The sequence below is a fragment of the Chroicocephalus ridibundus genome, chromosome 7 (genome assembly GCF_963924245.1).
Source record: "Chroicocephalus ridibundus chromosome 7, bChrRid1.1, whole genome shotgun sequence".
Lineage (NCBI taxonomy): Eukaryota > Metazoa > Chordata > Aves > Charadriiformes > Laridae > Chroicocephalus > Chroicocephalus ridibundus.
The window spans coordinates 49,476,795-49,760,713 of record NC_086290.1 but is presented as its reverse complement, the minus strand read 5'-3'; the positions used below and the strand labels follow the sequence as shown (position 1 = coordinate 49,760,713).

The following is a 283,919-nucleotide window of genomic DNA, read 5'->3' as shown; positions in this document are numbered from 1 at the left end:
ACCTATAAATAGAAACATGCAGCACTAAGTCAGTGGAAAATGTTTCCTGACATGCGATACTTGGTTCACAATCATTCTGAAAATTGGAAGTTGAAGATAAACAATCGCAACAAGAGACTGTCTTTCATAAAAGTCAGTTGATGAAAAATATTATACGAAGTGATTATTTCAAGAAGCAAGAAGCCTCCCCTATCTGGCAGCAGTTCACTTTTTCTCCTAAAAAATGCTTGAAGGCTGACTTTTGTCAGATAAAATTATCCCAGCAAAGAATGTACACGTGCAGAAGACCACACAGTTTCCTGGCATAAGCTGTCATAGGGTGCCACAGTATTTTTTCTGCGTAGCCAGCAATAACTTAATAGCCTGATCCTTTGCAATGCTGATGTCTGCTTTGCCAGACACCTTGCAAACTGCTCAGCTCTTCCTGAAGTTCATGGGAAACAAACTTTGTATTACACAAGTTCCACTTCCACCTGCACTGAAGGCTTTGTGACCCCACGATCCCAGTTTTCCTACAGCACAAAAAGCAGAGTGGGGCCCATCCCCCCAGCTCCCAGGAAGCAACACAAACCCAAACAACTGATTTTTATCCCGATTGCCGATCCCAAAGACAGCAATATAGTCTTTATCACCATCACCACACTCTTCATCCAGTAACGCGTAGCCACATTTCAAATAGCATTATGTGCTGGAAGAGTTAATCAAGCAGACACTCAATTTGCAGACAGCGTGAGGCAGGAGCAGCATCCGGCTGCAGTGGCAGAGAAGGTGCAAACAGTGAGAGCAGCACAGGAGACAGCCCCACCGAGACACCTGAAAAAGCATTTCCAGGGCCAAAAATCTGTTTCGATGCAGGGGCTGGGCAGCAAGCACGCTCCACCCACGAGCTCTCCTCACAAAACCAGGGGCTGAAACTCCACAGGAAAAAGGCAGGGAATCAATGGAACTCAAATTAATACTGAAAACATCTGCAGGGGAAGCCTAGCCCTCATAGCTGGTTGGACACATAAAGGGTATCACACCAGCTTTCTAGACCTATGCTATTTAGCCTCCAGCACAGGATTTTACAAGTCACTTTCAGAGTTAACCTCCCAGTGCCACTACAACCAGGGGAAGCATTACCCAAAAGAGGACAAATCAGCAGTTGGAGACCAAGTTACCCACCAGCTCCTGTAGCAAACCTCCAGCAGAGCAGGCAATACGGCTCTGACACCCATGGCCAGGCTGTGGTGGAGCTAGGACCGGTGCTTCTGCAGCACAGAGGAAGAGGAAGGAATAGCCCCAATCTGAGCTTAAATAGCCCTACGGGCCACACGGGGCACGGGGGTCCCAGGTGAGGCTGCTTGGGGCCAGATGGCCCCTGAGCACCTCAGGGCACCTGTGGGGTCTTCCCACAGAGGGTTGCTCTGCAGCTTCTGGGTCCTGACTCCCTTAGGCCTAAATAATGCATTTGTGAATAATGACACTAATTTCTCTTTTTCTTAGCGCGTCAGTAAGATCGAATCCCAAAACTAGTGGAATCAAGGGAAATCTTTCTACTGTTCTCTCAGACACTTTGGACTAGGCTCTTACGGAGCTATTTGTGGCATTTGGGTTTTATTCCACATTACAGATTGAACCTATTGTTAATCAAAGCACTGGTGACGCTATCAGAAAGACAATGTGACATTTCCATGCCGTTCTACCAGTTTAAACAAGATTCCATGAAGAAGCTGACCTTTTCTCAGTTGAATTATAAATGTCAAAATTGCAGGAATCCATCTTTCAATTACTGTCACCTTGAAAGTGAAAAATGCTGGAGGCATTACACTCAAAACATTACCAAGCCCAGGTATATTTCAAATGCAATCTCCCCTTTCAGGATGGCTTCTTCATTTTTGAAATGCAATGAATCTTCTGCAACTTTGGAGGGTCCTCCCTACAAGAGCATGGGCTCGGCAACAGACACTGCTCCACATCACATGGTCCCCCCCAGGTCAGACACACACCTGAAACCACAGGGTGGTTTGGATGGGGTTTGTTGTTGTTATCACTGTCCAAGAGGGAGCTGTGTGTCGTTTTTGAATGGCCAGCGCTGCCGAGGATGCTGTCGGCTGAGGGCAGCCCAAGGTGCTCACACGGACCCTTCTCCTCCGCACACTCAGCCTGAGGCATCTTCCAGGCAAAAGCCACACCAGCCGTCGTTACCCACTCCATCAATTACCACCAAGCCAGAAGGGATACAATGCAGCATTGATTACTTTTCCTTTTCTTAACACCCGCCTTCAGATTATCGCTCATGATCCTTGTCTCCACAAGCTGCACGCTCATGTCAGAAGTATGAAAGGGGTAAAAGAGGTCAACTCAAAGTGATGAGACACCAAATGCTCTTCTCAAGAATATTCTGTACTTCAGTGTTTTAATCAGAGAGCAAAATTAGTCTGACACTTCATGGATTCCTTTTCTCTAATCAGATCAGCCAATGGACACATTCTTTTTTCTTCCCACATTGGGGCTGACGGTTTTAATCTGTCTTCTATTTTCCCCTTAACAAAGATATTTGTTTAATTCCGTAAAGCAAAAGATTATTTCTTTTCTAACCGCTGCTCAGCTGGGAAGAAATACCGCTTCTCAAATATCAACACCGCTATTAGTTTCTGTGTTCCAGAAACACACGAGGACCCCACGAAGAGAGGGGCTCCTCAGCGCCACCCGAGCATGTGTGCCGCGATGGGCGTTGGGGAGACCTTCGGCAGGGTAAGCAGGAGAGGATAAAAGCATGGAAATTACTTGGGTGTTGGCTGAGGTGAGCTCCACGCCTGGGGCAGCAGCTGATGCCCAGAGCTGCTCGTTGTCCCCGTCAGCAGCCGCCTTGCCCTGGCAGAAAGGGACGGGAGGAAGGCACAGCCACCGGCCGCCGGGAAGGAGGGTCCCTGCTTCCTGGGAACGAGTGTCTGTCTTACCCTCTTCTTTTTCTGAGGGGCCCATTTTGGCAGAAAACTTGCCTCCAAATGAGGCAAGAAAATAAAGCCCTGAACCGATTTTAAAAACTCAGCCCGATGCATCTGCAGAAAAGTTCCGTTTAAGGGGAAATGCTGCAAGGTATAAATGATCCGGAGTTCCTGCTGCTCTTTAAAGACAAGTTGCATTTTTCCTTTTGCTTTCACTCTCCTTTGAAAAGAACAAGACCCTGAGTCCAGCTCGTCAAAAAAGTAGCAAATATTTCTGTTCAAAGTAACTATGCACACCAGGGTTGAAGTTTCACACAGGCTCTACTTCTATTTCAGTTCCATTTTATATTTCAAAACAGGATCTTTCTCTGCAGAGGTGAGTGTCAAGTGTTTAATCTATCCATCTGTGTCACTGTGCATCTGTCCCGCCATCCATACGCCCATGAAGTTACAGGATGGTCATAATCATAATATGTTGAGCACCTGTTCTTTGGGAAAGGGATTGCTACTTTTAATACAGAGTTTTGCCTCAAAAAAAAAAAAAAAAAATGCCAAAGAGTCTGTGAAGACCCCTAAATTTCAGTTACTGCTTTTCATTTCCCAGAGAAGGCACATAGTGCAGTGCTAAGCGACAGCATAAAGCCCCCAGATAGATGCATAATCATTTATTAATTACCTCTAACGCAGCCAGAAGCCCTTGGACATAGATACCCTACAAACTATTTGTTATGAATCATTAGCGCGACTTTCTTGGATTGGTCTGCAAGTTTGTTGAAAGGACTACCACAGACTAAAAAACATCTATTTTTCCTCTTCCTGTTCTCACGCATTTTATCCCATCTTTTTCGTTTCTTATTCTTTCCTCTTATGGTAGCAATGCTGAATACTAACAAGATATATGTATTCAACCATGCTCAGACATCTCCATGCTAATTAATTCAGGTTCCAATATCTGCATTTTGTGCAGGTTCGGTAAATCCCCCTTAAATTGGTAATTTCAGCCCAAATCTTCTCCCATGGCAGAGAGAATATTTCAGCTCCTGCCCATCTCTGCTTACAATGTCAGTGCAGGGATTATTTTAATTAAAATGCTAGGTGAGAAAATCATTAGAAAGATAACAAACAGGCCAGATCACCCATTACCTGTGGCTGGTATATATATGGGATTCTAATCCAATTTAGGAAGCTTTCAAGCCAGTAAAACAATTAATTTTAAAATGCATTTCAGTCAAGATGAAAAACTACTTCGTTGTGTGCTTTGGTTTTTAAGGTGCAAGATGAATAAGACACAGAAGACAACAGAAAAGCATTTTCTTCTTGTTTTCGTTTATTAATGACACAAATGCAGTGATTACTCCTAAGTGAAATTCATCAGAAGTCTCCTGGCTGTTTATATCCAATTTTAACACTAGTTGAAATACTTCAAACATTTTGAAAGTGATGTTAGCGGACAGTGTTTTTCTACTGTTAATTGCTTTCATTCAAATACCCACCCCCCACCAAAACATCAGCCACAGAGGAATGTGTCATGGTCCCGCTGTGTCCGGCGTCGGTGCGGCCTCACTGGGAGCACTGTGCAGTGCCCCACCACTGGAGAAGGATGTGAAGGTCCATGAACATGGCCAGAGGAGGGCAACCAAGCTGGCGAGGGGCTGGAAGGCATGTCCTCTGGGAGTGGCCGAGGGCTCGGTGTCTGTCTCCTTTGGAGAGAAGGAGGCCGAGGGGCCACCTCCTGGCTCCCTGCAGCTTCCTGAGGAGGGACGTGTTGAGCTCTTCTCCTGGGATCCGGGGACAGGACGCCTGGGAACGGCTCAAAGCTGCGCCAGGGGAGGGTCAGACATGAGGAAGCATTTCTTTACCGAGAGGGTGGTCACAGGCTGGAACAGGCTTCTGGAGAAGTGGGGAAGGGGATTAGAGCCGTCTCTGCTGGAGTCTCCAAACTGCAGAAATCAGGACTCCACTTGTCCTTCTCTAGAGGGAAATTAAGCTGGTTACAAACAGTATTTGACAATAATCAGGTACATTTTACAGTTCCACTATTTAATCACTTAGATTTGCAGCCCAGCGAGATGAATGTGTCGAAACCTATTTATTCTGACTCCTACAGTACAGCCAGATACTCATATTCTGTGAATCCAGACTAAATGGGACATAAGTTTAAATCACATCTCATTTTGAGTCTGATTTAAGGACACCAAATCTTGCTGCATTTCACAAGCCTGGAACGACAGCCGTCCATGACAAAGCAAGACTGCCCAAAGAAGATTCTGCTGCCCTGGAATATTCTGTCCTTTCCACTTGCAGGTGCTAGGCAGCTCTTAAAGCCTTCAAGAGAATATTAAATATTCCAGAAAAGTTTTTGAAATTATTAGATACGGGGCCACTATGCAAGTACATACAATATCATTACCTTACATTATGTATTTCACTGAGCTCAAAATTTTAATTGTTATGTTGGGTTATGTCACTACTTAAAAATAGTAGGAAAATCAGTGTGATGCAGGAAAAAAGCTCATTATTATACCGTATTAAGTGACAGTATTGAAAAAGAGGGTAGTGTGTAATTAGACATAAAGTGTATCCAAGCAGATATTTACAGTCTTCATTACGATGCAGGACAATAAGTCACTGAAGGCAAAAATACACTGCAAATACAATGAAAGTCACCATCAATTTTGCATGCCACGAGAACCTTTAAAATGAACAGGAAAATATGATTTCTTCCTGCAAATAAACTTCACCAAAAAATTGCTATTCGGTTGTGATGTATTCCATTCTTTTGAGCAACCTTTTCCACAGTTCTTCAGCTTGTTTTTGGGGAGGGAGAACAAAAAGAGGAGAAGGGAGAAGGAAGAAAAATGAAAACAAAAGAAAACATTTCTGACTCACGCAGCATAAAATGTATTCCATAGCAAAAGCAATCAGGAACAAGAGGAGAAAAAAGCGCACCCTATTTTTATGCCAAAGCTATATCATAAAGTAATAGTTTAAGAACCCACCGTATTCATAACCTCAGTTTCAGTACAAATGCTGTATTCATTAAAAAGAAATACAGGGTGGCAGGGCTGGATTTATCACTGGAATTTGCACACTGCCGTAAAGAATGTCCTCTATTAATGACAACAGCTGTTGGTTTAATAACCCTAGAAAAGATCGTTAAATTCCTTCACATTTCCCAGAAACAGATGGAAGAAATGCAAAAGTGTTAAAGCATATGGGAGAGCATATTGAAATCCAGCAGCCTCCTGGAGCGGCTAGGAATCCTAATGCTGCAGTCTCCCACTTTACGCTGGTCTCCTTGCGGGTACCTAAGGTGTGTGTATTGTGGAAATAATGTAAATACCAGAAGAGGATAGCAGAGGCTTGATGTGCCTCAGGCGGCATTTGCTCTGGCAGTTTATCATCACTTACGCGATGTTTGCAGGCACAGATTTCCTTTCCCCTCTATTTCCTTGTTAGCTTCTTTGCACCTAGAACTGCACACACAGAGGAATCCTTTCATCAAAGAGCTGATAATAAGCCTGTGAATGTAGGTCACCTTCTGCACTTCCTAGAACAAGAAAAAGATTCATTTCAGGAAATGGGAATTTCTCAACAGCCTGAAACAAATCACAGCAGGTCCCAAACTCAATTTTTTCTGTGATGAGGGACACTGTGGCATTCAGACATTGGTGTATAATTTATGCACACGCCTTAAACACCGCACGAGAACATCTAGGAGCATTTGAATGAAATATTGTTGGTGTTGTTGCTAATACAGGCCAGCAATGGTGGCAAAACTTGAAGCAAACTTCAAGCCCAAAGCCGCAAGTAAACTAAAATGGGAGCCCAGCCGTTTCCACCTGATGTCTGCAGTAGGTGTACTCCCTCCCTCCCTGCCTTTTCTCCCCTTTCCCGTTCATTTTGGCTGCCCCGGCACGTGGCAGAGCTTGCCCATGAAGGACGGCGAGGCCAGTCTGGGCTCAGCCTACTGCTGGAGCCGGCCAAGCTCAGCACCTGCAATCTTCCACCGCAGCAGGGGACAGCAGGATTGTCCCGACAGAAAAAGCTAAACTAGAGCTGGATGGCTACTGGAAAAAGTCTCCCTGTGTAATTGAGCTGACGGCACGCACAGGGAGAGAGATACAGCTGAATGCTCTTTGGGTTTCCGCTAAAAGACTGTTCAGCCACCCATACAGCTAGTGATACTGAAAACAAAAAAGACAAAAAAACCCCAAAACCCCATGCATGTAGAACAGGTACAGCTCTTCAGCGTTTGCAAATTAATATTGATTTAGGCCAGGTAGGGAATCTGTCCCCAGACACGCGTATTCAAGAGAAATTCCTTGCCAACAAATTCCTGGACAAATCACCAAAAACAAATAACTGAAACCTCCTGTAAATGCCGGGGGCTCAGTTCTGCAGTTTGCACAATGAAACTGCTGTGGTGAAAGGCAAGGAAGGAAATCTCCTGACATGAAATTCGGGTGCACAGGCTCCTGTCCTCATCAAAGCTGCTTAAAAAGATTTTTTAAAAAAAAAAAAAAAAAGGCAAGATGGTTTTTTCTATCAGAATTTCAACGGGATATTTGATCAGCTTTATTTGCAACTGATTTAAATGTAGAGACCAGGCTTCTCTGTAAGAGGCTGGATCAGGATTCAAGAGGTCCGTGACTAATTGCTATGTGATTTTTGAGGCAACACGTGCAATTGCTCTCCACAGAGGCCAACGGAGCAAGGGCAGCTCTCCTGCTCTGATCACCTCTAGGGGCTGTAAATGAAACAGAGACTCTCTCTCCAAAGGTCACATGCTTCTTTTTATGAATAAAATACTTTCTGCAATGATTATGTATTGAGATGCAGGATGCTAGCTTTGATGTTCTTGCCAGGTTAATAAAGTTTGAGAGACGAGAGGGAATTTTTGTTAGCACAGATGGAGGTATTAACTGACAAACCTTGCAAATTAAATGCTTGGAAGGCACACAGGGTGAAAAATGCAATAAATCTAGTAAATCATTACTAGTTCATTGTTATTATCAGATTACTCTGCCTGCAAATAGCTAGTGATGACTGAAAAATGCTGATTTGCATTGATGTGGGCCTCAAGTTCTCCAAAGCAATTTCTTACTTATAACTCAATTAGCCAGTTAGAACTAACGTGATTACAGACACAGAATGCTGTCCTGTTTTCCTGTTGCAACTTTCTTCTGATTTACGTTGCGTTAACAGCATCCTAATATTTTATAATGTCCCAGCAAAAAAAAGAGGCCATGTTGTTTTAATTGAACCTGCAGTAGGAATCAGCTCTGTCCCTTCTGCTTCCAGCTTTGTTTCTGAATTCAACTGGATGTTTTCGAAGCACTTCAGCGAAAAAGTAAACAATGAACATTGGTATTTCTTGACCTATACGCAAATTATCTCCACTCTCTCCGCTCAAAAATGCCAGGGGTTTTTTATCTCCTCTACAATTATCTGCTTTATGAAATGTCACAGCAAAGCTATAAGAAAAACTGGGCTTTTTAATGTTTGGGGTTTGGGGTTTTTTTAAAAGTCTTATTGTTTCTGGGTGAAGAAGAGGAAGAATGCTAAAATACCGAGAGCCAGGTCTTTGGCTGAGGCTAGCGAATCCCCACTGAAATCAATCTGCATCAGTTGCATAGGTGGCCAAAAGCTTTTAAAATGTAATTCCTTGGGTTTTGCGCTCCCCTGCCTCCCCTGTTTTCTTTCTGACTGTGAACGGTCGTTTCAGATTTGCATCATACCCCGCGCCACAGCCGCACAAGCAAGGCTGGCTCTCTGCAGCTCGTTCCCAGGCGTCCCAGCAGTTCTGCTCATCCATGGCAGCAGCAGGAGCGACCGCTCCCTGGTGTGACAGGAGCCCTCGTGGGACGGGCTGTAAAGCTCCTCCAGACGCAGCTCAGCTGCAGACGAGGAAGATGGGAGTTTTGTAGTGAAACCTCAAGAACTGCTAGAGGGTAAGAACTCACTGCAACACTTCAGCAGTAACTGACCCGCAAATCTCTAGAAGGCAAAAGTTTTTGGTGCAGGTACCACCCGGCCGCGGCCGTACATTCACTAACAGAAAGGTGCTCAGGCTTTCAGCTCCCCCCATCAGTAACACCTTGAAGGCACCACACAGCAACATACAACCGCAGGCTGTCAAGGGCTGGCATAAGAAGAATGGTGGTGATCGCTCATTCATGTGCAAAATTTAAATAATAAAAAATCACCAACATGCCTGGAACTACTTTAAGAAAACAAAAGCATAAAGGCCCTCGTAAATTATTCCTAGCTTGAGCTAAGGTCTTGGAGCAATTTCTTAACATCTTCCACGCAGAACAAAATTAATACAGGGAGGAAAGAAAGATTTCACTGGGTTTATAATTCTGTCCTCAAACTGGGAGCAGCGTAAAAGTTGAGAGGAATGTCCAAGTCTATTCAGCACCTACAAGAGAGGGAATGAAATGACGGAATTTGTCTGTGCAAGAGCCCAGCGTAACAGCGCTCTGCTCATAAGGCACCTGCTGCAACCTAACAGCAGGAAGTAAGGGGGGAAAAAAAAATCAGAGCCTGCATCTATTTCCATTCCATTTCTTTTTCTTTCTTTTTTTTTTTTTTCTGATGGGGGAGGTTCTTGTTTTCCAGCTAATTTGAAGATTACAGTTTGGAACTCAGCAGGGAGCCAGTTGGCAGACTGAAAAACAGCCAGACAGAGCCTCAGTGGCTTTTCTTGCAAGCATAGTCCGGAATGCATAGGAGGGCCGGCAATCTTAGAACAGATATGATTTTTCTTCCCCCTTCTGCTCTTACAGGCTCTGACCATGGTGAGGCAAACAGCGAGGTTTTCCTCAGGGCACGAGAGACAAGCTTCGGTTTTCCTGCTGCTGACAGCCGTGTAACTGAGAATTAAGAGCTGATTTTGTCATATTTACCTCAAGGTATGATCAGTGAAACAACTTTTAATGCAAGCAGGGGAAATTAAGATCTGATTCAGTCTGATTGAAAATAGTTTCCCCCCACAATGGTCTATGTCTGGGACAATAAGTCTAAAGGCTCAAAAGGAAGGTAAGTACCAAATCCAATTACTTCTTGGAGGCACAGCCGCGCACTGGAGTGCAACTCATGCTTGTAAAATAGCCGCTTTCTCTGTTAAAGATAAGCCTGAACTTGGAGAAATTTGTGGAAACATAAGAACATTTAGCAGTTCAGTGTCCCTCGCTGCATGATGTGGTGAAACCTTATATCTCGCATTACGCTGTTCTTTTATATTGCTTTCCACTCATACATCCCTGGGCTCTAAACAGTCTCAGTATCTCCATTTTGCAGCTGGGGAAGCTGGGGAATGAGCAGGAAAAGGCTTTGCCCAAAGTAACCCATCAGATAGTGATGGAGAACACATTAGAAATCCAAACCATAAACACGTTACCGTCTTCGCCCAGATGGAGAGAGGGATTTCTTACGCTTTCAGTTTTTCTGAACAAACGTACAGGAGCTATGGAAGAATAAAAGGACACAACAACAAGCCAATACAGACTGTCTTCCTTCTTTCTGTATTGTATATCCGAAATAAAACTCTCTCGCTAGCCAGTAATGAGCTTTTCTGCACTTCTTCACTGGCAAAGTACAGGGGCTAATTTTCATACTAATAGACGCCAAAATTACAGCCTGAAATATGAGTGCATACCGAATACCTGGGCTGAAGAGCAACACAATGAGACAAACAAAATAGCATACACCTGCGGGTGACATTATTTTGCTATCCCAGCGGGGATTTTATCCTGAGCCTTCTCAGACTCCTTTGCCGAGGAAAGAAGTCTGTCCTCTGCCTTTCTGGGCAGCTGAGGCTTCCTGGAGACATTTTGGTGGCCTGCTCAAGAATGCAGCACGATTTCATATCACCTGTAATGGGGACAAATGGGCAATGTCAGCCTTCAGAGGAACACGTGCGTCACAGCAGCGTTTTCATTTTGAGGGGTAAGAAAGTACCAAAATGCATGAAGCTGACCTTCTATTTGGGGAAGAAAACACTATTAATAAGAGAGAGGGAGAGAATTCACAAAGGCATTTTCCTCCCTCTGTGGTCCCCAGTAGGTCTAATATCAGTACGCCTCAGCCCTCCCAAACGATTCATTTAACCTTCACAGTTTAATCATAACAATAATATTTGTCCTTTTCTCACAGCACCTGATGATTGCCGTGTTCATTACACTGGAGCCGTACATCCTCTGAAAAGAAGCACTCGGGCGCTAGTCAACCACAAGGCATATATTTTCTCCCCGGGTGCTAGCCAAGTGTTTGGAAATAACCTTTGTGATATACAGTAACCACTAGACTGTAATAGCTTTTGTTCAGCTGCTGGGAAAGGTTATAAAGTTTTGCAGGGATTATTTTGAGCAGATTCCCCCCCACACTTTTAAAGGACATTTATGAAGTCCTTTTTGCCGATTCCCCCCTCCCTGGCGACCGTCTGAGCACCACCGGGTGCTCGGGACTCGCTGCCCGCAAGAGCTGCATCTGGCAGGGATGCCTCGTCCTCGGACTCACCCGGTGAAGGTGGTCCAGGTGCTGGTGGGGGGGACCGGACCCCCCTGTCCCCAGCCCAGGCAGCACGTCACTTGGGTCCCTGCAGCCCAGAAACTGAAAGCTGCTTTTGGGCCGTGACTCCGCTGGATTAGGTTCAGCATCTAACCCTAGAGTGGGATCAGCTTCCCGCTGGGCCCCATGCCTGTACGGACCACAGTGCCAGGCCTGGGCCGGCCCGCTCCAGGCGCAGCCCGCGGATGGGACCCTGCCTCTGCCGAACCCCCCTCTCCGGCCACGGTCCCCTGTCCTGCTCAGGACTCCCCATGCAACCATCACCCACTCGGAAATTAGCAGCCATTAGGCAACATGACACTTTTGAAAAAACGATTTGGCAAGTCTCTGCTTACTGAAAGCCTTGAAAATACTGAGCCAGACCCTGTACCCAGCCAGCACCTCCCCAGCGGGTCTGCAGGCTCCGCGAGGAGCCCAGGCGCTTCGTGCCACGCTCCGTCAACGCCCCAAGGCAGCAGCTCAGCCGCTCCCACCCACGGGGATGGGGAGGATCCGTTCTTCACATTCACAAAGTCCTCCCAAAACAGCACAAACAACCTGCGAGGCCTCTCGGACAATTTGTCCTCGGCAAGACCTCGTTTCTAAGGGGCAGCAATGGGTGTCGGGAGATGGGAACCGGCTGAAGCTGAGGCCTGACACACCGCCCTCTGCAATTACTGCGAACAATAACCTCTCCAAAGATGACATATTCCTAATAAAAATGTGGGCGAGGGGGTGACTCGGAGGACCAGACCGTGAAGCTGCGATCAGCTGTGCCGGCAGAGGCCATCCAGTTGCTAACGATGCTCAGGGCCAGGGGGCTGCCCGGGAGAGCCCGGCCCTCTGGCTGGCTTGGCAGGGCTGCCGCCACGCCAGGCACGAGGCCACGACCGATGGCCACCCAACAGCGTGCAGCCGCAGCACAGCGGGGAGCGGGCAGCGTCTGCATCACCCGGCTTCGGGGACTGGGGCAGTCCCAGCTGCTGCTCTGAGCCCTCGGAAACACCTCTGCAGTGTCACTGACCCAGGTGACATGACATACAGATGCCCGGGGAACACGTGTACCACACACGCCTGAAAATAGTCCAGAAAAGCGCTTCTGCAGCTCCTGGAAACCAGAGAATGAGTTAGCAGTACAAAACCAGGTAAATTTTTTTTTCTCTGTGTGGCTTTGAGGTACAGCGCAGACTTGAGCCCTAATACACAGCAGAAAATACCATACACAGGCATCATTCATACGATGAACACATGACTAACCCACGAAATTACAAGCATCTCAAATTCACCTGACATCAGCACCGATTTCAGGACCTTTGCACCCTCGAAATCCTACCTTTACAATCGCACCCAGCACAATAAGCAGCCAGACTGTGCTTATAGCAGCGCATCCCCCCGCTGTCTCTCCCTGAAACGCGATTCCTGCGGATTCCACCCCAAAGTTAAGATGCAGCACACCTTGTCATTACTACCATTTACAAATTACCTGTTCCGAAACATCACCCTTCCATGAAAGCCACGGCAGGATTTTTATTACAGACCACACTTTTTATTGCAAATTATGCCCTTACTAAAATTCATAAAGGATAAATTTAAAGGAGAAAGGCTCTACTTCTTCATTCATCTACGTCACAGACTACAGCCTATTTGTCAGATTCTCCCTTTCTTAGCTCCCCAGGAGGCTGTAATTGCACAGAAATCTTTGAAGGAGGATTCAAAGGCTTGTGACAGGATGGCATGTAGTGGACACTAACTCCTTCTGGTATGTTACGTTTTCTGTTCAGGAAGATGGATGGTACATGTTACTCACTGAATTTAGAAAATAGTGTCCCTAGACCAGTACGGGTCATGGGACAACTAGTGCCCATTCTGCTAACATAACCCCCCCACGATAATACAAATATTGAGCCAAATATTTGCCCCATATAAGTCAATGGAACTTTATCGACTTCCTCTGAACAACACCCGTTTGTATTAGTTCATGATTCAAACTATTAATATTAGTTTTCACCTACCCTGCAGGCAACTGTGCGCGCGCCTCACAGACCCGGCTGGCTGCACAGCTTCGGGAGCTGCCATCACCAGCTGCTCATTACCACCCAGCGAGGAACCTGTCCTCATCGGCATTTTAGCATGGCCCTGCTCGAGGCCTCTGTCCTGAGCGACCCCAAACCTCACAGCAAGATGCAGGATCTGCGTACACAACTGTTCTTGTCCACATTGATGCCAGCAAGCTTCGCGCCTTGTTACCAGTGCTGCACTTCCACTGAGCTCTCACCACCAGGTACCACATCCCAGGCTGGGAGACGCTTATCTCCAGCTGAGGTTGCAACAGCCTTGTATAGCTAGAGAGAAACAGGAAAAAGAAAAAAAAAAACCCACAAACCCATAACACAAACATAGCCCCTGTCCCCAGGGTCATCAGTACAAGGGATCTCTCTCTCCACGCAGTCCAGATGACTGAAATCTCTGCAACATTATTTGGGCAAAGACAGAAAGCCAGGTGTGGTATTAGCAAAGTTATAGTCGGATGCTTTAACTATGCTATTAAACATACAAAAGACTAAAATGAATCAAGCTTAAAAACCTCCATGTCTCCAAATTTATTTTTCTGTTACCCATCTGCAATGTCCTATATGTTGCACCTTGGCAAATCATCTAATACCTTCTACACAGGAGAAGAGTTTAACTACAAAGTTTTTCCTTCAAGGTAATTTCGAAAGAGGGCCTCTTTAAAAGTTGTTTCCATTTTCTCCTTACTGTATGCAAACAGTACCATTTGTTTATCTAATGCAGTCTTTTGAAAGCATGCTTCAGTAAAGTGATAGATGTAAAATTAGGTCATTTGTCATTGATGAATTGCCTTCAAAATAAACATTAATCTTTGTTTGGGAATTTTATTTTTCTGTTCCGATAGCAGATTAAAAATCTGCCCAGATATTAATGTTCCAAATAATGTATGGTTTGCTTAACTGAAAAAATAATCCATTAGATTCAAAAAGACAGTCTCGTAAAATGTTTTTATTATAAAGTATATATTTAATGATTTAAACATTTAATTAAATATTTCTCTGCCAGTCCAAGACATATCTTCCTTCTAGATACTTTAATGGTTTAATGGATAAAAAGTGGAGTTTATTCAACTATAACTGAGAAGATTAATACTATTTCCTTGCAAGACCAACTCCCATCCAGTTACCCCGACCTTCATGTCTCTTCCACTGCCATTCCAACTTACTGGAAACCGGCAGTTTCACTGACCTCAGCAAGGCCGTACCATGGTGGAACATCTGCTCCCCCGATAAACACCAGCGTCAGAGTTAGGACCCCGCAGGACCGTGCCCATTGTCTGGGCCCTCGCATTTAAAACAAGACAAATAAAATCCTTCTTCATCAACTGGAGTACTGCATCTCTGGATGGAGCACGTCTCCTGTGAGGACAGACTGGGAGAGCTGGGGTTGTTCAGTCTGGAGAAAAGAAGGCTCCGAGGAGACCTCATAGTGGCCTACCAGTATCTTAAGGGGGCCTACAAGAAAGCTGGGGAGGGACTTTTTAGGGTGTCGGGTAATGGTAGGACCAGAGGGAATGGATTAAAACTAGAGATGGGTCGATTCAGACTGGACGTTAGGAAGAAGTTCTTCACCATGAGGGTGGTGAGACCCTGGAACAGGCGGCCCAGAGAGGTGGTGGAAGCCCCATCCCTGGAAGTTTTTAAGGCCAGGCTGGATGGGGCTCTGAGCAAGCTGATCTAGTGGGAGATGTCCCTGCCCATGGCAGGGGGGTTGGAACTAGATGATCTTCAAGGTCCCTTCCAACCCTGACCATTCTGTGATTCTATGATCTGCACGCTGCCCGGTCAGGCAAGCAGGAGCTCTGAATTGCCAGACCTTGGCTCAGTGGATGTATGCATGCAGCTGCGTGCAGAAGCCTTTACAAGTTTTTTTTATCTTTTTATATCATTTGCAGTGGATTTTGTAAAGTTTTGTGTCTCCCCAGTAAGCTTGGTGTTGAATGCAATTCCCACATTAATAGGCTGACGGGCAGTTTATGAGCCATCTACAATAGACTTCACCTGTACACAAATAATTATAAGTTCACTCTTTCAAGAGACTTCTTTTTCTTCAGCAAAACCCAATTACAATATTAAGCCATAAATCTAGGTCTTGTCCCATTATTTATGGTAATTTTCATAAACAAATGGTTCCTGTCTTCTCTAAATTGATAGCACAAAATGAGCAAGTTTATCAAAGTCATCCCAAACTATGTATAAAGTAATCGTGGTTTTGTGAATCCAACTCAGGTATGTAATTATCGCAAATAATATTTCCCGCATTACTCACCTGAGCAGAATAGCATTGCAGTGAAATTTCAGCTAGTAATTGATTGTTTCGAAAAAACATAATTTCAATTCACAAGGACATATGCGAGTTTATATGTTTTATTTATATACACACACACCCCTACCTGCTCCTTCACGTATGTGCCTAACAGAGTGCATCATCGCCAAACTTGGAAATTTAACCCCCGTGGCTCCCCATTCGGTCCCAAAGAAATCCTGTAGGTTGAACGGGTTAACTTCCTACACCTCTTTTTGCTTTTGTTTTGCTAATTCAGTAATAAACTCTGATCATTATCAATATTAAGGTAACTGGTTTTGAATGTGTATGTCAGCAGACTTCAGCATCAGCTGAAAATCCGTTTTTCATTCATCATTCCTCTCGAGAAAAACCATGTGCTCATGCGCACTCTTTGAGCAAGTCTTAGGAAGATATGTTAGCAAGAGAAAACGTGTTGGCTAATTCTCCATTCTGTGGAAATGGTCTTTCATTCCAGGGCTCCAGTAAATACTCTTAAGTACTTCGGTACACTATTCTACTGTCAACATTATTATTATTATTCTCCTCCTAATCCAACTGTCTCTGAAGTCAATGGGACACCATGATAGCTGCCCTGGTGCCTGAAGCTCTTTGTTATGCAGAGAAACTTTTGCACAAGTGCAAAGACTGTAGGCTTCTCACAAGCATCCAGCTGCATTTCGTCATCCCTAGCACAAAGCACGCGCCTCCAGAAGATGAGAAGACAGCAAATATTCCTTCTTTCCCTGACAATGACGCGCTGTAGCGCCATTGCATCTCTGCTTCCTACACTCTTTTATTCAGTTATCCAAAGATATAGTTTACCTACAGGCTTATTTCTGTGGAATTTGAGAGGGAAAGTGGTCGCAAATAGGGCCCTTGAGCTGCCTGCCTGTGCTGGGGCCACGGCGTCTGGCCCTCACAGTGGTTCTCCTGCAGAGATGGAGTAAATCCCCGTGTGCCTCTGTGAGTCACGGCTTCACTTGTAACGGATGCCAAATCTCTAATCCCTGCTTCCCGCTAGGCCAGTGGAAAGGAAAAAAACCAACATAAAAACCTCCACACAGAAACAGTTCTTCCCTCAGCAGAATCAGCTAATAAAGAACATAAAGGCACACTGAGGTTCTACAGGGCTATGCTTCAATCTTTATTGCAATGTTTATCAATTATTGAATAATATTTATTTGAATTATTCAGCAACCTTCTTTTATTTAAACAGGCATTTGGTAGCAGTGAAGCTGGAACAAACCATTTCAATCCACAGCTCTATAATCTAAATAGATAGGCTTAGCAGAAGTAAGTCTCATTTCACAGTTAAAATTCATTTGCTGGACTCATTTCATCTTCTAAATTTGTTGCCACTCCTCAGCAATGGCAGGGACAGAATCACAAAGCGTGGCTCGGTGCTTCGGGGGAGTGCGATGCCGTCCCCAGCACGCTGCAGCCGCCGCAGGGCCCAGCGGAGCACCGCGCTGGGGCAGCCGGCAGGTCCCGGCACCCCGACACCCAGCACCCCAACACCCCACAGGGTTGGCAATGGCTACTGCCGGGCTGCGGTGGGCTCCGGGCTCGCCCAGCCCTTTGCTCAGCAGAGGCTGGAGGAGGCGGCGATCCTGCCAGAGACCCCAGCTCTGCGCTCGCTTAGAAAGAGGCGCAGCGCTACCGAACTGAACCAGCCCCTACAGTTGGGCTCTCCAGCCTGAACGGGCAACATTTCGATCGCTCCCTCTCTGATCTTGCAGGCGCTTGATCCTCTGCGTTAAGCACCGACTCATCCCGCTCACACGTGCCAGATGATTTGCACTCCGAAATTTGAAAACTGAGGATAAGCCCTTACAGGACGGTGACCAAAGGCATCCTGTCTTCCCAGTCAGCGTTTAAACTTCAGCAGACGAGTTCCACCATGGCGCCTGCTGACAGAGCCCCACTTTGGTCGGCCGGCAGCGTCCCTCACAGCCCGCTGGGAGCAATGCAGGAGGTCTGGGGTGTCCCTGGCTGCGCCGCGGGGGTGCCCCGCTGTCACCCCAGGGGGGCACTGCAAGGCGCGGGCGGCAAGTCTCACCTTACTTCCAAAGCAATCAAACCGTTTTAATTATCTCAAGGCTGCTTGTGCGCAGCAATAAGAGAGGCCTGTTAAAGATGAATCATCAATCATTTGAGCTAAATCAATAAATAATTATACGTGCCATACCACTGTGCTCACAAAGAGAACCTTCCAGACCTAGAAATACCGTAAGTAAACAATAACTACACAAACACGTGCGAGAAAGAGGGAAAACAGATGTTCCTCAGAAAAGCTATGTTTTTTCCTAAATGCTTCATGGTGAGATTTGCAAAGTTACTAAGCTGTAAACTGATAATTATTCCAAGTATTGCGAGATTTTTAATAAAAATTTCACGACGTGGCGGCACTGCTGCTTCCTGTTCTCCGAACTGAGCCATAAGTGCATCATTCTCCATGGTGTTACCCCGAGACAGGGAGTCACAACCAGGCGCCAGCATCCCAGCTCTTATAATTCACCTCTGCATTTTGTTTTTTCAGTCTCTTCGGAAACAGAAGGCTTCCTTTTCAGAGGAACCTTGCTCTATTTTCAGTGTGTGCTTCCAGGACTGAAATTCTTGAACAGGATTAAAAAAAAAATAATAATAATACTCCTCTAATAAAACCTACATAATACAATTTTTATAGTGCATGAAAATAACAATAAAGATTCAAGCTTTTGTAGAAATCAATGAATCTCCTATTTCAAAACCTTCTGTGCAAACAATATTTCCTTGAACTAATACAATACATTGAACTGAAAACCTTAATGTAATTGCATCAATAGAGCAGTCACATTCCTCCAAACAGCTACTCTGAAGATGAGATTTTTAAAGCACGGTTCATAAATATAGGAACAGAGAACAAAATAGCTTCTTTTTTGATAATTAAACAGTTAGCAGCTAAATTGCATTGTAATTGATTGGAAAATTGCTTTTTTAATGAGATTTAGTCACTAGGAAATGGCTTTTTTCTTCAATATGCCCAATGTGCATTGGGTCATTTAAACAGCGAATTGCCTCACTGGCCTCCTATTTAGACAGTCGAGATTCAACTTTCTGTGAGAACAGCTGCACCACCCAGTAGAGGAGTCCCAGCCTTTCCAGCCTGGGAGAGGGCATCAGCCCAGGGTCTCGGCTGTGTGCGGGCATCAGAGACCTGAGGAGCGCAGCCCAGCTCCACGCGCACTGGAAGGAAGGTACTAGAGCTCACCCGCACAGAAAATAAAATTCACAACCTGCAAGCCCCGCTCTCTGCTGGGGCCCATTGCTGCAGACAGGATCAGGAGGTGATGCTCCATCCTCAGCTGCTGCTGCAGCAGAGACACCAGACACAATCAGAAACTGATCATCGTGGAATGGTTTGGAAGTGGAATGAAACAGAAAAGATCATCTAGTTCTAACCCTCCCGCCCTGGGCAGGGACACCTCCCACCAGCCCAGGTTGCTCCAAGCCCCGTCCAACCTGGCTTTGAACCCCTCCAGGGATGGGGCAGCCACAGCTTCTCTGGGCAACCTCGGCCAGGGGCTCACCTCCCTCACAGCAAAGAATTTCTCCCTAATATCTCATCTAAATCTCCCCTCTTTCAGTTAAAAACTGTCACCCCTCGTCCCATGGCTCCCCTCCCTGATCCAGAGTCCCTCCCCAGCTTTCCTGGAGCCCCTTTAGGGACCGGAAGGGGCTGGAAGGTCTCCCCGGAGCCTTCTCTTCTCCAGGCTGAACCCCCCCAGCTCTCTCAGCCTGTCCTCACAGCAGAGGGGCTCCAGCCCTCCCAGCATCTCCGTGGCCTCCTCTGGCCCCGCTCCAACAGCTCCGTGTCCTTCTGCTGTTGGTGCCCCAGAGCTGGAGGCAGCACTGCAGGGGGGTCTCACAGAGTGGAGCAGAGGGGCAGAATCCCCGCCTCACCCTGCTGCCCACGCTGCTGGGGATGCAGCCCAGGCTGCGGGGGGTTTCTGGGCTGCCAGCGCACGTTGCCAGCTCATGCTGAGCTTCTCATCCACCAACACCTCCAAGTCCTTCTCCTCAGGGCTGCTCTCCATCCATTCTCATTGATATTACAGTTCATTAATGTTGTAGCTTATAGAAGTCCCTTTATACAAGTCTTTGCACAAAATAAGGACAATCCTTCCTCAAAAAGCCTGTATAATTTAAATAGAGAAGACAGAAAGTGTGGGAGAAAGTACTAAATTATCTTTTCAAAGATGTATTATTTTAGACCCAAGATACTACCATGATTACTACAAGGTAAAAAAAAAAAAAAAGGAGAGCAGCCTTTCTTCAAAACTAGAAAGGATATTAAAAATAATAATCTTCAAGGATATACTTAGGAAACAGTACAAAAGAAATATTGTCCATCTGTGTGAAGAGCACTGGGTAAGTATGTATTGAAAATAAATTATCATTTGACAACCCTTTAGTTAAAGGAATTTTCCAAGTGCTTCAGGAACAAGAGACTTCGATAAGTCCTGATTATTGTGGACAACCTATTATACACAACAACAAATGCAATATACAGTTAAGTCAGATTTTTATTGTTTCGTTTCCAAGATCTCTATTGGTGTGACTTGGATTGCAATATAAACAGCAGTGATTGCAATCATTTGTTGCTACCATAGCAACAGACAAAATTAAAAGGGCAAACCACAAAGCTGAAGAGGCAGCGTGGTTATAGCTTCTAATTGCGTGACAGTAAAACGTGTACAGTTCGGCAGCAGTACTTGCGGAGATCTGTGAAGCTGCGTGCTTGCAGAGATCAAAGTCCTTCAGGTCAGGTTCTGAAATGAAGGGCCAGCACCAGCTCTTGCGTTTCTACCCGTTTCCTCTGTGTGTGTGTGTCTCTGCCTCTACGGTTCTAAATATCTGGGGGATGGGGGCAGGCTTAAAAACAAGAATTCAAAGCAATCTTATGGACATTTAGGCAATTTCTCCATCCTCCAGTTTTCAAGTTTGGAACTCGGTCACGACTGTTATTCACCAGTTCTGTTCTGGATTTTGGAAAGTGGCAGAGAACGCATTTATTTTTTGCGCACGACCCCCCAACGCCCCCACCCCAATGGAAAAAACATGCTGTCACGGCCTAACGTTGCAGCGTAAGATGCACACACACTCAAATAAAACCCACTGCCAGGGTTTTCATCAAAAAGCATGAGACCCTAATTTCCGTAAAATGCTCTGAGCAAGGTCATATTTTAAGTATGTTTTTATCCCGTTTTCTGGCTTTGGCATAAAAGAGCTGAGCCGAAAGCCTGGATCTGCTGGCTTCTCCAACTGAACCTCAGAAAATGCACGCGAGATTGGCGGCTCTCAGCTCTCTACCTCTGCAAGAGGGGAAAAAAATTTTCCCTCTTCCCCTGCCTTATGTATTTGGATAAGCTCTTCAGAGCATCACTTTCCTCCTGTGTTTACGCACTCCTGAACATGATGGGGCCATCAGCACAGCTGGGGGGGAGGCGTAATACTCATACAAATAATAAAAAGAAACAAAAATTCACCATCTTCAATCAGGCTTCCAGTAGAAGAGAGACCTGTGTTTCCAGGAGCCAGTTACACCATTGATGCACACAGAGATAACACTGGTAAGAAGTAACAGGCGGGGAAGCAGGTAGTGCGTTGAGATTATTTCACCGAAGTGTCCAATCAAGCTGACTCAAGAGAGTCTTTGAAAACTGGATCTTGGACGCTCAGGCTAAAGGTGGAGCTTAGATCTTTAGACATGCCTGTAATCAGGCACCAAGACCATTTAACCTTTCCAGTACTAGACAGAGCAGTATAAGCAGCACATACAAAGATATTTAATGATACATTATTGACCTCTGGTGAGTGACAAGCTATGGAAATTCAAAGACATTCTCTGTGCTATAAAGGGCAACTGTAAAGTGAACTCTTAAACTTCAGTTAATTTCATGGCAATTTCCTTTATCAGCTGTCTGCTGGAGACAAAGCGAGGGACAAAGGCTGAGCTGGCCCATTCTGACGGATCATCTGCTTTTGCAGGACAAGGCCCTTGGCCGTGTTAAGTGCCAGAAAGCTGAATTTGGGGCCATAATTAATTGTCACGCTTGTCCGGCTCTCAAGAACTGGCCAGGGGACCTTCAGATTTGTGACGTCGTCACCTTAAAGAAAATCTCACCTGTGAACACACTTTAGTGAAACTTAGTAGGCAAATTCTTCGTTGATGTGGGTAGATAGCAGCTTTATCTCAAAAAGAAATGGAAGTGCTCTCAAACACTTAAAAAAGCAATTTTAAGTGATCATGAACGACTTAAGTGATCGTTCTGCTTTACCTGATGTGTTGCTTTAATCCAGGGGACAGAAAATGCCAAGGCAGCACCAGTGGCCGCATGGCCAGCGTGACTGCGCTCCTACCGCTGCCCACAGAGCCGATGGCTCCTCCACAGAGGCTTGGCACCAGCGGACACCCCGGTGCTTGGCCCTGGAGCACCATTTCTGGAGACACCCACTTCCACCGGCACCACCGCTTCCAATGTGAACAAGCAAATAGCGTTTTCTGGAATTAAACTACAGTGCCGCTAACTTCAGCCCTTTTCTTTTCATTAGCCTTTTGTTATAATGACAATAGGAGGAAAATAATACTGCCTAAAGGTACCCCAGCCATGAGTGACAGCAGACACAGTAATGTGCATTATTACAATATTCATAAGTAATTTTTCATTATAATTAACAAAGACAACTGTCTTCTTTTGTTCTGATTACCTGAAGATATGTTAAAGGTAGGTTTGCATAATTAATTACCAAATGTAAGGTTCCTTACAAATCCTTAGAGGTTATTTCAGGGAGCTTGTTCAAGGAAGTCATCTCCATAATAAGCATTATCTGTCACTTCTGAGCTTATAAATTAATTATGGTGATGTAAAGAGAAATACAGCTTGAGCATCAAGCAGAAGATAAACCCCAGGAATTATTATTAGCAACGAAAAAGCAAACTTCGAGGAAGGCGAGAAGCTTCTTCGCCGATGCAGAGGAGTTCTGCAAGGCCCCGTGGCGGGGGAGCCGGGGCCACGCCGCAGAAGGCGCGCGTTCCAACCGAAGCCTTTTCGTACAGCCCCCCGTGCAGTCCCTGTTTTGTACAGTCCTGCCCTCCCCCGGCCCCGAACTGAGTCAAACTGTAAGCTACAAATGTAAATAAACACATTGGAACTAATTGCAACTGGAATATTAAAGCTAATAAACCAGCATGCTCTCTCCCATCCGTCTCACATCCAGCTAGGGCAGCGTGAGACCCAAAGATCGTAAATAGGTGCTCTAAAAAGTGGCCACAGCACACAAGAACAACTCGTCAGACAAAAGCAATTACCTCTCCACCCACGCGTCGACTGCTCGTCGCTGTGTCTGGGGTGACCCCCCGCGTCCCCCCAGTCCACCGTCAGACCCGAGCGCTGCCGCGCTCAGCTGCTTTCCCAGCAGCGGGGAGGGTCACTGTCCCCGCGGGGGCAGCTCGATGGCTCCGCAGACACCATGGTGGCTTCTAAAAATTCAAGTAGCCATGGGACAAGAGTCCCATTTTTTGATTAGTAGTAGTCCATAATAACAGTTTAAACTCCTACTGTAGACAGTCATCCTTTGGTAAAGTTTATTTGATACAAGGTTCTGCTTATCACAGTTTACACTATTTCTTTGATTTAAAAAAAAAAAAACAACTTGAAAGAGAAATATATAAAGAAGATCCAATTACACATCCTATAATAAAATATGCAAGCATAAAGGTATGTCATAAAAGCAACATAAGGCAGATTTATTCCAACATTTAAAAAGTTCAAACTCTCAACAGGGCTCAGGCTTTTGAAGAATGAAATCTATTTCCAGTGTTTCTACCAGCCATGTTATATGCGCTTTAATTACGCCCGCAATACCAAAGCATAAAATCTCCATGAAGGATGAGCAACTTGATATTGTTCATTTTATTTTAATGGCTCTATGAAGTTATTTGCATACTTCCCTATATTTTTCTATTTGTTAATGCCATAAAAATAAATGCTTAACTAAAAATATATTTGCCATTCATCAATTTTTAGTGCAGTTTATCACTTCTCCAACGAAATATTCAATATGGGATTTATTTTTATATGTTATGATGTGTGTTTACATTTATCTGCTCCGTATTGCAAGAAAAAAAATGTGTAGGCAACTCGGTTTAAAATCCTATTTTGTCATATTTCATTGCCCTCTCCAGACTGGAAATTCATGCCTACAAGTTTTGATATCTCAGAAAATATGCTTTTATATATATATATATATATTATATATTTTCACTATGCATCAGTGATTGAGAAAGTAATTTAAGGAAGTCTAATTGGTATTTAAACTAAAGTGTCTTCTGCAACAGATTTTGGAAAAGTATTCTACGCACCCTTCCTCAATGGAGTTTGGGAAAATACTTCTGTGTTTAAGCAGAAAATACTGCTTAAAAAGAATTATTTTTGCCCCTTTGATTTACAGCTACCCTGTCTGAAAAACCTGAGACTAAGCGATCCTCTGTTGACGTTGTTGCTGTCTATGAGCCAGTTTGAACAGCTTCCTTTCTTTGGTGCATAAAGCAGCACAGAAAGTAATATATAAATAACCTCTTCTGAGGATCCCAGCTAAGCACGGACACAGCAGCGTCCACAGGTACATGCTCTGACCCGGTTAAACGCTCCTGCCCACAGGGAGCGGCCGAACCTTTCACTAAAACATGGAAGAGCAGGTAGAAATACACCAGCTTCCACCAGCGCAGGCACGGGAGGGGGACTGGTCCCACCACCATCCCCCCCATCCTCACAGCCCCCAGCAGAACCAGCTCCCTGCTCCACCTGAGCACCGAAACGGGGATGTCGCCGGTATCATCTCGTCTTTCTCACATACCTCTACTCAGAGAGGTACCGGCAAAACCACCCCATTGCTGCCCTGCAGGGAATACGGCCCATGTAAAGGAGGCCCTTCACCGTCATTCAGAAAATCTCGCTGTAAACAGTGTCTATCTCAGTCACAGAAAGCTCTTAATGCTCCCTAGAAATGAAACATCTTGGCGTCTGAAACACACTGCCACCACTCGCCAGAGCTTGGACGTTCACACTGGATCCGAGGACGGCACACCAATGAGACACCATTCGCCTGGTCACCGCTCACGCTGAGACACATTAAAACCAAATGTTCACTGAGTCTTGAGGATTTCAAAGAACAAAAGATGGAAAAATCTTTCACAGCTTTTGAAGTGACCATTTAAAGTCGAGTCCTCCACCCATGAGGCTTCTGTCCAACAGACGATGTTTTCTTCCTCGGAAATGGAGACCAGTGTTATACAGAGCACTCTACCACCTCTTCCCCATGATCTTTAATTTGCATCGCCCTCCCCCTCCGCCCACAACAAGGCTTCCTGCACAAAAACACATCATTAGAACGTGCTAGTGTCATGAGTAATTTCAGGGATAAGCAATTATTATGATTCCTCTTGGCCTGTGACATTTTTCTAAGTAGCACTGGAAAAAACCAGCCTACCCTTCCCTTGAAAAAACAGCTTTTCAAACAAATTAACAGGTCACAAAAAGGCATAATAGGCTCTCTATTCAAAAATGACCGCAGAGAAAACTTATGCAGCACACAATTTGAATTCACACAAATGTTGAAAGCCTTTTCTGTAACAGCTCTTACGAGCAAATCCCACTAAGTCTACACGATTTTTCTTCATGCCTCCAAAACAGCACAGCTCAGTGTTACAGAGCAACACAGGGCACTTTTACAAGCACAGAAAATGCATGTTCTCGGCGCCTGGTGTCAGCACCTAATGACAGAAGCTGCTTTCCCAAATTAGAAAAACGTACTTGCAAGCTGGCCTAGCTGGAAAACCGAATTTTCACCTAAATAGATATTGTGCACTGAGATCTGTTTTTTGTGGCAATTTTTTATTACTCACTAAAGTAATTTTCAAACTGGCAAAACCAGCCTTATTGTCAACTAAAAAAACCTCCCAATCTTTTTTTATGTGTTGGCTGGAAACACAACATTCGGTTAAGCTTTAGCCTCTAATTCAAGCAAGGGGGTTTCCTTCCAAGCTCACCTTGAAGAGCTCAGTAATTAGAGGGAAAGAAAAAGACAGCTAAGGTTCTCCAAGCTAATGATAGTTATTAAATACAGGTGTCCTCGCATGACAGTGGCAACCCTCCTGGTATTCACGCAGTACCTGCAGCCCATCCTGCCCGGCAGCAGCACGGTCCGTCGTGCCGCCGCTTCTCGCCTCGCACACCGGCGCGTCAGCACCGACCTCCGCCGCCATCACAAGCCACAGCCAGCTCCGCATTCTGCCCCTGCCAGCACCCTCCCGAGAAGCACCGGGCAGGGTGGCCGGCAGTGGCCGCCCCGGGGACGGACACACCACCCACAGGGCAGCGTCCGTGGGGTCCCTCCCCTCAGACACCCCGTTGGAGAGCAGAGCCATCCCAGGCCATTGACGAACAGGTGCTGCACTGGTGATCTGTGTGCCAGCCCCTCATACGAACTATCACGAGTTACTTTTAAAAGAGCAATTTCCACTCCTCACCTTCGCCCCTCTCACTCAACTTTTCCTCTAACACCCACACCAGCTCTTCACGTTTGCAAGTCATTACAAAAAAAATATATTCCCCATTCCTGAAAAGCATCTTTAACAGGTCGATAGTGCTGGCACTGGGCTCCAAGCTCTGCACAGCAGGCAAGTTACTTCTGTGGAAAATTCCCCATTGGGTAGTGTCATCTGACCTCTTGCAAAGGCAATCAACTTCCAAGAACTTCGAGCCTTAGGGGTAAGTAACTTCTGTCTGGTAAAAGCAGAACAAATTCTAAGAATCAAGAAGAGATATGGAACTTGCAGTGCATTTCGTAGAAAAAGTTATTTTGGGCACAGCAAACAGACTACTAGAAACAAGTCCAGCCACCACCTTTCTCCTCCGAGGAGATGTCTGGAGGTACTAGAGGGAACTGTGCCCCAGTCAAAATTTGATACAGCAGTTTATGATGTTACAGCCCCGTCCTCCTGCTCTGTGATCCCCGAATATAACACAAAGCATAAAATCTCATTTCCTCGCGCTGCCTCCAGTCATGGGAAACCAGTTTTTGATATCTTGCGTGGGCCTGTGGGAGTAGCGGTATACGTTTCACAGAATGAAAAGTGACACTTTTCTATTGAGAGAGCAGAGAAGAGCAGGATGATCCCCACACTGCACCTGCTGGTGCAAATCTCGCCATGTCATGTCCTGCATCGTCTCCGACGTGCAGCTCATTAGCATTTTATGCAGTTGCAGGATTTCCACAGCCCACCTGCCTCTGAAAGGTTTGCCATCACTGCAGGGAGATCCTGACCCACTGTAGTCCACTTTTTTTTATGGCACAAGCACAAAAGTAGTGAGAGATGAACGGGGCTGCACCACCATCAGGACTTGCCAAGGGGCTTGACTGAATGGCTGCAAATTATAGTACTTTACTGCCATTGTTAGAACCTCATTTCCACACATTCCTCACACACCAGCCACTGTCGTAGAAGCACAGCACAGAGATGCCCAGGCTCGCACTGGGCGGCAGAGGAGGTGCAGCCACAGGGACCAGCAGGCAAACCGTCCACTGCCGCCTCCAGCGTCAACAAGCTGAATCTATTTCAGCTCACACGGCCAGGGTAATAAATCTCTGATAGCACAGATCATAGAAAGAGAAGGTGAGACAGAGAGATAGCAGAGGTCATCTAGTCCCTAAGACTGCTTTTCATGTTCCCGTAACACTTTAGCCAGAAAGCTTCCAGCCTGCTCTCCGCTACAACACCCACACACCCCTGCTGAACATAGGCCATACCTGCTCAACAAGCACCTCCGCTCCCCGGGGAACATCAGAGGAGCACCTGGTGCCATCTCATCCCCTTTATACCTCCCCGTCTCTGCAGGGTGAGCCCTGGCCGCAGCTGAGCCCAGCCAGGACGAGTCTCCCCAACACGCCTGCAAACACCAAACTGGTGTAACCCTCTGCCTGCCACAGACAGCACGGGGCCAGCGCCTTCTGCTTCCCTGATATCGGAGTTTGGAATTCACCAGGAAGAACAAAAATGCCGCCATTTGTTTAACAGCACACAGTTAGACCTCCACTGTTTCTTGTATTTCGGGTTGGTCTTTATCAGTATATCACAGCTTTCCTAATCATATGGATTCCATTTTTCGAAAATACTAATACTAAAATACTAAGCAGCAGCATCTCTCCGTGCTGTGTGCTCACCACCGATTGCTGCCGCGTTACATGAAGATCCCAGCCACAAGTTTCACACCTGCACCAGCAGCCCCCAGAAACCGAGAGGTAAGATTCACACCACCTGGTCTCCTGACAAACTGGTATCAGAAGTCAGAGAGATACCTATGTTTCTAAACAATGAGGTAATGAAAATCTTAACAATGAGAAAAACATGAAGAGAGTTCAGAAAATGAGACAGATGCTTGAAGGAGGCTCTTGTCTTAAATCCTATCTCAGTTAAAGGAAAACTGTAAAGATTGGTTAAACTTAATCTTCTATATTTTTTTCTGCACCTATATTTATGTATTTTATACAGGAGGAGAGGATGTGTATATGTGTTTTCAAACATCTGCGAATATTACACGCATGTGGACATGCTCAGCCTGCGTGTGGAGAACTGGCACGGTTTACGGAGACAGGCGTTTGAAAATGAGGTGTATCTTACCTGCTGCGCCCTGGTTTCCTGAACTCAGGTCCCTTGTGCACGCTTGCTATGACACGTCTTTAATCACCTCCTGATCTGCACTTTTTTCCCCCTCATGTGGTTCTTGTGCCACTGGGAAGGACGACCATCCCTCAGCAAGGACCTCCTCAGCCACCTCAACAGAGCCCCTTCACGAAGCATACGGTCAATTCGGCCAACTGCAGTGATTAAAATGACTTGTGTTGTAGCCATGCAAAATGACACAACGACTGCGGCCTGATAGTGGGCTGCTTTGTGGCCTTGAAAGGACTAGCACCTCTGCTCCAAAATGCCACTGGTGTGGGTGTCAGTGGGTGCTGTCACCCCAAACTCACCGGTGTCCATCAGAGACACCTGTGAGGAGTCTCCAGCCCCCTCTGCCCTGCACCGCTACATCAGCACCCCGCCTGCAGCCACTGCCTGCTAAGGGTCCCAGAAATGAAAATTATTTATAGGTTTTTCATTAAGAAGAAAAAGAAAAAGAAATTATAAGGGTTCTCTGACTGTCCACACTCTGTAAGAAATATTTAGGAAAAAATTTAGGAAAAAACCTTTTCAGATTCCGGCATATCCATTTCAGTGTGACACTTCAGGCATGATTTAACTTCCCCCTCCCACAACTGCTCTATAAAATCTCTGCTCCAACTGTATTGAAGTCCTTTCTAAAGACCGGCTTCTGCTATGATGCCCACATAGAATATTTATGGTGGTTATTCCCCTTCTGACGTTTGTCCTTAATTTGCAAGCATCTGTGAGCATAAACCAATGCTCCTGAACTGCGTGAAGGGATTCCCCTGCTCAGTCAGGTCCACCACAAGCAACAACGAATGCAGAAAGCTGACAAAATGCAGAAGCCATTATCTGTGTGCACAGCACCTCACAGACCAATACCCTAAATTTGCCATTAACTCTTTGATGAAGCACATAACTGAATGAGGCTGAAGTAAAGCGGGAGCAGCAAAGCCATGCTACTCAGCTGCACTTTGTGTAATATTTGTGGGTGAGCATGATTCGAAAAGCACCCATCAAACCTGCTCTGGTGACGAAGACTTCACACAAGCGTAATTACTGACACATTAACCTGTAATTGATAAATCATCTCTCATTTATTTCTTCCTTGCTTTACTAAGAAGGCACCTGCCTTGATGGGGAAAGGACTGCTCTTAGGAAATCACTGAGAAGAGCAGTTCCCTTCTTTCAAACGTTTGTAGTATTTCTTTCAAATGTTTGTAGTATTTGTGGTGTGATTCATCAGACGTGCAGAGGTCTATGTCTGAGCGTGTCACTGAGACACCCTTTGCAGTCAACAGAGAAAACCAGGCGCTGCCAGGACATATTCTGCCTCATCCTGAAGCAAATGTCTAAAACGGGCCAAAAGAAGCACATCCCAGGGCCCTTGTTGGGTCTGAAAGACCTGCGGTAGTTACGGCACTGCAGCTATCTCCTCTGTAGGCATCTCATCGTGGTCTGCTGATTTGCAAGTACTGATGAGTTTCTTTCCCCGTTTCTCCCTAGATCACAACGTGTGCCCTGCAGCAGGATCAAACACACTGAAAAGCCTTTTAGGAGCCAGTCACGTCCCCTGCGTCAGACAGGGCAGCCTGATTTTCTCTTTCTTTCCCCACACATCATGAACACTTGCCCAGCCGGTACCGCCATGGCACTGCTCGCACTCCTGCTGGCTGGAGTAATCCAGCCGGCAATTACTGTCTTCGCAGGAGCCAGGCACCATCATGATGCACCCAGGCTGCACCGAGCTGGTCTCGGGGTAACTCTGCGAAGGGCTAAGCATACCTTTAGTCCAACGGGCCACTGAACAATTCACCCCAGACCTCGGCTGCCTCTCTCACACTGATGGGTGCAAGTGCAACTTCCCAACAGCCACTTCGAACGTTTTTTCCAATAACTATCTCCGTGGGCTTGCCAAGCCTTCACAATCAGCAGTCACAACTGCTATCATTATACTTCATGGCGTAGAAATGAAATGCCACCTTTTTACAAAGCCAAGAAAATGTTATTGAAATTTTCTTTTAAAACCAAGCTGTTGGCCTGAGTGACTGGCATGTTTATCAACCTGCTCCCTACCCGCACCTTGTAAGGGGCCTGCATTAAAGAGTTTGCATTAAATCCAAGGAGGAATCTGCCAGCAAAACGCTTCAAGAACGAAACGACGTGACACATAAGGAGGCATAGCTATTTATAAGGCTGCTACCCTGTTAGCCTGTTCTTCTGTCTCCCAGGGAATGAGATTGTTCTTGACAGCTGTTAATAAGAACTGATCTAAGCAGCTGCCCGGTTCTGCGGACATCCGGGCGCAGACAGCGCCCAGGCCTGCGGGCGGTGGGAGACGTGCCTTTCTGAAACCGGAGACAGACACAGCTCTGAAGTTACTCGCAGTCACACAATTCAGCTACTTTTAACACTCAATCTCCACCACTTTTTACTTGCACTTTTACTGCATTACGTTCTGAATTGCTGGGGAAAACATCCATATACCATAGGAGATGACCAGTCCCGGTCCTCTATCTAGCAGTTTGTTTCATTTTTGTGTTTTTTTTCTAAATAATCAAAAAACTAGTTGGGCTCAAGTTTCTGCCAAGTTTTATCCCAATCTATCTCAATTCAAGCAACCCAGAAAGCCCTTCAACAGCAAATGAAGAACTGTCAGTCGTGAGGTATGATGCAAGTTACATAGTTGGGTACGGTTTGTAAAAAGATGCTGCTTATTTTTTCTTTAAACATGCTGAAGTGGTATGGGAGCTTTGTGTTGGCTCGTAAGAGCCGGCTTTTACCCTCTGGATTACTGAAAATCCACATCCCATAGAAGACAGCAATAAGTACTGAGATCGTACATTGTCCTTTGCAACAGAACCACTGAGAAGCGGCAGTGGGCAAATACAAAAATAGGTCATTCAGCTTCTCCCCATCAGCTCACTGCAGGGTATATTGTCAGTTTAATTTCTTCATTTAGTTCCTTCTGCTTCCCGTAACACTTGCTTTCAAATCACAACAGTGCATGGGAGTAGGATATGCCAGCTGGCTTTGCAATTTTTTGTACACACAAAACTCCTGCCTTCAAAGGAGATTAACCTTCAAGCAAGATTAAGATACACACGGTGCGGTGGAGGAGAAGCCACCAGCAGTCAGCACCCAGGAACGGGCAAATACAAGGTGCGCTGCACTCTGGTACCTCATACATTTGCACTATGTTTAAAAAAAGCGTACGGAGAGGCATGTGGGTGAGCTTTTACCAGGCAAGGACGGTCATACAGAAATTCATCGCCTCCTGCCACTGCTAAAGAATAAAACGTGTCTTAAACTTCAGGGTAAAACACTGAAATCCCAGTGTGTTTGAAACACCAGCAGTGTTTCAGGAGTATGATGCCCTATTCTCCAAGTACCTGTCCTGGTGAGATCGAGCTTCCTCTTCTTACTCAGAATTATACTTCTAATAATTTTAAATCATCATCATTTTGTGCTTGGTAAATACAACCTACGCAATTTTTTTTTAAGAAACAGACTATAACAAAGCAAATCCTCATTACCAAGCAGAATGATTGCAAACTTGTTTTCATGGTTTCTCTGGCATCTTCCAGTTCCTTCTCCCAGGGCAAATCTAGGCCAAGCTCCTAGAACCTTTCCCTGTTGAACAGGGAAGAGCACATTGATTCTTTATTGCCATCTAGTGACCAAAGCTATTTCCACTGTCACACCAAAGTGGACTATGAATACGGGGAATTTTGAAACCAAGGAAAGCGAAACAGAAAGGAAGCCTGCTTCTCGCCCCTTAGGGACGGTCAGAGCTCAGATTTGCTGTAAGTGTGGGACACTGCTGCTTTCCTACAGTCCTGTGTCCCCGCAAAGGCACAGGTCCTTCACCCTCCCGCTAGAGCTCAGCGGTTTAAAGAGGTCATTCTGCAGAAATGAATAGCCTTGTTTTGTCCCCAGGGAGCTCGCGGAGCTTGGGAACAGGGTCACCTTGCCGGACAGGGCGAGCACAGCACCTCCAGGACCAGGGTGACATCCCATGTGGCTGTAACTGCCATTTCCTTGCCCTGGGAGAAGGAAGGAGTCGGATTGTTTTCAGGTATTTTCAAAATCCTTCAGAGAGGCATTCTCATTTGTCTCATACTTCCCAGGGGCTCACCAGTGGCTCTCTTCCTGCAGAGACAAACTCCTGGCAGGCAGCTCTCATCCCTGCGGACAGGGGCCACAGCACAGGGAGACCTCAGGAGTGCTCAGGCCTCCGACACTGGGCTTGCTGGTCTCTTTGTCCAGATGCTGTGGCCCATAACCTTGCTGGGGACCTGAAGTAACTAATTACCGAATGGTAACGGAGCCAAGTCTGCACAGCCTGGGAGCGACAGAGGAACCCCATGTGCTGCGGGGCAGCACCGTGCCCTCGCCCCCTCCAGCTCCTCCAGGACAGCCAACAGCCACACGGTGACACTGCAGCCAGCGGTCCCAAAAGAAGCACCGCCGGGCTTTTGAGAGCAGAGGAAATACCACTTCTTTAGTACACTAAGCCTCCTCGCCCACCCCCCCAAAAAAAGGTTGTAAGGACAAAGCTGGCCTTGTGCTCTAACGTAAGTTTTGTGACACTTTTCAGACACAGCCACTTTGGTTCCCATCTGGCAGTACGAGGTGACCCTGCGGCTGTCCTGCGCTGTCGGGGTGACCCATGACGGCCTCTGGTAACAGGGCCAGTGCCTGCACCACCCCTTACCTGCCTGCTCCGGTCCGTTTGTTGTCCTCTTTGGCAAATTGGATCTTTTGCAAAGCATCTTCCTTTGCACTTGGGCAGCAAAGCTTTCAAAGTTCCATTTCAAAGGGGATGAAAATGCTTTCATCCCTAACTCTGTATGAAGTTTTAGATTGTGGCGCATGAGCTGCCAGCCTGGTTTGTCTCCAAACTTGTTTTACTCATTTACCGTGGATTCTCTTCAGACCATGTTATGTTTACCAGCCTTCTTCAAACAGACTTTGAAGAAAAATAAGGAAAGAGTTCCTGGGGGGTCTGAGAGTTCCAGCTTTGCTGGAACCTGTACAGACCCCAAAATACACAATGGAATGAGCTTGTGCTTGTGTGGAAGTCCATTGCTGTGATGTGTATCAAAGGATAATATGAATACTAAACTATGTGAAAGTCTAATGAGTGCACAATAAAAGAGGGTATATTTACGCATAGAGGCTTTAAGAGTACATGTTTTCCCAGCCCTTTCCTCTGCCCCCAAATACAGAAAATTCTGTTTCATAGCACCATGTTCAACGTTCGACCTCCTCACCAGAAGTTCAGAACAACTTATTAAAAGCTTTAAATAAAGCTCAGTGAGAGTGCTGTCTTGGATTGTGTTTGAAAATCCCGTCTTCAATGCGGTCAGAGAAACCCCGCAAGCTTTCAAATGCAATTCACTAGACACTGATCAGCAAAGCACCTGGGCCAGAGGGAGTGAAGTTATGCACTCATGGCCTTTGAGTAGCAGAGTTCCAGATTCAGATTAACGAGGCCTGAATGTAGGAAAAGCTGTTGACTGTTACAGTCTCCATGCTGCAGAGGTTAAGGGAGCCTCAGAAGTCACTTAACGCTTGTCAGGCCGCACGACCAGCCGCTGTCCCACTCACAATGCTGGCACTAGCCCAGTGGTTACAAGGCTGGACATATCTACTCTTGGAACATCTGCTGGTGCACTTCAGCGCAGTCCTGCCCATATAGATATGCCTACGATATGCATACATGAGCCCGGGCCCTTGCTGAATCACTGAGAGCGTTTATGAACTCGGCCTGACTTCACATCCTATGCGCACAAATGATGCCGATATCAACAAGTTGGGATCTGAGAAGTAAGACATTACTCAAATTACAGGTCACCATATGTACAGGAGTTCCACATCAGCTTGTAAGACTGAACGCTGCTAAAGGTGGATGAGAGGAAAATGGCACCTTGTAGTAAAACTGTTAACACGTTTTAGCTTTTATTGATGTTAAGATGGCAAGAAGCAAAGGCTGCTTCACAAATGTTCACAAACATTAGCATAAAGCATCCACTCACTCTTCATGCCTAACTTTTCCACCACGGGGTTCTATCAGTTTCCATTTGTGTATCAGAAGATGGACACCCTCCCTAGACTAAGATGTTTGTGCTAGCCCTAGGTTCAGTGGTTCACTGAAGTGCAGAAGAGCAGGATTTAATGGATTTTTTTGTTCTCAATCCAGAGTAGCAAGTCACTTTTGTTTGTCGATAAACCTATTGCACTTTCAGTGCCTTTTGCTAAAGCTGAGCTGAAGCTTCAATCTGAAGACATGCCTCTATTTCCAGATTTAATCATCAGCGCTGTAGAAAGAGTATTCTGTAAAACAAAGCCCAGTTATGAGTGATTTTAAAGTTTTGGTTTTACGGCCTTCCTACATCATCACTCAGTTGAACAATATAAAAAAAACACAGTGCAATCAAATAATCCATGTAATTACCATGTACTTACTTTTATTTCAAGACTAGCATCCTGTAATTCAAAACTAGACAAACCCCCTATTTCTCACTTTGGTGCTTTCTCTCTTTAATTTACCAGGAGAGGAAAGTTTTACAAGGAGAAGTAATACCGCATTTACTGAACCAAGTAGAAAAAGGACAGACTGAGAACAACTGCTTTCAGTTTCACTTAATTAATTGGACTGAGAGGAAACAATACTGCTTAGGAACTGAAAAGCAGAGGGGGATGTTAGCAAAGAGAGAAGTGTTAAGATTCACAGCCTGTCTGGGACAGGGTAAGGAAAGAGACTTACTGACTGCCTATGGATCAGTGCGAGCTCATCCGGAGGTATTGTCTGGCATCAGTGTATCAATGCTTCTACTGAATATGCAATTTTTACTATGGAGAAAAAAATGGACTTGTCTTCTGAAACTATTCTTTAAGTCTCCATTCTGTTTTGGAGCAGACAGACCTGGGACAGAACATCTGTTCTGTGAAATCTTTTGTGCTGATTGCTGCTTACAGTAGGGAAGGTACTGCACTGTTCAGAGTACCATAATTTGAGAGGCATAACACATGTTACTCTGAGTCAAGATAGTGAAAGCGTAGTGGCTCTGAAGCAATGCTTGCTTAAGGCAACCTCATGGGAAACCACTGTGCGTTGGAATCTAAAGAGCTTTGTGATATTCTGAGTATTAGGTTTCCAAGACACACTTCCTCTGCAAAATATCCCATTCTTCCTATTAACCCAATGTACAATAATCCTGAATGATGAATTCTATTCTAAATTTCTGAAATTCTGCAGTACCTTTTTCTCCATGACTTGATTTTTGCTTCATCCTAGCATTTTTCAAAGATGTCACACGCAGACATTTGATCTATAAAAATAAGTAACAGTCATATTAGAGGATAATTTAACATTATATTCAACATGCAATCATATTCAGTAGGGAGGAAACTGGGTCCCTTTGTTGGGATGGAACATTATTTAGAGCTACATCTCTGATGCAGCTAGTCATACTATTTGCTTAGCAGGAACAATATCAAGCCTTCAGCAAATAAGGACAGTTGCTGAAGACTTTCCAGGATTGGAGCTTAAAATTAATGGCTTGAGTCATGGTAATTATTTTCCTAAAACTCAGGCAGACTGTAGGCAATGGATCTTGTTTGTGTAGATATAAGCACAAATAGTCAATGGAATTAACAAATTCCACGCTTCATAGAGAGAGTGTACCTATGACCAGCATTTCAAGAAGCTGTGGAATCCAGAAATGGGCACGGGGACGCCAGGCAGAGTAGAGGTAAGTAGTGACTCTGTGGGTATGGCCCTTTGCATGTAGGAGGCAGAGTTCAACATGTCACTTCTCACCTCATGTTTCCGAAGGGTTGGAAGTGGCAGAAGAATGTTGCAATGGGCACAGGTCACCAGCATGTCAAAAGACTGGGTGTCTTTAAGATCCTGAGATGATGTGGAAAGTCTGCCTCTTGTGGGAGAGGGAAAGCCAATGTTTTTCTTTTTTGCAGGTTTAAGCAAGGTTTTGGAGGTCAATGGCTGGTCCCTTTCTTTCCCTTTGGGACGGACATCTCTCCACACTGTTGCTTTCTCAGAGCAGGAGGAGGGAACCAGGGAGGAAGACGATGGTGGTGGATCACTGCTGAGTTTTGAAGTTGATTGGCCAGCAAGAACTTCTGTCAGCTTATGGGCTGCACCGCATTGATTCTGTTAAAAGAGAGCATGCAAAACGAGGTGAAGATTGGCATTACACCCACCTCTGTGGTCTATTGGGATGTGGGACAGAGGTGAGTCATGGTGGGACAGAGTGAGGGACAGCTGACACCACCTCACAGTGATGCTTCAGCTGAATACATTGTATCGTGAAACTATAGTTTGAAGACCCAAGACACACTGCCCTTTCTTATCTAATATATAGCTTTTCAGAGAAATAACCTGGCTGGAAATTAAGCACAGGCCATTTTCTTGTTTAGTTTCAAATGTGCTTACCAGATGTTGGGAGTACTGGTCATCTGGGAATGACTTATTGCACTTCTGACAAAAATTGCCACCAGTACCTTCAGAAGGAAAAAGAAATGGAGAGAAACACAGTACTGACACTAGTCATCTAGACAGGCTGCTCAGATCCACTTATAGTCACCAGTTCTAGAGAAACACAGAATGCTGATTCCGCTGGCCAAAAAGGAATTAGCACTATGACTACATTTTGCTTTTGTCACCACTCCAAACCAATCCACCATTCCTTCTTGCAAACTTCAGGATATTTGAAGTTCTCCTCCAGCCCCATGTTTTGCGGCTCAAGATGTTTCATTCCTACCCTGACCTAGATAATTCTGTTGCCAGGGGGTTTTGCTCTCTATAGTTTATTTTGCCAACTGCTGCCAACCTACTGATGCCTGTTCTTTTCTGGAATCATTGACAGAATTCATGAATTTTTTTGTTGTAGCATACTCTGGCCAATACCTTAGGCCTAATAAAGCTGCTCTCAACTTCAAGAAATCAAAGCATGCATCGTTGTCTTTTGTATAAGACGTAGGAAGAAATTCTAAATCATATTTTCTCCTGTGCAACAAATGGAAAAAGGAAGACGTTCCACTTACCTTCTGACAGAAGAAATTTTACTTCTAGGATATAAGGGAAGCATAAAACAATATGGCCTATCAGCTACCAGTCAGTGGAACCTCTCTGGCCTTACAACAACCAGCATAATAGATAGCAACACTTGGCCCTTTCACAGTGATTGGTTAAACAGCAATCCCCTCCAGTCTGGACTACTGAGAATTGTAGAGAAGAACAGAGAATTTTCATTGAGATTTAACAGAGCTGACCCACTCCATGACAATGAGGAATTCTGCTTACCAGTGGGGCAAATAGATGTTGCATTAGTGGATGCTTCACTGGTTTGAAAGTTCACATCCTTACCATAGGACAGACGGCTGTTCTGACAAATATCTTTGTGTTTGTTCTGGTCTTTGTACATGATGTATTTGTTACACTCCCAACACCGCTCTGTTCGGCTGGCACAGGTGTTCAGGTGTTCCTGCAGCTTGTTGAAGGGCATTTCAAGCTCACAGATCTTGCATTTCATTGCTCGTTCATGGCATTCCTTGGTCTGCACGTGAATAGAGGAAATTATTGCAAATTTTCTGTCAATACTAAAAGAGGGCATTGGGTGAGAGCAATGAGTGAATGTTGAAGAATGCTCTCCTGAAGCAGTACCGAATACAGGCTTAGCTGTGTTAGGAGTTCACCTATCACCTAGGCTATCTTTAATTTAGGATGATTGAGGCAATATAAGGCAAAACAGGAAACAACAGCAGTGAAGATGTTCTGTATCAGTACACATCAGCAACACAGCACAAGCTCACCTAGAAAATTCCAAAAAATTCAGCTACCACCACCAGGGGAAAGCCTGCAGTGTCTTCACTGCTTTGGTTCCTTGAAAGGGTTAGACTACAGCTAGCATGGACAGTTTTCTCTCATTTCCCAGCCCCTGCCAATTCTTTTGCGTATGTCCTCCTTGGCTGTTTCCTTGGCCTTGCACTCATGTAGTTCCCATGCAAGGCTGAGATGACTCTCACTTTGTATAACCACTCCTCTGGAAAAGCAGGTAATATGAGTGTGGGGGCAGGACAGAAATGTCTTTGAGAAGCCCTCAGAGAACATCGGCTTGAGGTGCCAAAGATGAGAAAGGAATAGATTATCTCCTGGAACAGACTGTCCCATCACAACTGGATGAGCAACCACCATAGGATATACTTATTTACAAGGGGGAAAAAGTATGCCAACACACTGCAACTGTTGAGAGGTTTAAGTTTCTTCATGGTCCAGGACAGGAGTCAGGGATTTACATGTTTTTGCTTTTGAACCCATTAATGTGACTCTTGGTATCTGGTCAAAGGGATCAGCCTAGAAGATAAAAAGTACTGCACTCCATATGTACCTCGTGATGCTCCAACTGGTACTGCTGCATGCTTTGGTGACAAAGATGACATCTGACCTGCGAGAAAAACATACAGCAGTTCACTGGGAGCACAGGAGGATGGTTAGTGCTTTCATATGTCAATACGGCTTCAGGTTGCTGGCATGTCATTTTCATCCCAATCATCGACAAGCTGTTGGTGAATTCTTGTTTCTCTGTTAGGCCTGAGCTGTGTTGATGAGATTTGGAGGAAAACAGGTACCTGCTGATTCTGCAGGAAGCTGTCATTCTGTGCAGGCATCCAGTTCTCAAAGGTGCCCATGTGAAATGAAAAGCGTGGTGTGAAATAAAAAGTGTGTATTCAAAATTTTGAATGAGGTTTAACTTCAAAGTATAGGTCTGATATTCAACTAGTCTAAGTTATAATAGCCCTTCTGAAAACATAGGAGGTATGCAAGTTTTCTGTAGGTTTGCCATAAGAGCTACTTGTGTGTTCTGTTAAGTAACTGAAATCAATGGAATTGCTAAAACAATAAAAGTAGTAAAACAGGATAAAAAGTCATGCCTGTGTATTCATGCTTCAACATAGTACCTACAGCTACAGGGTTCTTAATGCTATACTAAAAATGCTATTACCTCACTATATGAAGAGCTGATAAATTTACTCTGCCAGTTCAGCTTTGTTAAAAAGGTGCGTTGATGTCATAGCTTTGTACAAGCAAGGTTTATGTCAGACTGTCTGTCTTCCTCTAATCAAATCATTTAACTTGCATGCTCTAGCTAATTCACAAGCACTAGGAGCATGTATCCACACTTGATCTGTAGTTTGTATTTCTGGGGAAACTGAGATACCACAGTGGTTCTGTCCACTCCTCTATGGGAAGCTGAAAAAAGTCCTTGAACAGTGTAAATATCACTTAGCAACAACTAAAAACAATAGGTATTATCACATTCCTTTCACAGCAATCACCAGAAAGAAAATTAACTCTTCCCCAGATGAAACCAAGACAACATATTACTTCAGCACTGGCAGAGCTTTTTGCTATTTGCAAGAAAACCCTGAAGAACGCGTAGCATTCCTCACCTGCTTGTGTGCTTCTGTTTGATGGTCCTTCATATCCTTTTGGGCAACTGGTTCATCACATTCCGGACAGAGGGTGAGAAACCGCAAGCAGTGGGCCTCATGGACAGAGAAATTGGCAGCAGACACATCTCGTTTACTACAGAGCACAAAAATGAGAAAGAGAGAAGAGTAAAGGAACTGGTGTGGTGGGCTGATCCTGGCCAGTAGCGGGGCACCCACACAGCTGCTCACTCACCACGACACACACAGTGGGACGGGGTGGGGGGAGGACGGGCAGAATGGAAGTGAGAAAATTTGTAGGTTGAGATAAAGACAGTTTAATACTTGAAGGAAAGAGGGAGAGGGGGAAAAACAAGTGAGGCAAACGACATCACTCACCACCTCTCAGAGGCATGCCTATGCCCAACCAGTCTTTGAACAATAGCCACCTTGCAAGCAAAAAAAAAAACCCCAAACCTGATCCCACTGTTTTTCCTCTAATGCAGTTTTTATCCCTGAGCATGAGGTTATACAGTATGGAATATCTCTTTGGTCAGTTTGGGTCAGCTCTCTCGGCTGTGTCCTCTCCCAAACTCTTGCTCAGACCCAGCGTGCTCACTGGGGAGGGAGGCAGAGCGGGGAAAAGGAGAAAACCTTGACACTCTGCAAGGACTGTTCAGTGAAAGCCAAAACATTGGTGTGTTATCAACAGTGTTATCAACACTGTTTCAGCCACAAATACAACACACAGCACCACAGGGGCTGCTATGAAGAAAATTAACTCCATCCCAGCCAGACCCAGTACAACTGGTTACAATTCAACTAGTTTGTCCCTAAAAACTAGAAATAACTATTTGGCTTTCCAGTTCATCTTAACGAGACATTTAAAGCTTGGCTTGCGTTACTCATTCTGCAACCCTGATCCCATGGGACCTCTTCTAGGATGTCTGCCTCACTGCCCTCACTTCGGGCTCAGAGACTGTAGTGCGCCAGGCAACAGGAGGTGAGGTGTCATTTCAAAGCCTTTACTGAAGTGGGCCCAGGACCCTGTGGCAGGAGGTGTTGATGCATGACACAAGAGTGATGGTTCTTAGGACACGGCAGCTGGAGGTAAGCCCATGCAACCTTTCTGGCCTACAAGAGTAGGAAGTCTGCCTGAAAGGACATGTACAGTGTCAGCTCTGCTGCTTTGAGGAGACGTGTGAGGCAGAACAGCTGATGCCATATAGGCATTCTGCTCTAGTTTTGTTCCAAACTCTGACATCATGTCTGGGCCAAGAACCAGTCTGCCCAACATATCTGCTGGTTGCTCAGTGTGGAGGGAATGGCCAGGACGAGGTCACATAAATTACAAACAGACCAGCACCAAGACAGAGCAGCCACAGCAGTGAACTCTTCTAATTTTCTTAGAGAAGGTAAGTTGCTTCAAGGAAATTTGCTTTAGACACGAGGAGAAGCTTTTCATGACCATGATGGATAAGCAATGGAAGGGATTTCCTGCGGAAATATGTCATCTTTGTCACCAGAGTTTTTAAGAATTGGGTAGAGGCATCTATCAAAAGTTTTAGGCCAAGTAGGTCTGCGAAGTGGTCTGATCAGTGTGCAGCAACTGCTTTATTCAAAGCATCCCCTACAGCCTTTTAGAACGTAATGCACAGGCTCTCTTTGTGCAAGGCTATGCACTGGTTTTTGTGACCAAATAAAATTGAGGCTAAGCTCATGTTTAATGTTTCTAAGTTTGACTCCTTTTTTTTTTAATTGCAGTGTTTCATAGTCTTTGTTCATATAATTTGCCCAATGGCCTCACTACTAGTTGAGACACACCAAGCTATGCTACCCTCATGGCCCCTTTCAGCCTTCTATACTATGAGAGATGGCCAATTGCCCTGAAAAAATGAATATTTTATCACTTAACTGCAAGTGTCGCAACAGAAAGAAACATCAGCCACCTGGGAAAACCGCGGCAGCTGCTGGGTTTGTCATGGTCCATGCACTGACTCCTCCGCCAGATACTGCAAAACTACCCACCGGGGTATTATGTAAAACGAGAACATGCAGCATGGGAGAGGCCTACGGAAGAAACCTCTCCACAGCAAAGTAGCAAGAAAGCAGCAACCTGGAAATGTGAAAATGCATACAAAATATTTTTGTTTACTACTCAATGGCTAGCATAGACCAGTCCTGCCCTATGATTCTTCCTCTTCTCCCCCTGTTACAGGAGACCTAGATAACATTAAGGAAAATCCTAGAAAACTCTTGAAATTCCCACTTTGTAGGGGTAGCGAGAGAGAAAGATCTCTTACCAATTTTTGCAGAACCTGCTCTCTTCTGTCATGATTTTTCTTTTTATTCTGATGGATATCCTTTCTTCTAAGAGCAAAGAGGGGAAAAAAAACCGAAACTGAAAGCCTCTGTTGCAGTAACTCCACCCCAAACAGCTTCTTAGCCAAAAATTATTTAAAGGAGAAACAGCAGCACTGCCAGGCAAGTATTAGGTTTTAGGGTGAGTTCCACATACAGATTAGTTTGCTAGTCCTTAGAGGAACTCTGGGTGTCAGTTTCCTTCTTTCCCAAATAATCCACCGGAGCTGCCTGTGGCTGCCCACCGCAGGACTGGCTGAGCTGGGCAGCCACTGAGCCCCATGCAGCCACTCGCCCCCTCCCCCCCGGCTGGGATGGGGAGAGAATCAGAAGGGTTAAAAGTGAGAAAACTCTAAAGACAGCTTAACAGGTAAAGTGAAAGCCATGCATGAAAGCAAAGCAAAGCAAGGATTTCGTTCCCTGCATCCCATCACAGGCAGGTGTTCAGCCATCCCCAGGAACGCTGGGCTCCATCAGGCGCAATGGTGACTTGGGAAGACAAATACTATCACTCTGAACGTCTCCCCCTTCCCCCCCAGCTGCACATACCGAGTACGATGCCCCATGTTATGGGATGTCCGTTGGGTCAGTTGGGGTCGGCTGTCCGGGCTGTGTCCCCTCCCAGTGCCCTGCCCACCCCCAGCCCAGCGCTGGCGGGGACACCAGGTGCAGAAAGGCCTTGACACTGTGCAAGCGCTGCCCAGCAATAACAGAAACACCCGGGTGCTATCAACACAGTTTCCAGCACAAATCCAAAACGCAGCCCCATACCAGCTACTATGAAGAAATTTAACTCTATCCCAGTCTAAAGCAGCGCACCTGGTGGACTCTGTCCCACAACACCCTGTCACGTCTGCCCTCTCCTGCCACTGCAGCCACCCCAAGACACCGCGCAAGCCAAGGCTCCCCAAGGAGGGAGGCAGCAGGCGGCATCAGGCCTCAGGGATGCCAGAGGCAGCGGGACACTCTCTTCGCCACTGCCTCCCCGAGAGGGCCACAGGGAGCCCTCCGGCCACCATCTCTCCTTGCGCCGGGGGCAGCGATGGCTGTGGGGAGCCCTTGGGGCCCATTGCCCCGTTCTGCCCAGCACCTCTGCACGGCGGAACCCGCAGGGAACGTGGCAGCCCTGGTATGAACTCACCTTTGATGGTATTTTACTGACAACCATAACACTGCGGTCCCCGGTCGCAGCCTGGCAGGAGCCAGCAGAAGGTAGGGGAAACCCCCGACCCCTGGGCAGCCCCTCGTTGCAGTCCAAAGCCCGAGGGCTGCCCGTGGGCAGCAGGCTCAGCTGGTGCCCACCCGGCCACAGCCCTTGCCAGCCTAATGTCACCACGGCCATTGTTCCGTCAGCCCGTCTCCAGGCGCTGGTGGCAGAGAGCAGGGAGGGCAGGGGCTCACTGCAGCCCCTCCACCCAGAGCGGTGCGCACAGTAAGTGTCCGGCCTCACAAACCCACCGCAGCCTCCCCGCTGTCCCACTCGGACTAACACAGCTAGTGGGGAGAGACCTGGGAATAATGAGTGTTTATCTGGATTTTGTAACACAAATTATGTAATGAAGCAGAGAAAGGCTTTTCAACAAATATGTTAATGAGATGGCAGCTAAGGGAGAGGTTACAGAGTTGCCAATTCTGAATCAAATTTTTTAATGTGATTGTCTTTTCAGGTTTTTTTTTTTTTGATTTGTAGTCATTAGCCCGCACAGCATTTGAATGTGCTTTAGGGCTTCACGCAAACCGTACGGGAAATACCAATTCTAGGTCAAGAAAGCCTGATCAGCAACACACATTGACTGAGAAAACCCCACTGACTCAAAATTCATAATGAGGGCTTTTATGTAGGAAGTTGTTGGGCACAGGGATTGTACTGAAAGGACTGTTCGTTCAGAGCCTCAAAAGCTTTTCTTGGAAAAATATCAGATGCTCCACTGGGAACCTAGTTGAAAGATACTCCTAAAGCAACGCAGTGCACTGGCAGTGGCTGGGAAGTACTGATTGGAGGGAAAACAGTAATGAAACAGTGATTTTCTCTGAATGCCGGTAATAACTCTTTCCATTTAAATTCTGTGTAAACGTTCCAGTGCATAACATTATTGTACAAGACTTCTTCTAGGCATCTTTTTAAGTCAAGCATCACATAGAGGTAAGTTCTGAGCTGCTTGTTTTTCAAATGTGATTTTCAAAAGCCTGGGTAGAAGACACTTATTTTTCTCCTAAGTCCTCGAATGTCTCAGGGTCAGTTGTTTTCTTTTTTGTTTCTCAGTGTCAAATATGATAGGTCTTACAGTCCTTGTTTAATATAATTTTGCTAAAACTTTTGTACCTCTGGCTGTTGCATGGAGCCTGCAACATGAAAGAACTTTAAAAAGAATGTGAGGAGAGTTTTTGTCTTGAGAGGGAATAGCAGTTATCTAGGTCAAATGGACTGCTTTTAATCAGGCGAACTGTACTTGTGTGCTTGGACAGCATTTGAATTAGAGGCAGAAAATACATATATCTGTAATTAAATGAATCAACTGCCACCTGTAAAGCCTCCTTGCCACAGACCATTCCTATCCAGCAATAACAGGAGTAACTGGGATGATTGGCTTGCAGTGAATAAGATATATCAGAAAAGCAGCTTCTTGGGAATGACCTAAACTATACTAAAATCTTTATTTTCCAATTTTTCCACCCGAACTGATGACCCCGGAATTCCTACCTTTCAAGAGGACTTGATTTCTAGTCCCTTCCTACAAACCCAAACAATGCAGGTCAGCCTTTGTTAACTAGTCTTCAGCAGTGTCCCACTTCTGAGTGGAACTCTTTACAGTGGCTCACATCACTGAATCTGGCATCTGAAGTACAAAAGGGAAGATTGCGTGAATCTGTGTGTGGTCTGACAACGCTGTCAAGCTCATCTATGAATATGCTGTCTTGAAAGGTCCGGCTGTTCCTTGTCCCAGCTGTTACTGCTCCCAGCCATAAGTGGCCCAGTCTCTGGAGCTGGCTCTGGTGCTCACTCAACACTTCACTGAAGCTATTCAGCTCACTAACCCAGCAGAAAAATATTCTGCCTTCTTTGCCAAGGTAAACTCCAATAAGCCCCAGAGCCACCAGCTGAGAAACAGCAAGAAAGCCAGAGCAGGTCCGTGGCAGTGAGCTATGAGGTGGGCTTGGCTCTGTTACTGCATCATACCCTTGGCTCTTGATATGCTTTAAAATACCTGTGTTTTATTAGGGTAGAACAGTAGCAAATGGGAACAGTGGTGTCTAGTGACCAGGGAAAGGGATTCGGGTACAAGAAACCTGATTCAGCTCCTGGTTCCACTTCATGTCACAATCCATACCTAAGTCTCTGTAACACGAAGATTTGAGTTCTGTTGTATACTGAGTTGAAACTTACTACCAGGAAGAACAAGAGCAGCATATTACTCAATGTCAGGGTATCAAAATTTAGCCCAAAGACTGCTACAGTCTCCTGCTTCTAAATGGCCTCTGCAACCGAAAGCTGATTTTACCTAGTCTTTAAAGCAGTAGTTAAAGACCATGAAACCACACATCTCACATACATATTTGTAAATACTGCTCTAGTCTCTGCTAGTTGCCAGCAGTACTGACTGGAGGAAAGGATTTTTTCTTGAAGGCCTGCAGTTAGTGCTCAATTAGCATGAGCTGAAATTTCAGGCTGTGGGAGCTTTTTGTTTGAATGCTGTCTTTGAAGCATCGAAAACTCCTCCTGCTGGAAGTTTTGCAAGCAGGATGGGCTCTCTGCAGCTTCCTTTTGCCTGACTGTCAGACTAGTTCTGTAAAGCAAGCAGCCAAAGCTTTGTCCGCCTTCTCCTTGGCACGGTGAAGAGGAAGCTCATGGGCAAATTATGTGAAAGAGCTGCCATTCCTGTAGCACTCTCATAACCAGCCAGTGCCAAATTTATCTGAGCTGTAAGCATAGACTGAGGGATATGGGGAACAGCTGGAAGACTCACCAAATCAAACACGCTCCTGTGCTTCTCTGTTGGTGCACACGGATCCCTTAGAGAGCTTTGGCCTGCACTGTAAACTGTTCCCCCATGTCATCCAGTCTCTCCATCCCCCAGTGCTCTCCCCTTCCTGCATCTTGACTATGCATTGCACAGCTCTTCCACCTCCTTGCCTGAATGCAGGCATCTTCTCTCTTGTCCTTACTCAGTGTTCTTCTTCCTGCCCATGTTGTTGCTGTTTGTGATGATATGTGAATATGGGGTTCTAACATCTGGATTCAGTGAACTTCTTGGCCTCCTGTTTTTTACAGTAGAGCATGAATTGACATGTGTAAACCTCCAATGGTTTTTAAAATAGTGATGGAGGTATCTTAAATATAAGTGTACAGTGGCAGGATGGCTTCAGCAAGGGGGTAACAAGGTCAGAATTTACCTTTCAAGATTACAGGTTCAGCTCAGTGCAGGACTTTGTCTTCGCTGCTCTGCAACAGCCAGCTGCTTTGCTTGGTTTTAGCTGAATTCCTAGCAGACTTCCACAGGAACCGTAGTTGGCACTAATTTGATTTCTTCTCAGCAGAGTCAGCACAGACTTTTTTCATGAACAAGTATTTCACACGCACTCCAACAAACCAACCTGCTCTCCTCCTGAAGCAAACCTCTAGAAAAGGAGCATACTTTTGCAAAAAATAAAGAAATAGAAGTTGCTCATTTCCATGGTCACGCTTAAGATTTTTCCCAGCTTTTGCTTTAATCAAAGTGCTGGGAATGGTCAGCCTTTAAATTTAGGTTTCTAAACTCAGTTTATCAGTGGTGGTCTTGATTCATGAAAAGATTACAGTTCCTTAGTTTGAGACCTATGTCTCAGATAAAAACATGCTCAGATAAAGGAGATTTACACACACTTTCTTTCAAATCTGGACTCAATGTTGTTCCTAGCTCTCCATCCACATTCAACTGGTATTGATCCTCCAAGTCCACCAGAAGAATTGGGAATTGGGTATTTATCTCCAAGGGTCAGGTACTTGCTGGTACTGATTGACACCCCTCTGTTTTCCTCCTTCACTCCTTCCTTTCTGCTCTATAATCTCTTGGGAGGCCTGCACCGTCTTCTCATCCCTGTCCAAAGTCAGCTCTTCCTAAGAACCCTAGGGAACACTCTGTTTCTCACATCCTTCTCTTTCTTCTCCCAAAGGTACACATTTCTTCTTGACAGTTGCTATACTAACAGCAGAAAAGGGTACTCCACTATCTTTCAGTCTAATTTCCTAGTAATCAGATGCTTGTTCTTTTCTTTGAATCCTTTAATTTTGTTCCATATCATAGAATGTACTTTACATGGCACACTGAAGGCAAGTTTGCAATAATTCTGCACAATAAGGAAATACTGATTCCCTTCCCTGTATTTGACAAAAAAAGGACACTGAGGCATGGACTGGCTAATTGCGTTGCCCACAGGAGTCCCTGATCTCATTCCCAGGTACAGCAAGCAAGTCTCCTTTCACAGGATTAGCCCACCTAAAGTTATCAACATGTTCATGGCCTTTCTTTTTATTTTCTTTTTTCTGCACTGCATCTCATTTAAACAAGAAGACAGCAAATCATATTTGCACTGGTCTATCAAAGTGAACCTCAGTACAACTCCTTTAGAGTTAATTCTTTGCATTTTCTTATTTAAGTGCTTGTAATCCTTTTTCTTTGTTGACTAGGGACCATTTTTTCATTGGAGACCGGCCACAGGAATGCGAGTTTTGGCTGATTCCCCACTTTCTGCTAGGCTTTGAGCTGGTGTGAAGTTTCCTCTGTGTTGGGAAGTTACCCAGAGGGACTGCTGCTAAAGGTTTGTAGATTTGGGATCTGTCCAGATCCGGTTGGCTACTATTTTCCTTAGTGGACATTCACTGCTTTTACAAATAGAACAGCAACATTGGAGTGTCTTGTTTTGAACTTCTGTCACTCAAGTTCCTCTGGTCAGCAGAGGACAAATACTGCAAGCTGTAGTCAGAGCTCCCTCGTTACTTGCTGTGGAACCTGAAATTCTTTATTTCTGTAACTGCTTGGTAAGACTGTACTAAGAGACTGCAGGATCAAATTGTCAAGATATGATTTATGCTGCCTTCAATTTCAGGTGGCAGTTGACATCCCAAAAGCAGAATATAAAATACAACAAATTATTTGTCTTCCAGTCCCTCCAGTTGTTCCTTCCTGACAGCTTGATAGTGCTTGCCACCCTTGCAGTTGTGCCATCACCTCTGATTCTGACTCTGCAGCTACACTGCAGACCAAATCACTGAAATGAATGACATTAAAAATAACCTTTTAAGTTAACCTTTCTGGGTTATTTTTAACCCAGATTGCAGACACACAATCCCTCACAAAATAATAGGCAGTGAAACACAGCCATGCATGCCTGCACAGACCTTTGTTTTGGGGAGACCCCCACGGTGATTTTAATTCTCCATTTCCCTAAGGGAGCTCAGCCTTTCCTCACCACCCTGTAAATGACTGAGAGATGATCCTCCCTTGGCACCATCAGCACCTCCTGAACGTCCAGCCCGAGAGAAGCCGCGTGTCCGCGCTTGGGCCCCTGCGTACAATATGCGTTATGGGGATCTGTGCTTGCTGGCAACTTTCTCTGGGCACTGTGAGCGGGGAGCTTTCTCTCAACGCATTCTCACAACCAGTGTGATAGCTCGATACGCAGCCACTAGGCAGCTTTCCTTGTTGATGGAGGGTCTGCAGATCTCGAGCACAGAGGTGGACGTAAGGAACGGGGAAAGGCGAAGTGCCACATGTCATGTCCCGGCGCCCACACGACGGAGCGGTCCGGCGGGCTCCGAACGGCTGGGCTCTGCCTGAGGAAACCCCCGGGGCCGGAGAGGGGCCAGGGGCGGCGCGTCCCCGGGGCTGCTACGCCAGCCCAGGAGAGGGTGGGACGGCTCGGCCGGGCGCGGGGACGGCGCCGCACCGGGGCCTCTGCCGCGGCTCCGCCGCTCCTCACCCGCCTGCGCCGCTACCCCGCGGCCCGGCCCCGCCCGGGCGGGAGGGAGCCCGCGTCCCTCAGGGCGGCAGCGGCCGGCCCCCGCCCGGGCGGGAGGGAGCCCGTGTCCCTCAGGGCGGCAGCGGCCGGCCCCCGTCCGGGCGCGGGCGGGCCCGGTGTCCCGTCAGGGCGCGGGCGGGTCGAGTCGCCCCCCGCCATGTCCCTCCCGCCGCGGCCCCGCCGCCCCGTACTTAAGGCGGCGGCGGCGGGCGCTGCTCCCGCTCGCGCCCTAACCGTGTGTCCCCACAGAGATGGCCTCGACGTGCCTGCGGTCCCTGCTGAGGTACCGGTCCTTCGCCATCCTCTTCCTCACGCCGCTGCTGCTGCTGCCTCTGCCGCTCACTGTGCAGACGCGGGTAAGTGCCTGCGGGGCGCAGGCGGGGCCCAGAGCCCCCCGGCCCGGCCCTGCCACCCCACAGGAGCCCACCCCCTCCCCGGGTCGGGCCAGTGGTGCCCGAAAGGAGCCTCCCCGGAGCCCCTCTCGCGGCCAGCCGCGCAGGGCCCTTGCCGGTCACCCAGCCTGCCGGCCATCCCCCAGCCACCCGTGCAGCGCTGGCCACGCGGTCCGCCCTCGCCACAGCATCTGCTTTGCACCTGAGCAAGGCGCGCCTCGTCCCTGCCAGGGCAGCCCCGCGTCCCCGCCGTGGACTGGCGCAGAGCCGCCTGCCACCCCCTCCCCGGAGCCGCGTCCCAGGCCGCAGGAGCGTGTGTTGCAGGTTTCACTCCCGAGTGGTCTTCTGGCGCTGGTGTGAGGCAGCTGGACTTGCAGAAGGAGCTCTGTGCCGGCCTCTGCTCATCCAGAGGGTCATGCCACTGCCACGACCTGGGGCTCCCATGGACCCAACCCGTCTTGCAGATGAGATGCAGTTCTTCTTGGGCCAAAGATAAATGCATAACTGGCCTGCACAGTTAGAATTGCGTCTTGCATTATCCAGTATCGATGGCAGTGGAGCAAAAGACAGGACTTCTGGGTTCTCCATCTCTGCTGCTGGGGCTCCGAGATACTATAAGGGGTGTTGCTGAGTGGCGTTCTTCCTCCGTGGTGCGGTCAGAAGCGGTGTGCTGTGTGATATGCAGTGATCCCAACAGGGTTTCAAATGCAATATCCTCCAATTCACATCCATCTTCCTCCACTGATGGCGATGGCACAACTCCTTTGCTTTCAGTGGAGGTATACCAGCATAAAATTGGAATAACACAGTGAAGAGTTTGGTCTTTAATGCCTTGTAGCCTTCATAGCAAAATGTGAAAGCTCAGCTTATAGTATTTTAGCCTACTAGAGCTTTAGAGGCTATTCTGATGCTAAAAACAGTCTTTCTTCCGAGTGACCTGTATTGCTCAGTGTATTTAAAAGTACAGGCAAATGCCATGCATATTTATAAACACAATTGCCAGCTCTTCTGGTTTACCTGTCTAGGTAATACCAGCCCTACCTTTCAGTTGAATGCTGGTGCTTTATAGAAAGAGCAATTAGGCGCTACGCAATTTCTGGCTGAGAAATTAGGAGCAACCTCAGGATAAATGGCTTTGCCATATTTGCTACTGTGCTATCTGATTGCAAGAAGTCCTTTCCAGTAGTGTAACAAGGCTTATTCAAAGTTTATCGCAATTAGGTGAAGTTCTCCCCAAACGGCAGTCATGCAGCTGGGGTGTTTTTGTGCTCCTGTGCTTCTGACTTCCCTTGAAAGCATATTTTCTGAGGTCTGTTAGGCGCTACTTTGATCAATACTAGGAAAGATAATTTCCCTAAAAAATAAGTATGTCTTCAGTTTTCCAGCATTTGTAAGAATATTGTGTCATCAGTCTAATCTGGGAAATTACAGTATTTCACAATGGGAGAGTAACATTTCCGTCAGTGACTGCTTCTTCAGCTCCCAGTGAGAAGGCAGATCACTGTGTTTTCCTGTCAACTGTCCAGAAACACCAAAGAAACATTCTGTGACTGTTCCCATAGACCACAGGTGGAGATAGGCGTAGATACATACATATATATTCAATTCCAGATCTTTGGTTGTTTGAATTGGCTGTGGTTGTTGGAGTTAATTTATAAGCATGGTTGTATTTTTGAACTTCACATAAATTATTTACCCTCCACGCTACAAAGCCAGCGTTTCTTCTGTACTGTGAATTTTATTCACGTAGGGTTGTTTAGCTGTCTTTCATACTGGCAACAGATTAACCACAGTCATTTCTAGCACTTAGTTACAGTGGTACAGCATGAATTGTATCATGAGGTGACCTCATATTTATTAAGGGAAGAGACTTAAGTAGTATCTATCTGATATCTTTTAGTCTCTGAAGACATATTTTTTGAAAACATGTGCTGTAATTAATCTGGAAACCTGAAGTAAAAAAAAAATCAAATTCCTTACAAAGACTGTTTTCTGGTTCTTAAGCCTCTCAACAAAATGAAGGAAAACACACCCCTATTTATAAATATCACCTTACGGCAATTTTTAAATGTCACTGTAACACCGTTTATTTTTGTAATAAAGTCCCATTTGTTGTATTAGAATAAAATCCTATAAACACATACTCTAAATATGAGCAAATTCTGAACTAAGGAACACTGACTTAAGCTTTAAAACACTGTTTACTGTTGGCTAGCGAATGCTTGCTTCTCCTAACAATCTTGAAAGTACAAACCAAGGGAGGCTAGGTTACAGAAGTGCCCGATCAACGGTGTAAAAAGACAAGTTACAACACTTCTAATCTAGGGAATCCCCTTAGTAGATAAGCACAGTATGATTTGGGAAAGTAATTAAATACCTCTAGCATGCTTAGTCACCAAAAAAAAGGTAAAAGAGTTTTACTTTAAGAGTTACTTTAAAAATTCAAGAACTTCTCAATTATTCAGTGATACAGTTTCTGGGCTCAGGTGTGTTACTGGACATACCTCGAAGATCTGTGAGTTTCAGACAAGCTAATCATCCACACTGGGAAATTTGGCCACCCATTTAAAAATAATTAACTCAAAATAGAAATGCCCAAATTTACAAACACTATTAAAAAACCTTGGCTCTAGGTATGAAACCTGCTTCCCTCAACTGCCAAGAGGTAATTGCACACTGCAAACTGTGTACTTACCTAGTTGTGGAAGGTTTCTTTTCTCACACCCTACATTTTGTGGGGGTGCATTAGAACAAACACTGTGGTCAAAAAGATCTTTTTACGCAAGGGACTTCAGAACAAGGTTTAAAAGTACAAGTTTAAATCCTCATGTCTCTGCTACCTATTTCAGCATAACTTGTTAAGCTACAGACAATGAAGTGTTTGGGCCCCTTATAAGAGCTACCAATGTGTTTCTTATCTCTAAGAATAGTTTTCTATGCTTAAATGTGTCTTCCACTTTATTGCAGGAGGCCAAATGTGCGTATATCATCATCATCATGGCCGTATACTGGTGCACTGAAGTGATCCCACTGGCTGTTACCTCCCTCATGCCTGTGGTATTTTTCCCTCTGCTTGGAGTTCGGAGTTCTAAATCAGTAAGGAGCAGTTCTTGCTCAATCCAGATCTGATACAGGGATATCCATTGCTCCGATCCCCCATCAATATTTAGCAAACAAGCCTGCTAGGAAAGCACTCCAGTTCTGTGGTAATGTTTTTGAACATATTGAGCAATGTTCAGGGTTCCTGTACGGGAAAATGCTGAACTAAATACACATTTGCCCAAAATGTTACAGGTTGAGGTGGGGCTTGAGGTGGTAGAGGGGAAGGTCCGTTTCTGGGCATGGATCCTACTAGAGAAGCATCCCACTAGTGCTCGCAGCTTGTAGGTTCATAACCCATCCCATGAGAGAGCAATGCTGACATAGCCCTGGGAGATTTCAAAATGCATGGGACGGGCTTCTTCTGGCAGGGTAGATAGCACGATGCCGGCAAGTACACTGTGTCCCCTCCAAAGCTCATTCCGGCCCTTTGTGCTAGCACTTTATTCCAAAGGAGAGAGGCTATATTTAGGTACTGGAGCACAGGTTTACTACTGGCCAACAAGCTGGTATGGGCAGGTATGGTTGCTAAAGGTGCTGAGAAATCCGTTTGGGAGCTCAGCATTTCTAGTACCTACACAATACTTTGAGCCCCTAGCTATGTTTTAGGAAACTGCTGTCATTTTGTACTTTATTAACTCCTGATGATCCAAAAAGAAGGTTTATGGTGCACTGCCCATGCACTGGACAGTTCAGCACTTGAGCAGGGGATCAAGGGTTCAGGAAACTGGAGGTAGCTCTGAAGCTGCAACTACTCCTTCTGCCAATGTTGGGATGGGACCTGGTGCAGTAAATGGCTTTGAGAGGATGGAAGGCAACATGTCCTAGTGAAGCTAGCAAGAGCCAACATTTGGGCCCCTGACCTGCCTTCTCTGTCTTTCAGGTGTGCATGCAGTACCTAAATGACACAAACATGCTCTTCATTGGAGGGCTGATTGTTGCAATTTCTGTTGAACAGTGGAATCTTCACAAAAGGATTGCGCTGAGAGTCCTGCTGATTCTTGGAGTGAAACCTGCACTGTAAGAGTACTACATTACTTCTTCCTTGCCTGTGTCAATTTAGCTGAGGCCTAGGACACCTTCAAGAATCTCTTTAGCTGCACTCGTACAGAGTTTCCAGAGGTTAAGTCTGGCAGCAGGAACAGTTTATTTGTCCTTTAGACAAAACCAGCATCTGGCTAAATTATAGATGCTTGCCATTGGGGACAAAATGACAAGCATGCACAGACTAAGGAGCTAAATGGCTTTCTGGGATTCCTTCAATAAAGGTGGCAGAGCTGTCCTAGAAGGGAATCTGGCCCTGCTTTGTATTACTGGACACTACACACATCCCTGCCTGCGCTCTACTGTCTAAATTACAGTGACTACAAAGACTAGCAGCGTCTGTTTTCTTTCATCCTTTCTCCTCTGCCTGTTTCTCTCTTCAGCCTGATGCTGGGATTTATGGTAGTCACTGCCTTCCTGTCCATGTGGATAAGTAACACTGCCACCACTGCTATGATGGTTCCCATTGTCCAGGCTGTCCTAGATCAAATGGACAACACAGAGCATGATGTGACCATGATGGAACAAGGAACCGGGCAAACAAATACAGTGATTGAGCTGGAGGAAAAGAATGTGTCAGATCCCCCTTCAGTGCATGGTAAGGGCCTACTCAGCAGTGAGTTGATCCTACTGAACTTGCTACACTTAGAGCTCCCTGACCTAGAAGGAGTCCTCTGTACCTTTTCCAAGGAAAGAAGATGGTAACCTGACTGAAAATCCCTAAATGCATGCATTTGGGCTTTACAAAATGGCTTCCAATTTTGTTGGCTGCCATTTTGTTATGCTGAGTGCTAAATCCCGTGCATATTGTTATGTTCTTTCCTTCAAACTGGGGACATCCTCCCGTAGTTTCCCTAGACTTAACTGCCTGCTCAGGGAAGTGAAAAGCATATCCTGTGGGAAATATCATCCAACCCCCCAGTATCCCACTTTCTAAATCTTGTGATTATCAGTGGGGATTCAGCTTCTAAGCCACGTAGGATTGTTGGAAAAAATTTGTGCAAACACAACCTATTTTGGTTCTGGGGTAATAAATATCTTTATATTGACCAGATTGTATGTGGAAGTGGGGAGAAGAAAGAGGAATACTTTAAAAGCTTCCTGGAAAAGAGGAGCTGGTGTCATTTGACTCACAGTAGACAAACTACTATTTGGAACACTTTAAAGTGTGATCTTACTCTGATGCTTGACTCCACAAGGTGCTTCTCTCAGTGCTGTGGCTCTGCAGTAGGTTTCACTTGACTTGAACCATGCACAAAAACTCCGTTCCTCTGATTTCACTGCTCTGCTATACAGTTGCAGAGGGCTATATTATTAAATACCATTAAAGATCAGATCTGTGGTACCGTTCTCTTTCAAAGGAGGAAGGATTGTCTTGGGGATTTTCATGGAGATGAGGTTTCACTGAATTAGCAAGTTGATCTGCCACGATTCTCTGTGTGACTGTGCGCAAGAGCAAGTGCAAATGTTTGTACTGCATACTGTGTCCCACACTTCAGGTCTTCTGCCACGGACACATCATGCCCATTTTCTGGCTTCCGTGTCCATGGAAGACACAGTGTAAAAGAAGGGTGTTTATGTGTGCTAGACGTTGCCCTGCTATGAGACTAACTCATAATTGCCGTATTTGTTTGGACCTTGGAGGGATAGTTTAGATACAACTGTGATCTCTGCTTTTTGGTTGCTTCATTTCTTCCCTCACTTGTGAGGGAAGAATGCTCTATGATTGTGCAAAGTTCAGAGACCGTTTTTATGTAAAATACACAAGCCGGCAAGAATGCCATTTTTAGCTTTCAAACAGTTGTATTAAATATTTAAAAAAAATATTAATGTTTTCATATTTTCAAATGCTCTTCTTAATGTTGATTCTTGACTCCCAGAACTGGACTTCCGCTCTAAGACCAGTAATAATAATTTTGCTTGTTTTCTGTCTACTTAGAAGGATCTATTCGGCTTTGCTTACTTATTTATTTTAACGTGTAGTGAATGTAGTAAATGTGTGCAAAAAATTTGGTATTGTCGAGTTGGTTGTAATTTCCATAAATTAATTTTCCTGCCCCATTAGCCCAATCAGACTTCAAGATTAGACTGTTAACCTCAGAGAACAATGGACACGGCAGCAAAATTTCACAGCTGATGTAAACTGATGTAGCATATTGATCTTAACAGTTATGCCAGGAAAGAATTTGGGTTTGGGCGGTGTTTTTTTCTGCCCATATTCACAGCTGTTAAAGCTAGTTGGGTTCTTACTGTGGTATTGGAATGGTTCCAGTGACTACAATATCTGGCTGGTGGTAAGCCTCTGTGTGAAACAGGAGATTACTGCTCAGGAACTGTGGCACCAGTATGGACACCAGCTTCCTTGGACCATGTAGACCCAGATTGTCAACCTCTCTCTTCAGGTCCTCATGAACATATCTGTGTTTTCTTTGAATTAAAATAAATGGCATACACAAACTGGAAGCATTGGGCCTGAAGACCCTGACTCTCTGGCTCCCTAACTTTACCTGAGGCAAGTCATGTTCTTTATGTCTAGTCATAAGCAATGGACAAGTCCCTGATGACCCCAGATCTTCTGAGGAAAAGAAAATGAGGAAACGTGTATGTAAGGGAATGACACTTTGCATATGCTACGCTGCCAGCATTGGAGGAACTGCAACACTCACTGGAACAGCACCAAACATTGTATTGAAAGGCCAGATGAATCAGTAAGTCATTCTTGCCGTTTCCTTTACTTATACTATCCCACTGTTTCTGTGACCAACTGACTAGTCTTAGATGACGGTTTCAGTTGCAAACTGTAAGCAATAACCAGTTGGTGAACTGAGAGCGAGGAATGTTCCTCACTCTCATTTTTCTGCTTCAGCCTTTTTTAGGCAGCTGTGTGCTGGTATTATAAGTCTCCTGAGAAACTTGGAAATACTTGCTAGTAATTGGCAGACAGCTGGTTGATCATGAGATACTGGTTCTTCTGCCACCACTTTTTCAACTGAAACGCAGCACATCAGCAGAAGAACTGAAGTGAAGAGCATCAGAATGTGTGATTAACTTCTCATAAGCACACCAAAGAGATAAAAATAGCTTAGGCTCTCCAATAATATTATTCCTCCATGCTGTGGCTGTGGAAACTGTACAGATACTGTTATAAAGCAAAAGAGTCATCCACAAAATACTCCCTTTGCTAAGCTGAGTTTGAGAATTGATTTAAATGCAACCTGATCTACAGTGGAAATTTTGCAGACTCCACAACAGTCCCTCAACGTCACTTTCTTCTGTTTGGAGTACTTCAGCCTCAGCTGCCACATTACCTGTTGGTTTTAACACCCAGCTGGAAATTTGCTATTGGTACTTTTCCTCCAGTCATTATTGGTGGACACAGGGAAGAACAAAAATTGGTGTTCTTAAATAAATGGTCTTGGGATAAATGAGCAGGCATCTTGCAAGTGAAAGTTACCTAGAATGTGTGGGACATCTTTCAGCAGCGCTTGTCTTCCTGAGGCCTAAAATATCAACGTGAGCTCCTGTATGCATTAAAGTCTTAGAGGGGGAAAACTGAGGATCATTTAAGTTCTGCTCTGATATCCAGGCTGCCTTCCTATTGACTTCAGTTAGATGGTGGATTTTGCTTATGATTACTTGTAATTGTTGTCCTTGATTACATGTATAATTGTCACTAGTGGATATTAAAGGGAGAGTAGATTACTAACTATTTTGACCTTCATCCATAAAGCATTTTTCTGTTCTTTTCAGGTTATACCCCAACAATAACGATATTGTGAATTTTGCTTCCTGGTTTGGGTTTGCATTCCCAAACATGATTCTGATGTTGGTACTAGCTTGGTTTTGGCTGCAGTGCTCCTTCATGGGACTCAAGTGAGTATTTAACTACATGATATTCTGTAAACCCCTCAGCAGACCAAGCTTATTGAGACATCTGGATAAAACAAATGCACTGACAAGTTATTAATTCTGTAGCAGAGAGCAGTTCCATTTCACAGCAACTTTTGAGGTCTAGAAACCTTTTATGTTCATGGGAGTTGCACTAAGGGAAAAGCTTTATGCATTCTTAATGTTCAGACAGAATTGCATTTTTATTTTTCAATTTCACATCTGAGAATTTCAACCCTAGCAGAGCTAGCATGTCTGTTTTGCTATCCTTGATTCAAAACTGGGTTTTTCATCCCAGGTTGCTCCAAATTGGACAGAGACTTACTGCCATTCATAGACCCCATTCCTCTGTGAGAACTGGCTTGTGCCCATGAAATGCTTTGACACTGTTGTCATTTCTTTGTTCCTGGCCTCTGCTGTAGTCTGTGTCTGTCCCCAGGAGTGACAGCTTCAGTGGCAAGCATGTTAAATTCCTCTAGTATGTTAATACTCACAGTATCTTCTTCTCCTTTTTCTTTATAGCTTTAAGAAAAGCTGGGGCTGTGGGACGGAGAGAAGTGCTAAAGAAAAAGCTGCATACAATGTGCTGAAGGCAGAAATGAAGAAATTGGGCCCTATCTCTTATGCTGAATTCAATGTCCTCCTAATGTTTGTTGTGCTGGTTCTCTTGTGGTTTACCAGACACCCAGGCTTTGTAAAAGGCTGGGCCACCAGGCTCTTCCCAAGAGGAGAGAAGTAAGTTTTTAGGGTTTTTTTCATCCTGTACCCTCTTGGTTGTGAATCAGATTCCTTTGCTGTCATATTCCATTTTGAGTGCAGGGTCATTCATTCCAACCTTATCTGAATTCACATGTTTGCTGGGCTTGATGCTGTCGCTTGTGCATGAGATCACCAATTGATCTATTGTTTGACAGTTTGTACTGCAATGAAGGCTGGAGACTGGGACATGGAGCAAGCTGAACCTCCTAAAGGAAGAGAAAATTCTGTAATGCCGGTCTCAGTCACACTGATGTATTTTGTTTGTATGAGCTCCAGTCAGTTGCGATATCGTTTGAATATTTGGTAATATCACCTCTAAACAATAGCTTAGAACTCACAGGGAAATTTATTCGGTGCTTTGAATGGCTTCTTCACATAATGTCTGTGGCATATTAAGAACATAAAATGCACGATGGGACTATTATTCAGGCCATTTCTTTACACATCTTTCTTTGAGATACCACTGTTTAATCTTGGCTTCACCGCAGAGAAGGAACCCTGCTCCCAGGAGCCGTTGTCATCTGTGGCTCTGGTTATTAACGTGTATTGTACCTAGTTTCTTTTATTACCGCGTTTGTGTCATGGCAGGTCTGAGAGACCTCAGTCATGAACTAATGACCCATTTTGCTAATGTACAAGCCCCAAACAGGATGACAAAGAGCAGTGACCGCAACGCTGGAAGGCAGCCATCTTCTAGGAGAAAGATGTCTGTTTTCTGAGCTATATTCTCTTCTCTTCTTTAGGTTTATCACCGATTCTGCTCCTGCTGTGTTTATTGCCCTGCTACTGTTTATCCTTCCTAGTAACAAACCCAAATTCACAGGCTGGAAGAAGAGCATGTCTGACCCTGAACAGGCTGAAGAAGGTATTTAAAGGAGGAATTGTAACATTGGGTAGCAGTTAGCTAGCTCCAGCTAACATGGCAGAAACATGTACTGGATTTGCATGCATTTATTCAGGAGAGCTCACCTCCCTCGCTTCTCAGGCAGGGCTGGGGCATGGTCGCTGCTCATGTGTATTATCCTGTGTATTATGCTCATGTGTATTAACATGTGTCTGTTTCTCAGTAATATTCATATGCCTGTTAGGTCGTTCCCTAGTATCTTACGGAACAGGAGACAAAATGTCTTCGCTCTCCTAAAACACATTCTGCTTTTCATTTCTCACTTCAGATATAAAAAAGCCATTTTTATCAGCCCCGCTGCTAGACTGGAATGTGGTTCAGAGGAAGATGCCCTGGAGCATTGTGCTGCTGCTGGGAGGAGGTTTTGCTTTGGCTGATGCAAGCGCAGTATGTCCTGACATCTTTTTTTTTTTTTTTTGACTCAAAGGCGAACTTCCCTGGTTTGTTATCTGGTCCTGTATTACTGGGCATGCACCCAAAGGCAAACCCAGTAGAGATGTTCAGAGGTAGAGGCAGATCCAAATTAGCAAAAACTGGGAGGAGAGGTGAATGTTTGTGCCTCTTTTTCAGGAATTTGTGTGCTCTGACCAAATTTCTTCAATGTATCTTACCTGTTGGAGGCTGCTGAGTAGTTTGTGATGTTCCTTGGACAGACCGGAAAAGCAGCCTTTCTTATTTCTGTTATCATCCTGATCCCAGCCCTTTCTAGAAAAATAGAAGTACAGATAACACTTGTAAGATCTTCAGAACCATTTAAGGTTTGTTTAAAGGATATATATCTTCAGATTTAACCCAAACCACTACTGAAGTGGTCAGGAAGAAAATCATTGTGGGTAGATATCTTCCAAAATTGTGTACAGTGGGGTTTCTTGAACTTGTTGTCAGTGGCTGTTGACAGGCAATGTGCTGCATTCCGTAAGACCATGGTTTGATCCTCTGTTCATAAATTCACAGAAAAGGCATCTGAATTCCCAAAACAGGAAGGAATCTTGAGGTGAACCATATGGTTTCCTTCATCACTGCTAAGATGCATCTAAATCAAAGCAAGCCTTAGCTATCAACAGTGCCATGCTTTGGGGAAATTCATATTCAGATCTAAGTTTTGAGACTAGGCTGCTTAAACTGTGGGGCAAATTAAAGTTCTAGGGCCTTATATTCATCTGCATACATCATACACACATTATTAAATCTCTAGAGCATTAGAAACCATCAAGTCAAAGGTTTTGTAAGCTGTTTGAGTCAATCACTGCCCATGTTCCTAGAACAGAGCATTCATACAGTGTCAGTATCTTCACAAACCTTAGAAAAACATGCAAGGGAACTTCTGAGTGATACATTAAGTAATTGCAATAGTCCCAGCAATAATTGTTTCTGTTTAGCAAGAACACATATTTTTGTAACCAAAGTGTGAGCAAGTATTTGGATTCCATAAAAATTAGGACAGTTGGCCTCAGTATTATGTCTAGTTGGCAAGGAATTTCTTTTAGCATTTGTGTCAGATCGTTGTACTTTCCCAGATGGCATTTCTGTAATTCAGGAGTCATTTAGCATTGTTTGGTAGGAACATGGCACATAACTTGAGTTCCCTGTTCATGAGCTAGAGGTTCTAAGCCTCACTGAAATCCACTTTTTTTTCTTGTCAGAACTCTGGGCTCTCAGCTTGGCTGGGTCATCAAATAACTCCACTAGGATCTATCCCACCGTGGGCCATTGCAACAGTACTTTCACTTATTATAGCTGTCTTCACTGAATGCACCAGTAACGTCGCCACAGCCACCCTCTTCCTACCTGTCTTTGCATCCATGGTAAGATTACTTCCATCCTACTATCCTATCAACTGGGAGATCAGAGTTAAACTGACAATCTCTACGGGCAAAGCGATATCGTATTTATTTTCTTCAATGTTGCCCCAATGTTAATGTGAAAGCCAGTAATGAAACAGGCCGTCTGACAGTATGCCATAATGGACAGTGATTTTAGCTAGTGTTCGCTGCTGTGTTTATAGCATCACAGTAGATAGAGAGTAGATAGTAGATAGTAGATAGTAGATATAAAGTGGGAATGCAGACTTCGTCCAGCCTGCCCTACCCATATGCCTGAAGCCTGAGAACCGGCTTTGTGGGGGGAGAAGCTAATTCAGGATGCCTGTCCCATGGCACCCTCACTGAAAAGGAAGCCAGTTCAAGCTGTAAGGTGTGTCCCTTGGCCCTGGAGGAAGTGGAGAGTCACTTTTTCAATACAGATCGACAGACATCAGTTACTTCTGGTCATTTTGTATGTGAACCATCAACTCGGAGCTGGAAAAACACACAAAAACCCCAAAACAAAACAAAATCCAGCACTTCCTGGGTTTCATCCCTTTGAACAGTTCCTCCATCTTCATGGTTTTATGCTAGAATACAGAAAGTGGTGGGCCTGGTTACTGGTATTTAGAAATGTGTCATTTTCCATAGGAAGCCATAACAATTTTAAAACTTACAGAGGAGAACCTGGTAAGTTTTGATGCCTTTTCTGAGCAGAATTGAAATTATAGCATAAAGGAAAAAATAGGTTACTTGGTTCTTTAATTTAGAAAGTACAACCACTTTATTCTAGGCCATTTCATCAAAGCAAAATTATTCCAATCAAGGTGCTGAGCTATTAGTGACTTAAATTGGCACTTAAGTTCTGAGTCCTACAGGGTTTATGTAGCGTCTAAGAGTGTTATTCCACATGCCTAGTAATTATAATCTCATTCCTGTGTTACCCTGGCAAAAGCGTGGTCTGAGGTCAAAGAAAAGATCATTGGATAAATTTGACCAGAACTCCAAATTATACCATAGAGCAAAACAAACAACAAGAAAGAATCAAACATTGTTTTTAAGTACTGTGGGACAGGAAACGAGAGCAAAGTTATCTTTAAGCATGTGTGGATTTCAGAATAAAATGCTTGTAAATTGCTCTGGTGATATACCAGGAAACAAAATGAGCCTGGTCTGGGAAATGTTCTTTATGCTTTTCTTTTGGAACACCTCCAGTGTGATATTCTCTCCGTTTCATTGCAGGCTACATCTGTGAAGATCCATCCTTTGTATGTTATGCTGCCCAGTACTCTCAGTGCTTCCTTTGCCTTCATGCTACCTGTTGCAACACCGCCAAATGCGATAGTGTTTTCCTATGGCCACATCCGTGTTTTCGATATGGTAAGATGAGATTTACCTGGTCTCTTATCTGAAGGTTTCCATTGCCTTTATCCTGAAATACGGTGAGAGTTTCATTTTCTTAGCTGAGTATTTCCAAAGTCCTAGGAAGCTCTTACGGGCTGTAACTACCACCCTATGCCCCTCTCTTATGCGGTGTTAATACTGCAATAAAGATTTGCATTTCTGAAGTAACAGTACCTTTCTCACAGGCTTTGGCAGACATACAGCCCAGCCCAAGTGAAATTAAAAACTGCCAAGTCGTAAGTTTCTTAAACACTGAAGAGTTAAAATGCAGTCAGTGCTTTCCAGTCTTCTGGGGCTTTGGTGAGTGTAGCTGAAGCCTTGTTTCCACTGGAGCTGAAAGCAGAAGGTAACAATCAGTTGCCCTGAGCTCTGGTCCTGTGATTGCCTGCCAGACCACACAGTGCCAGGTTCCGTCCCAAACACCCAAACATTATTGGTTTTCTAACTGGCGACTTGAAGGAGGCAGAAGCTGTTCTTTAACTAATAAGAGCAACTTCTTGTACATGCCTTAAAGCTCCTAGACTAGTTATATAGCAGAGTGTTCAAAGGCCTCGTGCAGTGTGTTCCTTGGTATTTCCACCTAAGCAAGAACATAGGGCAGTGGGTACCATGGCTATTTCCGTGATTTATTTGACCATATGTGTCTTGTTTGTGTACAAATAGGCCTTGCTGCAATTTGCTGTGCTGTTGTTTGGTTATTGTTGTTGATTTGGACTTTTGTCCTCACAGGTTAAAACTGGAATAGTGATGAACATCATTGGAGTCCTCTGTGTCACACTGGCCATCAACACATGGGGAAGAGCTATGTTTGACCTGGACACATTCCCAACCTGGGCAAACACAACGGCTAACCAGTGAAGAATTCACGTCTTAAACAAGGAAAGGACCCTTAATACTACTCCCTATTGCCCGAAGCCCTGTACAGTCTCATCACCACTTCAGACCCAGTCACACATCAGTTCAGGCATGAAACAACTCAAATTTATTCTGGTCTTGTGTCTGGATCATAAGTATGACCTCCAACCAATGTCGAGATTTAGCATTTATCGAACTTTAAATAAAGAGAGGGCAGGCTGTTGTATCAAATGGTCTGAACTGTCATATCACTGATATGTACTTGTAAATCAATAGCATTGAACACTGCACTCAGGCAGGGGCTGAAAATTCATTAACTAATATTTATATCCACAAGTCAGCAGCTGTACAGGGAAATCCCTGTTGTCACTTGTCTAGTGAAAGAAGGGGTATGGTATGGTAGGGTATGGTAATGCTATGGTATGGTAATGGTAATGGTAATGGTAATGGTAATGGTAATGGTAATGGTAATGGTAATGGTAAGGTATGGTATGTTTTAGGCCTCAACCATGTGGTGGAATCCTTTCAAGTCAACATCCAACACATTTTCCATTGCCTTGTTTTCACTCCTAAATCTCACTGCATTTAGACACCCTTATTGAGGGTTGAGATAACATAATTCCATGCTGGTCATGATTCGGCTGATGTCTTGGGCAGTGATGATTTAAGGCTGGCTTTCCATTTCTTGCGCTGTGGCACTGGCAGGGACAGGAGCCTTTCCCTCTCAGCCACAGGATGTGGTTTTACGCGCCAAGCAGTGTGTTGTTAGTGCCAGCCTGGAAACGCGCAGTGGCCTCCTATAGGACTTCACACCTGTAGATAGGCCTTTCACAACTTGTGAAAGTTCCTGGATTAGCCCCTGATGTACCTGATTAATGAACTCTGGAATTCTGCAGTGGAGACAAGGCATGAGAAAGACTCTATTTGAAGGCCTTGTGAAAATGTAGAGGCTTGTGCTGGCTGACAGGAATGGGAGCTGACTTGTGTACTTTGGAATTCAGGTCCTGTGAGAAAAGTATTTTGTAGCACCTGTTTATGTCATTTCTGAAGCAGAAGTAGTTTACAGAAAGATTGGCGTTGGAGTAGGTTTATTTTGTCAGTGGTACATGGATGCTTTTCATTCAGCCCTGGAGATGAAGTTGGGTGGGAGGTAAGGCAGCATGTTACAGTGGAGAGATCTGTGGGCATGACCCGAGTTCTGCTCCCAGACTTGCTGTGCAGCCTCATTCAAGCCAGTTCCCCTCTTTTTGCCTCAGTTTCCCCTCCTGAAGAAGATATCGTGGTACCTATCTACCTCACGGGGTGTTGTGAGGGCATAAGGGTCAAATTCTGCACCCATGGTGATTCCCCACCTCATGATAAGGAGTGCAAGGTAGAAGTTATAGAATCATGGAATTCTGGCCAGAGAATTCTGGCCAGAGTATCTGGCCTCTAGCATAGCAGTGTATGTAGGATATGTAATAGTTTTGTTATTAACGTGAGTGTTCTTTATAGAACTGGAAAATATTCACATGTTTGCCTTTAAAAGCGAGAAGGTATTTTTCCTACAAAATGGCCAGGTGCTTTTCTGCGCAGAAAACTACTTCAAGAATGATTTGATTTTCGTGCCTTTGTCTTCTGTGCTCTTTCAAGGTGCTGGGCACTGTAAACCCTCCACTGACTGTTGTTCCCAAGTGCCTCCAACGGCAGCCTGTCTGCCCAGCCGGCTGCAGTGGTGCAGCCTCATCCCTCTTCCATGGAATGGTGGAGCATGTGGGAAAACACTGTTCCACTTGCAGAGTCTGTCTGAGGACGAGAACGGTTCTAGTGCCAAGAAGTAGCTTGGTGACAGGCATTTATCACCACCTGAAGTTTATCACTGTATTTGGTTGAAGAAATTGAAACCAGAAGCAGTTAAGCACTTTCTGTGCTTTGGCAGGTATCTAAATGCATTTGAGAAAGGGACTTTTTCTGCCTTCTGATGGACCTCACAGTATGAGGACATTTCACCACTGCCAGGTACTTCACGGTGCTTGCCCTTCACTATGGCAAGTGGAGCTTCCATGGGTGGTAACACCGAGCTTGCCTGTCTCAATTCATGCAGATCAAAACTCTAAAACCGGTTTCAGCCATAGGACAGACACTTCCCTGTCCCATTTGCAGAAAGGAATGTTCTGAAAGTGTCTTGAAGGGGAGAAAGTGCCTTCATCTCAACTAGGGAAGAGCGTCCCTGTGTTGCTGTGCAAGTAGAAAACAAATGGTATTTTCATCAATGGTCACACAGGGAGATTTCTCAACAGGAGTGTCGGGGTGGGGGGAATGTACATATGGGGTAACAAAGAATGCTGGTTTTATTATAACTGTGGTGTATTTGATGTGTTGCCTCTCTGTCCTGTTAATAGCAAATGTTACTTTCTGAGACATAAATCAATCCTGTGATTGATTTGTATTTAATTTAAATGGGTGAGTTGCAGAATTAGAGCCTGGCAAATAAAAAATTAATAGAACTGTCTCCTCTCAGGCATGGATTGTTTCCTGTGTAACTCAGTGGACCACTTGTTTCTACATTCGCTTCCATGGTGGCATGGTATTGCTCCAGTAAGATCCAGGAGGGCACACACCGTAGAGAACCAGTGCAAAGCAGAGATTTGGATACTGCTTTAAGTACCTTCAGACCTACACACCAACAGTTCCTCCTCTTTCCTCAGTTAAGTGATAACTCGAGTTTCCATCTTTGGAAATGCTCAGGTGCGACCAAAACAGGTGGCTTGCCCTACAAGCTGTCTCATTCATTTCAGAGTAAAAGATTGTAAGAATCTAAGAAACACAACTAGTTTTTAAGAATCAATCTTGTACAAACCGTCCAGTGTAACAGGCACAAACAGGCTTTTCTTCAGCCTCAAGCGTGCATGACGTCCTGTTCCAGTACCCTAAGTAAATATATGTGTTATTTACAATGGGTAATGCAAGGACAATCGCTTTGTTAGCGGAGCTGGGTTACATCCCCTTCCAGCACTGTGGGGTAACTGTCATGATAGTACACGTCTTGCGTGGCATTTGTTTTTCTTCTCATCAAAGGGGTTTTGTATTTGGCTCAAAGGCTGTGATGGTCCTAAGGTGGTGGCATGAAGGAATTCCTTCGTGCCCCACTTCAAAACACGCACCGCCAGAGCCAAGAGAGAACTCGGGAGGATCCGGTGGGGGCTGGGTCAGGAGGGGGTTACTGAACCACCCTGAGCGAGCAAACAGTTCCTGGTCTGTCATCCGTGGGCAGAGCGTGGTTCCTGGTGGTTAATGGGTATGTCAGCTGTCCGGCTGCCTACGAGGAGCTAAATTAATGCTTCCCTATTTTCTTGTCACTCTCTATAGAACGTCCTTGACATTTCCTTTCTCCTTTCAGTACAGCAAGTTGCTAATACTGTTTCTGCAAATGTTGAATGTCTCAAATCTGCAGAATCATGACGTGGGCTGCTGTTGCACGGGGTTTGTTCCTGTTAGTTCACGTGTCTGTGTCCATACTCATTCCCACGAAGCGCGGGCTGTTTGGGAATGGTTACACGTGTCTGCATGAGTTCATGAGCGACCAAACTGCAGGAAAAGATACAAAGGGAGGACAAAGGTATTTCCTGCCTGTGTGTTGAACATGTAGATCTGTGGAACGGAGAAGAAAAACCCTTCAGCGTTCCCTTTATGATCTCAAAGTCACCAAGCTGAAAAAAGCACCCAGACAGAAATTGTCTCAACCTTAATGCGGATGCAATTTTCTCTTAAGTACGAGTACGTTCTTCTTTGGCTGTAGAGATCTGTCTGGGACCCAGGTTTGGAGCGGGGCTGTGTTACGTAGCAAGTGGTTCATTCTGGCTGAGTCGTGATCCCACTTGAACTCAGTCTCTGGTTTGTTCAGACTTTGTTTTCCAGGTCAGGTGTGTTGCCACTTGAAAGAGCAATAACCTGGTTTTAGCAAAAAAACCCGCTTGCTGACAATGTGTTAGAATGTGATGGTTGGTGAAAATCATCCCAGAAAAAAAAAAAAAGATGACACAATCAGTCCTAGCCAAAATCCAGCAGTGATTCGTCCTTTTCAGTAATGGCATATTGTATACATTTCTACATACTTTTTTTTGTGTAAATGTCTGTGCTAAATATGGAAAGAGGTGGGTAGTAGTGAATCCTGAGCACTTGGATCAAGTGACAGATGGTTTTCACAATGTTTTCCCAGTGTGGGTGAATAAACATGTGAGTTTATCCCAGTGCTTGGTCTGGTTGCGTCACCCTCAGTCTCCAACACTTTTGTGCATCGCACAATCCCAGCAGCCCTTCGCTGGACACGCGCTGGGCTTGGCTGGCATCTGCGGGATTTGATGGCAGGATGCTGGTTTTCCTCTGTCCGGAGGAACCGCCCCAGTGGCAGCTCTTCTGCCTCGCGTCAGACCTTTGCTCGTCTGTATCTTTGCTGGCCCCTCTGAAGAGCCCATGGTACAGAGGGGACTCTGAACGCGCTGCAGAGCGCGTCTGCTCTGCGAGACGCGACTGAGGGTGCTCCTGTCCTCGTGCAGAGCACTTGGACCTCCCTGCACCTGGTGACCGTGCAGAGTTGTCACCTCCACACAAGCATTTGCAGACTACCACAACTTGATAGTGCCGATTGCTACAGGTGAATATCAATGACAAAACCAGCACCTTTAATAATGCTGTTACCCAAAGCTTAAAAATAGCTTCCTAGGAATCCTAGTCTCAAAACATATTTTCATTTAAATAACCGTGATAGAAAACGGGAGAAATTTCTCAAAAATCGGCACTGTAGTGGGGGCTAGTTTTACTTCTTATTCATTGCTAAGATTCATTCTTTACTAAGATTTTGATTCTAACATTTCCTGTACAACTGTTGCTGTCCAATTAGAGTTATTAGGGATAGATTTTACACCTCCTCTCGTCTTACTTCATATCCTGCCAAGATTTTTTCACCTGCAGAACTGGGAGGAGGCTTTTTCATGCACATTCATCTCGACAGCCATTAAAATCCACTTCTGCTCTCAACACTCAAGGAAGAAAAAGAAAGTTCCTAGAAAGTTGATGAGCATTTTTTGAAGATTTATACCAATATAATGGTTACCTAAAGATTGCTTAAAGGCTTTCTGGACTCAGAATTTTACACCACTGTCTTGTAGCTAATAAACGACGACATGAAATGACCCTTTATTGAACCCTGGTGATTTGTTTCAGAGGAAGGCATGCTTTGGGAGAGTTTTGTTCGTTTGTGCCCATAACTGTTTCGTTTTAATGGTCAGCCATCCCCTTTGTTTTTCAGACTGAGGTCTATTGAAATCCTCACGCCAGGCGCTCTGCGCTGACTCCAGCCGGCAGAAAATCTTTGTATTTGCGCTATTAAGGTGAACTGGTTTTCTAATGCCAGCAAGTTCCGGGTGTGCTAAGCTTTGCCTATACATTTATATGTATAGGCGTGTATCATACACATATATGTAAAGTGGGAGGAAGTTTTTGTCTTTCATGTGAGTTAAGAGTCACTTTCATTGCTGAAGAGTATGTGTATAAATTAGTCTGGGAAACTGCGTGAAGAGACTTGTGAAAGTATATATATATTAAAGGGAGATAGCGTGAGCGTAAAGCAAGAAGCCAGAAACTGGTTTAATAAGGCTTTTTTGGACTCTCCTCGAACTTAACTTCTCTGTTTCAGTCTGAAATGTTGTATTTCATGCTTATCAACCTGTAAAACTAGTTAGAAATATGTCCTGCTAATTCACGCATGAAGACAAAGATTAAATGATTTACCTAGCTAATGAATGAACTATGTTGCTGCAGTCTGTGAGTTCAGTCAAATTGTACGCACTGTGCTGTGACTCTGGAAGTTCTACCTCTTTGAGTCATGTAGGAATCCCGACTTTTCTTGGAAGCAATAAGCGAGCCTAAAGCTGTGACAGCGTGGGAGGAAAGTCTTTGAATATCAAACCCTAAAGCCTCAAAACCAGAGGATAAGTAATAGGAACTCACTGTTTCGGTTTTGAACTACTTAGTTTTAAATGCAGACTTGCAATTTTGACGGCTTGGCTTGTGGTTTTGTGCAGCAACTTGCAGAGCAAAGGTGTACTGAGGCTGTGCTGACAGAATTTCTTGTCTATTGTGTCTGTTGTTCCCTGCTTTTCCCTTGTTAAATCCCTATGCCACTTGTTGTACCTGCGCACCAATATAAGCCTAAAAAGTAAATTATATTTATCAACAGACAGTTCCTCAAATGCTTTGTTATTTAATCTGTGGTTTAGCATTCCAGTGTAGTAACCGTGAACTCGATATGCTGAAAATAATGTACTTCTGTATCCTGTGCTTTTGCATGGCCAGTTAATACTGTAGCTTTTCATGGCGAAGGAAAACTTGCTTCTTCCAGAGGGAAATTCCAAGGCATTTCTGTGTCCTATATGGAACAGAGGTAAGTAGAGCCCTTACAGTAAAAGGCAGGGATAACGTGCTGCTCCGGGGTGATTAGAGACTGCTTAATAAGACATTTGGTAGCTCTGTAAAAATAGAGCTGACTATACTGAAACTATTTTTTGCCCATTTAGGTTTTTCTGGAGCACTAAGTCAATAGTTGCCCATTCATTATGGTGTAAATGTGGACTGTAGATTCTCATCATAAGAAAGAGACTATTTCTTCTGTAAGAAAAAAGGTGTTTTCCTTACCACATTTACTTCAGTACTTTATTTACCCACGTGAAATTACTTGCTAGCCTTATTTGGCACACAGCTCTTCAATGAGTTTTCATAAACTGTCCCAGGTCAGAATGTGAACCTCATTGCAGTGGTCATAAAACATTACTTTTACAGACAAACCATATTATTGAAAGAACCAAGTGTTCCAGATACTAAAACTAGTTTGTTGTATTTTCATTTGTGAACTATTCTTTGTGAACAATAACATGGGCTGGGTCTTAGCAAATATTTTAGCAAGCCAGTTGAAGATCAAATTTCCCATCAGAAACAAAGTTAACAAAATCTTTCAATTAAAGAATGGTTACTTATGGAGCAAGTATCTATTTTACTTAAATAATTTGTCTTGGCTATACAGTCAAAAATCAGAAACCCAGGATTTTTCTGTGCACATCAGTAAGAATAGTTAACCTTCAATCGAGCAAAACAGAATTTCCTCTGAAAAAGAAGGGTGGAATTGGGGGTGGGGGAGCGGGGGCAGGCACTTTAGTAGCTCTTTGAATACTAAAAGCTGACATAAAAAACATAAAACATTTAAAACATAAACTTTCCCGGGAGCATCCTACACACACCCCCCAACTGTCTTATGGTGCTTAATTTCAGAGCTCCCCTTTGATTGTTTTCATTCATATCTGTAAACATACGTAAGTCACATCAATACAGAGCAAATCTCAATACATCACCCTAGGATACTGAAAATACACAAGTTAAAATCAACCCTCTGGGGGCTCATATTGGGGAATAACTTCACCCTTGTTTGAAGAGTGGTCAAATAAATAAATCTTGAATTTTTTGGCAGGTTATCTTGGCCCAGCACTTTGGGGCTTGGTGGGGTTTTTTTTTGTTTTTATTTTGAGGTGACTTAAATTTATGATGACCAACATTCTAGGAGTTAATTAGGTGCAGGTGTCCTTCATGAAACACCTCTCAGGTGTTCGCTAATTTATATGTCTCACTGCAGCAGCTGTCCTATCTGTGGAGCTCCTCTGCTCTGCTGGAATTGATCCATCAGTAGGTTGGGATCTGCACAATAGATGAAGGTCAGGATTCTCTGCCTCCTGAGGAGCATTTAAGGAATGGAAATTACCAAGGGTAAGCGGTTTGGTTTGGGTTTTCTTGCTATAGCTTGATGCCCCGTAACAGCAGCAGTCAGAAGATCAGTATCAAAAGACTCTGCCCTGTTTACCCATAGGGAAGCAGAATGACTCTTCCCCTCAGGAAGCCCAGCATCTGAGGTGTGACCACGAGCTCCAGGGGTCAGCCCCAGGAGGAGGTTCAAGCTAAGTCTCCAGATAATCTTGTGCATTTGGTAAATGCTGCTGAGAAGCAGCTCCTGAACGCTCAGGCATTTCGCTGTTCACGTTGAGGAGCAGGAGAGTACAGGGCTGCACCTCCCCTCTTCTGCGGTTTTAAGAAATAAAGCAAAATGATGGTGTATTTTGTTTTATTCCCCTTTGTGGAATTTGGCTCTAAATCCTCCTTACGATGAAATGGCTGTTGAAGATCACTTACAAAGGACACCCATTTTGTTTGCAGATGGAGGTGTGCCCACAGATACATGAGGTGACACCCTGAACATCTATAAAAGGAAAAAATAAGCTTTTATGTGCTAATCTCTATCAGATGACTAAGTGAAGGTGTCAAAAGTCACATATAAAGGTCTGTGTTGCTATGGCCAGCAGTAATATTAGATCATCTGAGCACAATCAACTTATTCTTGAAGTATTTTTGAGATTCTTCCAGTCTCCTGTGCCTTGGAGCTCGAGGACCAGGAATGCAGACAAGGGTCTCTCAGAGCCCGGCTTTGACTTTGGCAGAAGCTAAAATATTGATAATTTGATGTATTACATCCACAGAACTAGAATTCTGTGGCAAATCAGCACTTCTGACTTGGTCTCTAGATGAGTGTGTTCCACAGCCAGCTTTTGAGGTCTTTGCCAGTCCAAAATCAAGGAATTTGCCCCACAGTGAGGTTAACTGCAACATCTCTCAGCACAGGCTGTGATCATATGGAGGTATAGTCCAGGCCTGGTCCCTTGACGAGAGGAATTCAGAGTCAGCAATAACAAGGCAGCATCCACTCCATGATCAGTTACGTCCCAGTCTGGTCCCTACAGCAGACCAGTGGAAACAGCTTTTGCAGTTACGCTGACATGTATATGTGGGTCCTGCATTTTGGACACAACAACCCCAAGCAACACTACAGGCTTGGGGAAGAGTGGCTGGAAAGCTGCCCAGCAGAAAAGGACCTGGGGGTGCTGGTGGACGGCCAGCTTAACATGAGCCAGCAGTGTGCCCAGGTGGCCAAGAAGGCCAACAGCATTCTGGCTTGTATCAGGAATAGCGTGGCCAGCAGGAGTAGGGAAGGGATCGTGCCTCTGTACTCGGCACTGGTGAGGCCTCACCTCGAGTGCTGTGTTCAGTTCTGGGCCCCTCTGTACAAGAGGGACATTGAAGTGCTGGAGCGTGTCCAGAGGAGAGCTACCAGGCTGGTGAGGGGTCTGGAGACCAGGTCATATGAGGAGAGGCTGAGGGAGCTGGGCATGTTTAGCTTGGAGGAGAGGAGGCTGAGGGGAGACCTCATTGCCCTCTACAACTCCCTGAAAGGAGGTTGGAGAGAGGTGGGTGTTGGCCTCTTCTCCCAGATGAATAACGACAGGACCAGAGGAAATGGTCTGAAGCTGCGGCAGGGGAGGTTTAGATTAGATATTAGGAAGAATGACTTTCCTGAAAGAGTGGTGAGGCACTGGAGCAGCCTGCCCAGGGAGGTGGCTGAGTCACCATCCCTAGAGGTATTTAAGAAACATCTAGATGTGGCACTTCAGGGCACGCTCTAGTGGCAGAGATTGTAGGGGTTTTTTTTGTGTGTGTATGGTTGGACTCGATGATTTCAAAGGTCCTTTCCAACCATGAAGATTCTATGATTCTATGTCCAAATATCGCCAGAATCTACTGGCTGATTCCAGTCCAGCTTCCAGCACAGGAAGAGGGTCTTGGGGTAATATGTGTCTGGTGAGAAGAGACAACAGAAAAAGTTACAGAGAAACTTCAGGGGAGAACTTTGGTTACACAGAAATCATCACTAGAAATTTTGCTTATATGAAATCTGCTTCTTTAGTTCTAGTGCTCCCACCGTGACACTTCAGATAAAATAATTGCTATTTACTGTTCAAAACACCAGTCTTCAGAGAAGATGCACAGACGATATTGGTGCAAAGCACCTAGGAAAAATGCTGTGAAGACACTGGATGGTCAGGAAGGTGTTCCTAGAGAAGCAGGAGCCGAGCACACCGAGGTATCTTCATAAGCTCTGGGTTACTTCGTGTTACTTAAGTTTGTGTTAGACATAATTCAAACATACTTTACTGTAGGCCTGGCTTCCAAAGGTTACGGGCCTTGCCTACAAGAAGTATATTTAGATTTGCTCCCTAAGGAATTCAGCACTTTTGTTTGCCTGAATGCTGTATAATCTTGACTATAAGCACTGACAGGTTGGCTAGCATGCTGCTAAAGAGAGGGTTTATGTTCTTGCCAAATATTGATGTAGGCATCAGTGAAACTGTGACTATTTGTGCACCACCTTTGCAATGACCAAGAATTAAAGTTATTTTCATCATGAGTGGGTGAGGTTGTGGGCGACTGTACAGAATATTTAGTTTTACTTGCCAGCAGGCAGGAGTCTCACTAAGCATATTTTCATTATTGGAGACCATGCATCTCCAGCTCTCTTTTTTTTTTTTTTTTTTTTTAATCTATAAAAGTAACTGCAGTGCTATTTCTGCTATAGTTAGATGTTCCTGCGCAAGATGAGGAGAATGTGATTTTTGGGGTTTTTTTCCCTTCCTGATTCTCTTAAGTCAGGCAGTTGAGATGGCAATATAAAAACTAGAAATAAATTGTTTGGGTTTTCTATTTAGCCCCAATGATTTAATCAACATTACCCATTTGTTATCAGAATTTTAATTCCTAGGATTTCATAGCTTTGATCCTTGGCTGACATGAACCGGCAGGTTTGTATAAACTTCAGCTGCTTATCCAGTTTATACCTGGGGAGAGTTAGTCTTGAGCCTGAATCACTATTGTCCACGAGTATGTATTGTCATGCATTAAAGTAGCACCCACAAGCTCAACATTTTGAAGTCTGGCTTTCCACATAATTAGTATTACTAGGTTTTGAGAGCTCTGACTTGCCAAAGTCTAAGTCTAAAGCTCCTTCAGGTCTGAGTTTGCAGCTCAGGTTCCAGCAGAATTTTTTCCTTAGAGCACCTTAAAAAGAGCTTCAAACAGCAAGCAATACATTGGTGAAGGTGTTCCTTGTAGACCATCGTTCTCAGGTTCAAAGCATATTGCTCCTGGCAAATGCCTGACCTCAAATTCATCTGCCTTCCAGACGTCCTAAGAATAGAAGACTGACATATTTTTAACCAATTTATTAAAGAAAAACATAAAATTCTTTCTGACACTTGACACTTAATCTTGAATTTATCTTTGCTTTCTAATGGTCGTCTGAAGGTAGAGGAGTACCATAGTCACATAAGTACACATTCCAGCATCTGCAATAAGCCACAGGTTTTTTTAAGTCTTTTTATGCCATTTCAACAAATTTACAGCTCCATTGAATGGTGTTTAACAGTCTTCAGATGAAGATTGTTCTACCATGACTGTCATAGGCTGGCTTATGAAGTGCACATTACCTGCCAGTTTCTTGACCTCAAAAAATAGAACTCAGTGAACAGTTAAGCCTTTAATTAAGTATGTTCTGACAATTGTTTCAGTCACTGATAACTATGATCTTGTTTCCATTGAATTACAATTACAACATTGGAGTAAAAAAATTGCAGACTTTGTACTGGCTTGTTATAAATATAACATAATGCATACTCTGTTCTCTGTTATTTAACCATATTTGAAGCAGGATACGCTCCAGTCTGCAGAATTCTGTCTTGCATTCTATGGGTAAAATCCTTTAAGATGTCATTATCCAGGTCAATACAAGTTGGCACTCTATTCTAAAGCGGATGGGAAAATGTATGAATAAATGGGGATGTCTTGGGTTCCAAGCATTGGGTATAAAATACTGTTTCACTTGATCAGTTTTCAATCATGAAGCCTTGCTGGATCTTCTTTTCTTTCTGATGCAAACGCACTATATTACGGCGTCAGAGATAATATTATGGTGTCATAGATAAACCCGTTGCAACATCTCACTTCCTCAGTGTCCGCCTTCAGGATCTAACAGCCCTTCAGACAAGATTTTATTTTCTCCTGTGTCTAAACGAGTCTTGGTGCCTTCACGTCCTAGAAGTGGCTCCATTTAATGGCTGTGTCTCTATGCCAGTTCTAACGATGTTATATTGCACTTGTCACCATGAACCATTCCATTTTCTAAAAAGCATTATTGCCAGTGCAGTACTAATCAACATGACTAAAAATGCCAGAACCTAGCCTATAGCTCCTAATATTCTCTGAAACGCATGAGTGTAAAACTTAAGCTGAAATAAGTGAAAGGTATATCCAGCTAAAAATTACATTTTTGTTGCTTACAAGTATCCAGTGTGGAAAACACTACAGGTGACTGGGATAATTAAAAGATAATGGTTTCCACCTTTAAGCCCTCAGAAGCCACTCTGAATTAAGTCATAGACGTGAACATGCGAGATCTTTACCCACAGGAGATATTTTGTTATCAATTTGAAATGGAATCTCCAAGTCCTCCAAAGAATCAAGTGCCTTTGTAATATCCCAAATATTCCCAAATATTAAAGGAGAGACCTTTTTTTTGGCAAGATGGAGGACACTTCATTTAATATTAAAAAAAAGTCCAGAGTTCTGCATGGCAGTTGGAAAGAGGCTGAAATACAGACATTGAGGTCAAACAATTGATGATGATAGAAACATATCTGTGTTTTATATATAAATCCTCTGTAATTTTACCATACTCTGACAAAATGTCTCATAAAAAAATAAGGTTCCAGAAACAGTTTTTAGACAGACAACAGCAGCGATGGCAGCCTAGTCCCTATAAAAGGAGAAACTGAGGCAGCAATGTTGTCCTGGTTTGGCAAAAATATGGAAGATTCCTGGCTCACAGTCATATATGTTAACACTTATACCCTGAAAGTTTGACTCAACTGATATTTAAAAGCAAAAATAATTTCAACTTTTCCTAGAGAATGTTCTTACTTATTATACTATGATCCTGACTTTCAATTTTGTTCCTAGTTTTGATGGCCAAGAATTGAGATGTTTGACTTAACTTTGGCAAACCTACATAGTAATTTATTCCTGTGACCAATCCTTTTTTAGGATTCTCTGCTCTGAAGTCAGTCTTGGGAGAGAAATCACATTCCGGAATAGCAATGCAGACACGTGGGATCTGTTTGATCTCTGCTTTTAGCCCAAAGTCTGTGTTTACCGGGGAGTGACTTGTTATGTTTTGATATAGTAATGGTAGTATTCCACAACCACTAAAACCTTGTCTAAAAAAAGCAACCCTACTTTATTAAGAAAAACTATGCATAAATCCTTTTTAGAGGGTTTTTGTAATGCAATTCCCAGGGAAAAAAAATCATACTGCATACGAAAAGATAGTATTATAGAAAATTGCTAACTAAATGCTGAAAATAGTTCAACAAATGAAAACAGCAAATCACTTAAAAAAAAAAAAGAGAAAAAGTAAAAAAAAAAAAATCAGTCAGGTTTCAGGTAAGTCTGTATACAGTGTACTGTTGCTCAAGTGCCTAACAATACAATTGTTTTAGCAGTGAACCTAAGCTAGCTTGACAGTGCTAAACCACTGGGGCTTTTGTTTCAGCCAAGTTCTGAAAATTTAGTACGTAACACAAGGCAGAAATGCAACTCCTGGAATAAATTTGCAACCTCAGAAGCTGGGCTCCTCTCCAGCTGCTGATGCAACAGCACAGGTCTGCTCTGCACCCTTGGAGCCTTTGTTTATTAACTGGTTTCACTCTGATACAATTTTTTTTAATGAATGAAGAATTCAGTGCAGAGGTTGACTGAAATCTACTTGGCCTATTGCAAAGTTGCTATGAAAACCAAAACAAAGTCCAAGCTCAAATCTCTGCAGAAAGAAAAAGAAATCAAAACATACTTTAGTAAGTATTTTAGGGTTGAGTCTCTCCTTTCCACTTCCTTCTGCTCTGCAAGTGATCAACAATGGCTTGTCTGGTACGAAGTTAAAAAGAACGTTCTGCAAATACAAGATCATCCTCTTTTTATCCTTCACAGCTCAAGCATTTATCTATCTATCTGGGGGAAAAAACATGACTAGAACATTGACCCTGAAGCTACCTTCTAATAGAATTGGAACTGAATTGTCTCTACGGTAAAAGCTCCCTTACATGACATAACAAATCATTACTTCAACATTAATTTTCTTCAAAAGGTTGTTTACCCACATGGTACCTCATTAAATCTGTGATGCTAGAGCATAAACAGTTCAGATCTGGAACTCAAGGCCCTCTTGAGAAACCTGGAGGATTGATGACTCGCTAATGGCAGCAATGATAAAACCACGGCAAAAATGAGCACTTCAAGCCACGTCGTTGCCCAGAAGAGCAACAACAGCACCCGGTGAGCAGAATGGAGAATTCTAGCCTTGAGATGTTCACTGCGGGTTGAAGGCAGACCGCTCTCTAGGTAAAGACTCTGCCTAGAGACAAACCCTCCCACAGGCCCGCTGAGAGGGGGGCTCTAACGTGAGCTCAGCCAGTGGCTTAGACATTATAAAACCTCCACAGAAAGAAGCTGCAGAGAAACAGATTTCGTAAGTTCTGTTGTTCATACTTAGCTTAATTTCAATTCTGTTGGCACATCCTAGCGCTAATACAGTGATTTTAAAAATCACTTACATTGAATTCTAACTTAAAATATTTAGTAGTTAGAAAAGCAGTAATCTCTGTTGAGTAACCTCAAAATGTCAAATAGTAATTTCTGCTTGATTTTTTTAAGTACAGAGCCCTTGTTTTATGTCCAAAGCATGAAATTGCTTACCAAAATGAGTAGTTCTTAAGGTTTTTCCTCCAACCAACTTTGCAATGTCTTGGTCCAAACCAATTCCACATTTGGAAAAGATTTCTGCACCCATTTTATAACAAGTCCCTCATGTCTGGAAGATCAGTTACATTTAATCTACCGGTGTCCTGCAGAAATTCGGTTGCTATTGCTTTGGGGCAGTCAGAACTATGAGAAATACTCTCTTAAAATGTCCTCCTGACTTACCTACCAGAGGATGGGTCACATGGCTGGTTTATAATATCCAGATAACATTGACAAAATGCTGTATTACTGTTAGAAGGAATGTTCTTTTTTTGGTTAGGAAACAAGCCTATAAAATGTAGTCGTAAGGATGTTATCTTCATTCCTATGCTGGATCACATTGGAACTAGCATTGCATATGTGACTCTTTTCTTTCTTTTTTCAGATGGTGAAATCTTGCAGATTTTTGGAGACCGCTACATAAAGGGCGGTAAGTAAAGTTTTCAGAGGTTCATTTGTTTTCCTTGCAAAGTTTTCGGAGTGCACTAACTGATGTGAAATTGAACTTTGGTCATTTAAAAAATACACTGCAGTTTGTACTTTGATTTCTGAGTACTTTGACTTCTGCCACTTTAAAGTTCGAAGTGAGCTGCAGTACACCCCAAGACAGCACAGCAACTTGAAAAGGGAAGATTTCTTCCTTTACTATATTCAGAGTTTTTATTTGTATACTGAAATCTCTGAACATTCTTTCCAACTACAGATAATATATGCCCTGCTACCTTAAAACCAGCAGGAGGTACATACAGTGATAAGCGCTTGTTACGGACAGGAATTAAAATCTGATCTATGCGTTTCTCTGTAACACTGTTATGGGGAAAATGCTCCCTCTGAGCACTATACATTTCCCTCGTGAAACTGATGGAACTAAATTTCTTAGGAAACTGAAAATTTAGAATTATCAGCATTTGTCCAAGGGATTTCATATCGGTATCTAAACATGGACGCGAGATGAGGAATCCTGTCACCATGCGTTTGAGAGCGATGAATGAGAATTCCCACCAGGAACTCTTTACCCTGGGCGAACGCGGCTCCGAGGCGGCCACCGCGGCGGGCGGCCAGAACGGCTGCTCCCCCGGCCCCCACCTGCCCCTGACGGACGGGCCCGAGACCCGCCCTAGGCCCACCTGAGGCCCGCTCGAGGCCTGCCCTAGGCCCGCCTCCCGCGGGCGCACGCCCCGCCCCGCCCCGCCCCGCCCGGAGCCGCGGCCCGGCCCGCTGCCGGGCAACCGCCGCCGCCTTCCCAGCGTGCCTCAGCGCAGCTTCCCGCCGGGCTTCCGTCCGCGGCCGGCCCCGCCGCCATATCGTGCCCGGGCGAGAGGCGCAGCCCGGGGGGCCGCCATGGAGACAGGTGAGGGGTGGCGGTAGCCGCGGCCTCCCGGGCGCTCGAAGCGCCGGGCCCTCGAAGCGCCGGGCCCGGCGGCACCGCGCGGCGAGGGGCGGGCAGGCCGGGCGCGGCGCTGGGCGGGTTCTGAGCCCGCGTCCGCGGAGAAGGTGGCTCGGGGCAAGGGCCTGGTGCCTGCCCGCCCGCGGTCCCTCCTGTGTCCGCCCTGGCCCGGCCGTCCCCGGGCCCCCTTTGCTCCGGGAGAGACTGGCGGCCCTCGTCCGTCTCCTCCCTCGGCCATGGGCGGGAGGCAGCGGGAGGGCACCCGACGGCGCAGCCGTCGTTGTAGAACTAAATTCTGCCTTCCCGAAACTTCAGTTGCCTTTGCCGTGGATGGCACCCCGGCTTCGCTTTTGACTTTTGCCCTTGATTCAGGAATCGGAGCTGCGAGGCTGAGAGCACGAGGCGTTCTGCCAATCTCAATCTGTCCTTCGTCTTTATTCCTGAGGAAAGCACTGGTTTTCACTGTTCTCCGTGAGCCCTGGGCTAGTCACTGTGTCTGGATGGCTCTTTAGTAAAAGGAAAGCATGTTTAGACGTGGCCTTCTCAGAAGCACGTACGCCTGGGATTACGGTCTGTCGATGACCGCACTGGGCAGTCGAAGTTGGCCTCGCCAACCTGTGGTGGTGGGCTCCGAGGGCAGGCCTTGGGGACTGAGAGCCCGTCTTCCATCGACACGGGTTTGTGATGTGTTCGTGATGGTTAAGGCTTATGTGTTCTTATTGTTACACATGTTCTTGGCTTGCATTCTACTGCTCTTGTATCCTCACCTCAAGTTTCTTGTTTTCTTAAGGACATGGCCATTTCTCTGTAGTATGGAAATGCTCTGAGGTATGAGATGGAGTCACTAAAAGTACTAAAGGCAGCGTGGGCAATTTAAACAGATTAAAAATGACTGTCTAGTAGTTTGTAAAAAATAATTTTAAATGTAGAATCATCATTTACATGGATTATTTTTTTCCTGTCAGGGTCCCCTAGAGCTTATTTTCTCAATGAAATATTGAATAGTTTTCAAAGTTAGCACAAATATAGGGGATATGGTGAAAATAGGTGAGGATAAATCTGTAATAACCAACATGGATTAAATAACACTGTTTACACCAATAGTGAAGAGAGATGTTTTTCTAGAATACAGTGACACTGAAGAAGAAAAATAGTAAAATTAAGGTATTTTGATGGAGTGATTCTAAAAATAAGAAAGTCAGTTGATATTCCTGTCTTTTGGTGTGGTAGCCTCTGGCTTGTATAGTCATGGGCATAAATGCAGAAATTACGTGAATTTCTTAATCGCTGCTGCAGGCAAAACCTGTCGGTACACGGCTTTGATTTGATACTGTGTTCAAGCAAGCAGGCTGTTCTTCCATTTTCACCTCTCAAGATGGGACTGTTTGGTAGAATTTCAGAATAGTTCATATTCAAAGGAGCCTTTGGAGATCATCTAGTGCAACCTCCTGCTCAAAGCAGGGTCAACTAGACTGGATTGCCCAGGACCTTGTCTAGTGAGATCTTCCGTATCTGTAAAGATGGAGATTTCACAGCCTCTGTGGGCAACATGTTCCTACAATCAGTCACCTTAACAGAAAAAAAAAAAAAAAAAAAAAAAAAAAAAAAAAAAGCAGGCCCCCCCCCAACCCACAAACAAGTAAACAAAACCCCCCACAAACCCTCAAAATTATGTTTAAAAGGGATTTCTTTTATTTCAGTCTGTGCCTGTTGCCTTTTGTCTTTTCTCTGGGCACCACTGAGAAGAGTTTGATTCTGTCTTCATTCCCTCATATCACATATTTATACACATTGATAAGATCATCCTCCAGCCTTTTGTTCTCAGAGCTGAACAGTCCCAGCTCTCTCAGCCTCTCTTCCTATGTTGGAAGTTCCAGTCCCTTAATTATCTTTCTGTCCCTTTGCTGGACTTGCTTCTATGTATCCATGTCTTTCTTGTCCTGGGGAGCCCATAACTGGATGCAGCCCACCAGATGAGGTCCCACCAGTGCTGAAGGATCACCTCCCTTGACCTGCTGGCAATGCTCTTCCTAATGCAGCCCAGGATGCTGTTGAGCTGCTGCAGTGGCTCATTGCAGGTCATATTCAACTTGCCCACCACCCCCCCAGGTCCTTTTCTGCAAAGCTGCTTTTCAGAAGGTTGTCCCCGAGCCTCTGCTGTTGCACGGAGTTATTCCTCCCCAGGTGCAGGACTTTGCATTTCACTTTGTTGTACTTCATGAGATTCCTGTTGGCCCATTCCTCCAGCATGTTGAGGTCCCTCTGAAGGGCTGCACAACCCTCCTATATTTCAGCCACTTCTCCAGTTTTATGTGATCTGCAAACTTGGTGTGTGAGCACTCCGTCACATTGTCTAGGTTGTTAACAAAAATGTCAAACAGCACTGGGTCCCGTATCAACCCCAACAGTATACCACTAGTGATTGGCATACACTCTACTGTGAGAGCACTGCCATATTCTCACTAGTGTACTATATCAAGATACCTTTCTGCAAAAAAAAAAAAATAATGCTGCCTTGCACTACTTTTAAAAATACATACAACTAGAATTTACATAAAACAGCCCACAACAGTGGGCTGTTGGCGGTTCCCTGTACACACTCCCTGTACAAATATTCCAGACCCTTTGCTTTGCCCTTTTCTTTCACTCTAAACAAAGTGTCAGTGGGAATTCCTCCATTCTTTGCACTTGCTTGGCTGTTAAAAAAAAAAAATCAAAACAGCATGTCTATTAATGCATGCCCAACACTGATTCATGTAATGAAGGCTTTGCTAAATGAATCCGTATTTATTATGGGGCGTTACTGCTTTTTCTCCTGTTTAAACATGTTATCTCTATTTGTATGACTCAAACTGAGAAAATTACTTTCAATTCTGTTGTGTGGGTCCAATTCTTACTGTTTTTCTCGTATATCAGATGACACAGGAAATCGACTTCGGTTCCAGCTGGAGTTGGAGTTTGTTCAATGTCTGGCAAATCCAAATTACCTCAACTGTGAGTACTTAAATATCAGGATCCTGAGGAATGAATATAGTTTGATGGTGTTTATTATTACTGGTAGTGTTAAACAGGGAGAGAGAGAGCTAAACAAAGAAAAGGGAATGGGTCTTACAACATAAGGTAGTCTGCAATAATTTAATTTTTCTAGATTTCTAATAGGTGGGGCTTTTAAAATGCAAAATGTTTTATTGGTTGAAATGAAAAAAAAATGCATCTGTCTGGTGAAGGGAAAAAAAAAAGATCAAGTCTATGGTTAAAAAGTAATGTCAAGTTAACAGCGTTCCTTTATCTGAAAACAGAATTTTACTAATGTTAATAATAGTTTCAGATGCTATACTGAATCCCCTGGCAATTTTGATGCTACAGTCAAAACTTTCTGTTTCAAAAAGCTGTTTTGTTCCTTGCTGATGTACGAAAGATACCTATCGTAGCAGAGATGAGAGTAGTTTATTATGCCTAGTATGTTGACATAAAATGTATTTTTCCCTGTTTTTTGTTTTTTCATTTTGAATTGTCAAAATTTGATTGTAATGATTTTAAGTTTTGACTAAAGTGTGTCTTTGTATAGTTTTGTGAATACATTGTCTTTAAGTTTGGTAGATTTTTTTTCACGCATCTATAACTGACAATTCCTTATTTGTCATTTTATTTCAGTTCTTGCACAGAGAGGCTACTTCAAAGACAAAGCTTTTGTAAATTATCTTAAATATTTACTTTATTGGAAAGAACCTGAATATGCAAAATACCTGAAGTAAGTGTTAAAATCACTTGGGTTTCTGCGTTTTAATGATTAGATGTTTATCTTCAGTTATGTGTTGTACAGCAGCGTGTCAGTATTGGATTTCTGCCTGTAACCTTACCTTTGTCCTCCTTGCTGTGTTTAAATGCAACATAAATTTTCCTGTTTCCAACAGGAACAGTCTAGATATAGTAATAGACAAAATTATAAAACTTGTCTTTCATGAGTTGTGTGTGTAACCTTCCTTTTGCAGCCTGTATCTGCACTTTACCGTTTGTTTAAAATAGAGCTATTGAACATTATGGTACAGAACTGCTTCAGTTAGGCCCAGTAAGTACATTTTAAAAGTGATTTTTGCATTACACGAAACAAAGGGTGACTTTACATTTTTGTGAGTGTGCAAAATCCTTCAAATTTTGGGAGAACAGTTCTTGGTTATGTTCTTTAAATGAGCTCTGGAAACAGATATGGTAGTTGTTATATATTTGTTTTAGTAAAATCTAGCCCCTGGAAAAGGTCCTCTAAGCAAGCATGTATATATCCATTTATAAACTACTATAGGATTCCTTGTTTCCTAGCCTGAAGTTATTAAGTTACAGTGTGTGGAATACGTAGTCTGAAGTGGTTCGATACTTAAGTAAAGTGTATACATGATAAAACTAAAGTAACGAACTGCAGAATTACTGGAGACTCCTGTTTTAGTGTATCTTGTAAAAACCTGCATTAAAGTATGTTTATTTTTAATCCAGGTATCCTCAATGCTTGCATATGTTAGAGCTGCTCCAGTATGAACATTTCCGCAAAGAACTGGTAAATGCTCAGTGTGCTAAATTTATTGATGAGCAACAGATTCTTCACTGGCAGCACTATTCCCGGAAAAGAATGCGCCTCCAGCAAGCACTTGCAGAGCAGCAGCAACAAAACAACACCTCTGTAAAATGAGAAATGCTTGGAAGAGTGATGATAAGGTGTACTTTCTGTCAGTTGAAGGATTTACAAGAGAGGAATGAACCCTTTTGTAGGTTTGGCTCTAGGTGTGTGTACATTTGATTTATCAAGTGACTGTTGTTTCTTCTTTTGTCAACTTTTTTAAAGATACAAGACTGATAAACACCTATTTCTGCCATTTATTTTGTAGCATGGACAATTTTGTAAGAGCATTACTTACTTTAGTTATTGATTCCTCTTGATTTTAAAAACAAACGATAGTTTTGAGGGCACTGACATTTAAGTATCTAACACAAAGTGTAGCTTAGAAGTTTGTAGGAGGCGTTTTCCCTGGAGAATAATGATGCGTCTCAAAGTGTGGCTAAGAACTCCCTCTTGTACTACTTTTTACAGCTGCAGAATGAGCAAAGCTGAAGTGACGATATTGTACAAAATCTAAATGGTGGATTTTTGCCGTGAAACAAAGCTGAGTTATTACTTGTCATTTGTTTACCTGGTAGTCATTGTTGCTGGGGGACTTAAAACGTTTTAGAGGTGGAAATCGAAGTGTGATGAGACAAGGACTGCAGGAGTGGCGCAGAGATAACTAACAATGAACTTTGCAAGGCTTACTTTAACCTTGGTTTTCTACCAGTGAAACAGTGGCAGCTCTTAGGTGCCTCTACAGTATGTGTAGTGAAAACAATTTATGTTACAAAAAAGGGTAAATGGTTGCAGTATTGAAGAAGCATTGCCATTTATTCCTGTATAGTTCTTCTTGTAAGACAGCAGATCTTGGCAACTGTCAGGGATTTAATTTTCATATTTTTTTATATTATATTCATGCTGCATTCATGTTGTATTTCATATCCTTGTAGGAGCAGGTACTGCAACTGTTAACCCTTAACATGATCAGTGACGCCAGCACTGTCAGCCTTCGGCTTACCATACTCAGACTGAACAGATAAGCCATTAAACATCTCTGGCACTGAAAATTTATCTTAACAGCTTCAGTAGCTACATAAAGTCAGATTTAGGAAGAATAAGCAGTTTTTTCTGTTTTTCCTACCCCCTTCCCTCCCTTATTCACTATTAAATGTATAACTTAACAGTTAAGTCTTACTTTAGTAGTTGTAGGCTGCTCTCTCCATTTATAACATGAGCTCTGCACCTTTGAAAAGATACCGTTCACAAACTCAAGTTTATTTGAACATGAGAGGAAAGATACAGGTTGCAGGATTTTAGTGGAAGATTTGGACCTAGAATTTAATGATGTTTATCTTGACTGGTCTGAAGTAATTAACCATGAAAGTTCTAAAACAGGTTAAGCATTCCTTGAAAGGACACTGGAAATAACTTGAGATTAACACCTTTGTAAACGATTGACTACTGGAGGATTTAGTCTTCAGTAAACAACATGCGCACAAGCTCTGCTTTAAAACATTCTTCTTCAACCAGCTTCTGGGGCTGAAAGAAAAGTTAAGATGTTTTAGGGGCAATTCAAAAACCTGTTCTAGACTAGAGCCATCTGTACATACATTCACCATATTCCAGCAGTTGTTTTTCCTGGGAGGGTGGGAGGTGGGGGTGGAGCAAGCAAGGTCAGAATAATTGAAAAATGCCTGAGGGGTTTCTGGCCTTGGAAGAGGCACTTCTAAGAAAGTAACTGCTAACTTAAATAATATGCACTCAAGTTAAAACTTGAACTATACTGCACATAAGCTTGTTTCACTCCCATAATTTGGCATTTTGACTTTTTAAAATTTGAGGAGCTGCAAGTCAGGAAGCTAATGATATGTTGCTAAGAACCCTCAACCACTACATGCTAAGTGTACGTATTTTCTTTAATATATGTTTATTATAAACAACATTATACAGTTCTCTCTTGAGGAACTGTTTGAGCCAGGAGAAGTGCATAGGTGAGAGCAGAAGAGCTGTTCCTAATTGTCTGCACTCTTTAAATGAGAGGGCATCAAAACATGCAAGACGAACTCATTTACAGACATCAGCTCCTGCCAGTTTCCCATCTGAATGCCTGCAGATCTAGAGCATACAATAAATCACTTACCGTTCCATATTTAAGCAGTGTAGGCACTCCTGTTAGTTTCAGATTCTTCCTGAATTCATTGTTGGGATCTTTCCAGCTGTTCAGGAAGAAGGGGTTAAACACAGCTTGTAGAGGTGCAGTCTGAAGTCAGCCTGTTAACATTCCTTGGAAAGGATGATTCAAAGGTCTTTGCCTTGCACCTCCCCACCTCTCAGAACAAGCATGCACATAGTTCACAGTAGGGATGGTATAGACCTCAAAACTCAAAAAAATGCTTCATTCCTTGCATAAAAGGACAGCTCAGCTGTTCCAACAAGTTTGTGAGCCACCAGTCCCCAAATAGCAAGGTTAGATCGGTTGTTGGCATTAAAACAGTTACTTACTAGCTTCTGTCTCCTACTAGGCAGTAGATGAATACAGACTCATCGGGCATGTTATGAAGTTCCTTCCTCACAACCGGTTCAGCTAGAGAGTAATTTTTAAAATCTATTAGTAGTTAATACTTTTACTGTGCTACAGAATCACATGGATCTAGCAGCAAGGCTGCTAATTAACGTTCTGTCTGGTTCTGGTAGAGGTCTGTGTTTTGTGCCATGTGGTTATACGTAGGCTTTGCGGAATTTACGCGCTCAATGTTGAAGGGACTCGTCTTTGAGCAAAGGCCAATTTCTCCTTAACGAGTAAGAAAAATAATCACTGACCGCCGTCTGTACAAGCCCATCAGAACAGCAGCGAGCAGCTGCCGTATGGACCCTGCCGCGTGTGATCTGGAAAGGTCGGTGCAGTGTTTTCTGAGGAGCTGCCCTCGCGTTCCGCCGCCACACGCTGACGGGGGGGTCACTCCCGCCTCCTGAACGCACTGCCCCCGAGCTTCGCGTCCAGCGCCTGCTGGGCTTTGCCCTTCGGTGCCGGGTGGCCAGCGGGGCCCAGCCGCGCGGGCGGCGGTAGCCTGTCGGCCACCTCCCAGCCGCGGACCCGACGGCGGGGCCGGGCGCGCGAGGCCGCTCCGCACCGGCGGCTGCTGGCGGCGGCCGGACGCGCCGGGAGAGACGGCGCGGCCCCGGGCCGAGCTCCGCCGCTGCCGGGGGCCGGGCGCGCTCCCTCCCGCCCCGCCGCGCCCCCCGCGGTCCCCACCCGTCACGCAGTCCGGGCACCAGCTCTTGCCCGCCGCGTCCTTGTCGCCGCAGAAGAGCGCGAAGATGGGCCGCCCGTGGTAGCGCTGCGCCGTCTGCACGAACTCGGGGTACCCGCGGACCTGCTTCTCCTCCCAGCCCATGGCGGCGGCGGGAAGGGCGGACTCCGCCCCGGGCCGCGCCGGGTACCGTATTTCCGCACCGCTCCCGCCGCTTCCCGGCGGCCTCTGCGGCGGCGGTTGCTAGGAGCGGGTTTGAACGGCGGCCCGGTAGGTCTGGGCCCTCCCTCCGCTGCGGCCGGCCGTGCCCTGAGGGCGAGGCGGGCAGCGGGCCGCCGCCTGTCGCCGACAGGGCTGTTCGGCCGCCGTGCTCCGGTCGGGGGCGGCTGGTGGGAGGTGGTGGCCCACGGGAGCCCCCGGCGAGGGCCGCGCCGTGACCGGGGGCGGGCGGGGGCCGGGGAGGGCCGCGGCCCTGAGGTGCCCCGTAGAGGCAAAGTGTGTAGTTGAGTCGCGATAAAAAGCTTTAAGAGCGCCGTGCGTTGGATCCTGCTCATTTGTTAGTTCTCAGGAAGATGAAGGAGACGTAAGCCTCTGGCTGTCTCCACACATCACTTTTATTTTAAATGCTTCTCCGTGAAGAAGTTTAGGTATCAGCATGCCCGTGATCTCTTTTCCTTCGACACTAACGTTTTCTCTACAGGCCGGCCTGCCTTGAGCACTCGCCTCGGGCTATCGGGCTGGGCTGTTTTCTTGTCTTCCCATTGCAGTATGCTATTTGCCTTTCAGGTAAGTAATCGCTGTAAAGGTTCTGAGGCTCATAGCGTGAGCCTCATGGTCTGTAATGGTGCTCCTCAGCTCTCCGTGGGGTGTCTAAAAGAAAGGTATAAAATTGTAAATTTTGTCTCAAACGGTGGGGTTGTACTCAGGGTGGTTCTGTGTCTGTTGTTCACATCAGGCCTTTTGAGAGGCAGAAATAACGTGGGACTCTTCTTACGTTCATAGCTGTAATTGTAAGCAGAGAACAAATAACTGGATTTTCAGCATCGAGCGGATGTGATGGGACCAAGCAAGCCAGCGATGTCTGATGCTGCATTTGCATTTACTACCCAGCTATACAGGAACGAAGCAAAGGCTTTTGTAAAGCCACAGGTATTATTTGATTTCTGCAGCAATGATGAATTTGTTTTCGTTTGTGATCATTACAAAGATTATGACCCACTTCCTGAGATAGCCCACTAGTGAGTGACAAATCTTCATGCTTGTTTTCACGATGCTGTCATACATCATCTTGATGCTGTCCTTTTGTAAGGGTCTAGATCAGAAACTACATCTGTAAATATTATTTACCTGTCTGTTGTAGTTTAGTCCCAGTAGGCAGCTAAGCACGGAGCCGTTTGCTCACTTCAGTCTCCCCTGGTGGGTTGGGGGAGATAATTGGAAGGGTAAAATTGTGAAAACTCGTGGGTTCAGGTAAAGACAGTTTAATAGGTAAAGCAAAAGCTGCATGCACAAGCAAAGCAATATAAGAAATTCGTTCCCTACATCCCATCAGCAGGTGGGTGTTCAGCCATTTCTGGTCAGTTGGGGTTGGCTGTCCGGGCCGTGTCCCCTCTCAGTGCCCTGCCCACCCCGAGCCCGGCGCTGGCGGGGACACCAGGTGCAGAAAGGCCTTGACACTGTGCAAGCGCTGCCCAGCAATAACGGAAACACCCCGGTGCTATCAACACTGTTTCCGGCACAAATCCAAAACGCATCCCCATACCAGCTACTATGAAGAAATTTACCTCTGTCCCAGCTAAGCCAATAAGCTTTCTTAACCTCTTACTTTACTACATGGAAACAGAACCTAGAAACCTTATTCTGGTACCATGTTTCAGCTTTCCATTTCTTCTTCATCGTGCATCTCATCCATCATTTCTCTTTCTATTACCTTTGTAAATTTAGTAATGCCGTACTAAATCAGTATGATATGATCATACGCATTTATATTACTTATGTTAATTGTTGTTACAACTCATTAATTTCATTGTCAGAACTCTGAAAAAAAAAAATCTTTAGAAGGGCATTCATTGTCCATTGCCCAGTCACTTTGGAGCAGATTTTTCAATGTCTGTACCCTCCCTAAGGTGCCCACCCAAAGTTGCATATAAGTGCCTAATGTTATTTACAAGAGGAGCTAAATGCTTAATTCAAAATAATGTTGAATACTGGCATTTGTCTGAGTGGATGAAATGCCTTGCATGCACTGAAGAGACACCATGACAGAACGCATTCTAATATGAAAGAAGATTAATTTTCCTTGCTGTTATACACTAGAGGTGCATCACCTGTGTAAAGTGTTCTGTGTAACATCAGGTTTTTGGTTTTTTTTTACACTTTGGAACAGCTCCAGTTTAATAGAAGTGTTCCTGCAGTTCCAGAGAACTTGGCTCTCAGATTCTCTAACCCCCGTCCAATTATAATAGAAAAACTGAAGGCATCCAATGATCAGAGAAATCCACCTGGAAGTGGGGACCCCAGCATACGAAGTTCTGGCATGTTTTCAGTAATATCTGAAGAGAGACTAAAATTGGCTATTTGGCTAGCCAAAAGGGACATAAAGCGAAGACATCTCGAAGAGCAAGTGAAACAGCAAGTGTTCGGAGGTGCTGTCAATAAACCATTGTTGGCCCAGAAGTCACAACAGCAGAAGACTGAAGTATTTGAAAATAAAAATGCACTGAGGTCTCAAACTCGCTTGAAATGTCAGCAGAAACTCGGTCAGCCTTCCAAAGTGGAGACCACCACCTCTGGCGCTAAGGTTTATCTCTACACACCAAATGAGGGAAAGCTCTTACCAGCTGGTTTGGACTCTCCACCTCCACCCACCCACAACACAGGACCGGACCCCAAGCCAAATGTAAACAAAAAAGAAGATAAAAATGTGCAGGAAGTCCGACGTCTGCAAAAGGAATTGAGAAGCTATGTCCAGAAGATTGAAGAACTGACTAAAAAAGGTGTAAGACTGAACAATAATTATGTTATATAAATGTACAGTAATTTGTCTATTTGTTTTTCTTTCTGTTTTTTTTTTTGGCTTGGATTAGAATCCATATTTAGTTCTGGATTTTCGAGAACCATCTATGTTTTTCAAAAGTAGGTAAAAGCTAGAATGGCTAGCCAGTTTAAACAATAGCAGGGTTTAATATCTCTTGAGTGTTTGTGGTGAGTTCCAATCCAACCTGCAATGATAGTAAATTAGTGGTAGGTTGTTTTATAACGCGGGTGAAAAAATCTTGGTGTCTGTAGGCATATTGGCTAGATATTCAGGCTGCAAAGAACAGTATCGTAACTGACCACATCCCTATCAGTGGTGAGAAAGGGGGCAACAGCTGGTAAAATTTTGTTTCATAAGCCTGACTCACCTAATTTATGGCTGTGCAGTAGCATGGTTAATGTGCTTTCTGACACTGCGTTGTGGGCTAACCCTGGTCATCAGCGAAGCACCACATGCTTGTGCTGATTTATCCCCTGGTGGGACAAGGGAGAGAATAGAAAGATTAAAAGCAAGAAAACTTATGTGTTGAGATAAGGATAGTTTAGTAAGGGAAGGATAGAGGAAGAAGAAAGAAAAAACCAAAATAAGTGATGCAAAGGCAATCACTTGCTGCCTCCCACAAGTAGACCCAACACCCAGCCAGTCTGTGAGCAATGGCTCCCTTCTCCCAGAAAAACTCCATTTTTTATTGCTGAGCACGTCACGGGATGTCCCTTGGGTCAGTTGCGGTCACTGTCCTGGCTGTGTCCCCTCTCAGCCTAGGCACTGTCAGGGGTAGTTGAAAAAGGAGAAAGTCTTAGTGCTGTGCAAGTACTGCTCAGCGATAGCCAAAACCCTGGTGTGTTGTCAACACTTTCGGTCATAAATCCAAAAGAGCACTGTGCTGGTGACTGCAAAGGAAACTGACCCCATGCCAGCCAGCCTGCTCTGCGCTGCCCTGCCGCTTTTGTAGTGACTGGCCGGAGGTTTAACCATTCCTAACTTTGCGTGCTTTACCTGCAACTTTGTCACAAAACTAAGGGGTCACATGTGATTTTGTAAGCTGTAACTAATAAGCTATATTATGTAAGAATGTTTAGTTAAACTCTAAATAGAAACATGGCGTAGAGTTAAAATAACTAGCTTGCATTACTGCTCAAGGGAGCCCTGCAAAGTGTATGATACGTTGTGTATTGGCTCTGCGTGAAAGAGGCTTATTACTAAATTATGTTGATCGTGGCTTAATCGTGATTTTCACAGGTTAAATTAAGACTGATAAAACTTTACATTTCGTGCTTTTTAGGGAGAGATAGAGAAATTTTAGACCCTGATAAAGAGCAACAAGTTTGCATTAGAAGACAGAAACAAGCTGCACGGTCAGCTCGGATGCTGTATGTACTCCAGCAACAGGTAGGAACCAGCATTTTAAATTGCAACGTAGAGTAGATTTGAAAGAAATTCAGAAACTGAAACAAGAGAAATTTGATTGGGTTATCTCTGAACTTCCATGGCATTCTAGTTTACATCTGAATGGTGTGACTAATTTCTCTCATGACTGGACAGAGAGATGAGCATTATCGTTGGAAAATTTTGACTTTTACTCAGATGTTACAGTGAGATTAATTGTTCATTTATAGACATGGAGCTAATTCTGACTGACTTTCCCCTCTCCTCCTCCTTTCTTGATTAACAGGTAAAAGAAATTCAAGATGATTTAGAGAAACTGAGTCCTCACAAAATCAAGCATACTAAAAAGGTAAGATGTAAATCCTTCAGGCTGTGAGTAACTTATTGACAGAAAGTTTTCTAGCTAATTGAGTTTGATTGTCTAGGGTACACTTGAGCCCTCTCCAGAAGGGAGATTTTCTTTGCATCTTGCACCTTTCGTCCCTTTCTCACAGAAGCGTGTCTCACTTGGTCTAGCATTGCCGTTGCTGCTTCCCTCTTCTCCTCCCTTCTTATCTGCCTACAGTAAACTGGAGGGGAAGGCTGTTGGTCTTCTGCTTTTATGTGGCTTCTAATTCCTTCTTCATTCCAGTTGCTTTTCTGAATAACACTGTGTTCTACTTTTGACTACCTTGTTTAACTTCCTGTCGATGTCGCTCAGTCTTATCAGCCTCCTTTCTCATTTTCTTCTCTGCCCAGCATTTTTTAGAAACATAGTACTGAGAACACGCCTACTGGTTGGCCAGTATTGTCCCATTGTCCTCTTGTGCTTTTCCATCAATTGTATTTTCTTCTGTAACAAAAACTGGATGATAGAGAATGTTAGTGCAATTGTTGCCTATTAGGGTCAAGCCCATGACTACAGTACTCTGTTGGCACAGGTAGCAGAAACATCAGAATATGTTATAACCAGGCTGTTTTCTCTGAAGCTAGCATGATACTTGACGTGAGTACTGTTGTGTAGTGCCTTAGTAGATGACTTCAGTGCCTGTTTTGTTCTGTCTCACAAATGGCCTCATATCCATCAGAATTATCCCAAGCCTGAGCATTTCTCCATGAAATTTTGTCAACAATTCTTTGAATAGTATCGGCATTCATAGAAACCACAGCTATTAAAGAATTTATTTTTCATTTTTCCAGTCTCGAGCAGTATCCAGGTTGGCAGCAGCACACAGAGGAGCTGTACGAGCCTTGCAGGCATTTGCCAACCAGTTTACAGATCAAACAGAGCAGCAGATTCCTACCCACTACAAGGAACTGGGCAGTCTCATTCGACAACTGTCTCTCTGTTCTGCCAAACTAGAAGTGGATTCTTCCATTTCTGACATTATCATAGATATTTTGCTGCAAGTTGAGGTAGGAAAAAACGTTTTGCTTTGGCTAGGACAGAAAAGATGTAGTGAAATATGAGACTGCAAACTGTATTGTGTTTTCATAAAATGGCAGAATATCTTACTGTTGTGGTTTTGTGGGTTTTTTTGTTTGTGTTTTTTTTATTTTTTTAAAGGCCATATTTTCTAATGTATAAATATGTTTCTAATGTTCCTAAATAACGGTGGTCTAAAATAGAGTTGCATCCTAAACACAGAAGCTACCTGCTGTTGTTCTTGTTGATGCTATTCCTGTCTGTATTGGCTCTCCTGGTAGAATGAGGACTGGTAGCGATAGCAGTAACAAAGCACTGGTTTCTGATTCGGTTGCCATTTCCAGGACTGAAAGAATTGCATTTTATACACTGGTGCAAGTTATGTGTTTATTATTTTGCGATGCATACTTTAGTGATTGGGATTAGTGATGAGCATCTGAGCCTCACACGTGGTGGCGGGTGCAGGATTGTCCAAATGGAAGATAAACTTGTAGCTCCAAGAGTTACTTAAGCTCTATCCCCTTCAAGTGGCTTTTGTTAGTGATATCTGATGTCTTAAAACATGTTGTTGACATAATGGAAAAGTTCTGATTCACTATGTAACTATGAACTATAACTATGAACTATTATGAAAGCAGTATTTCATTAATTTGAATAAAAGCAACTGATACAATAGTGATATTTTCCTTAAAATATTGTTCTAAGAGCTGTGTTTTTATTTTTACTGTTCTGAACTGCTTATGATAACAGTAACAGTGCTAACTGCCTGGGAACAGGAAAGGAGGTAGAAGTGTTTAAGTTTGGACTTAGCATGTCTGTCTGTCTTGCCATAGTCATGTGGGCATTTTCTTTTATTTTTTTGTCTGTAGCCTTTGTGTCCATTTCTTTTTGATCGTGCTATAAGCAGATAATTTGCTGGAGTCAATTGTAAATACAAAAATGCAAGCCTTTTCTGTAAGATTTAAGTTAATAATATGAAGAAGCTTCTGCATGAACAAGCTATCAGGAATAATCATTACCACAAAAAGGAAAAACAAAACCACACTGAAAAAGTTCCAGATACTTAGAATCTCTTGAATTTGCTACTCATTATTATATCATGTTTACTGAGAGTAATTAACATTCTAAATATTTGGTGCAGGATCTGGATTCACTGCTGGAAAAGAAACAAACACCCAAAAAAGTGAAGAAATGTATTTCAGCATCTCAGGGCAAATCTCCAAGGAACACTGAGACATTTCCAGCCAGAAAGCAGCTCACATCTCCAAAAGGAGAAAATAAACCTCTCATCTTAAAGGGACAGCATGGACAAGAACATAAAAAGCCTCCTGCTGCCAGGAGTCTCTTGACTGGTTTGTATTTTGAATTATTAAATCTATTTTTATCAGTTAACTTACCATCTGCAGTTCAGTTTTGTAGTATGTTACGTATTGTTGGTCAGAAGTGTATAACAGCCCATATATAGTTATCAGATTCACATAGCCTTGCTGTGCAGTTTTTTTTTTTTCAGCTGTTCCCCTGAGATGGTAGACCTGCAGGCTTATCTGCCCCTTTATTACCGTATTATTATCATCATCATCAAGTTCCTCCTATTTTTGTCCATTTCTTTTACCATGCTACACTTGGATTGTTTTTCTGCAGTGCACACCTAAATGGCAGTTTACAAGTTGACGTTAATGGTGCATACAGAATATTTCCAAATATCTACCTAGATGGTACTGTCCAAATGTATTATTTTGGAATGCGAAGTCACTGACTTCTAGCAAAACTCCAACAAAACTATCGTTGTTTGACCGTTTACAGTGAAAACATATACTGAAGCCTTGGCTCAGAATCTCCTTGGTTTGTGCAGTTTCTCAACTTTTGAGAGGGCTTGGCTGTGTTTTATTCTTGCCAGTTCCTTAATGTTAATGTCTTCTGCACAGTAATCACAGTTTCAGTACCTAGAGACATGTTAACTGATAGTTAAGCTTTAGACTTTGGTATTTTTCACTACTAGTTCACCATGTAACCACTGGGAATTGGTTTACTTTATTCTTTTACTTTATAGATGAAAGGAAATGGGCTTTATTTTTTCTCACAGTGTTGTGAGATAAATTTACCACCTGAAGTATTTTGACACCTCACAAAAGCCATTTTAGTTTACTACATTATTATCTAACCTATATTAATTGTTTTTCTTCTTTGAGGTGTCTTTCTCATACTGTTTTTTACTAGGATAGTAAGTATTCCTTTCTACCCCTAGGTAAGGGTGAGGAGAATTCTATGAGATTAATTCATCTTTGGCAGTCCAGAGAGACAGTATATTGACAAGCATCTAATGGTTTCCATGTGTCTTGCTGCCTGAAAAAGAATGTTTTGTTATCACTGCCTAGACCTCATGTGGCAATTGCTACCAAAAGGCTTTTGTGTGATCTTTATATATATATGTGTGTGTGTGTGTATTTTCAAATATCTATGTACATATAAATATGTATATGCACACAAACCCCAAAATCTCCTGTTCATTGAAACAGTGTAAGAAAGACAATTTATTTAATACTTGTCAAGAAAGACAAGGTGGGTTTTTTATTTATTTAATTTTTTAAAAATTACGATAGAGTTCAGAAGTTCATGATTAGGTATACTTAGCATAACAGAAGTATCAAATGTAGAAATAAAGATGATTCTTGCTCCTTTCAACTTACAGTCGGAAGTTTATTTATTATTTTTGATACAGATAAACATTGACATGTTGCAAATATTTCAGCCATTCAGAAGGCAAACAGTTGTGCTCACATATTGCACAATGAATTCCAAGAAGAAAATGAGCCACCTACTCCAGAGAGAAATGCCACTTTACAAGGAAGCACAGATGCACTGGTGAGTGCTAGAGCTGTAAAAAAAGATCCCATCGTTGAAAGTGGCCCCTTTAAGAAGAAAGGCGTGTTATTACCTGCAAAATCACAGGTACGGAAGTGAGAAAAGAATGTATGCTTTCTTCTGCTTGCCTCTGGGATTTGTTGTATAACGTAAACACTGTCAGACTTTGCACTTCCTCACAATTTTTTTTATTCTGAGCTAGGAGACATCTAAACTGTGTCATCTGCCTACATTATTTCTAGTGGTTATGACTATTTTAACAAGTGTTTTTTGAAAGTAGTGTTATTGTTCCTTGGAAACGCACCAGAACTAGAAACAACAAATAACAGAATTAGCGTGGAAAACTTTCACCGAAACTAGTTTCATGTTTGAAATTAGCGTGGTTATTTTTGAACTTGAAATTAAAGCTGAAATATTTTCCTCTTACTGGTCTTCCTCTGTCATGAAAAATGCGCTCAGCAGTAATGTTGTGCTAATCCTAACTGAGGATGTAAGTTAGTCAGATTTACTTTAGTGACTACTGAAATTATAAAACTTCACAATACGAATTCTGGTTTCTGGTAAGTCTTTCTTGCAACCAGCAAGAGGCTTCTGAAATGCAAACAAATGATTTCTATACAGCATATTTCAAAGTGCTAAATTTTGCAAATAGTTGGGGTTTTTATTAAGTGCTTGAAAAATCAGATCCGATGCAGTAGCACAGATGTATGCATATGTAACTCTTCCTGCTTCCCATACCCATCAGTGAGGACTGTGAGCAGGAAGGTTCAGTGTTTCAGTAGTTCATGCCGAGGGGACTAGTCTAAGCGTCATCGTAGCAAATACAGATACGGCAACATTATAGTTTCATGGCTGAATAAAATGTTACTTTGAAAACCTTCTGTTTGGATTTATTAAGAGTTAACATAGAGTGTAGTTCTGAAAATTTCAAAAGAGCAACATTGGAAAAATTGGAACTGTTTGCAAAAATAATAGTTGCAGGATTAAGCATATGTTCTCTTTGGGCACAGTTGTACTTCCCTTTAAATCTGTTGTAAAACCTCCACATAGGTCAACTGTGCGACAAAGCCAGCAGGCATGCCTTCGAGACATTCTGAAGCAGAATGCAAAATACTTCAGAAATTCAACAACTGGAATGTATGTTTTTAATATGATTGTGTTAATTTTAAGGGAATACTGAAATCTCTAAAATCAAGACAGATACAGCCTCGAGGAAAGCCTGCCCGATTTCAAGAGACAACTATAGCTTTCCAGCTAAAACAGAACAAGCGACTTGTTAAGGAGAGCAGAAAAACCCGTGCGCCTCCAGCCCCGGCATCTCCACCTGTTTCACCTGAGCGGTACGTTCACAGCCTGGGGGAACCCGTCTTTTCCCTGCTTTCCTGTGGAAATGCTGTGTATCTGTGCTGGCAAATGGGATGGATTTGTCCTGCCTGTCAGACACGAAGGCGGGTGGCACAGCACGGCTGCTACCGGACGGTTGTATTAGAGAGCCATGAAGTTGCCTGTTTGCCAGGAGCAGAAACATGATTGAAGATCCCTGGTTCTCAGCAGAATTTCCAGGCTTATATGGTCTTAAAGTCAGCATTAATTTTCTCGCTAAAGTTCTCTGCAAGTTTTCTAAACTAATACTCAGAATCACATGATTTCATTCTTCAGTTGTTAGTATGTGTATTTTGTAACCCTCTTTGTTACTGTTTTATTTTTGAAGGCTAGCAAGGCTTGAAGCTGAAACTTCAAGAAGAGTGAAGGAGCTACCTGACCTCAACAGAGGAGAAATGAAAAAATTACAAAAGTTAAGGTAATGACTTACTTTGAAAGCTAATAAATGGTGTCAGATCTGGTATGGTCTTCTTCCCGTTCCCACCAGTCCCCCAAAAAGTACATTTATGCATTTGGGTTTTTTAAATTATTGTTGTTACACCAAGTTTCAGAATGGCATTGTCATTTGTTCCTTCTTGTGTAGGTCACAAAGTGCTTCTCCAACCCAGTATGCAGACAAAGTTGAGAAGGCAGTACAGGAGGGCTTGGAACCTGTCCTAGATAGGGCACAGGTAGGTAGTACAGTCAAGCTCACGCCACTGTTTGAAGGATGCCTTTAGAGCTGTAAAACATAAAGAGGCAACACGCAGTTTCTTTTCAACTTAATGCAAGTCACATTTATGTAGTCAACACAGTTTTGGACATTTGGAGAGTGTATTTCCATTTCAGCGTGTGGGTCTTGAATTACTGTAATGAAGTTTGGTGAAGTTGCATTAAATTTTTTTTTGGTTAGCTTCTTGCCAAGTAGATGCATTTTTAAGTTGTTTTTGAATGGTCATAACAGTTCCATGCTGAACGTGACTGGACTTGATAAGACTATTTTAATAATTCTTATAATACCATATTAAATGACTACATAGATTTGGACTAGTAATATTAATGACTAATAATACAGAAAGCTTGATTATCGTGAGAGGATTTACATTTTATTTAGAAGATCAGTCTCTCTGTGGAAACAAACTGCCATTTGACAGATTGTTTATTTATAAACCACCTTTTAACTCATGCAGCTGAGAAGGTATATTCTATCTGTATGTCACAGAGTAAAGTTCTTTGACGTTTAAGGTAAATGGTAGAATGCATCTGGAAAAGTAGTACTGATTTCCCAAACTTAATTTCAACTTACATAAGCCACATCTTTAAAACAGTGTCATCATATGGGCACATGTGCCTTCTAAAGTGTGGTTTTGTAACTATGAAACAATGAGAAGGGTCTTTCTAACATCACCTCTTTTGTATATTTTTTGCTTGATGTGACCTTGAATGCATAAAGTTGCTTGGGGGAAAAATGTTTTCATATAAAATGACACCGGTTAATGAATAGTGACATCGTACCAGTGCTAACTGGTAAAATTGGACACAACTGAAACCTATGGCTGTGGCCTGGATCTTGTATATTTACTCATTACCACCTGGAGCTGCTGTGAGACTGTTCCTGTATGATAAATTAAATGTGTGTAGCGTTTTGTAAGATGGGGGCCTTCACCTTCTTGAATTCCTGGGTGATCTCTGAACCTGTGACAGTTTCATCTTCAATTTGGGAATGTAGCATGTTCACAGCTTTTTCCATATTCATTGATTTCATTGATATACTAAGCTGGTTTTATTAATTCGGCTTATTGTGTGGGTGGAAGGCAAACAGGAATTTATTTGGATTTTCATTGAAGGGAAAAGTTGAAATGACAATTGGGTTAGTTCTATGAGCTGCTGTAAGAAATGTTTGATTTGTAAGCATTCTTTCCCTCCGGATATTTTTGTTTGGTTGGGTGTTTTTCCTCTTTCTTTCTTGCATTGGCTGTGTGGGGTTTTGTTTGTTTTTTAATAGCAGGTTGCAGCAAATGCAGATACTCTGAGTGAAAAGCTATTGGATGATCTTTTGGAAGATACCGCTCAGGAACTGTGGAGCATGAAGCAGTGTGAGAGATTGCAAACCCAGGCTCTGCCTATGGCTGACACTTATAGTCTGGAGTCAATGCTGCAAAGAATGGAAGAAATTGAAGTAAGATTTTTCTCTCTTGGTTGATCTCATTAGTGCCAATTTCTTATTTACTGTCCATAAACGGTAACATCTGTAAGTATCTAGATTCTTAAGTGAAGCTAAGTCTGACTTGGATCAGTGTGTGAAACGAAAGACGTGGAAGGGGTTTGTACTTCCAGCAAAACGTAGTGTAAGAATAGAAGAATGTTTGCCCTAATGGTTTTATTGCGAACTTCAGAGTTGGTAGAGCCAAGTGTGCTTCCCACCTCAGGACTGTGGCTTAGATCATCATATGTGAATGGGAGAATCAGTATAGCAATTATGTTGATTTTCTCGCAGATTGGAAAGTACTTGAATATTTACGGATTTAATTTTTTTTTTTTCAATTTTTTTTGTGATATAGGATCCTAGGATTCTAGAGGCATGAGCATCTCAAGGAAATAAGCTCTGGCAATCCAAAATATTTTACAGGGCAACATGGGGAAGCCAGACAAATACATGGTTATCTGTGCCCTTATTTATCCATTTTTATGTAAATATTCATGAGGTTATCATTTACTTGACTTGAACTTTCTCATGTATTGCTTTCTTAAAAACTTCTCCTTGAACAGCTTTTCCATAGTTTTTAGTTCAAGTCCTGTTTCAACCTTCCTGTTCAGTGAAATTTATCGTAACTTAGAACTGCTGAGTTTAGTGCCGTTTACTTTTAGAGATCTATTCCTAAATTGAAAGTGTGAAGCTCACACTGAGCAGTTCCTTATCCACAGGAGGCACCGAAGCAGCCGTTTGAATTCACCACTGGTAAGGCAGGAGCAGTGCCAGGGCCCGTCAGCGGTTTGGCAAATTGCTGTTGACCTGAAACAGGAGGAGCTGCCGTTGTGCTGGCACCTGGTTGGGTCTTCAACTGTGGCGTTTTGAACGAGATGATTATCTGTGATTTTACCCCCCATCCCCTTTTCTGTGTTACGGTTAACTAGGCAAAATAAGCCTGCTTTGACCAAGGAGGGTCGTGACCTGCTTTCCCGTAGGGTGATAACCAGGACAGCTGAGCTGCTAAGTATGTGTGGATTGATTAATTCTGTATGTTCAAAACCAGAGGTACCAGGAGGCTGTACGCAGGAGATTCACCCAGATTGTGTACAGTGATTCGGAGTTCTGGGCCCAGGAAGGCAAAACGGGTAAGTGTCTTTGTAGTGCAACTTGATTTTCCTGTAATCTGTATCTTTAAATTCAGATGTATTGAAATCAAAATCATTCGATTATGTGTGATCAAATAGCACCATCCAGACTCATTTTTTACTATAGGTGCTTCTTTCAGAGGACTTTTTCTAAAATATTGTTCTAAAAGCAATATTTTAAAGAGAAAGGATCTCTTGTGAGACATATTCTACTTGCCTTTATTTGGGCTGCATTTCGATGGAATGCACTGCTAGTGCAATTTAGCTGAAGGATAGGAATCTTGAATGCATACTTCCAATCATCGAATGTGGAGTTTGAATGTTGTCCCTTTTCTAGGCATTTGTCGTTCCTTAGCTTAGCTATTTTCTTTTCTACCAAAACGTGTGTAATGATTTTTGTGCAGTGAAGATGGTGCTCCCTAAGTACAAACACTCCAATTCATCTGTAAGCTACTTGAATTTACTCCAGAAGACAGCGACTTTACTATCTAAGGCTGAGGTGTCCTAGAGCTACTTCACTCGTTTTCTTGTTAAGCTCTTCAGGACTTCCCTGTCTTCAGTTTTGAGAAAGGCACTGGCAAATCCGTAAATTTTAATCTTGAGAAGAGTGTTTAGTGTGTTCTCATTTGACTTTATTCCTTTGAAACACCATTAATTACTTAGCAGTAATAGTTTTCATGCTGCTGAATTCACAACTATTCTTAAGAGCTCACAGGCTGAGGTAAGGTATAGTGAAACAATCTCGGTTTGTTCCTGCTGTTAGGCAGGAGCAAGCAGATATTTATCTTCTAGTTTCCTTCACCCGTTTTCTTTCCTTTGTTTTAATAAAGTATCAGCTTAAACGGCTTAGAGTTCAAGAGCAAATGTTAAGTAAATATTAGTGTAGCAGTGAATCCATGATAGTTTAATGTTTTTCTGGCAGTACACAGAAGATAATATTAAATCACTTAAGCTTAGAATATTTTTCTCTTTTCTTATTCCTTTCAAGAGACAGTGACATTGTTTTTAGATCTTGCAGCATACATGCAAGTTTCATTTTTATAGCCTCAGAAAATCTGGATTTTTCTGTACAGAATTCATTATCCGATGTGCTTCAGCAAAAATATTTAATCCTTGAATAAAACAGAGTTTGGATGCTTCCAGTTCACATTAATCACATTTTTCCTGCTTGTTTTTATTGTATAGAAAATAAAGAATGGAAAGTCCTTCAGATAAAAGATATAACTAACTTTTCACATCAGATTGAATTTTCAGTTGAGAGGGACCTAAGTAATATTAGTAGGAAACTGTTCCCTAATGAAAGGTAGCATTCCAAACAATAGTTTGATGTTTCCCATACATAAGTGTACATACTTTAATATTGTTTGCCACAGTGGCATGCTAATAAGGAAGACTTATGCTTGTAGTTCTTCCCACCCCCCTGGTCTGTACTTTATCCGATTATTTGATTGAGTACAACAGTGAAGCTACGCTCATTTTCCAAGCTGAGTATCTGATCACATACTGACTGTCACGGGATGGTTGTTTACTCCAGTTGGGAAATCTCACAGGAAGGCTGGTGAAGACTTAGCCCAAATCTTGTTGGATTTTTTTCCATGTCTTGGATTTACTGCCAAGCTTAATAGACTACACTAGTTTTAGAGTGGTATTTTTTATGTCTGCTCTAGAAGTATCCACTGACATAACAAACTATTAATACTAAAAGTAGGATTTCTAAAATGCTCAGCTTTAATAAACTGAGCTCTTGGAAATCCTATATTGAATTTACATTTTGGGAGCTTGTCACCTTCAATACTTTACTTACTTACCTGAAGGACTTCCCCTTAAAAGAAGCAAAAGTCTTTGTGAGGACTTACCTGCAGTAAATGTAGTTTTTCTCTTCTGAAAAAACAGTTTTAAATGTTATTTTCTTTCTTCTAGAACAACAAATTGCATCAATAGCAAAAAGACCTACGTCTCCTCATCCAATTCAGATAACCAAATTCATGGGACGTGCAGAGCCAGAAATGGACATTTTATATGAAAAACTTCTTGATGGCAAGTAAGTAGAATATTTGGCCGTACACTAAACTGTGGTGCGTATGAGCTGCGTGTCTTCATTATAGAGTTTTTATTACAAAAAATTATGGTTACTATTTGAAGAGATTTTCTGATCCTTCAAAAAGGTTCTTGAAAATCTAGTTCTGGCTTAACGACTAATCTATATTTCCAGTGATATTGATGAAAACAAAGAAGCAGAGGAGAAACTGCAGACTGGAAGTGACGTTCTGCAGCCCTTGACTCAGAATTCTCTACATCGAGAGTGCTGTGTCTATCTCTCTGTGCCAAAGCATATGCTCCAGAGCATCTTGGATTATAACAGCAGATACTTGCATCACTTAAAGCTTATTTCCCATGAGGCGGTAGGCAATTTCAATCCATGGCAGATTGCTGAGAGGTATGTGAACTATCTTTGTGTTTTTGAAGCTGATGAACAGGTTTATTTCCTTATTCAGGAAAGGAGTGGGGAGGGGGGCATTTAAATTCCAAATTGAAAGACAGAAGCAGTCGCCTGTTTCTCTACTGGCACTTGGTATTCATGGATTTTTAAGGTAGTTGGATAAAACAAAAGGATATAGGAACAGAATGTCTTGGAGGAGGGATTATTTTTCACATCTTTCTATGTCTTACCACAAAAAAACTCTGTATGAAGTATAAGGTAACTTAAATTATTTTCAGAAGACTATCATTAACTGGTAAATTGAAGGAAAACAAAATTAAATTTTTTTTTTTCCTGAGTGAAAAAGAAATAAAGCACTGTAAATAACTGCAGATTCTAATCTTTGTGGTGAGGGATCATGTAGTTGATGTTTCATGGAACAACAGTAGATATTCTTTAAAAAGAGACCACTGGCCTTAGCGCAGATTTCAGTGCTTCCTCTTCCACAAGTCTTCATGCTTGTGGAGTTCACTGTGGGAAGTGTGACGTAGGGGACATGGGTGGCTTACCATCCCTTGGTGCAAATAGAAGAGGTGAAGAAGCAATAACTAACAGTCTCTCTGCAGTTCACTTCCTGGCAAAGGAAAGTTGTTTATCGCGCTCAACGTCTGCTAAGCAAGCAGGGCAATGTAAGCTGAAATACCCACGCTTGCACTGAAGCTTGAATAAGTGTTTTGATTGCTCAGTAACAACTAAATTATATCACCGCTTATCACTTCCTTGCACTTCTCTTGAGTGATTGCCTACTGTTGCCTAGAAGTCATTTTGAATACGTATGATATATTTCAGAAATCACCTATTGGTCTTCTAAAGTTCTAGCCTCAAAAAACCATGGAAATACAGATTGAATTTGAACCTTGCTAGTCTTGTTCTTTTAGAACTGAAGAAATACTGACACAACATCAGTTGGCAGAGAGGGACCATTAGTTCCCTGCACAGGGGAAATCAGAAGACTTCTGATGGGGTGTATTAATGCTCTGGAGTATTGAGAAGGAATTATAAAATCTAACTTCAGTGGTTGTAGATGCAGTGGTTTGACATAATTGTCTGTATTGGCAGATTGTACATCAGGCTTAATTGCCAAGAATTTTTAAACTTCTGCACACATTTTTAATGTAGCAGCCTTGAAATCAGTGATACAGCTCATTTGAGTAACGTTTGGCATCTGCATCAGTGTTTCCAGGAACAGGTCCCGCAATATTTGAGATGATTTGCATGCATGAAGTTAATCGCGTGTGTTGATCCTTTGCTCAGCTGTGGATAAGTAGGCAAATGTTTTATTAACTGTGGTTAGACCACTGTATTTGAATCTACTGAACTAAACCACCGAAATATGCTTTGTCAGTTCTCAGCACTGTCATTCTGCCTTCTGACCTATTCTTCTTTTTATAATTAGTCACTGTCATTCTGCCTTCTGAACTGTTCTCCTTTTTATAATTAGCGTGAGGCCAGTAGTTCAAGGACTGGCACCTTCTTGGGATTGGCAGGCGCATTAAATGGCGGTGAATCTCTCCTGACACCTGAATTTCACTGCTGCCATTTGCCCGATACGTGTTGTTACTTGAAATCAAACTACAAATGCAATCTGATATCCAGCATGCTTCATTGATTTATTCTTACCACCAGAGGGCATTATAAATCTTTTAATATAAAATAGTATCACGCAATGTTTAAAAGGACACTCCCACGCTATGTTCAAAAGGTCTTAGAGAAACTAATTTTATGATATTTTAGAATATATCCAAAACTGATCAGAGTTTTCAAGAAGCCAGTAAACGATTGTGTTCTTACAGTAAAATAATTTTCCCTTCTGTAACATCTACTGTGGTACAGAGATCACTGAAAACTGAAATTTCCCATCTCACTTTTCCTTAAACTATTGCTGCAGTAAGGCCTGATTCAGTGGCAGCTAAAACCAGTAAGAAGCTTCCCATTTACTTCAGGAGCCTTTGGATGAGCACCGCAGTATGTTAACTCTTATTCCCAAAGCAGGATTTGTATCTAAGATTTTGAAAAAAGGAAGCAACTGAGATCTCTCAACACTTTTAAGCCTGAAGTATGCCCTTTGCTATGAACCAGACTGAGGAGAGAATTTCTCGTATCTTACACAACACACATCAGAACACAAATCAGATCTTTTCTTGGGCTCAGCAGTAGAAAGAATGAAAAAACATGAATATTTGCCTTTAAAATCAGAGCATTGATATCAATGGAATGAATGACTGGAATTTGAAACCTCTGACTTCTGAACCTTTTCCTTTTCTTTATTTCCCTCCCTCTCCCTCAGTCTGGCAGAGCAACTAACAGAAGAAGCCCTGAGTGATGTGGCAGCAGAGCTGCAGGATGTTTGTGAGGATTATGCAGAAGCTGTGTTCACGTCAGAGTTTTTGCAGCCAGTGCAGTAAATGCTTTCAAATCCGCCCTGTTATCAAATGCAACGTCAGCCTCAGTCTAACGGTCTTGTCAGATGATCTAATTTTTCATGTTTTTTAAAAAGTCTGTGAGATTCTGTTCAGCAAATGAATTAAGTCCATCAAGGATTCATCTTAGGTTTTTATAAAACCATTATCACAATGTTTTCCTTTTCAGACTTTATTATACTGCATTTATCAGGACTTTTATCCAGCCATTCAATAGAATGAAGTAAACCGTTACAGGTAAAGTTTATATAACTTGATAGGAATACTGATCCATTGGTATACCTGTGTTACTTCACTCATTTTTATATGTGATCTTCTTACTAGAATAAAATACTGTGAGGAGGACTGGGTTCAAGCAGTGTCACGGACTTAGCTGTACTGTGCCTCAGTTTTCTGCTTTAAAATGGGGAGAATCCGATGACTGACCTCGTAAGGGAGCTATGGGGTTTAGTTTATTCTTCTCAGTAAAATGCATTGAATGTATCTGATAGTTGTGTTGGAAGAATGAAGCATTACTTATATTTCTAAAGCCAAGATGGAACAGTCCAGAGTAAAAGCTGTTTGGTTTTGCTGTTTAGGGTTTTCAGTATCGTGTAAGAAAGACGTTGTCTGACCACCGTGCTTAGCAAATATGCTAGGATTAGTTCTTTTGGGGATATGGCTATCCAAAGGAAGGTTCTCACGGCACAGCATTAAGTTGATGTAAATGGCTGTAGCCACTTAGTGGCTCTACTCGTAGCTTGGACTCTTGCAATCGACTTCTGAATGTAGTACCTCTTCTCTTGGCTCCTGAACGTCCCTAGTACATTACGCACAGACAAATGCGACCTTTCAATAGAAGCATATGATGGCGATTTTCTCCCTTTTTTTCTTAAACTAGTCTAAAAGATAATTTTATCAGCATTTAGTGATCCAACCCCATATTCCTCATTCTTAAGAATCCCATTGACATCAAGAATAAGGAAATAAATGAAGAATTGGCATTTCTGCAATACTGAATTAACTTGTTCATTTCAAGTAATCAATGTACTGTTTTGGGTTATGTCTGGAGCAAGCAGTAAGTAATAATTATTTATTCTAGGGAAATGCAAATTTAACCCTTGAGGTAACCCGAAAAACAATATGACAGTCTGTTTCCTTTGACTCATTTATTTTCTCCAATAGCGTTCAACCTATAACAGAATCATTTTTAACCTTCTAAGATTATTTGTATTTCCTCTAATTAGAACACACATTATTTTAAAAATAATTTTGTTTTTATTGAAGCCTGGTTTACTGTTTTGTTTTGTAATTTACACCAAATGCAATGATGTAAATGTTACTGCTGATGTGTGACTTTGCTGATGTGTGATTTCTGTAATTTAAAACACTATCTTTTTTTTTTATTTCTGACGTTATAGAGAAGTCCAAAAGATTAAAGCCATAGTGTCTCTATGTATGTGTATATATGCTTGTGAAAGTATTTTCAAGATGTTTTGTTTTTTAATAAACAACACTTTTTTCTTAGGACTGAGCATAGTTTTAATTTAACTTCCATCTGAACCCATTTGGAACGGTCAGCACCCAACATGCAAGGGCGTACGTGGCAGCATTACGAGAGTCAGACTACCATATGCGTTGAAATAACATGGTCATCTGTCAAGGTAAACATACTTTCTCTCTTAAATCCCACGGTGCTGTGAGTGGTATCCTCTGACTGATGATGCCAAAGTCAACTTTTATTCTGGGTGAGAATGTTGCGGCCCGTGGGTGCCGCCTTGGGGCAGAAATGTGAGGAGAGTGAAGGCCTTAGGTAGGATCCTTGACTTCACACTCTTCAGTCCTTCCTAAGGAACTTAACCAAAGGATTTTGTAATGCATTATTTACACATACAAGCTAGACAGTTGTGAGGTTTCTACCCTGAAAAATTTCATAATTATTGGGCTGTCTTGCCAAAGCTGAGCCACGGGTACAGCCATGTGTCCCTCTGCTCATCCCGACTTGCTCAACCTCGGCTGTGACTCATTGCCTTGTGTGGCGATGCCCAGGCTGTCGGTGGGACCCGTGGCTGTTGCCATCCTGCCTCACTGAGGAGCTGTGGGACTCTGTCCTGCTGGTGCGGTCGCTGCCAGCCCCTGCCGTGGGTGCCCTTGGCTCCTGGCTTGTCCTGGGGCAGCCACGCTCCTTCTCCCTGACAGGCAACTGCTGTGTAGGGAGCAGTGGAGCTGGGGGGTGATTCTGGAAATGCTCCACAAGGACCCTGAAGACAGGACCCTGCATTTGCATTCTACGAGCAGCTCCTGCACCTCCTGAAAACATGCAATCTACTCTGTAAATATTTAACTGTAGAAATTAAATCGGCGTGCTTCTGGGAGCGAGGTAGTTATGGCAACAGTGTTTGCTCTACCACTGCTTTGGAGAGCTACTTTTTTTCTACTAATGCTGGACCTAATTCAGCTTCCATTAATATCAATGTAAGAGCATAATTGAACTCCTTTCTTCTCGTTGGCTGCTTTGTCTCTGTGTCACTCATGGAGGCTAACTTTCTGCACATCCTGCTTCTCTATGGACTACTTTCCTTCCACTAGGAAAAAGAGGTGGAGTTTTTTTTGTTTGTTTTTTTTTTTTCTTTTTGAGAACTGATCCACCACCAATAGGACAGGGGGTTCTGTTCCTGATGTATATATCAGTCAGTTATCAGCCAAATAGAAGATCTGCTTCAGTGTATCTGCTCAAGGTATGTCCTGGAAGAACATAATAGTTTTCAAGCACATTTTTCCTCAGAAGACCCCACATTCGCTCGCAGCATGCTTGAAGCACTAGATTGCACTTAGGATGGTCCTAAGTGTCTGGTCTGAGAGAAAAGCAGCAGGCTGAAGGACAGCGGTCCCAGCTGGTCATTTATCACCTGTTTCCTTGCGCTTCCCCGATGCGTTGTGCCTGTTGTCTCATGCATTCCAGAGGCTGCGATGTGTTGGTCAAAGGGCTGCCTGGGTTCTCCCAGCTCCTGGCGCACCCAGGGAGCTCCTAACCACTACCACCGCATCAATGTGGAGCAGAGACCTGGCCGGCAGAGCCTGCCTTCTGAAGGACCTCACTGAGAACAGCTGAAATAAATGCAAAACAGGATTTCATTTTAAATTGCAGGTATTAACCTGCACAGAAGGAAATGTAACCCAGTGTTCAAAGGTCAGTCCTTACTTCCACTTATTTTGTGGAGGCAACATCTTTCTTTACCAGTGTCTGGAGCCGCTCTCTGGAGGTGAGCGCAGGAACACTGCCCTGGAGAACACGTGGGCACCAGACCCTCCGATTGGTGTGAGAACTGGAGGAGGAAGGGATGGGAATGCAGAGAGAGAACAAGGCACGTCTCGGTAGCTCTCAGTCGTGATCGCTTAGCTGTTTAATATAGGGAGGAATGTTTTCTCAGGACTTAGATAATACAGGTGGGTTTTCTTAATGGTATGTTGTATATACTGAGAATTGTAACCTTTTCTTATGCATTAAGCACTTGTCCTCCGCCCTCTGTTTGGTACCTGAAAGCTCTGTGGAGCCAGAACCTGGCTGACTGTGGTGATTTTTGAAGCTGCTTGCTAGTCTTTTGGGCTTCCACTAAAACCAGTAGGGACTGAATGTCACTGGTGTCTTGGTCTAGTTCCCCTAAGGATCTGTTTCAGTGTTGCTTCTTATAACCCCTACATCAACCTGACTTACATCAACCTGACCGTGGCCAGCTCGCAGGGCTGGGTGCGGATGCAGCCCTGATGCGAAGGGGCTGGCTCCGTGCAGAGCGGCACTCTTGCTGTGGAGGAATAAACCTGTGGGACTGAAAGCTGAGGGATGCTCCAGCCTGCCAAGCCCTTTGGCTTATCTCAGCCTGGCCACTGTGTGATGGTAAGCTGGGCTTTATTACTTGTAAAAGATTTAGACAGGAGCTGGGAGAGGGAGGGAGGGAGGGAGGAAGGGTGTCCCAGAAAGAAGATTTTCTGCAGAAAGACTTACTCTGATCCATGTTAACTGATTAGAATTCCATTATTTTTGCTTCTTTTTAGACAGGTTTTAGCTTCCTGTTTGTGGCTGTGTCAGAGGTTAGGAAACAAGATTTAATAGGCTTGGAGGCAAGGAAAGGCTATAACTTAGGTCATTTTATGAGTGAAAGGGCTGTCAATAGATTCCCCGTTCTCCTGGTCAACAGCCCTTCATTATCTCTGTAGTTGCAAAAGTCCTTTGGCAGAGGCCTGTGTGGGATTAGTAACCGTATGGAGTCTCTCTACAGGCTGTGTTTGAACTGGAGATCAAGTGACAGCAGCAGAGCACTGCTATTTTGTGGCTGGTGTTTTCAGGTGCCGTGATGGGGAGGAAGGACCTCTGCCCTGTCCCCTGCGCCGTCGTGGTGGCAGCTTTGGCTGAGCAGGTCCGTGGGGTAATGCAGCAAAAGGCTGGTCTGGCCCCTGAAGGCTGCTGCGAGCCACAAACAGCTTGTGGCTGCCACCGGGCACTGGCCACCCTGCGCGGCAAACCCCAGAGGGTACCTGGAACAGGCCTGTGTTCTCCTGAGCCTGGTGCTCCGCTCCCTTTGCTCTCAGGGCACACATTGTCTCGGCTGTTTATACCTTACGTGTCACGGAGTGTTTCTCTGTGTGGGCAGATTATTTTAAAATAGACGAAGTGCAATGAAAAAGGAAGGGGGTTGGAAATTGTAGTGAGCTTGACAAGGAAAACCAACGTGTCATTAGTCTGTCCCGCCTGCTGACAGCTGAAAGGAAAACTGGATGTTTCTGCTAACATGTGCAAAACTCTTGGGCTGATTTCTTTTCCATATTGTTGTTCATTAGATCTTGATTTATATTGATAGAAAAGATGTACCTCAAGCTATTCAAGATGCCTTTGAAGTTTACTTCCTCATTGGAAGGAAAGCAGTGCTAATCAGTTATCACTTAGTTACAGCAGTCTAAATTCTTACTCGGTAATGCACTTGTCTCTGAGCAAGGGGTAGTCAGTGGAGTTATCTTGATCAAACCAAATGCAGAGCAAGAGAACAATCAGTGTTGATGAAGTCAGGGTCAGAAAATGCTGATTTTTTTGAAATTAAATTGCAATACTTTTTCTGCTACCACCCCCTTTGTGTTCAGGGAAGTTTTGCTCAGCCTTCTCATGAGCAGAACAAAAGCTTGAGACATCTTACTTGCATCTGCCTGATAGAAATTAAGCAATCCCGAATTTCTGCAGGTTTTAACCTCTCTTGGTAATCTGAGTCTCATTTATTTATTGCACTGATTTTTTTTTTTTATTTTTTTTTATCCTCGGCTATTCCTTTCCTTCTGTGAGTCAAACATGACAATAGCAATGTGAGGAAGGGTTGTGTCTGGGGGGTTGATCTTTAGTTGTCCCAGGGAAGTCTTGGTGGGGACAAGCTCCTGCAGTTTCAGTTGGAGTTTAGTGCTCAGCAATTGTCAGGATTTGGTCTTCAGTTTGGGGCGATCTGCCAAGAACCTGGTCTTCATAGTGTCAGTTCTGTGGGCCACACCAGCGCGGGCAGCTGAGTGAAAGGCAGTTTGCTGTCAAGGAGTTTTCACTGGAACTCTCATGCATCTCTGAGGTTTGTAAATGTGGCTGAAATTCAAATGAAAGGTTACGCTCTCTGTAATTGTCTGGGAATGCTTGCGAAAAGAAGTTCATTCTGAATATGAAACCAAGTAGCACCAATTAAACTAAAGGTAAGGCTGCTGCTGCCTTCCCCCCACCCCAATACCCATCCCCTGACTTCCCTCTCCTGCTTCTGAGTATTTGGGCTGAGCTCAAAACAGCCAAACAGAACTGGGTGAGCAGGACAGAGATAGAGAACAAGTAAACTTCTTTAAAAGAGGAAGAAAGAAAAGAGTGGTTGCTTCTGTTGTCAAGACTTCCAGCGTGGATTTCTAACCACCTCAGGAACACACGCTTAACAATGATTATATCAGCAGAAGGGGGCACCATCGGTGTCATTTATTAATAAACCTCTTAAAATGTGCATGGCGCCTCTTTTTCTTTCTTCTTCCTCTTCCTTTTTAACTCACTGTAGCAGTTTCTGTCCCTTTTTGAGCTGGCATGGAACAAAAAGTCCCCAGTATTACTGAAACATAAATAGCATTGTTCAAATGGACCCAAACTGAGATGCCCAAGGGAGATCAAGCTGGGCCATTCCATATAGAGAGCTCCTCAAGCGGGCCCTTCCGGCGTCCTGAAATCTGTACAAAATAGAACCAACTGTAGAAGGCTGCCCAGAGAATAATATAAGAAATAATATAATCAAAGAAACTTCGGTAACCAGGACATTTGTTCCCTTTCTGAAAGGCTTGGACTTTCCCTGCAGGCACAGCCAGAACCCCTGGGGCCGGGGTGGGAGTTAGTGACACATTGTGCATCCCAGGCTGTTCTCAGAAGGGTCCATCATTGCCACTGGTCAAAGGCCGGCCTGACCCCCATCCCAGACAGGGCAGAGCTCTGGGTCAGTAAGTGCCGATGCTGTGGGAAAGATGCAGAGGTTTTATTTTGCCTTGTGTATGTTTAGTCCCGTGGGCGATGAGACACCGACCCTTTAGGCAGCGAGTTATGCGGAAGCAGAACGAGTGGAAGAGGCAAATCTCTCTCCACTATAACCCTGCTGCCAGGTTGAATCTTCCCCAAAACATCTGAAAACCACCAATGTCTGCTTAATCTACCTGGCTTGTGCCAAAAGATAGGACGAATTGCGTTGTGGCAAGGAAGCGGGGGAAAAATATTTGCAGTCCAGTAATGTTCTTTGAAAGCTAACCAGGTCCTGTGGCTCCAGGATGAGGACTCAGTGCCAAAAATTTAGCAAAATCTTCTTTGTCAGAGTAAGGGAAAGGCTGGCAGTAACCTGGAGTAGCTGAGCTTGAAGGGTCATAAAGGAGTTTGAAAATGGCAGCCTTGCAAGCATAGTTTCTGCATGCTTGGTATTATTCCTCCCTGTGCACCACACAGATGGTTCCATAGCTGCCTCTTAACGTGGTACTGATAAATGAGGGCCATGTGTGCCACCGACAGAAAACACTCTCTAAGTAAGTTATTAATCTGAGGCAGGGGGTGTAGGGTGACATTTAACATCAGCATGAAGACTTCTCGAACAAGAGGTTATTAATAGCAGTGGGAAGACGGGAGGTGGCGTTTCACCCTCTGGAATGCACCAGCCTCATCAGGGTGCCTCCGCTCACCATTACTGACCTGCTCTTCTGCATTATGCTGACGGCATCACCCTGGTTTATATGGAGGCCTGATTCTGGAACTGAGCAATCCAGCTGTATCAGCTCCAGCTGTGGATCTAGGCGGCGTGTCTTAGCAAAGCTGAGCCCGGGAAGATCCGTCTCTTGAACCAAAATTGTGTGAGCTGAACAAAGCTGCACATACATGCATGGGAGGAAAGCTTGCTGAAGTCTGCCAGATGCCCACAGAGCAGTTTCAGCTCTCCAGAGCACCAAGCAGCATTGTCTTTCCAACGCACTGTGTCAGTGGTTTTTGATTTGGATAATAAATGTTTTTAATTTTCCATTTTGACAGATGGAAAGTGGATAGGTTCATATGGCCAAGGTCGGTATCTTTTTGCTTTATTTAGAAACACTGTAACAATGGAATTTTATTTATTTATTTTTAATCTGCTTAATAGCACTGTGGTGGCTTTTGCCGAGACAGTAACCTAAGTGGATCTGATCCATCTTAGCAGGATTGAAGGGCGCATGTCACTTCTTCAAATGCACACCTTCTTCCCACATTGAAGAAGGTAAATCATATCACTGCTGGCACCTCGCAGAGCTCTTGCTAGTAGCATCTCCAGAGGAAGCTGAGATGCAGTGATAGCACAATGACTCAGGCAGATTATTGCATTAATCTGTTTAAATAGACCCTTGAGACGATCTGCTTTACAAATTAGAGCATCTTTAGCCAGAGTTCTGCCACTCCGGTGTCAGCTTTGTCCAATCCTCTCCAGTCTGTGACTTCTAGGCAAGTTTCTAATTAATGTTGAGATTTTTCCCTTTCCTTTGCACAGCATTGTGTGACTTTGCCTGCAGGTAGAAACTTTTGGTTTTTTACTCCTCTTACTAGAGACAAAGTGGGTATTGAAATAGCCAGTGCCTAGTATGCGGTCTTACTCTGTCTGCACAGCAGGACAACGATAATTGTCTCTTGGCCAGAAGCTGTGAATGCCTGAGGAGCCCGTTTCCTCAACATGTAAAGTGAAGATCAGATACCTGCTAAAGAGGGAAGAAGCCAGCGGTTTGGGAGTTATAGTAGGTGAGTCTTGCTTACTTCAAGAGAAACCACTGCTGGAAATATTAGTAGATCTAGAATTGTATTACAGGTGAGGAAAGGGATGTGCACGGAGTCACCCAGAGTATGCACAGCAGCTGCGGAGTCAGTCTCTTGTCTCAGTCTGGGCCTTTGTGGGTTGATGGGTAGAAAAATATGAGTTGGGGGGCTTTCACCCCACCCACCCTATATCTTTTTGTGAGCTGGTTCTGAATAACTTGTGTACCAGCAGAAAACAAGGTGCAAGTCCTGGGGGAAAAAATGCTTTTTTTAGGAGCATTGTGCATTTCCAGTTCATCTATGATAGGACTTTCCAAACTGTTACCTCTCTAAACATGGTATAAAGAAATGTGTATGCTATTGTCAAAGTATAATGGCTGTTTATAGCCGACAGTCTGACTTGGTTATTGACTGCAATATACCTTTGGTAGTGGAGAACTCAGAGGGGCTAACTACACAAGTAACTCCCTTCCTTCCTGCAGATGCTTTGCAGCTTCAGAGAAACCGTTTGATGTCACAGCTGTACGGCTACTGGTACCCGGCAGTGACAATTTAATGCCAGCCTAGCTGCGCCGCTCTGAGTTTCTCAGCTGTGACAGTCTCATAATTATCAAGGATAGGTCTAACTTCAGTCAAATTGATATGGGTGGCATGGCAGCATGGTGTGAAAGCCTCCATCCTGCTGAATCCTTCTTTGCCTGATTTCTTGGGCTCCTCTGCTTTACCTCGCTCCAAGTAGGACTGGAGCGTGAGCGTGGTTCGCACAGGTGCCCCCGTCACACAGCTGCCATCCTGCACCCAGCCTGGTGGGGTGTGACGAGCCGCGGCAGAGCTCGGGCCCTTTGCAGCATCGCTCGCAGCAGCAGGACGGGCCGTCGCGCTGCTGGGACGGGTCTGTGCCTGAGAGAGGTGTGGAAATGGAGGCTGTGTCTGTCTGTGCAAACAGCTGCTGCTGCACTGCAGAACGGGGATGCTTCGAAAAATCCTGTATCACGGTCTCTCCCTCTCCCCTCAGCGTTTCAGTTAGGAAACAGATGACTAAAAATAGCCTGCTGTCTAAGCACCCAGAGAGCTGTGCTGTCTGATTACTCCTTCAGCATTTAATTTTTGTTCTCCTGAATGTATCCAGGTGTTGTTGTTTTTTTGTTTTTTGTTTTTTTTTTTTTCAAATACCCAGTCCCTCATTTAGGATAAAAAGATGGATTTAGGATCAAGCTGATATTCATCAACAAATCTTCTTGCATTTATCATAGGCCATCCTCCTGCTGATCTTTCCTAACATTCTGCTCTGCTATGGACCAGCAATCAGGCTCTGGGAAGAAGGCTTCCTAGCAACGCCTTAAGCCGCTATAACAATGTTTTAGAAAAAAACAGGCTGCCTTTATGGAAAATAACATTGGGAAACTGATAGACTTTTCCACATGGAAAGAATAGATGCCCTGTGCTTAACCGCTTAACCACTGAAATGGAGAGACCCTGCAATTTTATCACCGTCTTCCTCTTTTTTTCAATGGAAAAATCATAAAGGGCTCAATAAAGCAGAGCGAGTATCAGTAATATTGGAGATTGGAGAGTCCGGGTTATTCTTTAACAGTGGGTTAGAACAGGGAGGCAAGACAGGACAAAATCTGAGCTATTCCATATTGAAAGAATGAGATATCTAATCAGAAAGAGTATAGTATGAGCAAACCAGTCAGTATGTAGCCATGGCAAGTTTTAGCTTTTGTTTTTAATCAGTAGATGCTGATTAACTGAGGCTTTTTCTGCGTGTTTGAAGTAATCTAGATAAAAATTGTACGTGTGGATTTGCTTGCTTCTTCCTCCTTTCCCTCTCAACAGGACAGTTTTGTCACAGTCCTGTCCTGATTTTTGAGAGTGGAAAGCTTGACAAACGCGACCTGTATTCTAACATTTTGAAAATTAAGACATTGCCCTCCTTTTCCAGCTTCCTTCCCTCCCCATGTCAAAACTTGACAAAAAAAGCCCACAAAAGCATAAAAATCTACAGCTGCTACAATTTCATACTATTCCTTTAAGTTTTGATTCATGGATTTCTGAGCACTTGTTTTTTTTAATCTGTGGAACTGTTCTTCTGAAAATTGCTAAGATCAATGTCCTTGGTGTGCTATTTAGAGTGGACAGGGAGGACTGCTTCTTCAAAGTAACTCTTTCTGCAGCACCGCCAAGTATAAAAAATCATGACTATACGGGCATATTTGAATGTGGGAGCTTTCCTGTAGGGTCTGGAGCACATCTTCCATGTGCTCTCATTTGTACCCAAAGAGTTTTTGTGAGCTGTATTTCTGTCTCCCATCTGGAACTGGAAGCTGTTTGCCTTGTGCTCAGCAAATCTCTCCCTTTTATTAAACAATTGTAAACAGTGCAGGGAAAACAGACAATCTTGATTAAAGTAGTGATTCTGCAGTGTGGTAACAAATACTAGATATAAATTAATTACTTATGAAATCCTGCTTCGCTGCTGCGATTTTAATTCTTAACAACTTTCTTTCCATCTGTTTTCATACCTTGTGCCTTCCTCCTCGTGTAGCTATCAATACTGGAGAGCACTGGAGTTAAACCAGCAAGTACCAGTTTTCCTTGCCTGCATTTAAGAAGGCCTCAGCCCTGACATCGTTGATCGGAACCAGTCTGCTCCTGCTCTGACAGACCTTTAATTGGACAGGCTCTGGTTATTGAGAAGACTTGAGGCGGGAGGAAAGTGTATCTTCCCGTCCAGGGCCAGTGAAGAAGTGAGAGATGAGGGGGCTGGCTGCTTCAGGACTGAGCATCCCTCAGCTCTTGCTTCTGCACCTGCTGACAGTGGTCTTGGCCATTAGTTAGACCCTGCTTCTCTGCAGAGCAACACCTGTGATACTGGTAGGAAAATTTTCATTGCCAGGCATTTGTCTGGGTGCCCTGTGCCCGTTGTGGACTTTTTACAGCCACGCATCCAGCTCCAGCTGCAAAGCTGAGTAATCCTGGTGTCCGTCAGTGCAACCTTAGTAATAAGGGCTGTATGAGGCTTTCTGGTGCCTGGGATTAACTAGAGCTGGCAGCAACCTGGCGACATCAAGCCTCCTCACCCAGCCACGTACCTTCCTGCTAGACAATTCCCTGTACCTGGAAGTACCGTAAAGTCTTTGTTGAGACCAGTTGCCCATCTATTGCCGTCTTCTGTTATGCCTCTGCAGATTACGATTTTGTTCCCTTTGTTTTTTGGCAGAATGCTGCTCTCCTCTGAAGTGCTGGGCTCTGACATATCCCGCCTCTTTTTTATTTTGGCTATGGGTGACACATAAACAGTGCGGAGAGGCCTCTCAAACTATTTGAAGTTATGTTGCCAAGAGTTGCCATCTCAAGGCTTGTTCTTGGATCCTGGACAGCTTCTTTGGCTGTTTCCCTGGCAAGAGCAGCCACAAAGCAGGTGTATCTGCTGCCAGAGAATTTCTTAGTCCTTCCAAGTAAAACAGCACAGTGCAACCCTCTTCTAGTGGGTGGCTGACGTGCAGCACTTGGCTGTGAGCTGCTCTACTGCCTGCTGTTTTCTCTGACACAATATGTTGTCTGCTGCTTAGGGCTGCCTCTCCAATTCGATGGTGACTCCAAGAAGGATATAGGAACTGAGCTTAAAGGGTTCTCCTGACCTTCACTGCACCTTCCTCATCAGCTGCTTTCCTTGAGTCCGCACTGCTGTATCACTGACATCCCACAAATCCTGATGGAACTGCACTCAGCGTCACCCCTTCTTGAAATAAGCAATTATCTTCTGAATTTGGACAAACAATGCTGGCTCTAGAGGACAGATCTCTCATTTTCCTTACTTCCTCAGCAGTCTCCTGGTTTGGCTCCAAAGGCTGCTTAAACCAGACTGAACCCAGTGCCAGCCAGCACAGCCAGGCTTGAATCCAGTCCTGGATACATTAACCAACCTACCAACCTTTGCTGCCTAGGCCCTGGTGTACAGCTACAGCAACTCCCCCTGCCCAGTTTGATCCAGCTTTGGATCATTAGGTGGGCAGATGTTTTCAGGGGGGCAATAGTGTCAGTTGATAGCATTCTTCTCTGCGCTCCCATCCTCAGGTGGCTCTGTATTGCCTCTAACACATGGCACTGCCTACTGTGTTGATATTTTTCTGCATGAATTAGCACGCAAACCACATTTTGTTCAAGGTTTGATTTCTGTAATTAGATATCTTGCATCACCAGAAAACCTAGTAATGATGGGGCACATCCTTTGACAGAGGCTTTGCCTTGAGAGGAATTTCTCTGCCCTGTTGTAAGGAAAAGAACATGGGTCACCAGTAGAACAAAATATGTTCAGAATTAAGAGTAAACGTATTTGGAATTACATACTTTTCTCAACAGGTACTTGGATGTATAAATATCTTTAAAGGCATTCCAGCTCAGGCCATTGCCTGGCTTAGTATATTTTTCTTACATTATTATTTGGCTATGACTCTTGTAGAGGCTCTACATGTCCACTGTAATGCATGAAAAAAATTGTGTGCCTTTATGTATCAAAAATATTTAGTTGCAATTTCTGAAGCTTTTGCAAGTCTTCAGGAGAAAGAAAAAAATTCTGAAGGTTTATGTTGTCAAGGGCTGGCAGTTGTCTGCTTTCAGTGCTCAGGACAATGTAAATAAATCTTTTCCCCTCGAGGGAGGCATTGTGGTTCTTACTGCCTTCAAAGGCTGCTCGGGCAGCCGTGCCCATGGAAAGCCTGGGGTTTTTTCAGTCACTGCGTCCAGCCCAGTGCAAAAGAGCCGTAAAGGAAGAATATGTGTTGGAATAATTGTGGTGGTGCGTGAGAAACAACAAAGCCTATGCTTTCTTACATCCAGAGCTGTTGTGCAAAGGTCTGTTTTCTTGGGGGAGGATGGTGGGTGGTGAGGCAGCACATCTACAATGACTCCTAGATGATAGAATCAGGGGCAGGGAAAATGATAAAGCTGCTTTGTAAAGCATATTCTTCCAGAACAGTTTGCTGGTATGACTTCCATTAAAAATTGTTGAACAATGGATGGGGCACCTATTGATGGGCGTGCTAGTTTATGTTCAAATTACAAACCAATCCTATTAAACTGGTATCAAATGCTAATCCATTCTTCTTTCAGTGGCTGGGTCAGAGACTGATTTTGAAGTGTGTTTTCAAAGAGGCACTAATATAACTTCGATTAAAGGCAAAGATTGCTCTTACATGTTATTCAGGGTCTACTTTCTCTGGGCAAAGGAGCGCAGGGAAGAGGTGGCTGGTCTGGCAGGAAAAAGCGGTGTCTGTCAAACCGATGTGGGAGCAGTGTCTCCTGACCCAAGTTCCACCCTTTGCCTACTACCATATTATCTAAATATAGTGGCTTGGGATGTATCTTGTAGCGTGCTGTCACTGCGAGGTGTAAATTTGCTCTTTGTGATGTAAATTGAAAGGATCTGTTTAATGAAGAACCTCGGAGCATGCAGGGCAGAGCTCTGGAATTGTACACCTGAGTTCCGCTTCTGCCTCTGGTCTTTGTACTTCGCTTTCCCTGTCAGCAAAAGGGGGTAGAGGACAAAGGAGGAGAGAGGAACTTAACCTTTATCGGATCTGAGTACAGTATTGTTCGTGTTCTTTATACAGTTCATATCCTCAAGGCATTTCAGAAGTAGTTATTCTTCCAGCAAAATTAGAGCTGTAGAGCTCTAATTTAGAGCACACAATCTTTTTAGAGCATAGAATACGGTGGTTTTGAAAACGCTTTGCAAAGCGTGAATCTTATATAGATATTAATGCCTAAATTGTTGCACCTTGTGTTTTTTGCTTAAGGAAAAGACTGAATTGACTTAGTTCGGTATTTGTATTTACCCAGAATATAATATTATGCAGAAATCTTATTGCTAAAACAATTTTATGCTTCCTTGGGCAAAACTTTTGTTTACTGTGCTTTATTTGGTGGTGTTCTGGCATGCTGTAAATAAAATATAAGCCCTCATAGGCTCTCTGCTTGCCCCCTGCCGTTGTTCCCACAAGATGAGCCATTTAAGATGTTTCTTGAGGTGAGTTTCTCCCAATTCCTGAAAGACCTGGAGAAGCTGCCTACTCCACTTTTTCCCTTGATGGTGTTATAGAAACGCCACTAGTGAGGCTCTTGAGGAGGGAGACAGCCTCTTGCCCTCACACTTCCCTTGTGGACTCTCGGCAGACTCTAAGCTGCTCGCCTACCGCTGAGGCCGTTCAGCCCTGCACTGACACAGGCCTGGGCAACGGCCAAAGGGGTTTGGCTGCTAAAGCCCATCGCAGCCCCTCGCCCGAGCAGCGCTGCGGGGCAGGGCCGAGCCCGGCGGCACTCGCCCCCCGGGGACAGAAGCCGGGCCCCGCGCGGGCAGCAGCGCCACCCCTTGTCCCCCTCCAACGGCCCCCCGCCCGCGGCTCCCGGGGGGCCACCGGGCAGGGCGAGCAGGCCACAGCCCCGGAGAGCCTCCGCCCCGAGCCCCGCCGCCGCAGCAACGGGCGGCCTCGGCCGGTGCCTCGCCCCGGCGCGGGTCCCCGCCGGCAGCGGCGCGGCCGGGCGTGGGGAGGTGAACGCTGCGGGCGGGATCGGGGACACCCGCCCCCCCGCGTCGCGTCGTAGGGACCCGCAGCCGCTGCCCCGTGGGCCGGCATGTGCAGCCCCATCCCCGCGCTGCCCCGGCCCGGCCCCCGCTCTCCGCGGAGCCGCTCTCTGCGCCTTTAACGACGGCGGCTGCGCCGCGGCGCGGCGGCACCCGGCGGCGTCTCCCGGCCGCGTCTCCGCGCCGCAGGCGAGTGGGCGGCGCGGGGCCTCCGCCGGGAGCAGATGGGGCGGCGGAGCGCGGGGTGCCGGCGCGCCGGGGCGGCCCCGCGGGCGAGCACCTGAGGCGGCCGCGACGGGTCGGCTGCGAGCGGCAGCCCCGACATGGCGAAAGCCCCGCGCCCAGGTGAGTGCGGAGCCCGCGCGGCGGGACGGGACGGGACGGGACGGGACGGGACGGGGCAGCCCTGAGGGGAGCGCGGGGCGGGGGCCGCCCTGAGGGAGCACCGGGCGGCGGGGCTGCGGCGCGCTCCCGCCCACCGGCGGCCTGACGGGCAGCCCCAGCTCCGTGTCTGCCGACCGCCCGGAACGGTAAACGCAAACTTGCGTGAACGAGTCGCGGGTGCGTTCGCCTTCTCTTGTCCGGGCGGGGTCCGCTCAGGCTTCGCGGGTCGTGGGGGCCGCCCCGGTCGCCGCTGCCCGCCTGCCTCCGGGCTCCGCTCCCGCTGCGGGGTCGGGAAGGTCTCCGCAGCGCGGGGGAGCTCTGCGGCTGCCGCCCTGTGGAGCCGGGGCTCGCTGCCGCCTGCTCGGAGAAATGGGCTGGGACGCAGCGGCCGCGGGCTCCTCTGGACACGGCAAAGGCGCGCTATGGGGGGGCAGGACGTGCTGGGGGGAACAGGCCGGTGCGGTCTCCCGTGCGGTTCGCGTGTTCTAACGCCTGCGCCCGCCGGAGCCGCGCGGAGTCGGGCCCGGGGCCGGGCGACGCCCGGTGGCAGCGGCAGCCCCGCGCCGGGGGGCACATGCCCTGCGTGCCGGAATGGCCGGTGCCGGCCGGCAGAACAGACGCCTCTCGCTGCTGCAGAAGGGTTTTCCCGTTGCTTTCGAAGGGGGAGGCCTAACCCTGCTATGACCGAAGGGCTGCTGGCCCGTATGTGAAACTTGCCGGGTGCTTGGTGCTGGTTCTTGGCACAGCTTTACAGCACCATGGTAATGGTTAAGGCTAAACCCAAAGTTTTTGCCCGGTGGTGTTTACTTTTTTTATTATTCCCCCAAAATACACCCAGAGACATAGCACTCAGGAACACGAAAGCATCAATAATTTCAGAAGATGGAAATACAGTATTGAAGTAAATGGTTATTTTCCATCTTTGGAAGATGGAGAAATAATCAAATGGGGAAAAAGTCTCGTTATTTTTTCTTTGGCATCGGTTTGCAGTCTGTTTAACTTTTGATAGGAAAATAAGGGAGCGTTGTTTTCACTTTCAGTGGTACTTGAGCAATATAGCCTGCATCCATAGCCAGCTTCTTCAAACGCAACTTTGCACAGGAATTTTAGAAGATGGTACTTCTCTTGGGTGTGATTCCACTCACTTTGGTAGGCAAAACGTGAGTTTTGCTGCCAGCTTTACAGTGTTGTCACTACTTCTTACTGTGAAGAAAAGCAAGAATTGACCATTCACAAAGGCTCTCTGGCAGAACACGTTTGTGTTAGGAGCAGGGGAAATGTGCTGCTTTTATTAATTGAGCCTACCAAGTTTATCAAAGTGATCTGGAATGTGCACAAATATAGAAATGTCGTGGCTGTTTTGCTTGTATATACCTTCCCTTCCATCCTCTACCAGTGCTGTAACCTTATCACAAACACAAAGACAGACCATCATACTAGTAGCCGTGAAATCTGCTGTCTGACATGTGCTTATAAGGGGCTTTTAGAGACAGTCGACTTGACTTGTTTGAGTAGCCAGATCTTACCTAGTGGGTTCCAGATCTTAAGCCCTTGGAGTGGTCGCTGCACAGAAATGCTTGGACACTTGCAGGATTGTAGGTCGCAAAACCTGCGCATCACTACCTGACATATCCCTGTGGGGGTGTGTGGTATCTGCTCTTCATCTCCTACTTCATTTTTTAACAGGCAGCAGTGACTCAAAAATGCCAGATCCTCCTCAGAAAGCCAAAATCTCTGCACTGTGAAAGTAGAGTCTTTCAGATGTGATGCAGGCAGTCCACCTACAGTCATTGCAGGAAAAGGTCAGAGAATATTCATATCTTCTCTGGTTTTGGGGAGTGAGTTTGGAGGAGGTGATGATACTGCTGAGAGGGAGGGTGAAGTTAATTTCTGCTGTGGGGAAGTTGACATCTGAAGCATCATGAAACAGCTTTAAGAGATGTACCGCATTTACAGGAAAGCTTGATCGAGGATTTGGAGCCTGAACAGCCATGTTAAACCTCCTCTCTCTCTTCCTTTATCTCACCAGTAATCCCATAATGTGCAAGACTGGAAATGTCACTGGTACCTTAAAATAGGGGCTTAAAGGCCTGCATGACTTAGTTTCTTGATTTGTTTCCTGTACTCAATAAGCAAATGTATATCTGTCCTTACCATCTGCTGCAGAACTGCCAGTTTAAGGATGTACAGAGTAGGTAACTAGGGACTAAGGAAGCTCTCTGAGCAGCAAGAGACCTGGTTAGAAAAGCTAAAGCTCAGTTAGAATTAAATCTAGCCAGGGAGATCAAGGGAAACTGCAAAAATTTCTGTAGGTATATTAATGGTAAGAAGAAGACGAGGGAATGTGTGGGCCCCCTCAGAAAGGAAACGGGGGAGCTGGTGACAAGTGATATGGAGAAGGCCGAGGTTCTCAACAACCTCTTTTCCTCAGTCTTCACTGGCAAGGGCTCCAGCCACACTCCCAGAGTCACAGAAGGTAATGGCAGGGGTTGGAAAGAACTGCCCACTGTAAGTGAAGATCAGGTTCGTGACCATCTGATGAACCTGAAAGTGTACAAGTCCATGGGACCCGATGGGATACACCCACAGGTACTGAAGGAACTGGCGGATGAGGTTGCTAAACCGGTTTCCATTATATTCCAAAAGTCATGTCAGTCTGGTGAAGTCCCCACTGACTGGAAAAGGGGAAACATAATCCCCATTTTCAAAAAGGGAAAGAAGGATGAACCAGGGAACTATAGGCCAGTCAGTCTCACCTCCGTGCCTGGTAAGATTATGGAGCAGATCCTCCTGAAGGCACTGCTGAGGCAGAAGAATAACGAAGAGGTGATTGGGTACAATCAACACAGCTTCACCAAGGGCAAATCGTGCCTGACAAACCTGGTGGCCTTCTATGAGAATGGGAGAGCAACTGACATCATTTTACCTGGACCTGAGCAAAGCCTTTGACACTGTCCCGCATGACATCCTGGTCTCCAAGCTGATAAAATATGGGTTTGGTGGATGGACAATTCAGTGGATAAAGAACTGGCTTGATGGCTTGGCTGCACCCAAAGACTAGCTGTCAATGGGTCCATGTCCAAGTGGAGGCCAGTGACAAGTGGAGTCCCTCAAGGATCAGTACTGGGACCGGTCTTGTTTAACGTCTTTGTCAGCGACATGGACAGTGGCATTGAGTGCACCCTCAGCAAGTTTGCTGACAACACCAAGCTGTCTGGGGTGGCTGACACGCTGGAGGGAAGGGATGCCATCCAGAGATGGCAGGCTGGAGATTGACAGGCTGGAGATTGACAGGCTGGAGAGGTGGGCCCATGCCAACCTCATGAAGTTCAACAAGACCAAGTGCAAGGTCCTCCATCTGGGTTGGGGCAATCCCAAGCACCGATATAGGCTGGGCAGCGACTGGCTTGAGAGCAGCCCTGAAGAAAAGGACTTGGGGGTGCTGGTGGACGAGAGGCCCAACATGAGCCGTCAGTGTGCACTTGCAGCCCAGAAAGCCAATTGTATCCTGGGCTGCGTCAGGAGAAGCGTGGCCAGCAGGTCGAGGGAGGTGATTCTCCCCCTCTGCTCCACTCTCGTGAGACCCCACCTGGAGTACTGCGTCCAGTTCTGGAGCCCCTACTACAAGAGAGAGATGGACGTGCTGGAACGTGTCCAGAGAAGGGCCACGAGGACGATCAGAGGGCTGGAGCACCTCTCCTATGAGGACAGGCTGAGAGAGTTGGGGTTGTTCAGTCTGGAGAAAAGAAGGCTCCGAGGAGACCTCATAGTGGCCTACCAGTATCTTAAGGGGGCCTACAAGAAAGCTGGGGAGGGACTTTTTAGGGTGTCAGGTAATGGCAGGACCAGAGGGAATGGATTAAAACTAGAGATGGGTCGATTCAGACTGGACGTTAGGAAGAAGTTCTTCACCATGAGGGTGGTGAGACCCTGGAACAGGTTGCCCAGAGAGGTGGTGGAAGCCCCATCCCTGGAAGTTTTTAAGGCCAGGCTGGATGGGGCTCTGAGCAAGCTGATCTAGTGGGAGATGTCCCTGCCCAGGGCAGGGGGGTTGGAACTAGATGATCTTCAAGGTCCCTTCCAACCCTGACAATTCTGTGATTCTATGACTTGTCATTGCTGAATTGCTATGAGAGGAATGACACTGAGTGAGGAATGGGAGAGAAGAGTTGGTTATGGTTATATTGGATACTTCTGACCACAGCGGTATCTGGACTGTTCCTTCAGTTAGCACTTTCATTTGACTTCTTGATAAGGGAAGCTGCATTTTTTGTGGACTTTCTTCTGCCTTTAACTATGTCACTGGCTTTGTCAGCTATGCTCTTTACTCTCCTTTTGATTTTTATTTAGGGGCTGATGCACCCATAATTAGAATAAAGGGAGCTCCTGACCCTTTCTGCCTCCTAGCCTTTCATGGTACTTGCTTGATGTTGCTGACTGTCTTCAAGCTGCTTCTCCTCTCAGCTTCCTGTCATAAGGTGCTTTCTTTCCAAAATTGACCACTTTATTCTTCCTTTAATGCTTCTTTTCACCTCTCAATTTTTCCTTTGTACCTGTCAGCCCTTTTCCCATCTCTTAGAAATCCTGTCTCAGTACACTGCCTCTGTCAGCCCAGGACTGCTCTCAGAGGGAGTATTGTAACATCTCTTCTCTGGGCTGCGGCTTCTCTGATAAACTTAGTGACTTTGCTCACTCTGAGACCCTGCTTGATTTATTGCCCTTTCAGGATTACCTTTCTTCTCCTTTTCTCCCACTTAAACGGTCCTGATTTCTTCTTGCCTTTCAACTTGCTGCCTCTTAAACCGGGAACTTTCTCCTCGTGCTTGTTCTCAAAGTTCCCACTTCTGTCCCTTTTAATTCTTCCTCTCCTGTCCTCTTTCTGAAGTGCCAGCAATGCTTCCAAGTCTGCAGTTCACAAGGCTGTAAACATACATAGGCTTCAGCAGGTCAGGAGTCAGCCCGTAGAGTACTGCAGGTCGTGAACAGAAGGTATGGTTTGACGATCTGGTAGCTTGCTGCCAACAGTAAGAGAAATCTTGTGTATTTCTGCCTCTTTCCCATGCCAGCTCCCAAGCTTCCCCAGCTCTTCCGCAGTCTGGTTCTGGGAACCAAACAGGTGGAAGGCTATTTGTTTTCTTAAATTTTTGGAAAGTTTGTTTTCTGCTGGTTTTACGGTCTTTATTGGCTCAGCTGCAGGGCCAGGTGACTGCCCTCCCTGATGGGAAGGAGGAAACAGGATCACATCCCTTATAGGCACTACCAGTTAGGTTGGTGGGACGCCTCTCCCCCCTGCATTGACCTCCTGCTCCTTTATTTGCCTCTTCTCTCTGGCTCCCTGTTTTCCTCCCCCTCTCCCCTGGCCTTCCACTCTTTTGCCCTCTTCCCCCTCTCTACTTTGGGGCTCCCCCTTCGCCACTCTGGCTCCCCATCTTCCTCTGGCCTTGCGTGCTCTCCCCCTTGGCCACCCGTTCCCCCTCAGCTGCCTGCTCCCTCTCCAGCCACCCCATCCCGTTGGCCTCGCGTGATGCTCTCGCCCTTGGCCTCCTGCGGTCTCCGCCTCAGCCCACCCCTTCCTCTCAATCTCTCCCTCCATCTCTCCCATCACGTTTTCTTTTTTATTTTCCTCCTTCTGTCCTCCATCCATCTGGCCTCACGCTTCCCCCTGTGAGTGCTGTCCTCCTTGGCCTTCCACTTTTTCCTTCCCTATCCCCCTTGGCCTTGTGTGCTCTCTCTCTCCGACCTCCCTCTCGCCTCCTGCTTTTATTTTTCTCCCTCTCCCCGTCTGGCCTCCACCTGTCCCACTTTGGCCTCACACGCTTCTGTAGGCCTCCCACTCCCCCGCCGGTCCCTTCCACTTGCAGTGGATTTTATTGCAATTTCAACTGATATTATTTCAGTTTCAGTCTCTGCTGTGGATTCATGGAGTGACTTTGGATGAATTCTGTGTGGCTCTGCTGACAATAATGGCATATATGGTCCTTCTTTTCTGGTGGTCTGTGCACAGGTGAGGGCTTACTCTGAGCGTACTTGAGTTTTCGCTCTGGAACAATTGGAAGGAGGATCATCGCCTCCCTCTGTTGTCTTGCCTGAGCTCCTGAGCCTGAGGAGCGCCTCCAGTAGTTAAATTCACATCTTTTTAAACTACATCTTCAGTTTTACATCTGCCAAAGAAGAAATAAAACGTAACTAGAAAATAACAGTGAGTAATTTTGGCCTCCAGTTAGTCTTAACTGCGTAGTCACTAGGTAACACTGTGTGGGTAGCTCAGTTAAATCACTTAATGGGTAGGCAGGAAGCATCTGAAACCAGTGAACAGAAAGAAGTAGTATTATGCAACAACAGTCAATGGCAGCAGCAAAGATCATTCCTTCTACTCAGCACCTCTTTCCAAATGGAAAAATAACTTGTGCTTTTTAAATTTTATTAGGAAAACCTTCCCTGAATTCAAAATGATCACAGTTCTAATACAAGTTTTGACAAGTGGAAATGCTTTAATCTGTGTTCAACAGAGTCTATTTTTGATTTTTTTTTTAAATTGAGATTAATTCAATCTTCAATAGCGTGCTATGTAAAAGACTGGTTTTTCAGTAGCTACGAGAACATCGTGTGCTATTTTGTCTCTGCTAGCTAGGTTAGTGTGGTAGTAGTATTCAGGAGTGGTTTTTTTATGGTCGCCCGTCTGTGGCACGTGCTTATGTTGAGGCTTGATTGGCAAATGATTATTAGCAAGCAAAAGATGTAGCAAACTTCTGGGCCTGCTGCAGAGCTCTAAATCGTGATAGTATGGCAGTGATGTGAATCGTATTGAATTAGTTTTGCAGGAAAGCCCACTGCTGTAATCGCGTCCAATGATAACCGCTGTTCTTATCCCAGGCTGTGTCTTCCTGGAAGGCTGGGTACGAGCACAGCTGAGCCTGGGAGGTTTGTTGGGCTGCCCGGTTCATTAGTGACGCTGCCAGTGCATGATGGGCTGCTGTGACTGGCATTAAGATCTGCCTGCTTTCTTTCCATCTATCCTGTTTGCCTGACAAGGTAACCATTGATTCACGCATTGTTAAGGAGAGGAGGGCCTTTCGGAGTTGCTGGGGTGATTCTTAAACTGATGCTTCAGGACTCTGCCTACTGTTCTGCTACTGTGCCCCCTCACAAACGTGCTTCAGGTGTAAAATCATTGCTATTTCCTTCCCAAAGTGTTTGTGCTGATCTTGCTGGTGAAGTTCTGCTGCAAACAGCAATGGCTCAAGTCAGTTTTCTTTTTCAGCTGCAGTCAGTGTTTGTAAATGCTAATTCAAGCTGATGAGAAGGCAGAGCCAGTGAAGAAAGGTAACATGGCTGTGGTTTCACCGCAGGGCTAGGCTTCCCCGGGGCATTTGTAAAATGACTTTTCAACTCATTAGATCCAGTGGCAGAGCCCTGTATCTCGGTCAAGCGTGCTGTCCGCTAGAGGACATTGTTTCCACAGGCAAACGTTCCTTCCATTTCACAGGAGGTATTACTGTCCTCTGCACACATTTCATCTCCCTGTGTATTGCACCTAAAGAACTGGGGCCTGCTGTCCACAGCATTGGTTTATTTGAAGTCAGAGGTATTGCCGGTTACTGGAATGGAACAGGCAGATGACCTTCTCTTTCTCCTGACCAAGTAATATTGAAACAGCATTTTTTGGTACGTTGTGGAATTGTTGAGTGACAGTGGTGAGACTTTCTGCCTTAGGATGTTTGGGACTTATAGGATGAGTGGGTTTTGGACACCAGGCCTTTTAAAATGATATAGGCAAGCGGTTAAATTCAAGTCAGGAATCAGCAGCATTAGCTATTCAATTTTCAGAGGAAGACCTTTGTTTCTTAAAGTGCTTTTCAGATCATCTTAGGCCTTACTTCACTTCTTCTCTGTTTTTCTGCTTCCATTTCCTTAATTCTGAGAATGTTGAATACAGACCACTAAGGTCACTTTAATTCCTCTTGTGGGTGGGTTTTTTTTTTTCTCTCCTTTAGAAATACCCTTAGATCACATGGAATGAAGTGCACTCATACACTGCTCAATTGTCATATCACTGCCAGTTTGTCACATTTCTTAAAAAAATAACCTTTGGAAAGAATTTGGGTTTACGCCTCCTGACCAGGAGAAACTAGGCCAGATTCTTCTCTTATATACACTTTTCAACTACTGTTGATTTCAGTGGATAAATTGCTCATGAGACTATGAGAAGATGAGCTCTGCTGCTGTTTGTGGGTGAAAGTGGAATTGGCCTTTCCCGTGGCTGTTCTGCTCCTTAGGTCTATTTGTGGAACGTATCGGAGATTGCATGATCGTAGTGGGATTTTTTCTTCTTTGGATGGATAGCCTTAGAAGCTGCCGATACATGAGTGGGAACTGCTTCTGCAGTTTGCTGGAACTATGTACAGTCACTAAACACCAAGGATGGAATTTGCCTTGCATCTAAATTTGGGTGCTATCAGACTGAGGTGCAGTCTGACTTGCCCTCAATCAGAAGTACGAGTGTCACATAATAGGACATGGAATTATTTCTGTAGCAGTTCTTAGTCAAATAAGATCCTGGGCATTCCTGGGAAGACGATTTAGTTATTTTCTTTTTATTTATTTTATTTTTTTGGAAATGAGGGTCACAGTGGCTGAGCGTTCTTCAGGGATGAGTTTAGGTGCTCATTCCAGTGTGGGGTCAGTTAGCTATTTTACTGCCTGTCACAAAAGGATGCAACTGATTGTGTCTGCTGTTCTCAGCCTTACGGAATCTCCTGCTGTACAGGACATAGGTTTCAGCTGTGATCCTTATTTATACATCTTAGTGATAAGGAAATCAATATCTAATGTGGGTAAATTGGCTAATGAGCATATTATAAATCTAAAAATCTTACTTTAACCGATTCTTTTTCAACGGCATTCGGAAGTGGCTTCGCTTTTAATTAGCAAGTTACATAATGAGACCTACTGTGAGGTTGGGATGTATGGTGAAGTATGGTGAGTCACAAAGCCAGATCTAGTATATCCATGATGTGGGAAATTGTTTTTTGTAGGTCCTGCAAGAGTTGTCTTTGTGCAGATATGTGGTAGCGTCAACCACAGAAAAATTAAAATGTGAAATGATTTAGTAAAGGGAAAATCAAGAGAGTTCTGTTCAAAGTTGCATTTTACTCATGCATCGCATCACCTCACCTCATTTCACGCCACCAGATCACAGACGCAGGAAAGTACCAATGGAATTCCAGCTGTTCTTTGTTGAAGAAAAAAAGCAAAACTTTTACAGAAGAAGATCACTGATTGTAACCTTAATTATAATTAATATTAACTGCAATTAGTGCTAGCCTAACTAGAGAATTCAGCTTCTGTGCATGGTGCTGCAAGATGGCTCTGCTTTTGTCTTCTCCCCACTGTTTTTGTGGCTGTGCACTCAGGGCAAGCCCCCAGTCAGCTCTCTCTGTAATAGGTGAGTGTAGCGACCTGCAGTACTTTGCAAAAGAGAACAGTTTAGGTAGGAAACTGCTTCTGCTTCTCCTAGAAGAAAAGCACCTGTGCATTTCTGTGAACTCTCCTTCTGCCACTTGGAAACGTTCCCTGTGTATCCTGCTGTCAGTCTGTCGTGCAGCCTCAGCAGCCTATGGGAACTACTACATGTGCTTCTAGTTCAGCCGTTGCAACCGGCAAATTAGTGATGTAGTGGGTTTCTGTTAAAGGCATTGTATTTCTACTTGGTTTCCCCTTCTATCCTCAGAAATTGTGGCACTGAACAACTGAAATGAAATGTAAGTTCCTACCTTGCTTGCAAAAAATGCTGAAATCTGCCTGCTAAGTCAGTCAACAAATCCGATAAAGTTCGCTGACATAGAAGCATCCAGTGTCATTACTGAGGAGTTAGCCTGTATTTTGAAGTAGGGCTAGCCTTTCCATTCTCTGAAACAAAATAATAAAATAAAATATGCGTCAGTTGCCACTGTAAATCAAATCAGTGAGTCCAGGCAATGCCAGTGTCTAATGCAATCAAGAAATGTTAATAGAGTCCTATTAAGGTGGCTAATGCTAATCTGTTGGCACAGAAGGAAGCAGACTCAATAAGACTAATGTGTTGGGGCGATGCAATGCAGTCCAGCCAGCAAATAAATGTAGATGTGAAGAACTGCTGCAGTGAGCTTACGCAGACTTGTGCTGCTGACTGTGGCTATGTTTAAACTGCTTCTAAATCTAGAAGCATTCCTAGTGCAGTATAATAAAACTGATGCTCCCAAGGGCTTTTCTCGTAGCCAGAATTTATGCCTGGAGATTTGTGACACTTTTCCCTGCCCTCCCTTCACAGTCCACATCCAACTCCAAGGTCACTGGAATCATGACCTTTCTTTGTGGGTCCAGCACTTTTACTGATTTCCAGCCAGGCTAGTGGCAGTTCTTCTCCAGGGAGCTGCTGTTTTCTTCTGAGTACTTGTCTTTACAATTTTATGCCTATATAGCCTTCTCCCTTCCTTCCTTCCCAGCAAATTCTAGTGGCTGAAATGGAAAGCTTTTTATTCTGGCAAAAAAAGCAATGATCTCTGCAAGGCATTTTAGGCTCTTATTTGGGCAGAAGTTCCTTCAGCGTTATTCATCAGGAGGTACTTAATCCAGATTAAGTAACACTAGAAAGGTGTTGGCTAGGGAGGTGCTCATGGTCTTTTGAATTTAAGTGGAAAGTGTTAGTGCAACTACTGACTTCTTGCTCTGCCTCCATGTACAACATAGTGGGTTTGGAAGGATATCCGGGCAAGTTCTGTGTCTTAGCAGACCTGCATGTCACCTGCACGTCAGCTGTCTGAAACCCGACAGATGCCACTGGGAAGTGGACAGTGTGCCAGTGTATTTTTTGGTAACATATTCAAAAGGAAGTGAAAATGGAAATAGATGCAATGAAGCATTAATGCTTCAATTAGCTTCAGCTTTGATCTGCTGTCCTTTTTTCAATTCTTTGTCATACCATTGGTTTTGAAATGGATTTGCTCCTCTATGGATTCTTGCGCAGTCTTTCTTAATTCCTTTAACTTGCTTCAGGAAAGGTGTCTGCTTTTCTTCCCTGCCCTTTACCACCATTCCCAGCTTTTACCACCATTCCCAGCTACAAAGATCTTCTGAGACTTTTCTTTACGTATAAATAAAGTTGTTACTGTAGGTTGTTACTCTTCCAACTATTCTTTTTGTTGTTGTTGCTGGGCAACACACCCTTTTGGACAGGAGTCCAGTGATCCCTTTGACATACGTGCTTCCTTAAGTCTGTAACAGGGTTATGCATGGTCAGTGCTTCTCCCCAGAAAGGAGAGTCATGCTTTTACCTTGCAGGTTTTTGCTCTGGTTGCTTTGTGCACAGTGGGCTTCAGTCTCTGGTGACTTTTTCTGAAGTGACCGAACCTGTCCGTTTCTGCGGTAGAGCAGGGTGTTGCAGAACTGCCCGTCACTGAGGTACTGACAACGTGCAGAACCTTGGCCTGCTCAGAAATGCAGTCTGTACGATTGCGGCAATAGGAGCTTATTGGCATTCTCTTCTATGCGTTCCCTCTGATCAGAGTGCGCTATGTGTCATCACAGGGAGTATTTTTATCTTCCAAGTTGGAGTGGCTACACCGCAATTTCATTCACATGCACACGCTCTTGTGCTTGTTCTACCTACACCCAAGTGTCTCCTGCACCACTGTGAAGACGTTGCTCTGCCTCCTCGGCACCTTCCTCTCGGGCACTGGCAGGCTGCTGTCTGCTCCCCTGAAGCCTTCTCATTTCCAGGTTGAACAAGCCTTGTTCCCTTAGCCTTTCGTCATCTGTATAAGAAGGAATTTAAGTGATAAAAATCAGACTTGGATCCATCTGCTTCATTTGTTTATGCCTGGGAGTGCCTGTCCATAAAATAGACCTGCTAATACTTCCTGTTCCAGTAAGGACATAAAACTATTAACGGGTAAGATTCAATTAGAATCTTAGATAGGAAGGTCAGCTTTTCAATATTTTCAAATCAAAGTCCTCTAAACTCAAATCAGTTAAGATGTGGCCTATTTCAACATTTTGATTTTAAAAAGAAAACTTCTACAAAACTTGTTAGAGTTTTAGAATCACCTGATCTGTCTCAGAACTCTTAGAGTTTTCTTTATTGATAGTAAACACTAAAAGCCAAAATAAAGTGCAGTGTGAAAATCTGCAGGCGCCAGAAATAGGAGACTGTTTTTCATGATTCTTCCACCACCGTTGCCATTACGGAATTTGTGGATTGCTGCCTTTCCAGTGAAGTTCCATGCCCTTTTGTGCCATTTATGCAATTAAGCAGTGTAAGCTTGAGGCGCACGGGTGAGAACTGTCTCTCTAGGACACTTCTTTCATGTCACAAGGGGTTTTACCTGCACACTTGCAAACACCGGCATGCACACAATTGTCTGCCTTGGCTTTATTGTTCTTTATTTTGGTCTGGAAACAGCTCAGGGTGAGGATCATGTTCTCTTTTTCTTAAAATGAGTACAAATTTATCTGTATTTTTGAGGGAACTGGGAGTATAGGAAAAGTGGCGGCTGTTACGAAGTCTTTAAATAGTGCTCTACTGTATCAATGAATCATAGCAAATGAATGATAATCATAATGAGGACTGAGTCTTCAATGAATCATACTTACTGTATCAGGTGAATCCATAATTGAGAGTTTTTTCAAGTGGATGCGTGACAAAAACAATACAGTACCAAATGTGATCTTAGAGCCTGATGGCATATTGTGTGGGGCTTTTGCAGTAGCATCTTTTAACAAACAATTTAAATATGCCCATTACTTTGTTAAGTAAAAGCCTGAAATAACTCTTCCATATTGGTCTGATGGTTTAAAAAATTGCAACCTTTAAAAACATCGTATATTGTTACAGAGGTTTTCTTAAACAGAAATCAAAACAGAGGTAAAAAAGGTGAAAACGTGAAATGAATGCTTACTAGTACCGCTGCTTCGGTTAGAAGAAACATACTTTTTTAAGCTTTTGTTTAGCATTCTCTCTCTAATAAGACTGCCAAACGTGGCTTCAGTAGGAGCCGGTTTTCTGCACGCTGTGGGGATTTAAATGCAATCATCAACTGTGTTCTGTAATTACTGTTAGTGGGCTGGCCTTGGGAAGTTATGTGTCATTGAGGAGGAAGAATGTTCTCTGCTTTGCTGGGATGAATACGCTTTGCAGCAGCTAGGTGTAGTAATGTAGGATGTAGTAATAGGTATCAGCCATGATACCTTTGCTTAATGGTGGTCTGTAGAAGTTGGAAGTGTGTTGGTCTTGAGTGTAGTGGATGGGGAAGATAGTCTTGTAAACGGAGTGGTGAGGTGACAGCAGTACTCATCGGTGTTTCTTCTGTTGTATTTGAGGTGTTTGGTTGATGGTCTTGTATTGCTCTCACCAGCTAAACAAATATCTGAAGGGAGGGTGTAAAGAAGATGGAGCCAGCTTCTTTTTGGTGGTGCCCAGTTGACAGGACTAGAAGCAATGGGCACCAGTCCCTTCTGACTTCAGCCATTCTGTGATTCTGTAAACCTGCTTGTTTTGTTTTTACCTCCTTTTGCTGAAAAACAATTCAGGTGGTATCTCAAAGGCATTTAGACTTACTGACTACAACAGGTTCAGAAGCATCTGAGGGATTATTTTGTTCTTATTGAGCCTACGCAGCTTTTGCATGCTGATGTTATCAACCCAAAGGAGCATTTGGACTTGAAACTGAAGTTAAATGCCAGTTCAAGACTAGGTCCTTGCACGAAAGCTTATGCGCTTAAAAATTGGGGCCAAAGTGAAATAATGCCAAAGTGTCTGTGGGGATCCTGAGGTCTTGTCTACATGAAAGACTATACAAATTTAACTACCATTAGTTTAGGAATGTATCTTTTTCCCTGCATGATGAATGGGAGAAAAATCATTTCCCTACCTGATAGGAGTACTGTAAGGGGAAGTGCATTTGTGCTTATGAGATGTTTAGAAGCTATGCCGTTGAAGGTTGTGCAAGTAATACATGTGCTTTATGGACTGGCTTATTTCTTGGATTTAATTTCCTTTAGTAGAAAAAAAAAAGGATTAAGAAGCGAAAATTGGATTTTTTTTGTTTTAAAGACTATGTGAAACTCAAGTACAGCTACCAAAAATCTTGTCCTCTTCCATTACTCACAGTTGTCAGGATTGCTATTCTGCATCCCATTAAGAGATTCAAGTAGATTGTCAACGAAAATGTCCAAAGTCTACTTTTATACCAAGGATAAATGGGAACTTTTTCAAGGGAAGCTGAAAGTAAAATTTGTGGATAGCATCTGTTGTAAAACAATGTATCTAAAGAACTGGGGGTTTGGGGTTGTTGTGTTTTGTTGTTTTGGGGTTTTTTTTGCTCCTTAGGAAATTACTAGCTCAACATGCAAATTAGACCTTGAAATTTTGTTGGAGACACCATAAATTAACATGGTGTGATATTTCTGAGCCATGGTGGCCATATGGAAGAGCCTGAACGAGAAGAGTTTAGCTGGAAACAAGTTACTGTGGTTGATGATTATATGTAATATATACTTGTAGGTGTTTTAAATGTTGAAACCACCAAGGTGTCTGTTATTTCTAATATAATGGGAAGGAGATGTTTGTGTTTGTGAGGGTATTGTGAAAACAAAGTCCACAGTAAAAGCAGTAATGACTTTAAATGCTTACTGACAACTGGAGAACCCTGCTTTAGAGAACTGTTAAGGATTAGCCAAGCACCCATGGAAATGTGTCCTGTTGCTTTTCCTGTAATTGGCGGAGAGGGATGAGATCAACAATCCATGGAGCATGGCTCCAGCCTCTCCACTGATATGTGAAGACTGTGGGTGCTGTTACATGGCAGCTGGATTTCTTGAAGGACCGAGGTCTATCTTCTGGGGGGTTTTTTGTGCTCCAAATTAATCTGGGTTTGACAGCTATAATGTCAAGTAATGAATACAGTCCTTAAGAAAAGAAGTTTTATACCAAGACTGAGTTTATCTGAATTTCTTCTGTTGTTCTCTTGAGATTTAGGTAATCTGTTTGTAAGAGTGCCTTGTTCCCCCCAGTCAAATGCAGATCAGATTATTTTCACAATCCAGTTGAAATTTTCTGAAATGAAACATTGATTTTTAGATTTTTTTTTTCTGTGTGCCGGGAGACTTCCTTGATAAATAGCTTACATTCTGTATCCTTTAATTCTAAATTCTAGTTCAATTCTGGTATGCAGAAGTGGAGTACAGTCATGTGTGTCTTTACCTGAATGAATTTTTATTTGATTGAGAAAACCATGCTGAAAATGCCTTTGTTATTATCAGATACAAATCGGTGAATCATCCAGATGCTTAAACGACCTTACTTTTCTGTGATTTCTGTTGTGGTTTTGATGCTATTTGCTGTCTTTGTCATAGTAATGTCTCAAAATCTGTTAGATAAAAACAAACAGTAGCAGACAGTTTCTTCCCAGAAGAACTGGCTGTCTTCAGCAGAGGAACCAAGTAAAAATGGAGGTGAGAAAACATATACCATGAAAAAGAAGGAACTGGTCCACATATTGCAGCTGTTGGATTAATCCTGTAACTTTTAGTATTTTTTCTTTGAAGGTGTATTTTGCAAGGGGACTAGATATTAGGAAAGGCAAAGAAGAAAAGGAAGGAAGAATGAATGGGTCCTTCTGGTTTTAAGTCTTAAGCTTTTACTGGAGTGTTATGGAAGCTGGAGACCACATTGAGTGAGACTTCACCAATCCATGGAAAACATAGCTGACTGACATAAAAATTGGAGAATCTTTAAAATCATAAGACAAATCCTGAAAATAATTATCCAAAATGCCAAATGCTTGCTGCTTCTGGTTTGTTTTTGTTTGTTCTTTTTCCCAGTGTTTGCTGCCTTTGGATACCTGCATTTGTGGTGCCTGACTAGAGGCATACAGTTATACGGCTATAAAAAATGCAGAGAAACTAACTTCTGTAAGTCAGGTCCCTAAATGTCTCTTCAGAACAAATTATCTGCTGCCATAAGAGGGCATTTTTTGTTGCGGCATTTTTGTTTGTTTGTTTGTTTCTGCAAATGTAGTCCTCTGGCTCCTTGTAGAGTCACTGAATGCTCAAAATATATGAAAACCAGACTCCTCAGTTTTTAGCCTTGGAAGAACTATCATCAGTACAGACATCTGGTCTGGAAAATCTGAGCAGAATTTTCCGAGTGTGAAATATTTGTTCAGTATGGGAGTGTCTGCATCTACAGCACCCCAAAAGGCATTAACTCTGTGTTACCGATGAAGTCTATCTGTCTTAGTTTGAATATTCCTGTCGTTTAATAAACTTCCGTAGCACAGAAATTCAGCTTCAGCTACAGATACTTGGTTGACCAGGGTAGCCGAGCGAGGAGGTGTTTTCTTGTAGAGAAAAATCTGAACGCTCTTGAGATGTTCGAGGCATCATTGAGATATCCTTTGCCTTTTCATCATTCTCTTGGTCTCACACTTACTCTCATGCTCCGTGGACCTGCCTCTCATTTACAGGTTCTTCATAAATTTCCTTGTTTACTGCCTTGCTTCTTTCTGCTCATAGGTCTGAACGCCTGTGATCAGGAAATCTAATGTTCTTCATAAGCTGAAAAAGACTAGTTTACTCAAGAATTTTTCGTCTAAGAGTAACAATGTTATATTTTATGTTTCAGATCTAGCATCTCCAAAGGTGAGGCAGACTATCCCTTTCTTCTGCTCTTTGGTAGTGTATGAGCTCTTATCCGAAGACCGAATTTTGCAAATTCTCCCTTTTCTATCTGTCAGTCTGTCTTTTTTGTGGTACTTCCCATTCTCATGCTTTGAAATTTTGGAATTCCTGCTCTTCCAAGCAGTGGCTTTTCTTCATTAGAAGTTCAGAGATGTGTTCTTTCTACCACCATTTTGACGACTATAGTGATAAGTTTTAGGATATTTATATTTGAATAGAGGAAAAGCAAGGTGTTGTTTGGTAAGGAATAATTCCGTTTGCTACCCCCTATCATTAACAAAAGGTTCTAGAAATCTGTAACAGTAAATGTAATGATCTGTATGCATTCTCTGTTAGCTGCCAAATACCACTGGACACATTCCCAATACGCACAGTACTCTTGTAATTAACACCGACTCCTTAATAACCAATTATTTTGAATGGGTTTGGGGTTTGGGGTTTTTTTAAGCTACTAAAATTCTATTAACTGATTATTATTTTTACTTTCTTCTTGGCCAGCTTAAGTCTGCTTCCTCCCTCCACCTTTCATTTATATTTCTGATTAGTTCAGCTATAGATGGAGTAAAAGCAGAACAAAAGGCTGTGACCTAGTGGCATGTTTCCCCCAGAATATTGTAGAAGGATGCCTCCCCTGCTTGAGTTGCTTTTTACTACTGGGAGAAGGAGAATGCTTTTTTGGACAGGCTCTCAGGATATTAGATTTCAGGTCTGATGTCACCATTTGGAGAAATGAATAAAACCAAGGACACTATTCTGTTTGTTAACAAAGGTCCTTTCTACAATAGCTGTAGTGTTGTTATGGATATGGTAGATTTTATCCCTGGTTCCCTACTGATTTGGAGGGGACTTTATTGCTAATATAAGGAATATATTTCACTACTATTTTCTAGTGTCGGGTTGATATAGGTATAAGGAGAACTGATATAGTTAGGCAGCTCTGGTTTAGTAATTACACATTAGTTTGAGTATGATAATCCCTTGGGACCATCTAAGTTGTCATGACTTTCTCTGTTACTGTACCTATTCTAATGTGGTTGTGCCTTCCTGTCTTCAAATGGCAAGCTTCAGATGAAAGCCCCAGGCTCCAGCAAAAAAAGCTGTCTGATGAAAACAGCTCAGTGAGTGAGAATTCAGTAGTTTGTCTGTAAATCTGAGAGCTAAATAGGATGGCGCTTCTTTTAGAAGTGAAATTGAATTTAAATGGGAGCCGCTGCCATGTCCTGGGGAAATGCTGCTGCATGTCTTAGAAACAATGTGCGGTTTGAGTATTGGAATTGAACAGCCTAGTGACTTTAACAGGGAAGAATGTATCTTTTTAAGTCACTGCATTAGCTGAAAGTGATGCAGGCTTATCTTTAACAAGAACTTGGTTTAATGACTTTTGTTAGGCAGAAGCGAGCAGTGTAATTTTTGTGCCATCCTGAGAACTCTTCCTGTCTATTGAGATTAAAGTACGTGTGCTGACCAAAATGATCCTCCTGAGCCATCTACACAAACTATTTATTAATGTATTTTTTTTCTTTAAGCCTGGAGCGGAGGTGAGCATTCCTGTGGGTTAATGTGAGTCTCTCTGTATTTCCAGCTGGCCCGCGTCGATTCAGTGGTGCTCAGTGGCACATGCAGAATGTCCTCAAAGACTCTGTGGAGAGCTCCGATGATGAATTCTTTGATGCGCGAGGTCAGTACACATTTTTGTCCTCCCCTCTCCATTCTTTCCCCAATTTTGCAGCAAGCTAAGCTCCTAACTAAGCTCTAGACTGAGCTCCTTTGGGAGTGAACTGACAACATCGTCCTCATCAGACTGAGATCAGAAAAAAACCCATCAGATCTTCTTTCAAGAATTTGTGAATGGACTTAAATTTACAGGAGGTGGGTGAAGTGCTGGGGTGGATGAGCGAGCTGCCGTGGGCTGGATCTGGCATCAGAAACAGCCTGACTACAACAGTACAGAGCTTCATGGGGTCTCTCGGGACCAGCTTATTTGCAGGTCAGGTAGTATATGATGTTACAGTTGGAGTGCTCTTGTTTACAGTTCCTGATGAAGGCCATGACTGTCTGTGTTACTGATGGCCAACTTTTAAAACCAATGGCCTACATCTTCCACTCTGGCAAAACTTTGACTAAAGCGACAGAGACCTCTGCTTGTTCAAGAAGCAGCAGTATCTGAATGTTTGTGGATTTAATCGGGTGAATCCAAAATGGAATGTTCCCTACAACATCTGATGAGACCCTGAATCTTGGCGTACTCTTTAACATGTTTAACATGTTTTGTTCTCAAACACAAGTAAAATTTGTAGGTTGTGTGCATACAGATCCTCCCACCTGCAGCGGGAGACGGGGACTCTGGTTTTGGTTTTGTTTGTAGGAGCCAAATCTAATGGTTTTTCTGACATATTTAATTTGCTTTTCTGAAGAGAATAACTAGCAAGGAGTGATTAATTCTGCTACTACTGTAGCAGAAATCCAACTGTATGATCTTTTCATAGGGTAGGCTACTGAGGTCAGACTGAGCTGTCCTTATGTCCTGATGTTACCTGGAAGACAGCGGTGAAGGGTGATGGAATAAACTTGTTAAGTGCTTTGGCTTTTGTCTTTAGGCTTTTTGGTTTGTTTTTTTTTTCTTGCAAACCACTCATTTTCCACTTTCCTTTCTCTAAATTGCCTACTGTAGCTATAAAATTTATGACAACTTTCAACTTGAAAGACAAGCTGCTTACATGACAGTTAGATTTTTTTTTATTTTTTTTTTTAAGCGCCCCCTCCTGCCTCCAGTAGGCAACAACTTCAATCAGTCAGGGGAAGAGAAGTTTACAAAATAAAATGGAATTTGAAAACTTAGCACAAAATTCTGGGCTCACCTAGAACACTACAACTGTCCATTGAAACCAGGCAGTTCTAAATGGAGGTGGATATTGGAATAATGTTTTTATGAAAGTCAAATGATTTGTGTTTGGTTAATCAGGTATAGCAAGATGAAACTATTTGATATGGCTTGTTCAGGAAGTCTGGTGAAATGATTTAATGGATCCTTCTATCTCTGTGAAACTGACTGTGGACTTCATGTTCTTTCAGAAACATGCTTGCATCCTCTTTGATTTACCACAGCTAGAAAAGAGTCCCTGGCTGTCCAAGCATGCTACAGCCACTGTGCAGGAAAAGAGGTGCAGATGTTCTTTCTGACTTAATTGGAAAGGATAGTAGGTGCTATGGTACGTTTGTTTGCTGGGGGTTTTCTGGTTTGCTTTGTTGAAAAAACAAACAAACAAAAACCAATGCCCAGTTACGTTCCAGGGAACAAAATTCCCTCATTTGTTGCCTGTAGTAAGATACGTATTCAGATCAGAGCTTTACGAAGTCTGAGGCATGAGATGTGCATCAAATATTGGTTTTCTTCCCTGTTCCTGTACGGCTAGGCTTACAGTAATAACTACTTGGCTGCTGTGGAGGGTTCTATGTCTGAGAAACAAGAAGTAATCCACAGAAGAGTAAAGAAGTAAGTGACCCAGAAAGGTAAATAAATGAGAGGGTTTTTTAAAAATTTATAGGTATTTATACATATAAAAACTTACAGGTAGGCTGAGGCACAAAGCTCAACTATATGTTGTCTGATATCATGATGCCAGCTCGTGTTTAGCCTGAAATCAGCTCACATCTGCACTTCTGAGCTGGGATTTAGCAACCCATCTCTATTTGAAGAGGAATTTGAGAGCTCTGAGTGCAGAGCTTTGAGCTCTGTGTGTGTGCAGGCACATGAATGCTTGTTTCAGAAAATACATTGCTGAGCACTGATTATTTTCTCCTTGTTCTGAACCAAATGGCTATTTTATCTGAAAGAGACTTTTAGTGCAGGGATGTTCCAGCTGTCTGCACAGGGAGAGGAAAAAAATACAGATGTTATAAGCTGATTTGTTCCTTGTAATCTTTATTGTCATGGGTAGGCACACAGACATTGTAGCTGGTATTCAGATGATCCTTGCACCTAGGTTTGTTTTGGTTTTTTTTTTTTTCCTTTCCCCAGACAGATGCTTCACTGTTTTAGGAATTTAACATCAGATTATGAGTGCCATAAATTGTCATAGGTACAAAGCTGATGTGGACGTGTAACCACAATTTTGGGGAGAGGCTCTGTGTGGCATATGTGTGTAGATAGAGCTTTTATTTGCTTTTTTAACCGTAAGAGTGGCAGCTAGTTCTCTTGTATTTTGGAGGCAAAACCAAAATCTCAAGGTATTTGTGTCATGTCTCATGAAAATCCATGCCCTTGAAATCCATCTCAGTCTATGGAAGTCTCCCTGCACTGAGAGAACTAGTAAACAGTAAATTAATTCACCAGTACAGAAAAGCTTTCTACATTCTTGTTGATGGGGTCTTCGAGCTTGGTTTGGCTTTGCCAGTCAGGAGGAATTCTGCTCTTCTGGGAAGGGGCTTCAGCTACAGCAGAATTATAAGCAGCTGAAGTGTAACGTGATAGAAGCAGTGCCGTGTGACACACGTGAAAATGAGTGTTGAAGATGCTGTTCTGAATTGCAGATACTCAGTGAGGTGAATCTGTTTGGCGCTGTGAAAAGCTGTCACTGTAGGGAGAAAGCACAGTGTTAAATAAGATGATGACCACTGTGCTTAAGTTTGACTGGCTGCGTCTCTCCTCATGCCTAGTCCACTGGGATTGACTATAGCAATAGGGGTTTGGGGTTGAATATTGTTACTTGGGAGGTTAGGGCCAAATTTGCAAACATTTACATGTACAACTACTGTAAGCCTCATTTAGAGAGTTTCACTTCATAGTCAGTCAATAAGTAATCGCTTTCACTGATTACTTAACGGCCCTGATTTTAGATGTTGTAATCTTTGTATTCTGACTTGTGAAACTCCAGCTGATTTAGCCTGATTGTGGGTTGGCTACTACAACTTGCCTGAGAACTGTTGTTGAATATTTGACCCTCGAAGCATGATAAATTGCAGTGCTATTTGGATTCTGTATAGGAGGCGGTATGAGGTAGTCAGTAAAAAATAAATGGACCGTGGATACATATGGTCTATTTCAGGGCACTAATTTTCTGAGTCATGTAAAACTATTAATTTTATTTCTGGGGTTTTATTTTTCCAGTTGTAGACTAGGAGAAATCTTTTCTGGCAGGTGGTTGGAAATTAGAGTGGTCTTTAAGAGAAAGCTGTTGATCGTGGTTATTATTAAAGTACCTGGGAGGTGATTTCAGGCTTTTTGTGGACTCCCTCGGAAGAGGCAAAGTTAACAGTTGATATCATGTTTGTGATAAGATGCAAATGGTGGTTGCTGCTTGCAGGGGATCCTGTAGCCACTTTCTGACCTACTTTTAAGTTCAAATGAACTCTGACTACAACAGTTATTCTGGATTTAAACTAGTCCAGCAGGTGAGAATCTGACCTATCAGAAACTTCTTCATAATTTCTTTATCTCTGTATCAGGCTTCTGATTTAGAATGTGAGGGCATTTTTTTTTTCTTGCTTCCTAAGCGTGTAACTGTAGCAGATCTTATAGTCAAAAGCCTGCTGACAGCTTTGCTAAAGATCGCATAGGTGGTGTGGCATACAGCTACCTCATTTTCTCCAACTGAGTTTATTTAGTCTGCATAAAAACTTTTGTCATTAGTTTTGCCTTCTTAAAATGAGCCTTATGGCACTGCCTTCTGTATTACTATGTTCATATAGAGCTGAAAGCCAATAGATGCGTGGTATATATTTCAAGCCAGGCTCTGTGCGTGCTTTCTCAAGATTCTTATTCCTGAAAGAGGCTATGGTAGCTCTCTGCTAATTAAGACCTGCTCTTAATTTGCTGCACCTTCCTCTCCTGAAAATAGATCCACTAGTCTCATTTATTTAATTCTAAAATGCTCTGCTGAGCAACTTGAATATTATTTGGAAATGCTGCCAATGAACTGAAGTGGAAGTTTGGGAGGTCTAAACACTCATCAGGGTGTTTGTGCTATAAGGCAACGGTGTGATGTAAAATTTTGTTGTGCTTAGCAAAAAGCCTCTTGAGGTGTGAGGATGCTGACCCTCATTCACTAAAGTACAAGAATTTTAAGAAACAGCTGTGATGCAAAGATGGCTTGTGAATGTCAAGATATCTGTCTTTACCTGCCTCAGTTTTTAGTGGGTGTCATTCCCCCCCAGTTTAAATATCAGTGGAAGGCACTTCTGGAAGCGTGTTATTTTCCATGGGGTGCATTCATTGCTGATGATTTGTGGTTTACCACCCGTTGGAAGAGACCCAAGTGCTTCATGTTGTTAGCACTACTCCTGCATCCGTGGCATTAGAGTAGCTCTTTGCCTTTGGTGTTTGTCGTATATTAAATGTATGGACTCCACTTGTAGTCTTCCATTTGCTTTTTCTGCTTACAGGACTTTCCAAGAGACAAATAGAGGTATTTACGTTTCCAGGTATTTCTGTGCAAACTGTATGCAACAGTCTTCTTTACCTCCCCATTCATAAATCTTTTTTAGCTGTTACCTAAAGCAAATAGATAGTGTTTGTCTTGGTTACAGATACTTAGCTGTGTAATTTAAAGCCAGTGCAGTGTCTTTTGTCAGATGGCAAATTTGATGCTGGAATTGAGTCCATAGCAGACGTTGTCATATCATAACAATATCGGTTTCAGTATTTCATGCTTCCAAAATTTATTTAGAATACTTTTATTGTTGATCAATGTGAAGTGCTGTGAGTTTATCCAGCGTCATTACTTCTCATAATGTATGATATATTTCCCATTTTGTTTAGTGCAGATTATGATAGTAATGTATGAGCTGTAATTTATTGCTGCACCGGATTCACACAACGCTTCAGAAATGTGAGGAAAGATATTCTCTTCCTGGAGTTCATGCACATTAAGGGAACCTCATAGCTCACTGAAGTTAGTCTAGGTTCTTTTTGGATTAAAAACCCCTATCAAATTAAAAACAAAGTCATGACTGACTGCTTAAGTACTGTAAAATTGGGGTGTCTTGTTTGAAGTTTGTTTGGTTTTTTTCAAGTCTGTTTTTTCAGAGCACCCAGGCTCTGAAAATCAAGAATACTGAAATTTCCATAAATTGAGAAGCCCCAAATTGGAAAAATTTGGAAAAAAGAAAGACGAAATCTCAATCTTCGTTTTTGAAAAGCAACCCATGCTCCCATCAAACCCCTCTTCCTCTTCATGCTTGAGAATATTTTCTACACTTCTGTCAAACTGAAGTGATTCAAAGGCTTAGGCGACCTTCCCTCCCAAAACCTCGCTCACTGTGCTTGCCTGGAATAGGACGTAGCAGGAGTGGCTCAGGCCCAACTGAAATGGGCCTCGTTTTTTGTCAGTCAGAGTTCTGGACCTAGCGTGCTGTATTCCGTGTGCTAGCCAGAGCTGTTCAGCTGTGTGCCTGCTGCAGAAGCAAACTTCAGCAAGAACACTTTGTATATATTGCATTGGATTTTGGAATGCAGAAGACAATCCCAAATATTCCCTGTCACAGTCTACTGCCTCCGTTCTCTTAAATCCTCTTTTTTGATATAAACTACTTCAAAATCAGAATGTCTGTGCACTGTCTCAGCTCTTCTATGGCAGAATGATTTTCAAAGTTTGGAATTAAGAGGGTAAGTGTATGTATAATATTTTACATATTATATTTTAAATATATTTGGGAGAAATGTCATGATACTCCTAGTTTTTGAGCACAGATTGCTGTGTGTAAAGTATATTGATTTTAGTGTGTAATACAGACTTCTTTTAAGGTCAGGAGCAGTCTGTGTAGTCTGAAATGCTTATAATGACAGTAGCTAGCCTTTTTGTAATTGTTACTTGAAATAAAAAGTGACTGCTATGTATAGATAATGAACAACATCTGTTACTGAGCTGTTAATCCTCTAATAAAAGTCTTTTAGTGAGAGATAATAATTTAATATGTGATAAACTGCTTATGTGGATCAAAATTAAATTTGTATTGGAGACATCTAGACATGAAGAGAATGAGAGATGGTGCTCTGTTCCCACTGGGTGTTCAATGAGAATAGGATACCTAAATTGTTTAAGCTGCATTGAAATCTTAAGCTTTCGTGAGTGGAAGAGTTGGAAAGGGAAAAGAAAAATAGCCTCTGCTGATTTTCCTCCACGCTGCCTTTGTGCTTTTCAATGGTCGTCTACCATGTGCTTAAAACAACTGTCTTGAGGCTTTCAGCAATGTTTCCAAATTCCATGTGAAACTGGAATTGTAACTTTGAGCACCAACTCATACTTGAAATTTTGTCTAAAAGGAGAGCTAAAATGATGATGATTCAGATGTTTTAGATGAGGTAGTTTCTCTGATGTAAGAAACGTTATTGGATTCTGTCTTTGGGAATATGACTGTTTACTGTGCTTGATGGAATATTTTTTTTGATTGTCAACATCCGTTGTTCAAGAATGCTTTGAAGGTCAGTGTGATGACTGCATTTTTGGAGTTGCTGAGGCATGGATCATAGACTAATAAGAACAAAAAATGCACTTGGAATTTGCTGAACATAGTCTGTATTCAAGCTAAGTCATAGAACAGACTTCAAAATACATTGTGTAGGAGACAAAACAGCGATTACCCACTGTACCAAGAGAGTTTGACAAATATTTCCCAGTTTTGATTATTTTGTAGTTAACTTGCAAAAACGGTCTTCAAATCAAGTTTTGTTCAGATAGATTTCCAGAAGTGGTATGCAGAAATAGACTTCTTCATTCCTACAGTAAGTGTCATTAGTCTACTAAGCAACCAAAGATAACGTTGTTTATGTGTAGTATCTTGTAATGATCACATATAGGCTTTGGCCAGTACAAAAGCCTTATTGTACCAAACCCTTTGCAAAGGCACAAGGGATGTCTTGGTGAACAACCCTCTCAGTGAAGAATCTTTTCCTAACGTCCCATCTGAACTTCCCTTGACGCAGCTTCATCCCATTTCCTTGTGTCCCATCACTTGTCACCCGAGAGAGATCAGCGCCTCCCCTCCGCCTGCCCCATTTGAGGAAGTTGTAGGCTGCAGTGAGGGCACCCCACAGCCTTGTCTTCTCCAAGCTGAACAAACCAAGGGACCTTGGCCTCTCATTGTAAGTCTTGCCCTTCAGGCCTTCCACCATCTTGGTTGCCTTCCTCTGGACACAGTCTAATAGTTTGATGTCCTTATATTGAGGCGCCCAAAACTGCACACAGAACTCGAGGTGGGGCCGCACCAGTTCAGTGCGGAGTGAGACAATCGCGTCCCTTGACCAGCTCGCAATTCTGTGCTTAATGCACGCTTGGCCCTTTGGTCTGCCAGGGCACACTGTTGACTCATATTCAACTTGCCATCAACCCAAACCCCTAGATCTTTTTCCACAGGGCTGCTGTCCAGCCTCTCATCCACCAGTTTGTATGTGTAACCACGATTGTCCCATCCCAGGGACTTGTCCCAATCCAGCACTTGCTCTTGATAAATTTCATGCGGTTGGTGACTGCCCAGCTCTCTAGTCTATCCAGATCTCTCTGTAAGGCCGCTCTACCCTCGAGGGAATCCACAGCTCCTGCTAATTTAGTATCGTCTCTGCTTTCTCCCAGACAGCCTTTCAGGAATAACAAAGTGTTTAAATGTCAGGAAAATAAATGTGCACAAAAGCATAGATACTAGCAAAAGAGGCAGAAGGCGTTTCTATGCTCAGAAAAACCTTCTGGGTGGTGCGGGAGCTTGTATCTTTGGTAGAGGAAAGCATATGTGTGGGCTAAAGTAATTGGCATTATCAGTGGATTAAACATGGCAAAGGAGGAGTTTGTGCTGGAGTGAGGAGAACCTGTCCAGGAGAGAGACTGCGGCTTTCACCTTTTAGACCCTTATTCTCTCTCCAGCATTGCAGTTCCTGTAATGTTTCTTACCTGTATTTCTCACCCATTCTCTGTTATTTATACAGAGTGCTTCATCAGTGCTTGATATTCTTGCAGCTGAAAGGAATTTCTGCACAGTGCAGCTGGAGTTGAGTACTGTGTTTCTTTATGGGAGAATCTGGAAGCTGTCCCAGGCTCTACATCTACCCCTGTGTAATTTGCACTTCAGAGACAGCCTGAAGTAGGAGGCAGAGGGCACAGCAGTGTGCACAATTAAAACATAACATTAGTGAGCCGCTTTTGCATTCTGAAAAACAGCTGGGGTCAAACCCCAGTTCCTCAAACAAAGACATTTCTGGCTGCCAGCCTTGTAAACAGCGAATCAAGCACCTGTGTTTGAGATGGAGCAGCTGTACATGTTTTGACTGTTGATTCATCTGCCCCGGCTAGCTACTTAATTTAGTGACATCCATAGAGAAAGGGAGAAGTAATATTTTACTGTTTTCTTTTGCCCAATTTTACTTTGTTTCTTGCTTTCCGTGTGGGAGGCAGAAAGTTCTCAGTTCATAGCAGGACTGAGTTGTGCTTATGCATTTACATGGAAGAAGAAAACCGTTTACAGAAGAAAACCGTTATCACGGTTTTATCTGTGGATAATGTCTCACCTGCCAGACACGCACCACTGCGAGGCCTTAAAGAGCTCTTGAGGGCTGCATTCGTTGAACACTTTCCTATTTGTATTTGTGCAGCTGCACTGAAGAGCTGGAGTGAGGCTCAAATGGCCAAGACACTTCTTGTTACTTACTCCCAACTGGTGGATGGGAACAGCAGGAAGTAGTAAGTGTAAAACGTCGCTGAAAATGACCATCAGTCTCAGATGGAGGGAAGAGACAAAAACCACTTCAGATTTGGTAAATAAACAAGAGGCGAGGGTTACAGCATCACCAATTAAAAATGCTTTTACCCTTTCTGGTGAAATTATGTTCCCATCAGCTGGGTACTAGAACAACATGTATGAATCTGGTAAATCCATCGTGTCCAGAATTTCTACCCATTTTGGTGAATTGCAGATGGTCTTTTAGGGAAAAAAATTAATAAATTCAAAGATTAAATACATGAAGTTTATCGTAGAGCAAAGTTGTCATCGTGAATATTTTGGCCTTAAAGGTAGAGAACAGTTGAATTTCCTGAGATTGAAAAAGAATGCATTTTATTAGGCTTAACGTTTTGTGCCTTTTAGCTACAATAGAATTTTGTACCTTTTAAGTACAGCTTACTTGGTTAATTAAGAAACTAAACACTTCACTCTAAAACAATCACAAGAGTCCACAATTGTGATTTTAAAGAAAAAAGAAAAGTATAAACCATCACAAAACTTTAAATTAAACCACCTGAAGCACTACTGTCTTGTTAATATGATTGTGATAGTGCCCGTCAAACCCAATGAAGGTTAACAAAATTTTGTGAGTTAACAATAAGCAAAATAGGAGCAATTACCCCAAAAAGAACTATACCTATACATAACCGACACAGATGCAATGCTTATAGTTACTTGAATGGTATTTTTTAAATAATAATTCGATATGTGCAGTGTTTGGAGAGCTTCTCTGTAATGCCAGCTGTTTGTTTTCACATTGCTGGTCTGTGAGCAGACGGCATCTTAGCCAGGAAGCAAAATTGTCCAATGGCTAAATAATAGTGAAAGACTTCAGTGAATTTGTGGCTTTCTGGGCAACGTATCAGGAAGCCTCAAGAATCCCAATACCAGTTTTGCTGCGGTTTGGGCGTGGAGGGCATCTGTCATCTGTTGGTTGCTCAGGGCGGCGTGGCCATGGGCCCTGCGGGTGGGCTGAGGTGCCTGGCAAAGGCTGGGGGCCTGCGAGCGCTGGAACTGGGCGTGCAGGTGAGGGTGTGCCAAAAAAGGGGTGAGTGCTCACTCTACAAAGCCTCCCTGCAGTACAAGTGTTCTGGCTGTACGCATAATACACATACACAATGTTCTGTAGTATTTTTGGTATTTTAACCCGTGAGGCTGACGTGGCCATTTCTTTTAACGTATATTGTGACATTGCAGTTTGCCGGAGTGGGTCGGAGCAGGGGCTACCTTCTGCTCTTATTTGTCCCTCTTCGCAGTCACTTGCTCTTAAATTCTTTAGTGTGTGCTTTGTTCTGCATATTGAGGATCGTTTTATCATTTCATGACATGTCCCCACCCCCCCGACGTCCTCCTGAAACTTGAGTGAGCTCCTCGCAGGCATGGAGATAGGCTTGGCTGAATACAGTCCTCACAGCTCATCAACTTCTTAGATGCAGGTAATATGAGCGCGTCCAGCTCCTCGCTGCTGTCTCCCTGCTGGAGCTCATGAAGGTAAACCAACCACAACAGAAATGAATGAGAGTTCAAGGCAAGTTGAAGTAAGGAGAGGAACAACAACAAAAAGAAGGATAAATTGAGCCCTCCTAAGGAAACAAGGAGTACTTTGTATCCTTTTGTCTTCTCATAAAGAAATCGCAGGATGAAATAACTTTTTGTAAGGATAAACTGTGTCTGGTGCCTTTACTTGCCAAGTGAGGGAAACAGCAAGAGAAGACTCCAGTGCTGTGAAGTGAAATTGCATTTGAAAATGTAGATTGTTTATGGAGGTCAGGACTGCCTGTGAAATTGGAACACCTTGGAGTCTTGGTTTGTATTATGAAAAATAGTTTGACCTACATCCAGTGCTGCAGGCAGTGGGCTGCAGTGTTCGGTCCTTGTGCCTTCCCAGGGGGGCAGAAGCCAGCACCTCCTTTCTACTCCTGACACGTTCTGGCCCTCTTTAAGTAACTGACTGTAGAGATGTGATAGTCTATTTTGTGCTAGAAAAAGTAAAGCGGAGACTTAACATTTTTGTATGCAGTCTGGTAAGGAGATAGAATACCTTTTATCTGTAATATTTTCTTTTTCCCATTCATTGATGATGATTGCTTGAGGTTGAAAGTCATAACAAAATTCAGACTGGATTGTTTCCCCCCTTTCCCTTCCTTCTGTGGACACTTAAGTGAATTTGCTTCGAAATATTATTTCAAAAGGCAGAGGTGCATGTTTATATCCCTTCGTGTAGTGGTCCACAAGTCATAAAGTTGCTTTGAAAACTCACAGGTCCAGATACCCAGTTATGACTAACTGGGGCAGATGCTCACCCCAAAGCTGGCTGTCTAAAATACTGCTGAAAGGCTGCCCAGGATCTTCCTGCTGGATGGGGGAGGTGTCTCGGGAGCCACACTGCACGAAGGAGGCCAGAAGAGCTGCCTCCTCTGCGTTGACATTGAGGAGCTCAATGACCTGGTCTTGCCTTCCCTCATTTCACTTCATGGTAACAGCTGGTGCAGAAGGAGCTTGTCCCACAGTGGACGAGCTGCCCCTGAGCTTTGGGCAAAGGTTTTTGTTGCTGACGTGGTCACAGGAGATGCAGGATGTCCTTGGGGCAGCTCAGTCCATCTGCGGTGGATGTGGCAGGGTACCACCAAGCTGCCTTAGCCAGCCCGTCAGGGCGCTCCAGAGCCACCCCATGGTTTGTTCCCTCCCTCCTCACAGAGCTTCAAATAAATCGGTCTTTGTGGAGAAAGTGACAAAAACGCGGGCAAAATGCTCTTCTAAGTAGTTGACTTTCTTTTGCTCAGGGAGCAGCTGAGGTTGCATCAAGTCCCGTAGGGGCTTTGCTGGATCCAGCTTCTCTGATAAATCTGACAAATGACCTTTATGAGTGTTTGTTTCTAAAAGGTAGGACTTAGGGGGAGATGAGATGTGGTGATGACTATGAAGTGATTTAAAAGCCTTTACACAGATCCACTTTCCTCCATCCCGGTACCAAGATCTCTGTCAATGAGAGAAGTACACATGAGAGAACACGAAAGAATATAAATTTTTAAATCGTTTAGAGGCCCAGTGCAAGGCCTGGTTGCCAACAAACTCATGTTTCCTTTTTTTGTTTGAAAATGTAGATCATTTTAGCCAGAAATGTTCTGGCCAAATTCTGTATTTACTCCCATGATAGAGTCCTCTCTACAAAAGGCCATAAGAGAGGGCAGAATTTGACCCATTCTCTGAATCTGCCTTAACAAGTAAAGAACTGTGATGATTCATTTTACTTTTTTTTTTTTTTCTGTGCACTCACCCTAGGTACAAAGACCATTCTGGGCTATATACAGCCAGGCTAAAATGCTTTTAGTAAATTTATTCAGAAAGGACTAATGCACCCTTCCTGCCAAACAGCTGGTAAATTGAAGGAAAATATTCTCCTATAGCTTCTAGGCCTGTGTGGTTTTTGTTTTTAAGAGAGAGAGAATATCTATGGTTTGTGCTTTCAGCTTTTCCCGACCCTCCCTGGATGGGATCCCAATAAAAGAGATTGTTCTCTTGTGCTGTGGGCTTGGTGCCATTCCATTATGTCTCTGTGTCCCTGCATGAAAATGTAAAGCTTTGTGTAGCACAGGTGGCTTTGATAAAAGGGGAAAAAATGTGCTTGAAAAGCCTTAAGCTGGTCTCTCTGTCCATTTTTCCCTCTGCTCTGCCTTTTGAACGTTCTGAAGTAAAAGTAAAAAAAAAAAAAAAAACATGGATTATTTCCAAGAGGGGGAAAGAATTCTGACTGATTCTGTTACTTTATATTAAACACTCAAAGTGATTTATTATAAACTTTGTTTTTAAGTGACAGCTCGAGGTAAGCGCGAAAATTTGGGCAGTCTTCTCTTTTCGATGGTTTTCCTGCACACAATGTTTGAAGCATTTACGTACACTGTAAAGCATATCAGTAAGAAAGAATCTTTCCTGGAGAGTCCTGCATATGCTAACCTGTTATCTGTTCCCCTTAGGACCATGATGAGTGTTTATTTCTCTTTCAATTAACTGGTTCTCACCCTGTCTTTTTTTTCTTGTGTTCGTCACTGCAATTTGTTCTGTTCTCCTTTTTCCTCCTACAGAAGAGATGGTGGAAGGAAAAAGTGCCATTCTCATAGGCATGAGCCAGTGGAACTCAAACGACCTTGTTGAGCAGATAGAAACAATTGGGAAGCTGGAAGAAAATCAAGGTAACGTTTAGCTTGCCTTACGTATTAATTTAAAGTTAACAAGAAAATCTGACTACTGAAGCAAACAGTTGTCAGATATCGTGTAAATACTCAACAGAAATCTAATTTACAGCATCCCATAGTTAAAATATTTACATAGACATGTAAATAGTACTTTAGTGCTAGGAAATGAGTTGCAATGATCTGTTTCAGGAGGAAGCTTCTTTGGAAGGCCAGATAATACAATTTTTTTTACTTCAGTGGGAGAGAGAAGGACCTAACTTCCTTGTCCGTCGGTGGTATGGGGCTCATGTATAATGGTGCTTGTTAATTAATCTAACTTTTTAAAGAATTTATTGGATTTGCCCGTTTTAAGACCCTTTTCAGGTGGCTTTTCTTTATGGATTTGCTACATGTAATGAATCCTGAAGATAGCTGTGAGCAGGTCTTTTTTAGTATACAGGTATATAAAAATAATATTTATCTGAGTCACAAACTTCTTGATTACCTACCATGAGAATGATCTATTTTGATAGTATTTAAGTGACAGGTAGACACAATACACACGGTGTATTTACAATTGTTAAATAGATAATGAGAGAAGAAAAACCTTCTCTTTTGCATTTGCTCTTAACAATGGTATCAAGGCCTCATGTTGCTTGGTAACTTCATGTGAAGTCAGAGATTCAATGGCAATTTGTAAGAGATACTTGATGTGTCGCAAATATGCCATTTTCTCTGCTACAAAGCAGCAAGAAAAATTAATACAGTATTGCATCAAATCTCAGTCTTCTAAGTGGCTTGCCAAGAGCCACCTATCCTTGCATTCTTGCAGATACTTATCTATTTCTTCCAGGGCTGGCAAAGATTTAGAATGCTTATTTTCATTTCAGCACCTATTATATGAGGATGGGTTTGTTTGTTTTTTTCATAGTGCCCTTTGTGTAAGGCGCTAAGGAAAGAGTTGTAAGAGACCGCTTTTAAGGGTTTCTGCTGTTAAAAACCAAGGCTGGTAAAAGGGTTATTGTTTGCATTATTGTGGTGGTTTGGGCTGAGCTGGACATTAAAATGTTGAATAGCTGCAGCAGGGAGAATGTGAGACCCAGGGTTGCATGGAAGATCTGTGCAGAAAGAAATGAAGCAGTCCCCTGAGTTACAGTCCATCCTTCTTCGTACAAGGGATTTCTGTTTTCATTTAATCTAATTCTCTGTGATGTGTTTTGTAAAAGAAAGACTTCTCATCCATTCTTTACTTCATTTCTGTTCACACACGGCTGTTAGAAGAGGCTTTAGAGCCGGTGTACCTAACTCAAAGCATTTGACGAAGCAGCTTACACGTAAGACGCATCTACATTCTGACATTGCTTCACATATGCTGCAAGTGTACTATGGCTTTTGGGTCACGGTTCATTGTGTTGATTTTGACCACTCTTGAATAGAGATGTCAGGCAAGGACTGAAGCTGTTAAAAATTGGGCTAGCACAAGTCTGAACCAATATTACATGTACCATATCTCATTATGCCAGAATTGAATTTCACTGCTTTATTAATGCAAAAGAAAGTAGAGCTCTGGCTGTAATGCACACTGCCGGTTAGAAATTTTCCCTAATCCACCCGTACTAAATACATCTGTTTTCTAAATAGGCGAGGCAATTACGTGCATTTCCTTCTTTCCTCTGCCATCTTATACTCTTGGATTTAGTCCTATTGATTAGCTACTTGTCGATTTGTTATTTTTTTAAATTATTATACTTTCTTTATTTCCTTACATGTGGTCATCTATCTTTATCTTCATGGAATTATCTGCCAAATGCTGATAGGTCGTGTTGCAGTGTTGTTAGTGCAGAGAATTATACAGTGCTTTTGATATAGCTTAACAAGACTGAATAGTGTTACCAATTCAGCAATTTTACAAAAGTCTGTGATTAGCAACCATCAGATACAAATGATAACGGCAAAGAGGAGGATGTTTGAAGGAAGTCTGTGTTGTCTTCTGTGACACAGTAGAACAATATTTCAGCCTTAGCCCAGTTGTTTATAGTAAAAAATTAAAAGTTCAGGTAAAGCTGGATTCTCTCTTTAAAAACATTCTGTAGAAGTGAGAAAGATGTCCTATATGGCTTCTTTCCCGGGGTACTTCATTTGTTCAATGGAAAGATGTGAGGAATATGGTCTGCTGATTCAGGGGAAAATTCCCCACCCGCGCCCCCACCCCCAAAGCTGGATTTTCTTAGGGCTCTCAGAGAATGATGAGTTCATTGACTGGTTGCAGAGAGCTGTGTTACAGTCCAGTGGTTTGGGGCCTGTGCAGAGAGCAGAGAACTGGTTCTTTTTCGTGGTTTAATAAATTGATTAATAAGCACATAATTATAGGCTCTTTTCAACAAATGATGATGTATGAGAAGATGTAGTATGCTCTGGGCACAGCTGAATACCCACTGGACGCTGCTTAGTTAAGTAATGCTACAGTTCTAATGTGAGACAGACAAGGTCCTCAGGAACTTTATAAATGGCAAGTATGTAATTTAATTCAATCTTAGATTCTCAATAAGTATGACTGAGAGCACTTGATCAGCACAACCTTTCTCATCAGAGGTAGAAATAAGTCTTTGGGGAAAAACTGGCAGCAGCATTTAAATTTATGAAGTTTTCATTACAGAAAATAACACAAATAGCAGTCAAGCTGAATTAAAAACTGATACAGCTGCATAAATTATGTTGATGCAGATGTCTTCCCTGTTGTGGAACAAACACGCATGACTATGATGCGTGAAAATGCTTAAATTCGCTCCTGGTGCAAAGTATCTGTCCATTACGTTTGAAGGAAAATTACGTGTACTGAGCACTAGGAACAAATTCAGCCTGTTGGATTTCAATGCTTTGCATTTCCTTGATCTATCTTGACTTCATATCCTTACTTTAAGTATATATTGTTAATGTTTGTGAGGTTGAAGTTGTTGGTTTGTTTTTTGTACTCTTGACACAGTGCAGTGAAGGTGAGGTGAGGAAGTCTTTGCAAGTACAGCAAAGACTTTGTATACTTCAAATACAATATATGCTTTATGTTTCATTACTTGAATTTCTGTATAGCGGGAAATGAGGTTACTATACATTCTAACTGGCAAACCAGGCCTATACTTGTTACAGAAAAGAATCAATCCAAGCTAGTAATTGCCATGTCAACTTAAACTTGTGGGGTGAAATCCTGGGGAAAAAATGCCATAGCTGCAGTAGACATTACCAGTGAGGTACAGGGTGAACATATAAAATCAAAAAATTGCTTTGCAGAAAAAAAATTGTCTGGAGACTGTGCTGAAGGCATCCAGACTCTCAGTTCATTAAGGACTGTGTTGTCTTGTTACTTGCGCAGCTAGTGTCCATGCCTTTATATTATTTCTTCCATCTGTTTTTTCTCAGTGGCATTTTTTAGCACAACTGGTTCCCTTTGAACAAAAGGAGACCGACTTGCATTGTGAGGGACTTCCTCTTGTCCAGAGGTGGTTTTTTGTTTTGTTTTTTTTCCCCATTGCCTGCTGTTCAGCTCTGTGCTTTTTATAAAACAAAAACAGTATTAGAAGCTGTAAGAGCTGCGGATTTCCAAGCTCATTTGTAGCTTTCACGATGCGAGTGAGTTTTGGGACTGTGTTGTCCCGTGGCTGCTGCGTGGCGGTTTGGCTGTGAAGGCTGTGTCTGTTCAGTGGCCGGCTGACAGCGGGTCTCACCCTCAGCCCTCCGCTGAAGTGGCAGGACCCAGTGCAGCAGTCAGGCTGTATTTCGTTACAGTTGCCAAATATCCCAGAACTAAGTTTTCAAAGCTAAGGTTTCGGAATTTAGCAAATGCCAAGCTTGCGATCTTAACGCAATCTTTATGGATCTCCTTTGTGTATTTGCCCTGTCATACTGTTTTATTTATTTATTATAGGAGTGCATTGTATGTGTAGCGGGTTTACTCACTGACCTTGACATGGGTAGAAGGAGAGCTCTTGTCATTAGCGATGCCGGGAGAGTTCCTGAAGGAAAGTTTGCCTGGCAGCGAATGGAAAGTGCTTGTGCATCTATCTTGTCTGTGAATAGATTTTTCCTACAAAAGCTTCCATTAGAAATCTGGAGAAACGTGATGATTATCTCCAGAAAAATAGATGGATGTGTGAGTAGGAAGGTTGAATTTTACATTATGTATTAAAATCACGACAGCAGGATATTTGCAGTAACGTGAATTTGTGGTGTAGTTGTGTGATAATAGGTAATTGGCCTGTTCTTTTTGCTCACTATTTCCTCTAAGGAAAAGAAATACACCTCTTTGTAAGATGTGATAGAATTAGATAACGTCTGAAAATCACTGTGTGCAATTTCTGATTCCTTTGACTGTCTCGTCTTGCGCAACTCTTGGTTCTCAGGAACACACAATTTCTGGCTTTTACCACAAGGTGTTCTTAGTATCCGAGGGCAAATACACTTGGGGATAAAGTTTGTATGCCCATTAAAATGGCAATGGGTGACTTTTCTTGTTCTGAGCCTTCTCAAAGTGATATTGCAGTAAAGCTACGAAATTGCTTAAGACAAATAAGGGAACCTCGACCTCAGTACAAAAAGCAAAACTAAACCTGTCTGGCTTTCTCTCTCAAAAGACCATATTGTATGACAGGACGTATGTTGACCTCCAGTGTTTTAAGTGACGGATGATGATTAAGAGCTCATTTGGAAAGCAGCCAAGTTTTATTGCTCTTCTGGTCCACAAAGAATTTATTGGAGATGCGTGGAAGTGTCTGCCTCCTTATGCACATTTGCTGCAGGCTCTGATGAAAATGACTTCAATTTTTCCTTAAGGGGTTTAGCCGGGTCTGGGGCCTGGCCAAGTGGTACAGAGAACTGCGCGTCGAGAACATCAGTTAAAATTTTATCTGTGTGAGAGCCAACAGTTATAACCATCTGAGGTCGTTTTGTGACCTCTAAGAAACAGGTGGAGGAGCATTCTCATTGCCAGTCCTCCCCTCCACAGCCCCACACGCCCTGTCCAGCCCCAAGTAATTAATGCTTTTTGACACTGACTAGCTCTTAGCTGGATGTTCCAGCGAGGAGCTGGTGGACTCCAGGGTCTACGGAGTCTGAACTATCATCTTGTTTATGGAGGTAAATCTGCTTTGATAGGGGTGGCTGTTGTTGAAGCAGGGGAAAGGTGTTTACGTTGTCTTTGGGAACTGGTGTTTCTAAGGCCCTGGTTACAACAGTATCGTTCTACAGATTTGTATTCCAGAGACAACCCTTAGCTATTCTGTTAAGACAGCCAAATTCTGTGCTTGGTTACTGCATGAGTCTCAGTAAAGTGACTGTGGTGCACATAAGGCAAAACATAAGAATTGGCTCCTTATTGATGAAACACTTGTAATCCTGACAGACGTTATTTGTAATTAATTGCAGTAAAAGGAAAATGGATCACATCTGAATAGTGGCTACTCTATTAATAATGAGACCCTTGTTTTCTAAATGCAAAGTCAATGCTTGGCATACCTCAAAAATGCTGGGTTTTTATGCTAGCAAGAATGTAGAGAGTGCTCTGTTGCCTTTTGAAATACTCTAACTGAAAAGTTGATGAAAATTAGAATGACTAATACTTACCTCCTGTAATAACTGATTTTATGTTTGTGTATTTTTAAGCCGTTCCCACTTAAATGCAGTGATTCTAATCACCTATTACCTTCTGTTTGATTTGTTTGATCCGTTTCATTCGTGTTCAGGTGCCTGGAGCTCCTCTGCTTTAAGGTTGGTCCAACTTAAGTGAAATTAATGTGTCTACACTTGGTGCAGAGCAGATTTGTGTCCTAGACAGGAGTTTGGTAGTCAAGACTTCTTCATTCTTTTCTTTCTTCTCTTCTGACACTCTGTGGTCTTCCGTGCAGCTCATACTCAAATATATTGAGATATATATACTTTTTGACTTATCCACTATAGATAACTTTTGAAAATGTGGGGTTTTTTAACCTTTCTTCACACCCTGCTGTGAGGATATGTTTGTGTAAGCTTATGACTTATGTTGATTCATTGGGATAGTTCTACTAGATTTTTAGCAGGGACTTGAACTTGGGCTTATTTTAGAAGGGCTCCATAAACACTTGTGTGTTGGCTGTTTTGCGGTGAGTTTGTCTCTTTTGAAGTCTTCCTGGGGAAAAAAAACCCCGTCACATTTCTGTGGATAATTTTGGTTTTAATATATTTGTATTTTCCAAAATGTTAAACGTTAAAAGAAGACACAAATGCATACAAAAAAAGTGAAACAGGCAAACCCCCAACAAACCTTGACTCTTTCTTTGTTTTGAAACTTAATTTATACAACAGGCTTAAGGTAGTCATCTTTAGTTCCCCAATCACAGCATCCTTAAATTGGTAGGATTGGAATTGTCAATATGCTTCTCACGTCTGAAGCCAAGAAGACATTCTAAAATCTGCTGCATACCCTGGGGTTGCAACCTTATTTCTGCAATAGGAAAATCTCAAGGAATTAAAAAAAATAAATAAATAAAAAAAATTTAAAAAAAGAGAGGCTGGTATTAGTGGTATTTTTGTGGAATATAAAGTAAACAAACAAGCAAGCAAGCAAACAAATAACAATGTAATTTCTGTTATACAGCTTGCCACAAAGGATGACTATTGATTTAATACACCCTAATTAAATTTTAAAAGCCGTTAATCAATTTTATCAACAATATGGTACTATTTTACTCTGCAAATCTAGGTAATTGAATTAAAATGCTTCAAATGAGGATGAATTTTCAGGTATGCAATTGATGAAATACAATTCAATTTCTAGATGTTTAAAACATAACTGACTGCAAAGTGCCTGTGAAATTCACTTTTCCTGTGCTTCCTATGCCACACATACAGACTGATGGGTTGCTTTACTGGTACCCAGCAAAATAGATGGGTAAGATCAGCTTTCACAACTGGAAATTTTTCATATTGGGTGAGGTAAAGGCGTTTCTTGGTCCCATGGCACAAGACCAGGTTAGTCAGATCTTTTCATCTTTTAATGCATTGATTTTCTATCTGGAAAATAGAGCTGACAGTAATTTGAATTGTTGATTTAGATTAAACTTTTATTCTTTACATCCAGCCTATTACAAGATAGTGGTTTGGAGCTTGGGAGGTGCTACTCTTGGGCAAGTTGTGTTAGGTCTGTGTATGGAAACCTGCAATTCCTACACTTTCTGCACCACCTAGGATTGAGCTGTGCAATTGCTACTGTTTTTCTAAAATGACACATTCTGCGCTTCTCACCTAAAAACTTACAAAGAATTGTTCTACAAAGACTGTGGCTTATGAATGGTAGACAATAAAATTGTGTTAAACTAATGGTGTGCAGTATGACTCCCCACCACTCCAGCTGTTCTTTGTAACTCCCCTTTAAAAATATTTCCTGAGATCTTAAGTAGAGTAAATACATCACCGAGTGATAATTTTTTTACTCTCTGATAGCGTATCTTCTGTATCTCATCTTTTTCCACCTAGTGTAAGAGGAAAAAAGCCTGTTTTACATGTGAAGCAGCACATTTCTAAAAGATGACAGGGGCAATTTCCTGTTGATTCCCTCAGCTGCTGTCTCTGTTCTCCTGTCACAGTGTCTACACTGAGCAGAACTGAGAGACTAGAATAATGTTTTTGGTTAAGTTTAACATACATTTGTGGAGTAAGCTAATTAATAGAATCATAGAGTATCTCAAGTTGGAAGGAACCCATAAGGATCATCAAGTCTAACTCCCTGCTCCCCTCAGGACTACCTAAGACTAAACTATATGACTAAGAGTGTTGTCCAGTTGTGCTATTGTATTTCACTCTAATTTGAAACAAGCAAGCTACAGCATATTTATGCTTCCAGAAAATGTCATCTCTCAACTGCAGCGCCTTTTGATGTAAGTACCTTTTGATTCTTTGCAAAGACGACTCTAAAGGGTTACCCATCTGAAGAAACTGGACTTACAGCAGTAAAATGGAGAGCAGAATCTGTCCTAGTAGCTTTTAGCAGAGACTTACTGGATGGAAGGGATGGTCAGTCACTGGCTACTTCCACAATTGTGCATTGGGCAGCCTCGTCTTTGGTGCCACCATTGCAATTCTAAAGCCCTAGGATTCACAGTAGCTTTTGTTGCACTACCTGGAATGCATCTTTTCTGTTCTCTTGTGTGCAAGCAGCTGCTATGAAGGCTTAACTCAATGACAGTGTTTCTTCTTCTGTTTTGAGAAAGTTTGGTTTGGTTTTGAGTGGACTGTTCAGAAGGGCTAGCTTTTCCAAGTGCACTGAGCTCCCATAAATCGTATCGGGCATTCAAGAGCATTAAGCACTTATGAAAATGCCTTTGTCCTTGTCCCAGGCCTCTTGAATCTCTGGTTAGACTAACGTGATGCAGCACAGGGTAAGACAACACCAGACTGGCAGCTGCTACAGAAATTTACCCTAATCTCACCCCATAGTAGAAGGTAGGGATAGGGAAGTGAATGAGAAAGTAATTACTAATTTCTTACCTAACAGGGCATAAGCAGTTCTTAATTTGGCTGTGGAACAGTATTGCTTTATGTTTCCATCAAATTAAGAGTCTAACCAGTCAGGTATTATGGAGAAACAGTAACATGAGAGAGAAGTAATTGATCAACTTCAGGAGATTTGTCTTCATCAAAGGGTTGTTGCTAAGTAAGTGCAGATCCTAAGCGTAAGAGGAGAGTTTAGCTACATCACTCTCCAGATGGATGTTTTTGCAGAAGGAGAAAGACTTTGTAACCTGGAAACCATTTATTGTTGCTCATAAAATAAAATTCATCTTGGTTTAAGTCAATAATACAGCTTGTACGGTGTTTAAATCTGTACATATGGTGCTCGGTTAGGAGTAAAACAGAGCCTGCAGCTCCCCGTGCGATGTTTAAATACACTTTTGGCAAGGAAAACTGCCAAGGTGCTAGAAATCAGCCCTGAGTTAACTGCAAAGTATGGCAGGAAGGCAGCTGTTAATCTCATTTTTAAGGTCAGTTTTTTCAGGCAAGATTGGCATGTATTTTTTTTCTCTCTCTTGTTTTCTTTCCTTGTATATTTGTATAATTTCCTTCTATGATAATGTGAAATACATATATTTCCTTCTTACTTGATCCTTTCCTGTGTGTGAAACCCGTAGAGATAGAATCAACTAATTTCTTTTCAGCCTAATTATATGGGGGTCTTAATTGTTTTGTTGAATTTTGCATTCCTAATATTTAAAAAAAATAAAAAAGTTGTATTTGATGATTAGGTCAAGAGAATAAAGAGATAATGTTACAGATATGCCAACCTGGCTGTGAAGTAGCATTTGCCACTTAAATGGGAATGGTTGGTTTTTCGCATTGAACAGTTTAGACTTTTTGTTAAGATACTTGTCAGTTGTGATGTGAATACTAACCTGTAGTATCTGGAATTATGAGCTGTGTTGAGTTGGATCCATTAAACTCCTACAGGAAAGTAGTGTTTCTGTGCAGGACCGGGTGCACACTGAGATGTTCTTAGCATGCTCTTAATCCGCCCTCATCTTTCATTGTCTCACTGATTCAGTCTCCTTTGCTCCGTCTGCATCTGAAAGGTTCTCCAACATTTATGCAATGGTCAAAACACGCTATATAAGAGAAAAACCTCTATGCTGTCATGATTCTGCTTTCAGTATAGTGATTTTTACCTTGTACTAGAGTTTCTCTCTCTCCTCTGAAGGCTGCCTTGACTAATTTTGTCCACCGTGAATGTTCTGTGTAAACAAACTGCTCTCTTCCTTTCCCCCAGTAGCATGTGATCTCCCTCTCCTTGTCATGTCCTCCTAGAGTCATATAATTAATTAAAGGCTGTTTGTACATAGCTGACTGTAGTGTTTACGCTGCTATTAAATTTATTGCAATAGCATCTGCCACTGCCTAATAATGTGAAGAATGGCAAACAGAAAATTTGGCTTATTGGAGTGAGCAGTGGAAAGGAAGGATGAAAACTAGAATAGTTAACTGTTTCAAAACACATCAGATGGCTCGTGTAAAGAACAGATTTACTTCTAGCAGCAGGTTTTAGAGAGAAGCAGTGAATTGGATTTCTGCAAATCATCCATGGTAACAGTTTATATGAGGGCAGGTTACCAGTGTTCTGCAACTGCTGTCATTTAGTTTTTGATGCTGTATGTTCTAGAATACAGCTCAGCACATGCATGCAAAATGGAGGAAGCTTAAGCTAGCCACTAAAGTATTTTTGAGCTGAGTCTTGATGCAGAGAGTATTGCTTTCCTTGGAGTCCCTCCACAGATTCCCTTTGCCTTTTTCAACCCGTATTAAGATCCAGTCCACATGCTGAAATCAGCATGTGTTCTTCATCAGTTTCACTGGGCCTAGAGTCTCCCTGGCTGCCATTCCCATCCAGAGGGTTGTACCATCTGTAGCTATATTACCTCCTTTCCTCTCCCCCTACTTTCTCAAGTTTGACAGAATTGTGCTCACACCGGTGTTACGTTTGCCATGGCATTACAAAAAAAAAAAAAGACAAGAAAAACACCTGATTTTTCTACTCAAAAGTTAAATTTCACTGTATTCTTGCTGGGGTGAAAGCCACGTTCTAAAGTGGAGCATGAGCATTGTTTGTTCTGGTGGTATGGTTATGTTGTCAAATGAATTCAGATGATTAGAACAGAGAAAGTCGTGCATACCATAAAACCTCCTGGCACTCTGGTAGCTGATGTTGCAAGACTGGGAGGAAGGCAGAGGAGGCCCCCCTGATACCCCACTGGTGCTGAGGCACATAACTCTGCTCTGCTGTCGTCTGATGCTGATCCCATGAGCGAGGTAATCCCAGGGAGAGCAAAACAAGAAAAGCAACTGTACAAAATGCCCTCTGACACCTCAGGAGCACAGGTCTGCGAAGATACATGTGTGTGTAATCACTATGTACCAGAACGTGACACTAAAGGTAACTTTGTGAATCTCATTTTCACCTGCAGTTGCTTTCTCTGGTGAAGAGACACCTTAATTTCTCCTGGTGTTACCAATCCTTAGTGGTATTCTGTTTTCACCACTGCCCAAAAAAGTGCTCACTATTTTTTTTTGTAGCACTGCAATAGCTAGAGTAATTGCATATCATCTTTTAATTCCAGGCCAGAGAAGTGGCAATTTTTTGCAGATTCTGTGGAAATTACCATGTGATGAAAATATCTGGATCCCTCTGTTGAGCTTACTTAACACGCCTTTAGAGCATAGAGTTCCTACTTGCCTGAATTTCACTAGCATGATTTCTTTTGATCAAGTTCTTTGAATTGATGAGACTCCTCATAAACCAAGCTGTCTTCATGAATTTGTCTATAACTGGAGGACTAGCATCTCAGCCCTTTAGTAGTCTGGTTATCAAGGACCATAGTTACACAGATGAAGTAGAGTGCCCTCAAGTGGTTGATCAAGCACGACATTTTCCCATTGAGTTTTTTTTTCCCAAGTTTTTCCCATCATATCAGAGTAAATGTCTTCAGAAGGGTAATTTAAAATATGCCAGGTCTGCATTTCAGTCTAGGTTCATATTCCTTGGACCTCTTGAGGGGTGACAGCCAACATGGCTTCACTAGAGGCAAATTGTGTCTGTGGCCATCTATGATGAGTTTACAGCATTGGTGGATAAGGGAAGAAGAACTGACATCATCTGCCTGGGCTTGTGGAAAGCATTTGATACTGTCGCACACAACATCCTTGTTCCTAAATTGGAGAGGCTTTGATGGATGGACCACTCGGTGGATAAGGAATTGGCTGGATGGTTGCATTCAAAGAGTGAAGTCAAAAAAAGGCTGCACTCAGAGAGTTGCAGTCGAGCAATGGCTCAGTGTCCAAGTGGAGACCAGTGACGAGTGGTGTTCCTCAAGGGTCGGTAGTGGTGGTCCTCAAGGATCGGTCATTTCTTTAGTGGTGCAATGGTATTAAAGGTGTTTAAGCTCCATGGTAGAAAATGGTAGAAATGACCCGAGTGGTGTAGGACGCCTTTATCCATATGGACAAACTAAATGAAAGGCCCTTCCATTCCCATATCCTTGTGTTTCTATGTTTTAGGTTTTTGTATTTAGAGCTGAGAAAATCCATTTGTATTGCAGCTTTCCTTGGACAGGTGGACTGTGGGAGGGAATGGAAGGACAGAGACATTCTTGAAAACACTGCTAATTAAATATTTGGAATAAGAATCTATTTTGTGTTGCTAGATAAGTTATACTAATTCTTAAGGTAAGTTATACTAATTCTTAGTTATTTAAAGATTCAGTGGCTAATACTACAAGTAACCAAATAGATGCCTAGCTACAGTTTCATCGCTTATGATGCCTTCTTGAAATGAAGAGTAAAATCTGGCTTCTAGACTAACCATTTTGATGACTAGATTAGGGCAGTTTTCAAGCGTGTCATATGCTGAGCTATGGCCACTGAAGCCAATGGGAGTTTTAGAAATCAGCATCGTGGTCAATTGCAAAATATTTACTGCGTTACAGTAGAAAAAGTAAAGAGCTTGATGTTCATGTAAAGCAATCCTGTTTCACATTGTGGGTTTTTTCCTCTTGCAGGTGAAGAGTCTGCATTTTGCTCATCTGGCTTTCTGCAAGAAAAACAACGTGAGTTGAAGTTCTCATTTGTCTTTGTACTGAGGCTGTTCAACAGCTAGAGATAATAACGGAATAGAAATGTTAACCAGCACAGGTCTGCTGTTTTGTTGAGAAGGGAGATGGGTGTGGAGGGACCGGGATTCTTTTGAGTTTTGTTTTAAGTTTATTTATTTTGAATGTGGATTATGTAAATGTACCAAGAAAGCGCCTGGAACATTATTTAACAAAACAGATAGCACCTTATAGCATTGGCTAGAGTGGCAGAGGTGGAGTATTGGAGGGTGAAGCTGCTGGTATACGTGACAGCTCATACAGGACAGTACGACATGACTCGATATGGAGCGTAGAAGCCTTCAGTGCTTTGTGTTCTGGACTTCCTTGTCCCATCTCTGCTTAAAGAGGTGCGACGGGTGTTGCTGTTAAAGTTTGAGTGGTATAGGACTGAAAAGTTGTACCGTTGCATTAGGCATTGCTAGGGTTCCTTTGCTGCTGGTGCCCCACTTTCAGGAGTGTATTCACTTGTCACTGTGCTGTTGATCTTTCTGTGTTTTTGCATTGCTCTGCTTACTAAAGAAAGCAAATTGGCTTTATAGAAATGAGTGGTGTTAATGAGGGTGTTTTCTTTCATCACAGTTCTCTCTGGGAACAATTGTCCATTGCGCTCATTGAGTTCATAGTGAAACAGCTGCTTGCTATTCCTGCAGCTATGTTCATAAGCACATTCTGTTGCTCTGTGCCAGCCCCTTCCCCTTTGGAAATCATGCTTTGCCCAGCTCATCTGGCCTGGTCTGAGAGCTGGAGCTGATGTGCACTTAAGAGTCTAGATCCTCGGCTAAACCCTGCGTGTTACTTCTACTGCAGAGCTCCATAGTGGTCACGTAGGAGATCTGGTAGCGTGTGTGTGTAAGGCTCATTCAGTGAAGAAACCGTGGGGGAATTAACACAGGCACAATCTCCTGCTGTGGCTTCCAGAACAGGATTGGGTTCAGTGATGCGTGCCATTATTTTCCTTTAAACAGTGCAGTTTGCGAAACTGCATCTGCAGTGTATTACAATATTCTTTATCATTTGTTAATAGAAAGCATATGTTACAGCCTTCATGTGAACATATTTCTCATGACGGATTTGTCATTATAAACGGCTAGTAATAGCACAGCAGATGGCAAGAAACGGCATAATTTCTCATGGGAGTGTGATAATGGAAATAACAGTTTTCTTTGGGGACTGTCACCACCTCATGCTTTGTACCTAAAGCAAGTTCTCTTGCTTTTATTCTAAATTCCTCCCTAATTAACATGGCAAAATATTAGGGATGTTTGAAATGGTCTGGAAGAAAAAAAAAGGACCTGGCTTGATCCTTAGTACAGGTTTGAACTGTAGAATTTTGGGAATGATGGTGCGAATTCTTTTCTCCTAGATTCAGGGTACTTATTTACTTACTTTCTTGCCACAGAATGAACTGATGCTTTTCATGGCTGATTTGGGGTGTTGAATCACTGAGCTTTTCCTTTCACCTGGCTCTCCCGTCATGCTGATGGCTGATCTTGAGACCTGATGTACTTCACATGAAGAGACTGTTTGGGCAATGAGTTATTTCAGGCAAGGCTATAGACACACAGCTTTGTCAAAGCCTGAATTACAACTCCTGAGCAGATCTTATATTAAAATGTTGAGAAATTACCCTGGGGAGGAAATGGGAAATTGAACAGTTATAAAATTGCCACTACTACCACCTACCCATGACTGACCAGTTAGTCTGGGTGCATGCAGAGGACCTGACCTTCTTGGGCAATGGGACTTCAGCATATTCTCCTTTTCCTATGTCTCCTCTCGAGACTTGAGAAGCCTAGCGGACTCTGTAGATGATGTGTTTGCAGGTTAATTAAAAAACAAGATGAAACAAATGAACAGAAAGTTTTTAATCTTATTCCACCCTGACCTTTCCTGACTGCACTGCTAGCTGGTACAATGTAAGCTATTACAACCCACCGGTTTCCGACTCTGTATGGGATTTGAGTACCTTTTTTGTTACTGTAATTTACGTAATGATACAATTAGCATAAATTGGTATAATGATGGTATGAATCAAGACAGCTGGAAAAATCTGTAAAGTGTTGATAATGTCATCAGAGAGGTTCAGTCCAGCAAAACCATGTTATTATTTTACCTCATTAAAGCCCTTCCAGTAAATAGTAAACCACATAATTTCTCTGTAATCAGTTTCATTTCAGTGCCTAATTAAATTTCTGTAATTTTCTGTAGTAGGTCATGCTGTCCGTGTCTCCTACAGAGCTTTAGCTGCTGAATAGTCTTACCCTTTATATTGTCATCGTGACAGAGAAGGTCCCCCAGTTATTTAAGTCTCTGGTATTTAACCTAAACAATAAAGCTGAACCTATGTAGACCCAACATCTGATTATCTCCCAAAGTATATGATCCGCACAGCTCTTGAAATAAAGGCATGTGTTGATCCCCTTACACATGCCACATGCTGACGCACAGCCTCCTGTCCTCCCCCACTGTGGCACTGCTTTGAATTCAGGCAGGTTTGTTTCTTTGGGCAGCACAATGCTGAAGATCTATCCATTGAAATTCCTCACTGGTGCTGCAAATCAGAAAAAAAAAAACCACCTGGCTCCCCTTGCCTTTTTATTTCCTTTCTTTTTTTTTTCTTTTTCTTTTTTCCTTTTCAGATGTTCTCATTCTTTTTATGTTAAAACTGTACTTCTAGGTGTAGTTTTTCAAAACAAGACACTATAGGTTCTAACATTTCTGCAGCCTGAACTTTTGGCAGTGTAGGAGTGTTCAGAAGACAGTTGAACTGTGCACATTGGAAAGTCTTAAAGAAAAGGATACCTTGTATGCTTCCATAGACTGATCTGTGCGTCATCGTTTCTATAATCTCTAATACTGCAAGTTGATATTGTGCTTTTTTCTTTGTTTCTCTCAGCCGAAGTGAGAAAGCAGTTTTGAAAGAAACCCAGCTTTATGATAGAGGGCTACTTTAACATTAGAATAGAAATTGTGATTAAAACAATGACTAGAATCCTGGTGTCCAGTTATCTATTGACATTTGTGTGTGTGTGAAGCAAGGAACTATCCTGCAACCTGGGATTTGATGCATTAGGGAAAAAGAAACCAACCTCTCCGCTTTTAAAAGCATATCTTTAAACAAGATTTTCAAAGGAACGGCTCACAAGTAATCCCAGGAAGTGTTTTGCCCAGTGCGTTGCCCATAGATGACCAAAGAGGTTTGTGAGCATGTGATGAGGAGCGCGGGTTTCCTGTTTCAGTGTTCTCTTAAAGATAAATATTGTGGTTCACCGTAAGGTGGTGCCTTATGGCCCTGAAAAATCATTTTTCGTGACACAAAGCTAATGTTTCTGCGGTACTGGTTCTGTTGTGAGCTTAGGTGTTAAAAAACTGACACTTTTTCATATGATGGCCTTCAGAAAAAAGTGAGTCTTCTGAACAGGCTGTTGGAAACAACACTTTTAGTTAGGAGCAGCGTTAAATTGCAGACACTTCCAGAAAGCAGTTGCATTTGGTGGAAGTTCAGGCTTTCAATCTGCGTGTTGTTGTTGGGTTTGTTTGCTGGTGTTTTGGTTTTTGTTGTTGTATTGTTTTGTTTTATACAAGTATTAAATGACTAATCCTGTGAACCCTTGCCTGCCAGAAAGGCAAGAGTAATTACGTGGCTTTTAAATATGGAGAAATGTAGCCACAGAGGTTAAGTACATTTCTAGTGGCTACAAGGGATGATAGTGGTAGAATCTGCTGTGGAATTAGCTCTCAGTCCTCGTAGAAGAGTACAAGAGTGTTTGAACTATGTTTTGGACTAAATTCAGTGCTTTTAGAATAACCTGGCCAGACCCTGCTTAATCAGTGTTCTTGGTGAGGTGAAAATTACAGTCCGCTCTGGCAGGGTCTGGCAGGCTGCCTATAAACATACGTCAAATGGAGCGGAACCACAAACAGGGCATGAGCGCAGAATGCCAAAAAGAAAAGTAAACTGAGTCATCTATAGCACTGTGTGATGCATTTATTTTCTTCTGAGGTGCTGAAAGAAACAGAGGAAAATGTGTTTAAATCCAGAAAGCTGTTAGTGAACTTTGCTTTTATTATTTAGTGCAATCCTCTCTCATTCACTCCTAAAACATGCATCTGTCATGGAGGGAGGAAGGCCTCCCAGTTTTTCTCGGAACAGCTAACCCGTGTGAGATGACTAGAATTTTAAGGCTGCAACGCTGCAGTCAGCTGAAGCTTTAAACTGCAAATTTCTGGTGTTGACAATCTGAAGGGTTTCAAAGCTTCCTGCTCCCCCCATGAGAGAGAGGAGGACGTGCTACAGAGATAGGAGGATTCACATCTTGTATGGAATTTCACCGCTGTCTCTAAGAAGGAAAAAGCACATTGTCCTTCCCCAAAGGACTGACCTTCATCACTTCATCTGAAGTAATTCCCCTTCAGTGAGATGTTGCAATATTTAATTTCTCTATTTAAGTCCACTGAGGTATAGGAATAAAAGGTGCTATCTAAAGACAGCCTGGCACTTTTAGCCCGTAATTTTTTTCTTTTAAACGAAAGACTGGCATAGTTTGACCATGTCATAGTTCTCATAAAGAACTTTTGCTGGTCTCTGTTGCGTCTTACTATGTGAGAGTGGTTATATTTAGGGAGAGGTTGAGACACTGGACTCAGCAGTAAATCGTGGCAATTTTGCCATTTTCGCATGTTTTAATAAATGACAGCTAATTTGTAGCTTTTTAACATTCCCTGTCTTAAAAGGAAATTAATATTCTGGAGAACAATCGCATATAAGGTAAAGAAGCAAGCATCGTGAAATAAGTGGGAAGACTCATGAATTGGAGCACATTGAGCAGATAAAGCAGAATGTATCTCTACTGGTCTGGTTATCACTAGAGTTTGTATTTCAAAAGAAACTGATTTGTTTTGCATGGGTCAGTATTGGTTGGTTCATAGATTGCTAGCAAACTAAACAAATAAACTCAATTTGTCAATGGTTTAGGTGTTAAAGTCTTCTTCTCAGGTTTACTTTTAGATGTTATCTGTTTCCTGTCTTAAGTAAAAAGTCACTGCTAGGAAACTGAGATGGTGGCAGAAGCAGTCACATCACACGTGTTTTAAATTCTGAATGGAAAACCATCAGATTTCAGTTTTGCGACTCTCTTTTTAACGCCTTTTAAAAAAAGCCAGCTGTGTGCTGTAAAACTGGAGTTTTCATAATACTGCTAGAAAGTCAAAGAGAGCATCCTACCAAATATCTGGTTTGTGGCTTACAGTGGCCATCGGGTACTAATCTTTAAAGAACTGTTATGTTTTGAAGGCCAAGAAAACCTAAATAATTGTGTTCCAATGTCTTCTAATTCAGAGAATGACTGAGGTTTGAAGGGACTTCTGGAGATTTTATAGCCCAGCTCCTCTGCTCAAAGTAGAGTCATTTAGAGCAAATTGCTTAGGACTGCATCCAGTTGGGTTTTGAATATCTCCGAGGATGGAGACTCCATAACTCGTTTGGGCAACCCATTCTAGTGTTTAACCACTCTCACAGTAAAAAAGTTCTTTCCTGTATTTAACTGGAATTTCCTGTATTTCACTTTGTGCACGTTGTCTCTTGTCCTTTCACTGACTGTCGTGAAGAGGACTCTGGTTCCATCTTCTTTACTTGCTCATGTCAGGGATAGACATTGATGAGATTTCCCCCACATACCATAAGTCGTCTGTTCTCAAGGACAAACGGTCCTGTGTCTCCTAGCCTCTTCTCATGTCAGGTGCTCCTGTCCCTTAATCATCTTTGTCTCCCTTTGCTGGTCGTGGTCCAGTGAGTCCATGTCTTGCTTATACTAAGGGGCCCAGAACTGGACACAGAAGCGCAGATGTCATCTCAGCAGTGCTGAGTAGAAGGGAATGATCACCTCCCTTGACCTACGCTCTTCCTAATGCAGTCCAGGGTGCAGTTAGCACTTTGCTGCAAGGGTACATTGCTGGGTCCAGGTCAATTTGTTGTCCATCAGGATACTCGGGTCCTTTTCTGCAAAGCTGCTTTCCAGATGGTTGGCCCCCATCCTGTGCTGTGAAGTGGGGTTATTCCTCCTCAGAGGCAGGACTTTGCATTTCAGTTGGTTGAACTTCATGAGATTCCTTTTGACCCATTTCTCCAGCCTGTTGAGATCCTTCTGAATAGCAGCACAACCATCTGGTGTTTCAGCTACTCCCCACAGTTTTGTATTGTCTGCAAGCTTCCTGAAAGTACACTCTGTCCCATCATCTAGGTCATTAATAAAGATGCTAAACAGGACTGGAATCAGTAGTGACCCCTTGGGATACACCACTATTCACTGTCTTCCAGCTGGAGAGTTTGTGCTGCTGATCACAACCCTTTAAACCTGGTGATTCAGCCAGTTTTCAGTCCATCTCACTGTCCCCTTAAGTAGCCTGCACTTTCTCAGTTTCTCTGAGGATGTTATGAGAGACAGCGTTGAAAGCCCTACTAAGGTTGAGAGAAACGACATCCAATGCTCTCCCTTCATCCATCAAGCCAGTCGTCTCCTCTCAGAAGGCTATCATGTTGGTTAGGCATGATTTTCCCTTTGTAAATCCATGCTGTCTACTAGCAGTCATTTTCTTGTCCTTGTGTTTGCAAACAAAGCACAATGGCCAGTAGAATATCTCTTAGAGACAGCAGCAAATTCTCTTGACCTGAGAAATCAGTGTTCCAGGATCTGATTGCAAAACCCTGTAAGCTAAAGTGTGAGTAGGTGGGCTTTGGTGTGTTTTTACCAAAGCTTTGCTTCTCTTCTGATGTAGGCATCTCATAAGTGCTATAAGAGACAGGAGTATGGAACATTCCTTTAATTTGTAAGGAAGAGATTGGCCCCATGTATAAATGTGATAGTGAAGCTGACAACAGTGCTAATCAAATTTCATCCTACAGCTGTTTCCTAGGTAACTATCACATGCAGCTGTAGAAAAAAGACTGCATTATGAAGATCCTGTAGCAATTCTCTTCAATGACTGAAGAAACACAGTGCAAAAAAACAAACCCAAAGTGGATACTGCTATATCATCATGTTTTTTATCCTCAAGGACAGAGAATATTTGTTCAGAGGGCAAGCCTTTTCATATTCAGCTGTAGAAGTTTTATAGAGTAGAATAGAGTATTTTCCTGTTGGAAGGGACCTACAACAACCATGTAGTTCAACTGCCTGACCGCTTCAGGGATGACCAAAAGTTAAGGCGTATTACTAAGTGCATTGTCCAGATGCCTCCTAAACACTGATAGACGTGGCGCATCAACCACCTCTCTAGGAAGCCTGTTCCAGGGTTTGACCACTCTCCCTACAAAGAAATGCTTCTTAAGTTTTGCTTCCCAAGGCCAGCCAGTGGACAGTCTCATGGTCTTAAAGTTGATATTGTGAATGTTCCGCCACTTACAGCAGTTTGCTGTCCAGACGGTCTACCTAAGAAGTAGTCACAAGTGGGTCTTTGAGTCTGTGTGGTGGCCCTGGTTTCGTCCATTCGTCATGCTGTGAAGTCAATGCAGGGAATTCCGTTGTGTGTTCATTATAAAATAACAGAGGATGTTACATGTACGATCCTGTTGTGAAAAGGTATTAGCAAAGCCTCTCTGCAATGGCACTTCATATTTTTCAGGTTACAGGGCTTTTTGAGGAGAAACTATCTTTGGCTCTATCATCTGTTACTCCTATTTTGCATCCTGGTAATCGAGCACTGCAGTTACCTCTGGGAGTTTCCCAGGTAGTCACAGAAGTGTGTGGAAGAGCTGGATCCTTTGGAGAAAGGTCTACGGAGAAAGGTCTTTGGAGAAAGTTCACTTGCCTATATATAGATGTTTAGCGCTATTTAAGACATACCAGAGTATCTAAGATATCCGTATAGGAGGGGCAGAGATGATGCAGAACCTCAGGTGACCTTTGCTGCTGCTCCAGAAAGGCACAAATGACCAACAGCAGCAGTACTGGTACCACATACCTCTGTATAAGGACCTGAATCCTGTTCTAAGTGTTGCTGTTAAGAATGGAAGAGCCCCTAATATGTAGGGCTGCATGAAACTTATCTATTGTTCTGTTTGTCCACAGGATTTTCTGTGAACAGATCTTTCTGTCTTGAAACTAGAAATGTGCCTTACCTCCATAGATGTCTGTAAAATATGAGGCAGCCAAATATTTATACGATCGATTATGTCTCTTTTCCTTTCAGGTGAATTATATAGATCCTCTTTAAAGAAACAAAGGTTCCCGGCACAAGGCAGTATTGAAATACAGGAGGACAATGAGGTGAGATTTTTTTCCAAAATAAGCTGTGCTGATTTCCAAGGAGTAGACATGTAGAAATACTCTCATGTTGTATTATGGAATTATAAATCCATTTGGTGGCTTAGTGTGTCTTTCCCTTATTCAGTACGTGCACATGCAATCACTGAAAATCATCACAAGCTTTTTAGACATTGCATAATTAACTTAGGTGGAAATATGACCCAGTTCTCTGAACAAAAACTGTTATGTCTACTTAGTACTTCAGTGGAAATGCAGGTTTTGTGAAGCAGATTCAGCAGCAGTCATGAAATTGATAGTAACAGAATTGCTTTTTTTTTTTTTACAAGCAGCGAAGAATCTACACAAGTTGTGTTCCTTCCAGTTAACTGATTACGGTCTTCTGTCCACACTCAGGACAGGCAACGGAAATGTGTACTTCTTCATTTTTTAAGAATTCCAATCCTACAGTCCCCTGAAAATGTTGACAGCCTTTGATTGACTTCAGATGTCCTTTTGATTGGCCCTTGAGCCCCTTGTTTCAGTCACGGCTGAACTACTGCTGAGAGGCAAATTGATTTCATTCCTTTTGAGTCCTCCTGTAAAGGGTATCAGTTAAATCCAGCTGAGAGATTTTGCGTGACGGTGACTATAGCAGTGTTGACCCGCTTGAATTTTTCACTCTGTTTTGAAGCTCCCAGTTCTACCAACCCATGAGCAGTGCCACTTATTCACAAGCTGGCATTGGCTGTCAAAGGAGCTACTCTTAGCTTTTAAAAGGAATCAAATTTCTCTTCTGAATAACTGGAACAGGACCATATAGAGAGGGAAATTCTAAATTAGAGAAAGGAAAAGGGGAACCTTAAAAATTCTTATAAGATCCAGTAGTTAAGCGGATATAAGACAGGTCAGCAAAATGACTTCACAACGAATACTTCTTCTGGATACTAAGAATCATGGTCCGAACAGAGATACTGGCTTTATGGAACAAAGTTGAAGTCTCTCATTTTCAACAACTTCTCTGTCACCGTTATACAGGTGCTAAAGTTACCAATTTCTTTGCTTTGTCCATGTCAACAACATTTCCACCTTTATCCCTCACTAAACTACAGCCTGAAATGTGTGTGTGTTTACTTGTCAGCTTTTCTGATGATTCTTGTTAAACTCAGAGCAATTCTTCTCATTTTATATTTACTGTTGAAGACCATGACTTTAATGCCAGAATTTAAGAATAAAATGTCCAGAACTTTGCCTGATTCTCAGTAAATCACCCAATCTAGCAATTAACAGTCCTCCAACAAATACAAGAAATGTTACTGTTATTTTTATTTTGTGTTCGTATTTAGTCAGGAACTAGAAGTCTCCAGGAATCATATAATCCAAAGCAAAGAAGAAAATGGCAGTCAAGATTTAAAACCAAAAAATCTCCTGATCCTTTAGAGTATTACTGAGCTCTTTGAGGGTATATAACTCTCAAGGGGTAAAGAAGAAAAAAAAGTGGAGTTTTGAGACATTCAAAATATTTTTCCAGTCTCAAGTAGATAACACCTTGTTTATTCTATGGAGCACACAGATTATTGTCTGTGTAGGCACGTATTCACATATTCATAAATGTATTTGAGAGGTTTATGGATATCAGCAATGACACATTTTTTTACCTTTTCAGTAAATGTCTGTGTAAGTTTGCCCCATTTTTCACTTTAATAAAAAGTTGCCATTCTCAAAAAGGTGAGATAACTGTATCGTCTGCTTTTGCTGGATGTTTTCATTGGCAGAGAAATTTATCTTTTTAGAACCTGTGATGATTTGACTAAGGACCTTTCCCATAAATGCAGCAGCCTTGTTCACATTACTTAGACAAGACGTTTGCTGAGGCTGTCTGTGGATGTTGGAATTCTTCTTCAGTCTCAATGTATTTAAAATAGCTTTTGATGTACACAAAGCTGTTTATAATCTTTGTTGATCTGAAATCTACGTCTGTGCTGCAGGGGTTTTCTGGCAGAGCACATGTCATGAGCTCTGCCTGGTTCAGACATACTTGAATTAAATGGAACACGGGGTGCACACACACACACACACACCGCGCCCCCCCCAGTCAAGGCAAACATCACAAGAACATCACAGTGGGGGTCGGAGGAAAAAAAAAAAAATCACTGCTAACTGCTTGTGAACATTCACAACAAGTATACCAACACTGTCTGTAAAAATGCTTCCTCCCTTCTTATTCCCTGTTTTTCTCACAGGAAGGAGTTCAACACCAAAACTGCAAAACTCATGTGCTAATTTTGATCCTACACGGGGGGAACATCTTAGACACTGGAGGTGGGGACCACAGCAGCAAGCTGGCAGACATCAACACCTTCAGCTCTGTGTTTGAGAAAGTGACCCGCGCCCATTTCCCTGCTGCGTTGGGCCACATCTTAATCAGACTTGTTCCCTGCCCGGCAGTCTGTTCAGCAGCTTTCTCTCTTGTTTCCAAGTAAGTTGATTTGCATTTTTTAATGTTTGGCTTTGCAGTGCAGTTTTGAATGGCTTTCTGTGACCTGTCTTTTTCATAACGAAATGTTGCGAATCCTTCTTAATTTTTTGCTTACTGTAAGACTTGGGGCAATCTTTCATCCTTTTCTAAGTGAATGTATTTGTTCAAAAAAAAACTCCACAAAAAACACCACAACCGGAAAACCCAAATCCATGGTGGACTGCAGCCTATTGTCCACATGCACCCAAAAGAAAAAAAAAATCCAGAAGAAATCTGGACAGAAGAAGAAAACTGTGGTAACTGTTAACTTTTCCTTTCCCTCCCAAATCTGACCCCAAAAAAACAGTAGTCAACTCTTCTCTTATTTTAAAATGGAAACAGCTAGATCTGCCTGCAGATATGCCACTGACATTTGTCTTTTATTATCTGTTCATTATTTGGCCATTGTAGGGACAGGATGTTATATAAAACCTTCCTAAAAGTTTTAGTATTTCCTGTTTTAGAAACAAAAATGGCATACTGCTAACATTGGTTTAGGAATAAAGTGGAGATCGTGAAGCATGACTGAGAAACTCAGACTGATTTGAGTCTATTCTGAGTCAATTCTGCTTTGCACTGAAAACTGAGAACAGAAAGAATTATCTAAAACAGGAGTGATTTAACACATCTTCTTGGTAAGAGAGAATTTACAAATGAACATGGTTTTTACATTTTAAGATGACAAAACTTTAGTATTGTTCATTCCCAATAGCAGCTACTGCGCTTTGTGTCGTGCAGCGTTTTGTGGTAGACCACTGATTTATCATCATTAACCTATGAGAATGCCATGTATAGAAGTGTCTTGAATGGGCTACAAAAGATGCATCTCTAGGAAACAGTGCTTTTGGCGTCAGTTTGCAGTACAACTAGGATCTGGTTGCATGCATCATGAAAGCTGTAAAGGAAACAGCTTTGCTGAGACTTTACTCTGACAACTGGAACCTTGTTAAGCACGAGAGGAGATGATTAGTGAGGGAAGGAGAGTGATCTGGCTATTTCTTTGTTGGATTATTAACACCAAGGAACAAAGGCTGATCTTAGGCTATATGACTGAGGAGATGTTACGCTTTCATTCCAAGCCTGTTCAATGGCCAGGTAGCCTTACAAGCAATAGCATCACCAACTTAATTTTTTTCCCTCACTGAAACAACTTTTCCATGCAGCATTACTTGCATGCTAAATGAATGAAAGTTTTAGCCGGTGGTGAGCAAACTCTCCACTGAGTGCTGTATGATTGGCTTCCACATCGTGATAATGACATGGCTCTAGTGAAATGAATTTAGAAATCACAAGTGGAATTTTCCATTGGATGTATCCACTTCAATAGCTGCTCTTCCTCATCCGCTTTTTCAGTCTTGAAATTTGCTCATTAAGTGAGAAAACCTTTTCAGGTGACGTTTCTTTCCTTAGTGATATTTTCCTTGACGTCAATATTTTAAATGGCATGATAAAGGAGAAAGAAATGCATGCTCTTGGTTCTGCTTCAGCTCTTCTACAAGTGTAAACCAGGCATAACTAGTGAACTCTGTAGTGATGGGGAAGAGAGAATCAGATTTGCTTGATTTCTTCTTTTCTAAACAAAGATAAACTTCTCTTGGTTTTGTCTGGGGCTTCCCCTAAGTGATGATCGCTTTTCTAGTCTTTCTGTTGCTTAGAGTGCCCAAGGTTACATTTGAACCTCATGTAGAGCAGAAAACCCTGCAGAAGAGTTGAGGAGTTCTACAACCATGTTTTGGACCATCAGATGCGGGAACGGTGATGCCTGCTGTCCAGATGAGAGTTAGAGAGGAGAGACGGAGAATACAGCAAAGTTCCGAAATACCAGATGGACTTAAAGGTGTGACAAGTGTAGAGGAAGGAGAGGTGGCAGGGTGCAGACCAGACAGGCAGAAGGTGTGTCTGACTGTTCATATCAACAGTGGGATACATTGAAACACCCAGGAAAGGAGAAGTATATGTATGTCCCAGTCGCTGCCCTGCAAAGCAAGAGGAGTGGCAGTAGAAGAGGAGGTGAAGCATCAAAGAGTGTTTGGGAGATCATCCGCGCCCGTTCGGGCCATTGGTTAACACAGGGCTCAGTAATGTCTCTTAGTTATCCCATAACACAGTGCCTGCAGGTCTCAACTGTCTGGAAGAAGAGCTGGTAGAGTGGAAGGAAGAGTGTGTGCTGGCAGCCCAAGTGAACAGAGCTCCCACTTTCTTTCTCCGTTTTTTGATTGCCTCTTGTTGCAGCACGTGATATTCAGCCAGACTGGAAATAGCCAAGCTGGATGTTTGAATGTCCTATAGACTCCCAGCACTGATGTAAGATTGGTATTGCCTTGGTATGGTCTTGTGTGGAGCTGCTTGTGATGTACAAAAGGAGAGATGATTCCCTGCTCTCACATTTCTGCAGTTTCACGCCAGAACTTTCACAGCCAGAACTCCAGGATGCAGTTGTGGAACATAAACTTGTGGTAAACATCCCATTTAGCAAACTGTGGGGGAGGAAGTGTGTTTTTAATTACTGCAATGTTTCATCGAGGGTGAGCCAGACGACTGACTAAGCAGCAGCACAAGATTTCTTGTTTGGTTTGAATGGATCCTCCATTTTCAGAATGTGCAGGGATGGTGCATGCCAGGGTAGTACAACCCTCTGCTTACCTTGGCATAGGTTTTGAATTATGCTGTGTCTGTGTGCCAAGTGCCTGGGCTCACAGGGATTCCACTGGGACTTTTCATCTGAATGCACCTGTGCGGTTCTCATCCCTGCCTTACCAATAGGGGTTTAAAGGAAAGGGATCTTTCAGGGAAAAATAACTCCATCTAGTAAAAGTTTCAGATTGTTTAATCTGGTGTGCTGCCATCTACTGCCACCACTTTCGGTTTCCTATGTCTCTCATATAAATCAGAAAAACACGGTTTATGAAATCTGTGTAAATTTATAATGAATGACTGATGTCCTGTGACACTTATCTCCGACTTCGCTGCTAAGGAGAGATCAGGGTTAAAACTAAGGCACGTTCTTGTTCCAGGTAGATGACTTGAGAGCCAGCTCTTCCCTTTTCAGGGAGAAAAATCTCCCAGAGTGGATCAACTGTTATGCTTTTATAGCATATGATTTGATGAGCATTTGATTCACACCTCAAACTAGAGCTCCTAAATTACAATATTAGCCAAACTGGACATCAGTAATTGCAGATTTTCTGGTGGAGAGGGAAGGGGAAGAGAGAAGGAAAGAAAGGCCAAAACAGAAGTTACATTTAGGAACATTTATGAAGCAAACACTTAAGCGGGAAAGTAAGCATATGAATAATCAAATGAGATGAAAGCGTTTTGTTGGATGAGTTTTGGAGTGCTCAGCCCCTTGCATGCTCCTTGCACAGTAGTGAGTCCTGCGATGTATGCTCTTGGTGTTGAGTTTTCCCAATCAATTTTTAAAAATACTTTTATAATTTAATTAGAAAGTGTATGGAGAAATCCAGTCATTATGATTTGAGTATTTTCTGTTCCTTGTTTTTCTTTTATCGTCAAAGTGGAGGAAATAAATGCGTATTCTGGCATTCAGAAGCAGCAATAGCAAGTGCCTAGGACTGTCAGCATGGAGTGCGGATAGCCAAACCATAAATGTCAAAAAATTGTGTGGCAGTTACCCGTACAAGCATTACCATATGGGTGATCTCCCCCTCTGCTTTCTCCTCTCACCTCTGCCATGGTCAGGGACTGCTGAGCTGAGGAGGTTTTGAGGAGACCAGTGTTTTGTCTTGACTTGCATCTAGCCAGATGCTTTCTGCATTCAGAATAAGCTTTTATTCTCTCATTGCTCCTTTCCTCCCTGCTCCCCCCCACAAGCTGAATAACCCCTCAGCCCCCATCACCATGGTGCAGTCTCAGTTGTCCCTGGTGGCCAGTGCCCCCAGGCCATCAGTCACTTCTCCCCTGGGAGCCAGGTGTGCTCTTACCCACCATGGAAGACCAGTTCTGCCTTGCAGCCTCGTCGTTTGCTGCCTTTTATCAGGGAGGTGTTAGGTTCTAACTTTATCTGCCAGGCTCTTACACTTAGTGATTTCAGCTGCTTCCTTGTGATTTCCCTCCCCATCTCCAGCCTTTGTGCAAGTGAATCATAGAATACCATGTTGGAAGGGACCTCAAGGATCATCTGGTCCAGTCGTTCCTGGCAGAAGTGTCATGTTTTCAAGCTGGTGCTTTGGAAGGATCTCCTTCAGCGTCCTGCCAATGCATCAAGACAATGAGACTTGTGCTCCTCTCAGCTCCAGCGCTGATATTTTACCTGTTTGTCTCAGCTTCAGCACTAATAACTTGGCACGTCCCCTATGATAAACATCTTCATCTCTTCCCCATACGCTCTTTCAGTGGTCTAGATCTTTCTTCCCTTTGTGTTGTATCTGCAGTAACAACAGGGGTCTCTGTGACTGCAACCTTTACAATAAAATAAATTGTAATTAAAAAACCCAAACCCTCATTTCTAAACCCATTAACTGTGATTAATTGTCTAGACAATAATTGTTCAGTTTCAGTTTGATCTATATTCCTTTAGCCACAAAAAAAACCCCAACTATTTATTTTTCCACTGACTCTGTTTTGTGTAGTTATCTTGTGAATATTGTTCGCATTTTGCTTTTATTATGAAAACATACGCAGGTATTTTTTTCCATTTCAAACATTAACTTCGTAATTATTTTTTCTCCTGTGTTTCTCCCTTTCCCTTTCTGAGGTTTTGTCTACCAATTGTTATAGTAAACGAGGCCTTTTTATGTAGGGTTTTAAGGTTTGCTTTTCATATTGAAGAGTTTAGTATTTGTATGTCTGCTGTGCATTTGGATGATCTAATCAGCTGGCAAAATGAAGCTGTGTTACTTAGTAAATTGACACAGCTTGGCAGACTAGCTGAGCTGCAGGACCCAGAAAGAGTTATATTACTTTGGATTAAAAATAACAAATGGTTGGAGTCCTTCAGCAAGAGACAAGTGTGGAAGCGTCCCGTGAGGCTGAACACAGACCAGCCTCCATACTTGAGCATTGCAAGTCTTCTGTTCTTCCATTACCCTGGTAATAGCCTCAAGGATGCAAGTTTTAGCAAAAACATAGACTGATTGCATTTCAGGCAGCTTGCTTTTTAATATTGTGGTAGCCCGCCAAGTTCCTAAAGAAAGTGAATACAAAATAGTGTTGAAGTTGCCTGCCTGCAGCCTTAGGTGAACTTTGGATGAGCTAAATTATCCAAAATTCTTCTGACTTTCCTTTAATCTCTGAAGGACAGTCAACTTACTGTGAGAGAATCTGGCACACACTGGTGTGCCTTGTGTCTTTGGCTCTCTGTGAACTGTTTTACCCACTCATCAACAAAAATCAGTCAAGACGTGATTGGCAGATTTACTGAGAAACTTGCAGGGTGCGCATCTGAGCTAAAATAAAGCTGACATCAAGTTTAAGCTTGCATTTTCAGTCGGGTCACCTCCTCTTTACAAAATGTTACTATGCAAACATTTACGTATATCAGAATGTGTGCAGCTTTTTGAAAGGATGGGACGCTGTGAAGAATGTTTTTACATGCTTTTGAAGAATACATCTGTCACGCTTGTGTTCTAGGAAACAAAATTCCATTGTGATGATTCAGTCCCATTCTTTGCTATAGTAAGCCCTTATACGGGGGGGAAGCTGAAACTGAATAATCTCTTTGCTGTTCTAAATTATGCCTACTTGTATGTGGAAAAATTGCACCAAGCATGTTTAATTACAGAAATGCCTTCTAGCATAATCTCATTCACATAAAGCAGTAACTCCTTGATTTTTTTTTTTTTAAGCTGTTCAATTCTGTGATAAAATGATCTTTCCTGTATTCTGTCATTGTGAACTGCAATAGCCCAACCCGTTTCTCTTAATAACTGTTCATTCTCTAATGCTGTGTGCTGCCTCTTGCATTTTTCCTGATGATGACATGTCCTTCTCTAGCCTAAATCCCTACAGCTATGATGAGAGCTGTCTCAGCAGCAGTGAAGATCACATCCCACTGGCTGCTTTGCCCTTGCTGGCTGTTTCATCCCCTCAGTACCAGGATGCAGTTGCCATGGTGATTAGTAGAGCCAATCAAGTTTACAATGAATTTCTCAAATCTACAGATGGGGCTGGTTTTAATGGACAGGTAGGAATATTTTCTCTTATATCAAATTCCTTCGGAGCAAGGCTGTTCTTTTTAAGACATTGTGTTGAGGGTTTTGAGTTACGAGCGTGGGACAATACTGCAAATAGGATGAATGAATGTTAGCATGGGATTACCTATGCAAAATGCCTTCTCAGTGCCCAGCATGAGAAAGACAATTCTGGAAACCTGTGCAGTATCTAACCTGCACTTACTCAGTTGGTAGAAGAATACTGTACCTTCTCCCACAAGCATTTTGACCCCTAAAGTCTTACTACGAACTCTGGTAATGAATAAGAGCCTAGTTGGACAGTAAGTGTGGTATATCAAGCAGTGAACAAGCATGCGAGCCCAAGAGAAATGATAATCTGTGTTACTGAGTTCCTCACACACCTGCTGTAGCTGATAGAAAAGTTGGGACATCTCTGACTAAAAGCATAAGGAATCCAACGTTTAACTGTTGGTATTTCTTTTTTGCCTCCATCATGATAGTAATAAAACTGATAGTAAAGAAACTTAGAAGGCAAATACTCAGTTGCCAGCAGTATTGCAGATTTCCTGAGTAACTTTGGGAAAGTCGTGTCATTTTTCTGGTGTGACCCACTGCCCAGTGAAGTCACCTGCAGATGACTTCTGGCTGACATGTCACAGTTATTGTTCCTGCTTCTCCATCTTTAGACTACAAAACCCAGTACTTCCATGCTTCACGTAGGATAGATATGATACTGATACTAACTCATACTTCAGTATGAGTTACTGAAATTATTTTGTGATGGGGCCTTCTATGTAGCCAGAAACATGCACTTCCTTAAAGTATAGTGACCTCCAGACTTCAGAAAAAGTAAAAAAAAAAAAAAAAAAACCACAATATTTAATATAGAGTACAGTGTAATCTTTGAAGGAAAACACATGTCTTATTACACAAATTCTTTTCCATAGCAGTAATAAGATTATGCTGTGGCATATCAGTATTTTTAGACTAAAACTTGGTTTGAAGCCAGTTTTAATATCCACAGTGCTTTTATGCTTGAAGCATAAAATCATCCCAGCTGCAGTGACAGAACATGATGAAAGGTGAGGTTATGTAAAGAAGAATTGCAGCAGTTACAGAACTATTTGTGAAAAATATTTGCGTTTTTTGTCTTTGACAAAGCTACAAAGAAGTCTCCTTGGTGTGTTTTCCAAACATATATATTAATATTTCGTGTGGAAAACTCTGTATGACCTCTGTATGCTCCATGGAATTTTCACTGTCAACAATTATTGGCACTGATAGAATGGAAGTGACTTCTCTGGGCTGTCTACAGTGCTTTGCTTTGGTCCTTAGATTGAAATCTCAACTCTACCTCCGAATAAGTCCTGCGCTTCTAAAATACATACCATATAACCTGACCCCCCACCTTGAGTGTATCCTTCCTTTCATATTTTGGTCTCTTCTGTCCATTTATATTGCAAGTTCATTAGATCAGAAATTGTCTTTTGGGTGTTATACAGTATCTAGAAATAGTTAACACCGTTACCTTAATGCCACTAATAATGAGGATTAGAAATTTAATGGTAAATTGAAGGAGATACTATTAATCCTCCACAAAATATGCTGTTAATTTTATTAAGGCTACCTGTATCATATAATTTTCAGTTCTTTGTGGACTTCATTGTGTGATGTAGGAATTTGAAAATCAAAGAGTAAGTCAGCATGCTGTTAGTTTGTATACAACTTTAGAAGCAGAATTGTCTTAGGATAGAAGTCACCTTAATGTATTTTGGTATTTTATTTTATTTTTTAAAATGTTTTTATCCCACGAAGTGTACTCAATTAAGAGCATGTGGTATGTGCAGATGCACTGAGAGAAGTTCGAGTTTTTTCCCTACCTGCATGTCGAAGCAGTCGCTTCACTTTGAAGAAATCATGAACAGCGTCCAGTTAGCCAAAACTTGTAGTTTAGTGTTGTAGCCAAGCTGAATTAAGGCTAGAAGCAAGTTAAGGTTTGTAAGGAGAGGTAATGTCTTCTGTTAAACTAATCGGCGTTGGGAACAAGACTAAACATTTGCTTCAGTTTGAGAATTGGATAGAAACGGTTTCTGGAACCTGTGGAACCGTGGGGGTTGTTATCAAGGAGAAAGGTGATACAGCTATTACTCATCCTCAGACACAGGCAGGCAGACGGGGAGAAAGAACAATCTTCTATCGGATGGGAGGTAGTTCAGTGGAATTGGCTTGTGAGGTACGTTCTAGTGTACTCCAACTATTGAATTCCCAGTTTTAGTACTCTGTATTTTAATTCCCAGGTCCATACTTTGAAGGTAGCTTGTATGTTTATATTAAATGTGAAGCAAGAGTGAATCTCTCTGCTTAATACCTCATTTAAAGGTTCCGTTCCCTTGTTCTGACGGAGGAGTACCAGTCTGGTTTTAATCTGTTGAGATCCTCTTCCCGGTATGACTGTGAAGGAAACATTAATGGCATGAAGTCTTTGTGAGACAGGTTGTCCAGTGATCTGGACTTCCCGAGCCACGGTCTGGCTGCAAACAGCTGGAAGAATCCTGGCCCATTTGGCAGAAGTCCCAGCTGGTCAAAATAGTCCCTGGGACAGATATTCTTGGCTTAGGGCATAGTCTGGAGATAAAAGGAAGTGGGAGAAAGTGGCCACATTTTCAGCTGCAGTAAGAACCAAGGTGTAAAAAAAAAAAAAAAACCCCAAAAAAAACCAAACAAAAAAAAACCAGGAGCAAGGGTGTAAAGTAAGACAGCAACTATTCTGCAGTACTGTGATGCCTTTTTTTCTTTTAAAACACTTGCTACATCTCCCCAAAAAATCTTTTTATTTCCTCAGGTGTGTCTCATTGGTGACTGCATTGGAGGAATTTTGGGCTTTGATGCCATCTGCTATAATTCTAATACAGCTGACGAGAGTCGGAACAGTAGCAGGAGAGGAAGCATCAGCAGCATCCAGGTGAAGAGAAAAAATCCACACAGCTGAAACCCTATAGATTCATTCCCTGGAGGAAATCAGCTCCATATAAACGAGAGAAAATTTAAGGATTTGGTAATTTGCCACGATAGCGTGGGATTTTGCTCATATATCAAAAAATCGCTATCTGAAAATTAAGTCTACAGCTTCAGTTTTATGATACACAGGAATCAGTAGCGAAGGCTTTATCTGTAAATCTTTAAAGTAGGGTAACCAAGTGCCCCTTATTGTATCCCCAGCTGTAGATGCAAACACGTCCTCTGTAAGTAATCTTTGTTAGGGTCCTGCTTTTGCTAAAATCTTTAATCTTTCTTTTAATAATTGTTTTATTTGTTCACATAGGGTCTGGAATTCCTTATGCTACTGCCTGGGGGTAGTCTAGCATTCAGATGTGTTCATGAATAAGTTTTAGCCACTGGTGAAAAAAATGCCTCCTTCCTGATAAGGGATGGAAGTCACCTGTGGATCTGTGAATGGACCATTGAGTATAACAGGGTCTCTATGAGCGCTACATTTGGAAAGAAGGAAGGATTAATTCTAACAGTAATCCAGGAAAGATTTTATGATAGTAAAAGCACAATTTTTTAAAGTAATGCTAGCACGTAAGCTTCTTTATTGCGTTCCGCACTTAAGAAAGAAAATTGAAGTTCAACTAATCTTATGTCCTTCAGACTCAAGTGGGTATAGAGAGGCAGTGTGGCAGATCAGAGCTGACACTGAGTGAGTGGGGTGCCCACGCTCCGTTCTTGGATGGTTTTGTGACCCTGGCCAAATTGTTCATCTCTTGACTCTTTAGTTAACCTCTCTCCTCAAAAATGGGCTCAGTGATACCAGTCTCCTTGGTTTGGTTGAGAGCTATGTGTGACGGGAGTACTCTTGAGCAAAGAGACATCCTCTAAATGTTTCCAGGAAGGAGAATTACTCACCATTAATCACAGGGCTCTGGATTCTCAGCAGCCAGCCTTTGATAGCACCAACGCTGAAGACAGTGCATTACAAGCAAAGTAAAAGGAGAAATGGGCCTCCTGGATCCGAGTCCTGCAGTGGGATTGATTGTGCAAGGGCTGCTCCATGAACCTGAGGGTGGGGAACCGGCTTTAGGGAGTACAGGCTCCTTTGACCCCCCTGCACTTATAGTTTCAACTTTCCTGTATTCCTCTTTCCTGATACCACAGAGCTTCTCTTCCCATTCCTCTCTTCATCTTTTCCCTTTTCTGCTGCCATCTTCACCTCTACTACTCTGTGTGTTCAGAAGAACTAAGTATTCTTTTCCTTCCTTATCTCGTCTTTCTGTCTATTGTTCTCAGCTTGCTCCTGTGAAACACATTCAGGAGGACTCTTTTTTTTTTTTTTTTTTTTTTTTTTTACTGTTTGGTTTTTTTCTGCCTTCCTTGGAAGAGTTTGAGATGCAGGAATATAAGAGTTTTTTACTTTACCATTTCACAAATGTCAGGGGCATTTGTGAAATGAAACTAGCTGGAAATGAGACTGAGGTTCCCTCAGCCATTGCATTTTACGTTCTGGTTGTAAACTGTGAAAGTAGAGTAAATTAAGTTTATGTTGTTCCCTTCTTACTCTGTTTGTTTCAAAGTGGTCTATAATAATAAACTAGATTGGAGATGCAGTGACCATTACATTCTTTGGATAGTTCACAGTTTTAGGCACTAGAAACTTCCTTTTGGAGAGAGAGGGCCTGGTAATTTAATGAGGCAATGTAAACAAGGAATTAGAATGGGGGGGATCTTATCAATGCTTATAAATACTTAAAGGGTGGGTGTCAGGAGGATGGGGCCAGGCTCTTTTCAGTGGTGCCCAGTGACAGGACAAGAGGTAACAGACACAAACTTGAACATATCAAGTTCCATCTCAACATGAGGAGGAACTTCTTTACCCTGAGGGTGGCAGAGCCCTGGCACAGGCTGCCCAGAGAGGTGGTGGAGTCTCTGTCTCTGGAGACATTCCAAACCCGCCTGGAGGCGTTCCTGTGCAACCTGCTCTGGGTGACCCTGCTCTGGCAGGGGGTTGGGCTGGATGATCTCCAGAGGTCCCTGCCAACCCCTATCATTCTGTGATTCTGTACATTCTTCTGCTACTGTAGGTGAGTATTTGTTGGTTTGTGTGTTGTAGTCTGGTTTCTGTATTTTAGTTTCCAATATACGCTAAATAATCAAGTCAGGATTATCCGTTACAGGTAGTGACTTCTACAGTATAGGCAGAAATTTTTCTCAGTACATTGGCAGGAATTCCTTTTTAAAAACGAATGGGGGATTCAGTCCAATGGAGCTTGATTTGAAAAGCAGCGTTAGCATTGTCTGCTGAAAGGGATGCAGGAATAAAAGTCTGGGGGTAATAGGGATGTGTCAGGGAGGATGCTGATGCAATCTGCAGAAGTGCTGGAGGAAATGAACAACAAATAAATCTATTTCCAATTTTAATGGGTACCTTAAAGATATGGTACCACTGGTCTCCTCTGGCATCCTGCAGAAGTTCACAGTCTTAAAAATTCAGGTCCCACATCCATGGAACACAATGAGCAAGACCATTAATGTTGTAATGAGCATTTTGTGCACACAGGTAAGACACTTTCTGATTATCTTATGATATTTATAGTTCTCTAAGAATGATGAAGTCATGAGGGTTAAAGCTTTTGTGTTAGTCCTCCTCCTCCCGCTGAAATTCCTCTTTCTCCTTCCAGCTTTTAGGCTATACATCTTACAGAGAAATTTAGTCTTCATCTCTTTCCTTATCTTCTACTTCCACCCTTTCTTGGATAAAGTAAGGTCATGTGTATAAATGCAGCCATTTCATGCAGGCTCTGTCATATTTTGGTCGCTGTCTAAATCTTCCTTTTGCTCTGTTCATTCTCTGAAGGATAATCCCCTTTTAGCAGAGGACTCCAGTCTAGGGGGCAGCAAGCGCCTGAGCAAAAGCAATATTGACATCTCGGGAATCATGGAGGATGAGAAGCCGTTGCCGAGGAAACAGAGTGACTCATCCACCTATGACTGTGATACTATAACCCAACATCATGCTTTCCTGTCTAGGTAACTGGTGTTTGATGACTGAGTAAAAGAAATAGGCTTGCCATCAAACGGAGCCTGTCAGCACCACAGCAACAGCATCATTTTTGTTTGTGGAGTGTTTCTTAAGGTTTGCTTAAAGTCCCTGTATAGCCTGTATAACCCCCAATGGAAACCATAGATATATTGGATCTGGTATAAATTTACTCACACATGGAGAGTTTTTTATTTAATCTTTATTCAGTTGCAGAGTTTTAAATATGCGAAACTGAATGCAAGTAGTTCCATTTCTTCAGTGCTGCCCACACAAATACAGATGGATGAATGCTTTATAATTCTAACTTTCTGTTAGAATTTTCTTTCTAAAGATCTCTCTGACTTCACTTACAGACTTCCTATTACTCTGATTATAGTGAGATAATTGCTTTAGGTGCTCCCATTGGTCTATGAGCTATTCAGATCAGCTTTAAAACAACAAAAAAAAACCCTGCATGAATATTTGGCTTAAGTGAGAAGGAGGTTGGGGGAGGGCGAGTTAACTTAATTAGCTTTCCTGGATCCTAAGAAACCTTTAAAACACAGATTTGATGGGAAAATAAGCATTCCTTTTGTCTCATTGTTTCTGCCTGTTCTAAGCTATTTGTGCTTTTTTTCCCTCTATCCGTCATCTTACTTCCTTTATTTCATTGGGAGTGATGCAGAGGGAGAAATCTTATTGTGTGTTGAAGTTTCATTTGTGCTACAATTGAGTATGGTGCAGACTTACTACTCTGCTTTACTTCAAGTCTGGCAGTTTTGTTAGTAGTAGTTTAAGGTAATTTTATTTCCTTGCTTTGACTGAACGTACTTTACTTTGCTTTTGTTGACTATTCTGCTTTTATTTTCAAACCATTGGGTTTTCTGGATATTGATATGTTGTAAAGTGTCTGCCCTCTTCATTATTGTTGAATCAGTGCGTTTTCTTTGCTCAGCATCCACTCAAGTGTGTTGAAAGATGGTGCAGACTTTCCTCCTGTGAATTCCAGTCTCTCAGAAGTAAACCTGGGCCGATTTGAGTTTGAGGTGTCTGATTTCTTCCTCTTTGGATCGCCGCTTGGTTTGGTGCTGGCCATGAGGAGTACTGTTCTGCCTGGCCTGGATGGTAAGCTCTTTCTAGGGTTAGAGTACAGGCTGCTTAATGACCTTTGTAAAAAAAGAGACTTGTACAAGAGGAGGTAAATAAAGAAGCCTAGTTTGAGACTGGGGAGTGAGGTAAGTTTCTTCCTCTAAAAGATGGGAGTGTTAGTGTAGGTAGGTAGTGAGGTCGTGAGGGTCGTTCTGGGGGTGTCGCTGCTCTCACCCACTTCCAGTACTGTGTCTCTTGCTCTGCTGTTAATTGTATATTCCGTGTCACACAACCTGAAGCTTACACCTCAGTAAGGATCAGTCCTTGAAAAGATAACAAAAATAACATCTATGCTTGGTTCAGCATTGCACCTCGTTCACAGCTGTCTTCATGGGTAAATTTGGCCCCCATGTGTGTTGTGAGCCATTTTTTCCTCTCTGGTAACAGCCTAGTGATCAGACACATACAGGATTTTTTGTTTTATTTCTAAATACATCTGGATTTTGGTTGGTTTTTCAGTTAATGTCTGAGCTTACCTTACTTTTCAAAATTCAGTGTGTGTTTTGCCTCTTTGCATTGTATGTGGTTTGGACAGCACAGCTTCTCCATAGGAAATGACATGTTTGTGGATCAGGTGAGGCAGAAAAATCAGTTGCAGTAGGGAGAAGAGACAACAATTGAAGAGTCCCAGTTTATTCTCAATTTATAGGCTTGAGTAATGTATTTGACTGAGCTTTCAAAGTCACATTTGATTGCAGGAATAAAGTGGAATGTAATATAAACTGAAAATTATTTTACCTGCCATAATTAAAAAAAAAATGACCAAACCCTCATCTTTCAGAGCCTTTAGAAATCTAGTAGGATTTTTTTTTTTTTTTTTTTTAGCAAGTTCCACGGACTTAGAAGAGAGCATAATTAAACTCCCATTTTGCATTTCATTCATCATATTTGCAATACTCAGTTTTATTCAAATAAAAAACAAAACCAAAGCTCAGCTAAAGAGAATGAGAATTCATATATATTTTCTCACAAACTAAGGCTTTTTGCTTCTGTGAAAGAGCTGTCAGGGAAGTGAACAAGAATTATGTAGATGATGGCTGGCTTTGAAAACTGCACTGCAGTTTGTTTTTCTGTCTTTGGGATTTTTTTACAAGATTAGCAACACTTCCCTGTGAAGATGGTGGGAGTTTTGCAGGGGGTTTAGGGCAGGGAGTTGAGGGCGTTTTTTATTTCCTTGCCAAATACCTTTTAATTTAATTTTCTTCCGTCGAATATTCTCTTGATCTCTTAGTGCTTCTTTGCCAGTTCTGGTTACCCTGTAGCACTCTTCTGTGGTCCTCTCATTGTCTAGTACTTATTTTTTAAAGTATTGATCATTTGTGTGTCTCTGCTAGATTCTTCCACTCTCTGTGTGCTGATTATCCTTGGAAGAGGCTTGCCTACCCTATGAAAATGCCGATGTTTTTTAGAATTCCAAATTTATCATGAGCATTTAGCTACATCCACAAAGTGTCACTGTTCTACCTTGGGATGGTGGTATCGGTAGGGTGTTTTGCACTTGCTCTCAGTGGGAATTAATACTGCTAAATGCCACGCTAGTACGAAGTAATCTGCTTTGGAACATAATGTGCTATATTCCTTTGCCAAGTTGGAAGAGGGGTGTGAACACACCTGGTAGCTCAGAGGACATGCTTTCTTGCTGCTACTAAATATCATAATTTGCCCTATGCTGACAACTTTCATAACCCTGCTGTTTGCATTCCTGGCTTTCTTTGTCTGCCTATATAAAGAAAGCAGATATATACAGGAAAAGTTCCTGTACAAGAAGTATTAGAAGGTGCAATTAGGCAATGGTTTAATTAGATTAAGCACTTCCTTTATGTTTGGCTCTGACAGTTAGTATTAAGCATGACGAGAAAGAAAGAATAGACTTGCTTGCATGGAGTTCATAGGGAGCAGACACAAGATTCCCAAACGTATTTTATAAATACTTGAGTCATTCCTTTACTCTTGCAGTTAATAAACTGATGTTGTAACGTGTAATGCTGTACTATACAAACTGTACTAAGTTTAATGAGCCTATAATGAACTGATTTGCTTGCGCTGGCAAGATTTATTGTGATTGAAGTGTGGTGTGGTGAGAAGTGACTACACTTGACCGTTTTAGAGACGTTAGCAGTCTCATGTGATCTGAGTATAAATTCTGCTTCGATGTTGCGTGTTTAGTCAAAAGAATGCCTTATTATCTGAGTAAGTGATTTTCAGATTTGCATTTACAGCCCCAAAACCTCAGGAGCTCCACACCTTCATCAAGAATCATAAATACTGATTTGCTGCTATAGTGTGACCAACCTCATTTCTATACATTACCTCCCGTAATGTCACTTCAGAAACTGCAGTGCTTTCTGTAACCTACCTGTTCCTGCTGTCACCTAGATTTAAGTCCTCTGAACGTAACAGGCCCATCAAACCATTGTGCTGGTAAATATTTGAAGTGCTGAGCATCATAGCTGTAATGCTCAATAATACCTTTACAAGATTTTAAAACTTCTTTTTTCTTCCTTACTTCTGTCTGCTTCTCTGTCTGGTCTTCACATCTGCTGCATGCCTGCGTCTCAAATTGTGATGTCTCTGTAAACCTCTTTGCAAACCTCCCTTCGTAAAGGGGCAATACTGAACTCTCTCTCTCTCTGTCTCATTCTCATCCAAGTATGCCAGGTCCGCCCAGCCTGCAGCCAATTGTACAGTTTCTTTCACTCTGCTGACCCCTCTGCCTGCAGACTTGAACCATTGCTGGAGAAAAGATTCCATCTCCTGCCTCCATTCACTGTCCCGCGGTACCAGAGATACCCACTAGGGGATGGAAGATCTCACCAGTTAGGTACAGTGCCTGTTTTCATAGCTCTCCTTACCTGTTGTTCTCTTAAGCATTCTCTCCTTACACAGCTCAAGAGGATTTGAAATACCAGTGCGCTAACATGCTAAAAACAAGTCATCTGGGACAGAATGGCATAGACATATTTAGCAAGTGTGGAACCAGAGAAGATTGCCAAGAGAAAATGATTCTTACGTATGAGTTTTGCAATACTAGTTGTGTTAACGAGGGGTTGGAAGGTGATACCACTGCTCTAGTTGAAGTGTCACTTGTAAACTTCCATGTCTTTGACTATAATTTTAAACAATTTATTTTTACAATTAGTTGACCTTTGCCTAGATCTTCCGATATGGTTTCTCTTGGTCACTTGTGGTTGGTTCATTGTGGATATGTACTTGGGCAAATCGTCTTTTGATTGCTCTTTTCCTAAGTAGGCTACAAAACAATAGTTGTGTTGGATAATAAATGTTTGAATCCACGAAAAAAAACAGAAATAGACTGATTTGTGGAGAAGAAAGATGAAGATGTGGATGAGCAAGGTGCTAGTAGAACAAATTGTGCTGTTTTGACTTTATAGAAAATGAGATAAAATCATATAGGTGGAAAGTATCTTGACTTGTCATATAATGCAAAAAAAGGAATTGCTCAGTGCATATCTGTATGTGCATGCACATTAGATTTATTCTTTTTGGTACAGATTCAGGCATGAATTCAAGCCTCAGCAGGATATTTCAAAGGGCTTTTCAGGATTCAGAGTTTAAGGTTGGAGGCTAATGTAGTAAAATGGCAGTGTTTTCTATTTGTTGGAGTTAGGGGAATTGTATCATTTGGACCCTGTTTTGTGCGGTAGATATGCACAACTCCTTTGTTTTATCTGCTTAAATGTGGTGTACACTGGATGCAAATCAGTTTGAATATGATTAAATCAATGTTTGAAAAGCGACAGTTGATCTTGAGTAGCAGAACAGTTCAGTGATAGCACGGTGTGGGGGGTGGATTTCTAGAGCTGCCTTTCAGTTCTTGCCAATCAAATGAAACTCTTGGAGCCAGCTGCTGATAAACCCTACGTGGGGTTTATCTTGAAGCTTTTAGTTTATCAAATTTACTTTTTCCATTGAGAATCAGGAAACATCTAAGACTTAAACGGCAGGACTTGAAAGAGCAGGGCACACGTTTATCTAGAGGATTGCCTTTTGCATCCAGCAGGCATCAGTACTTAGCACTAAGTCTGCCCTCGGGGTCATTCAGTTTGTAGTAATGTGGTATTGTTTGTGTGTGTGATGGACTGATCTATTAAGAGCTTAGTGATGATGAAAGCTGGCTCTTACCAGGCTTAATTTTGACAATCACAGAAACTTGACTAGCCCAGAGAAATATTCGTTTCGGTCAATTACTTGGTCAGGTGCAGCTGAATCGTCCGTTGATACTATTCCTAGTGTGGATGCGATGACATTATTAGGCTATTGATAAAATAGCTTAATAAAATTATTTGGGGCATGGTTTTAATTCAGTTTTCTGAATGTATAGAGTCAACACATTATATGCAAAGAGAAAGAAAAATTAGCAAAGATTAAGTTTACTGTCTGACATACCTTCAACCTATGCGCTGGATAGATAGGCATCCCACTTTTTCAGAAATCACCTCCTAAGGGGATTTTTATCTTGGGTTGCTGTGATGATATACAGACAAGTGAAAGTAAAAGAAACTGCATTGAAAGCACTGCCAGACATACAGAGCAGGTACAGAAAACATTTATCTTCATAACTCTTTCATCTGTGGTGATTGCTGACAGAAGACGTAGTGGTAGATAATGGTTCAGACATAAATTCAATTTATTAATTGTGGGGTTTTTTTACTATAAGGGCAAGGTACAAAGTTCAGGTTATGTTACAGCCTGGAAAATGCCATGCTGCCTTGACCTTTCATTAAACAGCAGCTTTCTCAGCTGCTGCCTAGTTGACATTTCATAATCAAAGTGCTTTTGTAGCTGTCGTAAGTGAGCCTTAGTTTTGTGACAGGTCTGTGATCTACCACCAATTATGTCTTTTGACACTAACGTGTGAGATTTAATTCCTTTTTTTGCGTTGCTGCTTATGACATGATGCATTGTATCTACTTGGGGGTTATGTATTAATTCAAAACACCTGCTTTCAACCTATCCTGCTTCTTAGGCATTTGACATAGCAAAACTTAGGTAATCATAATCCTCTTTACTGTTTGAGCTTCTACCTCGCATTTTACTTTGCAGCACAATTGAAATAATTAGAAAATTTTTCTCTTGCAAAGTTTTATTTATAAGGAATGTGCAGCGTTGCCAGTCCAGACTATGGCTGGTCCAACTGGTCATCTTTATTATGTATAGATAGAAATTAAGGTCTAAAAGCACAGAACTTCTCCGATTGTATATGCATAAAATAAAATATTGTTAGTTTTGTCTGGAGACGGTTACTGTGTGACCTTGAGGAAGTTGCGTTGCCTCTTTGTATTGGCTGTAGCTATCATAATTGTCCAAGATGAGACTCTGTAAAATGATCTGCCTTTATTTTATTTCTTATCAAGCAAGATGGTAAATTTAGATTAGTATGATAAAGGATAAGGATCTTTAGTAACAAACAGAGCCATGAGAAAGGTTGGTTTGGATGGGAAGTATCTGTTTCAATTATTCAAATGGAACAATGATACAAGTAGACTGTCCTAGTCAAAAGTTGAGCACAGGGCTTTTAGAAAAAAAATAGTATTATGTGTATTTTATTTATCTCTAACCAGTACTCTCTGTCTTCCTTTACAATTCAACAAAGACCTGACCTACAGAGATGAAGGCAGGCTGCCCTACCTTTTTAAAATTAAGATAATTCAGGAAACAGGGAGAAAAAAACGCCAAAAATGGCTTCCATTTTATTGCTTTGATCTCTTCATAGGGAGAAGGGTTACTGATCTTAGATTAGCAATATTACAAAATAAATAATAGGTTTCAAGGCACCAGACCACTTACCAAGCTGGAAAAGCTTGGCTAGCAGATATGTTGGCTCGCAACAAGTTTTCCATTCCGTGCAAAGTTACTATTTTTACTTCTCTCTCTATTTTAGTGGGAATGAAAAACCAAAACTCTTGCAAAATTATAATGGGGGAGGAAGGATTAGATTAGGGTCAATTTACAACAGTTTCAGCAGAGCAACAATTCAGAAGCAGAAAGTTTATTTTAAAAGTACAGCCTTTTTGTTTCAGTGAGTCTTTTGGAAGGGGAAGTAGAACGTATGGATTGCAGCACTGCCAGTCATGAGCACTTCATGGAGATTTAGCTCTCATTGATGGGATTCATTGCAGCTTCCTCCGTGGAATTTCCTGTTGGTTAATGTTTGGATCAGGGTTCTGATTCAAATAGACCCTTATTGGGATGCAATTTGGCAGCTTCCCTGTTCCTTAGCGCTTACGTCCGTGGGTTCTGCTACTCTCTTCAGTGAACTGATTTGCTGTGATATTGTAGGCCACCTAATTCGGGGTTTGTTGTCAGAAGGACCAGGTACCTTGCTGTATGACATAGAATCAGACCTTTTACTTCTTTGTGCTGCTTCTTTCACTACAAAGAGCGTTTAATACTTCCTCATCTTGTGAGGTAAGTAATAGGAAAGCAGCATTGTGTTTTCTTTTCAGTTGTCTGTGTTGGAGTCTGTATAGTTTGCCTGAGATGGGAAGTAATAAAATTATCCTTCCATTCTTTTCACCTCCATCAAGCTTTCCTGTAGCCACACATGGCTTTGCCTGCTGTATGGCGTCAACAGATTCCTTTGACAGAACAGTACATTGCAGTTTCTTTAATGAAAACTCAAAGCACATGTTCCCATGGAAACTACATTGAACATATTCTGTCCAAACTATTACCCATCACAAAGTGTTAGAATTTAATTGTTTCCCTGATTCAGTTGGAGGGCAGCTCCTTGTGTTGTCTTATGCAGTGGAGATATTCAGGCTTATGTCAAAACAAGCCAGAATCTTTCTAGCTGTGTCTGCTTTTTGGAAGGGAGGAGGTTGTAGGGAGCTATGCTGCTATCCATTTTCATTTAATGGTGACATGTTTTACTAGTTCTGGTAATCTATAGACACTTATATTTCCAATGTATATTCTTAAGGAATGGTGTCCTTGAAAGCAGCAACTTCTTGTTGTGTTCTCTGGTGCGTGCCATTGAGGTATTCACTGCGTTGAGAGTTGGTAAGACTGGAAAAGTTGAAGGGAAACTTATTCCAGGCCTCCACTGCATAAAGAATCATATGACATAGTTCCCAACCCAAGACCATGTGAAAGATGAGCACAGCATGGTTACAGTTATTTGTCTGAATGGGACTGAAATACACCCAGAAATGGAGCAATACGTCATCAAGGGCTGTCTGCTTTCTTTTGTATTGTGTGCATTGAACTGGGTGTCCTTTTTTCTTTTGTTCACTGTTTTAATCTCTCCAAGAAGTTTTTTCTCTGAAAAACAACACTGAGGAGTCAGCTGCTTTCGATATGAATTTTGCTGTATATCCTCTCTCTCAGTTGAGGTTCTGCCTTTCCTAGGTACAGGAGGGATGTGCTTCAAGCAAAATTATCAGTATAGCTTTTATTTAAATGCATGTCTGTTCTTACATGTTTCAGAACATCTCAGGAGGAAGGCTGTGTTTTTTTCATTAAGCAGAGCTGTTAGCCATGGCCCATAGCTTTGTCAGAGCGGTATGAATAAATGAGAATTCTGTTCCATTTGGGAACATGCAAACAGGTAGATAGCCTTGCTGAAGGTTCTCTTTCTAAAGTAATCTTACTCGTGTCAGGAAGAGGACAAGAGAAGTGTCACAGACTCCCAGGGCTGTGTGGCTCTTCTCAGGGAATGACTTCAAAATGGATAGGGTTAAGTGTGAAGTAAAATTGCCTCCCAACGTCACCACCCAGTTTGGAAGATCTTGGCCAAAGCACACAGGTGCCATTGCATTTTGATGGCAGTAGGGTGTGCTTTCCCCATTTAGTCATGCTGTCTCATGCTGTCCTCCGTACGCTGAAGGAGTTTCATCCATGGTCATTATATCTGATATTATTCAGGAAAATGCTCATTAGGTCCGTATTAAAAGCAAATTAAAAAAAAATGCACACACACACTAGTTCCAAAGCCATGTTGTTCATCCCGTTGGTGGGGGGGTTTTTTATGATTTTCATTTCTGTAACCTGCAGGTGATGCTATCCACAACCACAGTGCTCTGTTCCTTGAGAACAGCTCTATGAACATACCTTTCTCTCAGGAGAGTCCTGGATCTCCAAAAGCATCTGATCAACCACAAGGAAAAACAAGAAAGTTGAGCTTGGCCAGCACAAACAGTAAAAACTCAGGGTCAACGGAAAGCTTGCCATCAGCATACCTCACCAACAGTGAGTGAAGCCTGATGCCGTGTGCTGTCTGATATGGCGACAACCCTTCCCTCCACATCCTTTCTGTGCAAAAGTTTATTATGAAAAGGAAAATTACCTGCGTGGAAATTTGGGGAGAATGAGAGCAGCCTAAGTTGCTACAATTTCAAATAATACAATGTAGCTTCCTCTTCTGTTTGTAATTAAGTAGATAAAGTAATAGAAGTAAGGTCACTTTTATATTAAGGTGCCACTCATAAATAGTCATTAAGGGTTTCATACTAACAGGGGTTTAGACACATGTCCCAGGCATGGAGAAATATAGGTAGATAAGATTTGTTACCCATAATTAAAAGTGCTATAAATCATTATATTGTCCTGTTATGGACTGTAGTCATATGTCAATATTCCATTCACTATTTGGGAACATTTGCAATTCTTACTCTATAACGTGGTCATAAAAGCACTAGTCTTTCACTGTGCGTTTTGTGTGGACCAGGAAGCAATGGGAATCGTGCTGAGGTGATTCCTGCTTCGCAAAACTTGGACCCAATAAAACTGTTTAGATTGCAGACATTCAAGTTAACAGGCTCTAGATGTCAAGATTAAAAAAGCACAAGACTTCATTCAATTATCTAGCTTAAACATAAAGACAGCAAGAGATTTATTAAGAAGATATTTTATAGAAATGTGATGCTGTTTTGTTTGGTTTTTTTTTTTTGTAGTTACTGCAAAGTGGTGGGGAACAAAACGAATAGATTATGCCTTGTATTGTCCAGATGTGCTGACAGCCTTTCCAACTGTGGCCCTGCCACATCTCTTCCATGCCAGCTACTGGGAATCAACAGACGTTGTGGCCTTCATTTTAAGACAGGTCATTGATCTCTTTATTTTTTCTCTCTGCAACAAATAACCTTGTGATTGTTAATTGCATCTTCCAAGGGTGATCGGTCTTTTAATCTTTAGTTCAGTTAGATGGCTAACTGTGGTTGTGTCACATACAAATGGGTGTAGGAATGACAGATGTGAATTAATTGGAGAGGTGAAGGGGACAGCGAGCCCACCATTAGCACTGCTGGCTGGTGTTCTTGCTGACTGCGTGCCTGGGGATGCAGTCATGCACACCTCACTCACCCTTCCCATGCCCCACGTCAGTATAATCCTGTATGTATTAATTTCCTCCTGATTTTGAAGGAATAAGGTATCTCCCTACTGTATTTCCCTACTAAATATCCAATTATTAGCATACATTTGATAATAAACCAGCAGTTTGAAAGTACTACTCCCATAAGAAAATCAAGTCTCTCCTGTAACTATACTAGAGTATTTCAAAGCATTGTGTGCTCTGTCTCTTCAGAATTTATCTCTCAGTCATATGATGGGTCTCTTGTTCCTACTGTGTCAGTAATTAGACAGCAGCTTGCAGTGACTTAGGGATAACGCAGTGCTCTGACCTCTACAGAAAGTGATGAGGCTGAGAAATCTCACCTAGGGTAAAAGAAATGATTAAGTGGTGTTCAAGTGAAACCTGCGGGATAAGTGTCCCTCAAGAACCCAAAGTGACCCTCGCCCAAAAGCCAGTCACAAGCAGTTTAATTTGGATTAACCTAAGAATCAGTGTGGCTTTTTACATCCAGTGAACGATGAAACAGCTGCTGCCAGGCAAACAGTAGAGAGAATAATGCAGAAAACTGCAGAGTGACTTTTTTTCATTCAATCAGTTTGGCGGATGTCAGTGTGCCTCCCTCTCTCGTGACTCCTTTTAGCCGGTCTCTGAGTGTTAATCCCTCCACCTCCTGCTCCCAGTGCTGGTGACAACGGCATTAGTTCCCTGGAGACTCACCGGGCAGCTCCTGAGAATGGAAGCTCAGTGGCTTAGTTCCCTCCAGGCCAGAGCTGCGGCAGAGTCGTACCATGCGGTTGTAGCGAGCCCCATCTTTACATGCCCATGCCAGTGGTGAGTGCAGCAACCTGGCTGGTAACCAGACCACTTGCAGAGTTTTTGATTGCTGTTTTTAATTGACAAAATTCTAAAGGTCCTTCAGCCTCTTGCTGTCCTTTTAGAACATCCATTAGTCTATCTGATTCCGGTCAAAGTGTATCATTGAGCAATGCAGAATTTTAAAAGCTAATGTAAAAAACTTTGTTTATAACTAGCATCACCGTAATCAAGGCAGAGCAGAAGTTGCTGAAGAGTTTTTCCATGAACAAGAAGAGTCTCCAGAACAGCAGTCTTATTTGATGCTCATCCCAAAGTAGAGGAGAGGTTTCTACTGGAAGTGACAGGGTGCAAATCCCCATTTTTTCTGTTCAAGGAGCCTAGATAATTGTACATAGATGTTTCTCCTCCCCTTTGCAGCTCTCTTATAGCTCTTGTCATCTCGTGTTCTCTCTCAGGACGGTTTTTGCCTTGAATTCATCAGAACATTCTCCCATCTTTCCTTTCAAATGCCTCTCTGAGCCCAGTTGTCTGTTAGCAATCATTCTTGCTTTATTCTACTTATTATTTCTCTGCATTCATATCAAGTTGCATTGTTCTGCCTTACGTAGCCTTGTATGTGCATTACAGCTTTTAGAATTTAATAAGCCCTTTAAGCAGTTGGAGCATGCCTGTAAAGCAATATGTGAGCTTACAGCACTACATAAAGGGCTGGTTAGTTCCAGCATGGTCTGAACATTCTGCCCTTGCTGGGGGGTTAAGGTTAAGAAAATGGCTCCTGAATGCCCTGTGGGCACATATGTTTCCTGCGTGTGATCTCCAGTGAATAGAATTTATGCCAATTTGTTAAAAAACTCACTGACCTCTCAGCATTACTATGATTTGTTGCATGCCAACTGCTTTGCTAAGGCTGAACGCAGCAGGATTTTACTCAAGAGACTTCATATGAGACATCTTTCAAAATTATTCTAGGCCACTCTTCCAGACAGCACAGAAAACCAACTGTTCAACTTGAGTAATTTTCTGCTAGCTTGTGAAAGAGACAGACTAAGCTATTGCTCATTCAAAACGAAGTAGCCTCATGCTATCCATGATCCCAGGGTGCAACCCACAAATTTCAATAAGACAGGGCTTGTAGTTTCAATTGAAACAGGACATAACCCAAAGATTCTGAAATCTTTGGCTTGTGTCCTGAAATCTGAGTTGGACATGCGAGTTTCTTGGTAAGTGTGTGATATTTAGGTTGTAAGAATGTGTAGCTTGTGTGACGTATTAGGGTTCTGCATGTCCACAAGTTATAGTCCATTTATCTTCAGATGTTACTAGCCACAAGCCAGATCCTGAGCCTATCACTTGCTGCAGTGGTGAGTAATAGCCAAAAGCTGATAAGAACCATTCTGGCTGGGTATATGTGTAGAAAGTAATACAGATGGAGTCAGGAGTCTGACCTCTACCCCATTGAGGCCATGAAAAAATACTCCATGGTCTTAAGCTGCTTTACTGACTTTGCAGAACACAAGCAGACAATGTGACTGTCACTCAATACCATCCTAATGCTTGTTTTCACCATTTCCTCTGGAAGAATGTGCAAGCTCTGTTGTGAATGGAAAAGCTGTTCAATAAGTACTTGAGATGAAGTGTTGGCCAACAGAGTGAAAGCAGTTTATTTGTCTATACAATTAATGTGGACATATGGCCCATACCTCTTTCTGCTTTCCTTGTGCTTTTGGCTTTGCAGCGTCATTCAGATGGGGCAGCAGTGTACTTTCTCTTTCTTTGCCAAGTACCAGGACTCCCCAGGCCACACGCTTTTTACTAAAATATTAATATAATTTCAGGTGATGAGGTATGAAAATGTAAATTTCAAGGAAAATGACAACCTGGATCCAGCAACATTAAGTCCATCCAATCCACGAGAAAAATGGCTGCGCAAAAGGACACACGTCAAATTGAGAGTAAGTATAAATCTGAATATATATGGCAGCGATAGAACTTGGGTTTGGCAGCAATTTAAATGGAGTTTGATCTCCCAAAGCATGAGTTTACATAACTGAATATGACTAAAGAGCTGAAAACTGCTAATGTAATCCAGAGGCAAGCAAGTTGACAGTTAGGGAATAGGAACAATTTATTCTTGGTTTATCACTACTTGTTGAGAGAAAGTATATTTCTTTCTTTAAATAACACAGGGGCCTTATGTTTCAGTTAAGCAAAGAGGTTGCTCTTCTATTTTCTCATATCCTACATGAATCCATAGCTCAAGAAAAAGATATTTTCTTCGTTCTTCAGATGCCACTTCAGTTAGAAATGTCAATTAAGGTGTGTGTCTCTTGCATGTAATCGAGTGAATCTATGGCACCACTTGAAGTGAAAGGTAATTGGCATTCCCTTAAATGTTCTCTCTTATTTAGTCATCTTGAGCACTCTCACTAGAAAGTCTATTCAGGAACTCACCGTTAGTGGAAACCTGGCTCCAGCTGAAACAGGAAGGCAGTTTTGTGGGTGCTCTAAGGTGCTCTGTGACATACCTCAGACACACTGTCCGGGACTGTGTTTCTGTGTCACTGTTCATAATAACAGAACATTACAAAAGCAAACACCACCCTTCCCACCTTGTGCTCTTATTTCAGAATGTGACTGCTAATCACCGAGCTAATGACGTCATTGCAGCAGAAGACGGTCCTCAGGTACTAGTTGGGCGCTTTATGTATGGACCTCTGGACATGGTAGCTTTAACAGGTGAAAAGGTAAAGTCCGAGTAACCAATTTCCTTATTTTTCTGAATCAGCTTTTACTAGAGACAGTTGTTGAGTGTAGCACACATGTATAGTACCAGAGAAAGCCTTACAGTGAGGGGAATGTGTAAGTATGTCACTAGCCCCCATCACTTTGTCAAAAGTATGCTGTAAGTTGGCTTTCCTGATAGCTGACCTTTTTCCCAGTTGTCATCCTTCTTACGTGATGCTGGCCATCTCCTCTTGTTAATGACGAGTGTGCTGTGCAGTGTTTTCTGGACCTGCTATCTGATTGTACCACCTACTGGAGAACATTAACTTTTTGATCAAGGAGGAAAAAGAATTTTATAGCTGTTGGCAAATCACTAAAAGAAAAATGTATATCCTCCTATCCAGGTAAGATAACTAGATAAAGGAATAGGGATTCTGGAGGCTAGGTGGCTGCTGTTTCTCTTATGCACGGAAGAGTAAAGATTAGTTTTAGAATTTAAGTAGCAATGTGACACGATTAGAACTGTCACTCCTAAAGCTGCCTGCAGTAACCAGGCTTACAGCAAACAAAGCCAAGCATTAAGCGAATACCACGCTTGTTCGTATTCACCGAGACTGTAAGAATTTTTGTGGAAATTAACAGAGCAATGCGGCTGAGCTGAGGGTACAACTGAAGCGTGGAGGCTTCACTTGGCCTCTTTTGTGGGTGCCCATTCTGCTAATTTGCAGCACTAACCTGGTGCCTCTAGGGATCAGCCCGCTGGCGGCAATGCCTCCTTTGGAGTATATTGCGAGTGGGAATGTTTCTGGAGCCGTGTCTCTGATGACCGTGCTTCTGTCACAGCTGTCCACGAGACATAAGTGATGTGCTGCATCTAAGATTTTGTCATAGAATTCAGCATACCTGTGCTGATACACGTGGAACTGTCAATGTAAGTTAAGGTTATATTTTTAAGACCATCGCTGCTTCAATCTTGTCCCGTAGGGTTTGTAAAAAAAACCTTAAAGCAGCATCATCGCGTGAGTTTACACGCAAGAAAGGATCACAGATTTTGTCTGAGTTTTGAAGATTTTAATCACAGCTCTTCATTAGCTTTTATAAATTTCTACAATCTGATCGTGTTTTATTCACTTATAAGGTTCTTCTGGCACAATGATGAATAGAGCACCAAAGGGGTTCATAGTAGTCCTGTGAAGAACACCGAAATTGTAGGGCTCCTGCCAAATTTCTGAGCTCTATACCCTCGTTTGACACCTGCAGTGCTAAGCTGAGTGCTTTAAATGACGAAGGCAAGAAACTCTTGTATTGTGTGTTAGGAAGCATTTTCTAACTGGGAGGAATCTCTGTGAAGTTTTTACTGAGTTTTGAAGTTCTTTCAAACCTCCTTGTAAGCTTTTAGTACAAGCCATAGTTGGAGACACTAATGTGATGTAGGCTTGGCAGGTCTTGTAAATAGGGGATGTGTTTCCTGCCATCACACTCGATGACTGTTTTGTTGTTTGTTGCAGGTTGATATCTTCATAATGACTGAGCCGTCTTCGGGTAGGTGGGTGTACTTTGACACAGAGATATCCAACAGCAGTGGCCGGATATCCTACAACATACCCAAGCAGAAGAGACTGAGAGTTGGTGTGTATCCCATCAAAATGGTGGTCAGGTAATAGCTCCAAGCTGGAACTACAGCTGTGATGGGTTGTTACGATCAGGAAGACGCCGAGCTGTAAGACTGAAGGGGGTGCAGAGAGACATTTTTGTCAGTTAGTTATCTTTTCTTGGTCTTGTCACTGTGGTGTCAACATAGATTTGAAGCAGTGATCATCTTTTTACTGGCCGGTTTGAAGGTGCCCAGGCCAATGGGTTTATCCCTACTGCAACACAAATCCTCAGTGGAATTGAATTTAAGAGCACTTGATCTTGCAAAATATGGGGCCTGGATGACTGTAATCAGTCTTCTTGTGGCAAGAATACATGACTTAGGATATTTGGCAGCCTGTTCGTTGGGGAAAGACTGCTGAAGGGTATAGCTTTGTGTTCTTCAGACTGGTGAGAAGCTTTTCTTATTGAAATTAACAGTAGAGGATGTACTGCCTTGATCTCGGCCATCTGTTTAGCTGTTTGATGTCAGGCTGATCAAAAGAGTAAACCTTAATTCTGTACTCGAGACCATGCTTATTTTAAATTGGGAAAAGAAAAATAAAAATACCAGTGCCTGAAAATAAAAATTCATTGAAGTAAAATGCATTTCTTTAAAAATCTCTATGCTAAGTAAAGCATGAAGAATGAAAGTGGGTGAAATAAAAATTGGTGGCCTAGGTGCACGACGGGGGTAGCTGTGCTTTTAAAAACATCTTATGTTTAATGAAAATCCAGTTTGATTTAATACAGAGTTTTAGTTTCATACTGCACTTAGAATTAAATTGCTTGGCAACTTGGGAAATAGCTTTACAGCTTCCTTTGAATCCCTACTTTGGAGGCAAAAATCAGTGAGATGAATTTAGCTGAAACAGAATGTGTTGTTACCTACCAGTTAACCAAGTCCAAAGTCAATTTACAATCTTATGTAGTGCTAATTGAGGAGGAAGAAATGTTTTACCTCAGTGTAATAGAACAGACAATCAATTCAAGAAAAGAGAGTTACTTAAAAACAAATTAAGGTGTATTCAGAAGCTAAGCTCCCATGGGATTTTAGACTGCAAGAATAAGTTTCAAACAGGAATGAACGAAATTATCCTGTCTTTGCTCATTAAGCTGTGCACACATATTCTAAGAATCTTCATCACCAGATATAAATTTCTAGATCATACAATAATCATCTTTCTAAAGGAAGGAAGATGCGGTCTTCAGATTGCATTTTTTAGGGAACATGAAGCCATGCGTTGGTAAGAGCTTTGGATCGCCTTGTGCTTTATTAGTGTCTTAATGTCCAGACCTCTTGGGGAAAATACATCATGAGGAGATGACTGCGTTTCCCATGCCTTTCCATGAGAAAAGCCCTTGCAATTTCTAATAATTTGCTAGTAACTGTAGACTGCTGGAAAAAAAAAATTGTGTGTGCTATGTGTGTATGTATGTGAGTGTGTGCATATTTAGAGCATTCATGTCTTCTATGTGTACATATATAGAAAGGTCGCACATTTGAGTAGTAGTTTGAGTACTTCAGGGTACTTTGGGTTTTTTTTTTTCCTAGTTTGTCTAGGTATTTAGACACATGTGATTTCTTAATAAAGTCAGCTTCCAAATTTCTCTTTGGAAAGCTATTTACTAAAAGTGTAAGTTTTAATTTCCCCATGTAGGACTGAAATCAGAAGCTCTATTTAAGAAGCGATTTTTGAAGCTGTAGATCGAGACAGATCTAATTTCAGGTCTTACCTAGAACATGCAGAAAATACACTCTGACATTTTGCTTTTTAAATGTATTTAATTGCTTTGACTCTTCAGAGGGGACCAGAGCAGTGCCACAAGTTACCTGACTGTGCTTCCCCGGGGCATGGAATGCGTCGTGTTCAGTATTGACGGTTCGTTTGCAGCAAGTGTTTCAATTATGGGAAGTGATCCCAAAGTCCGAGCTGGGGCTGTTGATGTTGTCAGGTAAGTGCGGTTTGCACACTTCACTTCACTTTTTAAATCTCTGACTTTTCTGTTTGAACACAATGGGAAGGAGTAGGGCAGAATAGGGGGTTTTTACTAAGTAAGCAACAATTCTTTAAAGGCCAGGATTCTTTGCAGATATATATTTGCTTGGACATCAGCTCTACCTGATTTTCAGAGGGATCTTAGAATGCTGTGGTTTACTTTGAAATTTTTCGTTTAAATTGGCTAAAGATTAAAGGTTGCTTCTTGGTAATATGACCTTGAAGTGTGTGCAGTGAACTAATAACGATTGCATGTGTTACTGTGATAACAGTATAACAGATAACAGCAAAGAGTGTATTTTGTGTTTCATTAACTTCAAATAAGGACATACTTCTACTTCAAAAATATGAAGTGCCATGAATGCAAGAGCGTTTTTTTGAGGAAAAAGAAAAAGGCCTTTTAATCCATTCTTGCAAGTCTGTTAATGTCACACTGGATAGGGAAATACAGCTCTGATTTTGGAACTCGCATGGGAATGGAGGGATGTCAGTTTTCAAGGGTTTCCACTCCGTACAGCTGAAATGGTAGGAAATCTGATTAAAGGTTTCAAAGGTAGCAGGGCTTGATATGTAGCAAAGTCTATTCTAAATACATTTTTAAATAGCTCTCATATTTTATATAACATATTGTATAAGAATCTCTCTTGTTTCCCTCCGTCCCCCTCAAGATGTAGACATTATTACTTAATTTCTCAATTGGAGCAGAGATTTAGGCATGCTGCTTTCCGCTTGATGAAGGATAACATCCGACTTCTAACTGTCTCTGCGCTGAGCAACAAAATGATGACCTGAGCTGTGGGTGTTGTTTCTCTTTCTGCACCTACATAATTTACCTGCTGTTTCTGACAGGCATTGGCAGGACCTGGGATATCTGATTATCTATATTACTGGCCGTCCAGATATGCAAAAACAGCGTGTGGTTTCATGGTTGTCTCAACACAACTTCCCACAAGGGATGATCTTCTTCTCAGATGGACTTGTTCATGACCCACTGCGACAAAAGACCATTTTTCTCCGGAATCTCATGCAAGAGGTACTAGAAACCAGTTTATAGCCTTAAAACCTTTTTCCAGAGACTGTTATCCCGTGATGTTAGAGACCTCCCTTCCTTTTGAACAGTAAATCTCACTGGCCATCACAGAGTCTTTTTGCCATTCCTCATTTCTTTTCTCACTTTTTATAGAGCAAGGAAGGCTGATAAAACATCCAGAGGGGCCTCCTGGCATGACAAATAAATAAATGAACTGCTTATTCTTTCCCGTGTGCGCATCTGTAGTTCTTGCTGGCATGCAGACAGACAGATTTAGCTTTCTGTGGTTTGCAGAATGAGGTTGTTAACAATGAACTCATCTGCTGCTTCATTGCAAAACAAGTGCCATCCTTGTAGTGCATGGTGTTCAATAGAGCGTTCACTTTGGAAGTAATATTTGTTTCAGTGCCACATCAAAATCTGTGCCGCATACGGTTCCATGAAGGATATTTCTGTGTACAATGTCTTGGCTCTGTCGCCATCCCAGATCTACATAGTTGGACGATCAACAAAGAAATACCAGGCACAGTGTCAAGTAAGTAACTCTTGCTACTCAATCAGGAAGTCCTAGGGGGAGCAAGGAAATGCACGCGTGTGAATGCATGCACGCACACACACACACACACACACACAGAAAAGAAAGATAAAGAGCAGAGACAATGTTTGAGAGAAGGGCCGTTTTGCTTTCAGATGAGGCATTTTCTGGCACGGTGAATAGTAAAGAGAACAGAGTGGTCATAGGTTGTATCTGCGAGTGCATGCGTCATGTATTGCTGAATGACAAAAATGGAACAGGTCACTGAAAAAAAATGTGAGGGGAGAGGAATATTAGTACTCTGTAGGTATCTAATTGGGATGCCAAAGATAGGAACTTAATTCCTCATAGAGCTCATAGGTTGAGGCAGCAGTAATTTGTCACTCCCTTTCTTTCCTTCCTGTTTCAGTTCCTCAGTGAAGGTTATGCAGCCCACTTGGCCTCGCTGGAGTTCAGTCTCCATTCACGACCCAAAAAGAACAACTCTCGGATGATCTTGAGAAAAGGCAGCTTTGGCCTCCACTCCCAACCTGAGTTTTTGCGCAAGAGAAACCATCTCCGCAGGACTATGTCTGTACAGCAACCTGACCCACCTTCTTTGAACCCCAAGCCAGAGCGTGCCCAGAGCCAGCCCGAATCAGACAAAGATCATGACAGGCATTTGCCCTCCATTGCTTGGGTTCGAGGTGGAGTTCACAAATTTGAATCTGTCCCCTAGGAAGCTTGGGAATATAGATCTTGGGTGCACCCCATTAAACTTGTAGGCATGTCTCAAAGATAATATTTAGGCAGCTTCAAACTAAGAGATGTAGAGGGGAACCTGTACCTCGGAGTCTTCCCTGCTCTGGATTCTGCCTTCTTACACCAACTGGGGAACTTCCAGTCTGTTCCTCTTGACATGTTTATTGGGAAATTTTAAAACAATCTAAAGCTATTGCAAGTGCTTATAACATCAAAGCAACAGGAAATATCTTTGGTTATTTTTTACAACAGATATAATAAAACGTGCAATAAGAGAAAAAGCTGTAACAGGCTGATTTTACTCACAAGGATTGTGGTATCAGCTAACTAGCTGCACCCAAAACAGTACAAACAGTAGGTCCCACAGATTACAGAGAAGGTTTACACTTCCAACGTTAAATAGTTTTATCGGTTTCCGCTTCACTTTCAATAAAGGGATAGACTTGCAAGGGAAGCAGAGGTGGGAACTACAATAATGGCGGGGTCAGGATTTGTACAGCGAGATGCTTTTTGGGTGCCTTAAACCCAAGATTTGCTTTCAGCTTGCAGTGCTGGTCAGCAGACCCCAGCATGAGCACTCATGTTTGTGTGAGGTGCTGGACATCAAGTAAATGGGAGGACTCCACTTATGAACCAAATCGTAAAAAATTCATGTTAGAAATAAATGTCTGCCACAGTTTGAAGCAGTTAGTGTTGCTGTATACAAAGTAACGTGCAAGTGTACAAAAATCACATTGTTTTGTGGAACTTGGTGACTGTGCAAAATGTGCGGACTACTCACATGGAGATGGCTCTGACCATCTCAGTCCAAGAGACAGATCCTAAGATGGTAAGCTAAAGGGAGCCCTTTTACTAAGGGGTCTACAAACTTGAGGGCAATCACTTTTTTCATTTTTCTAATTAGAACCTTGACACTGGAGGAGGAAAAAAAGTAATGGAATTCCTACGGGTAAATTGTTTACCTTCTCATGCTTTAGAGCAATGGCTGTGTTACAACAATCTGAATTACAGCATTCAGAATTACAGCACTTGAGCTTCAAAGAATGGACATGCTAAATTACAGGTGCCAAATAGACGTTTTCCTACTGATTTAAATTTTTCTCGATGAACTTACTAGAAGTAAAATGTGTGAAATTTTCCCTAAATGGTAATATTTCTAAAGTGTTGTAGTTAGTTTAACACAGTAGCAGTTTGCAGATTCTTCATGCAGATACTGCCACTGCACTAAATTCACTGAGAGGACGTTAATGACTGAACTGAAACATGTTTTAAAACCTGCAATGAAATTACAAGTGCACGTAGACCCCCTTTTCTTTAAAAGTTAAAACAAGACTGTTGACACTGAGAAAGCTTGAAGTCAATAGATTTCTTTTTCAGGGTGGTTTGTTTGCTTTTAATTTCTGGGAGTTGGGTTGGAGAGGGTGTCATGCCTTCCCCCACCACCCACTTACTTTCAGGTTTTCCTAGTCTGTATCTACACCAGAAACAAGCCTGTTGGTTAGTGATTTTGAAAGCTGATGTGTAAAGCAAACAAGAAATGCAATGGAAAACTATTAAGACAGTGCAGAAGTAAACCTAAGTCTGTACTCCCTCTTCACCCAAAAGTTTCATTGTGCTTTTGCCTTAAAAGGCACCAAAGTAGCTTATAAATGGAGATCTTTCTTTGATTTATTTTTTTAGACATTATTCGGCACATCAGTAATTTGTTTCTATAATGCTTCCTTTAAGGGAAGCCGTAAAGATATTAAAAGTTTGGTAGCTCACACTAATTGTGAGCAGGTACCTACGTTACAGGGGGCTGGGTTTTTATGCTCTGTTGCCAAGTCAGCCAGCTACCAGAGCTAAATGAAAGATACCCACAAACCACATTGAAGCAGTCTTCAGGTTTACAGTGCTTTCCTAGTAGCTTCACACCTAGTTCTTTAACCCACAGATTTGGAGGAAATACTGCGTGTTCTGTCTTGGCTCACTGTGTGTATTAATTCTACTCACATAGTCCATTTCTCCTCCTGTCCTCTGCAGCGAGGAGATTGCACCGGTACACCAGGCTCCATCTCCCTCCATTTGGTTCACTGTTAGCACGCTCCTGATTGATTGTTAGTTTTGAATAGAGGAGGGAATCCAACGCTTGTGACATCAGTAAGCAAATTTTAAATTTGATGAGGGGACCTGAAACCAACATCGATTGACTGCGAAGTTCTTTTTAAGCACTGGGTGTTGTGTATCACGTCTCCTGCCAGTAATCGCTGTTGCTGCTGCAAAGTTCAAAGCTAGTGTTGCTTTAGCCATCTACCTCTATCATCCAAGAGACTCCAAAATCTATTTTTCATTTTAAGTTGCTGTAGTAGAAAGGGCTGCTTCCTTTCAAAAGAGGGATCTGTGTGTAACTCTGTGACTGTGTTAAAGGAACCAGTGTCTGAGCACACGATTAGAGAAATCTCCTAGGTTGTTAAGGTCTGTTGTACTCTTGCAGACACAATGTCATTTTGCAGGGTACCATGTCATGAAAGTTCGGATTTTGTGTATTTCTATTAATAACTGGGTCACCTTTACAATAGTCACTGTGCTGGCTTCTCTTAAGATTATGTAAAACAAATGCTAGTGTGTGTGTGCATGATTTAGAGTGGTAACGATTTCGAAGTTTCTACACATGGTATTGAAATCAAGCTAAAAATATTTTCCCTGCCTTGATTACCTTCAATATATGAGAGCTTATGTGGCCTTTGCATAATTCCAACACTACTTATTGCTCAGGGATAGAATGGTTTATCTCCTGATCACACACCTCCAGCTGAGCACTTTGGCAAACAGCGACACAGGCATTAGGTTGCAGGTTCATGCTTCATGTTAATTAGGAGCTGATCTTCTGAAACATCAGATGCCAGACGCATTTGTTTTGAAAGCACTAGCCAGTTGCCACTAAAATGGTGAAACAACTTCTGTTGTAGCTGAGAGTATGAGCAAAAGAGGAGTGTGATTTTAGACATCTCACAACTAGGCCGGCAGTTCCACAAACGCCCTGTGGCGATGGCTGGGGACCTCACACGTATTGAACCACTGTTGGGTTTTCTCCCAGCCGTGCTTGGGGCCATCCCTGAGGTTTGCCTGTTGAATCACTAGTTTTATAGCATAATTTTTCAATCGTGTTTCCTCTTAAAACGTTCCCCTCTGGTCAGAATTTTAGTTATATGCTTTGTCCACATGTAACTGCATGCAGTGGCTCATGGACATTCACTTTGCAATTGGATTCCAGTTTTACTTGTGCTTTCACAGAAGGATTATTGGTCCTCCCAAGCAGGCCCTTTGCTGAGGCCGAGCCTGGTCCTGCGGTCGTCTCGCTCTGCGATGGCAAGTCCTCCGTGCTGCAGTCTCCGCAGCCAGAACTTCCTTCAGCTTTACAGGCCGTGGAGATGCTGAAGAGCAGAGTAGGCCGGAATGGCGGGTGCCAGGGAACATGGGTTGCGCTCCTCAGTAGTCTCAGCACCTTTAGTGCCTCCAGTCTGGTACAGAAAAGCACATTCTCTTAATCTGCTGAATGGAGGAAGCAGAAGTGGAGCTGTAAAACACAAACCTGTGTTCCAGGGGGTGCTAAGGCGGCAGTACGAGTCAGTGCAAAGCGGGGCACAGTTGGAAGCATTTACTTCTTTGCCCTGTTCATATGGATACAGTTTTAAATTACTGTAAAAAAAATGGCTGTGATTAATAGCAGTGGTAGACATATCCGAGATATTGTGAAAACACACCTTCACTACTGTGGTGTTTTGGGGTTTCTTTTTTGTGTGTGTGTGTGTGTGTGTGGTGTGTGTGTAGCTACTGGAAGACACCTTAAGTGAAGTTTTGGTTCTGCTTTCACAGCAAATTTGTAACCGATATACTTTAAAAAAAAGAAAAAAATAAAATGGCTGTTTACTCAATTTTGTTGTCTAGTTAGGTAAGTTTGAAAAAAAGATATTGTTGTATGAAGAGTGCAGAATATTCCACAGACCTGAATAGTGATGTTGATCCAAATCTGCTTATTTTGGATAACTTTTTTTTTTTTAAGTGTTTGCATACACTAGTGCTCTTGGAACAGATTCTTGCTTGACCAAAGTACTCCTGTTTAGTTTTGTGGCATGGTTTATATCTATTCAGCATAAATTTTTGTTAGGTGTAAAAATGACATGACATTGATAATTCTTCTTGTTCGTTGGGGTTCATGAGAGCTGCCATTTTGATTTGTTTACATGAAAATAGTCTTAATTCATACAGATTACTTTCATCTATTCCTGTAGTACCTAGGGAAGTCACTTCTAAACAGTTAAAACTTTCACTAGTTGTGTAGAAGCAGAACTATCAGTAAACTAGAGAAAAAAAATGACACACCTTAATCTGACACTTTATCTAGAAGCTCCACCATTCTGCGAAATAGCCTTTGTTTGCCATTTTTAGTGATCAAGTTGTCCCATTTATACACTGCGGTCTTTAGGGCAGGGCACTACCACTGTGTGTATTTAAGCAAATCCCCAACATTTAGATCTATAGTATCATCATGTACTTTACGGAATAAATTTAGAAGGGAAAAAAGGAAATTTTTCCTTCTTTCTATATTGTTCCCCCGTCTTAAACTTGCTAACCACTATATAAGCATTTTTTAATAATACTTGAAATGAATAGGTATTTTCAGTTTTTAAAATAAGCAAGTGCAACAGTTGTTACTGAGTAAATAGGAGTTTCCCCAGGTTTTTTTTCCCCCCTTTTGCATCTAAGCCACAGAAAGGTGAGTACATCATAAAGGTACTAGATGATTGGAGTATGGGCACCTTTTTAATAAACTCATTGGCGTAATAACAGAGAGATTTCATCATATTTCTGATTAGAGCTTGAAATGTGGGATCTGAAATCAAGATTTCTGCATTGAATTGTTCATTTTAGGCATGCAGGGGAGAAAGTGGCACTTTCCATCCTCATCTGGAGCTGGTACAGGATAGAATTCCTGTAAACACAAAACTTTCCAACTTACCTCCTCAGCTTCTCCAAGAGCAATGATTCCTCATGGCCCGTGTTCATAGCTTCAGCAGAAATTGTGGGTTTAACAAGGTAACTTGATTTCCATGATGTTTAATCACTCAAGTGTAAATATAGGTTCCTACAGATGATCCTAAATTAAGTCCCCCATAAAAATGGAGGTAATAACACATTTTTCTGGATGAAAAGAACTCTTTTTTTCAGAAAAAAAGAAATGGCCTGGAGCAGCTAGAATCCTGTGCCATGGACTCTGGAATTGAAGTCAGGTGTTGGTATTTCCTCTGTCCCTCATTTTAGTTCAAGCCCAAGGTAAGGGGATTACAGTTTACCCTTTATTTGTGTTTATCTCAGTAAGCTACCTTTGAAACTGGATATAATCATGGGGGATGGAGGCGGGGGGAACATGAAACAAATCTGACAGCTCATTTTTCACTTGTAAGGGTGGGGGAGAAGGGGGTAGAGGAGAGAGATAGAAGCAGGTTTACTGTGATGTGTTCGGAGATGGTTTACCAGAGATTACAATATTGAAACGTAATTTACAGATTGCAGGCTTTAAAGATGAGGGTATTCTGGGAGGACTGGTGTAGGGCCTAGAATGGCAGTCCTCTCACAGAACCCCAAGCCTTCTGCATAACTTATTTTTCTATTTGTGGGGGACAGAAGGGGGCAGTCCACTTACAACTGAATTCACACAAGGAAACTTGAAATTGTACATGTTCTTTCATATAGTTTTATTAAGTGCATACTTTTAAATATTGTTTGTCAGTGAGACGGTTCTATCTGGTGACAAATGTTTATATTTCTTATGGCTGCCTTGTAAAGATCCAAAAGTGTACAATAATGAATTTCTTAATACGAAATAAGGAGTCAGATTTCTACAACTGGTATAGATTTTGATGTGAGCTGGTTTTTAAAATCTTGTAACATATTACTCAAATAAAACTTTCCTTGCCTTTAAGCAAACAATGTCACTGATTTTTCTTACCAGTGATGTGGGTAGTATTAGAGCATCATTGTACACGTCCTAGTAGCCAGTGGAAACAGTATAAATAGAGGCTATTTAATACATCTGACTATCTGAAATAATACTTAGATTGGAGATTGACTTTTCACAAAACTACAACCCTCCTTCCTTTTGAAAAGTCATACAAGAAAATATTTCCATAATGAGACAGCATCTTTGTGAAAGCTTTATAGAAGTAGTTTCAGTACATGCAAAGAATAACTTCAAGCTACTGTTCGATATAGAAAGGTGGTTAAAAAAAACACCACTAAACCAACAACAGAACACAAGTACACACAAAAACTACATCAAGAAATAACACAAGCTGAGGCCCTCAGTCACCTGAAAGCCTGGAAGTCAGGGTTGTTTTCATGTTTCCAGCCCTCAAACTGTTTCACTATTTTAAAACAGTCTAGTCTGACAAGAAAAATCAGGAGCAAGCTTAAAATTACTACTTACGCATAAATCTGAATTAAACACGACTGCTTCCCATATTTGTACTTAATACCATTAAAATTTTAGTAATTCCAGTTTTACTAAGTTACATGTGCATCTTAAAAGTGTAGAGCAAAGTTTCCAAAATCAGTCTTTTGTTTGAAGGTTCATCTTGGAGTGAATGTAATCTGAGAAGCCTGCACAAAGCTGCTACCATGGAAAACGGCCCTGGTGTTGAATTCTAGAAGCTTGAGAAATCTTTGCTTTAGTTTGAAAGACTAAACTTTGTTAAACTGAATCACCTACCAAAAAAGGCTTGTCAAATTTATGTTATTTTTTAAAAAAATTATAAGCAAAATACAGGTATCAAATGCTTAGTATACTTCATCAAATAATAGGATTAGTTAGGCTAATCTAATAGCAATCCTTAAGGCCACGAATTAGAGTCCTAATGTGTCTCCTCCCTTGTGGTGTGGGTGGCCCCACAGGAACCTATTGCCTTGGAACGGCAGTTGCGGTCAGAACTCAAACAAGCCACTGCTGCTTCATTGACTTCCAGTTAGACATGATACTTAACTTGGGGGTTGTTTGTATACAGAAAAAAATTTTTAGGCTTTCAAAATAATGGACCAGTACTTTTAGTGTACAAAGTATAGTGTATTTTTAGTATACAAAGTACTCTTACTAAAACTAGTGGCGCTTGAATACTAGTCTAAATACTACTATTACCTATAATCGCCCTTCGTAAGTCTGTGGCCCTTGCTCTGACCATTCCTACTGGTCAGGTCAACATAAGTTTCAAAGTACTTACTGCCTTATGAAAGTCACATTCAAGATGGTCCCTCATCTCAGCAGGAGATAATACACTGTGGTACAACTTCGATTCTCCTGTTTGCTTGAAAAGAGAAAGCAAGGGAAGGGAAGTCCTGAGCTGCTTTGTCAAGAAAGATTATAAAATGTAACAGCTTGTTCAGTGTACAGAGTGCACCCTTTCAAGTGCTGCACAGAGCTCTCCTTCATATATATGCTTCGTAAACTAACAATAGTTACAGCCATCTCTGTCTAGGTACCAAGTGCTCGATGGAGTTTCTTCACTTGCCTTCCAATAGCTTGAGAAATTTCTGAGATCGACGCGCAGACTGTAAGTTTTGTGCCATTAGATAGTAGTAGTTTGATATCGCATGTTGCCTGCAGAAGAACAACAAGACTGCCATTAGCAGCATGAAGTCAGTAACGTTAATTAACTGGTTGTCACGCAAATTGCTGGAAAACTGTTAGACGGGAGCAAGGAAGATGTCTGGGACCCATACACTTTCACTCTATTAACAGTTCTAAACACTAGCAAGAAAATATTTTGTTACCTTCAATGACCATAAATGGCAGTACACCGATTACATACTGCGATACTTTAACTAGCAACAGGAGCATTTCTTGTGACATACTCTAATTTATTAAAATGAAAAACATCAGAACAATACATAGAGCTGGCAATTATAAACAGCTTGAGATCAAGGTTTGTTGCATCATGGAAAAGATGAAAAGGAAGCTGTAACACTAAAACTCAACAGCAGTTGGATACCAGAGTGGAAAGTCATATGCAAGACTGTAAGGGCACCTCCAAAAAAGTTTATTTCACAATTATTCCAGTCGGCAACCTACAAACCAGCCAGTGACAGAGCACATTGTATTGTATGCATCTACACTTGCAGGTGAACTGGACCAAATTGCCTAGTGGAAGTAGTTCAACATCACTGTTTAAAGAGTCAGTCAAGAATACGAAACTGCTCTCATTTTTCCTGAAAAGTTACAGCAATCAACGCCTTACACCTATCTTTGTTGCTAAAGTAGAACATAGTATTCAGAATGTAACTTTCCCTTTAGCAAAAGGAACACTTTGAGCATAATGGGTGAAGATATTAATGTCACAATACAGATCTCAGTGAAGGTAAGAGAGACATTTACCTGGTAATGGTTCAATGAATGGACATTAGAAGTGATGTTTAAAAACTTACAGCAAAGAATTCGTGTTCCCATCCATTTAGGTAGAATTGCTGTGTTTAAAAATGCCAGCAACTGCTCTTACTGTGATAGCATCGTCTTAACTGCTAAGACAATGCTAGGGATGGAAAAGAAAGGCTGTAAAATTAGCTCAGGGTAGTAGTTTGTTCTGTCATGCTTTATGATCTTCATTAGTAATCAGTGAGAACTGAGGTTGACTGACAAAAACATTAGTACCAGTAGTTTTCTGGTCTGAGGTGAGAAAAGCTGCTGTTTGCATCGATGCCCAACTTTGTTCATTGGGAACCCACAGGGTTTTACTAATCCACAATGCAGAGGTGAAGTTTTACAACTGCACAAAGATCTGCTGTAGCAGAAACAGCCGCAGTGAATATAGGGAAGAACCCTGTGGTTCTGCGTAATACTTTAAAGAGGCATGAGTTAATAAGCCTTTCTCTCTCCAAACAGCAGGTTTTCTCCCTGCAGATGCATGCAGGTATACACAAGGTAAGCGAAGAACTACTTTACCTGGTTGATACTATCTTCAGTTACGAATGAGAGAAACTGTCATATCACTAACAGATGGGAGAATATTAGGAGTGAGATTTAGTGAACTTTCAATGGATATGATCATTAACTTAATACAAGATTTAACCTATAGTCATCTAGAAATGGTCTCATTGGTAAAAATCGGATTTTTGGAATTATATAGGATGTTAAGCCCTTTTACCTCTTTATAGATAAAAGTACTTAAGGCTAAGCCCTCTCTAGAGGATTTTAGGTGCTTGACAGTTAATTATTGAATACTTGACATCAACAGTTCTAAGAGAGGAAGAGGTTTAGGGAATTGCCCTGTGACAAGACTTCTGACCTTTAGTTTTTACTGTCTTAATACCTCTAATTCAGAATGACATAACCTTTACAAACACAGCAGCCTGCCACCTCATGGATTAGCCAAGGTGTTGTATAAGAGGCTTCTATGTCCTCTAAACTTTTGAGTTTTGAGTACTATGGACTATTTGTTAACATAATGCTACCTAATCAAAGGATTTTCTTACAAATGTGCAGGCACCGATGACAGCGTCAGTGCCGTGGGGTTCCACCCCCCCAGCCTGGACTGGCACCTGTTTTAAACAAAGGCAGGGAGAGACTCTTCTCACACAAGGTCAAAGGTAGGCTCTTGCTGGGAAAAAAATCTGACTTCCATAGCAAGAAACCTAAAGACAAGGAGAGCGTTTGACAGGTTTCAGAAGCTGGAAGTCCAACTGCAGATTTTATCTGCACAGCCATCTTGAAGAACAGCAGGCTTTGCTACATTACAGCTGGAAAAGTTGTGCAGCTCTTCCTCCTCCTGAGTTACAGGGATCACTTAGCTGCAATTGGCAATGTCAGAGTGGGAGGTAACATTTTGCTAAAAGCTGGGGGATGGTTAGCGGTATTTACCTCTCCTCTTGCACAATGGCATCATCAAATGCCTGGGAGATATGCTTCAATTGGCAAATCCCTGAGGAGACCAGCTCCAACTCGCAGTCAAACTCTCTGCAAACAGAATCATCTTTACTAAAGATCAAACAGGACAGACTGACTAGGTGACACTACCCAAACCTCTATCCCTGCAGTAACAATTCCAGTTACCCCCAGGCTTCACCCGGAGACGTTTAGGCTGTAACAATCACGCTCTTCATTCCACTCACCCACCAACTGCTTCACATCTCCATTCATGCCCCAAGATAGCTATCTTCCAATTCAAACAATGGGTTCAGATTCATGAGGCTTGAATTTAGCTTCTGGCTTTGACATTTCTCATGTGACTTCAACCAAAACAAAAAATTATGTGTGCATTATGAAGTATTTCCCTAGCTCACATCCCGTTATGTAATTTGTGTTAAATCTTTGAGGCAAGAATCTTTCTATCCTCTATAAAGACCTTGGCATAAACAGAGCTATTCCAGGTATCTTTGCAATACAAATAGCAACTTTGGAAAAGTTAGAGCTAAGTAGAAGTGAGATGCATCAAGAGCATTTTTCTTTACCAGAAAGGCATCAGCAAAGAACTTGGGTATGTCTTTAGTTTCTCACCAACAGTCCCCATCAGACGCATGGTATAAACTTATCCAATGTGAGAGTGATTTTTAAAAAATTCTTGTCACAGCACAAAATTAAGTTTCATGTTTCAGCTTTATGCAGTGCTCAGTCCCTGTCTGTACAAGGCCTTGTAACTATTTCTTAACTATTCGAACCGCACACCCTCTCAGGGGAATAGGATAGCAATCTTCCTATCTTGCCTTTCACCCTGCAAGATACTCTAATCACTGTAATTTAAAAAAAAAAAAAAAGTTTACAAAAGAATGTGGCTTACATCTTTCTGCTGGCAGAAGCAGGTGATGAGTAAGGGCTCTTCAGTGCTGCTGCTCTTCTTGATCTCTGAAGAGAGACAGCACCTTTACCAAGCCAGGATGAGAAACCCCTCCATTCTTTATGGTCTGACACCCTTGTTGGCCCAAGCAAGGCTCTTTTGCTAGATCTTGGGGTGCCTTTGGAACTGGCTGCTGGAGTAACTCTCTTCTTATGACAAGGCGTTCGAGGTGTAGTACTTCTTTTCTTGGTAGAACTGGTTGCACAGTTTCTGCCGATGGATTCAGCTGGACAGGTCATCATTGAGCGTACTGGGCTTTGGCAAGACTTCTGTATTTTCTGAAAGAAGCATTAGACAGACACGTTACACTAAATAAACTCAATTAGCCTAGAGTTTGGAACCAGAAAGGCAAGGAACACTTCAGCTGAATCCCTAGCTTGCTTTCTCATACCAGGTTTAGTCTAGCCTGAATGCTTCTCAACCCTCTGTACCCATTTGCGTTGGAGTCATTTGTTCCCGCAGTCCTTGGAAATTGTCAAGGACTTCAGCAAGCACTGGAACAGTGCCCCTGCTGCTCTTGTGCAGGGAAGAGCCAGGCTCCCTATCATGTAATCGATGGGGTTAAAATCAGGTATCTCCACCAAAGGAAAGTGCAAGCTCGAGTTTGTTTTTTACCCTGCTACCATCTAGCAGTTTTCATGAGTCCAAATTTAGATTGACTATAAAGAAGAACATGCTAATAAATAGGATGGGTACAGGAAAAGGAGTAAAAAGAAAAATTTTAAAAAATCCAGAGTGCTGCACATTTCTCAGAAACAATTCTTTGTAAGCAATGGCAGTCTCTACCCACCTTCTTCCTTGCGAAAGTTGCACTGCCATACATGATGGAATACAGTAGGGAAAAAGCATTTATTTAGTAATAAAAGTTTTGAGGAAACTACATCTCATATTTCTTCTTTTCACCTGCCTCCCTGTTCTGCCCGATCCATAATTTATTTGCCTGTAAGGATATTAAAGCTTTTACTAGTTAGTAAAGTGTGTGGGGTAGATTCTGGAGTACAGCATTCCATTTAGAGTCCAGAAAGCTTTGTACTGAAATTGAAGCAAAAAAATAAATTCTGTCTGTGTTCTGCAGCAAGGTTGAAGTACCTGGGACACTGTTCCAAAAGCATTTTTTGCTGTTCTTTTAATAGTCTGAAGAGTTTGGCACTTCTGTCTTGCTTCCAGACTTTCCCAAGTTGGGGTCTTACAAAAATTCAACTCTACGTGCTTTAACGGCACTCGCTTTCTTAGAGACATGCGGACGGTATTTATAGAACTCAAAGAAGCCCTTCTCTTGAATTTGTCAGGTACAGGGCTCTCATTCTCATCAAAGTCAGCTAGGAGCTGGTGTTTCCGCCAGGCCATTGTTGCCTTGACATTTTGGAGTACAGATACCATCTTGTTCCAGTTCTTGGTCAACTTTATTTCTAAACAATCAAAACGAGAGCAAGAATTAGACAGAGCAAGGTACACAGCAGTGTGAAAAAAGAAAAACAGAAAGTGTTATACAATATATTCAATTAGATTTTCCTGAAACAACAAAACCAGAGCTGAGCAGACTTTTACTTGGAGGCTTGAAGGAGAACAGCATCGATTTCTAGAGCTATTAAGGTCTGGGCGTGTCCATGAATTAGTCTCATACTGCGTTTCCAGCACTGGACATCAGACCTGGTAAGCTGCGAGCCCCAAGCTTGTGAGACAGAACGCTCTGTAACCGCGAGTTTCTTGTTAGTGTCTCAGACTAAGGCCCCATATCCCAGATTTTCGCCTTCATTCCAGTTCACCTGCAGCCCACAGCAAAGGCCACCGGCAGCTCCTGCGCCGGGCACCTCGATCCGGCCTGCGGCAGCGGCGGAGCTCTGCCCTGCGGCTCACCCGGGCCGCCGCCCCCCGAGCCCACCGCCGGCTCTGTCCCGCGGGAGCTGCGGCGGCGGCGCAGGGCAGGCCGCGCCGACACCGGCGTTACGCCGCCAGGGACGGCTGAAACCAGTGCGAAAGGCGACGCGGAGACCAGCTTAGGCCTCTCGCACGGTCGGGAAACGGGGGCCGCCCCGGCGGCTTCTCGGGGCTGCACTCACCGGTACCGGGGCCGGGCCGCCGCCAGCAAGAGCCTCCTCGCGCCCCGCCGCCGCCGCCGCGTTTGAACGGCGCCCCGCCCACTCCGCCTTCCCGGATTGGCGCCGCCGCCGCGGCCCGCCCCCATTGGCTGCGCCCTCGCGCGAGCGCGCGGCGGCCGTTGCACGTCTCGGCGCCTGCGCCTCAGCTGCGGCCGCTGCGGAGGGGTCGGCGGGGCTGGGGCGGGAGCGGGGGGTGTGATGCGACTCCCGCGTCCCCCCCGGTTCTTCAGCGTCTTCCCGGCTCCTTGGCGGCCGCCCCCGCCGGGCCGTAGGGGCGCTGATGGCGGCTGTGACCGAGCGCGGCAGCGGTGCTGCCCCGCCCCCGCGGGGTCGGGGCCCGTGCGTAGCTGTGGCCTAGAGACTCGCCTCAGCAGGAGCCGCAGGAGGGCTTAGTCCGCGTTGCACGCATGGGCATCCAAGCTGCGGCTGCTCTTCTGTTGATTGTGAGCCAATGCCTTAGAAAGTTTTTGTTGACAGCTGGTGTAGCAGCACAGTGTTGCACTGGAAGCCATTGGGGTTGTCTTCTGTAGCAAATCTGGCAGCAAAGAAAGGCCAAGTGCAGAGAATTTGCTTTGGTTTGAGGTTGGGTTTTTTTGCCCTGGACTGTTTAGTTTTTGGGGTTTTTTTATCCTACCCTAGAGGAAAACAAGGCATGCAAAGCATTTGTGTTTAAAACATTTCTACCTGAAAAATTGCTTTGGAAAGAGCTGTAGCAGCTTCTGGTTTTTCCCCCAAGGTTTGGTTCAGTTTCTCCCCACCAAGTTATACTCCAAGCTAACAGCTAGAGACACCTCTGTAGCTAGGACTTGGATTAGAGCCATGGCGAAGCCAACACTGTAACACTGCAGGATACCTCTTGAGTCCCACCATTGGCTTCTTACAAACATACTTTCTCTAAGTTCCCAAGAGCTACGGTTTAAAAAAGTTCCACGTTACGGTGTTTGTACCCCTTTGTATTCACACGCTATAATGTGGGTAAGTATAGCTCAATAAATATCCCTTATTAATAGACAAGTGTTTCTATGTATTACAGCCCTGTATGTGTTAATGCTGCTCCCCCTGCCTTCCCCCCCACCTTCCCCTTAGGGAAAGTTTCAGGCTTTTCTTGTTAGCAAACTGCAGCTTGAAGCCACCATTTTTTAGGATTTGGCTTGGATCTTTGTCTGGCCGGGCAAAATGGGGTCATTCATCTAAAGACCACCTAAATGACTGACAGTCCTGCAAAACAAAGAGCTCTTGTGGGGGAGAGAGGGGTACTAAATACAAGAAGCGGAGTCAGGTTTCTATGGGTTATCTTGAGAGCTGGGGGTTTGGATTGGCATGAGGGAATCCCTAAGAATAGACATGGTGCTAATTGAACACACAGCTATACAGGCAGAGAGAGAACGTGTGACAGAAGAACTGTAGGCCAAAAGGGAAGCGGCAGGCTTAACCTGAACTGCACAGTCAGCCTGTCCTTTCATGTTTGTTTAGAAAATTAAATAGTTGAGCCTTTGTAGTTGTAAACAGAGTCTCGGGGATCTGCATGTTTTCTTCGACTTATGGAGCCTCTGTTGTTTCCATCCATTTCAACTTTGTTACCCATCGGAACAACACATGCAGAGGAAGGGGAGATTGTTTGGAGACTGGCATTGCCTGCTTTTGACTTGCATCTTCTTGTGGTCCTGTCATCCAATAAGGCTTGATTTTGGGGTAGACCATAAGAAAGCATCACTGGATGTTTTTCCAGTTTCATCCCCAAGAGCTAAGGAGTGATTTACCAAGTGGACATGATAAGACATATGCCCTATAGAGGTGGGAAGTAAATACATTCTGGATTTTTGCCTCTCTGCAAAGATACTAACAAAACACTAGCTTTCCATGCCCTTTGGCTGTCCTCAGAGCAAACTAATATCCTGATCTGTAACAAGTCTCATGAAAACAAGCACACAACAGGCCAGTGGGATGTAGTTTGCATTTCACAGCTGAAGTTTGCAATTCATAGCTGAAAAGATAGAAGATGCATCATGTCCCTTCCCAAGAAGGGATGTGATTATTGCTCAGCTATTTATTGCTCAGCTGCTTGATCCACTTATCTGGTGGGTGAAAATTGACAAGACGTACAGCCTGCACCTGGCTTGTAGAATGTGGCCTGTATTTCTCACTTCCTAAGGGGCTGCCAAACAGGTCTGCTTTTCACTGTCTTCACCTTAGCCCAAATGACTTGGTGCAAATCAGCTTTGTTCGCTGTCTCCTTTGCATACATTCAGTTGGTATGACATCACAAACGTTACTGCTTTGCTCCATAGCAATGGCTGAACTCTGTGGAGAGAGGGGTCAGAGGCAGAGAAAATAACTCTTGAGCTCTGGAGGGAGACTATGAGAGGTGGAAAAGTGTGCAGGGAGCTGAATACACAGTCCAGCCTTGAGAGTGGAACCGGTGACTTCTTGTGTTGTGGTTGTTTAGCCACGGTTGTTTGCACAGTTTAGCCAGACTTAAGGCCAAAAAGTTAAAAGATGTGTCCTGTGCTTGTACTGTGATTGTTCTTCACTCATTGGGTTTTTTTCTTTTAATTTAGGTTAGACTATAGATCCAAGAGCTTGTTCCACCCAGACCGCTTAAGTCCAGAGGCAAAGAAAAGATTGTTGGTTTTGAATGGGAAGAAGCAAACTTTCATCCATTTACTTGGAAGCGTGTTCTGTTGAGACTGGCAAGAAATCTACCCACAGTTTGTTTCATCTAGGTTTGGCTCAACACCCGGAAGAGAAGTGAAAAACTGTCTTCTCAATGGAAGATGACAGCAAACCTGAGCAGAGCCCCTGGGCTTATCTACCAGATGTCTGTCTGAGGCATGTCTTCCATTGGTTAGATGACAGGGACAGATCTCACGCTGCCTTGGTCTGTAAAAAATGGAATTGGGCCATGCACTCGGGATCCCTCTGGAGAAGCAGAACCATCACATTCTGTGGCCAACCATCAAGGGAAGACACACTGGAGTTGCAACGTGCACTGTGGTATGTCAAGAAATTTGCCAAGTATTTGGTGTGCCTTGAGATAAGGTTGTGGAATCCTTACAATACTGCCTTTACCCGAAAATTTCAAGTGACTCTCAGAGGTCTTTTTTCACACCTGGTTAAGCGTAACAATTGCCTAGTATCCCTGAGCATCAAGTACCTGGCATTAGACCGCTTGATCTGGAGAAATGTGGTCAGGGCTCAGTTTCTCAAGAACTTAGCTACTTTTCTGAAAAGAGTGAGCAAACGGCTTGATTATCTCAACTTAAAAGGAGCAAGAGTAACCTTGGAAGAAGGCTGTGAGCTTCTGAATTCTCTGAGCTACTTGACAAATGAAAGCTTTTTATCTGAAATCAATATTGAAGATTTCTTCAGTCTCCATCTTCCTGTCTACAGCAGCACCTTGTTCCACCAATCTATGTCCAAGTTCCATAGCCTGGTCATCCTGACCTTCAACTATAACTGCATCTCTGATGATCTGCTGAATATCCTTGGGGAGCACAGCGCTCATTCCCTGTGCACTTTGAATATCAAATGTCATATCCATGACCCTCATGAGCAAGTGATCCGGGGCGTGTCATGGGCAAACTTGGCCAAGAGAGCCCCAAAACTGAACGTGAACATCTTCTTTGAAAGAGTCATGAAGCATGATCACCTAGCCAGGATCCTGCTAGTGGAGATCCCAGTCAGGAGCATCAGTCTGCGGAGCTGCTATTTCACTCACCCAGACTGGACAATGCGACCTACCCTTACCAACCTCCTCCCAGTCTACTGGCATGTCCTGCAGGTAAGGGAAACAGTAGTGACATCTTGCTGCAGTATCACAAAGCTAAGCAAAGTAATCATATAGGCCTTCTGCGTAACAGCAGTCATCAGTAGGAATTCCTGACCACTTCAGTTTTGTGTTCAGAGGATAATTTTTATAAGTGAGCTATTTCAGTGTTCCAGCTATCGTCTAGTTCATGTAATTATCCTTGTCCAGTTACGATCCCCATTATGCTAGTCTTTGCTGTCAGGCTGATGTCAGGTTGCCCTCATAAAAAGCTAAAACACCCAAAATACTGGTGGTTGTAATGTCAGCTGTGAGCAAAAAGAACTTTTCAGGCAGGAAAATGTCGTTTTTGTAAGAAAGCTTTAGGCTTATTCTGGTTAGACACCTTCATGTTTAGTAACTGATAACGCTTATCCTTTCAGATTTTTCTGAACCCCATGCTTTTGCAGGGAAATCTGCATACAAGCAAAATAGTCTGTACACCTTGATTGCTTACAGACCTGTAGTCTGCATCAGCCTGCACTGATGGTTTTGTTCCATTTTGGCAATGCACAAATGTCACACAGCAGATGTAAATTAACTGGTGCCCATGTCAAAGCACTTTGGTGTCACCAAGGATGTGTCAACAAAGGCGTGCAACAGCTGACAAGTATAAATGAGCATCAGGTCTTTGTGTGCCTGAGGGAAGCACATGGCCTTATAACTTTCCTTAACTTTCCTTAAGTTCTGTTGCATTGCAGAGTTTCCCATAAACACCAGAGATCCGTAAAGCTTTCTTTGGATCTACTCTCATATCTGGGATAATTTCCGATATGTCAAATAAGATCACGGCATGAGCTGTGGATATATCATTTTCTAAGGGTACTAGAAATTCATCCACTGACAGTTGTCACCTCCGTTGGTAACATTGAGAAACTCCTGTTTATTGAATTCTAGTTACTGTGCTCACAAGCTCTGTTCAGTAGCACTAACAGCGTTCATTCTTTTTAAAGAAATTAACACTTGAATTAAACAATGACCATGAGCTGTTGGACGATGAGCTGCTACAGCTTATCTTATCATGCAAGAGGATGTTATTTCTGAAAGTCTGGGCTTTTTTAAGTGTCACCTTTGTGGAGAGGCTGCTACAAAACCGTGCAGAAGGGAAATGCATTTTGACTACTATAAAGGTAAGACTTTGTGCTTCAAAAGTCCAACTCCCTTCCTCTCTCCAATACCCAGGGAAAGGTGGGGTCCCCATGCCCATAGAAATAAGGTCATTTACAGAAATGTTAACATAACTACCTTCCCTATATTATGTTCTAGCATTATAACGAGCCTGAGAACCACTCATAGAAATGGGGCTTTCCAACCTACTTAGTCATGTACAGAATACTATAGAAGTTTAATAACAAGCCCCAAAGGTTACACAAGTCATTCCTAGACTGGAGTTCCCTCTGTCACCTCTAGTTCAAGCTAGGGATTCTCAGTCACCTCCCAGGCCCAGTGCATACATCTACACTTAAATTGAGGCAGGTGGGTTGAATCCCACTAAACTGCTGAAAGATATAAATACATCTCACTCTTTCGGGATGCTGTGTTCAACTGGGGCCAAACCACAACTGTAGCTGGTGTAAACCATGCTGCCGTGCTGCTTTGTGTACTAGATTCTGAATTCAGTAGATCCTCCCAGATCTGTGCAGATCCTGGGGATGCATCAGTTCTGGGGGTAAAAGGAACGCTGCTCTTCCCAAAAATTCTTCCACAGGAGATAATGTTTTCAGTCAGTTTGGAGTGAAAACAGTAAAACCTTAAGATTTTACTCAAAACCAAGGAATTTTGCTTCTCTAGATTCCTTATTAGTTACAGAGGCTTCTTGTTCTCACGAGCTGTAATGGGCTGAGGCTGCTCCATGTATCTGAGATACATGACTGTCATTTATGCATACAGGTCAGGATTTACACAGCCCGACAAGAGACCAGTGAAGAGGATTTGATGTTGTGCAATATTTACAGGAAGTTCAAATACCTGATTGACTCAGAGCTTAATTATTTTGTCATCACCTACCCAATGGTGTAAACCACAGGATGAGAGAAGAACATCTGCAAGCAATGGACAGATCCATTAGTAAGGGATTTGAATCTTGACATCAGTGCCTCTGAAAGGGAGACACCATCACAGTAAGAGACAGGCAAGGGGACAATTTTACACTCCATGCATTAAAATGTTTGACTTGGGAACTGGTGTCCTGTGTCTCCAGCATCATTTGTTCTTGCCCTTTCTTTGTTTTTCCTCGCCAGAACCAAAGGAAAGAGCTGAGCTCTTTTCCACCCTTACAGGCATCTCTAGGACAAATAAGGCCCTCCTCTTTTGTCAGCGCTTCTCACTGTAGAGCTTTAAGCACCTTACCAATGAAGCCCATCTCATAGTTTCCATTTTACAAATAGGGAAACTGAGACATGGGACGAGGAAGTGATTAGCCTGAAGTCAGCCTTGGCTTGATCTTGACTCATATGCAGATGCACTATCCAGTGTATCACCATTCCCTACTTCCTGTTAAGTTTGATATACACCCTGTGCCTAGTTCTTAACAGCAGATGTTAAGAACAAAACAAATCATGGCTAGTCCTGAGAGTCACCCCTCCCACTTGCCCAGCTTTCCAGCAGGTGACTTATGAGGAGACTCCTGCTCTAGCTTCCACAGTTTCTAGACGTTTCAATGGCAAAAGATATCACTGGTTGCACATGAGATAAATGACATGAAAGAAGGGACATTTCTTCTTATTCTGGAGTTTTATTGCCAAGTGGGAGATTTCATCGGGCATTCTAGAGCATAGACAGCTGTGAAACAGATAGCTGTTAAGTACTAGGTCTAGGTCTGTTTTAATTACCTTGCACAACTAGAACCAGGACAGCATTGAGCCAAACCAATAAATCTGGAGGTTTGTCAATAAAATTTCAGCAGGAGCTGGCTCTTTGGAGCACACACAGTCTCCCAGTACGATAGCTTCAGAAGTTGTTAATGGAAACAGACTCTCTCATCTGCATGCAGAGCACTTCATCAATGTACAATGTATTCTCCTTCACCTGGATCTCCTCCTCCAAGGAAAGCTGTCGACGGCTCAGAGCTTTCAGCTCTGTCTCAGCCTGTGCCAGCGTGTCCTTTAATCTAACAGGAAAAATACAGACATACATTAGTTGAAAATATATGGATAGGTTTTTTTCATATGGGATGAGAATTCTGAGTGGAAAAAAAAAGATGGAAGGGGATTCACAGAGAGAGAACATCCATGCAGCTTCCCTTAAAGTGTCCTGCCCTTAAAGCGTCCTGCACTTCCCAACCTTTCAGGGACAATAGCTGGGACCCAATGTTACTTTGACTCATTGAATTAACCAGTAATCTATACAACAGATTTTCCCCTCTTTCATCATTTCCACTTGCCTCTGAATATTTTTTGTAATCTCTTGAACTTCACTAGTCAGCCTGTATTGCACTGTGTCATAACACAATTCCACATTGGGGCGATGGTTTCTTGCTTCCAAGCGTGTTTGAGCCACTTTAACGGGTCCTTCTTTATCAGCAATTGCTTTCTTTAAGGCTGCAATGTTCTTCTCCTGTGAGGCAGTCTCATCCATCACCTTAACAAATCCAACAGAAGGAATTGTTGCATGCTCTCTTACAATGGGTGAAATCATCAAAATCTTCTTTAATAGTTATAGTAATAATAATCACAGTAATACTCATTATGTTAAGATGTTATTTCATCAAACAATATTTTACAAAGGTCAGCCAGGATTATGATTTCTTCATGGGAAAGCAGGTGACACTGTTCTGAGTGAAACTGGAAATTTACCCTCAGCAGTTAATTTTTAACATTAACACTCGGTTTTCATGTATCAGATTTCGAGCACATTGACCCTGATTTTATAAGTTATTAGGCTCTTATATCACAGTCGTGAAAATTCTAGAGGAGCACCACGTAGCTAAAAATCACAAGGGAAATCCTGACTTTACTGATGTCTATAGCAACACTAGCTGTCCTCTACCACTTACCATCGCAAGGAGTGTCTCCAGCTTGTTCTTGGCATCCTTGACTTCCTTCACCCTATTTCTAAACACAACATTCACCGTCTCGCGTTGCTTGCGCATGTCACTCGCCGTCTGTGAGAGGATGCCATCAATCAGTGCCCTCAGCGCCAAAGAATTGTTTCTCTGCTTTTCAGCCTTTTCAACGTTCATGTTTGAAAAATCTATCCAGTCTTCAGGGCTAACAAAACTGAAAGAGATTCAAAATAAAAGGTCATCAGCTGGCAGCATGAGGCCCTCTGTGACTTCATAAATCTGTAATTACTCCACAAACCCAAGAAGAAAGCAGTACTATTAACTGCACATCCCAATGAGTACCAGTTGTGCTGGGAATTCTACAAACGCAAAATTAAGACCCTCTGTCGCAAACATTTCGGAATGAAGTAGACAAGGGTAGGATGGAAACAAATTTGCTGAAGTCACAGAGCAACTTTGTTGTAACTTTCCTTTCTCTTACAAAAGATTAAGTTGTTGTGGGGGAAACATGGATAATAACCAGTATTTCTTAGAATACCTGTCATTAATTGAGCTGTTACTGCTAATAGCATGTAACTAACTGTTCACGCAAAACATTCACTTACTCTCTCACACAGTTCACCACCTATAAGGCAGCCACTTACAGCACCTGGTTGGAGCAATAGTTGGGAAGCCAACCCCCAGCTGTATCCCCAGATGGAGTCATACTTGTGCACCAGTGGCTTGGAGGCGGGTGTTTGGAAAGTTCCTCACAGGGTTCCTTGTTTCATTGGGTGGATATATAAAGCTGTAATTGTCGTTTGCATATAGCACCAACACCATTCTGGATGCGGCCTGAGGTATGCAGCCTGTCGCTGATGCACGCTAACGTGCTGGCAGCAAGACCTGTCGGTCGCTTGGTGTTCCAAGTTTGTCACTTCTCGGGGAGCCAATAGCGTCCTTGGGATATTCACAAACACTGTTTTCTCAGTATGTTTCTCCTTTTCAGCCCATTTTTCTGTGGTAGTGATTTCTTCATCTAAGCCATTCACATTAACTAACCCACACAGAAGAGGTGCATTTGACAGGTTAATGACTGAGTCAGAAACTGAGTCCACACCTCATGTGTCCCAGTCCAGCGCTCTCCCCACTAGGACACCCTGGGAGAGAAGTTAGATCGCTAACTCTATTCTGGGTTTAAACAACGTGTGAAATTTTTCCTTAGCTACTTGTGAGCCTCAAAAACTTTTAGTAAACTGCAGTTCACTGGGAACACAATTATTGTGGCTTATTTCACAGAGTTATTGCGGCTTATTTCACAGAGTTATTGCGGCTTATTTCACAGACTTATTGCACAGATACTAAAGTGATGGACAGAAGTATAAAAAACAATCTACAACAGACAGATGATGGACAGATACAGCCTGTTTTATACAAAATTACTTTAATCTCGCTATTACTGGAACAGTTTATACTAGTTCTATAATTATCATCTTCATTGAACTAAATAACCACTTACTTTCCTTCTATTTTCAGTGCATTATCAGCATATCTGATATCAGGAGTGTTGTTTGTCAAGCTAGCACAGTAATCATCAATCGTTAAAGCTGTGAACTTGTCCTTCAGATCCATTTCCAGGTTGTATTTTGCTGAGCGGTTTAGTCTAGGAGGAGAAACAACCGGACTCTAAGCCAAAGTGTTGGTACTCACAGGTGTCCCTAATGCATGCATACATACATATGTGCATTAGGAAATACAAATGCTGTTATGGAATTCTTCACGTATGAACCGTTAGTTGCGAAGTCACAAAATCTAGGGCATGAAGTTACTTCCATATAAATGGATGGTACAATTCCCAGTGGAATTAAAGGCACAGAACTGGATCATGAGAAGACCAGGAATCACGTGCAAGTACTGAGTTCTAAAAAACGGAACTTCCCACCATTACTGATCGAATGGTATGAATTAGGACTGACCTCCTGTAACTGTTTAACACTGAAGGTAACTTTGGACCTGTGCTCAGCCTGACCCTACAGCTTCTCAGGATTATGGCTGTCCTACTTTTCAGCTAATCAGTATTCAGTTACGCTCTTTGCCTCTGCACCTGATTTGCTCATTGGTTTGTTCCAATGTACGTTCAAGCAAAGCAATAACCCCCTGGAGGACTTCAGCTTCCTTCACCAGTTCCTGTTCCACTTCATCATGCACCAAGTCAATCCCAGCTCGCCTCTGCCTAAACAAGAAGAGGAAAAGCCATCAGCCACGTTGGTCAAATGCTTGCAGGTAACAGAAGATGATAAAGCCCTGCTTTCCAAGTTGAAAGCTTTTCCTTGCCACATGGAAGCTTTTCCTTTATGGCCTTGGTTCCCCAGTGTTACAACACCTAAATCAGACTGTGACTCCACTGCAAAGAGAGGCAGGCCCTTAGTTTGCAGCCTTTCTTATTATTTGTTATAGGTTCATTACCTAGATTATTTTTTTCTCTTCCTAAATGCTTTTCTTCTTAATCTTCTCACCTGCTCAGGAGACACTTTTGGGCAACGTCAAGTGGCTCTTTACAGCTCTCCAAAGCTTTCTCCAGCCTAGTCTTGAAAGTCAACAGTACCTCTGTCTCATGAACAATCTGTTCAAGTTTGTTATCTAATTCTTGCTTCCAGAATTTTATTTCATCCCGTCTCTGTTCTGCAGAATGAAAATTGCAAACATGTAATTAATACAAGCCCATCTTATATGCCAGAGCACTGTGGGTCAGATCTTAGATATGGCTAAAACTAGACTTATTCCATACTGGAGTGCACGTAGTGCGGTAGACTGACATGTGGAGGCAATTTTGCAACCCAGTGTCAGCAGATTTGGTTGGAATAGCTTTGTGTGTGTGTTTTGGAGAAGCAATTAATTTGTTATAAAGAATCTTCCTCAAAATATTTTTTAAAATATTATGGTTTTTTTCATATCAGAGAGCATGGCATTGACATATATTCCTATTTACTATCAACTAATTTTCTAAGTCCATCTTAAACATATAGCTCAAGTAACACATCTTGACACTTGCAGAATACATGGAATTACCTATTTTCTTGTTGACATCACTTTGGGTTTTCTGAGTTGTCTTTTCTATTTCATCCCGCAGCCTCCGGCTCTCAGCTATCATGCGCTCTGACCTGGATTTCTGAGACTCTGTGCTGGCACACTGCATCTTGTTTGCAATGTCCCATTCTGAGAGATGAAACTTGGGTGGAGCTTGCAGCAGTCTGGCCATTGTTTTTTGGAAAATTTCTGGATATAACTCACGTCAGTTCTTGGAATGTGGAACCTGAAAACAGGAATAGCATTATATTTGGCTGCAGAAGCAAAAAGTGGAGAAGGGTGAAAAGGTGCGTGAGGATGAGGAAAATACTTGCCCCTTTTACCTGCAAAATGACACAGGTGTGAAAAAACAAGACTTCTTGCTCAAGGTTCCCCAAGACTTTGCTAAGGTGTGAGGGAGAGAGTTTGCAGTGGGAGAATGAAGAAACAGAACAATTTGGGAATGGAAGCTAGGAGGAGAGAGAGTAAGAGGCTTGAAAGTGGAACGGAGAAGATGGGCTGTCTGCGATAGGAGAGGGAAGAGAAAGGAAAAAAACTGAGACCGGTCAGGAAGGACAGGATTATTAATGGACAACTACAGAAAAATGAAAAAAAGTGAAAAAATATTAAAGATAAATAGTCTCCCACAGGTTGGAGAAGTAAACAACTTTTAAGAATATGACTGGAGAGGTGGGTGAACTCTAGGTTGTAAAAAAGAGATGTAATGGTCATTAGGAAAAAAAAAAAAGAGAGAGAGAAAACAGGACCTGAAAAGCTGAAGGAGGAAAAACAGCAAATAAATGAGGAAATGGAAAAGCCTCGAAAGGGCTAAAGCAGACCAAAGCACCCTGGCTTAATGTGACCAATGCCCAAAATATCTGCAAAGTCACAGCGGTTCGATCATCAGTTTTCCCACCGTTGCACCGCGCTCGCCCCGCGTTCCCGGGACACCTCCCGGCCACGCTCCAGCACGGAGCCCACGCCCCCGCCGCTCCCTCACACACCACCTCTCGGCCGGCGCTGGCCCGGCCCGCCCCGGCCCGCCCCGAGCTCGGCCCCTGGCGAGTGCCGCGTCCCCGGGTCCCCGTCGCGGCCGCTGCCCGCCCCGCTCCCGCCGCCGGCGGCGCCCGGGTCCGGCGAACGGCGCGCTCGGGCTGCCCGCGCGCGGGGCAACACGGCGGTTGCCACGGGAACGGCCGCCCCGCGCAGGCCGCGCCCGCCGGCCCCGGGTGGGATCGGTCGGGAAATAGAAGCGGATCCCTCGTAACGTTAAGGGGATGGGTCCCGCGGCTTCGGACGGTAACTTTTGATCGATTTATTGCAGAAATGCATACAGATAGCGAAAGCAAACGAAAGGTGTGTTAGGTGCGTAGCTATCTAAAATGTCAGCCATAAAATAGCCTTAGCAGCGTGCTCCATCTTTGTGGCAGCTGTATTCTTTCCTGGGACAAAAGAGATTGGGAGCCAGACGGAAGGCATGAAGGAGACAGAAGGGCGTTACAGCAGGCAGTGAGGTTTGGTCCCCCGTGCAGCCCTGACGTAGTTTCGGTCGGAGCGGGGATCCTCGGAGTTCCCAACGGGCCTGGAAGGGACGGACAAGCGATAAAGAAGCAAGTGACATCGGTCAGAAGGCATTCAGCTGGTCCGAGACAGAAGCCTGGGAAGCAACTGCAATTGTTGGCTGCAAATACAGCGCAGTGACAGCTAAAAAGCTACTAATGATCTTTAATTTCAAACAGTAGCTAAATTCTCTGTAACTACAGTGCCTCTCATGCCAGCTGCCACGTAAACAGAGACCCGCACACATTCCAGAGGAGAAAAAAAGAGGTTTCCACTGAAGAAACGCTGTCGTATAGAAAAATGCAGGTATTTCAGAGTTAGCCAAAGGAAAATACAGGTTTCAAAAGACATGGCTGACAGAACTGAAGCCATTAGGCTGAGAGGAGAAGGACCTAGAGATTGAAGAAGCAGCAGAGAATGGGGGCAAGGCAAGCAAGGAAAATGAACAATATATGCTAACTGATGTAGGAGGGATGGGAAGCTGTGGTCACAGACACTCCTGATTCACGAGGCAAAGCAAAACTATGACTAGGCTGATCGTTAACTGCTTGCTTTCAATGTTGCTGAAATTGCAAACCAGACTTAATATAACAGGTCTGAATGCTGGTGTTCCACTAGCGTCCAGAATAATCTCCTGTGAGGACAGGCTGAGAGAGTTGGGGGGGTTCAGCCTGGAGAAGAGAAGGCTCCAGGGAGACCTTAGAGCCCCTTCCAGTCCCTAAAGGAGCTCCAGGAAAGCTGGGGAGGGACTCTGGATCAGGGACGGGAGACATAGGACAAGGGGAATGGTTTTAAAAGAGGGGAGATTTTGACTAGATATAAGGAAGAATTTTTTTTTTATGGTGAGGGTGGTGAAACACTGGCCCAGGTTGCCTAGAGAGGTGGGAGATGCCCCATCCCTGGAAACATCTCAGGCCGGGTTGGACAAGGCTCTCAGAACCTGGTCTGGTTGAAGAGGTCCCTGACCATGGCAGGGGATTGGACTCGATGGCCTTTAAAGGTCCCTTCAACCCAAACCGTTCTGTGATTCTGTTTTTCCACCAAGGCTTTATCCAGACACAGAGCTATTTTAGCATAACCAGAAGTGGCTTTTAAATGCACCTTACATAAAGCAATGCCAACTTTTATTTTAGACACTTTAAAACTACCTCTGTAAGCCAGACCAGGTTGAACTATGTGGACTAGTTTAATACCTAATTACATGTATCCAAGAGTTTTCACTGCTTTGAGCATATGTTTAGATTAAACTCTTTATTGGAAATGTCGCACAAAAGGAGAAGTGATGAAAGGCATCCATCCAATTATTGTACTTTCAAGGACTTCCCTGCTGTGGGAAGCTGTATGCAAACATAATTTTTTAAAGTAGGTGATGTCTCTGCTGAGATTACTTTGAAAATCTTGCAGAGAACAAACTGATCTAGCCTGTACAAGTAGGATCAAGTTACCCATAAACTGCCTTAGATAGTACTGAATTTTAGATACAGTGCAGAAACATTAGAAAAGGCAGGAAACAGTCCATCTGTGTAAAACATATACTATGCCAATTTAATATATTGTTCTCTTTATCACTCGTGCTAAACACATTTACTGTCACATATATACACACACACTGCATTTTTTTAAACTTAAAATACTAAAAAAAATCCAGCAGGGGGCATACATTACATACTTTAATTTCAATTTAATCATACAATCTAATAGTCAAGATTATTAATATAGATCAGATTTCTTAATGCACAAAGCTGAAGGTTTTTTCTAAAACTATGTCATAGCACCATCTCCCTCATCAGAAGATGCACATGTGAACCACCAGCAGCTAAAATCAGCTTATAGTCTTCCACTCCCCTGCAGTTTGCTGGCAAGTACCAGGTGTCTTTACCATCACCTCTCTGAAGTGGGAAGATTTTAGAAAACCTGTACAAATAACTTCTGGGTAGCTGTGAAAACAAGCTAAATTATAGAAAGAATGTAAACTCCCTCTGGTGAACTGGCAACAGTTTTACTGTCTAAAACTTCCTTTATAGAATTATTTGCTACTAGGCCGAAATTGGCCAAACACTTACCTGTGTCTTTAGCACTCAGATCATACAGGAAAATCAACCATGACCTGAGACTGTGAAGGAACGTGATGTATAAAGCCAGTGTTGTCCCTCTTGTAGCTATGATGGAACTTGGCTCAGCTAGTGAATGACAGGTATTCTGCTGTAAGAATATAAATATGTGTATTGCGTGTGCTAGTTGTGGAAAGATTTCTCATCATGCTTACTCTAATCACTTCTCCAAAACACAAGTGCAGTGTGTTTATCTTTACAGTGTATTTAGTGGAGCAACAGGTACACACTTACCCCTCAGCATTACAGTCGTTCAAGACAAAGTCAAAACCTGAAGACAACAGCCCTAACACAACAAATACAAACAGCCCACCCAGCCTCTGCCCACTTGCATTAAAGCTGTGAGATTCGCAATACCAAGGATCCTGCTGGTTTGACCGAGTATCTTTTAGATACTTACGTTAAGATGTGTATTTTAGTCTTTCAAGCTGTTTCTGTAGTGTCATAGCCTGGCTACACTTCAAACAGAACTTGGTGATACAGACCTTCAGCAGTTAACTTATACTTTACCTTTGTACACTTTTGGTGTTGTTTTTTTTTTTTTCCTGAGACTGATAACAAAGTGGTTGGTTCATTTGTGGTTTCTTAAGTAAACTTCACTAGAAAGGGAAGCTGTGGGTTATTTTCACCGATTTTACTTTCTTATTTGTCACTTCATTCTAAAGAGAAGCAATAAATCTGAAGAACGTTTGACATATTTTATTATAAATGGTCACCAATACAGAACCAAAGTCATCTTTATAAATATCTACAAAAAGCACAAATGCAGGTTAAAAAACATTCTCTAGTATGAGCAGAGGGCTCGTGGCTTTCAGTTTTTACTTTCTATGAGCCTGACCTTAGGAAAGAAATAATTTTAAAAGGCTCCTTTTTTTTTTTTTTGAAGTATGCTTTTTTAGTGGTTTTGTTTTTAACATTCACTGTGAAAACACAAGCTCTGTTGATTTATCAAAGAGAAAAACAGAAAGGGTGACACGTGACTTTTTTTGTCCAGTGAATCTGGAATAATCCCACCGTATTGTGGTTTTAAAGCTAAATTTAACTGAAAACAGAAACTAGTCCAAAGCATTTCAAAACTCCCACATCTTTCATACTTTTTTTGGTGTGTTGCCTGTCCACCTCAGAGTCAACATGAGGACTGAGCAAGTCGTAAAGGCTTCGTTCCTGTCCACACTGGAGAGTTGCTCTCCCCCGGAGCCCAGGTCAAAGCGCACTGGAGTCTTGCTTCTATTACAGCTGTTCAGAGGATTCTGTACCTTGCTAGCTACGCCCGTCCTGTAATCCTAAATCATGCAAACACACAATCTCATACACAGAACAGCCCCAGCTGCTGCTGTTCCTTATGATCAAGAAATTAATCCAGGACGGCCAGCAGAGGCTTTAGCAAGCCTCTAAGCAAATCACTTTAGATTTGACCATAACAGAGAAATGCTGCTGTGTAACATGGTAGTTCTCTGTCGCCCCAGTCATCAGGTAAGAGGCTATGTTCTCCTTCTGCTTTAGGAGAACAGAACAATGCCTGTTAGATGTGTGTGTGTGCGCGTGTGCATGTATGCTCGAGTTGGGGGGTAAGGGTGAAGGATTGCCCTAGTGGTTGAGTACTCTAGATTATTATTTGCTAAATGGAATTGTCCATCTGCTCTTTCTTTTGTGCTATGCTCAACAGAGAAGTGGAATTGAAGGTGCTATCTTCTGGAGTTTTACCTGCATTTTAAGAGGGAACACCTTCATAGCAGAGTTACCTGTAACTGCATAAAACGGTGTCCCCTGCCTAACAGAGATAAGAGCAGCAAATTAGCTTCCTGTGATTTTTAAACACAAGAATATTAAAAATCCAGTCTACTACTAGCACCACAATGATAGCATTTGCCTTTCCCTATGCTTTTTTTTGTCTTTTTCAAACATATTTCTGTATTACTGACATGCTGGTGTGATCAACACTTCCGGGCACTGCTCTGCAACACTTCAGTCAGCTGGCCACACAGTTGAATGTAAGCAAAGGGACAGTAAAAAGCAAGAAATAACACTGTGTTCCATTTGCAAAATGTCGTTCTTCCCATTAGCATACTGTACTTGACCCTTCTGGCTGGAGAGGTGTCGATGGTTTTATTCGAAGTGTCGTAGATGATTGTATAGAGACTGGACATAGGTGAACACACACATGGGATCTGGCTTGTAACCCATCATCATCATGTCATCCACTTCTATCAGACGGTCGCAGTGAGCCATTTTCCTGTAGCAATAATAAAACAGGTATAGCAAATCAAGAGTTAAATCTAAGGCCTGTAACTACTTCCAAGACTCATTTGGTGCTCTGATTTGAGCATCGCTGAGGCATTTCAGAAATCCTGAGGTTTATCATCAACATAGAAACATCAGAAACAAGTTGTATGTCCAGTTCCTATGGACTGCCAGTAAACATTGTATGCCTTGTGCTCTATGAACTCAGATTTATTTTTTATGATTGATATCGGCAAATTCATTAAGAATCATTCATTGCTTCAAGAACAAAATAATAAAACAACCCCAAAAAACAAACATAGAAGCAGGGTTTTTACCCTCTTCTGTGTAAGCAGAACTCACAAGGCTGATTTCTCAAGTTTAGTGTGTCAGTACTAAGGCTGGTGAGAATCACAGAGGTGAGAAAGCAGAATTCAAGTACTGCCTGAAGATTGTGAATGACCTGAACACAGGAGTCCAGTGAATTATCCTGTGTGTGGCAAAACCAACTCTGATTTCAGACTGCTGAGTCTCCTGTTCTACGCATTCTCTATGCAGAGCTTTATCATCTTTTTTGGCATCATCACATGCTGGTGATATAGTGATATACAAGAACAATCATTAAACTCTTCACTGCCCAGCCGCATTAGACTTCACCTGGAAGCACTTCACAGAGATATAATGTGATACTCTTACTGCAGGGGGGTTGGACTAGATGACCTTTAAAGGTCCCTTCCAACCCAACACATTCTATGATTCTACTCACTCAGCCATCGTGAAGGCCAGCTCAAAGTTCTGCTTGCGATTAGCTGGGTCAAGCTTATTATAATCAAAAGCTTCAGGAAAGAAAGAATGCACAAGAGCACAGAATGCCATCCCATCATTCCAGCTTGAGGAGAAGTTCTGGAGATCAATGTGCTGTCATGATAAAAAAACATACATGTTAATGCAGCACAGGGGAACGGGGAAGACCAGCTGATTTTGCTCACTGCAGTTTTCTGTCCTTCTCTCCCACTAACCAAAGCAACACAGCAGAGGCTTTATTTTTCCCTTCCCATCTTTGTGTATCTATTACATTATTTGTATTCTGAGAAAAAATTGCATGCTCAGCAATAAAAGCTTTTGTCTGAAATGCCCAGATGCAAAGCAGACACACAATCAAGGTCCCTGATCCAAAGCTGACTGAAAACACTGGGAAGAATCTTGTCAGCGTCAGTGAGCTCTGGAGCAGGCCCAACGCACCAGCTCAGTATCTGCAGAAACTAAGGACACAGCTTATCCCTGTGAAGTATTTATAACTGAAGAACATTTCACTTTGTGGCTGAGAGTAACACTAGATAAAGACTATGCTTGCTTGCTTTGCCTTTCAGTAAGGCCCAATTCAATGCCTGTTTATATACAAATAGGTAGAAATATAGGAAGAAATATGCCTACTGCAAAACCTCACTCTTAGAACAAATCCTTATTTTTAATTTCAGCTGCCACAGTGAAAAGAAACATATTTGGACTCTTGTCTCATGCTGCTTTCCGATCACATAAAATTCAAGCCCCGGCTTTTCTGATAAGCAACTGGTAAGTAATTTTCACTAGTTCTGCCTTATGTATACTATAATTTAGAGTGTAGCAATACTAATACACACTTTATAATAATGCTAAAAAACATTACACAAAAAAAAAACCTAGAAAAAAAAATTTCTTCCTCCTGTAAATTGCTTTGGCAAGTGCAGTTTACGGTCAGGTAAAATTACTAAAATCTCAACTGCAGAATTCTTTTAGCTACACTGATGGTACCTCATAGAAATTAGCTTACTAACACCATGTATTTCAACCTCAACCATTTACTGCAAACTCACTTGTCTAATACCAGTAGAGAGTATTTTGGTCTGCTGTGTAGCAAAAGGGCCACGGTCTCCACGTACTGGCAAAATGTTCTTCAGATTTTGCCATATATAATGAGAATGCAGAAATCACAAGAAAAAAATAGGTGAGCGTATACTGAAGTCTATATCCGTAAGCACAAGAAGATACGCTTTTCAGACAAATGCTAATGCATTGCTTCGACGGACATACAGAATCTCACTCATGCAACCACTGACTGTCTTGAAGTGCTGCCCATTCAAACCATGATGTTTGCATTACCTGCAAACTTGATGACCTCGAGAAAGTTAACTCATTATTTAGCATGTTTTACATTCATATTTTTGAGTACGCGTTTTTGGCAAATTCTCCTGAAAGAGAGAGAGCTGAAAGTGCTAGCATGTCTTCACCTTGTATCCTATGGTTTTTGAACGACACCAGTCTAACAGAATTTGCTTAATGCTGCTAGCGCTGGCAACCCCAAAACTCTGCGACCTCTTCAGCTTAGCTCTGGATTCTCCTTTTCCTCTGGAAAATTAACAGAGACGAGATTAAATTACATTCTAGAAAATCTTAAACCTACTTTCAGCAACACCTATGCAACCTTGCCCAGGTCAGCCCCTGTCTCCAGGTGATATTTGAGAAACACATTGCTGAAACTTCAACTTGTTGGTCCTGCAAGAAAAACTCATTTTCGTTTCACTAAAGCCAGGATTTCAAGCCCTCTTCTATTTAAATCATACCCCCATCATGGTGCATAAGGAACAGTCCACCCTTTTGGTCATTAATGAATAGTAACACAAAGTCACTATATGCCGTCTCTTAGAATGTCTGAGAAGGCAGCTTTCACGCACTCTTTCCTGATAAAAGGCACCTGCTTCTTCAGCTGACCAACTCCAAAGCCAGAGGAATATGTAGCTGTGAATTTCCAGGGCTCAGTCTGTGAAGTCATTGAAGCTATACGTCCCTTAGCTCAAAATCCTACATTGAGAGTCCTCCCACCCACTTGTCCTCTGCTGGTAATAATTGACAAATTACTTTCCCATTAAAGGAACCCATTCTGGAGGCAAGGGGTGTGACGTACTTTCCAGCATCATGTTCAAATTTCTCAAAAAGCGCTTTCCTGGCCTGTGCTCCTGAAGTCCGTGGGAGCGTCTGAGACCGCACCAGTTCTCGCCTCCTTTCAACTTGGCGATGTACAGTGGGGGGAGAGGAGTGAGAGCTGGGGGTCACATCACAGTAACTGTCAGTGGCACTGGAGAAACATAACATGAAAAGTATGAGGTTAAACAAAAAAGTAACTCTGCAAGTGCCAGGAGTCAGCATAAAGGTCGAACTGTTGCCTACTCTAAACCTCCCCAAAACAGCCGTTTCAAGAGGACCTGAATGGGTCAAAAGCAACGTAAGTAAAAGTCAAAGTTTTATTGACAGACAACACCACCTAATTATAGAAGAGTCTAAGGTACTTTCACAAAGGAGACATAGCTGGATAAGTCACAAATGCCTGGTAACACTGAGTAGAACAACAATTGAACACCTTTAAGAAAAAAAAAGTTGTGGCCACACAGGAGTATTAAATCCCTTTAATTTCCAACTTTGGGCCTCCTGGAGGGTAAGTCACATTTTAAAAATGGAATTTGAAGAGTAATTCCAGAAGTACTTTTGAAATTTTTACCTATAGTACACAGAATCCTGAGCTCATGTCAGTGTTGCTTCACAGACCGCAAGCTGGTAATTTGATCGAGAAATATAGGATTATGTTCTAATTTGTGTTTATTTGAGCCATAAACCACTTGTCAGCATTAATGAAGTAAGTCACACATTGCATTTGGAAATGTTCCCCATAACAGAGATGGGGAAACTGAGGCAGAGAGCAATGACATCAGTGTCACACATTAATTTCTGGTACAGATGGAGGTCGGATCTGACAGCAAGTTCTCTGGGGTGCTCAGTGTATCATGACTCAAGTATTGAAGTGCTGATGTTGGAACTAACTCAGAAGAAATGTAATGCCAAATTTGGGATAATTTTCAAGGCAGATGCAAGCCCAATTTAAGACATTTAAATTGGCTGCCCTCCCATTTTTCTTGACAGATAATTTGCATGCTGAGGATGCCTGGATATGTCAGTAGTAATTGTGACACCATGTAATCCTATATTAAACAACTGTGACTCCGAGTTAATCAAGAATGCGTAGTAGTCCTCAGCAGGTCCTTTATCTACAAACTAAACTCTAGGCTAGACAAACTACGGATATTTGATGGCAGTCATATGTTGGTTTCCAAAAATAAGCCCAAAGTACAAATTTCAACACAGCTGAGTATTTTTAAAAGTGTTTTCAAAGGGCCTGACTACTTGCTCCTCCTAACAAAAATCCACCACTGGCACTGAGAGTTTTATTGACTAACACTGTAACAATGCCGAAATCCACAATTAGGTCTGCTTTAAACTGCTCTGCAAAAGATTTTTATTCCTTCCCATCTCTGCTCCACTTAGCCCTCAGGAAAGCTCACAACTTTTAATGGGCTTAAAATACAGCATCTGGGACTCACCTGTTCTCCAAGCCAGGAGAACACCAGTCCCTTCAGACTATACTGACCACAACAGCCTAACAAAACACCAAGAAAAATGCATACCTTTCACCAGTTTTGGTTCCACTACTCGTCTCGCAGCTCTCAGTTGACGCAGACTGAGTGACAGAAGTGATACCCTCTGTACAAAAGCAGTAAAAACAAGATGCATCAGGGCAGAAACTTCTTTTATCTCCCTTCCTCATATGTTTTCAAACCATTTCCTGATAGATAGCGATGCATTGATTTTTACTCACCACAGTGAAAAGCTGCAGGCCTCTGCCTAACTTCCAGTATGCGCTAACAAGCTGGGGAGGGATTTTCCCCAGGGGTTCAACCCCTCTGCAAAATTGTTGCACTGCAGTGAGGATGGTGTAAACATACCAGAAAGGGCTGTGGGAGGATGCCTTTGATAAAACTGCTTTTGGGAAGGTTGGATCATTTCAGGCCCTTGTGCAGACCTCAGAGGAGGGCACACTGCCACAGACATTTCAGTGAAAGGAAGAAATGCTGCTACAGCTCAGCTTGCAACAGTCATTCTGGCAGACATAAGGAGTCCCTGGAAGTCTGACGTGATTGATAGCATAATTTAAATTGCTTAATTTCCACCAGGAAACGTTCTAGTTTGTAAAGTAGAACAGACTCCAAAGGTTGGAAAGGCAGCTTAAAAACAGCTTTGCATCTTCCTTCTCCCACCCCTGAAGTTCTACCTTTTGTGCTTTGTCTCTTATGAACCCATCTCTGGACTCCAGCTATGCTTTGTAAATGTGAAAAAACTGAGTATCTTGCCCAGTTTTAACACACTAAAGCCAAAACTTGTTGCATAAGCCAGCAACTCATTTACTGAAGGCTCCTTCTATACCCAAAGAAGAAAGACTGGCATCTTAGAAGCAATCCAACCCGACTGCTGTCCAAATCACTCTCTGAAAATGCTGAATTCTCCCCACTGCTTATAGAAGGGATCCAGATCAGCTACACTTCTCACGTCAAACACCCTGGTATACAGATGTGGCAAATTTGAGACCGCAAACAATTGCCAGGTATTTGTGCAAATCTCAGAGGTTTTAAGCTGAGGAGGAGCATGATCCCTATTCTGGATGAGCTACATCTTTGCTAAACCGACACTTGAGACCACTATGAAATGCCAGTATATTGTGTAGACAGTAACAGCTTGGCAACATCAACCAGATGCACTTTTGGATAGAGCAGAACTCATCTATTTTGACTGAATTTGAAAATCCTTAAGGCATTTTGCCCTTTGACACATTCATATACAAAGGGGACTACTTACTGCTGTTCTGCTCAACGGAATTTTCTTCAACATCCACTTTCCAACTGCCATTACCTTATGTTCAGTCACACTTTTCACTTGGTCAGCTGAAATCTTGACCGCCCAAACTGTCCGTTCTGCCACACTTTTCTCGCACTATTGTTTCCACTTCAGAGATTGCCTAACCATACACATGTACGCCACTGTGCAAAAAGGGTAAATACCCTTCGCTTTGAACTGGCTGAGAATCTGATACAGTTGAACAAGTTTCATGATACCTGGGAAACCGAATCTGCATGCAGTCTTGTTAGCAGTTTTAATATTACCATGTACCTACTAATGAGAACTACATGCTCAGATCTGAATCCCCCAGACATGCAGCGTGGAATCCCTCTCAATTTGTGTTGCATAAAGACACACTGGTAGCAACACTCACCTCCAGTGGCAGATGAACCCATTGTTCTCACCGTACTTGAATTCCAGGCCTTCACTGAAACAGCAGAAAAAAAGACAAAGGAAGGCTTTGCTATATTCTTAGCTTTAATAAAATAAAAGTTGAAACAATAATCTGCAAATAATCCCCATCTCTTCCTGGAAATTTTATCTACTCCCTCTGTAATTTCTGACGCATATATATAGTCTGATCTGTAAGTGTCACTATCACTAAATGTATATGAAATACAGCTCAAAGATGAATGACTTCAACCTGAATGAAATGAGATTTCTTCTTATTTTTTTAAAGAAACCTCAATTTAGATATAAATAAGATTCTGCAATCACTCTGACTCGTGTATATGTGTCAGTCTGCCATTAGTCATTCCTCCCTACAAATGACTTTTGAACCTGTTAGCCAAATATCTGCCAAACTTCTCAAGGGGCCTCAGGTCTCAACGCACTAAAAACTACTGCATATTTCCTTAAAATAGCTGGCCGCATTGAAGAGATTCTTCCTCATTAACTGTGATAGAAGATAGGCTGCACTCTGAACTCAACTAGGCAGCAAAAACTCTAGGCAGATGTGACATTATAGCCTAAAGCTCCACCTAGGACCCACAATATTCTAAATCAGAGTGTCCCACCATGAGATATGTAGCCATAGAAGCGAGGTTTCATAATTACCACTAGGTCATGGGACAATCCCTGTAGCGCCAGTTTCTTGAAGTAAAGAAATGGTTCACAGCTTCAGCAAACAAATTATTTTTGTCTCTTTTACCTGACTGGTTGGAAGTTTTCACTGCCATCGCATTTTTGCTCTTGCTCTGTCCCAGCAGGCCAGCAGACGCATTAGTTGTTCCTGTTGAACAGATGGTCTCTCCTGAGAACTTCTCTGATATCCTGGTTACTGCAGTAACGGGAAGGTGGGGCATCTGTAAGGTGACTGCGGGGGCATGGGCCTCGGGGGAAGAGTCTGACGTGTGAGAAGAGGCCAGCTCATGGGAGACTTTTGCCTGACCTAGTGAATAAAAAGAAAAGGAGAGAGGAAGTAAGTTTTTTTGTAGATTTGTGTTACAAAGTTACAAACCAATTTCCATGCAACAACTTTCTTTTACAAGTCATTGGAATTATTCCACCTAGTTCTCCCTGTGGGACATTATACCACTCACAGCACGCTGCAGAAATAACCCTAGCGTAAGTGATCCCTGCAGCGATCGTATCTGCCCTACATGAATCTCGGCAAGAACAACTTCAGGTCATTAATCCACTGGCATCTGCATTTGGAAAGCTCCTCTTCTTCCTCTGTGCAGCCCCTGCCCCCAGTCTCCTGCCGTGGGTTAAGAGTCAGCATTCTTGTTCTTTTCGTGGTTTTATGAAACACTGTGTGCCCCAGTTTTCTCTAAAACGGATAGTAAGTCCTTCCTCCACTGAAGGATGATGGAAGCAGACAGGTAATATGCAAAATGTTTTGGGATGCAAGGCTACAATGGCAATCAGAATAGCAGGCCTTATTATCATTGGTGCCCCAAGATAACATGACAGTAATAGTCTCTAATTTATGAAACACCATAGTGCATGTTTAACAATAAAGTTATAGTTTAAAAGTTAAACCCCTAATTAGGAAACAAAGTTAAACGGTATCAGTGCCACAGCAGAACATCCATGCTGAAACCACAGCAGATTCTAACGCTTCCAGCATGTGAGAGCTGCTCTATCACTGCCAGGATGAGGTATTTTACTGCTACTTCATTTCATGCCACGTTCCTACCTGATGAAGACTGATGACCATTTTCAATGATGGAAGAACTAAAAACTCTTCTAAACTCAGGTTTGTGGAGGTCATCCAGGTCTACACTCTGTCAGAACAGACAACAGACACGAAAGCTAAATTTCAAACAGCAGCAAAAGTTAGAAGAATACCCATCAACACCTGCCAAGAACAGGTCTTCCTTGTGCTAGTGACCACAATACAAGAGGGGAACAATTATCTAACCCCAAGAGCACTGGCAATGCAGGACTTGTGTCAGTCTTCACATAACTTGTCCTCACAGACCCCGTGCACCTACGAGAGGTCTTCCACTGCCGTTAGATAAAGGTATCACCATCCACTGTGAAGGTGATGAACAGAAGACTCAGATGAACAGAAGAGACTGACTGAGACTGTATAAAACACTTAATGCTCTGCAGGTTTTTTCTGTTTGCTGCAGAAAAAATGACATTCTGATAACATATCATAAAAGCATTATATAAAGTATGATCCTAGAACTTTACAACTGCATCATAACCTGCAACTTCTGTAAGGATAGCTTTTTTCTAGGAAAAGCACCATTTTCCCCAATGGTTTTTCCCAATGTTTGCCAATATAGTTTCAAAACAATTGGCCAAGAATTTTTTTGGGCGGTTCTTCTTTTGTTTGTTGGTTCGTGTGTCTGTGTGTGTGGGCATGCAAAAAATCACGAGGAGTTACGTGATTTTTGGCTGCAGGAATTAAAGAAAGAAGAGACTGCTTCACAGACACATGATTACTTCAATTTAAAAAAAATGTAGCTTCCAAGAAGCAGCATACAAAAGCAGTAGAGTGAAATTCCCCAACTCAAAGTCCATGAAAAAGTTTTAATTGGTTCTAGACGGATACTAACTACCAGATTGGCCAGAAATTTTATGAATCAACAAAGAAAAAAGTCTGTAATGTGCCGTTACAATCCAAAATTCTTATACACTCAGTCCAAACAAGTTTTGGTTGTTTTTTTTTTTAAAGACAGACAGAAAGACTGAAGATAGATACCAAAGAAGATTTTATACTGCAGGTAAGTATAAAACCAACAGAAATAACAAAAAAGGAAAGTGGCAGAGTGTATACGTGTAATAACTTAAGTTTGTCTCTGCTTTTTGTACACAGGAAATATGGAGCAAACTGGTGATTTGCTTTCACTTATTCCACAGCTTCATCACAAATTATTAGAATAATTTATTTATAGGGTGGAAAAATATCTCTCTCATAAAATACAGAAACCATATGATCAATTCAAGATAAATCAACAAAAATAGTTTCTTGGAACTTGGCTGATGTTCACCATGCTTCTGTTTACACTCATCCAAACTTAAGAACACCAGACAATAATGTGAACGTACCTTGGAGATTTTTTTTAAAGTGTTTAATCTTGTTAGATGCTACAGAGTGCACAGACCGTTTTAGTATCCGTTACTTGAGATACTAGAACTTTCATTATCTCAAGTACAAATCCCAGTCAGCTCCTGGTAACTATGGTCTGAGATCTTGCTAAGAATTTGTTAAGTAGTATTAGATTACAGCAAGGCAGCCTAAAAACAATTTTGTCATGGAGTATGCAGTTGTGGACTTAGATTCTAATCCTCCCGGGTATTTAAGTGCCAACCTCCAACGGATTTCAATGGAACACAGGTGTATGTAGCAGAATTTGGGCTACACAACCACAATACTGAAGTCGGGGAAAATCCTTCTCGTGACTTTAAGGCTGGGCCCTCCATTCTCAGATCACAATCAGTATCCAGGCTTTTCGAGGCTACAGCATAATTTGGAGAAACCATTAAAGTGTATAAAACCCCATTAGCCTGACTTCAAGATGAGCACCTACTGCCTCGTAAGAAAGTGTCTTACAAATACACATTACAATAAAACACAGAAAAGAATGGCGGCAAAACACTGAGATACTGTGAACTGTCTTTAAGGCTCAGCTTGGATGGTGTATTTTATTGTACCGGGTTTTATACTATTTTTTAACCTGGGGTCAGATTCTCACGTCAGTTTTTTCTATGCTAGATGAGGAAAAGAGATGGGATCACCTGGATATGATTTTCAAACAAAACAATACAAAGTTCAGAAGAGGACTAGAGGCTTCCCGAAAATGTGGAAGGTGTACTCTCAGAAAAGACGACTTTTAAAGGTTTGTCAGCCAGGAGTTTTCATTTCATTCTCTTGCCTAGTTTCCAAGTCAATGACATTCCTGGGATTATACATGCACTTAGGTGCTCCACTAGGTAAGAATGCAGAGGTTACATGATGAGCCCGGACATTCGCTGATCTATTTACCACTAAAACACATGAGAGGCTGTTTGGATTGTTGGTTTTTTGTTTTAAACAACCACTCAAACAACCACACGTAGCACCATGTTTTAGCACAACTTTGCTCATAGCCCCATTAACAAGAACTGACAGATTTCCAGTATTTCAATCCGAACAAGGAGAACTTTTGCTTCATTTTAATTTTTCTCTCTCTTTCTTATTTAAAAAGAAAGGAAAATAAACTACATTGGGAAAGTTGGAACATTCAGAACTTCAGACCCTTTCTCAGCATCTAAAACTTTCTTACAAGCAAAAGCACTACAGTTCAGCTATCTAGGCTCCACCAATTTTTGTGGGATCTCTCCCATTTAGAGGCTTCATTACAGACAGGTTTTTCAGAAGAGCTCACATCCAACAACGCCGCACTCTTTAGATAGCTACTCAGCTCAGGCCCAAAAGGAGTGATGAGTCCTTTCGCAAAGCTAGTCTGCAAACTTTTTTCAGGCTAAAATACTTTAAAATCCACTTTGTTGGAAGATGCCAAGCTTCTGACAAACCCATGTGGGTAACAATACTTCCTCTGTCAATGCTGGCTACATAGATCATAAGTAGCAGAGGGACAGGTACTATATCCGTGCTTAATAATGAGAAGTACCCATTTATACAACTCATGTAACAACAACATGATGAGTAACTGGTGAAGTTGAAGAAAATAAAGTTAAGGCTAACGTTTTGCATGTCTTACTCAGGCTTGCTCTTAGAACTAATCTCTCTGTAGCTCAGAAGTCTCCATGTAATGCAGGGTGATAATACTTTCCACAGTTGTAGGGCTGCTGGAATTCCTCCTTCACTGCAAAGACGACCTTAGAGATCCATAACTGGAAACTGCTATAAAACACGTATCATACACACATCATATAAACATACACATACACAATCACATACACAAAACACACATCAGATCACGACATTAGAAAGAAAAGAAATAAAATTTTAATTTCCTTTCTGAGCCTCTAAGGTGCACATCTGTTATGTCTTCAAGCTTTTGCCTGCAACAGGGTCAAATTGTAGAAGAATGACAGACAAATGAGATTCCTCTCTTTCAAATGAGAGATTTCAGTCATCCAGTCTTTCATAAAAGTACCAATTATCAAAAGGGCCATGATAAAAATCATTGGATCCAGAAGTGTCGTTTATCTGCGAGGTACCTCCCCCTCTCATTACACATGCTGGACGAAATTGATGCTTCACTCTAGCAAACAGCAAAACCACCACTGAATTCCACAAGGCAAGATCTGACGCTCTGTTCCTTGCACATAAAGAGATCATTGATACATCAGAAATGGGGAACGATGCAATGTGTGAGGAAATGCAAACAAGACTGCTAGACACCAATAAGAACTCCACCACATTTACTCCTTAATTCTTCTACTAGAAAGCCATTGTCCATCAGGTAACACAAGTAGCCTCTATCTGTAACTGACCCTGCAATTGAACAAAAAGCCTTGAAAGCCATGAGCATATTAGGAAAGCTTTTGCACATGGAGTAATCACTGAAGAAAAACAGTAGAAGCACTTCTCACAGAACCTTTTTTGAAGCAAGGTTGGATAAAAACGGATGGCAGGGAACAATTCTACCTTAGCAGCTTCAGCTGGCGCGAACAGCTATGTCACAGTGAATTAAAACCAAACAACAACAACAACAACAATCTAGATAAGAATCAAGGCAACCCTGGAATGTCACCATTTCAAAAGGACACTTACAGGAAGTGTAAGAGAACAATAAGAAGGCAATGGAACTACTGGACTTCCTTTATCAAATACAGGAATTGAGATGGTTTAGAACCATAGTATGTAATGCCTGGTGACTGCTGGATCATTCAGGCTCCCTGCCTGTATACCCCAGGTCATTATGTCTCATGCAGTTACTCCCACGCTGACTAACTGTTGGGTGCCATCAGGTCACCACAGGTAATATTTGTTTAGATCTTCTGAGGTGGTCACAGCCAGCTATTTGTCTCTCTGCTGCTTTGACCACTGCAGGCCCGTTCTCTGCAGCGGTCTGTCCAGCAGTCTGTCCACATTGTACAGAAACTCTTCTGACAGCAGAAAACCAGAACACCCCTACAGTATTTTTAGTCCTCCCTGTTCACAAATGCATCATGCTCATCCACAAACACTGCGGAAAGATCCTAAGTGATAAAGCTCCTGGCAAAATGTAAGATCTGATCAACAGAAAAGGTCAAAACTCTTCCGTTCTAATAACCACAGGCAGGTTAGTAGAGAGATCTCAGTGACAGCAAAGGATGACAAACAGCAACAAACTGCTCAGCGAGGGATAAACCTCAGTTAGTGCAGCTGTTGCCGCAGGATCCCGTTTTAAAATTAATTCTTCAAACAAAGCCTGTTTTCCACCTTTGTGAAAGCAGCGCTCAGATTGTGGCCTAGTTAGAGAGCCAAAGTAAAGTTTGGCATCAAAATACCAGAAAGACTCGCCTCCAAATCACAGTGGCTAATGGCCATTTCAAATACCACCTAAAACTGCACTTAGACTGTTGTACATCACATTTCAAGGACAGCATAGCAGACATTGCCTGAAGATCACAATTAAAAGGAGATTTGTGCCCTTACTTCTGAACTATGCATTGAACTCCCTGGCTTCACTTTTTTCAACCAAATTACCTTGAAAAATAATCGAGCAATATTAGAAAATAAAGGTTCAGACACTGAAGATGCTCAGAATCTCCAGTATCCAATCTGCAATCTGCAAAAGATAGCCTTAACTCTTATCCCAAGTATTTTGCTAGAAACGTTAAAGGCAACAGAACCCAGTCTTTTGTTGGGACACACACTGCATTGACCACACAGTAAAAACAAACACAACCACTAAATCTTTTCAGGAGCAAAAGGGCACATCTTGATTTGCTACTATTTCCAGGTTAGTATTATTTACTCCTCATATCTTACACTTACAGAAGTCTTTACTAAGACTAGAAGTGTCAGCAATTTTATCACAGGTACTCATTTATCTGAAAACATACACAGTGTCATTTATGGTACTCTGTTTCAAGTCCTTTGGTCGCATAACCAGAAATTGCAAGCAAATGAGGGAACACTCCCTTCATTACAGAAAATCTGGGTGACGGGCACAGTGACCAACACTTGCTCTTTAGCTATTTGAACACGGCCACATCAGAGCCTTACCCACAAAATCATGATTTCACTGCATGCATTTGGTATGCGTAGCTCTAGCTGCATCTCTCATGGTTCTCAGTACTGAAATTCCTTCTCGGTCAGCTATGCTAACTCGGGAAGTTGTCCAACCTTCCGGGGAAAATTGTTGGGAGGGCACTGAAGAACTATCAGTACTTCCCTGAACTCTCAAAGCAAAGCAGGAAAGTTACAATCCAAAAAAAAAGCTCATTCTGTGCTTTAATGCAGACTGATACCTAAAGCTGGATATTGCCATAACCTCGATGCAAGTCTTCACAGAGCGTGAAGTGCACACTACGCTGTAGGCGGTGGTGATGGAGCAGGTGAGATGGTGTGAGGAACCACACCCCCTTGTCCCTTCCATGTCACTCAGCTCCCTTCTGTGCCTTGCAATACAAACAACTGTGGATGGCTCCATGGAACGAAAAGGAATGGTCTGAAAGTACACTGCTTACCTTTGGCACATGGGGAAAAGGCAGCAGTTGCCAGACTACGTTGGAACAATGCATCAAGCAGCAGCTTCACCTTTTCACTTGCCAGCTGTGGGAAGCCCTATGCCCCCATTCTTAAGTCAGTAGGAATGAAAAGGGCTGGAATGCAATACAGACTCTCTGCTCATTCCCACCAATTTAACTTTGAGTGAATTTCATTTCCAAGCTTTTATTTTCCATCCCCAAAGCCTGGATAGGCCCCTGACCAGCCCTTCAAGCTCCGACAGTCTTAAAGACTCCTTAAGACATGGCTTAATCAAGATTACATGAAATAGACTGTCATCTGTGAAAACCAAGTCTCTGGTATAGCACGGTTTTATGTGACTGAATCACGGTGTACTGTCTGGCTGCTACCTCCTGGTGTCAAGGATTGTACAGGAGCTCTCAACTCTTTCCACAGAGCTGGACACATAGAAAAAGTATAGCACAAAATGCCTCAGTGCCAGATGAGCTTCCCACTACCTGGGGTTTCCATGCACCAAGTTACAAGGCTCCACCACGCTGCAAAGAAAGAGTTTTATCACTGGGAGGAATGTTTGTGTTTGTGCTAATTTAGGTCATGGACACCACAATGAGCATGCCTGAGGCCCACCTCTCAGGGACAAGCTGCAGCAGTGGGGGACAGCGGTTGTGCAGCAAAACCCTCTCACTGCAGGATGCTAAGTCACTATCTAAGGAAAACATGTTACTGCCTGCTATACGCTGAGCTGTTCTCCTTTGTGAGCTTGCCAACTGGTAAACAGCATTCCTGGCACACAGATCGCCCTGAATCAAGTCCAGAAAGGATACACAGATATTCACATACATTTGTATATTGATAGCTGAGACTGCCTTGGCTTCTCCTCTTACTGCTAACCACACTGAACTGATAGGTTGCTACCACTCTAACCAAGATGCCAGTTAGACCAAGCAGTGCCATCATCGGGAACATCTCCAGGTGGTATCAAGGCCAAGACAATTTCTCGGAGCACCTCCCAAAAGCCCATTGACCCCGAACCGCAAAAGAGGAGCCCCGTGTCCCTAAACGCCCCCCCCCGCCAGCACGGAGCCTGGGAACCCCCCGTGAAGCATCTGCCCGCGCACCCTCTCGGCCCTCCCTCCCGCTGCCTCCCTGGCCGCGGCCAGCACTTACTTGGCTCCGGGCAGTGAACGCTAGCTTGGCGTGGCTGGAGAACCTGCCGCCGGCCGGGCCCTGCCCCGGAGAGCCGGGCCCCGCGGCCGGGGGGCTCCCCGCCGCCTCGTCGGCCCACTCCTGCGGCAGCCCCGCCGACCGGCCGAGGGCCTCCACCTGCCGGGACAGGCGCTCCAGCTGCGCCCGCAGGCGCCGGTTCTCCTGCTGCAGCTCGGAGACGGTGTGTGCCAAGGGGCTGGCGAGGCGCAGCACCTCCTCCACCTGCCGGCCTACCCCGTGCTTGAACACCTGGATGTCCGCCCGCATCTCCCGCACGGCGCCCCGCAGCGAGTCCTCGTAGCGCCCCAGGGCCTCGCAGACGCTCTGCGCCTCCCGGCCGTTCAGGTCCTCGACCTCGCCGGCCATGCCGCCCGGAGAGCGCAGCCCGCGCGGCGCGGCCAGGCAGGCGCGGGGCTCGGGAACCGCGAGCGGCAGCCGCCCGGCCGCCTCCCCGCCGCTCCCCTCGGAGGGCGCCCGCCGCCTCCCGGCCGCCCTAAGCCCGGCCCCGGTACCGCCGGGCCGCGGCCCGCTCCCGCCGTGCGGAGAAAGAGCCCGCCCGGACAGCGGCAGCGGGGCACGGCGGGAGGGGAGCGGCTGCCCCGCTCAGCCTTCAGCGGGCAGATGTAATTTCAGGAGGCGATGGTGGAGGAGGGAGGGAGGGAGAAGGGGCGGGGGTTGCGGAGGCCGGAGCGGGCCGGGCGCGGTGGGCTGCGGGCGGGGAGAGGAAGGAGTGGGAGAGGGGGGCCGGGGGGGAAGAGGAGAGAGGCCGAGTGAGGAGAGGAGGGGTGAGTATCTGGTCTTTCCCGGGCTGCCTGGATGATGATGCCAAAGTCAGCACAGCTTATCTCGTTCGGGGGGAGGCAAAGGGAGAGGAGAATCGTCTCTGGCAGAACAAGCCAGGCGTGCACATGCATGCGCCTGGAGACACGCGTGATGAAGGCTCAGCGTCCCTTCACGCACGCAAACCTGTGCACGCACCCACCATACTCGCCCCCACACTCAGGAGTTCCCCACCGTGGGCTGCGACTCGATGGGCATTAATAGTAAACTGCCAAATCCTCCAGCAGGTCCGACGTGTGTGCACGCAGGGTGAGATACACGTTTCTGTCAAACCAGACAGGGCCACAACGGGGCTCTCGGGTTTATTCTTTATTGCCCACTGCCACACAAGACAATACCTCATGCATAAAGCCTCAGAGGAAAAGGGAATCTGGAAGATATTTTAAGCACCATCAGAGTTAGCCTGTATGTGTTCAGCACTTTATGTCAGGTAGCTACAGCTTTTTTGGTGCTATACAAGATTTACCATATTACTGAACCATTGCCTCTTTCTCTCAGGACCACTGCGTTCACATGCAAAACTGATTCACTTACACACACATTTATGAGCATGCCTAGACTCCTAGATGTTTGCAGAACACCACAGAGATAATCCCTGCAGGTCTGCGTCAGAACTCCCCAGAAGTGAAGCAGAACAAAGATGCACACTGTAATTTAAAGATTTTTGCATTTGCTAATTTTTGTAGGTACAAACGTACACTCCTCTGTGGACATGTGTAAGTGCATATATTTGTGTGTAATATTCACGCATTTATCTAAGCTACTAATAACTTTAAATAACAACTTATCTCTGGCCTCCCCATCTCTTACCCCAGACTCTTTTGTGGGACCTATTTTACAGCATTGAAACACTGCTGTAGGAAAATGCCAAAGTCTATAATGACTGCTTTCCTACGGAAAGAGGTCATCATTTAACATTTGTCAACAGTTGTTCTCTTAACATGCAGCAGCAAATAGCTGAGCCTGTAAATCTAAAACGAGGAGGGAAAGCTGGAGAAATTCTGCCTCGACTTTTAACCCCACCTCCAGGTTGCCAAGGGTTTAAGTATGTGTAGAACCACAAAGCAATAATAACACAAGTCAATTATCACTTGCTCATAGGCAATTTCTTAACATATACAACCTTATGTAACAGTAATACACACGTGTGTGTGTGTGTTTAATATTAAAGTTGACAGCTACCAGCTATTAGCTACTGGTACTAATACGGTAATTCTTTGGAAAATATTCCTCTCTCCATGGTCAATATTCCCATTTTTACAATATTTTTTAATAACTAAGGAAAGCTTATACTTTTTCACAGAATACTAATCTAGTTGAAAGTTCAATTTTCTGACAAAAGGTGTTTTAAAAGAAAATTTTCAACCCACTCCCAGCGGGGTCTAGCAGAGCCAAGAAAATAAAATTCTTTTGTTGTTTCCAGACTCAGCAACCACAGAAAAATAATAAAAACCTAGTATTTTTAAAACTATCTCTCGTTCATGCATTTAGAACAATTTACAGTACAGGTTAGGATACCAACAATTCAGATAGTTCCTAATCTCACAGCAAATTCAAGTATAACTTTCACTGTCTGTCTCTCTGCCCTGCCACAAATGAGGAATTGCCTTCATACTTCAGCAGTGTAAAACCACACCCGCCTTTCTGTTCCCGCTTGGAATCTCCTCCTTTTGAGCTCTTGCAGCTGTACGCAGCATGAGAATATACTAGTCTCCAAAAGCCTCTCAAAACAGATAGCATTGTAAGCGAAGACCAGAAGTGAAGCCCGAACCAAATGATACGATTCAAAGATGGAAAGACGACACTCAGCTTCTCAGAGCTTAAATTTACCTAAGAGATTTTGATGCCCAAATCACTAGGAATTTGATGTTCAGCTTTCATTCCCCCTCTCTGTCTCGGTATCTGATGCTCTTTTTCTTCAATAAAATCATATTGGGAAATAAGATTTCTTTTGAAGTACAAGCAATTAAGGACCTCTTTTCAGGTCTGAGCCACAGCCCAAAGACCAAGATGCGTGTGTGTTTTTCTGTTCATGGGGTCTCAATACTTCCCTGAGCGCTTGTACTTACCCCTTTTTAGAATCAATCTGGAGCACTAGACAGAAAGAAAAACTGTCCTAGAACAGCAGCACCATGTCATTTCATTACAACAAACTGTTTGCTTTCCTCCCTTTCTCCAAATGAGGCTTCTTGACATTTTTCCATGAACACTTATGAAATAAGTGTTCATCATAAACACTATGATGAAATAAACTCTCTTCTGCCAGCAAGAAAGAGGCCCCAGTTATCATGTCTTCAGACATGATTTAGAACCTTGAAGAACATACAGTTCCAGCTAAATTAGCTGGTAACACGGCTTGGCTGGATGTCATGGGGAGGACGAACAAATAATATTAAAAATCTGCTGTGGTTACATCCAGGATTTCTAGGAGGACAGCCTGACTGTAGGTAGTTGGCATGTGGGAAGCCTGGACAAGGACTATAAAATCCTCAAAATCCTATTTGGCAAAATCTCCCCACAGGAGAAGAGGAAACACCCAGGAAAACCTGACTTAACAATAACCCTGTTACTATTCCGTTAGCAATGGTCCAAATACTACAGCCCACAGTAATACAACAGTTTGAACAATTTCTGTAGCAATATCGCATGGTTTTTGTAAGGGTCTTACGGCATGTCTGGAGTATCTAATCTACCCTGCAAGCCAACCAGCATCCATGGAACATATTACATTCCACAGCCCATCTCAAACAGCCGGTTTAGCTGTCTTAAAGCAAGGTCCTGCTTGGAAAAAACCGTAATTGAAAAGTGGTACCGCCAAGCACCAAACTAAGGAAAAAAACAAAAATGTTTTAGTCCAGAACAAAATACGCTCAATTCACATATAGAGGAGTTTTGAGTTTGCCTCTAAATAAATGCCAGTCCGACGTGCTCACCACAGGCTTTGATAAACACGTTTGAGCTCTTTCCATCTGGTGCCCCACCAGGCGTGATAACGTACAACAGGCTACAAAATGCCCATTTTGTCTTCTGGGTAAATCCACTGACTTCAGTGGTCCTGGTCAGAAACTACGGAGCAGAGCAATATGAGTCACCGATCCTCGTGCAAGTATGACTAATCCTTTTGAAAACTGATCTGTGCCCAGTAGAACAGCTAGCGTATGCAACAGTTGCACGATCGTTTTGCCAGCCTTACCCGGGGAAGTTCATCATATTTGCATTTCTACACAGAGAGTAGAAACACTTACACAAGGCCATTAAGATTCCTGCGAAGATGGGAAAGGGGAAAGGGAAGAAAGAAAAGAAAGAAGTCTGTCTCATTGGAGTGAGGGACAGGAAATAACACTGTATTACATAAGCTATTAAATGTTCCAAGCTTTATTTCACATTAAAGCTCAATGCCAATGGTTTTACGTATGTGTGTGTGTTTTTGTGAAAATCTGTGTAGCTGTTCTGGCAGATCTGCACTGATCCACTGCCATAAATTTTTCTCCCCAGTGATTCAAATCTCTGACATCAACACAGTGCTCTAGTACAATGTTACTAGACTAAAATAATTTAATTTGCAGTGCTAAGATCTAAATTGCTTTCCCAGTGGTTTGAGAGTAAAAATTTGGCACATCAAACAGACCACAAGATCATCCAAATTAAGCTTCATCCAAACTATTGAACCCACTCCTGTAAACACAGTAAGCAAATTTATATCCAAACATTTGGATTTACATCATCTTGGATTATCTGCTATGATAAAACAGGTGATTACTCAACCACTGGCATAAAATGGACCTAAAATAAATATAACTCAATATTGGTTGGCAAGTTCTGCATGCTCCAGAGGTTCCCTTTAACATGCACATTTGAGCTTCAGATTTGTGAAAAAGTTGTTTCCTTTTAGTCTTGGGTGTTCACAGATTACTTCCACTGCCTAGCAAGCTGCTTTTCGTGATATTTTAATAGCGCTGTGGTATTACAAATACACGCGTAACTATAGTATCGTTTTGCCAGAATGAATGCATTTAAGGAGTATGCTGACATGTATTTCAATGGCAAACGGTGACAAGAATATAATGCCCACGCACATTGGGGGTGATTTCTTTGGAGATCTAACGGGTCACGTCTTAAATGTGCATGAACTGGAAAGGCTCCACTGAATTCAGGGAAGAAGGATGAGCTACGCTGGATGGGGGTCTCACAACATCTCTATAAATCACTGAGGGAATTTTTTAACACTTTGGATCTGATCTAGACATTCACTTGGTGTAACCATCTGGAAGGTGTGAGAGGAGTATCCAGCTATCTCTTTCAAGGTTTTTGAAAGTTTTAAAGCTTTTAAAATCTGACACCCTTCCTATCTTGTTAGCCTCCACCTCCTGCCCATCTCTGTCACTGTTTTCAGGAACTGGGAAGCTCTATGGGACGGGATGGAATTTCCTTTCAGCTCTCCCCTGCGAGGCACAGGGTGGGGAACAGAAAAAAGCTCAGACTCACAACTGCTGCCTTTGTTTGCGTTGTGAGCAAAGCAGGATGAGGAGTTCAAAATGCGGCTTGCAGCTCTTGTCACAGATCTTCTGGGGCCGTGGGTCTGTTTTCTCTCACAAGATTTACATCAGTGTGAGCGCTGACATCATATTACTTATCTCCCTTAGAACAGGCTGAGGTTCCACACAGAGCCTTCCTCCACTCCTTCCTTTTAACCTCCAGAATCAGCACTTACTGCAGTCCTTTCCAGTTCTGTTCTGTGGCACCCTCAGCAGCTGTCAGTGTTAAGCCACAGTCTTCAGTCCCCACCTCGCAGACAATATCTGCCTTATGAGACCTTCTGAGATTACTCCTTCCACACGACATTCTACAGTTAAAGCCCAGGCCAACCGAGGAGCGAAAAGCGGTGGCCTGCAGTGAGTTACAGACTCAGCATTGTTGCCCAAAGGCCAGCACAGTTGAGGGGACGCATGCATAACTGCATCTGTGCTGCGCAGAAGCCACAGACAGCAAGCCTTTTAAGCAGGTCTTGAATTTGAAGGAGCCCACCTGAAAGCCACCCTGTCTCTGGACACAGCCATCGCCTGTTCCCTGCTGCAAGACATTGGCATACACGCGCGTGGCCCTGTCACACAATCCGATATGTGGCATCTCACAGGATAGGACCCAGAAATGCTTGAGCTGCCTGCCTTTTCTCCAAGGGTCTCTGTGCACACAGATGCTAGCATACCTCCATGGAACTCCCCCTGAGAAGTCTGTGGCAACATTGCACAAAGCAACTGCCTGTGATTTTCTCTTGGGTCTCCCCTCTAGTTGCAGAAGGATTTGCACAAAGCTGGTTTGTGCCTCCCAGCATGGGCCGTGTTCTCTGTGCAGGTGCACCACTGAGATTACAACTGCAGCAACTCCGATGGCTCCCATTTACTCAGGTTACTGCAAGTTGGCCCTGAGATGAAGCATGGCTCTTGCTGCCTCGTCCTCCTAACATTCTTTGAGGATATAAATCACAACTGTGTCCACTGTGACTACTTAACTAGAGGGTAATCAGGTTTAGCACAGTAATATGGATGATTTAAAGTCATGGGTTCTTATGCCTGTTACCTAGTTCCAAAGGTCTGACTCAGGCTCTGTTCACCTCTGGTGTAAGTCTAAACTAATTCTATGTGCTCAGTGGAATTAAGGTTGTATAAAGCTGAATGAGAAGAGAATCAGTATATAGGTATTGAAGACAGCGGACAGATGTCCCCTTCAGGATTCTGCTATTTCAGTGGTAGGGGACATCACCTTCAGCTTTTCATTAATCATCTGCAACAATTTGGCAAACACGAGCGTGGAAAAAGAAGTCTTTCCACTACCTAGGGGAGATATTCCATTATACTTCAACCCTATGCGAAGAAGGGAGCTCATGGCTTGAAAATAGGACTTGAGAGTCAGAACTAGTCCTCTCTGTCACATTTTCTTTGCATGGCTTTGAGGAACTCACACTTCATTTTCACCTTCTGTTAACTTAGATTATTGACACCATTTTGGCATTTACCAATACTTGCAAGTTTTCTGTAATAAACAGGGCAAGTGAGGAATCATGGAATTATTTAGTTTGGAAAGGACTTTTAAGATCACCGAGTCCAACCGTTAACCTAACACTGCCACGTCCACCATTAAACCACGTCCCTCAGCACCACCTCTACATGTCTTTTTAATACCTTCAGGGATGGTGACTCCACCACTTCCCTGGGCAGCCTGTTCCAATGACTGATAACCCCTTTGGTGAAGAATTTTTTCCTAATATCCAATCTAAACCTCCCCTGGCACAACTTGAGGCCGTTTCCTCTTGTCCTGTCACTTGTTACTTGTGAGAAGAGACCGACAGCCCCCTCGCTACAATCTCTTTTCAGGAAATAGCTATTTACACCAGCATATCAACCAGTGGCATATACAGAGGGTTGTTTGGGGGTTTTTTTGTGCATTTTGCTGTGACTTATATCAGAGTGAGGATTTATTCCACTCTGTAGATATTTAATTGAAATGGGCTCCGTAACTTAATTCTGTAGCACAGTAAAGACAATGGCTTATTCTGCAATTGGTTTACACAGAGACACTTCTGATCATGGTCAGTGTCTTACCAAAACCCTGATGTGATAAACTGTAACACAAAGCAGCTACTCAGTAAAATTCAAGCCAAATATAGTTTCTGCCTTCCTGAAATATTTTGAGGGGAAGGAAAGAAGTGGAGGGCTGTCATACTAAGAGCCTCTACCTCCCACATTTGTATAAAACCTGTGGGTCACTGCAGCTTTTTTCCACCTGGACAGCTACATCTGAAGGCCTGTAAAGCTTGAGAGACTAAACGCATTGCAAGCATAACCCAGTGTGACCTGGATTCCACCTTTCAGTTCCTAGAAAACCCTGAATTTTGGTAATGACATTACATAATGTAAGTTAGGAGTATAATTTTCCTAAACTGAAATATTTACACAACACCTACCATTAATGCAATTATATCACCACTTACATTACTCATAAGGGTAGAGTTTATTACTTTTACAAAATAGGATTCAACCCCTATGACAGAAGCACCGTTTAGAGGCCCTTCTCTTTTGCACTAAAACCCAAGCCAATCCATTCAATTACTCTAACAACTCTAACAACAGAAGCCACATCTGGATTCCTAGATTTACCTCTGCTGTGATACCTTAATTACAGCAGGTTGCCACATACATAGAAAGTTTAAAATTAGTCTGTCCTGCAGGCAGAATTTTACAACGTCCCTACAGCCAACTGCTTTCTTCATGGAATTTTTACAGAAATCACTACTGTACTTCCATTAATCAGAAAATGCTTGGTAGCCTGCTGAAATCTCTAGTCCTGTAGAATATATAAATACGTGCATTAGATGCTTTGGCCCAGCAGTGAAGGCCTCTTACCTCCCCTCCCAAAGGCAAAAAAAAAATAATCAGACACCAAAACATGCACAGCCAAATCCTGCAAGGTGCTGAGCACAGCCTGAAACATGCTGGAATGTCCAACATGGTCTCCCCAAGACAACGCGTTTGTCCCCCCTCTTTTTAATATTACTGTTTCCTTATTTGTATGATGACAGCACAAGGGAAACTCAGTCGCAGGCCAGAACTCCATTTATGTTAGTGCTGAACAAACAGTGAACAACAGGCGATTCCCTGTACAATATATCTGTATGACAACAGACAAATGGCGATGCAGACAAATAGCATTTGTCTGTGACCTCAACGCTGCCAAATTTTGTCACAAAAATGCTATCCTACACAATGTGAAGAGCAGAGTCATTCACCCAGATACCAAGCATGGTCTCCATGGGGCCAGTAAAAGGTGTCCACCACCCCTGTCACAGATGCGCAAGATTATGCAAATCCTACTCTGGGCACCACCATGTTTCTCTGCCTTTCACTACTCTGAGCAACTTGGCACAGAGACATTGTTTTCCATTGGCTTTGGTAGGGCCCACCAATAAATGACAGTAGCAGTTGCTAGGAGGCTCGGCTCACCCTGAAGTTCAGGTTAACTGAGCAGAGCTTCTCATCGGGCACATTTAGCATTCTTTCCAGGCCAGCTCAGTTCACAGGAGGTAGCATCCTACAAACTACTGCAGCATCCTCACGCTCGGAACTTTCAGTTATTTCCAGTACTGAAGAGGCCACTTCCTCCTTGACCAGATGATGGAAAGTCCTGCGTTCCTGCACACTGAGCAGATAAATAATCTACTTGCATGGCACCTTCTGAATTTCTGAAGAGTGCCTAGTTTGCAAATGGCATAGCCTCTTTCACAAGTGCCACTGGCACACGAGGTCCTGATGCTGTCTTCGAAAGAACAGTCCCCAGAATAAGTCATTGCGCCAGTCTACGTCAACTGGATCCTGCAGTGAGACCCAAAAGCACATGCTGCTGCTTTTCCGTACTAGAACTTTATTATTTGAATGCAATGCTCTGAACTTAAGAAATAATCAGACAGTATGGTACTCACAGGAAAGAATTTATTCCTTCCTTATTCAGTGAAGAATAAGAACAGAAATCCGACATCTTGCATGGTCCTTAATCAGAGAAAGTTTTAAATGGAAGAACATCCTCACTGCCTTTTTTGTCTGTATGTTTTTTACTCCTGCAATACACTCCTCTCAGAACGGCTTTATGCTTTGGAGTGAAGTATAACAATGTAATATGTTTCTGTTGCTGTTTTTGAGTTCAGATAGCACTCCCAGAGTGTGCCATATGCCACTACACATAAAATGGTGCGATTTTTAAGGTAGGAAAGCCTCAGTGTGCCAGCTTCGAGGCCACACTGTTCATGTTGTAGCTGGTGTGTGGCTAGCAGACCCGTATGTCTGAAGCTGGTAACTAGACACTTCTCCCCAGCTTCAAATTCATAACAAAGCTTTAAAAAAACCCTGGTGAGACAAGGCAAATCTTAGTTTCTACCGCCTTTGACCTACTAACAACATGGTCAGAAGAGTCTTTATGCCACTGAGCCTGACACAGTCTCATCAAGGTAAAGAACCTGAGAGGGGTTTAAACCAATCCCCACATCAGACCTTCTTTAAACATTGAAATAACCCATTTCCAGATCTGGACTTGCAACTAGACTACCAGGCCCAAAGTAAAGATTATTTCTAAGCTTCAATTTCCTTCCTCAGGTAGCTTCAGAAAGACCTTGTTAAGTAAGAGCGTAAAGCTGCCATTGCAGAATTAGCTTGATTAAGGTTTACTACAGGAAGAAACTGTTAGGGATTTATCAAGGCATACACAATTACAGTCACATATTCTGACTTCCAGGGTTTTCTAGTGAGCCCTTCGTCATTTTTTTATAAGGGTCAAATCACTGCAGACAAGACAATAACAACTAAGTACTTACAGTACTGTTCAACTTTGCATTTTACAACATATTTTACAATATATGAGAGATTAATTATGAAAACAGCAAGGTCACTAGCTTTGTCAGACTCAAGAACCCTGCAAACCTAGAATAAGTCAGCGGAACGCCAGGCAGAACTGCCCTCCTCATCATTATACACATCAGCACCTTAAGTACATGTCATGGTTTAAACCCAGCTGGCAGTCAGGACCACGCAGGCGCTTGCTTGCCCCCCTTCCGCCCACCCCAAGAAGGGGAGGGAGAAGAGGGAGAAAAGGAGGGGAAAGGAAAAAAAAAAGCAAAACCTGTGGGTTGAAATAAAGACAGTTTAGTAGAACAATATCAGAAAAGGAAAATAGCAACACTAATAATAACGGTAAAAGAATATACAAGTCACTCTCACCACCCGGGTAAACTGGTAAAATTGGCACTGTCCCAAGCAGTGATCCTGAGTTTAAGGTCAAAATGACTAGGCAATTGGGTAAAGCCTTGCAAAAATGCATGAGCACTGGAAGTAACTGTGGAACCACTCATTTCCCCCCCTTATTTGTCAGAGGGTACTAAATTTGAATTATTACCCCGATAGTGCATTATTTTTTGGTATCCTTCCAAACCTTCCTGGGTATGACGTGATTTAACCCAAAAAGGAGACAGGCTCAAGAAGAAAGCCAGACATGCAAAATTGTGTGGCTGTTCTTGCTTGCTCTGATAAATATCATGGCTGGAGCTAGGGTAGCTTCTCTGAAAATATGGCTGGATTTCTCATGCTATCAGATGTTTACTAAAGACAAATATGCTCTTATTCAATTGTGTTCTAATAAGGCACGTAAATTAATGCAGTGTTTTGGAACTATGCAGATTTCTATCAGCCAAATATTTGGCCTGCAGCCCACATAACAAGCAGGGATAGGGCAAAGCCGTGTATTGTAAGTAACCCATGGGATCAAGACCTCCCTTTCCCAACACACATTCTATTTTTACCTTTCCATTTTGGCTTCCTTCCCAATTGGAAAAGCAAAATTGAGACAGTAATGAAAACAATGAGACACGATACATTGATTCAAGGATTCCAGGTGCTCCTGGCCCACATGCATCTCCCATGTCCTTTTTGGTTATCAAAATGCCTTTGAAATAAGAAGGAGCTTGGAGCAATGCTCTGAGGCATGAGGAAAGACACCATGTGAGATATGTGAAATGGAAACATGGGTCTGCAAGACAGAGACACTTGAAAAGCCACACTGTAAGAGTGTAGAACCTCCTTCCCTGGTGAATACACTCCATCACACACAAGGCAACATAGTTCCACTCATTTCTCCAGTTTCAGTGTAAAACTGGCCAATTTTTTCCCCTTTGCTTTCAGGGCTCAAACTGGCAAAGTGCACGTTAAGGTTAGAGGCCTTGACAAACTCTGGAGCAACTGTGAAGTTCTCCTAGGTTATAGTATCCTTTACTGATAGAGCTTTATCTCTGCTGATGACCCTATTACTGTCCCTGAAGTCAAACTCCTCTGCTTACAGGTTTGTTAAGAGCAGTCTTCTACAGGAAACACTCCCTCGGCCTTTAGGGACCAGCATAAAAATCACATACATTTTCCTGTGTTTTCAGGAGACTCAGACTCTGGGTGGTTGCAAACACCGGTAAGAAAAGGATTAGATGGATCTTATTCCTCTGCAGAACAGACAAACATATCAGCCTTTTTCCTCCATCCCCTTTGAAGTACACAACAGCGCAGAGGAGACAATGAAAAAGACGGAAATTTAATGTGAACTCATCTAGGAGTAATCAAGAAAAGATCCTCCTCTGCAATTTGGCCAGAACAGCACACCCTTCTCAAAGGAAGGAGCTCCTGTCTAAATGGAAGTTCATTCGGAGTGAGGGAGGTCATGAATGTGCAGCATATGGCGCATTCTACCCCTATTCCTTATACAGACACTCATGGAGTTAAGAGAGGTGATACAGTTGATCCAATCTATCAGTACACTGTGCCTGAGATGGAGAGCCAAGTCCTCTGTTACCATCCTCACTCCCACTGTTTGTGTTGCACCAGCTCCGGGTTCATCAGAACACCTCATGAGCCAATTCAACCATTCAACCCAGCAGAAAACCAGTCCAAGTAAAAAGAAATTGATTTGCTCTCTTCTGGGCTAGTAGGATCATAGAATCAGAATCATAGAATCTTCATGGTTGGAAAGGACCTTTGAGATCATCGAGTCCAACCATACACACAAAATACCCCAAACAAACAAACAAACAAAAAAAACCCCACCCTACAATCTCTGCCACTAGAGCATGCCCTGCAGTGCCAAATCTAGACGTTTCTTAAGTACCCCTAGGGATGGTGGCTCAACCACCTCCCTGGGCAGGCTGTTCCAGTGCCTCACCACTCTTTCAGGAAAGTAATTCTTCCTAATATCTAATCTAAACCTCCCCTGCCGCAGCTTCAGACCATTTCCTCTGGTCCTGTCGTTATTCATCTGGGAGAAGAGGCCAACACCCACCTCTCTACACCCTCCTTTCAGGTAGTTGTAGAGGGCAATGAGGTTTCCCCTCAGCCTCCTCTTCTCCAAGCTAAACATGCCCAGCTCCCTCAGCCTCTCCTCATATGACCTGGTCTCCAGACCCCTCACCAGCCTGGTAGCTCTCCTCTGGACACGCTCCAGCACTTCAATGTCCCTCTTGTACAGAGGGGCCCAGAACTGAACACAGCACTCGAGGTGAGGCCTCACCAGTGCCGAGTACAGAGGCACGATCCCTTCCCTACTCCTGCTGGCCACGCTATTCCTGATACAAGCCAGAATGCTGTTGGCCTTCTTGGCCACCTGGGCACGCTGCTGGCTCATGTTAAGCTGGCCGTCCACCAGCACCCCCAGGTCCTTTTCTGCTGGGCAGCTTTCCAGCCACTCTTCCCCAAGCCTGTAGTGTTGCTTGGGGTTGTTGTGACCGAAATGCAGGACCCGGCATGAGTCAGGACCCGATGAGTCAGCCCAGAATAGAGTGTGAAGAGCCCAGGAGCCAATGGAAGGATAAGGAAAGATCTGGGTAGCACTCAGAGCAGCGACCTGTAAAGGAAGACCACTTCTGCTGAGCAGCAGAGCCGCTAGTCTGGTTCTTAGCATGCAGGAAGACTGCCCTTGAATGGAGTCAGTTCCTCAGTCTCAGTCTGCACAAAGCATACTGATTAATTAGCGCCCAGCAAATTTGTATCGCACCTCATTGCCCAGTAACTTCCAACAGCAGACACATCTCTCACCACACTGGCAAACCTTCACAAACCAACAGGGCAGCAGGGATCGATGCCAGCAGGGAAGCTGTCCCTGCCTTGCAAAAAAATAATCGAAGAGCTGCTTTCCTTCTGAAAAGGCGGTGGGATGCAACTGCTATATTTTCTGACAGTTACCCACTGAGGTGGAAAATGTTTTCTCTGTGGGAATGCTGCTTTCGGAAAGGTGTCAGAGAACAATGCTGTCACCAGCCCTGGCCGCACTCATGTTTTCCATGTCTCTTCCTATCTTTTGTTCTCACATAGTTACTTGTGCCCTTTATCTGCCTGGAGCAGGATCCATTTATCTCCTCTGGTACACTGCTTCCCAGAACAAGTCTGCCTCTCCCTTCCCCTCTCCTCAATGGCTTGAAAACCATACCTTAATTTCTGTAAAGTAACCGAAGGCCTTGTTCTCTGCCATCAAAAGAGTCTAAAGGGCTTGCTGTGACAGATGCTTGACAGTCCTGGTACTGGAAACCTCCGTACTACTGCCAGCCAAACTTTTGCTCATGAAGACTAAGACTATATCTCTCCACCACCACACTCCACTGCCATTGCCAAAAGAGCAGAGAGAATAAAGCAGGATCCTCAGGCTCTCGGTGCTGAAAGCAATAAAGGAGTAAAGGAGTGAGAATGGAAGCTAAAATGAAACACCAAAGACCAGGCAGTAGGGTGAGGAACGCATGGGTGTGATGTGTGGTGGTGTACAACCCGGAGTTTTGGTATACATGGGTCTATCCCATTTACACTCACTCTTAAATTGGGCTGTGAGAATAAATATAGCGTTGCCCACAGATGCTTAACCACATCTCATACTGCGCCTTTTCTGCTTGGCTAGGAAGCGCTATCTCTAGCTAAACGCTGAAGGTAAAGCTCTTTGGTTCTGCACAGACTAACAGGTCAGTCTGTGTTGCCTCCCTCTGGTAAGGAAAATCCTCAGAGTATTTTTGAATCGTTTTCCTGCCATTGCTGGGGCCGAGCAGCAGCGCAGTGACTGACCTCAAAGAGAGCTCGGTTCAGGGCTCCTACTTCTGCAACATTAATGACTGAGTTTTGCTGATACGAACATTTCACCTCAGAAAACGGTGGCCTGATGAGGACTGGCAAATGGAGAAGCTCAGAGAGGACCCGGCACGTACCTGATTTCCACAGAATCTGCTGTCTTCCTGCACTCAGATGACCTGCAAACACAGCCAGGTGGCAAGCACACAGAGAAACTTGAACGTTTCGGAGGAAAAACGTGGCAGGCTTTTTATTCCAGCAGGCATCTGCTCATGCTCCTGCTGACTCTCCATTTTCCAGTGACCTGCAAAACGCATTCTTTTGGAGAAGACTCCCATAGAAAGGCTTACTGCATGAGTGTTTCAGCCCTTGGCAAAAGGCGTCTCTAATGTTTAATCCAAGCATCTGCATGGGTGTGCACTTCATACTGACCAGTAAGAGGTTACTGCTGTGCAAGGGTGGTTTGTTCATAAGGCAGACAATTTTGTAGCAAGCCTGCATTGGATCTGCAATGGGAGAACATTATTGTTTATATTCCTGGGACAAAGCAAACGCGCACTCTTCTGATTATGCCAGTCCTTCCTCACTTTATCCTAGTCCTGACTGCAATTTATATGCCAAAAGCATTGCTATTCCTCTTCCTGGCATTCCAGCTGGGAGTGCTCTGAGAAGGTACGGAAGCGATTTTCCCTGCAAGAAGTAGGTCACGTGGCAGTGTCTTCACTTTTGCTCATTTGTTCTTTGCCAAGCCCCATCCTAACATCCCCTTGTCCTCTGCCGATTCTGATGGCATTGGCCATTTTCCACTCTGTACTGGGAAACCGGCTAAAAAAAGAAAACAATCAACCAGCTTCTGCTCATTGCCAGATGCTGTGCTTTGGAAAGATGGCTTGCGTGAAAACCTGATGGCCAAGTCAGTAGATATGCCAGTGATGCACAGGATGCCGTGCCAGGCTTTTCCTGCAAGAAGCACTCTTGGCATTTATTACAGAAAGCACGCTTTCATACTAACAACAACCACCACCAAGATTTGCTTCCAAAAGAGTTCGAAATGCACTGTACAGACTGGACATAGAGGTGCAATGGATTAAGGGTGAAAAATGTTTCTTTCTTATTTATTTTCAAGGCAGCAGTTTCCTTATTTTTCATGCCAGGCCAGACGCTTCTAAAACTACAGGCATAACCACCTAATGTGGTAGCCCAAGTAGATTCAGCCACTCTGCGCTAGACATCTTCATCCCTCCTCTACCTCAGTTCCCCTATATGCAGAATACAGCTAATAACATCCCCTGAGGTAAAGCACCTTCCGCTGACTGTTTTGCCAAATATGGCAGTCAGCTGTTTTGGTCACAGACTATTTTTTACCCTGTGAATTACCAGGTGGCATCTGGCATAACTGGGAGCTCTCAGTACTCCTATAATAGAAGAAGTAGTTATAACACTGGCACCATTCATATGGCAGCATGCCATTCTAACCACCAGCTTAACCCATCAGCTCTCGGCACATTCACAGGTTTAGGCTTGGAATCCTGATGACTATGACCGACCGCCAGGATACACGTCCAGCTGTTTGGACGTGACATTTTGCCAGCTTACATTGCCTCTTTCCCCTTCCTCTGACAGGTTCCAGGATACCAGAGTTTCAGCAGCAACCTGGAAAACAGCTCAAGCCTTCCACAAAGAGACTGTTCCCTATGCCAGCAAGCGGTGCCTGGCATCTTCCGCGGCTAACTCCTGCTTGCTGTCACTTGTATTCCAAAATTAATCCTCTAACCAATTAGAAGATGAAGTTAGAGAACAAGATTCAAAGTTCTAGGTTGCTGCCAACAAGACAGCTTGGATTAATCAGCATATATGTTTAAAACATACTATAATCACTGGCAGTGTCAAAGCAGAGATGAAAAATACTGCTTGTAAAAGGGCTGGATTAAATGGTCAGCTTCATGGCACCAGGCAAAGCAGAGGGAATGACTGCATCACTGTAATGCATATCTGTCCACTTGAACTCTGACTCAAAAGGATGCCAAATTTGCATCTGATTGGCTTTGTTCTTAAAGGCTGAGTGTTTTGCTGTACTTCAGCGTGACAGAAGAAACGTAGATGTGCAGTGCCAAAGCAAGCGCAAACCACATCAATGCACATGCAAAAGATCAGAGGCTTTGCACTTACTGTGTGAAACATGACTATTACCAGAAGGCAAGTGCGCACGCGAAAGGACTGCTAGTGCCCTCGATGTGATTTTCCAGCGTGTCGCGTGCTGATACAGCATGCTGCAGTCGTAATTCCAGAGCCCTTAAAATCAATTGTGCACTACAGCTGCATATGGTAAGTGCTTTGCTGTCAGATTTCCTTACTTCAGATTTGTTCCCCTTTGGACGTCATTTGTAAGTTTGTCTTATTTTTTGTGAACTGTTTTAGTTCCTTGAGTCTCTTTTCATTCATGTTAGCAGACCAGTCAGAGCAGGGACTAGCAATTGGACTTGGGTCTTCCCTCTGCCACTGACTTTCCAGCAATCATTGGGCAAGCTATTGAATCTCTGGGACTACTGAGGCTTAAAAGCCCTTTACACTCTTCTGCCAAAACTGGCGTGACAGGAAATGGATGTGACTTCAGTTTGCTGTAAGGCTTCTTTAAAAAGCCAGGATCATATAAAGAGAGAAGTAGGTTCCTACTCCACAGTAGCCTGGATATGGTATTGGGTTCTGTGAACTGATGTTCCTGGACAGCACTGTTGATGACTTTTACATTTGGAACAACAATTAAGCATTGCAGAAAACAAGCTGATATATCAGAGGACTTTCCACATTCCAACCTTTGGAAGTTACTCCTCTGCAGGGAAGCCTGGGATCATGCCTATCATCTCCCACTAACCAGCATCTGAAAATAGATGCTTGTCTGTTTACTCCCATCGACCAGAGGAGGCACCCCTCCAAAGCTGGTGGGGCTGTACTTGGATGAAACCAGTGTAAGAAGAGTAGGGAGGCGTAGCCCACTGATCGTGGGGTTGTTCTGTCCGGCTGAGGAAGGGGACAGGCTCCCTTTATTCTCACAATGATCTGGCAACTTGGTAAGTTTCAGATGACCTTTCCATTCTTTGTTAAGTGTCACCATCCTTCTTCCCCCCAAGAGACGTTGAGAGACAAAGTGAAATACCATTTTTCCTTGCTTGTTTCAATAGCTTGCCTTTTCTGTCCTGTTCTTTCACCTATAGCTTTTCTCAATCCTTTCCATGCCTTTTTCTCTATTACCTTATAAAATCTTTCTCTTGCCTCACTAGTCATCACTTTCCCCACTACGGTCTTGTCATTTGGGACAACAGGAGAACTGCCTTTCACGCAACTGCTTCCAGTAGTGTTTTAACATCAAGTTTCCATGCAGAGGATCTGGGGGAAAGAAAAGGTGGGAGAGCTTGGAAGGTAGGAAAAGAAACCTAAATTAAATCACATGAGCGTGATGGAATAATCAGAATGATATAGCAAATCTGGTCAATATTCACTCCATCTTACAGACTCTGACAGGAGCATGCATGTGTCTGTGTGACCGGTACCATTTGCCCACATCATATGCATAGCTGTGCCCATGGACATTTGTGAGCTGAAGTATGAGCTGGGGAACCCTCATCTGAAAATAAGTTCTTTCTAGACTCGTCTTAAGTCATACTCATTTTAGACCTTGAGAAGACACAACATACTAAAATGGACTAATCCGCAAAGTAATCCACTGGAATTTATGCAACAAGGATTTAAAGAGGTGCCTTAGGTGTAGAAAGACCTTGGATAGTTTAAATAACAGAAGCTGATTCTGAAATGGGATGAGTTGAGCACACATGAACAATGACTGCTCAGAGGTAGTTTCACAGCCTCATAGCATGTGAAACTAAAAGATTGTATCAATTAAAGGTGCATAAACATTCTAAATATTAAAAATCAATTATATTCTTAGTGATTTATCTTGGTCATTAGTTTTAATCTGGAAAGCTTACTTGAAAACAGCTGAAGATAACAATCACTTTGTGTAGGCTAATAGCCAAGAGTCCTCAGTTATTTAACATAACTGACAGGCAACCTTTCTGTGTCATCCTTGCCTGGCACTGGGAATTATCACAACACTGAAATGACGATGGCCAAAAGTAAAAGAGCTCGCACACAAGGCATGTGCCCGCAGGTATACGTGCAATCACGTATATCCACAGGCAGCAAAAGGAGCATCCATTCCCCAACTCGTGCAAGGTCTTTCAGCTCCTTTGGCTCTGTTCACTCACCACAAGAAGGACTAACAGTCTCTGTTACACTTCAGTGTGCCAAGTCCTGTAAAGGGTAACATTTAAGAGACAGTAGTCGCTGCCATGGCTGCAAACTTTGTTTTCTCAATACTGATCTTGGATAACACTGAGGCCCGGTCATCCCCTCCTCAGCAAATTGCTATCTGATCGTGTGTCTGACAGCATTCCACAGGCAGTTCCAATTCTTTCCAGATCAGAGTTCTAGCTTTTCATGGCAGAAGGCAACCTGATACTCTGGCCTAGCTCCAGCTTACACAGGACTGCCAGCCGAGGGGAAGGCCTCAGCAATGGGACATTTTTTGTCAGCACCTGTCTCAAAGCGCTCTGTTACAGAAGAAGTGGAAAAAATCTACAGTCACTTCACCAAAACCCGTTCCTTAATCACATCTCCTCCTTAGCACCTGCTTCATCATGCACAGCATCTTACAATGTGGCTTATTATTAGCCATTATTTTCCACAGCACTCAGCTTAACCCGTCTGGGGGCCAGAGGTGACACCACTGGAAATTCCAAGACCAGGGCAGATGTGGGCAAACGGGAGAAGTAACAGCAAGTCTTACAGGGCTCTGGTGCGCTCTGAGACCCAGGCCGAGGGTCTTACAAGCAAATCCCTGGGAGGGAGGATGTAAACTTGCGACTGTAGTAATTGACCTTTGGATTTTGCATTTGAAAGGAGAAGGGTCGCTCAACACTATGGGAAGAGGACAGCTCTGTGGTTAATATCCCAACATTCCGGCTGGGACACCCCCCTGCATGCATCCATGGCTGGGGAGCTCCCCCTGTGGAGCTGGCAAAAGACATGCAAAACTCCGGATAAAATGGCCAGTGCTTTGTTCCCAAATCAGCTAATTGCAGTCGGCCTTTGTCTTCATTCCAAGAAAGGCCTTTCCCAAGCACCTGGAGAGCTTCAGGAATGTCAAGAGACCAGTAGCATGCTGTTCTTGCTCACGCCTCGGGTGTAATCTACTGCTAGGTACCCCATTATCTCACTCTGCATTCCCCAAACACCTCATAACTACTCCAGCTTCCATTATGGAACTCTTCAGGGCTCTTTGACCATTTATCACGCCAGGGCTTGATAGTGGCTTTCCTGTCTGATAATGCTGGTTGATGGGCTCCGCAAGCATCCTTCACAAACCCTCCAACACATTCCTGTGTACCACATAAAATTCCCACTGTTTGGATAGCGGTCTGACCAGTATGTCAGCTTGTCTCTTTTCCCAGCTGGGGTTTCCTTTTTTCCTGAATGCTGTAGTTTTTCTGGCTTGTTATCCTTCCCAGCTTGCTATGATCTGTCCCTCTCTTGTTCTACAGTGAATCGATTTCATTACATCTCCTTTTGGAGGGAGATCGCAAGTGTTAAAACATGCTCACAGCCTATGGCAAACCTGTACAAATGTGATACAGTCACAAAGAGAGAGCAGTCAGCTCTCTTCCTTCAAGAGGAGAACCGTACCCTTGGCTGCTGTGGCGGTTCAGCCTGTGTGACGCAGGTGACATGGTTAATGTTCATTAACTCACTGACTGCACCAGCAATTGGCAACAGAGTCAGACATTTACCAAGGGCAGCCATGTAAAGTTTGCAGTACAATTTCTGAAAGGTTGGGAAAGACTTCTACCGAAGACAGAACCCAGACCGTCCATATTTGCATTAAACATAATGGAAGGAATGATCTGAAGCTCCTAATCAAGGTAAATACGCATATGCTATGCTGTTAATTTAAAAGATAACAGGGAAAATTCCAGTATCAGCTATAATGATAGGGTAAATGTGGAATTATTCTATCAATTCCTACAGAGTTACTTGAGATGTACAGTTTTATCTCTAAAATCAGAATGCAGGCCTTGGTCTTGATTTTGGAGACTGCACATACTAAGTACTGGATTTATTAGGACTTTTTCACAGCCAAGATCCACTGACAGCAATGGCAGTTAGGTGCCTTTTGGTTTGGGGATTTTTTTGGGTTTTGTGTGTTTTTTTTAAAAATATCTAACTATAAGTTAAACCAGAGCCCCAACACTCTGTCATGAGAAAGGACAGTGAAACTGAGTGGGTGAGGGGAATATTGGGAGGGGCGTGCTATAAGTACATAAGAAGGAATGTTAACAGGCAAACCAAAAATAAATGGGGGCTACGGATGAATCCCGATGTAACTGCTTTGACCTCAGTGGAGTCAACATTTTGTTTCCACTGAGCCATCACCTCCAACCCTGGTTTCATATGTGATCCTTCATAAATAGCTAAACATGCTCTAATTCACTAGCTCTGTTCTCCCTTTATTGCTGTTCAGGGACTTCTGAGCTAAAAAGGAAGCTATGTCAGCTGCTTATAAATGTGCAGTCACGGAACTAGTCAGAACCGTGCAGGGAGACTGTGCTTCAGCTATAGCAAGCCGCTGCAATAACAAGGATACCAGAGCATCATTTGGACGCATCAATTTTGGCACTGAAAACACGTAAAATCTTCTGGCAGATACTAAACTTAAAGGCCACTTCAGTATATTCCCAGAAACAGCTGGGAGTAAATAATAGAAAAAAAACCCAACCAACAATAAAAGGGGGGCAGTGGTGAGACACAATCTCTAGGTGATTGCCCTCTCTTAAATTCTTGAACTGTATTACCAGTGAAGTAAAACAATGCTAAAGATTTCTTCTGATGATACACCTATCTACTTAATGCAAACCTGCTATAAGAACAAGCCCAAGTTTCCTGTTACTTAAGGCAGAACAAATGCATTGCTATTACACCAACATTCCTTGTTTTACCTCTCGTATGCAACAATTATGTCCAGACCCTCCACAAAGTTCTGCTTCTCCAACACTGAACTCCATTCCTCTGCTTAACTGCATTGTTTACAGACAAAACAAAGGACTGACTCCCATTGATGACAGTGGTATTTGGAATCGTAAGATCTTGACTTAATGTAGTTTATGCGTACATAAAGAAGCGGGAGCTAATCTCTAGCCAGCACCAACTGTCCTAGACCATCTGAAATTACTAAAACTAAAAATATTTACATTCAGTGCAGAGTCGCTCCCCCAGGTATCTATAGTACAACAGGATATAGCATGCTGATGATATAAGGACACAGGTAACTCTGAGAGAGCTTCCACATCAGTGCTTTGGTCACAGTACCACAAATACTGGACGCTTCACTGCTTGTGATCTGGAACACAGAGAGGCAATCGGTGTCCAGATGGCCTTTATCCATCTACCAGGAATGTTAGCTGGTTACCCGACAGACAAAACTAAGCAGGAAGTTACTTTCGGGGAGGGGCAGGAGGGTGCATTTGTATAGACAGAAAGAGAACGTGCCATGGCCACCGCATGCCCACCACTGTGCCTTGAGTTTCTGAAGCGATCTGGCTACAGCAACAGTGGTTAAGCTGCTGGTTGAGAACTCAGCTTTGTACAGTTCCCATGTAGTCCTCTAGCATCAGGCCTGAGCTTTGCCTCCAGCTGCTTCATCGTGTGCGCTGACAGCTGTGAAAGGAGGAAGCTGGGGGAGTGCACCTAATCTGTCTGTCTTTTTTACGCTGCCCTAAGATATGTCCCTCAGCAGAGAAACATTTAAGACTTCCCCAATGGAATTAAACTAATACAACTTCCTTATCCTTCAGTGTAAAATCAGAGAAAACATGGGCACCTTTCATATACTTCTGGTTTTAAACTTTCCCATGAATATCAACATCAAATCTTTCCAGAAATTCCTCCCATCTCATCCCCCATGATGTATTTAGAAAGGTGGGGTTTTCTTCCATAATCTGCAGGATTGTGGAGCTGGCAGTTCCTTTACTTGTACCCTGTACGGCTTGGTACAGCTTGGGAGCTTTGCTCCAAATTAGCATTGCAAGTAATACCCCAAAGAGTTGAGATGCAGAGCAGAATATCAGGCATTTGGCAACTGTTATCGTGAAACCAGTGGAATATACAATGCCTTTTTTCCAGCCCTGCTACTGTATTCCTAATGAGCTCCTCACAGCGTAGACCAGCACTGGGCTGCCCACACCAGCAGTAGGCAGTCTACGTGGTGCTCTGCAGTACACCTTCTCCACAGGAGCTCACAAGCAGAGGTGAGCTCGCTCTTCTGTTACAAGCAAACCAGAAGCTATGTGAATGTGATTAACCAGTAGTATGTAGTACCAGCAGTCAGGGCCTGAAGCTTACTCTTCCTCAGAGTATATGCAGAGTAAACTAGGCTCTCCTTTGAAATACCTGGAGCTATCTTCACTAAGATTCACAAAGCTCTCAGGCAGATAAAGTCTGGCTGGCACCACTAAGAAACACGCAACTTTGTTCTGAAGGTTTTTAGCAGTCAACAGAAATAGTGCTTGGGAAAGGTCAGCAACTCATCTTTCTGGGCCAAGTAACAATAACAGGGCCAGCAAGGTTGTTCTGTGATGACACCCACAGTGAATTATGACCTGTGGGGGCTGTGTGACAGCAGGAGCAAATAAAATGCGGTAATGCGAGTCGCAGATGGGACACTGCGCTCTTTATGTCAAAGTGATATTATTTGCAAAAAATACAAACATATGAACAGACAGCCAAGAAGGGGGTGGGGAGGGGAGTGGGAAACGGACGGATGATGCTATTACCAGCACGATGATTCTGTGTCTTTACAAAATAGCAAGCTTTGTAACAAGATGCCCACTGTGACTTACAACCTCAGTATCACTGTGCATGCATTTGACAACGATCAGTGAGAAACACTGAGGTCAGATGGACAGTGATTGGAAGGTTGCACTTTGAATGGATGTGCCTAAGTAAAGAGATTAATGAACCCAGTCTCTTAGCCCCCACTTCTGTGCTGCATAGCACCTCACTGGAGTGTTGAAATGAATGGCTGAAGGTCCCACGATGAAGATGTTGCAGAAGAAAAAGGAAGCTTTGGTTCTTGTTCCAACTCTGCTATGGGTTTGGTGCATGACCTCGGTCAAGTCATTCAAACTCCAATCGAACACATTCCTGCTCATCCACTGCTTCCTCTTCTCCTTGCTAGATGTTACTGTCCCTTCAAATCTGCACCAATGGTCCATCCCTAGCAATTGAGGTCACCTTTAGCACTTTCAGCAGAATCCTACCAAAACCAAATCGACTCTGAAAGATTTTCTTATCATTCTGGATCTGCTCCATCCATGTCTGATGAAAGGAATTGGTACCTAATATTCCCCACATCAATGGAAAAGACAAATCTGTTGACACCGAGCGTGAATGACTTTCCAAGTTGCGAGGTACTACCTTGAGCAGATGGCTGAATGAGATGCTTAATAAACACTTAAACCCAGAGAACCCATGAGAAACCTGAATGCACATGGGTGCAGGATTGTTCCTGGTCTACAAAGGCTCTGCCTTGGTGCTGGATATCACTGAAAGGGAGAGATAAGGAAAGTCTTGTAGCCCAAATAAAACATAGAAACAAAAAGACTTGTAGAAATTTTCAACAGGACACTGGGTACCATCCTGTAATCCAGACAGTAGAGGCAAAATGCAGACATCTGGTCACCTCCCTTGAGCAGCTCTGCAGCAGCCAACAAACTGTTAGAAAGCCCACAACTTGGGAAAGGGAAAAATAAAGTCCAAATGAAGTGATCTTCCCTGCCCTCCTCCTCCCCTACTCCTCAGACAGAAGACTACAACCTATGAGTCAGGAATCCGTAAATTACACCACAGTGAAAAATTTCTTTCCAAAGGTACCTACTGACCCAACTGGGAATGTAATCAGAGTAACGATGAAAATGCAAGCCAAACCAAGCCGAGCCAACATGAAAAATGCAAGCCAAACTCCAGAGCAAGCAGCGATTAATCTGGTATCATGCTCCTCTCTGGCAACAGCCCCTGTTCAATCTGCAGGGTGTTTGAGAGGTTTGTGTCAACAGAGGCACCATTACTTGGACAAAAAACAGAAGCAAAGAGCTTGCACTGGCTCTTTTTGGACACTGTCACTACTTCTATTTTGGCCCACCTACCCTTTGGGAATAACTCTCTTCTGACATTCTAAAATTTCCAGTCTGGCTTTACATTGTACACAGTACTCCTCAGACCTGGTCCTGAATTATTGTCTGGGGACTGTTAAAGCTTGTTAAACATCTGTTGCGTTCTGTCTCAGGGAGTCATATCTCAGTGAGCAGCAGGGATATTCCTCCCTTATCGAGCCTTTCAGAGCTTTGCGGGAAAATATATACTCTGTAAATATTCCCATTCCGCATTATTTACTGCATTCTTACTAATTTATTACCACATAAAAGACATTCTGAAGACTCTTAGAAGTAGCCTCTGTGCTGCTTAAACATATCAGGCACAACTATGAAAGTTAAAGTAATGCCTATAGGTCTCACTCACTAGATTTTAAAACCAGATGGGACACTTAGATCATCTCACTGGCATTCCCAACCACGCTCTGCAGCCCATTGTCAGTCAGAAGGATGCAGGTAAATGATTCACAGCAGGCCCATGGATCGGTATCATCATATACCATTCTCATTCCAAATTTAAAGGGAACAGTGGCTGGCCATTTGCAAGAAAGTACATTCACTCATGACCCAAAACATCTGGGAATGCCTGTTCTGGGCTCCTACATAACACAAGTTATGTAATTTACCCAGTCAGTGAGGAAATTCAATAAAGAACCAGGACTCCATCATACTTGAGGCAGTACAGAGAACCAGGTCTGTCCCAGTCCTCAAGAGCATTCTGATTGTGTAAGGTGAACGCTGACAGGTAGCAAGTGCAGTGGGCAGGGAACAAGACAGAAAGAGGGTTCTACGTTTCAGAATCTGCGAACTGGAAATAAAAAATGATCCCAGAGTCAGTGCTGGTGGGGGGATGAGAAAGCCACAGGTGAGCTGAGTTCTAAAAAGTCTGGGCTTCATCAGAACAACTCTAAGAAGTGGCTGATACACGTGGGTTAATGCAAACAAAATACTTTATCAGCAGAGATCTGTGAAAATCATAGGCCGTGCTCCAGTGCTTAACATGAAGACTGACGAGGCTATATATCATTTCAGGCTCCAAAGGCCCAGAACGTACGACTGCAGGAAAAACAGGAGCAACATTCCTTCTGGTCCCCCTCCCCATTTTGTTACCTAAACTCTGCAAGCCGTACGAGTAAGTTGCTCAGGAATAAGACTTGCTTACAGCTACTCAGCAGCCCTCAGGGAGAAGGTGGCACTTTCCTCCGTTTTATTTGGGGTAAATTTACAAGCACAACCTTCCATTTGCGGCAGTCATGACTCCACCAAAACAGTCCCTGCTGGGTCATGTGCCCCTACACGGCAACAGCCTTTCCCCTGAGTATGCCACAGAGGCAGGCAAAGGCAGAGGAAGAGGAGTTTTATTCCCCTGAAAGCACGAGGGGCTTCGCTTACCCAAGGCCTCAAAAAAGAGGCAATAAAAAAGGCCTGCTGTTGCCACCTGTGACTCCAGTCCTTAGACCCAACTTCCCTCCCACCGTTCTCAGCCCTGACTCAGCTCAGTACACCACGGTGGACGCCAAAGCGGGGGTAAACAAAACCTGCAGCTGAGGGGAGGGAAGGCTGCTCTGCTGTTGCCAGTTAATGTTTCCATGCGGCTTTTTAGAGGCTCCTTCTCCCATCGAGAGCTGAGAGCCAGTGAGGCCAAAGAGCTTGGCATGAAAGCTGTGAAAAGAACAGGAAGCTCAGCTCAGCTTTCATTCCGTACTCGCAGTTATATTTTTACAGCCTACAGGCAGTTTCTTTTCACATGTATTTCGTTGGCTGGGAAGACAGTTGAGAAGATGACAAAACTGACAATTTGGGGATTCAATAACTCAGTTGGGGGAAATGCAGGGCAGAGCTGCATGCTGGAAGGACTGTTCTCTAATTTTGCGCCACGATGCAGATGGACAGATGGGAAAGTAATCCTGAGAGCTGAATGCAATGTGCATTCATCCGCTTGCCGCTTTCCCTGCTAGGCATGATAATACAGCTTCAGCAGGAGTGAAAACAGAGTTGTAGAATTATCTCTTATCAATCAAATTACAAAAGGGTCGTGGTGGTGGTAAGATAAAAAACCCCAAACAAGCTCCCCTCTTGTGTCTGCCAGGTAGACTCGTTAAAAGGATCTGGATCTACAGGAGGCTGAAATAACAAGTAAGTGAATTCATCCTCTGCACTTAATCAGCACAGGTACAGCACTGACACGCACGGAAATGGAACTAAGGGAAGAACAGCAGCATTGACACACACGATGATAAAAGGATAAACTTGCCAGCTGTCACCAGCTGTCTTCCTACAAACCAAGTAACTGTCACTGAATCCTCTCTGGAAATGGCATGTGCTCCACAGATCACCTCGTCAATCACGCTGTGTTTCTAAGGGTAGGCTCAGCCTCCATGTCACCATTTCCCTGAGAAAGACAACAACTAGCTCCAAATGAAGGTTATTAACAGTCAAGAAGCCCTGCCTTCTCTCCAGAGAAGAGCCTGGTTAAGTAAACGTGCAATGCAGAACAGCCTCTGTGGGGAAGATCCCTTGCCCATGCAACAAAGTAGAGGAGGCATGCCTCTTGTGTGAACTTGGCAGTCAAGACGGAAGAAGCTACAGTGAAACAGCCCTTGTGTTCAACAGCCCCATCATGGGTGTCCTATACCCACACACTCAGAAAGGTCAGTGACATCTAAACGTCCAGCAAGCAAGAGTCTGCAAAACCCTTCCAGTGTTCAAGAAGACAGCACAAGGCAAATACTACTGAACCTAGATCCCATGGACTCTGTCCTCAGTCGAGACTAACAGCACAGAAGGAAGTCAAGCAGGATGTGTCAGACTGCAAGGATCTGAATGAGCAGTGTTTCCTTCAGCAGCAGCTCCTGGGGCCACTTCCACGCCAGCACCACTTCCTTCTGCTCACTTCTGTCCCCTCAGAGCAAAGGTTGCCACAGCCACAGCAGCTGTGTGGTGCTGCCAGATAGAGTACATCAAGAGAGTTACTCGGCTTTGAAGAAAAATCTCCTCAAGTTTTACAATTGTTTTACAATTCAATCACTTTACGCACCCCCTCAGGACTATGGACAGGACATTAACGCTTCCCAAGGTGGGTCAGAGCCTCTTAATCCAGACCTACTGCCCACAAAATAACTGTAATTGTTACCTACAATACAAGCCAAAGAAAACAGCTGAGGAACACAGCTAAAACGATACGGTGTGACTCTGGCCTCAAACACACGCAGTCATCATGACTTCATCACATCTTCTGAATTTCTTAAAACAACTCTCTGAAACACCGGGCAGCATGAGTAAAACTCCCCTAGGACCATCAATCTGCAAAGTGCTCAGTTGCTTGTCATATTCTCACTCCCTTACTTTGGATGCAGGAGCAGAGGAGTGGATATTCGGTGTTATACTTTGCAAACACATAAAAACTGAGCCAGGGTACTGGCGTTTTGCCTGCGGGCCGGAAGCCAGCTATGGCCAAGTGCTAATTTAGCTTTGACAAAGGCTGGCTCAGCCAGGCTGGGCAAATCCCTTCTCTCTTTCTGGTGTCGGGGGAAATACACAGGCAGGCTTGCTCAGGCACCGAAGCTAGGATAAGTAGTTCCTTCTCACTGTCCCATCCCTGTCTCTTTACAGAGCTGCTACAATGGTCTAAGCACTCACAGTATAAACTAGGTAATGGAAATAATCCCCACGACAGAGGTTTTTTTTGTTTGTTTGTGTAAAGAAAGCAAACTAGGAGTAATGGTGTCACAGCCCAGCGTCACTGACACCAGAACTACCAAACCAGGGAGGAGGCACTGAATTAATTGCAGGGCCACGGCAAGCGCAAGCAGTGGAGGGCAGGAACTTTCCCAACAGAGAAAACTGCTTGGTCCCATCCTAAGAGAAATAGGCATGGGATGATTCCCTTCTTCAGGCAGGGCCTGTTAGCTAATAGGATTCAGCTAAGATTTTAGTAACATTGTCCCTCAAATATCCTTTGCTGTCTCAAGGCCTGTGACACTGACTTAACTCCTCTAGAGAAATTTTCCGTTGTCCCACCTGCCTGTCATTCCCAGGTGGCTGATGAAACAAAAACTCCGGATCACCCATACTAGAAAGAAGCTAACTAAACATTCAGCTAACTAAACATTCAGCTAACTAAACTTAGGACAAAAGACAGAGTGGTCAAACTGCCTCATCATAGCAAAATACAGCACTTTGATTTTATACAGATATATAATATTGATTGGAAAACTCCAAGCAATAGCAAATCCAGTACCTCCTTAGACAAGTTCTTCCAACAGTTGATTCCTCCCACAGAGGAAAAACAAACTTCTTTCTACAGTTTGAATGTACTTTGTTTCTGCTTCCAACCACTACACCTCATTGTGCCCTTCTCAGATGGCACAAACAGCCCTCAGCAGGGATGCTTCCCCAGGGGTGTTCTGAGTGTCCAAGCGTGCAGGACACGGGCCACCTGCCTCCTTTCTGTGGGGCTGGACTCACACACTGCCCAGCTTCCCCTGGCCTCAGCACCCACAGCCCCTGATGGACACAACCATGAGTGGGGCGCCCGTGGGCTTGGCTCTCAGGCGTGCCACCGAGGCTGTGCCTGGCAGCAGCTTCCCGTGCGGGTCAACCAAATCCATGGCCCTTTGCAACCAGTAAAAACTGTCTCAACACAGAGCTCCAGGGAGGATGTTACACATTGTGTCTGATGAGATAGGGATGAGTCCTTAGGGCTTTTGGGCCATTTTAAGGTTCCTTAAGGTTCTAGAGCAACCCCTGTGCTGTTCGCAGGGCCACAGAGGATTTCTCTCACGTTGCCATGGACATTCAGCAGTTATGAACCCTTTGCATCCTGGGGGCAGCCAAGGTCCCTCCAGCGCTGTGCAAGGCCCTGAAAGCCGCTCCTGGATTAACTGTCAGCATCCTGAGACATTCCTGGTGTGCCTGGTGCCAAGGCCTGGGGCCTTTGGTGGCGGGGGTGGGAGCTGGAATTTCCACAGGGACAGGTGACTTCCCGTCAGCCCCACTGCATGCACTGGGGACATTTTGGTGCATACCCAGGCCTGCCATTTTTCACGCGAGGTGTGACAATGTTTTCTGTTTAGCCTTCTTTTCTGTCTCAGACTTTTCCAGGTGCTTTTTGGTGTGCTTCGGGGTATCCCGATTTCCGTTTGGCATGTCGCCGGGCCATTCTTTCGCCTTTCTGCGCTCCCAGAGTCATCCATTTACGTGTCACCTCCTGGTGACCCTCTCAATACCACGTCTCCTTGTACAACCCAGGTCTCTCTAGTTGGCTTTCAGCGTGCCGTTTCCCGGGGCTGGGGCACACCTCGGCTGCTTCGGCAGACGCCGCTGACCCTGACGGGGCTAACGGCGATGGCTCGCGTGTTTCCAATGACGGCAGCTCCGGCGGCCCGCACAGGGGCTGCGGGCGACGGGTCGGGGTGCGCTGCCCCAGGGCCAGGGGACAGCCGTGCGCCCGGGACCCGTCGAGCCGGGGAAGCGGCAGCGGCGGGGCCGCAGCGAGGGGAGGCTGCCGGAGGGGAGGCGGGAGCCTTGGGTCAGTCGGGCCGGCAGCGGCGGGGCCGCGGCGGGAGCGGCGGGGCCGGGGCAGCGCCGGCGCCCCGGGACGGGACGGGACGGGACGGGACGGGACGGGACGGGACGGAGACCGAGCGCGCCCTGTCGCGACACGGCGGCGCCCCGGGAGATGCAGCCGCCAGTCGCGGCGCTGCAGGTCGGGCGCGACGTTGGCGCGGCAGCGGGGGGCGCGGCCGGGGGGGCGCTGAGAGACCGCTCCGCTCTGCGGGACCCGGTCGGGGACACAGCGCCTCCTCTAACCTCAGGTGCTTTTAACCGCTTAGGATAAGGGCTTGCCTTTTCTAGAGTAAAAACAAGCTTAAACCAACTGTCTGCTTTTATCCCCTTCGCTACCTTTAGTTCGCTGTATTTATGTTTTAATTATTTCTTGTCTTTTCTTAGAGCCCTCACTTCTTAAATTTCCTTCCTACATCTCTTTTACTTTGCTATCCCTATGTTTTATTTTTTCCCTTTATTTCCCTAATCTCTGTCACTTTCTAGACCTACGTTTTTCCTTTTGGTATCTTTATTTGTTTTTATTATTTCTTCCCTTTCCGTGGCGACCCCTCTCTTTAGATTTTCTTTATATGTCTCCGTTTTAGTTTGATGACCCTATTTTTTAATTTTCTCCTTATTTCCTTAGTCCCCATTGCTTTTAAAATTTTCTACCTACTTTTATCTCCTTTGCTGTCTTCATTTCCTGGTATTTATGTTTTAATTATT

The 283,919-nt window shown here is 43.2% G+C and overlaps 10 protein-coding genes and 2 long non-coding RNA genes across 29 annotated transcripts; 7 read left to right on the top strand and 5 right to left on the bottom strand.

Moving 5' to 3' along the window:
• Positions 1-34,544: 34,544 nt before the first annotated feature.
• On the bottom strand, positions 34,545-43,885 carry XAF1 (XIAP associated factor 1). 6 transcript variants are annotated; one of them, XM_063342332.1, is made up of 9 exons: positions 43,547-43,885; positions 42,348-42,414; positions 40,066-40,201; positions 39,003-39,059; positions 37,919-38,171; positions 37,049-37,116; positions 36,416-36,766; positions 35,855-35,924; positions 34,545-34,926 (listed from the first exon to the last, which is right to left on the bottom strand). In XM_063342332.1, exons 2-9 carry the CDS (start codon positions 42,377-42,379, stop codon positions 34,898-34,900), a joined length of 996 nt encoding a protein of 331 aa, XP_063198402.1. In that variant the 5' UTR covers positions 42,380-42,414; positions 43,547-43,885; the 3' UTR covers positions 34,545-34,897. The 6 variants fall into 6 exon arrangements, with proteins under 6 accessions (XP_063198402.1, XP_063198396.1, XP_063198400.1 ...); XM_063342326.1 differs by lacking the exon at positions 34,545-34,926 and adding an exon at positions 35,035-35,518; XM_063342330.1 differs by lacking the exon at positions 34,545-34,926 and adding an exon at positions 35,035-35,518 and having other exon boundaries at positions 37,982-38,171.
• A 487-nt stretch (positions 43,886-44,372) lies between these two features.
• Positions 44,373-68,240, top strand: SLC13A5 (solute carrier family 13 member 5). The gene is made up of 14 exons (XM_063341040.1): positions 44,373-44,548; positions 48,071-48,201; positions 49,651-49,757; positions 52,761-52,889; positions 53,776-53,912; positions 54,320-54,534; positions 56,473-56,644; positions 57,687-57,809; positions 58,347-58,559; positions 59,327-59,448; positions 59,756-59,874; positions 61,131-61,292; positions 62,532-62,669; positions 63,423-68,240. Exons 3-14 carry the CDS (start codon positions 49,653-49,655, stop codon positions 63,549-63,551), a joined length of 1,764 nt encoding a protein of 587 aa, XP_063197110.1. The 5' UTR covers positions 44,373-44,548; positions 48,071-48,201; positions 49,651-49,652; the 3' UTR covers positions 63,552-68,240.
• A 1,601-nt stretch (positions 68,241-69,841) lies between these two features.
• Positions 69,842-73,490, top strand: LOC134518346 (uncharacterized). The gene is made up of 3 exons (XR_010071939.1): positions 69,842-69,969; positions 71,209-71,339; positions 73,366-73,490. It is a non-coding gene; the product is annotated as an uncharacterized LOC134518346 (long non-coding RNA).
• Positions 73,491-79,517: 6,027 nt separating this feature from the next.
• MED31 (mediator complex subunit 31) lies at positions 79,518-84,861 on the top strand. 2 transcript variants are annotated; one of them, XM_063340619.1, is made up of 4 exons: positions 79,518-79,656; positions 82,609-82,686; positions 83,347-83,443; positions 84,181-84,861. In XM_063340619.1, exons 1-4 carry the CDS (start codon positions 79,647-79,649, stop codon positions 84,371-84,373), a joined length of 378 nt encoding a protein of 125 aa, XP_063196689.1. In that variant the 5' UTR covers positions 79,518-79,646; the 3' UTR covers positions 84,374-84,861. The 2 variants fall into 2 exon arrangements, with proteins under 2 accessions (XP_063196689.1, XP_063196688.1); XM_063340618.1 differs by lacking the exon at positions 79,518-79,656 and adding an exon at positions 81,393-81,876.
• A 679-nt stretch (positions 84,862-85,540) lies between these two features.
• On the bottom strand, positions 85,541-87,777 carry TXNDC17 (thioredoxin domain containing 17). The gene is made up of 4 exons (XM_063340621.1): positions 87,540-87,777; positions 86,789-86,870; positions 86,427-86,502; positions 85,541-85,825 (listed from the first exon to the last, which is right to left on the bottom strand). Exons 1-4 carry the CDS (start codon positions 87,679-87,681, stop codon positions 85,757-85,759), a joined length of 369 nt encoding a protein of 122 aa, XP_063196691.1. The 5' UTR covers positions 87,682-87,777; the 3' UTR covers positions 85,541-85,756.
• On the top strand, positions 87,686-107,320 carry KIAA0753 (KIAA0753 ortholog). 2 transcript variants are annotated; one of them, XM_063340612.1, is made up of 16 exons: positions 87,686-87,807; positions 88,540-88,686; positions 89,924-90,533; positions 91,857-91,963; positions 92,247-92,309; positions 93,140-93,355; positions 94,507-94,717; positions 96,115-96,314; positions 97,398-97,567; positions 97,939-98,028; positions 98,194-98,281; positions 99,595-99,768; positions 100,844-100,925; positions 102,846-102,966; positions 103,138-103,362; positions 105,692-107,320. In XM_063340612.1, exons 2-16 carry the CDS (start codon positions 88,594-88,596, stop codon positions 105,807-105,809), a joined length of 2,568 nt encoding a protein of 855 aa, XP_063196682.1. In that variant the 5' UTR covers positions 87,686-87,807; positions 88,540-88,593; the 3' UTR covers positions 105,810-107,320. The 2 variants fall into 2 exon arrangements, with proteins under 2 accessions (XP_063196682.1, XP_063196683.1); XM_063340613.1 differs by lacking the exons at positions 87,686-87,807; positions 88,540-88,686 and having other exon boundaries at positions 90,407-90,535.
• A 13,118-nt stretch (positions 107,321-120,438) lies between these two features.
• On the top strand, positions 120,439-213,253 carry PITPNM3 (PITPNM family member 3). 3 transcript variants are annotated; one of them, XM_063340611.1, is made up of 20 exons: positions 120,439-121,039; positions 139,377-139,472; positions 152,581-152,688; positions 165,237-165,284; positions 173,517-173,593; positions 175,813-176,048; positions 182,040-182,229; positions 185,061-185,180; positions 188,070-188,242; positions 189,190-189,359; positions 192,034-192,204; positions 197,400-197,594; positions 198,299-198,447; positions 201,351-201,467; positions 202,143-202,259; positions 203,748-203,896; positions 205,678-205,827; positions 206,721-206,904; positions 207,308-207,436; positions 211,451-213,253. In XM_063340611.1, exons 1-20 carry the CDS (start codon positions 121,018-121,020, stop codon positions 211,592-211,594), a joined length of 2,745 nt encoding a protein of 914 aa, XP_063196681.1. In that variant the 5' UTR covers positions 120,439-121,017; the 3' UTR covers positions 211,595-213,253. The 3 variants fall into 3 exon arrangements, with proteins under 3 accessions (XP_063196681.1, XP_063196680.1, XP_063196679.1); XM_063340609.1 differs by having other exon boundaries at positions 120,441-121,039; positions 207,846-211,591; XM_063340610.1 differs by lacking the exon at positions 139,377-139,472 and having other exon boundaries at positions 120,440-121,039; positions 207,846-211,591.
• On the bottom strand, positions 211,960-222,073 carry PIMREG (PICALM interacting mitotic regulator). Of its 3 annotated transcripts, none has more exons than XM_063340615.1 (5): positions 221,094-222,073; positions 220,123-220,442; positions 218,977-219,311; positions 218,061-218,156; positions 211,960-215,807 (listed from the first exon to the last, which is right to left on the bottom strand). In XM_063340615.1, exons 2-5 carry the CDS (start codon positions 220,411-220,413, stop codon positions 215,711-215,713), a joined length of 819 nt encoding a protein of 272 aa, XP_063196685.1. In that variant the 5' UTR covers positions 220,414-220,442; positions 221,094-222,073; the 3' UTR covers positions 211,960-215,710. The 3 variants fall into 3 exon arrangements, with proteins under 3 accessions (XP_063196685.1, XP_063196686.1, XP_063196687.1); XM_063340617.1 differs by lacking the exon at positions 218,061-218,156 and adding an exon at positions 217,146-217,192 and having other exon boundaries at positions 215,706-215,807; XM_063340616.1 differs by lacking the exon at positions 218,061-218,156.
• Positions 222,074-223,490: 1,417 nt separating this feature from the next.
• Positions 223,491-239,449, top strand: FBXO39 (F-box protein 39). Of its 2 annotated transcripts, none has more exons than XM_063340519.1 (3): positions 223,491-224,913; positions 225,891-226,067; positions 239,355-239,449. In XM_063340519.1, the coding sequence occupies exons 1-3, from the start codon at positions 223,900-223,902 to the stop codon at positions 239,364-239,366; spliced, it is 1,203 nt and encodes a 400-aa protein (XP_063196589.1). In that variant the 5' UTR covers positions 223,491-223,899; the 3' UTR covers positions 239,367-239,449. The 2 variants fall into 2 exon arrangements, with proteins under 2 accessions (XP_063196589.1, XP_063196588.1); XM_063340518.1 differs by lacking the exon at positions 239,355-239,449 and adding an exon at positions 226,828-227,061.
• On the bottom strand, positions 227,584-233,122 carry TEKT1 (tektin 1). 5 transcript variants are annotated; one of them, XM_063340521.1, is made up of 8 exons: positions 232,990-233,122; positions 231,989-232,232; positions 231,436-231,601; positions 231,024-231,152; positions 230,439-230,582; positions 228,932-229,154; positions 228,320-228,516; positions 227,584-228,046 (listed from the first exon to the last, which is right to left on the bottom strand). In XM_063340521.1, the coding sequence occupies exons 2-8, from the start codon at positions 232,176-232,178 to the stop codon at positions 227,887-227,889; spliced, it is 1,209 nt and encodes a 402-aa protein (XP_063196591.1). In that variant the 5' UTR covers positions 232,179-232,232; positions 232,990-233,122; the 3' UTR covers positions 227,584-227,886. The 5 variants fall into 5 exon arrangements, with proteins under 5 accessions (XP_063196591.1, XP_063196593.1, XP_063196592.1 ...); XM_063340523.1 differs by having other exon boundaries at positions 232,993-233,072; XM_063340522.1 differs by having other exon boundaries at positions 232,902-232,995.
• Positions 236,341-253,564, bottom strand: SMTNL2 (smoothelin like 2). Of its 2 annotated transcripts, XM_063340516.1 has the most exons (9): positions 252,887-253,563; positions 245,777-245,864; positions 244,787-245,026; positions 244,010-244,063; positions 242,370-242,445; positions 240,818-240,988; positions 240,144-240,261; positions 238,643-238,794; positions 236,341-237,889 (listed from the first exon to the last, which is right to left on the bottom strand). In XM_063340516.1, exons 1-9 carry the CDS (start codon positions 253,289-253,291, stop codon positions 237,763-237,765), a joined length of 1,431 nt encoding a protein of 476 aa, XP_063196586.1. In that variant the 5' UTR covers positions 253,292-253,563; the 3' UTR covers positions 236,341-237,762. The 2 variants fall into 2 exon arrangements, with proteins under 2 accessions (XP_063196586.1, XP_063196587.1); XM_063340517.1 differs by lacking the exon at positions 238,643-238,794 and having other exon boundaries at positions 252,887-253,564.
• Positions 253,565-270,387: 16,823 nt separating this feature from the next.
• LOC134518373 (uncharacterized) lies at positions 270,388-278,930 on the top strand. Its single transcript, XR_010071951.1, has 3 exons — positions 270,388-270,455; positions 270,666-270,787; positions 278,679-278,930. It is a non-coding gene; the product is annotated as an uncharacterized LOC134518373 (long non-coding RNA).
• The last annotated feature ends 4,989 nt before the right edge of the window (positions 278,931-283,919 follow it).

Bases quoted from the DNA above. Each gene is read 5' to 3' on its own strand.
- MED31 (XM_063340618.1), top strand. From the start codon at position 81,714: ATGCTCTTCCTAATGCAGCCCAGGATGCTGTTGAGCTGCTGCAGTGGC. The intron at 82,687-83,346 runs GTGAGTACTTAA...ATTTTATTTCAG, and splicing joins AAATCCAAATTACCTCAACT to TTCTTGCACAGAGAGGCTAC. The intron at 83,444-84,180 runs GTAAGTGTTAAA...TTTTTAATCCAG, and splicing joins GAATATGCAAAATACCTGAA to GTATCCTCAATGCTTGCATA.
- TEKT1 (XM_063340521.1), bottom strand. From the start codon at position 232,178: ATGGCCAGACTGCTGCAAGCTCCACCCAAGTTTCATCTCTCAGAATGG. The intron at 228,517-228,931 runs GTAAGTGGTAGA...GGATTTGTTAAG, and splicing joins TGGAGACACTCCTTGCGATG to GTGATGGATGAGACTGCCTC. The intron at 228,047-228,319 runs GCAAGTGGAAAT...TTTTCCTGTTAG, and splicing joins ATTACAAAAAATATTCAGAG to ATTAAAGGACACGCTGGCAC.
- TXNDC17 (XM_063340621.1), bottom strand. From the start codon at position 87,681: ATGGGCTGGGAGGAGAAGCAGGTCCGCGGGTACCCCGAGTTCGTGCAG. The intron at 86,503-86,788 runs GTAAGTAACTGT...CTTCCTGAACAG, and splicing joins CTAGTAGGAGACAGAAGCTA to CTGGAAAGATCCCAACAATG. The intron at 85,826-86,426 runs GTAAGTGATTTA...CTTTTCTTTCAG, and splicing joins CACTGCTTAAATATGGAACG to CCCCAGAAGCTGGTTGAAGA.
- SMTNL2 (XM_063340516.1), bottom strand. From the start codon at position 253,291: ATGGCCGGCGAGGTCGAGGACCTGAACGGCCGGGAGGCGCAGAGCGTC. The intron at 245,865-252,886 runs GTAAGTGCTGGC...CTGTTCTGACAG, and splicing joins CGTTCACTGCCCGGAGCCAA to AGTGTAGACCTGGATGACCT. The intron at 237,890-238,642 runs GTGAGTAGAATC...TTATTGCTACAG, and splicing joins CTGGCCTTCACGATGGCTGA to GAAAATGGCTCACTGCGACC.
- PIMREG (XM_063340615.1), bottom strand. From the start codon at position 220,413: ATGGTATCTGTACTCCAAAATGTCAAGGCAACAATGGCCTGGCGGAAA. The intron at 219,312-220,122 runs GTACTTCAACCT...TGCTTCTTTCAG, and splicing joins CTTTTGGAACAGTGTCCCAG to AAAATACAGAAGTCTTGCCA. The intron at 215,808-218,060 runs GTAAATACCGCT...GTTCTTCTGCAG, and splicing joins GCCATTGTGCAAGAGGAGAG to GCAACATGCGATATCAAACT.
- FBXO39 (XM_063340518.1), top strand. From the start codon at position 223,900: ATGGAAGATGACAGCAAACCTGAGCAGAGCCCCTGGGCTTATCTACCA. The intron at 224,914-225,890 runs GTAAGGGAAACA...TTCTTTTTAAAG, and splicing joins TCTACTGGCATGTCCTGCAG to AAATTAACACTTGAATTAAA. The intron at 226,068-226,827 runs GTAAGACTTTGT...TTATGCATACAG, and splicing joins GCATTTTGACTACTATAAAG to GTCAGGATTTACACAGCCCG.
- KIAA0753 (XM_063340612.1), top strand. From the start codon at position 88,594: ATGGGACCAAGCAAGCCAGCGATGTCTGATGCTGCATTTGCATTTACT. The intron at 91,964-92,246 runs GTAGGAACCAGC...CTTGATTAACAG, and splicing joins TGTATGTACTCCAGCAACAG to GTAAAAGAAATTCAAGATGA. The intron at 98,029-98,193 runs GTAATGACTTAC...CTTCTTGTGTAG, and splicing joins AAAAAATTACAAAAGTTAAG to GTCACAAAGTGCTTCTCCAA.
- PITPNM3 (XM_063340609.1), top strand. From the start codon at position 121,018: ATGGCGAAAGCCCCGCGCCCAG. The intron at 182,230-185,060 runs GTAGGAATATTT...TTATTTCCTCAG, and splicing joins GGGCTGGTTTTAATGGACAG to GTGTGTCTCATTGGTGACTG. The intron at 197,595-198,298 runs GTGAGTGAAGCC...TTTTTTTTGTAG, and splicing joins ATCAGCATACCTCACCAACA to TTACTGCAAAGTGGTGGGGA.
- SLC13A5 (XM_063341040.1), top strand. From the start codon at position 49,653: ATGGCCTCGACGTGCCTGCGGTCCCTGCTGAGGTACCGGTCCTTCGCC. The intron at 52,890-53,775 runs GTAAGGAGCAGT...TCTGTCTTTCAG, and splicing joins GAGTTCGGAGTTCTAAATCA to GTGTGCATGCAGTACCTAAA. The intron at 53,913-54,319 runs GTAAGAGTACTA...TTCTCTCTTCAG, and splicing joins CTTGGAGTGAAACCTGCACT to CCTGATGCTGGGATTTATGG.
- XAF1 (XM_063342326.1), bottom strand. From the start codon at position 42,379: ATGACAGAAGAGAGCAGGTTCTGCAAAAATTG. The intron at 40,202-42,347 runs GTAAGAGATCTT...TGTGCTCTGTAG, and splicing joins AGCAGGTTCTGCAAAAATTG to TAAACGAGATGTGTCTGCTG. The intron at 36,767-37,048 runs GTAAGCACATTT...CTCTTTTAACAG, and splicing joins ACCAGTACTCCCAACATCTG to AATCAATGCGGTGCAGCCCA.